Source organism: Lepidochelys kempii, chromosome 23 (genome assembly GCF_965140285.1).
Source record: "Lepidochelys kempii isolate rLepKem1 chromosome 23, rLepKem1.hap1, whole genome shotgun sequence".
Lineage (NCBI taxonomy): Eukaryota > Metazoa > Chordata > Testudines > Cheloniidae > Lepidochelys > Lepidochelys kempii.
In genome coordinates, this window is record NC_136402.1 from 733,785 (window position 1) to 948,674 (window position 214,890).

General features: G+C 60.1%; 12 protein-coding genes across 20 annotated transcripts; 4 read left to right on the top strand and 8 right to left on the bottom strand.

Moving 5' to 3' along the window:
* Positions 1 to 38,773: 38,773 nt before the first annotated feature.
* On the bottom strand, positions 38,774 to 66,955 carry DHX34 (DExH-box helicase 34). 4 transcript variants are annotated; one of them, XM_073321891.2, is made up of 17 exons: positions 66,894 to 66,955; positions 52,070 to 53,028; positions 51,222 to 51,533; positions 50,513 to 50,776; positions 50,085 to 50,187; positions 49,671 to 49,888; positions 48,424 to 48,598; positions 48,058 to 48,251; positions 47,445 to 47,546; positions 47,118 to 47,342; positions 46,352 to 46,519; positions 45,962 to 46,076; positions 45,501 to 45,607; positions 45,016 to 45,273; positions 43,767 to 43,943; positions 43,339 to 43,468; positions 38,774 to 43,072 (listed from the first exon to the last, which is right to left on the bottom strand). In XM_073321891.2, exons 2-17 carry the CDS (start codon positions 52,802 to 52,804, stop codon positions 42,939 to 42,941), a joined length of 3,417 nt encoding a protein of 1,138 aa, XP_073177992.1. In that variant the 5' UTR covers positions 52,805 to 53,028; positions 66,894 to 66,955; the 3' UTR covers positions 38,774 to 42,938. The 4 variants fall into 4 exon arrangements, with proteins under 4 accessions (XP_073177992.1, XP_078706463.1, XP_078706462.1 ...); XM_078850337.1 differs by lacking the exon at positions 66,894 to 66,955 and adding an exon at positions 59,689 to 59,873; XM_078850336.1 differs by lacking the exon at positions 66,894 to 66,955 and adding an exon at positions 57,277 to 58,005.
* LOC140902361 (C5a anaphylatoxin chemotactic receptor 1-like) lies at positions 59,877 to 60,929 on the bottom strand. The gene has a single exon (XM_078850347.1). It carries the CDS (start codon positions 60,927 to 60,929, stop codon positions 59,877 to 59,879), a length of 1,053 nt encoding a protein of 350 aa, XP_078706473.1.
* C5AR1 (complement C5a receptor 1) lies at positions 64,514 to 72,707 on the bottom strand. The gene is given in 3 exon segments (XM_073321893.2): positions 64,514 to 69,862; positions 71,968 to 72,043; positions 72,045 to 72,707. Coding segments are annotated over 3 exon segments (1,197 nt in total). The 5' UTR covers positions 72,069 to 72,707; the 3' UTR covers positions 64,514 to 68,765.
* Positions 72,708 to 78,682: 5,975 nt separating this feature from the next.
* INAFM1 (InaF motif containing 1) lies at positions 78,683 to 79,775 on the bottom strand. The gene has a single exon (XM_073321367.1). It carries the CDS (start codon positions 79,633 to 79,635, stop codon positions 79,231 to 79,233), a length of 405 nt encoding a protein of 134 aa, XP_073177468.1. The 5' UTR covers positions 79,636 to 79,775; the 3' UTR covers positions 78,683 to 79,230.
* A 4,228-nt stretch (positions 79,776 to 84,003) lies between these two features.
* On the bottom strand, positions 84,004 to 93,094 carry CCDC9 (coiled-coil domain containing 9). Its single transcript, XM_073321585.2, is given in 16 exon segments — positions 84,004 to 84,796; positions 85,373 to 85,446; positions 85,776 to 85,964; positions 86,204 to 86,609; positions 86,865 to 86,943; positions 87,395 to 87,506; positions 87,964 to 88,016; positions 88,193 to 88,380; positions 88,622 to 88,798; positions 89,018 to 89,101; positions 90,115 to 90,333; positions 90,335 to 90,382; positions 90,765 to 90,911; positions 91,529 to 91,633; positions 92,048 to 92,078; positions 92,920 to 93,094. Coding segments are annotated over 15 exon segments (1,902 nt in total). The 5' UTR covers positions 92,051 to 92,078; positions 92,920 to 93,094; the 3' UTR covers positions 84,004 to 84,778.
* Positions 93,095 to 98,413: 5,319 nt separating this feature from the next.
* Positions 98,414 to 103,411, top strand: LOC144929786 (uncharacterized). Its single transcript, XM_078850348.1, has 3 exons — positions 98,414 to 98,459; positions 101,676 to 102,754; positions 103,212 to 103,411. The coding sequence occupies exons 1-3, from the start codon at positions 98,414 to 98,416 to the stop codon at positions 103,374 to 103,376; spliced, it is 1,290 nt and encodes a 429-aa protein (XP_078706474.1). The 3' UTR covers positions 103,377 to 103,411.
* Positions 103,412 to 113,082: 9,671 nt separating this feature from the next.
* BBC3 (BCL2 binding component 3) lies at positions 113,083 to 118,638 on the top strand. 2 transcript variants are annotated; one of them, XM_073321895.2, is made up of 4 exons: positions 113,083 to 113,798; positions 114,397 to 114,700; positions 116,553 to 116,731; positions 117,590 to 118,638. In XM_073321895.2, exons 2-4 carry the CDS (start codon positions 114,412 to 114,414, stop codon positions 117,707 to 117,709), a joined length of 588 nt encoding a protein of 195 aa, XP_073177996.1. In that variant the 5' UTR covers positions 113,083 to 113,798; positions 114,397 to 114,411; the 3' UTR covers positions 117,710 to 118,638. The 2 variants fall into 2 exon arrangements, with proteins under 2 accessions (XP_073177996.1, XP_073177995.1); XM_073321894.2 differs by lacking the exon at positions 113,083 to 113,798 and adding an exon at positions 114,047 to 114,233.
* Positions 118,639 to 119,560: 922 nt separating this feature from the next.
* SAE1 (SUMO1 activating enzyme subunit 1) lies at positions 119,561 to 143,952 on the bottom strand. Its single transcript, XM_078850279.1, has 9 exons — positions 143,809 to 143,952; positions 136,875 to 136,986; positions 132,476 to 132,649; positions 130,975 to 131,117; positions 130,226 to 130,325; positions 126,681 to 126,786; positions 123,430 to 123,574; positions 121,229 to 121,298; positions 119,561 to 119,912 (listed from the first exon to the last, which is right to left on the bottom strand). Exons 1-9 carry the CDS (start codon positions 143,913 to 143,915, stop codon positions 119,820 to 119,822), a joined length of 1,050 nt encoding a protein of 349 aa, XP_078706405.1. The 5' UTR covers positions 143,916 to 143,952; the 3' UTR covers positions 119,561 to 119,819.
* A 2,690-nt stretch (positions 143,953 to 146,642) lies between these two features.
* Positions 146,643 to 177,060, top strand: ZC3H4 (zinc finger CCCH-type containing 4). The gene is made up of 14 exons (XM_073321818.2): positions 146,643 to 146,948; positions 160,634 to 160,859; positions 162,021 to 162,131; positions 162,965 to 163,187; positions 164,816 to 164,958; positions 165,113 to 165,209; positions 165,365 to 165,510; positions 166,651 to 166,764; positions 167,201 to 167,312; positions 168,308 to 168,417; positions 168,831 to 169,192; positions 170,112 to 170,515; positions 170,820 to 171,071; positions 172,080 to 177,060. The coding sequence occupies exons 1-14, from the start codon at positions 146,791 to 146,793 to the stop codon at positions 173,582 to 173,584; spliced, it is 3,963 nt and encodes a 1,320-aa protein (XP_073177919.1). The 5' UTR covers positions 146,643 to 146,790; the 3' UTR covers positions 173,585 to 177,060.
* A 7,048-nt stretch (positions 177,061 to 184,108) lies between these two features.
* On the top strand, positions 184,109 to 196,563 carry LOC140902066 (cdc42 effector protein 2). Of its 3 annotated transcripts, XM_073321722.2 has the most exons (3): positions 184,923 to 185,054; positions 185,726 to 185,850; positions 193,914 to 196,563. In XM_073321722.2, exon 3 carries the CDS (start codon positions 194,190 to 194,192, stop codon positions 194,904 to 194,906), a length of 717 nt encoding a protein of 238 aa, XP_073177823.2. In that variant the 5' UTR covers positions 184,923 to 185,054; positions 185,726 to 185,850; positions 193,914 to 194,189; the 3' UTR covers positions 194,907 to 196,563. The 3 variants fall into 3 exon arrangements, with proteins under 3 accessions (XP_073177820.2, XP_073177823.2, XP_073177824.2); XM_073321719.2 differs by lacking the exons at positions 184,923 to 185,054; positions 185,726 to 185,850 and adding an exon at positions 184,109 to 184,289; XM_073321723.2 differs by lacking the exon at positions 185,726 to 185,850.
* LOC140902065 (uncharacterized) lies at positions 185,887 to 192,737 on the bottom strand. Of its 2 annotated transcripts, none has more exons than XR_012156001.2 (2): positions 187,656 to 188,888; positions 185,887 to 187,262 (listed from the first exon to the last, which is right to left on the bottom strand). XR_012156001.2 is itself a non-coding variant. In XM_073321718.2 (2 exons), exons 1-2 carry the CDS (start codon positions 191,970 to 191,972, stop codon positions 186,825 to 186,827), a joined length of 831 nt encoding a protein of 276 aa, XP_073177819.2. In that variant the 5' UTR covers positions 191,973 to 192,737; the 3' UTR covers positions 185,887 to 186,824. The 2 variants fall into 2 exon arrangements, 1 of the variants encoding a protein (XP_073177819.2); XM_073321718.2 differs by lacking the exon at positions 187,656 to 188,888 and adding an exon at positions 191,580 to 192,737.
* Positions 196,564 to 202,211: 5,648 nt separating the features above from the next.
* Positions 202,212 to 210,054, bottom strand: PPP1R14A (protein phosphatase 1 regulatory inhibitor subunit 14A). Of its 2 annotated transcripts, XM_073321819.1 has the most exons (4): positions 209,786 to 210,053; positions 204,647 to 204,727; positions 203,932 to 203,964; positions 202,212 to 202,612 (listed from the first exon to the last, which is right to left on the bottom strand). In XM_073321819.1, the coding sequence occupies exons 1-4, from the start codon at positions 209,990 to 209,992 to the stop codon at positions 202,520 to 202,522; spliced, it is 414 nt and encodes a 137-aa protein (XP_073177920.1). In that variant the 5' UTR covers positions 209,993 to 210,053; the 3' UTR covers positions 202,212 to 202,519. The 2 variants fall into 2 exon arrangements, with proteins under 2 accessions (XP_073177920.1, XP_073177921.1); XM_073321820.1 differs by lacking the exon at positions 203,932 to 203,964 and having other exon boundaries at positions 209,786 to 210,054.
* Between the last annotated feature and the right edge of the window lie 4,836 nt (positions 210,055 to 214,890).

The window sequence follows — 214,890 nt, forward strand, 5'->3', positions numbered from 1 at the left end:
CCCACTTGGCTGCCAAATTGCACCACGTCGGGTGACGAGCCCGGGCCCATCGGCAGCTTTGCAGGCCAGTGCCAAGCTAGTTCATCACCGCAGTTCCCAACCCAAGGGGGCAGACGATGTGGGGGAGCCTCTGCCAAGCCCACGGCTGATGGAGTCTGTAGAGCACCCCTGGGCCGCCCCTCCGTCCCTTCCAGCGCTGGGGTTCCTCTGAGTTCACTCGGGGACGGGGACGGCACAACCTCGGCCAGGTGCTGGGGATGAAAGTGTGTCTGCAGCAGGGGCTGGTGTGTAGCGCAGCACCGTACGTGCCGTGCCCTGTGTACGTCACTGGCCGGGTTAGGCATTGGCTAGAATTGTGTCCTGCATTTTGTGATGCTGCATGCAGCATTGTGTCACACGGCTGCCTTCATCTCCCTGTAAGCCCCCAACCCCGAGGTAAGCCCCCAACCCCGAGCACCAACCCTCAGCCCTGAGCCCCTCCAAACCCGGAGCCCCCTCCTGCCCCCCAAACCCCTCATCCCCAGAGCCCGCACCCCCAGCCCAGAGCCTGTACCCCCTCCTGCACCCCAACCCCATCCTGAGCCCCCCAAACCCAGAGTTCCCTCCTGCACCCCAGAGCCTGAACCCCCAGCCCAGAGCCCCCTCCCACACTCTGAACCCCTCATCCCCAGCCCCACCCCAGAGCCCTCACCCCTTCTGCACCCCAACCCCCGACTCAACCCACAGCCCCTTCCCACAACCCAAACCCCTCATCTCCAGCCCCACCCCAGAGCCAGCACCCCCAACCAGAGCCCTCACCCCCTCCCACACCCCAGCTCCCTGCCCCAGCCTGGAGCCCCCTCCCACACCCTGAACCCCTCATTTCTGGCCCCACCCCAGAGCCCACACCCCCATATAGAGCCCTCACTCCCTCCCACATCCCAACTCCCTGCCCCAGTGAAAGTGAGTGAGGATGGGAAAGACGAGCCACAGAGGGAGGGGGAATGTAGTGAGTGGGGAGCGGGACCTTGGGGAAGGGGAGGGGAAGGGGTCGTGGCTTCAGGGATGGGGCAGGGCTAGGGTGTTCAGTTTTGTGCAGTTGGAAAGTTGGCAGCCCTACGCTAGTACCCAAGCTAGCTAGATGCAGGCAGCTGTAGTCCCGGGATTGCAGTACAGACCTACCCTTAGTATGCTGCTCCCCATCTGGGGACAGAGCGAAGACAGACAGAAGGCCTGGCTCCCCCTTGCACTGCCCTGTGTATGGCCACTTACACCAGTGGAAAGGGCTCAGTGACTTGCCAAAGACCTGTGGCAGAGCAGGGAATTGAACCCGTGTCCTACACACCGGATCATCCTTCCCCTCCTGTGAATAAAACATGCTACGTAACTGACGTGGTTCTGCAATACGGACAGGGCCCGTTTTGTTCTTGTGTAGCCAGATCTTCCCGCCCACTGCTAAGGAACCACTTCTCCCTGAGCAAACAGCCGCCGAGTGGGGATGGAGGCCTGGCAGCAGCAGGAATTAGCTGAATGTTTGAATTTAAAATCCATCACCAGCTGCTGAAGGATTTGCAATTTGCTTCATGCAAACCCCGACTGCTTCTCGCCATCGTCTCATCTCCTGCCAGCTCAGCTAATTTGGGGCTGTTGAAATATAGAGGCAGACGCCTGCCTAAATAATTCTCAGCAGCCCCAACTCCGAGCACTGCTCTCTTCTTTATGTTCCACTCCCATCTGAGACCGCGGTACCCAGCCTGACAGGGGCGGTGGCACCTGGCTGCGGTACCTGGTGGCACTCAGAGCAAACAAACCGAATTCTGCCCAGTTAGCGAATGGAAATTGTGGACGGTTTAACGAGAGCAATGATAGCAATACGAAGGCCCCAGTGAGTCACAAGGGAGCAGGGTCGGGGGCCACGAGGCGGCACTCTCCCTTTATATAATTCTGACTATTCCTGCTATCCACAGAAACATCCAGTCCCTCTGAATCTTGCTAAGTTTTTGGCCTCAGCAAGATCCTGTGGCAATGAGTTCCACAGTCCTTTCCTTCCCACGTTGCACAGAGGAAAAAGGAAAGAGACCAAGAGGCAGGGAAGCGACTTGCAGAAATACAAACGTTTCTCCTTCCGGTGTGACCTTAGCAGGTTGATTGAGATGTCAGGCAAAGTCTTGAGGGCATACGGGATTTTTGCACCAATTTGGCTACACCAATGCAATTGCCGTGCTGCTGGACCCTAGTGCGTGGACATGCTCCACCAGTGTGAAAAGTGAACTTGGACCTGCACAGCTCACCCTTTCCAACCAGGGAACGCTGCAGTGGAGCGAGACCCCTTTGGCACCCGTGAACCACAGTTACACTAGAGCTTTTGCACCAATATTGGGGGGGAACCCCCCATACCTTCCTAAAGCTTCAGTTACTGGAGAGAGACATCTCATGGGGAGCTGCCTTGCTGCAATCCAAACATTTCTGCCTCGTGGGGTGACCTGAGCACACTGATTGAGGAGGCTGGCCTCCTGCTGTGGGTGAGCGAGGGGGGCCAAGGGGCTGTCACAGCCTCTCATTCAAATGGCAGGCACCAGGCGGGTGCTGCGGCAGCCCCCTCATTAGGGAGCTGAGTTTTGCCCAGGCAGGATGAGATTCAGGCCACGTCGGAGCAGGCTGTGATGAATTCTCCTCTGTGATACATGAATATTTCTCCAAGTTTAATTACTTATAGATTCATAGATTCATAGATATTTAGGTCAGAAGGGACGATTATGATCATCTAGTCTGACCTCCTGCACAACACAGGCCACAGAATTTCACCCACCACGCCTGCAAAAAACCTCACTCCTATATCTGTGCTATGGAAGTACTCAAATCGTAGTTTAAAGACTTCAAGGAGCAGAGAATCCTCCAGCAAGTGACCCATGCCCCATGCTACAGAGGAAGGCGAAAAACCTCCAGGGCCTTCCAATCTGCCCTGGAGGAAAATTCCTTCCCAACCCCAAATATGGCGATCAGCTAAACCCTGGGCATATGGGAAAGATTCATCAGCCAGATACTACAGAAAATTCTTTCCTGGGTAACTCGGATCCCACCCCATCTAATATCCCATCACAGGCCATTGGGCCTATTTACCATGAATATTTAATTACCAAAACCATGTTATCCCATCATACCATCTACTTTACCAAAGAAGTTCACGAACCATCTCGCAGATGCCTGATGAAACCCGGTGGCCGGCTTCGCCGGCTGGCACCGAGCAAGAGCAGCGGGAGGCCGGCAACACTGCTTGCAGCAGCGGGCAACGCGTGGAGCCCGGCGGCGCAAGGAGGAGACGGGCACATGCCCGTCCCTCCCATTAACGAGCCACAGGCTGGCGCCTCGCTGCCCGGAGAGGCCGTGACAGGCTGGGGCCTCATGGCTGGGGGTGGAGGTGTGGGGGCAGGCATGCATCCTGACCCACCTGAGCGTGTGAAATGGGGCTGGTGGGGCCGAGCATGTCTAGAGCGGCCTGAGAGGGGGCGGCAGGCGCAATGTTTCAGACTTGGTGCAATGACGCTGAAAGAGCCCCGTGGCCCCCGTGGTCCGCAGGAGCCTTCCTGGCGGTTCTCTGGCCATTTCTCCTGTGGTTTCCCATGGGTGGCAGGAGCTGCTGACAGGTCAGATTAATTGGCCAGACACAGCTGTGCCCCGCAGGAGGTCTGTGAATCCCTCCAACTCCCCTTGCTCAAGGAGAGCCCACCCCAGGCATGCACAGCTGATGAGGAAGGACCAAGCGGTGCCGCTGATTTATCTTCTCCCGCCCGTTCTGTATCAGCGTGTCGCTCTGATTCATCTTCTCTCTCCGCGAGAGCACCGGGGCTGTGACACGGTCTGCCTGGCCTCCCCGGCTAGCAGCAGAGCGCCCCGGTTCTGCGGCCAGCCCATTGGGGGGCAGGGTGTCGCGGTGTCAGCACGATGGGGTGGCTGGCAGGGCCTCTGATCTGCAGCCAGGCCCCCCTCCCCGCCGCCCCATGGGGACAGCCCCTCCTGCGATGGATCCAGGGGGCTCAATCATGGGCTGCGCGGCTTTAGAGCTCATTTCAGGCTCGGTTTTAGACATTACATCCCGGCCTGGAAGCTTGCGCCAGCCTCGGGCTCCACCCAGCTCCTGTCGTCACGTCTCTGCCTCTCCGCAAGGTCTGTAGAGTGGCAAGGGCATCGGGTTGGGCGTGATTTCTGAGCCCCTTCCAGCGGCTGCCGCCGGGGAGGGTGAGTTCCTCGTGCCCACGCTTTGCAGGGAAGGAGCTGAGGCCATCCTGTGCTGAGGCTAAGGAGCCATTGGCCGGTTGCAAATTACATTAACCTACTGGTCTGTGTCTCTCCCCGTCAAGAGCTATAAATCCCGGTCCTGCGGGGCCTCCTGCGACCTTGCGGCAGGCCTCCAGCTTGCGTGTGTGTGCGTGTGCCCATGCACGGCCGGGGAGGGGGTGGGGACACAGCTGTGGGATACAGTAAATAAAGAAAGAGCTGGAGCAGGTGTGCAAGCTTCCAGAGCGCCACTGACCTGACAGCAGCCACAGGCACCATGCAGAACCGGAGTCAAAGCAAATGCGGTGGAATGAAGGAACAGGAGAGAGACTGGGCACCTGGCTGAGGTCTGGACAGCCCTCCCCCCCACCAGCCTCTTGAGAGATTCATTGGCCCCGAGCCCCAGGGCTTTGCCCCCCGTGCTGTCATTTACACGAGTGCAAGGTGAAGAGCAGAATGGCAGTGTGTCACACTCACTTTTGCACTTGTGTAAACGACAGCAAAGGCGCAGAGAATTGGGCCCACAGGCCTTTCCTGCAAAAACCATGCCTTGAGGGAAAGCCGGGCTTGGCTACACTTCACAGGAGAGGCAGATCCAGGGGCGAGCCCCCCCGAGCTGTGCGGGGAAGAGACCCGCCTAAATATTTGCTGGGCTCACGCCCGTTCCCAGGCAACAGCGAAACTGACTCGAATCGGGATTTGGAGTGTGGCTGGGGAAGGGCATGTCCAGATGCCGGGGATCTGCACAACGCACGTTCCCCCCAGTCTCAGACCCGTGCAGTGGACCAGCACCAGGGATCTGTACCTGTAACTACATGAGTGCACAGAGACGCCCGTACAGACCATGCTATGCCAGGCAATGGGGTGGGGGGTAGCCAGGGTCCCCACTCCTGGCCCCAGCTCCAGCCAGGGAATGATTCTCATGCACAACCTAGCCCCTCGTGCCTGTGTGGCATTTCCCCGAGGACATGGAGCTCAGTGCCAGCTGCCCTGTGAGCCGCGCCAAAGCCTCCCTGTGCAGCCCCCTGAGAGGAGGAGAAGGGAAGAGGATGGAGAAGCAAAAGAAAACGTCAAGCCCAGACTGCGGTGGCACTGGGGGTTGCTCGTCTGTGGCTGTCATGGTGACAGAGCTGAGACGTGCTGAGTGCAATAGAGGGGGAGCACGGGTGAGGGATTAGCTGCTTTGCATCTGTGCAGGGCTCCCATGGAGCCGAGCAGCAGCTCAGCATGGAAGAGGCAGGGCTCCACCCACAGTCCCGTCTGCATCAGATACACACTCAGGACCGAGACCCCTTTGGTGGCTTTTGCTCACTGACACTGGCTGAGGGCCTGATCCTGGGCTACGCTCAGGCCCCGCTCTGTGCTGCTCCGGCAGCGTAAAGGGGGGTACACCTCCTCGAGAATCACCTGCACTCCTCTCTTGCACAAGGGCCTCCCTGCCCACTGGGGAGCCCTGCAGGTAGGCGGTGTGGTGCATTGCACTGTGGCTATTCTCCACTCCCAAGGGGCCACAGTGTGAGTTAGAGCAGCCCTGAGGCTGCTGTAACTGACCCCGGGGCTAGTTAAAGCCCTGCACAGAATGCAAAGGGCTGGGTTCTGTGCTGTCCTGGACCCGCTGCAGCCATTCACCCCAATGAAAAGTGCGTGCAAAGCACAACTAGGCTGACCTGGCAGCAGTTTGCACCCACTCTGCCCTCCCTGGTGTAAACAGTGAGCCAGGACTCCCAGGTTCTAGCCACAGCTCTCGGACCTGAGTGGGGTCAAGTCTCCTGGGTTCGAGTCCCTGCTCTGGGAGGTGAGTGGGGCCTAGGGCAGGGGTGAATTAGGAGTGAGAACGCTTGGGTTCCTGTTCCCAGCTCTACCACGTCCCACTGTGGCCTTGACCAAGTCACTTCCCCTCTCTGTGCCTCAGTTTCCCCATCTGCAAAGCAGGAGCAGTGATATTTCCATCCCAGGGCTGCTGTGAGGCTAAAGTGTGACGTCTCAGACAAGGGCGGCAGGGGCTTGTACATAACCTGCCATGGGGACGTTCTCCAGCTCTGCTCTGCAGAACCCCACCCCACCCCCCAGTATGACTCTGCCCCACCGTGCACCAACACACCGGCTTTGCTGCTCCTGCCAGCTCCTGTCTGTGTGGCTAGTCGACGTCCCACCCCGTGTCTGCGAGAGGGGGTAACATGACAATGATAATTAGAGACTTTTATAAACTCCCATTGCGGCACAGAAGCCATCAAGCCTGGCTGCGCTTTTTATGGAGCCTCGAACCTTGTATCTTTTATCCTCAGCTTCCTGGCAGCTAGCAGAGGCGGGGGAGACACCCCCACATTTTAACGGGACACATCTGGGATGGTTACAGAAAACTTTGAGCACTCTAATCAGCTGCCCCTGCACCTCCTAATCCCCGGGGTCAGGAGAAGTCAGCACCAAGGTGATCTCTCCTGTCATCATCCATGGTACTTGGATGGGACCCTGTAATCATAGAATATCAGGGCTGGAAGGGACCTCAGGAGATCATCTAGTCCAACCCCCTGCTCAAAGCAGGGCCTAATCCCCCATTAAACCATCCCAGCAAATGACCTAGTGAAGAATCGGGCTGACTGCTCAGTATGTGCAGATCAAAGCGGGACCTTGGGCTGTGTCCCGGGTGCACAAGTAACTTGGCCTGGGAGTCCCCCTGCCAGAAGCCATGTTTTGTCCGGTGTGACAGTGTTTCAGGAGGGAACTGTGCCCCTCTCCCACCCCTAAGAAGCCAGCTCCCCCAGGACCCTTTAATAGGAACGCTGGAATGGCCAGACTGGCAGAGGGGTTTAATCCAGCCCACTGGACCGACACCAATGCTTCGGAGGAAGCCGCATGAAACTTTGAGGAGATGGGATACGCCACCCCCAGGAAAAGTCCCCTCCTGCCTCCAAAATAGCTAGGGATGGACTCATGCTCTGAAGTGGGGGGGGGGGCCCACGGGGGAAGACTCTTTCTCGTGATAACCCTGGATGCTCCGCCTCAGCGTATCAATGCTCAGGCCTTTTCTGAACCCCTGCTAAGCCCAGGGCCTCTGTGAGAGCCTGCCATGGATTTCCACCAGCCAGCTGTGCTCTGGGTGGGAAAAAAACTTATTCCCCTGCATCAGTTTTGAATGTGCTGCCTTCCACTTCCACTGCTCTGGTCCCTGGGCTTGTGAGACAAGGCGGAGGGAAGTGCCCCGACCTCCCTCCGCTCGCCTGTCCCGCCCATCCCCCTTCTGCTTTAAAACCCCATTAACGCTCAGCACAGACAGTGGGCGCGGGGTCTGAAACGAAACTGTTCTCTACATCAGCAGCTACAGGAGCCAGGGCGGGCGCCAAAAACCAGGACGCAGCTGCAATCGCCCACCATGTGAGCACTCCATTATTGATGAATTAAAGGCCACTACTGCAGCTAACAGAGCCCACTCCTTCTGATGCCAACACGCCTCCGCGAGCAGCCTGCTCCTTGGGTGCGATGGATTTCATACAGAGCGTTCCCCTGGGAGCGGCACGTAGAGCCGCCAGGCCCATGGAGGGCGTGGCGGAGGGGCCCTGCTCACTGCGCGGCATCAGAGACGTTTTGCTCCGACCCTCTTCCTAAGGAGACATCTGCTGGAATAGCTGAGTCAGGTGTCTCTCTAGTGAATGTATCCGTCATCCTACTCATCCCTCTAGCCATCTACCCGACCCATAATCCATCCATAGCCATATCCTTCTACCCGTCATACGCATCCCTCTATCTATCCATAAATCCCTCCCCATACCCACCTGTCTATCTATCCATCCATCCCCATACACACCCCCTCTATCCATCCATCCCTGTATCCACCCCTCTAGCCATCCATCCCCATACACATACACCCCCTATCCATCCATCCATCCCCATACCCACCTATCTATTCATCCATCCCTATATCCACCCATCTATCATAGAATCATAGAATCATAGAATCATAGAATATCAGGGTTGGAAGGGACCCCAGAAGGTCATCTAGTCCAACCCCCTGCTCGAAGCAGGACCAATTCCCAGTTAAATCATCCCAGCCAGGGCTTTGTCAAGCCTGACCTTAAAAACCTCTAAGGAAGGAGATTCTACCACCTCCCTAGGTAACGCATTCCAGTGTTTCACCACCCTCATAGTGAAAAAGTTTTTCCTAATATCCAATCTAAACCTCCCCCACTGCAACTTGAGACCATTACTCCTCGTTCTGTCATCTGCTACCACTAAGAATAGTCTAGAATCATCCACTTTGGAACCACCTCTCAGGTAGTTGAAAGCAGCTATCAAATCCCCCCTCATTCTTCTCTTCTGCAGACTAAACAATCCCAGCTCCCTCAGCCTCTCCTCATAAGTCATGTGTTCTAGACCCCTAATCATTTTTGTTGCCCTTCGCTGGACTCTCTCCAATTTATCCACATCCTTCTTGTAGTGTGGGGCCCAAAACTGGACACAGTACTCCAGATGAGGCCTCACCAATGTCTAATAGAGGGGAACGATCACGTCCCTCGATCTGCTCGCTATGCCCCTTCTTATACATCCCAAAATGCCATTGGCCTTCTTGGCAACAAGGGCACACTGCTGACTCATATCCAGCTTCTCGTCCACTGTCACCCCTAGGTCCTTTTCCGCAGAACTGATGCCGAGTCATTCAGTCCCGAGTCTGTAGCGGTGCATTGGATTCTTCCATCCTAAGTGCAGGACCCTGCACTTATCCTTATTGAACCTCATCAGATTTCTTTTGGCCCAATCCTCCAATTTGTCTAGGTCCTTCTGTATCCTATCCCTCCCCTCCAGCGTATCTACCACTCCTCCTAGTTTAGTATCATCCGCAAATTTGCTGAGAGTGCAATCCACACCATCCTCCAGATCATTTATGAAGATATTGAACAAAACCGGCCCCTGGGGCACTCCACTTGACACCGGCTGCCAACTAGACATGGAGCCGTTGATCACTACCCGTTGAGCCCGACAATCTAGCCAGCTTTCTACCCACCTTATAGTGCATTCATCCAGCCCATACTTCTTTAACTTGCTGACAAGAATACTGTGGGAGACCGTGTCAAAAGCTTTGCTAAAGTCAAGAAACAACACATCCACTGCTTTCCCTTCATCCACAGAACCAGTAATCTCGTCATAGAAGGCAATTAGATTAGTCAGGCATGACCTTCCCTTGGTGAATCCATGCTGGCTGTTCCTGATCACTTTCCTCTCCTCTAAGTGCTTCAGGACTGATTCTTTGAGGACCTGCTCCATGATTTTTCCTGGGACTGAGGTGAGGCTGACTGGCCTGTAGTTCCCAGGATCCTCCTTCTTCCCTTTTTTAAAGATGGGCCCTACATTACCCAGGTTCCAGATGGCCTCGTACAACCTGCACTGGCTCAGACGCTGGTCTGGCCTCACCACTCTGGTATCTGAGCGAGCTAGATTGAAGCAGTGCTTAATTTCTGCCAGGGCTGAGCCCCGGCACCTCCAGGCCTGGCAGGTCAGAGCCCCGGCTCCTCCGGGCCTGGCAGGTCAGAGCCCCGGCGCCTCCGGGCCTGGCAGGTCAGAGCCCCGGCGCCTCCGGGCCTGGCAGGTCAGAGCCCCGGCTCCCCTGGGCCTGGCAGGTCAGAGCCCCGGCGCCCCTGGGCCTGGCAGGTCAGAGCCCCAGCGCCTCCGGGCCTGGCAGTTCAGAGCTCCGGCGCCCCTGGGCCTGGCAGGTCAGAGCCCCGGCGCCCCCGGGCCTGGCAGGTCAGAGCCCCGGCGCCCCTGGGCCTGGCAGGTCAGAGCCCCGGCGCCTCCGGGCCTGGCAGGTCAGAGCCCCGGCGCCCCCGGGCCTGGCAGGTCAGAGCCCCGGCGCCCCTGGGCCTAGCAGGTCAGAGCCCCGGCGCCCCCGGGCCTGGCAGGTCAGAGCCCCGGCGCCTCTGGGCCTGGCAGGTCAGAGCCCTGGCGCCCCTGGGCCTGGCAGGTCAGAGCCCCGGCTCCTCTGGGCCTGGCAGGTCAGAGCCCCGGCGCCCCGGGCCTGGCAGGTCAGAGCCCCGGCGCCTCCGGGCCTGGCAGGTCAGAGCCCCGGCGCCTCCGGGCCTGGCAGGTCAGAGCCCCGGCGCCCCTGGGCCTGGCAGGTCAGAGCCCCGGCGCCCCTGGGCCTGGCAGGTCAGAGCCCCGGCGCCCCTGGGCCTGGCAGGTCAGAGCCCCGGCGCCTCCGGGCCTGGCAGGTCAGAGCCCCGGCGCCCCTGGGCCTGGCAGGTCAGAGCCCCGGCGCCCCTGGGCCTGGCAGGTCAGAACCCCGGCGCCTCTGGGCCTGGCAGGTCAGAGCCCCGGCGCCCCCGGGCCTGGCAGGTCAGAGCCCCGGCGCCTCTGGGCCTGGCAGGTCAGAGCCCCGGCGCCTCTGGGCCTGGCAGGTCAGAGCCCCGGCGCCCCGGGCCTGGCAGGTCAGAGCCCCAGCGCCTCCGGGCCTGGCAGGTCAGAGCCCCGGCGCCCCCGGGCCTGGCAGGTCAGAGCCCCGGCGCCTCTGGGCTTGGCAGGTCAGAGCCCCGGCGCCCCTGGGCCTGGCAGGTCAGAGCCCCGGCGCCTCTGGGCTTGCTGCATCCATTGTGAATGTAAAAACATTGCTTGAGCTGCGGCACCTCTTTGATTACAAATTAAGCACTGGATTGAAGCCAGCTCCGGTACAGCTCTACCAGCGGCTCTCACACCCCCGACTGCACGGGGGACGTGCCACAGGAAACTTAGCGTATTTCCCAGCCCTAAGGGAACACCAGACCCTGCCACCTGCCAGGCTAATACTGGTCCTCAGCTGGCTGGCTTTGGCCTAGGCTTTGCCGGGCACGGCCATTGCCTTGCTGACGTGTCCTTACGTAGATTCGCTTGGTGATGCTTCCAGCCGCTGTGCAGGGCAAAGGTGATGTTTGGCCCACAGAGGATGTTCCCGAGAGACGTGGAGGCTGTCGGTACAACAGTCATATGCCAAAAGGCGACTCAGGAAAACCAGGAAAGTCCCTACAGTGCCTAAGAGGTAGATCACGCTCAGTGGAAATGAACCAATCAGCAAAGCGACAGACCAAGATGGAAGGAGAGTCGACAGGAACAGTTGTGTAAACTGAGTCATGCACAGACCCACCGTGTGAGCGATATAGGACACATGATGCTTGTTGCCAACTGGAGGCACGTTATGATTATATCATTTGGATGGGTCGGTGCTAGGCATTGTGCTAGACTGTAAGGGGGCAGCTGGAGCATTGTAGGAGGAATTCATTGTGATCTGTTCATGTAACACTGACAGATCCTGGTTGTCCTCGAACCTGGGACCTCTGGAGCTTAGTGCATGAGCCTCCACTGCACGAGCTAAAAGCCACATGGCCCTTAGCTAAGGCTGTGGAGCAGAGACATTAATCTGTCTCTCTAAGTCAGGGGTTCTCAAACGGGGGGTCAGGACCCCCCAGGGGGTTGTGAGGTTATTACCTGGGGGGTCGTGAGCTGTCAGCCTCCACCCCAAGCCCCGCTTTGCCTCCAGCATTTATAATGATGTTAAATACATTAAAAAGTGTTTTTCATTCATAAGGGGGGGTGCACTCAGAGGCTTGCCATGTGAAAGGGGTCACCAGTACAAAAGTTAGAGAACCACTGCTCTAAGCGGTCTCGGTGCCACTCAGTGGGACAGAACACCACACCCAGGAGGTGTGAGGGTTACACTCATGCCCCAGGAGACGGTAACCGGCCATCGTTTTTTTCTGCCTACCTGTCATTTGTTGCTTGTACAGTAGTCGTAGCTGCAAGCTATGCTTTTGGCTCAAATAAAGGGTTGAATTAATAACTCTAAGTGTCTTGACCAGAGCCCGTCAGCTGCAGGAGAGCTGCAGTGCAGCCGGTCCTGGCTATAGGCAAACTAGGCAGCTGTCCAGGGTGGCAGATCCCTGGGCAGATACCTAGGGCAGCATATTTGGCCCTGATGCCCCTTCGTCATGACAGAGAGGCAGCCAGGCCAAGTTTGAGAGGCCCTGAAGCCCTGTGCACCAGGTCACTATGCCACTCAGACTTGGTCCAAGCCCGCAGCTGGGCTAAATCTGCTTCCCTAAACCTGGGGGGGGGCAGCGCACTGCAGCTTTCTTAGGGCAGCAGCTTGTCTTGAGCTCGCTTTCCTCTGAGCTCACACAGCTGGAGTGTGTGCAAATGCGGCATGGTACAAAACTGAAGCAAAGGGATCTGGGTGGATTTGTGTCTTGGGAGTTGCTTCAACTGAAGTGGCGAGGGGTGCACCTGAGGCTTGGCTTCTGCTTCTCTGTGGGAGGCGGGGACGTGGGGTGCATGTGGGCAACTAGTGAACATCTGTGTGTGTGTGTGTGTGTGTGTGTGTGTGAACATCTGTGTGTGTGTGTGTGTGTGTGAACATCTGTGCATGCTTGTGCGCAGATACCATTTTGTGTGTGTGCATCTCTGTGCTCATCCACTGGTGTGTGGGTGCGCGTGCACACACACTCGTGCATGCTCCTCGTGTGGGCAGCCATGTATGCACACCCATGTTCATTCAGTGTGCACGCATTCGCACCGGCAGGTGTAGCTGGAATTGTGCATGTTTCGGCAGAGCCCTCGTGGTGTTGCTACCTATCGGCATATCACAGCACCAGCCAGCAGGCTGTGTGGGGGAAGGGGTGTGTGTGTGTGTGTGGGTGTTTGTGGGTGTGCGCGTGCGTTCACACACGCTTGCACATGTCCCAGCACATATTTAATCATTCCATTGATTGCTCAGGCCTGGCCAGTCTCTGCTCTGCAATCAATGCAAGCCATTCTTTGGAAATAAAACACTCTCGAATGGAGCAATTCCATGCCACCTCTGGGGGTGGGGCAGAGGTTGCTAATCAGCGCCAACAAGGGGTGACCAGGCCTTTCATCTCCTCTGTACCTGGCCTCCCACCTACTGCCAATCCCAAATGAATCCACTTCATAATAAAAAGAACAGGAGGACTTGTGGCACCTTAGAGACTAACAAATTTATTTGACATAAGCTTTCATGAGCTACAGCTCACTTCATCGGATGCATTCAGTGGAAAATACAGTGGGGAGATTTATATACACAGAGAACATGAAACAATGGATGTTACCATACACACTGTAATGAGAGTGATCAGGTAAGGTGAGCTATTACCAGCAGGAGAGAAAAAAAAAAACTTTTGTAGTGATAATCAAGGTGGGCAATTTCCAGCAGTTGACAAGAACGTGTGAGGAACAGTAGCGGGGGAAAATAAACATGGGGAAATAGTTTTACTTTGTGTAATGACCCATCCACTCCCAGTCTTTATTCAAGCCTAATTTAATGGTGTCCAGTTTGTAAATGAATTTTTTCTGTTTTTGAAGATTTTTTGTTGAAGAATTGCAACTTTTAGGTCTGTAACTGAGTGACCAGAGATTGAAGTGTTCTCCGACTGGTTTATGAATGTTATAATTCCTGACGTTTGATTTGTGTCCATTTATTCTTTTACGTAGAGACTGTACAGTTTGGCCAATGTACATGGCAGAGGGGCATTGCTGGCACATGATGGCATATATCACATTGGTAGATGTGCAGGTGAACGAGCCTCTGATAGTGTGGCTGATGTGATTAGGCCCTGTGATGGTGTCCCCTGAATAGATATGTGGACACAGCTGGCAACGGGCTTTGTTGCAAGGATAGTTTCCTGGGTTAGTGTTTTTGTTGTGTGGTGTGTGGTTGCTGGTGAGTATTTGCTTCGGGTTGGGGGGCTGTCTGTAAGCAAGGACTGGCCTGTCTCCCAAGCTCTGTGAGAGTGATGGGTCGTCCTTCAGGATAGGTTGTAGATCCTTGACGATGCGTTGGAGGGGTTTTAGTTGGGGGCTGAAGGTGACGGCTAGTGGTGTTCTGTTATTATCTTTGTTGGGCCTGTCCTGGAGTAGGTGACTTCTGGGTACTCTTCTGGTTCTGTCAATCTGTTTCTTCACTTCAGCAGGTGGGTATTGTAGTTGTAAGAATGCTTGATAGAGATCTTGTAGGTGTTTGTCTCTGTCTGAGGGGTTGGAGCAAATGTGGTTGTATCGTAGAGCTTGGCTGTAGACAATGGATCGTGTGGGGTGTGGTCTGGATGAAAACTGGAGGACTCACACCTGCAATGGGGACATAAGAATGTCCATACTGGGCCAGAGCAAAGGTCCATCTAGGCCAGTATCCTGTCTTTCGACAGTGGCCAATTCCCAGCTTCTGGCAAAAATGAAATAAAAAAACAGACGGAGTTTGCATTGTGTGGCTAAGCACAGAATTCAGCCCCGTATGTCAGTGAATTCCACAAGCACATGCCAAATCCCCATCTGGTGTAAATCCAAATCAGCAGTAGCTCCATTGAAGTCAATGGGTCCAGATCCCCATCTGGTGTAAATTGACACCGCTCCATCAACATTAACAGGGCCCTGTCAATTTATACCAGCGAGAGATCTGGTTCTTTAAAGTAGTAGTCTAATCCAGGCTCACTTGCCAAAGAGCATTAGTTTAAATGAACAGGCCTAGATCGTTATTAATTCCTTATGTTGCCCTTAGTTTCTTAAAGCTGCCACGGACAGATGTTGATATTAGTTTAAAAGCAAGTTAAATCCCCAGCCCTGACTTTCAGCCGCTCTCATTAGAGGAACAGGCCTGCAGAAAAACACACCACAGGGATCAGAGAGGACTGCTTGAGAAAAGAAACTGCATTTTTTCACTGGCCCATTGCTAGTTCTATTCCTCAGAAGGATAAATCCAAAGTGCCGGAGCCAGACGAGCTGAAAACAGCACCAGATTGAAATTCATGGGATTCAAGCTCATAAAAATTTGATTACTTCAAATTCCCTGCTCGTGGCTGATTTTAATGTTCTCTTACTGATCCATATTTAAGAAACGGTTTATTTTACCTAACCCTCTTCAGACTCAGCCCTTCTCCAGCCCCTCTTCTCTCTCTCAGTCCCTCTTGTATAAAGCGAGAAGATAATTGCAAAGAAATAAATTATGTGGCCGAATCACTGTGCCAAGTATGAATGGCTGCCAGGCTCTGCGGATTCATCCCAGAGCAGCAACAAGGGCTTTTTGTGCATTTCCTTAGGCCTGGGTGCTCAACTGCAGTCTGGAACCGTATGTCCCTTCTCCATCTCCTGCATACAATAACTGGGGTTTCCAAAGCAGGTCCTAGGCAAAGCCTCCTCAAAGCTCACCTCCTGCTTTGGGTGATCCAGTCATTGCTGTAGGAGATGCAGAATGGAGAGCGCCTTTTGCACAGCGGCACCGCTGAGTCTAAGCCCCCTGTGTGTCTCTAGACCTCAGGGTAAAATTGTCAAAAGCTCCTAAGGCCACAAAGGCCACTTTTGAAAATGGGATCTTGGCTCCTAAGTCACGTAGGCGCTTTGGAAAAGGTTGGCCTTTGTGTCTCTCTTTGCCTCAGTTCCCCCTCTGGGCTCTGGAACTATTCGCATGGCCCTGACTTTGATGGGTGCCATGAGGCTCAATAAATTAACAGAGTGTAAGACTCTTAGGTAATGAGAGCTGGAAGCTAGCGAGGCCATTCTGTGCAATGAACAAGGCTATTTCTTATTCCTGAGCGCCTCTCTCTCCCGGGTGAGCGCACGGCAGAGCCCTCACCGCCAGTAGCAGAATTCTCCCGCTGCGTGGAACAATGCAGGCAGGATGTTTATGGCCAAATATGCAAATCAAGGCTACTCCCAAGTTATTTAAAAATAATAATAATGCAGCTAAACTGCTGTGTCTTGTTTTCAGCACCACAATAGACTGTATTTAATTGATATAATTAAATTCTACTCTGTTCCTCTCATTTACGACTTATTTGTAGCGTAGAATAATTATTTAAAGTGCTGGCCCGCGGGAACAAGCTGGGGCACTATCCGAGATATTGAAGAAGTCAGTCACCAGTTGGTCTGCTTTGCTACAAAAATAACCTCGGCATGTCCCCCGGCACCCTCCAGCCCATCCCCACCCCCAGACTTGCCACCCCTTCATTCATCAGCAGCCACTAGCATTAATGGCAATTGTAGTGGAGCAAAACCCAATTCCTCTGACGTGTGCTGAAGGCTGCCCTGGAATGCGAGAAACCCCATGGAGCAGGAGGCAGGACACCTGGGGGCTGTTCCCAGCTCTGACTCTGCACCCTCGGGACCCAATGCTGGGCGCTGCCCAGACCCTGACCTAGATCAGGGCCCCGTCGCGCCAGGCGCTGCCCAGACCCCAACCAAGACCAGAGCCCCATCGTGCCAGGCGCTGCCCAGACCCCGACCGAGATCAGGGCCCCATTGTGCCGAGTTAGTGTTGCCAGGCGTCTGGTTTTCAGCCAGAATGCCTGGTCAAAAAGGGACTCTGGCGGCTCCAATCAGCACCGCTGACTGAGCCATTAAAAGTCCGGTCAGCGGCATGACAGGGCTAAGGCAGGCTCTCATCCCTACCCGGCTCCGTATGGCTCCCAAAGTGGTGACATGTCCCTGTGGCTGGGGGGTGGCCACGGGTTTCCGCATGCTGCTCCCGCCCCAAGTGCCAGCTCTGCAGCTCCCATTGGCCGGGAACCATGGCCAATGGGAGCTGCGGGGGCGGCACCTGCGGACGGGGGCAGCATGCAGAGGACCCCGTGGCCGCGCTTCTGCCTAGGAGCCAGCCAGAGGGATATGCTGGCTGCTTCCGGGAGCCGCCTGAGGTAAGTGCTGCCTGGAGCCCACACCCCGAAACCCCTCCCGTGCGAGGCAAGGGTGTTCAGTTTTCGACAATCAGAAAGTTGCCAACCCTATGCCGGGTGCTGCACACATCCTGATCCAGATCAGGGCCCCCTCATGCCGTCTGCTGCATGGACACAGAGCAAGAGCCAGTCTCTGCCCAAAAGGATCATTCTTCCCAAGTTACAGGTGGGAACTGGGACCCAAAGAACTCCAGGGACTTGCCCAAGGTCACACAAGGAGTTTGTGGCCAAGCAGAGCAGTGAACCCACAGCTTTCGGGACACAATCCCAGGAGCTTATTCCTTAGGCCCTTTGGTGCCGGGGTTCTTATAGCTTCACTTTACAAAATCTTCCTTTCCACTTGTTTGTGAAGTATCTCATTTTGTGCCCTAGGACTGTGGGTTCTGGCAGAAGTTGCAGGGTTCAGTTTGGGGTCTTTGGTAGGAGAAGATAAACACACGTTAGTTTGCACCAAAACTCTGCCTGACACCCCCCCTGCACCCTCCCTCTGCTCCGTTTTGGAAGTGGGGTGTCCTGATTTACCCAAGAGCAGGTTTTCACACATTTTAAAAAAAAATATCCATTGGAGACCTTCACAATCCAGAATTTAAAGTGACTTGCCATAAGGCTCACAGCCAAAGGCATTTGGGGAATATTTTACTCTAAGGGAACATGCATGCATATTTAATTAGTACTCAGTAAATAATTCACCAGAATTGATTTTTTATTAATAAACTAATGTGAGATAGATTATCATGCCAGGATTCGGAGACAGGTACACGAGCATGTGAGCTTTATAAATGGGGCTGTGCAACTGGATTATTTTAAAAGCTCTCATTTCCCAGCTCTACCTTGTGTTGTAACAGGCTGCGCCGTTTCTTTTTAAAAAACAATTTCCACAAATCACTTAGCACCTGTTATTCATAGCATTTCTAAGCATTACGTGGAGTTCTGTCGTGTCACTGAGGTTTTCACAGAAACGGTCTAGGAATTCTCACAGACCAGAGAAACCCCATTAGCCACAGCAATCCTCAACCAACCCCACTGTCTGCATTTCCTCTGGGACACAGCAAGAAAATGGGATTTTAAGAGCTGAAAAAACTCTTGACTAAACAGCACTTAAAGTCCAGGTTTTCAGTCCCACCGCTGGATGCAGCCATGAACAATGAAGCCCAGTCACCTCAAAGTATTAAAGAATTTATTTCTTCAGGTACCACGGAAAAAAAAAGAAGTTAACAGCCCTGAAAAATATTCTGCTAAATTTCCACCCCAGCAGGAGCCACTTTGTCTGGGGGCCATTCAAAGGGTGGGAAAGTGACAGGCACAGGCAGGCACATAAGTAACAATTATTATGAGTGGCAAATCGTTACGACCAGCTATGATCTGCATTACCCAGAGTACGGCTCCTAAAGGGCTCTGCTTGGTTGCAATTGGGATAACGAATACACCACTGGGTTCCTGGTGGCATGGATGACTGGGCTCGGGATGGTTGGTGCTCAGCGCTGATGCTGAAGGTGGTGGGGGTGTGGATGAAAGGGGTGTAAATTTTGCATTTATTTAGCACCCTTCAGCCAAGGTCTCAAACCACTTTACAAAAGGGGCATTCGATGCTGCCAAATGCTATCCAGGAACCAAGAATGTCAGCCATACGAGATGAAGGATGAAGACTCTATCCAGGAAAGTCATGATCCTGTAAAGGATTTAGGGGCCATGGGTGGAAAGCAGCCGAACATGAGCTTCCCGTACACTGTAGCTAAGAGAGTGAACTCAGTGTATAAACAGGCCATATGGAGCAGGAGCAGAGAGATAGCTTTACCTCTAATGGAAAAGGTTCAGGAAGGCTACAAGGATAATTCGTGATCTGGAAAATCTACCTTGTGGTGAGAGACTGAAAAAGCTCAATCTATTTAGTTTATCAGGGAGGGTTAAGAAGCAACTTGAGCATGGTCTGTAAGTATCTACATGGTGAGAAGACAGGAGATGGCTCTTTAGTTTTCCAGACAAAGAGAGAACAAGATGCAATGGGTGGACGCTGAAGCCAGACCTGCTCAGACTGGCAATAAGGGGCAGCTTTTTAACGGTGAGGGGAAGTAACCATTGGAACACGTTACCAAGGGTCACAGCGGATTCTCCATCGCCAGAAGTTCTGAAATTGAAGCATCTTTGTAAAAGCTCCTCATTCGCTCAATCCATAATTACAGGATCAACGTGGGAATCGCGGAATGGAATTATCTGGCCCGTGTCAGGCAGGAGGTCAGACCAGATGGTCAGAATTGTCCCTTCTGACCTTAACATTGAAAGGTGGATCAGTTCCACTATCTTCATCTCACAGGCAAGGTTCAGACAGGAAAGGTGACTTAACCATGTTCACACACAGCAAATCAGCAGCAGTTCTGTGACTAGAACCCAGGAGTCCTGATTTTCAGCCCCAGGTTCTAACAACTAGACCTCACCCTAAGAGGTAACATTCTTCAGAGGAACTGTTAAACTGAGGTCAAGGCATCTCAATAAAAGCTATCCATCTTATTCCAGAATGCGGGGGGGGGAGGGTTGTTTTTTAATTTTACAGAGGGCTTCAGAATGAAACTTATAATGAAGATGCAACATCAGTGCCAGAGATTTTACTGTCAAGCTGTCAAAATAATATCCTTAATTCAGTTCCCACTGTCATCAAGAATGTCTGCGTATAACTGACAAGCGTTAACCTCTGCATCGTCAAGGCGGGATAATTCACAGCACAGGGAAACATGCAGTTTATGTCTAACACGTTCGTTCACGGTTTCTGAATTAAATCAGAGAAGTGCAATGCTAATGAGTTTATCAGGTCTGAATGCTCCTGGAAGAGTTGACGGGATGAAAAATACTATACATGATAAAACATCAGCATCTCTTCTAAGGTTTTCTTTTCTAAGGTAAAGAAATTACCTGAAATGCAAAACCTCCTGACGCTACGCAGACCTTATCTAATGACAGACTCCTAAATATTTAAAGGAAGAGCACAACTCCATTAAGTAACTCAACAATCAAAACCAATTACAACCAATTTCACCTCAACAAACATTTTCTTCTCCTTTACCGTTTTCACTACAAAATTAGCAAAGCACCCAGGGGGCCAATGAACCTTCCCTAACTCATTTTGTTCTAACACACCTCACTGCAACATGGAGTCCTGTTATTATTTCTGGTCTGCCTGACGGAGAGACGCCCCAGCAACAGACAGTCAATTTAACTTGCCTGAGACGTGCAGCCGGGAAGTGAGGTTAGCAGCGAGGGGTTTGGTTCGTTTGCATCCCCATCGTGATCTGTGACCTTAAAAGAATCGTCTGCTCATGAGAACTATCCATCTCTCTTGGCAGCAGGGTGCAAAGATTTCCCTAGAAGTCACAAGCCATGGCCTCACTCTGTGATCACAGCATTTCCCTAGCGGCACCCGTCGAGCCTGCAGTACGTTGTGCCAGGTGCTGTACAGACAATCCTTACCCTGAACGCTCACAATTTAGACACAGGAAGAATCAATTCCCCATTTCACAGATGGGAACTATGGTCTGGAGAGTGTCTCTGGGAGAGCTGGGAACTGATCCAGCTCTTCAAAGTCCCACGACAGCCCATTCCGCTTCCTCTGTCCATAACACCCACCAGGGCCCTGATCCTGACGGGGGGCAAGGAACCTTCTGTAAGGCCAATGGCATAACACATGGGCTTGCCTTTCAGTCACTAGCGAGCGGGGACTCGGTTTGAACCAGGCCCCCAGCACTCTGGCGCATAGTGACAGCCAGTTCTGACAACAGGCAGATTTCTGGAGAACTGGCTGCTCCCAGGGTTACTCACCTGCCAGCAGAGCGCATGGAAATCTTGCCATGTGCAATGGCGGGGAAGCAAAACACTCTGCCTGCAAAAAAACCAAAAACTCGTTATGCACATCAGCCTAAGACTCCCATGATACAGTGCGGCGGCTCTCCAAGAGGTGCATCGTGGTGCATCCTGGGAGATCTAGGCCAACCACTTCAGCTGCCATTTTTCACCGGTGCACCTTTCTCATGTAGAAAAGCTCTTTGGAACAGGTTTAAACTAAAAATGAAATAAACCACCCTTAATCTGAAATCAGACCATTCACACAGGGGCTTGCCTAGGCTTAACTAAGCCAGTTTGAGTGGAGTGCACTCTAAACTCCTGAAGTGGAGTGGCTGGTGTTACATTTGTTTCCCTTTGGTATGGGTTGAAAGTTGGTCACTGCCTCATTTTGCAATCCCCACCCCTCTCTATGCCTCCTTGCTGCATCTATGGGGCAGGACGTGTGGAATTCAAGCACCGTAAACGGGACTGACGTGACACGGGGGAGGCGTATCACATCATCACTATTGGCTGAGCTTAACAGGCTAATGATTTCGGTTTATGACACGCAGCTGCCATAGCTTTTCCAATTACAAAGAAAGAGCCATTCACAGGGAAAGGTGCCTCCATTTATTTCCCTGACAATCGCATTTTCCTCTAATTGCTTTTCTTCAGTTAGCTGATTAGGGAAATGGGAAGCGGCAGAGAGCGAGAGACGGGGGTTTTATCCTGGGACAGCTCCCGCTGGGGTCCTTGCTATAGCGCACAGGGTTGTAAATTCCTCGGTGGCGTTGCTCTGAGAGGCGAGGCGTCAGGTGAGAGGCACTGGAGTGGCATCATGGATAGGGCAGAGGTGGGCAAACTGCGGCCCGCAGGACCATCTGGCCCGGCCCCTGAGCTCCTGGCCGGGGAGGCGAGCCCCCAGCCCCTCCCCCTCTGTCCCCCTCCCCCACAGCCATGCCGCATGGCATGAGCGGCATGGTAAGGGGGTGGCAGCGGCATGGTTAGGGGGTGGCAGCAGCACGTGCGCAGTGGTGAGGGATTGGGTGGGGGGTCCCGGGGGGCAGTCAGGGGACAGGGAACAGTTGGATGGGGCAGAGGTTCTGGGGCAGTTGGGGACAGGGAACGGGGGAGTTGGATGGGAGTCCAGTGGGCCTGTCAGAGGGTGGGGGGGATAGGGGCCGGGGGACAGTCAGGGGGCAGGGAGCAGGGGGGGTTGGATAGGGGATGGGATCCCGGGGGGGGCGGTTAGGGGCGGGGGGTCCCGGGAGGGGGCGGTCAGGGAACAAGGAGCAGGGGGGGTTGGATGGGTCGGGGGCTCTGAGGGGGGCAGTCAGGGGGCCAGGATGTTTGGGGGGCACAGCCTTCCCTACCCTGCCCTCCATATTGTTTCGCACCCAGATGTGGCCCTCGGGCCAAAAAGTTTGCCCACCCCTGGGATGGAGCGTTGGCCTGGGAGTCAGGCGAGCTGAGGTCTATTTCTGGCTCTGCTGCAGACCTGCTGAGGGACCTGAGGCAAGTTCCAACTTCCGTCTCCTCCCACCCTGCGTCTGTTTCAGTCTGTGAGCTCTCTGGGGCAGGGCCCAGCCTAGGGACTGGAATAATCAGTTGCATAAATACAATCTGGGAAATGACGGCCAAGGAAGGAGCACTGCAGTAACGGGTCTGGGGGTCAGAGTGGATCACAAACTAAATGAGTTAACAAGGTAACACTGTTGCAAAAAAAAAAAAAAAGTGAACATCATTCTGGGGTGTATTAGCCTGAGTGTTGTAAGCAAGAGATGAGAAGTAATTCTTCTTTACTCAGCGCTGATAAGGCCTCAGCTGGAGTACTGTGTCCAGTTCTGGGCAACACCCTTTGGGAAGGATGTGGACAAACTGGAGAAAGTCCAGAGAAGAGCAACACAAATGACTGGCGGTCGAGAAAACTTGCCCTACGAGGGAAGATTGAAAAAATTGGGTTTGTTTAGCCTGGAGACGAGAAGACTGTGGGGGGATGAGGACATGATAACAGTCTTCGAGTACGTAAAAGGACGCCATGAAGAGGAGGATGATAAATGGTTCTCATTATCCACTGCGGACAAGCCATGAAGCAATGGACTTAATTTGCAGCAAGGGAAGTTTAGGTTGGGCATTAGGAAAAATGTCCTAACTCTCCGGGTAGCTAAACACTGGAACAAATTCCCCAGGGAGGCTGTAGACCGCTGGCACCACAGGGTTTTAAGAACAGGTTAGACACACACCTCTCAGGGGTGGGCTAGCTAATATGTCACCCTGCCTCGGGACAGGAAACTAGCAAGGTCCATTCCAGTCCTACATGTTGATGATTCTGTAATGGGGGGTCCCTGATTTCAGAGGGCCCCTTAACGTGCTACCATAATGCAAATAATAAATACTCCGCCCGTGCAAACAGCTCCTTTGCCTTGTCAGCACTGGGGTTTGCATTGGTGCACTACCCCGGGTGCTGGGCTGTAGCCAAGGTCCCCCTAGTCGGACAGACAATGGTGCGTGAACGCTCTTAAAACCCCCTCTTGGGGCTGACAGTTGCCAAAGGGGTTTTCTGAAGGCTGTGTCATCCTCCAAGGCTATTTAAGGAGTTTGCAGGCAAAGGGGGCTCTGTGTCTAGGGGAGGGGGGTAATTGGGGTCTGTGGCTTTAAGGGCTGAGCGTCTGTGACGCTCTTGTTACACACAGCCGACCCAGAGCAAACCGCACTGTACAAGCCCCTTGAACTCCGAAGCCCAGCCCCACAAGCCCAGCCCCACAAGCCCAGCCCCACGCAGTCGGCGACATGTGCTGCAGTCACACCTAGCTCCGACGGCAGCGTGGACGTACCCCTCGTCTGACGTCTCCGCGCTTTTCTACTTCCCAAAGCGTTGCCCTTGACGCACCCCCAGGAACGTAAATCCCACCCCAGGGCGCCACGGCACATGGACAGATTTTCCCCTTCTGGTGGGATGGCTGGCTGCAGCCTGGGGCCAGCCCTGGAGGCAGGAGGAATCCCTGGTTAACTCAGGAACATGAAGCCTTCAAACCAGGGCTTTAGAAGAGAACCCCACGCTGCTCTGAGAGCTCAGCTCCAGGCCTGGTCAGATCTAATACCGAGAGGGGAACCGCGGTGTTAGAGCTGCAGGTCTCCCGCTGCAGGAGCAAGGCAGCTGTAGCGTCCCTCAAATCTGGCTAGCCGTGCCCCATTGTTTTGGAGCCTGGTGGGGCCTTTAAGCAGAGACAAGAAGCTCGAGCTGAGTGCACGATTCACACTAGAGCCCATTTTTGCGGCCCAGAGCTGCCTGCAGACCCGCCACGAGCAGATCCCAACTTCCGACCTTATTCCAGTTGGAGAAAATCTTCTCCAACTTTTTACGCTCCAGCCTGAGCACTAAGGTGGGTGATTGGACTGTTAAGTCACATGGTATTAGTTCTGTTTCCTGATTGGATGAAGTTGCAAGCACTTCCAGCACAAATGCTTGCAGGTGTGAATTTAAATTCCTGCCTGGGGCTGTCAAATCCTCTTCTGCAGGTAAAACACGCTGCTGGCTGATGAGGGGCGTGATAATCGCTCTGCATGTTCATTTCGTTCAAATGAATATTTGCAGGGACTGGTTGCATTATTTGCCCAGGTCTTAAACAGCTGCACAGAGTATAAAGCCAGACAGGGCTGTTATGATCTCATCTGCCTTCCTGTATAACACGGGCCATAGGACTTCCCTGCATTAATTCCTGGGTGAAGTAGAGCACAGCTTTAGAAAAACATTCAAGCTTGATTTTAAAGTTGCCAACGATGGAGAGAAATGAACTGCACAAGGCGCCCACCTGCAGTTGTGAATGGTGCTAAGTTCACACGACACTGCGTGCACTGTGTTTGCATGCTCTCAATTCCACCGGACTAAATCCAGAGTAATTCTCAAATCCGTGGAGTAACCCTGGATTTACACCAGAGCAAATGAGCAGAATTTGTTCCCTTGTGTTTACAGCTCAGCTAGGGTCTAGGTTGTCTGCATTGTGTAAGCAGTGTGGAGGCTTGATTTTTACAGTGTGCAGTTTTGTGTATAAATTACAGACACCCCTATGCATAGAGTTTAAGGCCAGATGATCATCCGCTCTGCTCTCCTGCGTAACCCAGGCCAGAGAATTTCATCCAGTATAGGAGTAAAGGGCTTGATTCCCTGCTGCCCTGGGCAGACATTTCCACTAGTGCAAAGTGGGTGCTAGCCACAAGAGATCCTAGTGGAAGCCTTGTGCACTTAGGGGCCCTGGGTGCTTTGTGATCAGCGCAGTAGGACGGAGCAGCACACTGGAATTGGCACCTGTCACTCAAGGTGCGGTGTTGGAACAACCTGGGCCCCCTGCGTGACCTTTGGTTTATCTGCAGACTGACACTTATTTTATTTGTGATTTGATTTCAACGCAGCAGTTGCATATCTCCTGAGCAGGCCATTATGGCATGTTTCTACAGAGCAAACAGGTAATTAAACCCAGAGAGTTTGCTAACAGCTGCTGCGTAATCAGGAGCTCTTTGCTAATAAGCGGTCCCTTTTCTTTTTATCCAAACACCACGGACGTTTCCTCCAGGCGCTGGGCTGTGTGTAATGGACACGTCCCCACACTCTGGGCTGCAGCTTCAAAAATTAATTATTCCACTTGAACTAAACAACTATTTTGATCGTCAATTGCTCCCAGCTGCTACTGTGTCCTAGGAACAGCACTGCCCGGATCCATCGTGTGGCCAGATACAGAGATGTGACCATGGGGCTGCTCAAAGACCTTTCAAAACCCAGCGCTGCAGGTCAGGTGGTGCTCATGTGCAAGCTGATACCCAGAATACTCAACTAGTTCATGGAGCTGCTGGGTGGGTCTGAGGCACGGGAACATACTAAGAAACCTGGATCTTCTTTCAGGAGACACTGGGTACAATTTTGCATTGCCCTCCACCTTGTGAAGTCATTTATACCAGTGCACAATGCTCCCATTCTGCTTTGGTAAAATCAGGATCGGGGCCGCATCACACTGGGCGCTGCACAGACCTTGACCGAGATCAGGCCCCGTTGTGTCAGGCGCTGCACAGACCCTGTCCCAAACAGCATTTAGACAAGCCAAACAAAAGGTCAGGGACAGAGCCAGGGACAGAACCCAGGTATCCTGAGTCCAGAGCCTTCGCCACTGGCCCTTGCTGCCGCTCTGTAACAGCGTGGTGCAGGGGACCATGGGCCATGGGAGGGAGAGAGGTTTCTGAAATCAGGAGAGAGGGAGATGCCTTCTCTCTCCCTGCCGTGCTCCCTGACGTCTGTTCAGAGGGTGCAGCAGGAGCTCTCTGCCCAGCACCCCAAGGGGCCAGCAATGCTGCCAGCATGAGAGCGCTGGCCAAGACGGCATCTAGGGATAAAACCAGGGCCTGCCAGAGCTCAGAGGACGAGTCGCTCCAGCCTGAGCTCGAGAGCCAGGCTCCCTTGCTGGAGCTGTAACAGACTCACCTCCTCTGTGGATTGCACCGTGCACTGAGCTGCATGGTCCCTCCAGCTCGGACGGAGCCACAGGGTGCTGTCCTGGGAGGGGGCTTTAAGGCCTGCGGGGGAGAGCAGTCCCGCCCGGGAACCTTCAGCTCCTGTTTGCCTCTCGTACATGTGCTTTGCTGCTGTTGTCGTGCACGGGCGAGCCCTCTGGGAGGCCCTGTTTGCACAGAGGGGGGCACAGATCATGCATTGAGCGCGGCTCGGGGGTGGCTTTTTGCCCCCATTGTGGCCGAGCTGCAGCGCCTCGGGCTCCCTGCAGCCACTGAAGTGCCATTTCCAGGCCGGTGTCTCTGCACCAGGGAGCCAGCCCTTGTAACGTCCATCGAGAACCCACCACGCTTCGCACCAGCCTCTCTCCCGCAGGAATCAAGCCAGCACTGGGCCCATAACAAGCCGAGTGGCTCCGTCAGCCGAGCCTATTTCTCCCACCTCCGGGGCTAAGTGCTTCCTACTGCCCGGGCTCAGCCCCAGAGAGCTGATAAATAGCAACCACGGATGAGATGGAGCAAAAGGGAAATTTTCATGCACAGGAGGCTGGGGGGTGGGGAGAGAAGTGAAATGGGTGAGGGAGCCGGCTGGCTGTGATTCACTAGATGTCATGATGTTTACTGCAGGTTGTCAGCAAGGCTCCAAGTGATGAAATGTGGATAATATTCCAATTTGGTGCCACTTACCCTCGTGGTCCGTCTCTCCCTGGGCCCTGGCTCGCTCTGTCTGAATCCGCTGCGGCTTCACAGGCTGTGGCTGAACATAATTACGGGCGTTTTACTAGATTAAATGGGGTAATGTTCGCAAAGGGCTTTGAAGATGAAAAGTTCTGCACAAGTGCTAATTGGGGGAAGAATTTATTAATTAGCACTTCTCGCGGCATCTTTCCTACCAGAATCTCACCGCATGTTAACTAAGGTATCCTCAAGGATTTTCAGGACACCTGGGTTCTATTCCCAGCTCTGCCACTGACCTCCTGTGACCTTGGGCAAATCACTTCCCCACTCCGTGCCTCAGTTTCCCTTCCCAGCCTGTGGCTGTTTGGCCTATGAACTCTTTGGGGCAAGGAGTGTCTCTCGCTCTGTGTCTGCAGGACCCAGCATGGCAGGGCCCTGAGGTTTACCTATCACCTTACATAGCATCTGTCTCTTATTACTCATTATTTACAGTAATACCTGGAAGCCCTGGCAGACCCCATTGTGCCAGGTGCTGTACAGACTCAGAACAAAAAGTTTATCTCTTGCCCCTATACAGCCATTTGTGACTTGCTCCATATTTATTTCTCTTTCTCTCTCAGGCCCTTATCTACTGCATTTGGCCAGTTCATATCATTTCCTGAACCTCACAATATTTTGTATACATGCAACAGGATGGGGTCGAAACTAGCTGTGATCACTCTAGACAGAGATCTGGGAGTCACTGTGGATAGTTCTCTGAAAACATTCACTCAGCGTGCAGCCACAGTCAAAAAAGCTAAAAGACTGTTAGGAACCATTAGGAAAGGGATATAAAAAGACAGAAAATATCATAATGCCATAGTATAATTCCATGGTATGCCCACACCTTGAATACTGCATGTAATTTGGGTGCCCCATCTCAAAAAAGATACATTAGAATTGGAAAAGGTGCTGAGAAGGGCAGCAAAAACGATTAGGGGGATGGAACAGCTTCCATATGAGGAGAGATTAAAAAGACCGGGACTGATCATTTTAGTCATCTCTTTTCTAAGAGGGGAGAGGATGGAGTCTATAAAACCAGGAATGGTGTGGAGAAAAAGTGTTATTTACCCCTTCACATAACACAAGAACCAGAGATCACTCAACGAAATTAACAGGCAGCAGGTTTAAAACGAACATAAGGAAGTAATTCTTCACCCAACGCACAGACAACCTGTGGAACTCATTGCCAGGGGATGCTGTGAAGGCCAAAAGTATAACTGGCTTAAAAAAAGAATTAGGTGAGATCATGGAGGATAGGTCCATCAATGGCTCTTAGCCAAGGTGGTCAGGGATGAACCCCATGCACTGGGTGTCCTTAAATCTCTGGCTGCCAGAAGCTGGGACTGGACAACAGGGGATGGATCACGATTCCCCGTTGCCCTCAGCCTTCTGCAGTCATTCACAGCAGCGCCAAGTGGGCATGAAACGCAGCCATCAGCGCTCGCCAAAAAAAAGGGGGGAGTTAGACAAAAACAAAAGTTCTTGCTGAACACTTCCTGACAATGTTTTTCTTGTGGTTTTTCATCAAAAAGTTAGGAAAGGAAAACTTTCGGGTAAAACTTTCATCAATACTTGGGGGTTATTTGTAAACTGGCAACAGGTTTCGGAATCTGATCCTTTTCCAGCTGTCAAGCCGGGGCTCTGGAGAGTTGCCCCCACCTTGCACTGGGGCAGACAGCTGCAGAGGATGCTGCTAAAGCAACGTGCCCGTGGCACCTCAGGCCAACAGCCCCTGGAAAGGAAAGGGGGGGTTGTGGAACACCAGGAAGCCGAGACTCCTGCCCTCTCCAGCTCGAAATATACGAGCGGCCGTGAAACTGCTCCAGAGTCTCATATGAGTTGACAAACCTTGGCCATGGAAAATCATCCATCAACTATGTTTACATGTGAAACTTTAACAGAGGCACGGCAGCTCCCCGCACTCCGGGCTGCCTGGGGGTTATTTATTCCCGGCTCCCCGTCGGCTGAAGTCACAGCTGCCTTTGAAGGAGCAGAGGTAACTTCCCTGGCATCAGTGAGGTGCCCGGGGATCTGGTGAGGCAGGAAGTGACATCGATCTAACGCTCTCAGGGGCTGGGAGCAGCCAAGATGGTCGAATGCCTGGAGCCCCGGGCTGGCCAATGTATTTGGTGTCAAAGGTGACGGCCCTGGAATTAGCAAAGCTGGAACTGTCTGTGAAATAGCAGCACCAGGAGATGGGAAAGAATCTTGGCCTACTGGGTACAGCAGAGGGTCAAAGAAACAGAATGCCTCTCCCAGCTGTGAGAGAGGTGTGGGGTCCAGTGGTTAGAGCAAAGTGGGGCTTGCAGCCAGGACGCCTGGGTTCTCTGCCAGCTCTGGGAGGGGCGTGGGGAAAAAGGTGCAAACGGCTCCCTGGAGACTGCCAGCTTGGTTAAAATGTCCGTGCGGCCTCTGCAAGAGACTCCTACCTTAAACCCAGGAGGGCTGCGCTGGGGACTGCTTTGGGAGCTGAGACTAGCGGCAGAGCGAGACCGGGACCACATGTCTCTCCTTGCATTTAAATGAACAGCGAGGGGGTAATTCCTCCCCGTTTAATTAAGTGATTGCAGGCAGGAGAGGAGATTCCCATGCTGGCTGCCCGTAATGTCAAATAAATTAATTGTTAAAATGATCCTGGGAAATTTCAGGATTTACTTTCGCAAGTGTCATAATCTAGGAGATTTAAATGCAAACTCAGCACCTTCCGTGCTCCGGAGCAGAACAGGGTGGGGGAAAATGGCTCTGCGGCTGCTGGGAATAAAACCACCTCAGCGGGGATCTGGGACAAGGAGAGCCAGCTGCATGGTCAGAGAGGGCAGCAGCTGCTCCCGAGAGGCCGTATGGGCTAGTGGGTAAGGCCCTGGACTTCGGAGTCAGGACACCTGGGTGCTAGCCTCTGACATGCAAGAGTTAGCAAGTCACTGCCCCTCTCTGTGTGTCTAGCTCCTCTCCCACACCTCTATTTACAGTGTGAGTCCTTTGGGGAGGGGCTGTCTCTAACTGTGTGTCCCCCTGCAGCACCCAGCACGGTGGGGGGCCCCAATCTCAGCGGGGGCCTCCAGGTGCTATTGGAATAATAACAGTTATGTTCTGGGTCACGGCTGAAGCATCCATGCTACCGCTGTTGTTAGCGTTACCAACTGATTTCTTCATTTATTTTCCTCCTCAAAATTGTCTTGACCGAGCCACACAGGAAAACAGGGAAAGCAATTCACATTGAAACAATGCCAAGGGCCTTAAGCCAGCGGCCTCGGGGCCAGGAGAAAAACTGGACTGCAAACGGTTCTCCAGTCCAGGGAACATTTTCAGGATACTGAATTTTTCCTGCCCCAAATTGAGACAAAAAGTCAAAATCTTAAATTTTCACAAACCAAAAAAATCTGGAAAAAATGCCAGTTCGGGTTAATCAGAACATTTGGTTTTGTTTCAATTTTAAATGTTTTTTAATGTTTCTTTGCTGGGAATAGTAGGAATTTCCAAGTGAGAAGTCCCAGGGAACCGGAACACAGAATTTGTCATTTAGAAAAGTTGCAATGTCAGGGGGAATCAAAAATTTTCGGAGTTTAAAAATTCTTTTTCTGCAGTTTCAGTTTCAACCAATTGGCGTTTTCTGACACATACACACACACACACACACACGCCCCCGAAGATTCCTCTCCCGCTGGCGTTGGGGCCTACGCTGGGCCGGTTTGCTGCCCAAGACCCCGCTCCCAGGTTCTGTGCATGGCAACACCTTAGCGCTGCAGCACACGCCCCGCTCCCAGTGCATCCCTTACTGGGCTGAGACCCAGTCTGGAGGGTGGGGGCTCATTCTGTTCCCTGTATTCTTTGTGGAAAGCCATCGACGCCTGGTCTCTTGTGGAGCAGAGAAGACAGGGACGAGGGCTCGGGTTCCCTCCAGGGCGTGTACTTCAGAGGCAGGGGGTGGAAGTCAGAACACAATTGTGAATACACATTCTGCCAGCTCAGGAGCCCCAGACAGGTCAATCAGTCAGTCCACATGTCCACGTGCCCCTCGCTCCAGAGCGGACAGTGCTGGGCACCCTAGAATGTTTGGTATCTGCCTATTTCCAGGTTTCAGAGTAACAGCCGTGTTAGTCTGTATTCGCAAAGAGAAAAGGAGGACTTGTGGCACCTTAGAGACTAACCAATTTATTTGAGCATGAGCTTTCGTGAGCTACAGCCCCCTTCATCGGATGCATACCGTGGAAACTGCAGCAGACTTTATATACACACAGAGAATATGAACCAATACCTCCTCCCACCCCACTGTCCTGCTGGTAATAGCTTATCTAAAGTGATCATCAAGTTGGGCCATTTCCAGCACAAATTATTACCAGCAGGAGAGTGAGTTTGTGTGTGTATGGGGGTGGGGGGGGGGTGAGAAAACCTGGATTTGTGCTGGAAATGGCCCACCTTGATTATCATGCACATTGTAGGGAGGGTGGTCACTTTGGATAAGCTATTACCAGCAGGAGAGTGAGTTTGTGTGTGTGGTTTTTGGAGGGGGGTGAGGGAGTGAGAGAACCTGGATTTGTGCAGGAAATGGCCCACCTTGATTATCATACACACTGATGAAGTGAGCTGTAGCTCACGAAAGCTCATGCTCAAATAAATTGGTTAGTCTCTAAGGTGCCACAAGTACTCCTTTTCTTTTTACTGTGAAGAGAGTTATCACTTTGGATGGGCTATTACCAGCAGGAGAGTGAGTTGGGGGGGGGGGGCGGAGGGTGAGAAAACCTGGATTTGTGCTGGAAATGGCCCAACTTGATGATCACTTTAGACAAGCTATTACCAGCAGGAGAGTGGGGTGGGAGGGGGTATTGTTTCATGGTCTCTGTGTGTATATAATGTCTTCTGCAGTTTCCACGGTATGCATCCGATGAAGTGAGCTGTAGCTCACGAAAGCTTATGCTCAAATAAATTGGTTAGTCTCTAAGGTGCCACAAGTACTCCTTTTCTTTTTGCTTATTTCCAGTTTGCCTGCCTGTGCTGGGAACTGAACCCAGGAGTCCCGACTCCCAGCCACCAGGACCACCCCTGCTGTAACCACTAGACCTCACTCCCCTCCCAGAGCTGGGGGGATAGAACCCAGGAGTCCTGGCTCCCAGCCCCCTGCTCTAACCACTAGACCCACTCCCCTCCCAGAGCCAGAGATAGAACCCAGGAGTTCTGACTCCCAGCATCCCCTTGCTTTAATCCATTAGGCCCCCTCCCCTCCCCTCCCCTGCCAGTGGGAGAGTTTAGCTGCGTGCTCCGTTTCCAACTTCCTGATGAGCAGAGAGCCTGAAATAATGGCTCGGAGAGCAGTGAACTCCCCGCACATTCAGCTTACCGGGGGTTCACTCTGAAACATAACAATGGCGGTTTAAAACTGCATTCCCAAACTTTTGCCCAGCCTCTCAGGAAAATGAAACCACTCATGGCCCTCCTCCTCCCCCCCCCCATGGGTTATTAAAGGTGACAACTACATTTTCCATGCTCCCTCTCCCCACACCAGCCAGCCCTACATGCCCTGCCCTGGGGAGCTCACTCCCTAGTTTGGGCAAGGCTGCTTTAAATGCGAGCCTTGGCTGTTTCACTGCTGACCCTCCTAGCAAACAGCATGGGAAAGGGGGAGCCGCTCAGGGTGACCAGACAGCAAGTGTGAAAAATCAGAACAGGGGGTGGGGGGTAATAGGGGCTTACATAAGACAAAGCCCCAAATATTGGGACTGTCCCTATAAAATCGGGACATCTGGTCACCCTAGAGCTGCTGCGAGGCAGGAAAATACAGAGGAGGGAAAAAACGGGGAGACAGAGAGGAGCAAAACAGAGATAGGAAGGTGGGAGACAGAAACAAAGGCCAGCAACGGCGGGTGGGGGTCGGGGGGGGTTAAAGGCAGCAGATTCCACACACACACACCCCAAGTGACCCGCCTGCAGAAAAAAGGGCGCTGAACCAACAGCAGCTAGCTCCGTGTTCAGATACTTCCCTGCACCCCCATCCAGGCCTCCCCACATCCGTGGGTCTCCGTGACAGCCTGAGGGGAGATCGGCCTCCTACCTTCCTGCCCTGCTCCACGGCCTACGGTTACGACTGGAACTCAGCGCTCGGCCGCCGGCTCTGGTACAGCACCCGGCACGGCGGGAGCCATGGCGCGAGCCCCTCTGCCTCTGACGATGGCAGCCGCTCAGGCCGGTGACGATGGACCCGTCGGGCCTTGGAAACCCCGGATGTGCCCTGCACAGAACACGTCCGCTGGACGTGGCCGGAGCAGCTATCTGCTGAGGCAGCCCCGTAGCTTCCTCGTGTTGGGGCACAAAGCGTCTCCGGAACGCGGGAACGATCGTCCCCCCTGTTCAAAACCCGGTGGCTTGCCGACGTGACTTGCCCAGAGCGCGACTGGGATGCGGGGCGTCTCTGAGCGACAAGACAGGAACCTTCAGGGAGGGGTTCCCAACAGGCCAAGACCTGCCGCTGCTCCCATCAAGGCGGGGACTCCTAGCCCATTTGAGAATCCGGCCTTTAAAGCCTGAACAATGTGGGAGAGAGATTTCCCAGCTGGCTCAGAGCTCAGTAGTCCTGATGGCAGCGAGCCCGTGCCCGACCTTGCCTCACCCCACGGGCTCCCCAGAGCAGGCGCTTCTGGCCACACGCAGCCACAGAGAGACGGCGGCAGCAGGAAACGCCTCGCGCTCCCAGGCAGGGCTGGTCGGAATGTTTTTCATCTGAACTTTTTAATGAAACGTTTATGGTTTTTTTCTTTGTTGGTTTGATCAAAACAACGATTTTCATGAAAAATTTCCACTTGGGGTGAAATTTTCTTTTTTTTTCCCCCTTTTTGGATGCAAACATGGAACCTTCCCCCGTTTTGAGGTGTTTGAAAACAACAGTTTGAGGGGGCATCGATGAAAAAAAAACCCAAAACTTTCTGTGGGCAATTAAAAGAAAAAAAGGGAGGTGGGGGGAATTTCCAACCAAGTCCAATTGCCATTTTTCACCCTCCCTGGCTGCTGTGCATTAGCTTGGGAGCCCATCGGCTGGAGAGCCCAGGCTGCGTTCTCAGATTGGTGTGGTGCCAACAGCCGACTCTCTCTGCCGCTTCTTTCTATAAACTTGCTAAGGAGAAGTTTACTTGCTTCCCTGACTTCTCATCCACGGACTGAGCTGAAAAATAGCAGGCCGAACCCAGGTGTCCTTCTTCGGGTCGCTGATTGATTGATTTCTCTCTTGGCATTTCAATGTTCTCTCACCAAGCTTTATCCTGGCGCATATTTAAATCCATCAGCTACAATCTATAAGGAGGTTGAGTTATGTCAATGCCCTTAATATCTGCTGCCATCCGTTATCTTTTATCCTCACATATTTTAACTTTTATCCTCACATATTACTCAGGGCGGTCTCTATCCATTACCAGACCCTGGAGGGCTCCCTCCCTCTGCCCGCATCCTAGACCATTCGCCAGGATTCCTGTAGAGGAGTTTGGAAGACAGCAGCAGGGAGACCAGCAGGGGAGCTGCTCGGAGCTCCTGGTCATGGCATCGCCTTGGAGATTCGTGCCCAAACAGCCTGTTGGATCGGTAATCAAGAGAGGCCCCCGCAATGGGAGGCCAGACCAGGGCTCTGCCCTGCCTGTGTTTGCCCCGACCCCCTGGGAGAACAGCAGCAAAGCCCGTACACGAAGGAATATTCCCAGGCATGAACGTGCTCCCCGGTAGGCCGGGTCATCCTCTAACACACCCTCCAGGTCAGCATCCCGTGGCGCCGTCTCAGCTGGCGGGATCATGCAGCCCATGGGTCACCGTCTGGGTCAGTAGGAGGCGAGTCTGTTATCGCCCCAGGCAGGAGCTCTAGAAAAAGTCAGGGCCCTGCTGCGGCTGGTTCCGTGGGGAGGATTTCAGCCGCGGACACAGAGGCCAGCAGACTCAAGCTGCGAACTCCAGCCGAGTCCACCCAACTGCTCCCAAGTCGCTGCTCTCGGGCTGGAAGCTGGGTGCCCCTGCTGCTCTGCAGCACCCACTGCCAGGACCGTGGCTGAAACGGCAGCAAGGCTCTGTCCCCCCGACCCCGTCGGCTCCTCGCTCTCACCCGCAGCGAGCCCCTCAGTCACCCACGGGGCTCACGCAAGGAACGGGCAAAGTCCTGCTTCTCCAAACGCAGGAGGAACCAAGGCCAAAGGGGGCAGGTTTTTAGCCGGCACTAGCGTGTTCCAGGGTCCCCCTGTGCTCACTGGCTACCCCCTGGATTTCTTGCTTTTCTTCTCTGCCCTCTGTCTGTCTGTTCTCCCCCCTCACACCGACACAAACACCATACCCAGCAAAAGCCCCTCCATCCACCCAGTCTGAAACTCCTGAGCGGGCTCCCGTAACCCTTCTCCCTTTGGTCGGGGCTTGTGATGAATGCACCCGTACGGCTGTGTTAATGGAACGTGAGTTCACACCCATCACGAGGGTTGCCAACTTTCTACGGCCGAACACACTTGCCGCGCCCCCTGCCCTGCCCCTCCTCCGAGGCCCCACCCCTTGCTCACTCCACCCCCCCCCATCGCTCGCTCTCCCCACCCTCACTCACACACTCATTTTCATCAGGCTGGCTCAGGGCTTGGGGTGCCAGAGCGGGTGAGGGCTCCAACTGGAGGTGCAGACTCCGGGGTGGAGCCAGGGATGAGGGGTTTAGGGTGCAGGAGGCTGCTCTGGGCCGGGGGGTGGAGCCAAGGGGTTCAGAGTATGGAAGGGAGCTCCGGTCTGAGGCAGGGGGTTGGGGTATGGGAGAGGATATGAGCTCTGGGCTGGGGGGTGCGAGTTCCGGGGTGGGGCCAGAAATGAGGGGTTCAGGGTGCAGGAGAGGGCTCCAGACTGGGGCAGGGGGTTGGGGTGCCAGAAGGGGTGAGGGCTTCGGCTGGGGGTGCAGAGTCTGGGGTGGAGCTAGGGATGAGTGGTTTGGGGTGTAGGAGGGGGCTCTGGGCTGGGACCGAGAGGTTCAGAGGGTGGGAAGGAGATCAGGACTGGGGCAGGGGATTGGGGCACGGATGGGTGAGGGCTCCTGCTGGGGATGCGGACTCTGCGGTGGGTCTGGGGATGATGGATTTGGGGTGCAGGAGGCTGCTCTGGGCTGGGATCGAGGGGTTTGGAGAGGGGGATGAGGTCTGGGGCAGGGGCACTGGGAGGACGCGGGGCAGGCTCCGGGCAGCACTTACCTGAGGCAGCTCCCAAAAGCAGTGGCATGTGCCCCCTCTGGCTCCCACGCAGAGGCATGGCCAGGCGCCTCTGCGTGCTGCCCCATCCGCAGCTGCCGCCCCCACAGCTTCCATTGGCCACGGTTCCTGGCCCATGGAAGCTGTGGAGCTGGCACTGGGGGCAGGGTCAGTGCGTGGAGCCCCCTGGCTGCCCCTACGCCTAGCAGCCAGAGTGCGGGCATGCTGATGCTTCCGGGAGCCGTGCGGAGCCAAGGCAGGCAGGGAGCCTGCCTTTGCCCCACTGCGCCGCCGACCAGAGCCGCCAGGGTCCCTTTTCGACTGGGCGTTCTGGTCGAAAACCGGATACCAGGCAACCATACCCACCATACCCACCATGCTCAGCAAGGCTTTAATTCTGCCCGGGACAAGGTTCCGCCCGGCTCACAACAGCACAGGGAGGGGCTTTCTCCACCCCACGCACGTTAATAGGAGTAGCGTGCAGGCCGAGAGCCACAGGGGCTCTCCTGGTTTGCATGCCCACAGCCCGCCAACCCGAAGAACTCACGAATCCCGCGTCAGCCCCTCCCCCCAAACATCGTGCGCTTGGCCCAAAGTCTCATGAGAGTTTTTTATATATATATCGAGTATGTTGCGCTTTTTGGTCCATCTTTTGGCGGCTGACCTGCCCCTCCCGCGCATGCAGGTGACAATTAGGATGACCCACTCACCCACGTTCGTTGGGAAGGTGAGTCTGGCCCCTGCTCCAGGAGCTCTCACCCCTCATCTGCCCTGCCCAGCCCAGCAATTAATCCCCACCCCACCCCCATCAGTTCAGTCCCCTCCGGCTCACCTCTGCTTCTCCTGGGGTTCTTCACCCCCACCCAGAGGGGAAGTGGGGCTGCAGCAGGGTCCCCAGGCTGGGAGGGGAAGCTCCAGGGGCTGCTCCCCACCCAGGCCTGTCCCTTCCCAGACAGCTGCTGCCGGGAGGGTGGCAGGAGAACACAAGAGTTGCCCTGCTTTGGTTGCTGGGGGGTGCCAGGGAGAGAATTGCCTCCACCCTGCAGCGGTCCCTGGAGACAGGCAGCCAGTCCAAGGGCTCAAATTCACGAGAGGGCTGGAGCCTCCCACATCCTCGGCAGCCTGGCTGCACCCGCCAACGAAAATCACACGTCCCCGGTGAAAAGAACTGCAGGAGCTGGCAACAGGGTGCATCTGTTGTGCCCGGGCCTACAGCCTGGGCCAGATATTGCCCAGAGCCCAGCTCCTGTTTGGCACCGAAAGACGTGGCTGCATTTCCAGCACCTGGGGGAAACCTGGCCCTGATTTTGTGCATGCGTTCTACATGTATGCCCCCGACATTCACAGGACCATGTGCCCCCCACCCCCCTCTCCACCAGGCCTAAGCCCCACTCAGACCCCACATACACCAAGGTCTAGACCCCCTGAGACCCCCCCCACGCACCGGGCCTAAGCCCCGCTCAGACCCCCACCCCACCCCATGCACTGGGCCTAGGCCTCACTCACCCCCACCCCCCCCCCCACGCACCGGGCCTAGGCCCCACTCACACCCCCCCACACACACACGCCCTGGGCCTAGGCCCCACTGAAGTCTCCCATCCGGCCTCCGGGCTGCACCCTGCCTTTGATGAAGCCTGTGCGCGTGTGCAAGGATCGGGCCCAGCTCAGCAGCCTCGCGAAGCGTCGTCTCCGGGTCACACATGGGGAAAACAAGGCAGAGGGAGGGCAAGGGACTTGCTCACGGCGTGTGGTTGGCAAAGCCAGGAGGAGGAGAAGCCCGTCTCCCGCCTCGCCCCCGCCTCCCCAAGCTGTAGATAGAACCCAGGAGTCCTGACACCCAGACACGCCCCCCCCCCCCACACACACACCCCTCAGCTCAAACCACTAGACACTGCTGCCCTCCAAAGCCTGGCTTACCGGAGAGGGGCCGCCCGGGGCAGGGCATTCACACGGAGGGGCAGCCCGGTCAGATATCCCCCCCCAACACACACACACACACTCGCCACCATGCCGGGCTCTTTGCAGCTTAGCGCCCTGCTCTGGGAGAGAATTCAGCAGCCCTTCCCTCTCTCCATGCACCGGCGTGCAGGAGCGATTCATTCCCCTGCCCAGCCCTGCCAGCGGCTTTGCATTCCCCGCACGTCCCTCACCCGGTGTGACAAAGAGCGGCCATAACTCTCTGCCTACAATAACAGCATCTGTGCTCGGCCTCCGGCGCGTGGCGGGCTCCGAGGCGTAACGTAAATGTGTCCCCTGTGGTCCTTGGCGCGGCTGAGCTGCGGGCGAGGGGGCTCTGCTGCGGTGAGTGGAGGGACGGGGCCTTGAGCGGAGTGGCAGGGACGTGACGAATACAGGGCCTCTGCCCGGCTGCTTTAAACTCGGGAACAGGGGCCAAATTCACCCCATTCAGAGGGGCCAGCACGAGGCCTAGGTACAAGGCCTAGCATCTCCCTACCGCCCAGACTCAGAGGCGGACGGATTTCTCCCCCCGCCAGCCCAGTGATCCCCATTCTCGGCCCCGTGCCCGCACGCTGGACGAGTCACGCATCGGGCGGAGAACACCACTCGCAGACGCAGCTTCCCTAAGCTGTAATTCTGATCGATCTCCCTCCATCGCCCCGATGATGAACGACAATATCCTTTTATTATCTCAAGCCTCAGTTCATGAAGCTGGTGACATTTCTGCTTATGAGTTATAAATACAATTTATACCCTAATTACCAGCTGGGAACAGAGCTTCCATCATTTAAACACTTAGCGCAAGAGGGTTTGTAAATCTCATGCTACGGCACCCCCGTCCCCCCCATCCCGTCTTGGGGACTTTTACTGTCACATCATCATTAAAAATCCCTCGTTAAAGAGCAGTTCCAAATGCGCTCTCAGCTCTCCCCATCCCAGCCCAAGCTGCCTGGTTCCCAAACGCTCGCCCCTTGTAAATCGCAGCAGAGTTTGGCCGTGAGGCTGCGCGCAGCACATTAAGCAGCAGGGGCTGGCTGGTTTTACAACGGCGAAGGATTTATCGCAGCTCAGCCACAGCGTGGATGTCCCCTCTGGCTGTGAGACAACCAACCCACCCCTGCATGGCTGCCTGTCCTGCCCCCTCCCAGGCCGGCCGTCTGCACGGAACCCCTCGCTTCCCCCCGGGGACAGAACGATTGCAGCGGGGTAGGGCAGCTGTCGGGGGGGGGGTGCTCCTGTCCATATGGCCATGGCGTGCCCCCCGGCTTCAGCAGCCTCACGCCGGATTTACACCCGTCCGAGAGCAGCCTGGGAGGCCTGCGTCTGGCTCCAGCCTCAATTTGTAGATACCCAGTTATGTAGATACCCAGTTATGAGGAGCCCAGCCCCGCTTTACAGCCCTCCAATGCTACCTGCCCCGCCTGGCGCAGAGGAGCTGCTGGCTTTGCAAACCAGGAGCTGCCATCCCAGAGGGAGTGAGCCATGTCGGATCTGACATCCTGTCTCCGCAGACAGGCAGCTGGCTGCCCAAGCTGTCGCTGTATTTATAACGCACCCAGAGGCAGGATGGGGGGGTGGCTGGGCACACAACACTGGATGGCATCTCAGGAGACCCAGCTTCAAATCCCTGCTTGGCAACTACCCTGCTGTGTGACCCAGGGCAGCCACTTTGGGGCAGCTGGTCAGAAGAGCCCCTCTCCCCTTCAGGTACTGAACCATGGGCCCGTTTCCCCCAAAAGCAGCAGCATGCTGAGACCTCTGGACAACATGGGCACTTGAAAGGGCACTGCACTCATTGGAAAATGCTGCACCAGTCTCTCGGGCCTCGGCTGTGGAAGAGACACGGGTTCTGTCTTGTGGTTTTGGTGGGGCGCTCTCCGGGGCAGAGACTGTCTGTCTGTGCACCACACTTTGAAACGCCTGTAGATGCCACATATGCACTCGGGGGCACCGACGCCAGCCAGTATTTGCTCCTCCAATTCCTCCTCCATGTCATTGTGGCATTGACGCCACCCGGACTGGCCTGTGCTCAGTTTATCTTTAATCGTCTCGAAATCAATAAGCGTTTACCAGGCAGCTCTGGCAGCCCTGCGCTAAGGAATTAACTGACATTCCATTAACCTCGACAGTCCAATTAATTCCCCAGCACAGGCCAGGATGTGACACAATTACAGATCGATCACCGGATTCATTTGATCTCTGTTCTTATGCGGCAGCTTCACTCACAAGAAGAGAGACAAGCCCCCAGTAAGTTTGGGACCCAGCTCTGACCAGGGGAATCCTCTGCATTTAAAGAGGGCCATTTTTCTTGAAGTGGGGTGTGCTTGTTACATGGGTTGCCTTGTTTACGTGATTGTTTATGGTAGGGTCTCTTGCTGCCCATGAGGGGATAGGCTGTTTCAAACAGCTTCAGCAATTCAATAACACTTGAATGCCTAAAAGTTTGGCTGAATTTGGCACTGGGGAGAGGAAGCAAGATGGAGGGTGTGAGAGATCATCTCCCCATTGTGACCCTGAGGCATTGGGGCCGGCTGCCCCCTAACACACACCTCCCCTGGCAGGCATCTCCCCGGAGACCTGTGAGGCACAGGGACATCCAGCAGCCCCAACCACAGGAGCTGAAGGACTAGCCCCAGTCTCCCCAGCCAGCAGAGGGATATAAACCTCCAGTGTGAACCCGCCATGACACAGGGCTGCAGACCAACACCTGCTAGGGCGGGTTACAGAAAGGGGCACATTAATTCCGATTAGCTTTGGGAGCAAGGTCTAGCCCCTGTTCTAACCACTACACCCCATGCCCTGCCCAGAGCTGGGGACAGAACCCAGGAGTCCTGGCTCCCACCCCCCCTGCTCTAATCCAAAGACCCCACTCCCCTCCCAGGGCCAGGGATAGAATCCAGGAGTCCTGGCTCCCAGCCCCGCCCCGCAAACCACTAGGTACCACTCCCCTCCCAGAGTAGGGACAGAACCCAGGAATCCTGGCTCCCAGCCCCCCTGACCCAATAGACCCTGCTTGTGTTCTCTGCCCAAGGGTACCAGTGTGAAATGTGGCCCTAGATCTGAGGTGTCCTTTATGACACCCTTTTGCCCTGCCCACCCTGGGGCGCTCTGTGCTCTCTGCCCCAGTGCTATACAATGCAACACTCTCAACCCGCAATGGACAGGGCAAGCGAGACAGGGCTGAGGGGAGAGCAGGGAAAGGGGGGGGGGCTGCTTAGACTCAAGGCCATCCCACCAATTGGTGGGGTTGTTTTCATGGCTGGAGGTGCGGGAGGGGATCTGCCTCTCAGACCCCAATTCCTAGGAACCACAGCCTCCCTGGCGAGCCGGCCAGCCCGAGAAGCTCCTGAGCAGCCGGCTTGGGAGTGATGTAGAGGAGAGCAGGGTAGCCCCAAGCCCCGGAGCCCAGGCCTCCAGAGCCAACAGGACAGGATTCGCCGGGCGCCATGTGTCCTCCGGGCTGGTGCATTCTGCAGGGCTGTTGGGACTGTGGGCTCTTCAGGGGAGGGGCTGTCTCTTGCTCTACGTCTGCGCGGCCCTGATCGCGGTCAGGGTCTGGGAGGCACCCGGCACGATGGGGCCTCTATGTAATAAATAACAGGTGACCCATTGCTAATGAGGAGCCTGACAAACACAGGAGGTCCCCGTCTCTCCACCCTGCGTGGACAGCTCAGAGCAGGAGCTGGGAGCACGCCAGCAAATCCTGCAAACACAGAGCGAGGCTGCCACCCCATGGCCACGCAAAGTCCAGGCAGCATCTCTAGCAGAGCTGAGCCTAGAGAAGCCAGCCAGCCCTCCCAGCCGGTGACTCGCTGGGCTGCACCTCGTCTCCTGGCACGTCCACACTCCAATCTCAGATGGACAGTGTGCACGCACGCTGCCCATGTGGACACGCCTATCCCACGGAGATACCCGCAGGCACACGCCCTCACTCTCATTGCTCAGCCTGTCACCGGGGCACCATCTCGGCCTCTCCCAGCGCCCAACCCCCAAGCTCCGGCTAAGCCTTGCTGACTTCCTGCCACGCATCCCATCGCACCACCCGGCCCCAGCTCACGCCCAGGCCCTCGCCCGCTGCCACTCCCGCTCCCAGCCGGGCAGACGCAGGCTTGCCCTGCGTGGATCTATTCCAATGCTGCTGCAGAGACCAGGCGCAGAACGGGGGTGTCCCGGGGGGCTGCAGGGCGCTGAGCTGCACTGAGCCACCAGGGCTCAGGTATGGGCTGCCCCATCGCCCACGCGAGGGTGCCAGCCCCCGCCGCACAGGGCAAAGCAGCTGTTAGCACTGGTGAGTTTCCCCATCCGGGGCCATCAGACCCAGAGATGCTGGGAGCCATTGTGCCACCCCTCCAGCCCACTGTGTACCAGAGAGCCTCCCCTGGACAGCCTGGGCCCCCCATTCGCGGGCTGCGCTCCTCAACCAAGGGACATTTATTCACATGTACAAACACCCGACACGTGTCCCCGCCAGGGGGAGCAGTGCCTCTGGCCCCACCAGACCGGCCCAGTCCGACCGGCACCGGAGCAATGCCCTGACAGACCCACAGGCAGGGGGTCTCTGCCTGCCCCGTAACGAACCCGCCAACCCGACTCGTAACGAACTAACCTGGGAGTCAGCGAGGGAGCGACCGCTGCAGGACTCAGCTCCCACCCCGACCCCGCACCGCGAGTCCGGCCAGCGCGGCCAGGATGCGCTGCCATGCGCTTTGTAGGAGCAGGACCATGTGCCCTCCCAGAGCTGGGGAGAGAACCCAGGAGTCCTGACACCCAGCTCCCTGCTCTGACCACTAGGCCCCCGTCAGGGCTAGGCCCAGACACACAACCCTGGCCGTCACTGGTGTTGCTTTCTGTGCCGCAGGATCTCCGTGGACGTGAACAAGAAGTCCCGCTCGCAGGCATCGCAGTGATAAGGTCTCTGCAGAGCAGTTGCTTTGGCTGAACTCTCAGCGGCCTCTTCCAGGGGAGCTGCAAGAGCAGACAAAACGGCGTCACCTGATGGGTCGAGCAGCCGGCCTGGCAGCTAGGACCCCCCTGGGTGGCTTGGCTGGGACGCCCCATCCCCATGGAGGGACATGGCTGGTGGCCCCCAGCCAGCGCTGTGCCTGGGGCAGAGACCGGCTGGGCTGGGACCCACCCCAGAACCCCCAGGCCTGCGCGGTGACCGGACGGGGGACGCCAGCCCTGGAACCCAGGCCGTGCCCCCGCCCGGCACGACCCCAGCAGAGACTCACCCTCCTCGGGCCGGGGCCGACAGCTGCTCTCGTGGCTCATGCGCTCCATGGGGGTGAAGGGCATGTAGAGGGCGCAGTGCGGGCAGGTCCAGAAGCTGCGCAGGCAGTCGCTGTACAGGTCGGTCTCGCTCTGCAAGGGACAAAGTCGGAGGGGCACAGGGTGGGACCCGGAGCCTTCGCCTCAGGGGCTGCCGGCCCCGATCCAGGGAGCGGGCTGGGACCCAGAACCTCTGCCGGGGGAATGCCGGCCCCAGTTCGGGAACGGGGAGGGGAGCCGGGGGGCGAAGGGGAGGGAAGCTGAGGGGCCCACAGCCGCTGCCTTGGGGCCCCCTGATCTGGGCCAGAGGAGCTGTGGGGGTAAATGGAGCCCCTGCCTTGGAGGCCGCTAGTCCCCATCCAGGGGGGAGCCCCGGGCTCCCAGCACTCACCGCGAGGCAGTTGTAGGTCAGGAACTCAGCCACCCTGTAGCCGCCCTTCTCCTCGTCGGGCGTCATCTCTGCCCCCTTGAAGAGCCCCGGGAGCCCCGGTGCAGCCGCCACCGTCTGGGGCCCCACGTAGCAGTTCTGCTTCTCCAGCGCCGTCAGCCGGCGCAGGCTGTACTGCACCTGCAGGGGGCGCCGGGGGTGAGGCCGGGGGGCGAGGGCGTGTCACCCGGCTGCCTGCCCGGCTGCTCCCGCCCTGCCCAGAGAGAGCTGCATTCCCCGGCACAGGGTCTGCACAACACACCGGGCAACACCCGCCCCGCTACCTGCGCCCCCCACCGGCGCTGGGGGGAGCCGCCCGGGGGCGCCCCGCTACCTGCGCCCCCCACCCCCACCGGCGCCGGGGGGGGGCCGCCCGGGGGCGCCCCGCTACCTGCGCCCCCCTCCCCCACCGGCGCCGGGGGGAGCCGCCCGGGGGCGCCCCGCTACCTGCGCCCCCCACCCCCACCGGCGCGGGGGGAGCCGCCCGGGGGCGCCCCGCTACCTGCGCCCCCCACCCCCACCGGCGCCGGGGGGGGGGGCCGCCCGGGGGCGCCCCGCTACCTGTGCCCCCACCCCCACCGGCGCCGGGGGGAGCCGCCCGGGGGCGCCCCGCTACCTGCGCCCCCACCCCCACCGGCACCGGGGGGAGCCGCCCGGGGGCGCCCCGCTACCTGCGCCCCCCACCCCCACCGGCGCCGGGGGGAGCCGCCCGGGGGCGCCCCGCTACCTGCGCCCCCCACCCCCACCGGCGCCGGGGGGAGCCGCCCGGGGGCGCCCCGCTACCTGCGCCCCCCACCCCCACCGGCGCGGGGGGAGCAGCTCACGGAGGAGCTCGGATCCTGCAAACACACCATGTGCAGACTGGTAGTGGTGGGGATCGCGGCCAGTGTCCAGGCTGCCCCCCAGCCCTTCCAATTGACGTGTGGGTGACAGCTGTCCCAGACAGCACACACCCAGCGAGGGGAGGCAATGTACCGGCGCGTTGCACAGGCAGCTACCAGCCGTGCACCCACTGGTGGCATGAGCCTGCACAGGCCCTGCCCCATGCCTCAGTTTCCCCATCCGTAGGGTGGGGAGGATGTTCCCTCGCTGCCTGCGGAGCAGGCAGAGGGTGCAAAGCTCGGTGGAAAGGTTTCCCTGGGGGGCTGCAGGGCCTGAGCTGCCCGGGGCGGACCCTGGCTCGGCCCGGCTGCACTGGGGAAGCTGCAGATACCTTCTGCTGCAGGAACTCCAGCAGCCCCTGCCTCAGCGTCGCCACCTCCCGAGGGTCCGGCCTGTGCCCTGGCTCCCCGCGCCTCCCCTCCAGCTGCCGGTTCAGGAGCCCCTCCCAGGCGGCACGGAGCTGCAGGGCTGCGGAGAGCAGCCGCAGGGCCGCCGCGCTGTCCGGCACGCACAGCTCCAGCCAGGAGTCTGCCACCAGCCGCGTGCAGTCAGCGCTGGTGTCCAGGGCACGGGAGAACAGTAGGAGAGCCTGGGGGAGAGAGCAATGGTCAGGTCGGGGGCAGAGCCATGGTCAGCTATGGGGATACCTGGGGGGCAGAGCCATGGTCGGCTATGCGGGGGTCTGGGTCACAGAGGGTGAGAGTAGGGGCACAGAAAGGGAGGACCGACAGTGCAGGGGTGACATCGGGAAGCGCGGGGGCAGGGAGAGGGTAGGGGAGCCAGGGTGCAGGGTGTGGGGCAGGGCCAGGCACCCACCTGCAGGGCTGGCGCCCGCAGGCAATTCACCAAGTAGGGCTTGTTGGTCTCCAGCAGCGAGACGAAGGCCAGGAGCTGGTGCTGGCTGCTCAGCCCCTCCTGGGAACCTGCAAAGCCACAAGAGGGGGGCTCAGCTCAGCCCTGCCGTGGGGGCTGGGGCAACCATAGGGTGGGCAGGGCCCACAGCCCCCTCAGCCCCACTGCTCTGAGCGGGGCCAGAAGAACACGTGGAGGGGCACAGCAGGCTTGGGGGCTGGGCTTCAGGGGCCCTGGCTTCCAGCCCTGGCTCCCCAACAGACACCCTGTGTGACCCCAGGCTAGTCCCTGCATCCCTCTGGGACTCAGTCACCCTGTGCCACGGGGAGAAGGGTCCTTGCTGGGTCTGGTTGGACTGGGAGCTCTCTCCGCGTCGGGGCACCAAGGGGCTGGGGCCAGGCCACCCTCCGTCCCTCTCTCCCTACCTCTGCTCCTCCCGGGCTCTGCCTTCTCCTCTGTGGCCTGCAGCAGCTCTGGGCTGCTGGCAAAGACGCAGGTCGGGTGCAGGACAATCCCCTGCTTGTTCTTGGTGTGAAAAATCTGCAAGGAGACCGGATGAGGCATCAGGGCCGGGGCCAGTGGCCATGCTGGGTGACTGCAACCGGTGCTGGAGACCCCAGCCTGGGGCACAGCTCTCACGGGCTTCCTCCTTTGCAGACTCCCAAACCTCTAGCCCAGACCCCGTTCCCTTTCCAGAGCTGGGAAAGAACCCAGGAGTCCTGGCTCCCACCCCGCAGCGCTAACCACCAGACTCCCACCCACTCCCAGAGCTGAGACAGGCCCCAGGAGCTGGAGGGGGGTCGCGAGAGGCGCACCTGGTCGGAGTCCTTGCGGCAGCTGTTGTACTGATCGGGCACGGCCAGCTGGGGGTAGAGACCCCTGCACAGCACCAGCTTGAGCAGGGCAAGCTGGTGAGAGGACAGGGCCGCGCCGGACGCAGCCTGGAGCTCGTCCACGTTGTGCCGTAGCTTGAACTTGACGTCCTGCCGAGGGAAGGGGCGATGGGGGGCAGAGCTGAGAGGAGCTCAGGGCGCCCCCGGCAGACCCTAGGAGCACCCCACTGCAAGCGACAGCACTGCCTAGCCTGGGCTCCGGCAGGCAGAGCCCGGCACTGCCCCCGTCCCGGCAAACCCTGCGGGCAGATGCTCCCGGGCTCCCGGCAGGGAGGGGCCAGCCTGCCACAGCCACGGGGTCCTGGCCCCCTTCCACCAGCCGGGCTCGGTGCCCACAGCCCCTCGGCCTCGCAGGGGCATGGCCCCGGCTTACACCCAGGGGACGTATCCAATGTCACAGAGACGGGGCCAGGAACTGAACCCAGGAGTGGTGGGGGCCACGGCCAGTCCCAAGCCCCACCCACCGCTCTAACCCACTGGACCCCACTCCCCTCCCAGAGCAGGGTCAGAACCCAGGAGTCCTGGCTCCCTCCTGCTGGTGGGGGGAGGGCACGGCAGGAAGCCAGCAGGTGACGCAGAGAAAGCTCTTGGTGCCGGCTTGGCCCCAGTGAGGGGTAGGATGGGGGAGCCCAGCAGGGCGGTGCCCTCTGCCCCACTCTCCCCCCACTGGGACCTCCCTCCCATGCACCTGGATATCGACGCCTGACGGCCCGGTCCCGCTGGCTCCCTCGTCGCTGGAGGAGCCGGCCTCCCCTTCCTGCAGCCTCAGCACCTTGCGCGTCCGCCCCTCCGTCTCCTCATGCCGCTGCCGCAGCCGGTGCAGCTCCCGGCGCTCCCGGTGTCGGCTCTGCCGGGCGTAGCTGTCCCTGGGCCCCTGCACAGGCTCCAGCAGACCGTGGTCCCGGAGCAGCGCCTGGGGGTGGGGGGCAGGAGGTTAGGCGGGGAAGGGGCTAGGGTGGGGGCCGTGCTGGGTTCTGAGGGGGACACCCAGACCCTTCTCCCGCCGCACACCCACCTGGAACTGGTGCCGCAGGTTGGCCGCCTCGTAGAGCCGATGCTCCTCCAGCCCCCGGAGCCGGCACCATTTCCGGGAGCTGCCAGCCCGCTCCGACTTCACCTGCCGGCCACACCGAAGCCTCAGCTTATTCAGGGAGGGGCAGGGAGCCATCCTGCTGCACCCCACAGCCCCCACCACGGGGCATCTCCTCCCGCAGACCCCACCCACAGCCCCCGCCACGGGGCATTTCCTCCCCCAGAGCACCCCGCATGGCGCATCTCCTCCCCCAGACCCCCCCACAGCTCCTGCCACGGGGCATCTCCTCCCGCAGACCCCCCCCACAGCCCCTGCCACGGGGCATCTCCTCCCCCAGACCCCCCCACAGCTCCCGCCACAGGGCATCTGCTCCCCCAGAGCCCCCCCACAGCTCCCGCCACAGGGCATCTGCTCCCCCAGAGCCCCCCCACAGCCCCCGCCACGGGGCATCTCCTCCCCCAGACCCTCCCCACAGCTCCCGCCATGGGGCATCTCCTCCCCCAGACCCTTAACAGCTCCCCCACAGGATGTAACCCCCCCCAAGGGGTCTGCCCCCACAAGCCCTCCTGCAGAGCAGATGGCCAGCCAGTCCCACCTGCACCCACTCGTTGAAGGTATTGAGCAGTGTCAGCGGGTCGCCGTGGGGGCTCTCGAGGGGCCGGCGGGCCGTGGCACAGTCCGGGTTGGTGCGTGTGGGGCGCAGGAATGGGGACTGCACGCTCAGCGCTGCCGCCACGGTGAGCACCGGCTCAGCCAGCCCGAAGAGCGCACCCAGAACCAGCATCTTCCCTGCAGCAGGATGGAGGGAGGAGAGCGTTACGGGGGGGAGGGGGGGGCAGCGAACCGCCTCCTATCCCCATCCCAAGGCTTAAAGTCCCTCTCCATGCCCCTGGCACCCACCCCACCCCCGATTTACCCCCGCACTCAGCCAGGGCCTCCCCAGCCCCCCGCGGCACCTCACCGATCACCACGTCCACGGGCAGCTGGGCCAGCAGGCTCCCGATGGGCGTCAAGCTCTCGGCCCTGTCCAGCGCCCCCTGCTCCCTCAAGTAGCGCACGGCTGTCTCCAGGCTGGACTGGGGGGGTGGCTCCAGGAAGGGGAAGGTCCGGGGGTCACCCAGCCCCATGCTCTTCATCTGGGGGGTGGAGAAATGAAAGATTAGCCCTTTGCCTGGACATCATCACCGCTGCAGAACAGACATGCGGGTCACATGTGAGGAGCTGTGTATCTGCCCTGAAAAGTGTGTTCGGAAGGTGTGTGAGACAAGCAGGCCAGAAGGCGCCCCAGGTGCTCCTGCCAGGCAGGAGAGAAGAGACGCTTACCTCACCCGGGCTGAGTATCGGGGGGTCACAAGCACCCACTTACTCTGAGCAAAAGATGGATCGATAGACTGCAGGAACACCCACAAACAGCAGGGTGACCCTGCTTGGACTTTTGGGGTGTAACTGGGATACAGAGAGACACCCGGGATCCTTCACCGAGGGGCAAGCAGCCAGCTGGCACATTGTATGACTGGAGGATCACAGCTGTTCTGGCTGGTCCTTGCTGGGAGATACAGACCGGCTGTTCGTTCAGCTCAGGCTCGCATAGCACGCCAAGGTTTTATTTTATAAGTGACCCCAAACATCCATTAATTCGACCTGCTGCTTCTCGAACCTCCGCTCTCCGCTAAATCCCTGTCTTGTTCTCACGCTGAACGGATCCACCGGCTGTGTGCTAAGCAGAGCTGTGCGCCGGGGGTGACGGCGAGCTGGGGCGCGCTGCTCCTTGGGGAGCGGCGGAAGGGGGCTGGATGCCGTAGGGTGGCGCTTGGAGGGCTCTGGCGTTGGAGGGTGCTGCCCTGCAGGACCGCGGAGCCGGCGCAAGCCGAGAGGGGAGGGCTCGCGTGGCCTGTAGCCAGTGGAGTCAGAGCGGACCCCCGGCAGGGACAGCCTCACAGCCCCGGAAGCGTCACGCAGAGGCTGGGAGGCTGCAGGGGCTGGGCCCAGCGCTTCCTCCCGTGATGCTGGAGACCTGGGAGCGAGTTCCGGCTCCAAGGATGCTGCACGAGCCAGCACTCGGCACGGCCACACATTGGGCAGGCTAGGGGCTCAGCCTTCCAGAGCAGAGCAACTACCCAGGTTCCCCCCTTTCGAAGGACAGCTCCCCCCAGCAGTGACAGACCCGCCTGGGGATGGGGGAGATCCCCCCTCCCCGGCTCTGCCTACCTGCAGCACCAGGGCGTCGAGCGCCACGCGCTGGATCTCCGGCACCGGGTAGGGGGCGAAGGCGTCGTAGTCAGATTCAGCGTAGAGCCGGTAGCAGACCCCGGGGCCCGTCCGGCCCGCGCGCCCCTTCCGCTGCTCGGCGCTGGCCCGGCTGATCCAGAACTCCTGCAGCCGCTGCAGCTTGGCCTGGGGGTCGTAGCTGAGTTCCTTCACCTTCCCTGGGGGGCAGGACAGGCAGACACTCTGGGGACAATCTCCACACGCCTCACCCAGCACCCGGCCGCCCCCATCCTGCCGCGCTCAGAGCCACAGCCAAAGGGGAGTCCCAGGCCGGCCCGGAGAGTGGAGCCCCCACCCCACCAGCTGGTGCTGGCCCACGCCTCCCAGCCCCGAAGCGAGGGGAGGGCGTCTCACCAGAGTCCAGCACAAAGCGCACCCCATCGATGGTGACCGAGGTCTCGGCGATGTTGGTGGAGACGATGCATTTCCGGACTCCTGGGGGGGGCATGTCAAACACCTGGGGGGTGGGGGGAAGAGATGGGGAGTCACAGCTCCTGACACACCCCGCCACCCCTGCTGGTCCCCTCTGCACCCCCACACACGGCTACTCTCCACCCCCTCCCCCTCCCTTCGCCCAACACAGTCGTTCCCCCGCCCACCCCACAGCACCGCTCCCCCCAGCCACCCCACGCACCCCCCTTCCTAGCCCCCACAGCCACTCCCCAGCTACGTTCCCCTCCTAGCCCCATCGCTGATGCCAGCTCCCCACAGCACGCTCCCCCACCGGGGGGCACAGCCCAGTCCAGCGGAGGCCTTGGCCCCTGCCCCGCGCCCGGACCCACCTTGTCCTGCTCAGCAATGGAGAGGGTGCTGTGCAAGGGCAGCACCACCCAGCGCTGGGTGTGGGTGGCATAGGCCTGGACCACCTCCAGCACGGCGCTGATCTCCGCCACCCCGCTCAGGAAGACGAGCAGGTCGCCCCGCTCCTCGGGCGGGTACTTGTGGTCGATGGCCTGCAGCACCCGCAGGTAGGGCCGGGGGTCCAGCCGCTCCGGCTTCCCGCTCGCTGCCAGAGCCTCCTCCTGGGGGATGGGCTGGTAGACGACCTGGGCAAGCAGAGACGCCATGGCCACAGGGCAGGGAGAGAGAGCGCCCGACGCTGGGCAGCCCGAGGGCCGGCCCCGCAGGGACACCGCCCTCATCGGCCCAGCAGGCTGGAGGTGCAGGGAGAGGGAGGGCAGTGGCGTGGCTTAGCCGGCTCAGCACTGGGAGCCGGGACTCCTGGGTTCTGCCCGCACTACGGGCGGGGAGTAAGGCCCAGTGGGTTAGAACCGGGGGGCTGGGAAGCCAGGACTCCTGGGTTCTAATCCGCCTGCGTACAGACACAGCTGCATCTCAGCACCGGGTGAGGGATCCCTGTACACACAGCCCCCGTGCCCCACCCCAGAGGTGGCCACGTCTCAGCACCGGAGGGGGACCCCCAAGGATGCGGCAGGGGTACAGCAAGGGGCTCCCCAAGTTCCCAGCCACGCCCACCCCCCATGCTCTCACCGTGATGGGGAAGAGCCGGCCGGGCACCTGCACCACGGGGGCACCCCCGAAGTACCCCGCGAAGAGGCGGATGTTGATGGTGGCCGACATGAGCACCAGCTTGAGGTCGGGGCGGGCGGGCAGCAGGCAGCGCAGCACGCCCAGAAGGAAGTCGCTATGCAGATGCCGCTCGTGCACCTCGTCGGCAATCAGCACCTGGTACCCGGGCAGCGCCGGCTCGCGCTGCACCTGCCGCAGCAGCAGCCCCTCCGTCAGGAAGACGATCTTGGTGGCCGGGGAGCGGGTGCTCTCGAAGCGGATCTGGTATCCCACCTGGGGAGGAGCAGGGGCGGGCGGGCGGGCAGGCGGTCAGCAGGAGGGGAGCCCAGCACCTGCCAGCCAGGGCAGAGGGCCAGCACGGAGGGACCATGGTGCTCGCCCCAGACAGCTGGTGCTGAAATGCATGGAGCTGCCCTAAGAGAGGCCCCTGATCACCGGCACAGAGCCCTAGGGGCTCGGCCCAGACCCCCAGGCACTGCCTGCTCCCAGGGCACGGCCCAGACCCCCATGGGGGGTGGTTGGGAGGGCACAACCTAGATCTCAGGGCTCTCTGCATCCCCAAGGCATGGCCCAGCCCCCATTCTCTGCATACAATCTCACCCACTGCCCCCACGCAGCAGGGCTATGGGACAACAGCGAGAGGCCACATGGGGTCGGGGCATCTGGGACCCCCGCTGGGTTTAGCTGGGATTCCTGGCCAGGAGGAGCGGGGGGCACAGCAGGTCTCACGTCCTCCCTGTCCGAATTCCCTCAGCCTGGCACAGACCCTGCCTGAGCCCTGGGGCACCCCTGGTCTCAGCCCCACTCACCTCAGCCCCATACTGGTGCAGGCTCTCAAAGCCCACCCGCTTGGCCAGCGAGATGCAGGCGATGCGACGTGGCTGGGTGCAGGCCACGTGACTGTACCCAGCCGCTAGCAGGTACTGGGGGACCTGTGTGGACTTGCCACAGCCCGTGTCGCCGGCTACCACCACCACCTGGTTCTGGGCCACAGCCCGCAGCAGCCGGTCGCGGTACTGAGCAATGGGCAGGGCCGCCCGCTCCCGCTGCAGCTTGGCCAGCTTGGCAAAGCTCTGCTTCTGGGCGAAGTCCAGGTAATGCAGCAGGGCGGCGCGGAACTGGGAGTGCTGCTCGGCCGGCACCCCTGGGCCCTGCCGCGGACCCCCCCTCCTGCCCCGCGCCAGCCCCTCCACGTCCCCGCTCAGCACCGACAGATTGATCCGGTAGCACGGGTCGTACTCCCGTGGGAGGCCAGCCAGCCCAGGGGCGGCAGAGGGGTCAGCTCGGGCCGGGGGAGCCCACACCGCCGGCTCCCCCTTCGCCTTCAGGGTCTGGAAGCGCTGGAGCCGGCCGAAGAAGGCCCAGAACTGGCGGCTGTCTTCAGAGCCCGCCCGGATGTAATCCTGCTCCCGGAAATACAGCTCCTCCAGCCGGCGCCGCATCTCGGGGCAGCTCCAGTCCCAGCAGCCGCCCTGCTGCCCCCGGGACGGGGAGGGGTCTCTGCTTCGCCTCTTGGCCCTGCGCTCCTTCTCCGACGATGGCATCTCTGCCCCCTTGGGTCACCCCCGGCGAAGACCTCCCACTTCTCGGCAGAGGCAGGGGATGGGAATCTGGATCTGGGCAACCCACGGGGGTCAGGGGGTTGGAAATCCGGACAGGGCTGCAGGCAGGAAACAGCTGAATCTCTGCGGGGGCCTCACCCCAACTGGCCACTCCGTGGTGGGTGAATGGGTTCGGGGGTCCCACTCAAGGCTGATCTCTCCAGTGCCTGGGGGTTGGGGGACAGAAGGCAATGTGTAAGGACAAGAACTCGTTCTGGAAGAGCATGAGCCCCGGGCCTGCCGGGCGACGGGCCGGGAACCCTGTGCTAGGCAGGGGGGATTAAACCCAAACAGCTCTCTGGGCTTGATCCATCCCCGGGCACCAGAGGGCACCTGCCCTCTCCCACCCACCAAGGAGCTAACGCCCCAACAAAGCATCCCCCATGGCCCCTCTCTGTGCTCTCGTGTGCCCCCCTCCAGAACCCTCTGCTATCCCTCCCACAGACCCCCCTCCAAACCTCTATGGGCTACCCTGCACCCCTGCTATCCCTCCCACAGAACCCCCATTCCCCTATGGGCCCCCCGAACCCTCTGCTATCCCTCCCACAGACCCCCCTCCAAACCTCTATGGGCTCCCCCGCACCCCCTGCTATCCCTCCCACAGCCCCCCCTCCATTCCCCTATGGGCCCCCCTGAACCCTCTGCTATCCCTCCCACAGACCCCCCCTCCATTCCCCTATCGGCCCCCACGCACCCCCTGCTATCCCTCCCACAGACCCCCCCTCCATTCCCCTATCGGCCCCCACGCACCCCCTGCTATCCCTCCCACAGACCCCCCCATTCCCCTATGGCCCCCACGCACCCCCTGCTATCCCTCCCACAGACCCCCCCCATTCCCCTATGGCCCCCCGCACCCCCTGCTATCCCTCCCACAGACCCCCCCCATTCCCCTATGGCCCCCCGCACCCCCTGCTATCCCTCCCACAGACCCCCCCCATTCCCCTATGGCCCCCGCACCCCCTGCTATCCCTCCCACAGACCCCCCCTCCATTCCCCTATGGCCCCCCGCACCCCCTGCTATCCCTCCCACAGACCCCCCCATTCCCCTATCGGCCCCCACGCACCCCCTGCTATCCCTCCCACAGACCCCCCCATTCCCCTATGGGCCACCCCAAACCCTCTGCTATCCCTCCCACAGACCCCCCCATTCCCCTATCGGCCCCCCGCACCCCCTGCTATCCCTCCCACAGACCCCCCCATTCCTCTATGGCCCCCCGCACCCCCTGCTATCCCTCCCACAGACCCCCCTCCAAACCTCTATGGGATCCCCCGCACCCCCTGCTATCCCTCCCACAGACCCCCCCATTCCCCTATGGCCCCCCTGAACCCTCTGCTATCCCTCCCACAGCCCCCCCTCCATTCCCCTATGGGCCCCCCCGCACCCCCTGCTATCCCTCCCACAGACCCCCCCTCCATTCCCCTATCGGCCCCCCCGCACCCGCTGCTATCCCTCCCACAGACCCCCCCTCCATTCCCCTATCGGCCCCCCCGCACCCCCTGCTATCCCTCCCACAGACCCCCCCTCCATTCCCCTATCGGCCCCCACGCACCCCCTGCTATCCCTCCCACAGACCCCCCCCATTCCCCTATGGCCCCCCGCACCCCCTGCTATCCCTCCCACAGACCCCCCCATTCCCCTATCGGCCCCCACGCACCCCCTGCTATCCCTCCCACAGACCCCCCCATTCCCCTATGGGCCCCCCTGCACCCCCTGCTATCCCTCCCACAGACCCCCCCATTCCCCTATCGGCCCCCACGCACCCCCTGCTATCCCTCCCACAGACCCCCCCCCATTCCCCTATGGGCCCCCACGCACCCCCTGCTATCCCTCCCACAGACCCCCCCATTCCCCTATCGGCCCCCACGCACCCCCTGCTATCCCTCCCACAGACCCCCCCATTCCCCTATGGGCCCCCCTGCACCCCCTGCTATCCCTCCCACAGACCCCCCCATTCCCCTATCGGCCCCCACGCACCCCCTGCTATCCCTCCCACAGACCCCCCCCATTCCCCTATGGCCCCCCCGCACCCCCTGCTATCCCTCCCACAGACCCCCCCATTCCTCTATCGGCCCCCCCGCACCCTCTGCTATCCCTCCCACAGACCCCCCCATTCCCCTATCGGCCCCCCCGCACCCCCTGCTATCCCTCCCACAGACCCCCCCATTCCCCTATCGGCCCCCCGCACCCCCTGCTATCCCTCCCACAGACACCCCCATTCCTCTATGGCCCCCCCGCACCCCCTGCTATCCCTCCCACAGACCCCCCCCCCCATTCCCCTATGGGCCCCCCCGCACCCCCTGCTATCCCTCCCACAGACCCCCGCTCCATTCCCCTATCGGCCCCCCCGCAGCCCCTGCTATCCCTCCCACAGACCCCCCCCATTCCACTATGGCCCCCCGCACCCCCTGCTATCCCTCCCACAGACCCCCCCCCATTCCCCTATGGGCCCCCCGCACCCCCTGCTATCCCTCCCACAGACCCCCCCATTCCCCTATCGGCCCCCACGCACCCCCTGCTATCCCTCCCACAGACCCCCCCATTCCCCTATCGGCCCCCACGCACCCCCTGCTATCCCTCCCACAGACCCCCCCATTCCCCTATGGCCCCCCCGCACCCCCTGCTATCCCTCCCACAGACCCCCCCATTCCCCTATCGGCCCCCACGCACCCCCTGCTATCCCTCCCACAGACCCCCCCATTCCCCTATCGGCCCCCCGCACCCCCTGCTATCCCTCCCACAGACCCCCCCCATTCCCCTATGGCCCCCCGCACCCCCTGCTATCCCTCCCACAGACCCCCCCATTCCCCTATCGGCCCCCCGCACCCCCTGCTATCCCTCCCACAGACCCCCCCATTCCCCTATCGGCCCCCACGCACCCCCTGCTATCCCTCCCACAGACCCCCCCATTCCCCTATCGGCCCCCCGCACCCCCTGCTATCCCTCCCACAGACCCCCCCCATTCCCCTATCGGCCCCCCGCACCCCCTGCTATCCCTCCCACAGACCCCCCCATTCCCCTATGGGCCCCCCCGCACCCCCTGCTATCCCTCCCACAGACCCCCCCTCCATTCCCCTATCGGCCCCCCCGCACCCTCTGCTATCCCTCCCACAGACCCCCCCATTCCCCTATGGCCCCCACGCACCCCCTGCTATCCCTCCCACAGACCCCCCCATTCCTCTATGGCCCCCACGCACCCCCTGCTATCCCTCCCACAGACCCCCCCATTCCCCTATGGCCCCCACGCACCCCCTGCTATCCCTCCCACAGACCCCCCCATTCCCCTATGGGCCCCCCGCACCCCCTGCTATCCCTCCCACAGACCCCCCCATTCCTCTATGGCCCCCCGCACCCCCTGCTATCCCTCCCACAGACCCCCCCATTCCCCTATGGCCCCCCCGCACCCCCTGCTATCCCTCCCACAGACCCCCCCATTCCTCTATGGCCCCCCGCACCCCCTGCTATCCCTCCCACAGACCCCCCCCATTCCCCTATGGCCCCCCGCACCCCCTGCTATCCCTCCCACAGACCCCCCCATTCCCCTATCGGCCCCCCGCACCCCCTGCTATCCCTCCCACAGACACCCCCATTCCTCTATGGCCCCCCCGCACCCCCTGCTATCCCTCCCACAGACCCCCCCATTCCCCTATCAGCCCCCCGCACCCCTGCTATCCCTCCCACAGACCCCCCCATTCCCCTATCGGCCCCCCCGCACCCCCTGCTATCCCTCCCACAGACCCCCCCCATTCCCCTATGGCCCCCCGCACCCCCTGCTATCCCTCCCACAGACCCCCCCATTCCCCTATGGCCCCCACGCACCCCCTGCTATCCCTCCCACAGACCCCCCCCATTCCCCTATCGGCCCCCCGCACCCCCTGCTATCCCTCCCACAGACCCCCCCATTCCCCTATCGGCCCCCCCGCAGCCCCTGCTATCCCTCCCACAGACCCCCCCCATTCCCCTATGGCCCCCCCGCACCCCCTGCTATCCCTCCCACAGACCCCCCCATTCCCCTATCGGCCCCCCGCACCCCCTGCTATCCCTCCCACAGACCCCCCCCATTCCCCTATGGCCCCCCGCACCCCCTGCTATCCCTCCCACAGACCCCCCCCATTCCCCTATGGCCCCCCCGCACCCCCTGCTATCCCTCCCACAGACCCCCCCCCATTCCCCTATGGCCCCCCGCACCCCCTGCTATCCCTCCCACAGACCCCCCCATTCCCCTATCGGCCCCCCGCACCCCCTGCTATCCCTCCCACAGACCCCCCCATTCCCCTATGGCCCCCACGCACCCCCTGCTATCCCTCCCACAGACCCCCCCATTCCCCTATGGGCCCCCCGCACCCCCTGCTATCCCTCCCACAGACCCCCCCATTCCCCTATGGGCCCCGCACCCCGGCCCCGGCCCCGCTCTCACCGCTCGGGCCTCGCAGGCCGCAGCCGCCGGGAAGCGCCGCCTCCCGCAGCCGGGCCCGCCCCGCCCCGCGTCCCTCCGCGCCGCGCCTGGGGGATCTGCTCCCGGGGGGCTCGGGGTCCCCCCTGCTGGGGCCGGTGCCCCCCCCCCCGCTGCATTGGGGGGCTGGGATCTGCTCCCGGGGGCCTCGGGGTCCCCCCCTGCTGGGGCCGGTGCCCCCCCCCCGCTGCATTGGGGGGCTGGGATCTGCTCCCGGGGGCCTCGGGGTCCCCCCTGCTGGGGCCGGTGCCCCCCCCCCGCTGCATTGGGGGGCTGGGATCTGCTCCCGGGGGCCTCGGGGTCCCCCCTGCTGGGGCCGGTGCCCCCCCCCCGCTGCATTGGGGGGCTGGGATCTGCTCCGGGGGGCCTCGGGGTCCCCCCTGCTGGGGCCGGTGCCCCCCCCCGCTGCATTGGGGGGCTGGGATCTGCTCCCGGGGGCCTCGGGGTCCCCCCTGCTGGGGCCGGTGCCCCCCCCCCCGCTGCATTGGGGGGCTGGGATCTGCTCCGGGGGGGCTCGGGGTCCCCCCCTGCTGGGGCCGGTGCCCCCCCCCCGCTGCATTGGGGGGCTGGGATCTGCTCCCGGGGGCCTCGGGGTCCCCCCTGCTGGGGCCGGTGCCCCCCCCCCGCTGCATTGGGGGGCTGGGATCTGCTCCCGGGGGCCTCGGGGTCCCCCCCTGCTGGGGCCGGTGCCCCCCCCCCCGCTGCATTGGGGGGCTGGATCTGCTCCCGGGGGCCTCGGGGTCCCCCCTGCTGGGGCCGGTGCCCCCCCCCCCGCTGCATTGGGGGGCTGGGATCTGCTCCCGGGGGCCTCGGGGTCCCCCCTGCTGGGGCCGGTGCCCCCCCCCCGGCTGCATTGGGGGGCTGGGATCTGCTCCCGGGGGCCTCGGGGTCCCCCCTGCTGGGGCCGGTGCCCCCCCCCCGCTGCATTGGGGGGCTGGGATCTGCTCCGGGGGGCCTCGGGGTCCCCCCTGCTGGGGCCGGTGCCCCCCCCCCGCTGCATTGGGGGGCTGGGATCTGCTCCCGGGGGCCTCGGGGTCCCCCCTGCTGGGGCCGGTGCCCCCCCCCCGCTGCATTGGGGGGCTGGGATCTGCTCCCGGGGGCCTCGGGGTCCCCCCTGCTGGGGCCGGTGCCCCCCCCCCCGCTGCATTGGGGGGCTGGGATCTGCTCCCGGGGGCCTCGGGGTCCCCCCTGCTGGGGCCGGTGCCCCCCCCCGCTGCATTGGGGGGCTGGGATCTGCTCCCGGGGGCCTCGGGGTCCCCCCTGCTGGGGCCGGTGCCCCCCCCCGCTGCATTGGGGGGCTGGGATCTGCTCCGGGGGGCCTCGGGGTCCCCCCTGCTGGGGCCGGTGCCCCCCCCGCTGCATTGGGGGGCTGGGATCTGCTCCCGGGGGCCTCGGGGTCCCCCCCTGCTGGGGCCGGTGCCCCCCCCCGCTGCATTGGGGGGCTGGGATCTGCTCCCGGGGGCCTCGGGGTCCCCCCTGCTGGGGCCGGTGCCCCCCCCCCGCTGCATTGGGGGGCTGGGATCTGCTCCGGGGGGGCTCGGGGTCCCCCCTGCTGGGGCCGGTGCCCCCCCCCCGCTGCATTGGGGGGCTGGGATCTGCTCCCGCGGGGCTCGGGGTTCCCCATGCTGGGGCCGGTGCCCCCCCCCGCTGCATTGGGGGTCTGGGATCTGCTCCTGGGGGGCTCGGGTTCCCCCCTGCTGGGGCCGGTGCCCCCCCTGCTGCGTTGGGGGGCTGGGATCTGCTCCCGGGGGGCTCGGGGCCCCCCCCTGCTGGGGCCGGTGCCCCCCCCCGCTGCATTGGGGGGCTGGGATCTGCTCCCGGGGGTGCGGCTCGTACATGCTCCCCTGCACTGGGGGCCTGAGGGGCTCCGAGCAGGGGTTGGGACACGCTCCCCCTGTTACATTGGTGGGGAGGAATTCCCACCCCTCCCTGCAGGGGACCTGCGCGTCATCCCCCCGCCCATCAAGGCTGCAGGGCACAGAGCTGGGGGGAGGGGGCTGTAGGGTTCTGGGGGTCCCACTGCCCCCGGGCAGCTGGGTCTGGGACAGGGGCACCCTTCATCCGCCCTGCAGCTGAGCCCCCGGCTTTGCTTCCAGTCAGTCACACTCCCGCTGCGAGGCAAGGCTTGAGTTAGTGCTCTGCGGTGGCAGGGATCGGGCTGCAGGCTCCCACAAGCCAGCCAAAGAAGGGGGCAGGAGAGGGATCCCCACAAGGCTGTGATTTATGGGTGATCTCCATTGCAGTGGCACCCTACAGATGCAGAACAGAGAGACGGTCCCTGCCCCCAGAGCTTCCAGTCGGAGCAGTTCAGTGGTAATACGGAGCTAGCCCCTTTGCTGAGGGGCTGCAGGATGTTCGGGGGGCAGCAGATCTTACTGCTTCCTCCAGCCGATTCTTCAGAGACTCAGCTCCCCACAGCACCAGCCAGGCTAAGCGACCACGCAAGGCACAGATGAGGTACCCGCAAGGCACAGATGGACAGCAGCCAGGCTGCGAGCTTCTCTCCTCGTCAGTCCAGTCCCCTGCTCTCCTGGTCCCGCCCGAGCTGGGGGACCCCCATGGACCTAAACCATTGTCTCAGTGGCCTGCCCACTGCTCGTGGACGTGAACTGAGCCTGGACCTCACACTCTAGGTCTGCCCCCTCCTCCTGGAGGACGTCAGCCAGGAGGCTTTGCACCAGGCCCCGGAAGCCCTGGCCCATCCCCACATAGATGATGGGGTTGAGGCAGCTGTTGACGTAGGCCAGGCTGACGACGAGGGGCTGGGTGGCGTCTGCCAGCTTGTACAGACGGGCGTTGGGGGCGTGGGCGGCCAGGATCAGCCCCACCACGTGGTAGGGGAGCCAGCAGGCAAAGAAGCCGACAATCACAACCAGCACAACGACCGTGGGCCTGTGGCATTGGACCACACAGCTACCCTGGATGCGGGCCAGGACTAGGCCGTAGCAGGTGGCGATCACCACTAAGGGGACCAGGAAGCCGGCGGCGAAGCGGAAGGTAGCGACGGACACCTCGACGGCGGTCTGGTAACCAGACACGCGAGTGTACTCCAAGACACACATCTCTTTATCTGAGAACGCCTTGGGGTGCGTCGTCCGGAAGATGAAGGTTGGGAGGGTCATGAGCAGAGCCAGGAGCCAGGCTGCCCCGCTCAGGCCCCAGGCCAGTCGGGTCGTGCGGTGGTTCTGGCACCAGACAGGCCTGGTCACCAGGGCGCAGCGGTCCAGGCTGATGGCCGTCAGGAGCAGGACGCTGGCAAACATGTTCAGGATGGCAAGGGATGGGAGCAGCTTGCAGGCGAAGTCACCCAGCTCCCAGCGGTTGTCGCGGGCCACGGGCACGGCCAGGAAGGGCAGCGCCAGGCAGCAGAGGAGGTCGGCCACCGCCAGGTTGAGGAACCAGACGGTGTTCACCGTGCGTTTCATCCCGAAGCCCGTCACCCAGATGACAGCCGCGTTCCCCGGCACGCCCAGCAGGAAGACGAGGGAGTAGAGAACCAGAGAGGCCCACAGGACGGGGGTCAGCTGGAAAGGCAGCGGAGTCGGCAGGTCGAAGTCGGGCGCAGTGAAGTTACTGTACCAGTCAGAATAGTCACCATACAGCTCGGTGGCATTCATTCTGCACCAGGATCCGCGCCCTAAAAACCAAATTCGAGTTGAGTAAAATTCTCTCCCTTTTCTGCACTGAAATGGCACCGTCCCCCAGAGGCCTGGTGCTCGCTGCAGGAGCCAGCCAGACCTGGATGTATCGTCACATAGATCTGGAGGTCCCCTGTAGGCCCCGCAGCCCCTTCCCTTGCTGGTGTCCTGCTGCCAGCAGCTGAGCCAGAGGCTGGTCCCAAGCTTCGAGGAGCCATGAGAGCCCCACAAGGCCAAGTGCCTGATTTCACCAACAAGCCCCCAGCTCAGCAGTTCCAGGCCCCATGATTTCTCTGTGGGTTAGACAGACCCAGAGTTGCAGCCGGGACTCCTGCCCGCTGGATAACAGCCCCCCATGTACATGCCACAGCCACAAACCAGCCAGGGGGACCCTGCTGCAGAAGTCTCTGCCCACGGCCCAGTGGGTGAAGTAATGGGCCCCCCTTTCTGTGGCGCTCCAAGGGCTAATTCCTGCCACCATAGAATCATAGAATATCAGGGTTGGACGGGACCTCAGGAGGACATCTAGTCCAACCCCCTGCTCAAAGCAGGACCAATCCCCAACTAAACCATCCCAGCCAGGACTTTGTCAAGCCTGACCTTAAAAACCTCTAAAGAAGGAGATTCCACCCCCTCCCTAGGTAACCCATTCCAGTGCTTCACCACCCTCCTAGTGAAAAAGTTTTTCCTAATATCCAACCTAAACCTCCCCCACTGCAACTTGAGACCATTGCCCCTCGTTCTGTCATATGCTACCACTGAGAACAGTCTAGATCCATCTTCTTTGGAACCCCCTTTCAGGTAGTTGAAATCAGCTATCAAATCCCCCCTCATTCTTCTCTTCTGCAGACTAAACAATCCCAGTTCCCTCAACCTCCCCTCGTAAGTCATGTGTTCCAGTCCCCTAATCATTTTTGTTGCCCTCCGCTGGACTCTTTCCAATTTTTCCACATCCTTCTTGTAGTGTGGGGCCCAAAACTGGACACAGTACTCCAGATGAGGCCTCACCAATGTCGAATAGAGGGGAACGATCACGTCCCTCGATCTGCTCGCTATGCCCCTACTTATACATCCCAAAATGCCATTGGCCTTCTTGGCAACAAGGGCACACTGTTGACTCATATCCAGCTTCTCGTCCACTGTAACCCCTGGGTCCTTTTATGCAGAACTGCTGCCTAGCCATTCGGTCCCTAGTCTGTAGCGGTGCATGGGATTCTTCTGTCCTAAGTGCAGGACCCTGCACTTATCCTTGTTGAACCTCATCAGATTTCTTTTGGCCCAATCCTTTAATTTGTCTAGGGCCCTCTGTATCCTATCCCTGCCCTCCAGCATATCTACCTCTCCTCCCAGTTTAGTGTCATCTGCAAAGTTGCTGAGGGTGTGATCCACACCATCCTCCAGATCATTAATGAAGATATTGAACGTAACCGGCCCTGTTGAGCCCGACAATCTAGCCAGCTTTCTATCCACCTTATAGTCCATTCATCCAGCCCATACTTCTTTAACTTGCTGGCAAGAATACTGTGGGAGACCGCGTCAAAAGCTTTGCTAAAGTCAAGGAACAACACGTCCACTGCTTTCCCCACATCCACAGAGCCAGTTATCTCATCATAGAAGGCAATTAGATTAGTCAGGCATGACTTGCCCTTGGTGAATCCATGCTGACTCTTCCTGATCACTTTCCTCTCCTCTAAGTGCTTCAGAATTGATTCCTTGAGGACCTGCTCCATGATTTTTCCAGGGACTGAGGTGAGGCTGACTGGCCTGTAGTTCCCAGGATCCTCCTTCTTCCCTTTTTTAAAGATGGGCACCATGACCTCCTTGGGAGCTGCCTTGGCATGGGACAGGGTCCTGCTCTGACGTAACCCTGGCCTGCAGCTGTGGGGGAGTGACACCCCCCCATGACCGAGACAGTCACACTCCGTGCGCCCAGCTGAGACTGGGGCCCCATTGTGCCGAGGGCTGCACAGCGTGAGAGACAGGCTCTGCCCCAAAGAGCTGACAATGCAAACAGACGGAAGAGGGCTCGTTCTCCCCACATGGCAGCGGGGGGGCTGAGGACCGGAGAGATGGAGTTACTCACCCCAGGGCTCAGCGGGCGTCTGTGGCAGAGCTGTGAGTTGGAGGCAGATCTCCTGAGTCCCAGCCCAGTGCCTTCCCCAATGGCTCACCCTCCTCTGCTGAGGCTTCAGTGCCAAGCTGTCCCCACCCAGGTGTGGGCCGGCCGCTGCTGCGCTCCGTGGGTGGGAGTCGTCTCTGCTTCCCTGGCGCATAAAGGGAAAACTCAGCCCAGGCCACCGAAGGGTTAATAGGACACACACACACAAGCTGGCTCTGCGGTTGCGTTTGCATCTCACCAGAGTGTTGGGCAATGAGGCCTGGCTGCCGTGAGGAGGAAGCTCAGCAAAGCTGCAGAAGATGGGGAAGTTGGGAATTCTGCAGCGGCAGCAGAATCGGCTGGAGCCATGAGTGCGAGGGGCTGCGGGGGGCTCTGGCCAGAGCCAGGGGTGAGGGTGGCGTGATGGGAAATTCCAGCATCGGGGCTCTTCCCTGTATTTGCCAACGCAGTCTCGGCCCGGGGCTCCCTCTGTCAACGCCTCAGCCCCAGCAGGGAGGACGCGAGCACAGGCTGTCGGGGCTGGTGTAGAGAAGGTTACTCACTCAGCTGTCACACGTGTGAACAATGCATGTCGCACACACAGCCGCAGAAGGTGCCGTGGAGGATGCCAAGCTGCCAGCCGGACTCCGGCAGTGAATCCTTTATTAGCCCTTTCTATTCAGATTCTGTTTATGAAGCAGGGCCTACTGCGTGGACCCACACCGTCCCCAGCGGATGGCACAGAGGGAAGCAAACAAACTAGCGCCAGCCTTGGAGTCCCTCCCCCAGGGGAGCAGGGTGTGGGTCACTGCCGGCTGCTCCTCAGAGCAGGGCTGGCCAGGGGCCCTGTCAAAATGCACTGGTGAGAGACTCCCCACTCAGCGCCTGGCTGCTTTGCAGCGTCATAGCCGGGGCTGGAGTAGGAACTTCCCAGCATCCCACAGGGGAGCTGGGGCAGCTCCCACTCACACCGACCAAGAGCCCAGGTCCTCCAGAGAGAGGAGGGGGCATTAGCAGTGCTCACAAAGACCTGGCAAACTCACAACGCCCAGCATTGTGTGCATGGCCAGACTGGACCAGCCATGGGGTCCCTCTAGCCCAGTCTTCAATAGAGGCTATCGCCCACTGTTGCAGAGACGGTGATGGGATAACCTGCCCCTGGAGAATGTGCCCTCCAACCCGCCCCTGCCCAGTGAGGGGTCAGCTCCAGCCCCAAAGCAGGGGGACTGATAGCCCTCGACAGAGCGGAGATGGGGGCTGTCATAAATATAAAGGGAAGGGTAAGCACCTTTAAAATCCCTCCTGGCCAGAGGAAAAACCCTTTCACCTGTAAAGGGTTAAGAAGCTAGGATGACCTTGCTGGCACCTGACCACAATGACCAATGAGGAGACAAGATACTTTCAAAAGCTGGGGGGGGGGAACAAAGGGTCTGGGTCTGTCTGTGTGATGCTTTTGCCAGGGACAGAACAGGAATGGAGTCTTAGAACTTAGTAAGTAATCTAGCTAGAGATGTGAGAGATTCTGATTTCTTTAAATGGCTGAGGAAATAAGCTGTGCTGAATGGAATGGATATTCCATCTGTGTGTCTTTTTGTAACTTAAGGTTTTGCCTAGAGGGATTCTCTGTGTTTTGAATCTGATTACCCTGTAAGGTATTTACCATCCTGATTTTACAGAGGTGATTCTTTTTACTTCTATTAAAATTCTTCTTTTCAGAACCTGATTGCTTTTTCATTGTTCTTAAGATCCAAGGGTTTGGGTCTGTGTTCACCTATGCAGGTTGGTGAGGATTTTTACCAAACCTTCCCCAGGAAGTGGGGTGCAAGGGTTGGGAGGATTTGGGGGGAAAGGCGTTTCCAAACAACTCTTTCCCTGTAACCAGTTAAATGTTTGGTGGTGGCAGCGAAAGTCCAAGGGCAAAGGGTAAAATAGTTTGTACCCTGGGGAAGTTTTAACCTAAGCTGGTAAGAATAAGCTTAGGAGGTTTTCATGCAGGTCCCCACATCTGTACCCTAGAGTTCAGAGTGGGGAAGGAACCTTGACAGGGGCCACTTCCCGAGAGGCTGGTGTGCTAAGAACTCCACCCAGAACCTCTGCAACAGCCCGCAGCTGCTTGCATAAGCCCCGGCATTTCTACATTTTTACAGCTCCTCCCACCCTCCCCACAGCTGGGATGGCTGGCTCCCTGGGCAGGGGGGCAGGGGCCAATTGCTTCATCAGCTGCCAGTTTGCTTAGGGCAGCAAGAACATTCCCCAGCTGTCCTGTGACCAGCCTCCAAATAAACACCGGAAACGAGAACTGCAGTCAGCGCCTTGCTACTGCCCTGCGGGGTGGGAGAGAGGCCTGGACTCAACTGCCAAACTGCGTCCCCCCCATAGGATCCTGCTGGCCCCAGGGTCACGTGTGTAACCAAACCCGCCACCTTTCAGCTGGGCTCTGGATTTGTTAGCGGTGTGGGCAGGGGCTCTCCTTTGCAGCCCCTAAAACAAGGAGGGGCCCAGGCTGGGATTGGGGCCTTTAGGTGCAACCATAACACACAGACTCACGGGGGATGTTTCTGCTTGCACCCTGCCGGCCAGCGTGTGCTGTCCCTGAGAACAGCGAGGTCTTTGTGCTGGTGCGGCCCCTGCCGCTCCCCGCTACCTTCGCTTGTGGCACATCCAAAAGCAGGCCCCTAGCGCCCAGCGGCTGGGCTCCTTGGGTCGTGGCCCCCCTGCACCGGCCCAGATCTGACCGCAGGCTCGGAGTCCTGGGGCCAGGGAATGCCATGCTCTGTGCCCACTGGGAAGCGCCTGGCTCAGTGCGAGACGCTGTGAAAATAGCAGTCATCAAAGTTTCACCCCCAGCCGTTTGCGCTTTAGGGCCACAGATTGAGGCAGAGGGGGCCTTTAGGGCCACCCCCAGCTCATCGGACCATTGACCCCACCAGGCAACCAGCCTGCGGCTCCTTTCAGACACCTGCTTTCATGGCCATGCCCCCGCCCCATGGCACCGCACGCAGCTGTCCCTAGCTACGTCCCACCGCAGCTGCCCAGAGCTGCTGAGCTCAGCTATGAACAGGGTTCTGCTTCTCAGTTTTTAACCCATAAGCAGCTGTCCAACATCCCAATGCCAACTCAAACGCAGTGACAAAGAGGCACATTTATTCATCGCACAGGGGAGTGGTTCCTCGGGTCTCCTGGGAGCAGCACCGCGTGCTGGGAGGGCGGGATTCCTAAGGTGTATGCACGGGTCTGCGTAGGCCCTGCTGGCGGGGACCCTGGCAAAGAGAGAACCCCGGACAGTGTGCGTGGAACCAGCGCCCTGAAACGCCCAGCCTTGTGGACAGCTCCATGAACCGCTAACCCCCCCCCCCCCCGCCAACGCTCCCTTCAGGGTGTGGCAGCCCCATTCTCAGCCCCTCGGGTGCCTTGCCCCTGGGCCGAGGTCCCCCTGCCCCGGCAGATAAACAGGTGGCTTCATGCCCACCCCACCCCCAGGCCCCGCACACTCATCGTCAAGGAGAGACCCGGCAGCAGCCACGTCTGTGTTTATGGCAAACCTGGACATACGCCCAGGAACACATTGGTGCCGAGCCAGCAGGCAGTGCAGGGGCCTCGCCCGGGTAACTGGCAGCACAGCCCCGTACAGTCTCACGGAGGAAGGCGTAGAGCCAAGGATCAAGCCACAGAGCCACCTGTTGATCGGCCGGGGCAGGGGGACCTCAGCCCAGGGGCGAGGGGGAGCCACTGGGCCGGGGCTGCCAAGCCCTGACGGAGCAATGCACAATCACACGGGGCCGGAGGGAGCGTCACGGTGAGGCCTCCTGGGGGGTTCTGGGCCCACGGATCAGGGCAGGACTCACTCTGCCTCAGTCTCCCATCTCTGCCCAGCCAGTCCCAGCTGCTCCAGAGGCCGGTGTTCAGGAGGGACGAGAGTCGAGGGGTGGCGGAGCTGGAGCCATGCCCTGACAAGAAATGGCTGCTGTCCGTGGACGTTGCGGGATGAAGCTATTGGTTCAGCTCAGCCGGTGTCTGGCCACACAATAAAGCAGGAAGGAGGCAGGACAGCTCAAGATAAGCCACTGCTCAGCAAACGCCCGAGTGCTGGTAGGAGATAGCGCCAGGCCAGCCCAAGGCCTGGGCACACCGGCAAGCAAAGGGGCTCGAGCAGTTTGTAACTAGCATCTCCTTGGGGGGGGGCTGTTTGGGGGGCCAGGGTGACATGCAGGAGCCGCTGGGGCAACTGATGACGCCGGCCCTGTCTAGATCCCCATCACAGAGTGGATTTAGGTACGAAAAAAATGGTCGCAGACTGTGTTTTTAAAACCCTCCCCCCCCCATGCTTTGTTCCCATTGTTAAAACAAACAATACCTTGGCTTGCTGGGCACAGGCTCCCAAAGGGAAGCCCCAGAGGACTCTCTCAGACCCTCTGGGTCAGCACGGCTGCTACACAGGGTGCTGTGCCCCACGCCTGGCGTGGCAGAGGTGCACGCAGCCCTGTAACCTCAACAACTTGCCCCCTTGTCGGGGCTGGCTCGGGCCCTGTAGCAGGAGGGCAGTGAATTCCTGCCAGTCATCCTCCCCCACGACACAAAACCCAAACCACCACCATTTCCAGGACGGTGCCCCTGTGGGATGCTGGGCGGGGGGGGCAGCGGTTGGCTCCAAAAACCCAACCCCAAAATCCCAGCACTAAAACGGGGAAGTTACAGAAAATTCGGAGCCTCTGGCAACAGGGGTGGGAAGCTAGAAACTCTCCGGTAATCTTCCCCCAGTGGATGCTGCTTGCAGCAGCCTTGCACAGGGGCTGCTTGCATGGATGCACATGGGCACCTGGCTCTCAGGTGCTCAGTTGCACCCCTGCACCGTGCGTGCCCAGACGCTGCCCCATTCTGACCTGTGCGTCACACCCAGGGCTGGTGCCGACGCCTGCATGAGGGGCAGGGAGAGTCACGCCCTGCAGCTCTGGGTCTCTGTAAGCCCAGCGCTAGGGAGGGTGGGTCTCTGTCGCCCTCTCATGGTTGATTTGCATAAGAGGGTAACAGGCTACTACTGCTGCCCGGCAGAGGCGTTACCTCCGTAGCTTGGGAGAGGAGGGCCCAGGCTGAGGGCTCCTGCCTGGGACAGCCGCAGAGCTGAGGGTGAGGCTCCGTGCGCCACGTCTCTATAGTTAGCCTCCTGGAGGCAGGATCTCCCTCGGAGGACCCCAGCCATAGAGGAGACCCCACGGCATGGAGGTCTCCAACCACAGAGAGGACCCTAGCCAGAGAGGAGACCCACCCAGCATGTGGCCTGTAGCCATGGAGATCTGGTTGTAGAGCGCTCCAGCCACGTCTCTCTGGCAGAGGGATTGCTGGGGGTGGCGCCAGACTGGGGGGAAGGGATGGAGGAGAAATTTGGGGCAGGGGGACATGGGGCACTGCAGATTGGGGGGAATCAAGGCAGGAGCTGGAAGGAGTGTGAGGCTCCAAAGGGTTGGATGATGGGGAAATAGGAGAATGAGGGCATGAATATTCAGATATGCAAATATAGAGGAGGCACCATGCATTAAATCACCGTCTGCCCCGCCCCACAGCCTGCAGGGGCCTGGGGCACGCGAGGGGCGGTGGCCACACGGCTGTGTGCCCTACACGGACCCCCCAGGGTAACGACAGCGAGCAAAGGGGAGGCAGCTGTCGCCTGCCATGTCACAAGCCCGGCCTGCGGTGGGGCTGCTGAGGGCCCGTTCCCCAGCTCAAACCCCGATGCTCCGGTCCTCCATTGTGGACTTGGTCTCCAGCGTGGATCTGGTCTTCCTCCTGCTGTCAGCCACGGAGTGGAGTGAATCCTCGCTCAGCACGTTGCGGAGGATGGACTTCAGTGAGCGCTGGAACCGGTCTTTGAAGTCCTGGCCCATGATGACGTAGATGACGGGGTTGAGGCAGCTGTTGACGTAGGCCAGGCCCACAATCAGGGGGTCGGACTCAAAGGCGCCTTTGAACAGGCTCGTGCTGGGCTTGTGGGCGGCCAAGATCAGCCCCACCACGTGGTAGGGGAGCCAGCACACGAAGAAGCCGATGATCACCACAAGAACGACCTTAATGGTCTTGCGCGAGTGGGTGAAACGGCTCCTGTGGACACGGGCCAGGACCAGGCCGTAGCAGGTGGCGATCACCACGAAGGGGACCAGGAAGCCGGCGGCGAAGCGGAAGGTAGCGACGGTCACCTCGACGGCGGTCTGGTAACCGGACACGCGAGTGTACTCCAAGACACACATCACTTTGTCTGAGAACGCCTTGGCGTGCGTCGTCCGGAAGATGAAGGTTGGGAGGGTCATGAGCAGAGCCAGGAGCCAGGCTGCCCCGCTCAGGCCCCAGGCCAGTCGGGTCGTGCGGTGGTTCTGGCACCAGACAGGCCTGGTCACCAGGGCGCAGCGGTCCAGGCTGATGGCCGTCAGGAGCAGGACGCTGGCAAACATGTTCAGGATGGCGAGGGATGGGAGCAGCTTGCAGGCGAAGTCACCCAGCTCCCAGCGGTTGTCGCGGGCCACGGGCACGGCCAGGAAGGGCAGCGCCAGGCAGCAGAGGAGGTCGGCCACCGCCAGGTTGAGGAACCAGACGGTGTTCACCGTGCGTTTCATCCCGAAGCCCGTCACCCAGATGACAGCCGCGTTCCCCGGCACGCCCAGCAGGAAGACGAGGGAGTAGAGAACCAGAGAGGCCCACAGGACGGGGGTCAGCTGGAAAGGCAGCGGAGTCGGCAGGTCGAAGTCGGGCGCAGTGAAGTTACTGTTCCAGTCAGGATAGTCAACATACAGCTCGGTGGCATTCATTCTGCACCAGGCTCTGTATCCTGTAAACAAACAATAAAATACAAAGGCTAGTCACTTCCTGCTACTCTGCAGGAATGGCACTGTAACCACAGAGTTTTATGAAAACACAGATCCAGATTGGCCTGTGGAACTCACCGACATTTGATCTCTGTGAGGCCAGGAGCTTAGCAGGATTTTTAAAAAAGAATTGAACATTTGTACTCACGAGACCACCTGGCGTCCCGCTGGGAAGGACTCAGGAAGTGTGGCCAGGATCTATACTGACTGAGAGGTGTTGGGGGGGGACGACCTTTCCCTGCGGACAGGCTGCTCCAGAGCTACAAGGAGTTTTACACCTTTCTCTGAGTGAGATAGTGCTGGGCACTGTCACAGACGGGATACCATGCTAGGCAGGCCCTGGCCTCATCCACACTGGGAGGGAAAATCGATGTTTCCCACCAGTCTCATTGCAGGGGAGCATGCAGCCCAGCCCGCGGCTTAACGGCCATGAATTATTAGGGTTCATCCCCCATCCCTGTCCTTAACCCCTCCCCGAAAAAACCCTGCCCTTGAGAATGTTCCTGGTTTTAAACCAACCCCCACCCCCGCTAGCAGCCCCCTGGTCTTGGGAACGCCTCAAGCCCCCAAACTGCAGGGAAGCGGGTGGAAACGGGGCTCGGAGCAGCTGGAATCACTCACAGGTTTGTTTTTAATTTTAATCTGCAGGAATTAGCATGTGTGAATTTGGTGCTGGATAAAGTGAATCTGCTGCCTAGGTGCTACCAGGATGGCTTCCCCCAAGCACTGTCCCCGGGGCCCTGCCGGCTGCACCCCCTCCAGGATGAGATGGGATCCAAGCCCCACCACCCACCCAGGCATTGGTTGCGCTGGCAATGTGCCCCGATCCCAGTTCCTGCCCCGCTGCACACCCCTTGCCTAGACAGGCTACGCCATTGTTTGCACTGGTCCGGCTGAACGCTGCTTGGAAAGCAAATCACAGCATACAGCAGTGTTTGCACGGGGGTAGCTGGGACCCCCAGAGCAGACAAGACCTCAGTCCTTGGCCTCTCTGCTCTGCCTAGCCCCCAGGGGCCCAGGTGGCACCAATGGGTAGATGGGCGCCTGCCCTCTTGGGAGCTGGGCTGAGACCCCCAGTGCCTTTTGCACAGGCCAGCGAATGGCCATTGGAGGCTAATGACTCTTCAGTGAGGAGCCAGTTGCCCAATGTCACTTCCTTTCTGTGATGAAACAGCAAGGCCATGCCGTTGGGGCAGGTAGGAAAAAACAACCGTTATTTATAAAGCACTCTCTCTGGGTGCGGGCCCTGATCCGGGGGCTTGGGCAGCAATGCCTACAGGAGTGGGCCCTCAGTGAAAACCCCCGTCTGAGTGGTGCAGGTCACTGCGCTGCAGTCAGGAGACGGGCCCCACACGGGTAGCAGCAAGTGCCTGAGCTCGGCATCTCCCCTGCTTTAGGCTGGCGACAGGAATAATGTGATCGCGCAACAGCACAACCTCAGATTCACGGATTCGCTCCCCAGCTCTGGGAGGGGAGCGGGAGCTATTGGTTACCCAGGGGCTGATGGGAGCCAGGACTCCTGGGCTCTATTCCCAGCTCTGGAAGGGGCGTGGGGGCTAGTGGGTCAGAGCAGGGGGCTGGGAGCCAGGACTCCTGGGTTCTATCCCCCCCCAGCTCTGGGAGGGCAGTGGAGTCTAGTGGCCAGAGCAGGTGACTGCGTGTCAGCATGTACAGTTCTCACAGAGCTAAACGTGCAGAAATGGGGCTCTTTAGCCCAAGGCAGACAGCAGCTCCGATGCAGCAGAGTTTCAAGCCACAGAGCAATCCAGTTTCGCAAACACAGAAGCAGAACCAGAACCAAATCCCTGGTGCAGGGGAAAATCTCAAGCCTGGTCCACAAAGGGAAGTGTGACCAGTTCCACCAACTGTGTTAGGCTGGGGTAAGCCGCCAAGGGGGCACTGAGGTATCCAAGGGGCTTCTTCTGGTTAGCGCCAACTCCTCCCCAGGCAACCTCAACTACCCTGAAAAGTGGCTGCCCTGATGCGGAATACGTGTGTCTACACAGGAGTGACACCAGTATAACCGCACCACTTTACATTCATACCTCAGTCATACCAAAAACCTCACCTGTGCAGAGGCAGCTCAAGACTTGTTGTGCTGCAGCGACGAATAATGGTTGCCCATTAGAGAAGAGAAGACGTGGGTGCCAGGAATTGAGCTGCCAGCATCAAACCGAACAGGCTTGCCACACCATGGACAAACCCCGAGACCGTCCCAACAACTCACAGGCTGGCCCAGCCTATCGAAAGCTCCTACCCCAAATGCAGCCACCGGGACAGGCAAACCCTGACCTGGGACACGGCTGGTCCGGGAGCAAGCGCTGCTGCTGCGGGGCGATTTGCGGGCAGACTATCAGAGCAAGCCCAAGGGACCGGGGGGAAAAAGCAAATGATCTAGGAGTGCCAGCCCAGAGCCCGCACTTAAGGTGGGTGGCACTGCCTCACCTGGATTCTGATAGACACCCTCCTTTGATCAGGCCACTTTCAGCAACGCCCTGAGCGGCTTAACAAGCTTTGAGGCCCAAACCAGCCTAACCACAGCAACTTGTGCCTGTCTGAGATAATGACAATGCCAGAGCGGCTGGACAGAAGCCGCCCGCAAAGTGCAGGCTGGAAGACACCGACATTTGCCCCATGGGCTCGGCTGTTCCTGGCTGGAAAGCCCCCCATGCCCCTGAGAAGAGATGGCTCCGGGCCCGCGGCACAGAGCTAAGCAAGCACTCACCCCGTGTGCCCAGACCCCACGGGCTGCGTCCGGGCTGCAGGCGATTTTCCCAAGTGCCGACAGGCAGCGAACGCTGAGGTTTTATAATCGCAAACAGGAAGCTCCAGGGCTCTGCAGGCAAATTGCCTAGTTCAGCCCTTAGGAGCAGGGAGAGGGGTCAGAGATGGGGTGGCAGCCCAGAAAGGAACCTGGCTGTGGTGGAGGCTTCCACCCCCATTCCTGGAGCTCTGGGTTCGATTCCTGGTGCTGCCACCCACACCTAAACCATTCTGGGCCTCACTAGGGCCCTGTTCTCCATCCCCCACCATGTCATGCAGGTGTTTACACCCGTGAAACGCCCCCCGGGTCAGAACAGCTACACTCTGCCGTGGGGTAAATGACAGTGCAAGTTACACTCTCAGCTCCCCGCCTGACACACACCTGCTCAGGACGGGGGCGATGATGGCAGAGGGACCCTGCGCAGACAGACGAGTCGGACACAGGAGATCTCAAAGGGGCTGTCTGGAACCAAATTGCATCCTGGGGAGATTAACTCACCCAGCCAAGCGGGTAAGGTTTTGGCTCACATGAGCCTTCCGCCCCGGCGTCTCAGAGCCACTGAGGCATGGCGGGACACCTGTCTGCTGCCAGCAGCCATGTCGCTGCAGACAGTGTGGGCAGCTGGGGCCAGCCTGGGGCCGGAGAGAGTCTCCCCTTGCAAAAACCTCATCTCAACCTGCTTCCTGCTGCAGCGCTAGGGAGGGCATAGTGCCCCGCACTCTCGCCCAGCTGTGAGCTCCTTGCCATGGGGCCTCCCAGCTGTCTGCACCTTGGGCGCTATCCACAGAACCCAAGCCCCACTGATGCATTTCGGCCCTGCCCTGAGGGACCCTCTGGGGGGGACTCCAGCCCAGGCCCATTCAGATGTCTCCTCTGCTGAGGCTGCCGCAATGGGGGGTAGCTACAGGAGGGTGGGTAGGAACCAGCCCTACCTCCATCTCCTTCTACCCAGGAGAGAAGGAAGCAGAGGGACCCCTCAGACTGTAGCCCCCTCCCAGAGCTGGGGCAGGAACACAGGACTCCTCTGGGGTAGCTACCTGCAGCCCTCCCAGCTGAGAGGCCTTTGCTAGCTGCAGGGGGCGGGGCAGGGGCCCACTTCAGGCCTAATTCTGCCTCTGCGTTCCTACCTCAGAAACTCCACAATTGCACCTGTGTGAGTGAAAACGGGCACCTGGGCCGTCTCTTCATTAGCCACCGGGGGTCCCACCTCCCCTCCCCCACACTGGGACCCAGGACTCCAGGGTCCTAGCCCCAGAGCTAGGCAGAGGAGCTAATGGTTTAGAGCGGCAGGGGCTAGTGGTCAGAGCAACAGGGCTCCTGGGTTCTGTTCTCTGCGGCTCTGCACCCTGATGGAGCCCCATTTTCCGCCGGCTGGGTTGTCCTAGCTGGCCGTGCCCCCGGATGGCCATGCCACTCTCCAGCTCAGCACAGTGGCTGTGGGAAATGCTGCATGGGGGACACACCCCAGCTGTGGCACGAGGATGCAGGGGGGAGCAGACAGAATCTCACCCCTAAACCCTTTGAATATGTCCTGTGGAGGAGCTGCTGCCCACGAAGTGCAGGCTGGAAGACACCAGCATTTGCCCCATGGGCTCGGCTGTTCCCCGCTGGAAGGCCCCACCACGCCCCCGAGAAGAGATGGCTCCGGGCCCGCAGTGGAGAGCTAAAGAATGAAGTTGTTTTTTCCATATTGTAACTAAAACTCCATTTTGAAATGCTTAGTCCATTTTGCAAAACCTGCTGTAACCTTATTAGCTTAGTTCAGATGTGTGACTGAGGGATGCATGGATAATGGAATCAACCTCCAGCCACAGCCTGTCCTGATCAGGTGAAGTGCAAACACCAACGGCTGAAGATGCAGACAACAGCCCTTACAAAGTGAGAAGAGCATCAGAGGGGTAGCATGTTAGTCTGGATCTGTAAAAGCAGCAAAGAGTCTTTTTTCAGAGTAGCAGCCGTGTTAGTCTGTATCCGCAAAAAGAAAAGGAGGACTTGTGGCACCTTAGAGACTAACCCATTTATTTGAGCATGAGCTTTCGTGAGCTACAGCTCACTTCATCGCATACATTCATTGGAAAATACAGTGGGGAGATTTATATACACAGAGAACATGAAACAATGGGTGTTACCATACAGACTGTAAGGAGAGTGATCAGGTAAGGTGAGCTATTACCAGCAGGAGAGTGGGGGGTGGGGAACGGACCTTTTGTAGTGATAATCAAGGTGGGCCATTTCCAGCAGTTGATAAGAACGTCTGAGGAACAGCAGGGCGGGGGGAATAAACATGGGGAAATAGTTTTACTTTGTGTAATGACCCATCCACTCCCAGTCTTTATTCAAGCCTAAGTTAATTGTATCCAATTTGCAAATTAATTCCAATTCAGCAGTCTCTCCTTGGAGTCTGTTTCTGAAGTCTTTTTGTGGTAATATTGCGACTTTTAGGTCTGTAATCGAGTGACCAAAGAGATTGAAGTGTTCTCCGACTGGTTTTTGAATGTTATAATTCTTGACGTCTGATTTGTGTCCATTTATTCTTTTACGTAGAGACTGTCCAGTTTGACCAATGTACATGGCAGAGGAGCATTGCTGGCACATGATGGCATATATCACAGTGGTAGATGTGCAGGTGAACGAGCCTCTGATAGTGTGGCTGATGTTATTAGGCCCTGTGATGGTGTCCCCTGAATAGATATGTGGGCACAGTTGGCAATGGGCTTTGTTGCAAGGATAGGTGCAGAACGCCACTAACCATCACCTTCAGCCCCCAACTAAAACCCCTCCAATGCACAATCAAGGATCTACAACCCATCCTGAAGGACGACCCATCACTCTCACAGATCTTGGGAGACAGGCCAGTCCTTGCTTACAGACAGCCCCCTAACCTGAAGCAAATACTCACCAACAACCACACACCACACAACAGAACCACTAACCCAGGAACCTATCCTTGCAACAAAGCCCATCGCCAACTGTGTCCACATATCTATTCAGGGGACACCATCATAGGGCCTAATCACATCAGCCACACTATCAGAGGCTCGTTCACCTGCGCATCCACCACTGTGATCTATGCCATCATGTGCCAGCAATGCCCCTCTGCCATGTACACTGGTCAAACTGGACAGTAAAAGAATAAATGGACAACGAGAGACTGCTGAATTGGAATTAATTTGCAAACTGGATACAATTAACTTAGGCTTGAATAAAGACTGGGAGTGGATGGGTCATTACACAAAGTAAAACTATTTCCCCATGTTTATTTCCCCACCCCCCACCGTTCCTCAGATGTTCTTGTCAAATGCTGGAAATGGCCCACCTTGATTATCACTACAAAAGGTCCGTGCCCCCCCCACCCCACCCCACCCCACTCTCCTGCTGGTAATAGCTCACCTTAAGCAATCACTCTCATTACGGTGTGTATGGTAACACCCATTGTTTCATGTTCTTTGTGTACATAAATCTCCCCACTATATTTTCCACTGCAAGCATCCGATGAAGTGAGCTGTAGCTCACGAAAGCTCATGCTCAAATAAATTTGTTCGTCTCTAAGGAGCCACAAGTCCTCCTGTTCTTTTTAAAGGGTCTTGTGGCACCTTATAGACTAACAGACGTATTGGAGCATAAGCTTTCGTGGGTGAATACCCACTTTGTCGGATGCATGAGAAGAGTGAGAAGAGTCCACCCTCAAAGAACAGAACAAAGTTGCAATGGAAACAAGATCAAAGCCAGGTCCAAGGCTGAAAGTCACGTCTGCAATTGATGGGTGATCAACCACACAGGACCCAGAGGCAGCGTGACACAGCAAGGCCCACAGACGCTTGTTCAAACTGAAGCCTACAAAAAGGATGGGGGAGATGGAAGACTTTGGGTAACGTTCTGCTGCCAACATGGAAGGGCATCGGTGCGCGATCGACAGAGACCTGGCTCTTCCTCGTGCCCAGCTTTCCTGGACAGTTAGCCGCCACGAGCTACAATCCCAAGCTGCGAAATCAAGCTACGGACTCAAGCTACGTTCAGAACAGGTGACTGTACAGCATCTGCAGAACACTGGGTGGGGGTGCGACTGGGTATGGGTATACAGGTATTAGATATTAGCTATTGGTTATAAATCAAATTGTGTTATCATAATAATCATGGCATATTGCCTTGTCCCCTAAAAAGATCCGGTGTCAGCATAACAGCGGCACAGAGCTAAGCAAGCACTCGCCCCGTGTGCCCAGACCCCGCGGGCTGCGTCCGGGCTGCAGGCGATTTTCCCAAGCGCTGACGGGCAACGAACGCTGAGGTTTTATAATGCCGCGAACAGGAAGCTCCAGGGCTCTGCGGGCAAATTGCCTAGTTCAGCCCTTAGGAGCAGGGAGAGGGGCCAGAGGTGGGCTCGGGCCCGTCTGCTCCGATGTGGAACCAAGAGTGGGGAGTGGAGAGCAAGCAGAATTCTGATTCTGACTTGTTGGTAGGGATTGATTGATTATGTCCCTGTAAACAGAGTCCAGTCTCTAAGCTGGCGGGGGTGGTAGATCTGAAAGCAAGAATGCAGGAGAGCATCTGTGTAGATGCTTGGAGCCCAGAGGGGCTGCAGTTGGTGGACACACCTAGCCAGCCAAAGGGTTCTTGTAAGCAGGGAGGTTCAGCTCTCAACTCTCTAGGAGAAAGGTGAGGGGGAAAGGACCCGATCCTGCTGACGGGAAGGATGAGTCAACTCTAAGAAAGGGAAAGAAATTTTGCGGCATGCACAATGATGAGAATTTGAAAACTAGTGTCACTTGATGCAAATTACCTGGCTGACAAGGGAGGGGGGAAGATTTGCCTAGTCGTTGGCACAGAAGATACACCAGGTCGTAGCTTACAGGGATAAACTAGCTATTTTCTAGAACTCCTGGCGAGATCACGAAAGGCCCAAGCCACTATTGACCCAATCAAATATTACCACGAGTTTGTAAAGGGATTCAGTAACATTGTTATTTCCATGATAAACCTTACCAAAAAAAGTCTGTTTGAGTCAAAGCTGATTGTGATAAACCATTTCTGTTACATATGGATAAAGTTGATGTTAAACTGCCATCTGAGCTGGAACAAGGGCTGTACCAGGGGAAAGGGTTGGGCCCTGACTAGGAAGGCGTCCAGTCTGTGATAGAAGCATATTGCAACACCTCTGAGGGTGGCATTTTTATCTGTATTCAGTTTTCTTACTGTATTGCATGTTTTGTTTTATTTTGCTTGGTAATTCACTTTGTACTGTCTGTTATTACTTGGAACTACTTAAATCCCACTTCTTGTATTTAATAAAATCACTTTTTACTTTTTTAATTAACCCAGAGTATGTATTAATACCGGGGGAGGGGGGGTGCAAACAGCTGTGCATATCTCTCTCTCAGTGTTATAGAGGGCAAACAATTTAAGCTTTATACAGGGTAAAACGGATGTATTTGGGGTTTGGACCCCATTGGGAGCTGGGTACCTGAGTGCTGGAGACAGGAGTACTTCTTAAGCTGTTTTCAGTTAAGCTTGCAGGGGACGTAGTTCAGGCCTGGGTCTGGGTTGCAGCAGGCTAGCGTGTCTGGCTCAAACCAGGCAGGGCACTGAGGTCCCAAGCTGGCAGGGAAAACAGGCTCAGACATAGTCTAGGCACACCAGGTGGCAGCCCCAAAGGGGTTTCTGTGACCCAACCCGTCACAATACTGAATGAAAATTCCTGTGAAGCCTTCAGCAGTGCCCAGGGACACCCCTTTCTGCATCAATTTTGCATGGGGGGTGCGATGCTGTATGGAATATGGGAGACTGGAGGGTATCTGCTGACTGCCAGTCTGGATGCGACGACTCCCACAGATGGGAATGGGCTAAAGTGACACGGTCTCTCCCTCCCCCTGCAACTCCCACCCCTCCCCCTGTTTCCTGCAACCCCCCCTGCAATTCCCACCCCTCACCCTGCTCCCTGCAATTCCACCCCCACCCCGCCCCCTGCTCCCATGCCCCCTACCCATGGGTAAGTTTAATGGCACGGCGCAGGACACAGGCTGGGCAGGAGCAGCGAGTGGTTTATTAGACAGACAGACAGACAGAGAGGAGGATACAGGATTTGCTGAGCCCAAGGCCCGCAGTCCAGGCCCCACAGACCGGTGGCCCTGGGAGTCTGAGTCCATTATGGCCTTGACACCCAAAGCACCCCAGGCTGCCGGCGCCAGCACACGGTGCCTTGGGGGCGGGGGGGCTATGCTGCTAGGTTAGCCTCCTGCCCCCCCGGGAGCCTCCAGGCCCTTCTCCCGGCTCAGCCAGTCCACACGCGGCCCCGCCCCAGCTGCGCCTCTCCCGGGCCTGACCTTGGCCGCCCCCTGAGGCTGTTTGGACTTTTCTGGGCGCCTCTCCCGGAAGTGGGGGGACACCTGCCCCCCGCCGTCTCTGCGCTTTGGGGCTTCCACCGTCCGGCTCCTGCGGCCGCCGATGCGTGGGGAGCCCTTTGCGCCCAGGCCGCGGGCCCCGGCTCCGTCCTGGTCTCATCCCGCCGGGGGGGCTGCTGCCTCCTGCCCCGGCTCGGTCCCACGGCTAGGGGCGGCTCCATCCTCCGGCGCCTCAGTGGGTCCAGTCGCGGCCTCTCCAGCCCGTGCGCCCCGCGGGGCCCTGCTGCCCTCGCCTCTCCCCCTGCGCGGGCCGCGGGCCGCCCCCCGGGGCCGCCGCCGCCGCCTGCAGCCGCTGCCCGGGCCCGCTGAGGTTGCAGAGCCGCGGGGCCTGCGGGCCGGGCGCGGTGCCGTTCTCCGCGCCGGGGCCCCGCGGCGCCCACACCAGCCCGTAGTAAATCACCAGGAGCAGCGCGGCCAGCGAGACGCAGAGGAAATAGGCGCAGACGGTGGCGACGCGCAGCCAGCGCGGGGGGGCCCGGCCCCCCCCCAGCAGCAGCTTCCCGCCCCCCCGCGGCCGATCCCCGGCGTAGCTGGGGGGCACCGGCTGCCCGGGCCCGTCTCCCTCCCGCTGCTTCATGCCGGCTGCGCCCAGGGCGCACGGGGGAGGCTGGCGCGGCCCGGGGCGCCCGCGAAACTCCTGTCCTGCCGGCCCCGTCCGAGCCCTGCCCGCTTTGGGCAGCCTCGCCTCTCCCCCGCCCCCACTCCCGTGCCGGACCCGGACCCGCCCCGTGCCAGACCCGCCCCCCGCGCTGGGCCGGCCCCGGCCCCCCTGCGCCATGCCAGCCTCTCCCACCCAGACTGCCCCCACGGCGGCAGGGCCCAGACCAGCCCCCTCCCCTCGGCGCCCTGCCGGCTCACCACCCCATCCGGTCCCCAGGAGACAGAGCTCTGCCCCCCTTAATGCTGTGGGAGTGGGGGTATCTCTTTGACTGCAGAGCCTGCACCTAGTCTCAGAGAATTTCCCATTCTCAGCCTCCAAGGAATCTGCCCGCGCCTGGCTGCAGAGCAAAGAAGGGAGGGACACCTATGCAGCCCCCAGGAATAGGAAGCACCCCCTGAGCTCTGGGGGCTCCAAGGACCCTCTTCCCCACCCCCCTCCCGGCACAGGTGCCTCTCCACCCCACCCCAGGGCAGGGGGCTTGGGCTGGAGAAGAGAGCGCGGCTCTGGGGCACCTGGGGACCCTCGCCCGCACCCCCATCCCTGACCAGTCAGCACCTGCCACCTGCAGCAACATCCCTGTCACCCTTCTGGCCCCGAATCCCACGCTGGGCAGGCTCCACACGGGTGCGCCATCCCCTTGGCAGGGGAGCTCCACACGCCTGGCTCCAGGGACCCCAATGACGCGGCCAATCCTCCCTGGAGAATCCCAGCAGCAGCAGGGGGGCTGCATGGCAGGGGACAGGGAGTGACTCTGGGCCTAGTGTAGGCGCAGTGCCTGGCCCCACTGCACCTTCCAGGGGCTACCACGGCACAGCAGGGGCCTCCCCCCTTCCGGGCATCACCCGCTGGCAGTGGCTGGGAGCTCCAGGGCTCTGCCTGACCGGTGTCCCTCACCGCAGTTGATCCCTTTCACAGCTGGGGAGCTAAGGCACAGGGAGAAGGGATTTGCCTAAGGTCCTCCAGCAGCGCTGTGGCAGAGGTGGGAACAGAACCCAGCTCCGTGCCGTAACCCAGTCAGCGCAGGGAGCTCCATGCATTAGTGCTAAGGCTAAGATGTAGTCACGGGCATTTGGGGTAAAAGTCCTGGACAGGTCACAGATAGTGAATTTTTATTTATTGCTTGTGACCTGTCCAGGAGTTTTACCAAAGATACCCATCTAAACCTCTACTTCTGGGGCCCCACTGCTCCAGTGCTGGGGGTTGACTGCCCCACAGCTGCTGCTCCCGGGACTGCTCTCCGGGCACCCCTGGTGCCACTGCTCCAGCTGCCCCAGGACCCCTGCTGCTCGGACGGTCCCCAGGGCACCCCTAGGACCACTGTTCTGGCGCTCCCCGAGGCTGCCCCCAGGACTGCTGCTTGGGCAGTCCCCAGAGCCAGTTGCCCAGAGTGTCCCGAGCAGTGGCTGGTGCAGCTGGCCCCAGGGACCACTGGAGCAGCTGGCTCCAGGTCATTCCAGTAGTGGCTGGTGTTGCTGACTGTGGCCCGTGGGTCGCCTGAGTAGCTGGCCCTGAAGTCAGCTGCACCAGCCACTGCGGAAGTCACCAAAAGTCACGGAATCCGTGACTTCCACGACCTCCATGAAAGAATCACAGCCTTAATCGTTGCAATGAACGCTCCAGCCTGCACCCGTTTGAGAGACATGTCTGGGGCCTGAACGGCTGCTCGCAGAGAGGCATCTGTACCTGCCCTGTCCTTGTGGTCTTAAGGAAGCCAGCTTTCCTGGATTTCTAACACCTCCCTGTCCCCACTACAGCTAAGAAACACGCTGGCTCCAGAGGGGCAGGGCGGGGCCATGTGGTGCCCGCAGCCTGGGCAGGGATCGCATTAGCCTCCGAGAGCTGTGCTGTGTCCATGGCCAAGGGCTCATGGCAGGTGTGCTCTGTACATGGAAAGCCAGGGCCTGCAGCAGACCGGCTCCGACCAAAGGTCCGTCTAGCCCAGTGTCCTGTCTGCCAACAGCAGCCAGTGCCAGGTGCCCGAGAGGCAATGAAGAGAACAGGGAATCACCCAGTGATCCATCCCGTCGCCCATTCCCAGCTTCTGGCAAACAGAGGCTAGGGACACCATCCCTGCCCAGCCTGGCTAATAGCCATTGATGGACCTATCCTCCATGAACTTATCTAGTTCTTTTTTGAACCCTGTTGATAGTCTTGGCCTTCACAACATCCTCTGGCAAGGAGTTCCACAGGTTGACTGTGCGTTGTGTGAAGAAATGCTTCCTTTGGTTTGTTTTAAACCCGCTGCCCATTAATTTCATTTGGTGACCCCTAGTTCTTGTGTTACGAGGCGTAAACAACACTTCCTGATTGACTTTCTCCACACCGGTCATGATTTTACAGACCTCGACCCTATCCCCACCCCCGGTCGTCTCTTTTCCAAGCTGAGAAGTCCCCGTCTTATTCATCTCTCCTCATGCAGCAGCCATTCCAGCCCCCGATCGTTGTTGTTGCCCTTTTCTGAACCTTTTCCAATTCTAATCTACCTTTTTTGAGATGGGGCGTAGCAGATTCAGCACTCACCACCATGGCACCTCCTGCTAGTCAGTCTGGGAATTAGCTCTTCTCAGCCTTGGAGCACCCCCTGCTGACCAGCATCTCACCTGCCTCAGGCCTCTGTGTCCCTCCCAGACCCTGGCACCCCCTTTCCCTTGGGGTCCTGCTCACAGCAGCACCCTACACTCTGGGTCTCCCTTCTCCAGGGAACCCCCTCCCCCATGCCCACCTTGCCTCAGTGGCTACTGCCAGTCATCCTCTAGTCCTCTTTCTCTGGGGCAAACTGCCCTTCATGAGGGCCACTCGTCATTGGCAAGGGGGGTTTGGGCCTGCTGCCCCAGACCCTCCCTAGGCCTTCCTGTCAGGCTGCAGCCTGAGAGGCCGCCAGGCTGAGCTCCCCAGCTCAGCCTGCCCCTTCTCCAGCACTGTTCTGTCCCCGCCCCCGCTTCTGGCAGCCAGGTCCATCTCTCTCCAAAGCCAGAGAGAGACTGACTGCCTTCTGGCCCTGCCGCTCTTTTATAGGGCCCACTCTTTTATAGGGCCCAGACCCCGATTGGCTCCAAGGGCTGGCTTTTAACCTCTTCAGGGCCAGAACAGGGTGACCGCCCGCTACATGGGGTGACCACATCCACACGCAGTATTCAAGACACTGCCGTACTATGGATTGATACAGAGGCAACATGATATTTTCTGCCTTATCTCCCCCTTTCTTAATGATGCCTAATACTCTGTTCGCTTTTTTGGCCGCCGCCGCACATTGACCGGGTGTGTTCAGAGAACCGTGACTCTGAGTGACTCCGAGATCTCTCTGGAATGGTAACAGCTAATTCAGACCCCGTCCTGTAAGTAGAGGTGGGATGATGTTTTCCAAGGTGCATCACTTTTCATTTAGCAACATTAAATTTCATCTGCTATTTTGTTGCCTGGTCACCCAGTTTTGTGAGGTCCCTTTGTAGCTTCCAGGGAACCACAATCCTCCCCTTGGACGAAGAGCGACTGCTCCCGCCTCACCAGGAGCTGAGCGATCTGAGCACCCAGACCGGCTGCAGTGCCTCCCGAGCACCCGTGAGCCGAACTGTGCTGGGGAGAGAGGCTTGGCTGTGTTAGACGGGAGCGAGGGCCAGCTCTGCACCCAGCCGGCTGAGCTCCTCTGGTCCCCACTGTAGGGGCGGACGTCCAGGAGATTAAACCTATTAACGGATTTGAAACCAGGTTTAGCAGGGGGGTCTGGCAGGTGGCAGCCGCCCACACACGTTACTCCAGTGCTCCTGCTGGTTCCACCAATCCAGCTACATTTACCCAGCGCCCGTCGCCCCAGGGAGCCTCCGGGGCTTTACCCAGAGATCACCCACGGTACTGCAGCTTTCTCTGGGGTGGAAGCCGTAACGGCTGCACCCTTCCCTGAGATGGAGCCACAGCCCCTTTAAACGTTCTGCAGGAGGGTGGCTTAGGATAGGGGGTTAATTAGCAATGCTGGAATCTGGCCAGGGCCCCGCGTTTAACAGGTACAGAAAGCACCAGCTGCCCAGATTTCTGTCTCAAAAGGACAGCCCTGCTGGCTACGCCCAGACGGATTCCACAGGGAGCATGTGCCCAAGTGAAGGGCCACCTCCAAGGCTGCCCATGCCCACGGCCGTGCCCAGGAGCGCAGGCTGCCCCATTAAGAGATTTGTCAAGTCACACGCCCCCACCCCTTCAAGCTGCATTCTCAGAGCTGTGCTGGGCACACATCACCCGAGCTGCCACCCCAACCCCTTCCCCCAGGAAGGACCTGACGCAGCCAGGCCCAGCGGCTTGGTGAAGGTTTTATTGTAAGAAAGTCCAGTACATTGGCATTGCTTTTACATGATCGAAAGCGGCCGGACACCGCGGGAGACCTGGGCAGGACAACCAAGCATCCCAGGGCAGCACCGGGGAGTGAAGACACCTCTCGCCCGAGGCTCCTGCCCCCAGCGAGCAGGGTGGGGGAGTTCTACCCCCTGTGGAAAGGGTTCACGGTCTGCACAGCAGTGGGTGGAACCGGCTCCTCAGGAGCGCAGACCAGAAAGATGGGGACACATTCAGCCGGCCCAAGAACAGCCCCTTGCAATGGTTACAGCTGAGAAGGGGCAAAGCGCGGCTGGCTCCAGCCCTCCCAGCACAGGAGACATTGGCTAGTTGTGCTTGGACAGGGCTAGCCATGGCTGGGGACCACACACATGCCCCCGGTTAAAACACAACCCTCATTTGGACTTCGGAGGTAGGGGGGCAGGGTGAGCCAGGGGCAGCCGTCCCAGACACCAGCAGGGGAGGTTCATTGCGGACAGATGCACGTCGGATCCCAGACGTTTAGTGCCGGTTACTGGAACAACCTCCTCACCCACCATGCAATTCCCACCAGAATAAACCCTCCAGGCCACCCACACACCCACCCAGCCCTGTATCCCCAGGGAGGTTAACCCAGACAGCTGAGCCTCAAAGCACATCCTGCCAGCACGGCTCTGGAAAGAGGCTCTACCGCTCTGTGGAAGTCATAGAGGGAGCCGCCTGGCCTCATGTCGGGGGGGTGGAGGGTGGCTCTGGGGCATCAGGGCTCTCCATTATCCTGTCAAATGGGAGAGAGAGAGAGACAGAGACAGACAGTGCTGTGAGTTCAAATCCTGGCCATGGATTCGGTCAGTGCGGCTGACAGACATATCACCCCACACCCCAGCAGATGCTGCAGTACGGACCGCAGTGGAGAGCTCCCAGGTGGGAGGCCCAGCGGCTAAAGTTGCTCGCCCCTTGGTGGCCCCAGCGGCAGCTGCTGCTTTGCCATGTCCTCAGACCAGACCCCAGCCTGCTCCCCCGAAGTCAATCTCCCACCACCCCGCTGCCAGCAGACTCAGGGCCCGGGTTAGCTGCCCCGTCAGAGGCACGAAGGGGCCTGGCACAGCCACCAGCCCCAGGACAGGAACGCGCAGCAGCCCCGGGACAGGCTGCGGCCGGTTTCCCTGTTGGGGATCTGCCTATCCCCGTGACAGAGCGAGCCGTTCCCTGTCTGGGCCCAGCACGGCAGGCGGGTCAATCCGCAGCGGGAGCACCCCGGCCAGCGGGGGCCGCGAAGAAGCAGAGGGACAGAGAGAAGGGGCGAGTCCCGCTAGCGGCCAGTGGGCAAGGACGAGGTCTTACGGAAACACACCGGCTCCACGCCTGGGATTTGCACCACACCCAGTGCTGGCTCCGGCTCCGGCTGGCTCAGGGTCTCCGCGGCTCCTGGGGACGGGAGGGAGAGAGCGTCAGCAGCCGGGGCCGCGGGCAAACCCACCCCCACCCCATCACCCCAGCCCAGGAGCACATGGTTCCCTCCTGGCTGGGGGTGAGCCCAGCGCCCCGGGGGGTGAGCCCCGCGCCCCGGGGGGTCAGCCCAGCGCCCCGGGGGGTCAGCCCAGCGCCCCGGGGGGTCAGCCCAGCGCCCAGCCCAGCCCGCCCCACTCTGCCACCAGCCCAGCCATGGTTCCCCGGAGGCCAAAGGGGAGACTCCCCTCCCCCCTGCCAGCTCTTGCCCCGAGCCCCCCATCTCCAGACCCTGCCCCCCCCAGCACCTTGCATCGCAGGAACCCCCAGCTCCTCAGGGCTCCCAGCTGCGGGGGTGGCCAGCTCCCGCCTCTCCGTGCTGCCAGGGGCTGCTAGCATCATCGATCCCCCTGCCCGAGCCGGCTCCTCCTGCCGTCCAGTCTCCACGGGCTCAGCCGTGCCCCACGCACCCGGCTCCGCAGCTGGGGGGCTCGGCCCTGCGGGGAGATGGGAGCCATTATTTCCTGGGGTGATGCCCCCCCAGTACTCCCGCCCTGTGACCCCTTCCCACTGTTAACTCCTGCTCCCCCATCCCACTGGGACTGCACCCCAAGTCCCACACCACCACATTGCCCCTACAGGGCAAACGCCCCAAGCCAGACCAGGCCGATACGTGCCCCCCAATACACAGGCTCTCCTCCCCTCCCACCAGCAGGGCCCAGCCAGCGCCTCTTACCTGCAGCCTCTCCAGGGGGCCCTGCCCCCTGTGCCTGGGGGGCGGGGCCGGGGCCCTGCGGGGTGCTGTCCCCCACACTGCCCCGGGGCGAGTTCAGCTCCATCTCCTCGCCCCAGTCTGAGACAGGCTGGTAGCCCTCAGCTGGGGAGAAGGGGCTGAGGGCTTTGCCCTGTCCTCCATGGGCTCCAGGTGGTGGCATGTCCAACTTGGGGGCTGGGCCCCGCCCAACCTTCGGAGCCCGCGGGGCTTTCGGGGCTCCCACGGGGGGCACCTCCTCCTCCTCGCCCAACGAGCTGAGATGGCCTTCATCGTCATCCTCCTCACTGACATCCTCCCACTGATCCTCATCCTCATCGGGGGGCTGCTGGGGCTCAGGGGGCAGCTGGGGGGCCAGTCCCTCCGTCTGCTGGCACAAGGCAGGGCAGAGACGTTCAGACAGCGAGGGGCAGCGGGACCCAGAGGGCTGGGGGCAGGGGACGGGGCCTGATCCCGTGAGGGTGAGAGTCTCCATGACAGGACTGGGGGAAGTGGGGCCTGTAGGAGACAAGGGGCTGTAGGGAGACATGGGGAACAGCTGCAGACCAAGCCACCTATGAAGAGGACCAGGGGAAGGGTGGGGTCTCCCCGAATGGCCATGGCTGGACCCCCCGCCCCCACTTACCTGCGGCTCCTCGCGGCGGGGGTCGAGCTCCTTGGCCACCGGCCCCTCGTCCTTCTCCTCCCACCGGTTGTCATGCATGCTGGGCGGGGGAGGAACAGGCATCAGGAGGGCCCAACCCAGCCAGTCCCCATTCAGCACCTGCCCCACCTTGCACTGCAGAGCCTGGCCCCCAGGGGGCTGTTCCCTGGCTGGGGGAGGCACAGCCAGGGCTCCCACTGCCCCACAAGCTGGGGGGGGGGGTGAGAGGGGGGACACGGACGGACAGGACAGGACACACCAACGAACAGGGCCAACTAGCCCAGGAGGGGTTCACACCAGCCCCAGGGAAACTGGGGTGCAGTGAGAGCCCCCCTCCCCCTTGGTCACACAGGGAGTTAGTGGCTTAAATAGGGACAGAACCCAGGAGTCCCAGCCCCCCGGCACCTCCAGCGCTCTAACTTACCCGACCCCACTCCCTCCGCCCAGAGCCAGGAATGGAACCCAGGAGTCCGGCCCTTGTCCCTCACACAGCAGGGCAAAGGCGGACTCACCTGTAGGGCTTGGTGGGCGCGGGTCGGCCCCGGCCCTTCCTCCTGCGCTCGGCCCGGTGCTCGGACAGGAACTCCCCGAAGGTGGGCGGCCTGGGGGGGCGCTTGTTCTCGTCTGAGAGGAGAGGGCAGCAGGAGTTAACAGTCCGGGGGCAGGGGAGCTCACAGCAGGGATGCCCCTGGACCAGCCCCCGTGGCTGGGGTGGGGAAGCAGGCAAGGGCTGGACAATGCTTCCCAGGAGCAGAGGCCTCAGGATCACCCCAGGGTCTGTCCTTGCCGGGGCCACAATGCCAGTCCAACCCGTGGAGAACCAGTGGGTCCGCCCCAGGGCATAGGAACGGACCTCCCCCCCACAGGGGTCCTGCCCCCAGGGCACAGTGTCCCCCACCCACCCACTACCGCTATGCTGTCCAGCAGGGGACCCCCCCATCCCCGCTTCCTCGCACCTGGGCCCAGGGAGGTCCCACAGGGACCAAACACCCTCCAAGACAGACATCCTCCCCTATATACCCCCACCATGGGGAGGCCCCCCCAGTCTCCACCGGGCCCTGGTGCTGCTGGGGTCACTTACCACGCCTGGCGCCTGGGTCCGGTTCTGGTGCTATGCCACAACCCTCCTTAAACCTGAAAGACGCGTGCCAGGTTAGTGCAGCCACGGCCGACCCCTCTCCCCACCCCACGCCCCCCCGCTCCTCAGACCGGGCCCGATTTGCCCCCCGCGACACCCTCCCCAAGCGACCCAGCGCAGCCCCGGGGCCTTCCCCACCCGCCCCAGGAATCCCGCTGCGCCGCCCTCCTACATGGTGTCCGTCTTCTCGGCGTCCCACTCCCGGCACCACTGGCCCGTGGGCTTGCGATGCCGGGCCAGCCGCTCCTGGTCTATCTGCTCCCGCTCCTTCTTCCAGCGCACGTACTCAGCCCGCTCCCGGCCCGTCATGGACAGCGTCATGTCCAGCGGCCCCCCGCTCTTGGGGCCTGGCCGGCGGCCCTGCAGGCAGGGGGAGAGAGACACGCGGCTCACAGGGCCGTGGGGCAGGACCCCCGCCCCACACACTCCCACCCAGGCAAAGCCCCTGCCCTGCGGGGCTCCAGCTGGCCCTGGTCAGAGGGGCAGGTGGCTGGGATACACCCCCACCCCCCACATGCCATCTATCCCTCCCACAGACCTCCACCCCAAGGCCCTCCCCCATGCAGGGCCCCCCTCGGCTCCCCTCCCCCCAGGTACTTACCGGGGTGTGCCACTCCTTCTCCCGCTCCATGCCAGTCTTGACCTTGTCAAAGTCGGCCCCCCCCCAGTTGCGGACGTGCCGCCGGCTCCCCTCCTTGCGGTCGGCCTCCTGGAAGGAGCCGCTGCGCCGTGGGTCATCCAGGAAATTTCGCACCGGGTTCTTCTCCTGCAGCCCGTCCTGCAGAGGGGCAAGGTCAGCCCGGAGCCACGGCTCCCCCACCATCTCGCCCAGCCCCACGGCAAGGAGGGCGCTGTGGTGCAGACGGCCCAGCACAGGGGGCCTGGAGGCCCGGGGGGAATCCACCACCCCCCTGCACCTCCCAGCAATGCTAGCCAAACGGGGCGGGGGGGAAAGAGAGGTTTCTGACCTGGCCACCCCTCCCTGCCCTCCACTCACCCGCTGGTTCCGCTCATACTCCGCAATCTTCTCCATCTCCTCGTTCATCTTCTCGATATTCTGCCGCCTTCGCTCCTCCCACTCCTGGCGTGGGGAGGGGAGCGAGACCGCGGCAGGCCCAGGGGACACCGGCAGAGAGAGCGAGAGCGTGAGTTGTCTCAAGCGAATTTCTTTCTACGGCAGAGCGTTACTGACCGCGCGGGCGAGGGGGAAGCAGTAGACGAGACATGCTGGGATTTCAGGAAGGTTTCTGGCACTGTCCCACATGGCGGTTTCATAACAAACCAGGGAAACGCGGCCTAGATAGAGTTACTCTAAGGTGGGTGCCTGGCTGGTTGGAGACAGCACCCTACGAGGACTTATCCATGGTTTGCTCTCAAACCAGGAGGGCGGATCCAGTGGGGTCCCGCCGGGGCCAGTCAATATTTTCCTTAGTGACATGGATAACAGAGTGCACACTTATCAAGTCTGCGTATGAGGCCCAGGAGGCTGGAGGGGAGGGGCTGCCAGCACTTTGGAGGGTAGGGTTAGGGTTCAAAACGACCTTGACCAATTGGAGAACTGGTCTGAATCACCCAGGTGAAGTATTCGCACTTCTCTTGGGAATGGGGGGCTGGGCGGAAACAAACGCCCAGCTACAAAACAGGGAATAACTGTACATCCGGAAAAGCTTTCGAACTCTCGGGGGAGTTCAGCTCTGGAACAGGCTTCCCCGGGCGGCTGAGAGACTGGGTCAGACAAACCCTGCCAGGGCTGGTCTAGGTTTCCTTGGCCCTGGCTCAGCACCGGGGGCTGGACGCGATGACCTCTCGATGGCCCTCCCAGCCCGGCATTGCTACGATTCTGTGTCCCATTCCCCAACGGCTCAGAGCTGGTGCCCCCCAGAGAGACCCCATGTCCCACTCTGCAACCCACCCCCTGGGGGAGAGTCCTGCTACGAGCCCTTCACCCCCTCATCCCTCTCTGCTCCACAGCACCTGCCCCAGCAGAAAGCAACACACACCACCAGCACTAGTGCAGCAAGAGTGAATGCACGTGCAACGCACTATTGCTGAACTAGGCCCAGCCTGGCAAACTGTCCGCAAGACACGACGCACCTTGGATTTCCTGTCAGGGCCTCCTTCTCCTGCCGCCGTGACCGCGCCGGCCGCTCCTCGGCCCCGCGGCCTGCGCCCTCGCCCGCCCAGAGATGGCCCATCCCCTCCGCCGCCTCCTGCCCCTTCCCAGACGGACAGGTCAGGCTGCTCCGCCCGCGGTGACCGGCTGGAGGGGTACGGGCCGACCCGCCCCACACCCCGGGGACCGGGGCCACGGCTGGGCCTTGGGCGCGCCGGGGGACTTCCTGTCGCTGACCACACGCTTCTCCTGGGGCGAGGGAGAGACGCAGAGGGTGAGATGCCAGGGCTGGGCGTGCAACACCAGGGCTCGACCACAGCTGCTCCCCACCCTCCTCCCCTGCAGCACCCCGACTTAGTGTTCTCCTCACCCCCCACACTAATCACCATACCCCTCAGCTCCCCAGCAGCCATGCCCCCTGCCCCTCCCTGCTGGCTCCCCCACCCCTCTCCCCCACCACAGCAGCTGTGCCCCCCCCCGCTGGTTTACCCACCCCCCACTCTTGATCAGTGGCTACCTTCCCCCCCCCAGCAGCCCTGCCTCCCCACCTCACTGATCAGTGCTACTCTACCTTGCCCCCCCCCATGCATTGGCGGCTGTCCCGTCCCCCTCGGCCAGCCCCAGTGCTCACCCCAGGGGACAGCAAGACCTGGACAGTGATGGAGAGGTCCTTGTCCGCCCGCTTCCTCTCGGGCTCCCCCTCGGAGTGGCGCGGCCGGCGCAAGCCCGTCACCGCGATGCCTTCCTGCTCGGCCTTCTTCCGATCCTCTTCGATCTCCTGCGGGGAGCGGCAGGGACGTGACGGGGCTCCCGGGCCGAGTGCGGGGTGAGGGGCCCACCTGGGCTGGTACCTCCCCGCCCCCCCCCACCTCGATCCCCAGAGCAAAAAGCCAGGACTCCCCAGTGTATGCATCCCATCTTGCCCCTGGAGCCTGGTATCCCCACTCCAGTGCACCCATCTGGACTGGTACCGACCCCCTTCCCTGCTGCCCGAGATCTGGACATCAGGCCAGGACCCCCCCACACACACACCCCCCCCCCCACACAACCACCAGCACCAGATGCCTTCGCTTCACAAAAAATAACCCCCTCCCCCCATGTCCTTGTTTAGGGGGCCCCAGGGATTCTAGGACCAGCCCCCCCCCCCAGCCTGGTGTTACATAAACCGTCCCCGGGGCTAAGCTGCTGCTGGGCCTGTGTGTCCCATGAGCCAGATTACAGGGCTCCCCAGGGCCCATCGGACACCCCGGGGCTGGCCCCAGGATGGGGGGGGCTGGCACCGCAGGGGAGGGGGAGCTGGGAACTCACTGGGGCTTTCCTACCTCTAACGCCTCTGCCCAGCCCTCCCCGGGGCACCAGCCCGGCCCCCCGCAGGCCCCCCGGGCCAGCTCTCACCTGGTAGCGCTTGATGAGCGCCTCGTTCTTCTTGCGCAGCGCCTCGATGCGCTTGTCCAGCTCCGCGTCCTTCTCCTCCTTCGACTTCAGGTCCAGCGTGGCCGACTAGGGAGAGAGCGGGGAGAGCTGGGGGGGGCCCACAGGGGCAGGACCCCCCCAAACTCGGAAGGGGGGCAGGTGGACTGCACATCCCTCCCCACCCCCCAGAGGGGCGCGGCTTGAGCGCGATACCTGGCACCTTGGGGAGGTGAGGGGATGGGGCCACTGGGGGCTGTAAGGGGGCTGACACGGGCTGGGGAGGGTCCCCCCAACTCTGGGCTGGGTCAGAGCAACCGGGGCGACCCAACTGTGAGTAACCCCTGGAGCTGCCAACAGCACCGTGACCCCCAGGACAGGACTCCTGCTCCACCCCCACACTCTGCTGGGGTACCCCAGACCGAGGGGGTGCAGGGTGGAGCCAGAGGTGTGAATTCAACACCCCCCCGCCCTGCCGGTTCTCCCCCCCGCCCCCGGACTCACCATCTCCTGGGCCGGGCCGGGCGGCTCTGCTCTGAAAGACACCGGGGTCAGTCCTGGGCCTGGCCCCTCCCGTGTGGGGCAGGGCCAGGCCGTGACCCCCACTGCACAGAGCCGGGGGGCGCCCCGGGGCACGCCAAGAGAGACCGACGGGGAGAGACCCCCAGCCTCCCCCTCACCTCCCAAACCTTCCACCAGCCCCACTCCCCAAATCCTCCCCCACCCCCCTACCCCAGACCCCTCCACCAGCCCCACTTACCCTCCCGCCCCCCGAATCCCCCCCCAGCCCCCTACCCCGGACCCCCTCAACAGCCCCGCTTATCCCCTGCCCCCCAAATCCCCCCCAGCCCCCTACCCCGGACCCCCTCCACCAGCCCCGCTTATCCCCCGCCCCCCAAATCCCCCCCAGCCCCTTACCCCGGACCCCCTCACCAGACCCGCTTACCCCCCGCCCCCCAAATCCCCCCCCAGCCCCCTACCCCGGACCCCTCCACCAGCCCCACTTACCCTCCCGCCCCCCAAATCCCCCCCAGCCCCCTACCCCGGACCCCCTCACCAGACCCGCTTATCCCCTGCCCCCCAAATCCCCCCCAGCCCCCTACCCCGGACCCCCTCACCAGACCCGCACCCCAACCCTCCACCAAGCCCCCCAGCCCCCACTCACTTCCCAAACCCTCCACGAACCCTGCCCCCCAAATCCTCCCCCACCCCGGACCCCCTCCACCAGCCCCGCTTACCCCCCGCCCCCCAAATCCCCCCCGCCCCGGACCCCCCCACCAGCCCCGCTTACCCCCCCCCAAATCCCCCCCAGCCCCCTACCCCGGACCCCCTCACCAGCCCCGCCCCCCAACCCCGGAGCCCCCCGCCCGCCCCACCTGTCCCCGCCGCTCCCGCCACCGCGCTCCTCCCACTCCCCCACGTGGCTGGCCCCACATCCGCTTCCTTGGGCGTGGGGGGGGGCCTTAAAAGGGCCACGACAGCCCGTCAGGGTGTGGGCCCGCCGCAATTGGCGGGTCTGAGCCACGCCCCCAATCCCCGCCCGCGGCCCGGCTCGGTCAGGGGGGCTGGACCCGACAGCAGCCGGGGGTTACCCAGCCCCCCAGCCAGAGACAGGGGCCTCTCCGCCCCGTCTGTCCCTGAGTCCCTCCGTCCTTCCCTCCGCCTGCCCTTCCGTCCGCCCGTCTGTCCCTCCCTCGTCCGCCCCCATCCATCCGTCTGTCCACCTGTCCCTCCGTCTGTCTCTCCCTCCGTCTGTCCACCTGTCCCTCCGTCTGTCTGTCTCTCTGTCCCTCCACCCATCCATCCGTCCATCCTTCCATCCATCTGTCCACCTGTCCCCTCCGTCTGTCCACCTGTCCCTCCGTCTGTCCACCTGTCCCTCCGTCCGACCGTCTGTCCCTCCCTCGTCCGCCCCCATCCATCCGTCTGTCCACCTGTCCCTCCGTCTGTCTCTCCCTCCGTCTGTCCACCTGTCCCTCCGTCTGTCCACCTGTCCCTCCGTCTGTCTGTCTCTCTGTCCCTCCACCCATCCATCCGTCCATCCTTCCATCCATCTGTCCACCTGTCCCCTCCGTCTGTCCACCTGTCCCTCCGTCTGTCTGTCTCTCTGTCCCTCCACCCATCCATCCGTCCATCCATCTGTCCACCTGTCCCTCCGTCTGTCCACCTGTCCCTCCGTCTGTCTGTCTCTCTGTCCCTCCACCCATCCATCCGTCCACCTGTCCCTCCGTCTGTCCATCTGTCCCTCCGTCTGTCTCTCCCTCCGTCTGTCCATCTGTCCCTCTGTCTGTCTGTCTCTCTGTCCCTCCACCCATCCATCCGTCCATCCTTCCATCCATCTGTCCACCTGTCCCTCCGTCTGTCCACCTGTCCCTCAGTCTGTCCATCTGTCCCTCTGTCTGTCTGTCAGTCTCTCTGTCCCTCCATCCATCCATCCGTCCATCCTTCCATTCCTCCGTCCGTCCCTCTATCTGTCCATCTGTCCCTCCGTCCATCCGTCCCTTCATCCATCCAGCTGTCTGTCCAACCATCCATCCATCCCTCCATCCGTCCCTCCCTCCATCCAGCCGTCCATCCTTCCATTCCTCTGTCTGTCCATCTATCTGTCCATCTGTCTGTCTGTCCCTCCATCCATCCGTCTGTCCATCTGTCCCTCCTTCCATCCATTCATTCCTCAATCTGTCTGTCCAGCCATCCCTCCATCTGTCTGTCCCTCTGTCCTCCATCCCTCCATTTGTCCCTCCATGCTTCCATCCATCCCTCTGTCTGTCCCTCCATCTATCCACTTGTCCCTCCATCTGTCTGTCCAACCATCCATCAATCCCTCTGTCCGTCCCTTCATCTGTCCATCTGTCTCTCCGTCTGTCTGTCCCTCCATCCACCTTTCCCTCCATCTGTCCCTCTGTCTGTCCCTCCATCAATCCATCCATCCTTCCATCTGTCCCTCCACCTGTCTCTCCGTCCATCCCTCCATCCCTCCATCCATTCATCCATCTGCCTGTTTGTCTCTCCATCTATCCTTCCCTCCATCCATCTGTCCATCCATCATCCATCCATCCCTCCGTCCGTCCCTCTATCTGTCCATCTGTCCCTCCATCCATCTGTCCCTTCATTCATCCAGCTGTCTGTCCAACCATCCATCCATCCCTCCATCCGTCCCTCCCTCCATCCAGCCGTCCGTCCATCTGTCCATCCCTCCATCTGTCCGTCCATCCATCTGTCCATCCCTCCATAGAACCATAGGACTGGAAGAGCCCTTGAGAGGTCGTCTAGTCCAGTCCCCTGCACTCATGGCAGGACTAAGTATTATCTAGACCATCCCTGACAGGGGTTTCTCTCCCGAGGCAATTTATCCCAGGGCTTCGCCACCCAAACAGGTCGGAAGTTTTTCCTCATGTCCAACCTAAACTGCCCCGGCTACAATTTAAGCCCGTTGCTTCTTGGCCTGTCCTCAGAGCCTTACGGAGAACAATTTTTCTCCCTCCTCCTTGTAACAAACTTTTATGTCCTTGAAAACTGTTCTCATGTCCCCTCTCAGTCTTCTTCAGACTAAACAAACCCAGTTTTTTCAGTTTTCAGAGTAACAACCGTGTTAGTCTGTATTCGCAAAAAGAAAAGGAGGACTTGTGGCACCTTAGAGACTAACCAATTTATTTGAGCATGAGCTTTCGTGAGCTACAGCTCACTTCATCGGATGCATACCGTGGAAACTGCAGCAGACTTTATATATACACAGAGAATATGAAAAAATACCTCCTCCCACCCCACTGTCCTGCTGGTAATAGCTTATCTAAAGTGATCATCAGGTTGGGCCATTTCCAGCACAAATCCAGGTTTTCTTCCCTCCCAGGTCAGGTTTTCTAGACCTATCATCATGTTTGTTGCTCTTCTCTGGACTTTCTCCAGTTTGTCCACATCTTTCCTGCCATGCAGCGCCCACAACTGGACACCGTCCTCCAGCTGAGGCCGAATCGGCGCGGAGTAGAGTGGAAGAATTACTTCTCGTGTCTGGCTTGCAACACTCCTGCTAATACAGCCCAGAATGATGGCCGCGGCCCTGCGACCCTGCCGGCTCCTACAGAGCCCGCTAGATGGAGCCCGTGGGCCGGTGCTGAGAGCCAGCAAAGGCAGCCAGGGAGCTGCCCTAGCAGGGAGCCAGGCGGGGAGGGACGCAGGATGCTCCAGCTGGGAGCAGGTCTGAGCTGGGGCCCTGAGCAGTGTCCTGCAGAAGCGCCAGGGCCCTCAGGCCCAGCTCAGCGCTTGGGTGGGAGCCCGGGAGCCGCGCGCTCTGCCCTAAAGGGGCATCTGGGTTAAATAGTGAAAAGGGCCCCCCAAAAGGAACAAGTGCTGGGCTTTAGCCCAACCCCACCAGCTCTGCCGGTGCCCCTTAATCCTGACCTGCAGCCCCTGCTGCCCCAGCCCTGAGCTCCTGACTCCACACAGCTCTGCCGGCGCCCCTCACTCCCAACCTGCTGCCCCCGGCTATCAGGGCTGGATTAACTCTCCTGTGGGCCTTGGGGCTATTAGATTTTGTGGGGCCTCTGGGGGCTTGGGTGCAGGAATGGGCTCTGGGCTGGAGTAGGGGGTTGGGGTGCAGGAGGGGGTTGGGGTGCAGCTCCGGCTGGGAGGCGCTTACCTTGGGCAGCTCCCGGTCAGCAGCGCGGCAGGGCTAAGGCAGGATCCCTGCCGGCCCTGGCCCCACACCGCTCAGCTCCCCGAGGTAGCCGGCAAGTCCGGGTCCTAGGCAGAGGGGCCAGGTGGCTCTGCCCGTGCACACAGGCAGTAGCCGGCCAATGGGAGCTGCGGAGCTGGTGCTGGGGGCGGGCACAGCACACAGAGATACCCTGGATGCCCCTCGCCGGGGGCTGCAGGGGCACATCAGCGAGCTGGCGCTTGCAGCTCCAGGCCCGGGGGGGGGCACTGAGGCTCGGGGACCGGTGTCTGGCCCGCGGCGCGGAGACTTGCTGCGGGCTGCGTGAAAAGAAGCAGCGGGCCACATCCGGCCCATGGGGCCCCCTTAGCCCGAGGCCCTGGGCTGCAGCCCCTGAAGCCCCTGTGTTAATCGGGCCCTGCCTAATATCCCAGCCCTGAGCTCCGCACCCCACATAGCTCTGCCGGTGCCCCTCACCCCGACCTGCAGCCCCTGCTGTCCCAGCCCCCGGCTCCCCCCCCAGCTCTGCCGGTGCCCCTCACCCCGACCTGCAGCCCCTGCTGTCCCAGCCCCCGGCTCCCCCCCAGCTCTGCCGGTGCCCCTCACCCCGACCTGCAGCCCCTGCTGTCCCAGCCCCCGGCTCCCCCCAGCTCTGCCGGTGCCCCTCACCCCGACCTGCAGCCCCTGCTGTCCCAGCCCCCGGCTTCCCCCCCAACTCTGCCGGTGCCCCTCACCCCCGACCTGCAGCCCCTGCTGTCCCAGCCCCTGGCTCCCCCCCCAGCTCTGCCGGTGCCCCTCACCCCAACCTGCAGCCCCTGCTGTCCCAGCCCTGCACCCCCCCCAGCTCTGCCGGTGCCCCTCACCCCCGACCTGCAGCCCCTGCTGTCCCAGCCCCCGGCTCCCCCCCCAGCTCTGCCGGTGCCCCTCACCCCGACCTGCAGCCCCTGCTGTCCCAGCCCTGCACCCCCCCCAGCTCTGCCGGTGCCCCTCACCCCGACCTGCAGCCCCTGCTGTCCCAGCCCCCGGCTCCCCCCCCCAACTCTGCCGGTGCCCCTCACCCCGACCTGCAGCCCCTGCTGTCCCAGCCCCCGGCTCCCCCCCAGCTCTGCCGGTGCCCCTCACCCCCGACCTGCAGCCCGTGCTGTCCCAGCCCCCGGCTCCCCCCCAGCTCTGCCGGTGCCCCTCACCCCCGACCTGCAGCCCCTGCTGTCCCAGCCCTGCACCCCCCCCCAGCTCTGCCGGTGCCCCTCACCCCCGACCTGCAGCCCCTGCTGTCCCAGCCCCCGGCTCCCCCTCCAGCTCTGCCGGTGCCCCTCACCCCGACCTGCAGCCCCTGCTGTCCCAGCCCTGCACCCCCCCCAGCTCTGCCGGTGCCCCTCACCCCCGACCTGCAGCCCCTGCTGTCCCAGCCCCCGGCTCCCCCCCCAACTCTGCCGGTGCCCCTCACCCCGACCTGCAGCCCCTGCTGTCCCAGCCCCCGGCTCCCCCCCAGCTCTGCCGGTGCCCCTCACCCCCGACCTGCAGCCCGTGCTGTCCCAGCCCCCGGCTCCCCCCCAGCTCTGCCGGTGCCCCTCACCCCCGACCTGCAGCCCCTGCTGTCCGAGCCCCCAGCTCCCCCCCCAGCTCTGCCGGTGCCCCTCACCCCGACCTGCAGCCCCTGCTGTCCCAGCCCCCGGCTCCCCCCCCAACTCTGCTGGTGCCCCTCACCCCCGACCTGCAGCCCCTGCTGTCCCAGCCCCCGGCTCCCCCCCCAACTCTGCTGGTGCCCCTCACCCCCGACCTGCAGCCCCTGCTGTCCCAGCCCTGCACCCCCCCCCCAGCTCTGCCGGTGCCCCTCACCCCCGACCTGCAGCCCCTGCTGTCCGAGCCCCCAGCTCCCCCCCCAGCTCTGCCGGTGCCCCTCACCCCGACCTGCAGCCCCTGCTGTCCCAGCCCTGCACCCCCCCCAGCTCTGCCGGTGCCCCTCACCCCCGACCTGCAGCCCCTGCTGTCCCAGCCCTGCACCCCCCCCAGCTCTGCCGGTGCCCCTCACCCCCGACCTGCAGCCCCTGCTGTCCCAGCCCCCGGCTCCCCCCCCAGCTCTGCCGGTGCCCCTCACCCCCGACCTGCAGCCCCTGCATGGAGCCCCCCTGTGTATCGCTCCCTATGTGAGGGGTTCGGGTCTCCCCAAGAGGGAGTTTGTTTCTTGGGGACCTTTCTGTCCCTGCTGGTGGCCCGGGATGCCGGAGCGATGTGGAGCCGAGCAGCCCCAGGGGCCCCGCTGCAGTGAGCTGCACGCCCCTGCCAGCCCCGTGAGGGTGTTGCCAGCTTCACCCTGCGCAGCATCCAGCTCTTGTTTCCACGGCAGCTGCTCTTCCTGCTGGGCTCGTGGGCACCGATTGGCTGCCGCTGCCTGGGCAACACAGATGGAGAAGAGGGCTGGACCAGTTGTGTGGGGGGGGTGCCACGGGGGAGGGATAGTCACTGATTTATAGGGGGAAGAACTCACCCAGGGTGGAAGGTCAGGAGTGTGGCCCCAGAGCAGGGTGGGGTGGGGTGGGGTGGGGGGTGAAGCCAGGCCCCCCCCGCAGCAAGCCCCCAAAGGGAGGGCTGGGTGCACCCCACCCAAGCACGGGAACCCCCCAGGTGCCCTGGTGCCCGAGGCCAGCACCTCTGCCCCTGCGCCCTGCCCAGGGCACCCACCGGCCCCTCCTGCCACCGCAGCGCGTAGGAGCTGCCGGGGCAGGGGGCTCAGTGTCCAGCCTGAGACCCCCCTGCCCAGCCGCAGGAATGGGGTGGTAGACCTCGGCAGACCTCTGAGACCTTGGCAGCGGCTCACCTGGGCACCAGAACCTTTCCTTTCCCCCCGCCAGCCGTTTTCTCCATGCCCCGTGCACAGGCCCAGAGGGAGAGGGGGGCCCTGCCCCACAACCCAAACTGACGGGGGAGGCTCATCAGCCCCATTACGGGGGGGCTCTGAGGCCCAGAGACGAGCTCACCCGGCGAGAGCCGGGAACGGAACCCAGGTGTCCTGCGAATACGAGCCCAGGCTCCCATCTGCCACCGTTGCCAGGTGGCGCGTTCAGAGCCCGCCCTGCGAGAACCCAGATTCACTCCCTTTGGCAGCCACTGGTTGGGCCCGGGCTGGCTTCCAAACGGGGGCACTGAGTGGGGCTGCCCGGGGCAGGGTCAGAGGCAGCCACATCTCAGCACCGGGCGAGGGGTCCCTGTATAAACAGCCCCTGTGCCCCACCCCAGAGGTGGCTGCATCTCAGCACGAGCTGAGGGGTCCTTGTGCAGCTGTTAAGCAGCGGGGGCGCTTCACCCCAGAGGAGGCTGCATGTCGGCGGCGGGGGGGGCTATGCGTGTGGTGCTTGGTTGCATCAGTGCTGGGAGCCTTGGCCATGCCACGGTGGTGCCAGACTGACCCCGGTGGGGCCCCTACAGGCCTGGGGGGAAAGGCCCCGAGGAAGCAATAGAGCATCCCCCAGCACCGGGCTCGGCTGCTCTAACTCCCCCCACCCCATAGACCCCGAGATGGGACAGCAGGGAGCAGGGGCTTTCCCTGATAAACTCACCCCCCTCCCTCGCTCCCCACCCCAACCTGGGGGGACACACCCCAGGCCCCCCAGGGAGCTCTGGCTGCTGGCTCAGTGGGCTGAGGCTTCCTCTGCCCTGCTCTGCAGAGCCAGGGGATTAGCCACAGCCGCCCGTGACCTGGCCTTGTCCTGCCGCCAGGTGGGCTTGGCTCCCGAACACCAGGGCTGCCAGATGTGTGGGACAAACAGCTGCTGCCCCCCCGCTGGGCCAGGCGCTGGAGGGAGGCGGGATAATCTGGGATACCAGGCTCAGCCCTGCCTGCCCCCGCCCTAAGCCTGGGGGGCTCTGGTGGAGGGGGAGGGATGCAGCCCCCCCTCTAAGGCTGGGGGGCTCTGGGGGTGCAATGGGGGAGGGGGAGGGATGCAGTCCCCGCTCTAAGGCTGGGGGGCTCTGGGGGTGCAATGGGGGAGGGATGCACCCCCCGCTCTAAGGCTGGGAGGCTCTGGGGGTGCAGTGGGGGAGGGGGAGGGATGCAGCCCCCCCTCTAAGGCTGGGGGGCTCTGAGGGTGCAGTGGGGGAGGGGGAGGGATGCACCCTCCGCTCCAAGGCTGGGGGGCTCTGGGGGTGCAGTGGGGGAGGGGGAGGGATGCAGCCCCCGCTCCAAGGCTGGGGGGCTCTGGGGCTGCAGTGGGGGAGGGGGAGGGATGCAGCCCCCGCTCCAAGGCTGGGGGGCTCTGGGGCTGCAGTGGGGGAGGGGGAGGGATGCAGCCCCCGCTCCAAGGCTGGGGGGCTCTGGGGGTGCAGTGGGGGAGGGGGAGGGATGCAGCCCCCGCTCCAAGGCTGGGGGGCTCTGGGGGTGCAGTGGGGGAGGGGGAGGGATGCAGCCCCCGCTCCAAGGCTGGGGGGCTCTGGGGGTGCAGTGGGGGAGGGGGAGGGATGCAGCCCCCGCTCCAAGGCTGGGGGGCTCTGGGGGTGCAGTGGGGGAGGGGGAGGGATGCAGCCCCCGCTCCAAGGCTGGGGGGCTCTGGGGGTGCAGTGGGGGAGGGGGAGGGATGCAGCCCCCGCTCCAAGGCTGGGGGGCTCTGGGGGTGCAGTGGGGGAGGGGGAGGGATGCAGCCCCCGCTCCAAGGCTGGGGGGCTCTGGGGGTGCAGAGGGGGAGGGATGCAGCCCCCGCTCCAAGGCTGGGGGGCTCTGGGGGTGCAGTGGGGGAGGGGGAGGGATGCAGCCCCCGCTCCAAGGCTGGGCGCGGGGGAATTGGGAGCAGACGCCCCGCAGCCGCACGTGGCCCTTGTTCCTTTGGTGACAGGCTCCCTGCTGCTCGCTTATTGGCTGCGCCGGGAGCAGCTCGCACCAATGAGAGCCCGGCTGGGGGGGGGGAGTCTCAGCTGCTGGGGGGGAGCGCAGCCAAGTGGAACCGGCGGCGTTAATCAGAGAGCTGGGGGGGGTCAGAGGTCAGAGTGGGGGAGGGAGACAGGGTCAGGGCACAGAACAGGGACAAGGGGGGCAGAGCGGGGGTCGGGGCACAGAACAGGGACAAGGGGGGCAGAGCGGGGTTCGGGGCACAGAACAGGGACAAGGGGGGCAGAGCGGGGGTCGGGGCACAGAACAGGGGCACGGGGCGGGGCAGAGTGGGGTTCGGGGCACAGAGCAGGGGCACGGGGCGGGGCAGAGCGGGGTTCGGGGCACAGAACAGGGGCAGAGCGGGGGTCGGGGCACAGAACAGGGGCAGAGTGGGGTTCGGGGCACAGAACAGGGGCAGAGCGGGGGTCGGGGCACAGAACAGGGACAAGGGGGACAGAGCGGGGTTCGGGGCACAGAACAGGGGCAGAGCGGGGGTCGGGGCACAGAACAGGGGCCCGGGGTGGGGCAGAGTGGGGTTCGGGGCACAGAACAGGGGCAGAGCGGGGGTCGGGGCACAGAACAGGGGCCCGGGGTGGGGCAGAGTGGGGTTCGGGGCACAGAACAGGGGCAGAGCGGGGGTCGGGGCACAGAACAGGGGCCCGGGGTGGGGCAGAGTGGGGTTCGGGGCACAGAACAGGGACAAGGGGGGCAGAGCGGGGGTCGGGGCACAGAACAGGGGCACGGGGTGGGGCAGAGCGGGGTTCAGAGCACAGAACAGGGACAAGGGGCAGGGCAGAGCGGGGGTCGGGGCACAGAGCAGGGGCACAGGGCGGGGCAGAGTGGGGTTCAGGGCACAGAACAGAGGCTGAGCAGGGTTCGGGGCACAGAAGAAGGACAAGGGGGGCAGAGCAGGGTTCGGGGCACAGAACAGGGACAAGGGGGGCAGAGCGGGGTTCGGGGCACAGAACAGGGACAAGGGGGGCAGAGCGGGGTTCGGGGCACAGAACAGGGACAAGGGGGGCAGAGCGGGGTTCGGGGCACAGGACAGGGGCAGAGCGGGGGTCGGGGCACAGAACAGGGGCACGGGGTGGGGCAGAGTGGGGTTCAGAGCACAGAACAGGGACAAGGGGCAGGGCAGAGTGGGGTTCGGGGCACAGAGCAGGGGCACAGGGCGGGGCAGAGTGGGGTTCAGGGCACAGAACAGAGGCTGAGCAGGGTTCGGGGCACAGAAGAAGGACAAGGGGGGCAGAGCAGGGTTCAGGGCACAGGACAGGGGCAGGGCAGACCAGGGTGTGGAGACCCAGGGACATGGGGGTCTGTGCAGGGTCAGCGAGGGAGATGGAGATGGGGCACGCAGCAGGGTTGGGGGTCCACGTGGGGCTGGGCCGGCGGGTTCGGGGAGACAACACGACACGACAGCCAAAGTGACTCCTTGCGCCCCAGCCCGCAAGGGGTCTGCAGGAGGAATGGGCCGGGGGGCCGGGGGCGTAAAGGTCTGTCCACCCGACCCCCCCTTCCTGCCCTGGGTCAGAGCGACGGGTCCGTCCACGGGCGGCTGCCAGCCTCTGGTGCGAGGGACGTCTCCTCGGCAGCCCTGGCCCCCCGGCACCCCACCAGGACGTGCCGCACCCCCTGGCCTCTTCTGGGCGCCGGGTCCCAGCTGCCTTGCCCCTCGGGCAGCTGTTTGCACCAGTGTAAAGTGGGTGTGAAAGGAGGGGAGTGGGGGCCGGTGGGTTAGAGCTGGGGGGTCGTGGGGTGGGGCCGGGAGCCAGGACTCCTGGGTTCTATCCCAGGCTCTAGGATAGGAGTGGGGTTTAGTGGGTTAGAGCTGGGGGGGTCACAGGGTGGGATCAGGGGCCAGGACTCCTGGGTTCTATCCCAGGCTCTAGGATAGGAGTGGGGTTTAGTGGGTTAGAGCTGGGGGGGTCACAGGGTGGGATCAGGGGCCAGGACTCCTGGGTTCTATCCCTGGCTCTGGGAGGGGAGTGGAGGCTAGTGGGTAAATTAGGGGCCTGGTGTCAGTGAGGAAGCAGGGTGCAGAGCCCTTGGACTCTGGGCAGGGCTGGGGCTAAGGGGAGGGTCAGCACGGGAGGGGCCCCCTGTACCTCTTGGGCAGTCTCAGTTATAAACTGCGTCTCCTGTTCCCTCCCCGCAAGGACCCCACCCCATGGGGCTGGTGCCCCCAAACTCCCGGTCTGACACTGGTCACGTTCGCTCCAGGCTGCTGCCGCGTTCTGCTTTCAGCCACGCCTGCGAACGGGGCGTCCTGCCCTCGTGGGCCAGCAGCCCCCAGCCACAGCCGCCACCTGGATGGAAGTTGAATCAGCGGGTGGTTTCCGGCGTGTTGATCTCACGCTCCCGGTGAGCTCATTTTCAGGGGCTTTTTGGAGGGCTGCGGGTGGCTCGGGTGACAGCAGTTGGCGGGAGGCGGGTGTCATCGCCGTGGCAATGACATGAGGGCCCCGCTCTGCAGCAGAGGTGAATGCCGCCCGGCCGGCCCGAAGGACCTGGCCAAAGGGGCAGTTACAGGCTCCAGGATGGGAGCCGAGAGGGCACCGTAGTGGCTCGGGCAGAGAGTTGGGAGTCTTGCCTTTGACCAGCTGGGAGACCTTCCGCAAGCCACGTCGCTGCTCTGTGCCTCGGTTTCCCCACCGACCCTTTGTCCATTTAGACTGGGCCCTGTTCTTGGTCGGGGTCTGGGCAGTGCCCGGCGCAACAGGGCCCTGATCTTGGCTGGGGTCTGGGCAGCGCCCGGCACGACGGGGCCCTGATCTCGGTCGGGGTCTGGGCAGCGCCCGGCACGACGGGGCCCTGATCTTGGTCGGGGTCTGGGCAGCGCCCGGCACGACGGGGCCCTGATCTCGGTCGGGGTCTGGGCAGCGCCCAGCGCGACGGGGCCCTGATCTTGGCTGGGGTCTGGGCAGCGACCGGCGCGACGGGGCCCTGATCTCGGTCGGGGTCTGGGCAGCGCCCGGCACGACGGGGCCCTGTTCTCGGTCGGGGTCTGGGCAGCGCCCGGCGCGATGGGGTCCTGATCTTGGCTGGGGTCTGGGCAGCGCCCAGCGCGACGGGGCCCTGATCTCGGTTGGGGTCTGGGCAGCGCCCGGCGCGACGGGGCCTGATCTTGGCTGGGGTCTGGGCAGCGCCCAGCGTGACGGGGCCCTGATCTCGGTCGGGGTCTGGGTAGCGCCCGGCGCGATGGGGCCCTGTTCTTGGTCGGGGTCTGGGTAGTGCCCGGCACGACGGGGCCCTGATCTCGGTTGAAGACCCCCAGTTGGAGCAGGGAATTGTTCCTTCTCACAGGCACCTGACTCTGGCTGCTTTCTGCCTGGCACCTCGTGTGCAGGATTCTCTGCTGGCCCAGAGAATTTCATACCCATTGTGCCCAGGTCTGGGGCCAGCACGAACCGGGTGTAAAACGTTCCCACTCTGGGCAGGGCAGAATTGGGCCCAGGCTGCGGTGCTGGGGAGAAGCGGGCCCCACTGAGGGTAGGAGTCAGACTCGGCCAGGGGTCCCGGCTACCCTGACACAGGCCAGGGCCGTTTGCAGTCACTGGTGCGTTTTAAAACGAGCCCTTTGCGGGGGGGGGGGGGAAGGAGGGGCTGCCCAGGATGATTTGGGGAAGGGGGGAGCGGAGCCTGCGCCAGCTGGGAATGCAGCTCCCCTATCCCATCAGCCGAGCGGGACCTCGTCCATCCAAAGGAGCTGTCCGTCCGACCGTCCGTCCGTCCGGGAGCACAAGCCCCCGCCCCCCGGCTGAGCCGGGCCGGTCCCAGTTGAGCCAGCAGCTCCAGCCGCCGTCTGAGTGACCGTGGGCCCGTGGGGTGGGCGTGCTGGTAGCACACACACGCTCGCACACACGCTCGCACACGCACGTGCATCGCGTCACGTGAGCCGGGAAGCTGCTGAATGGCCGGCGCTGTCGCTGGGTAAACTCACCTTGGCAGCAGCCTGACGCACTGGGGGGCGCCGGGCGCACGTGTGGCCACCGGGGAACCGGCTCGTGGGGAGGAATAAACAGGCCATGATGTCAGCATCCTCCTTCGGGCGAGTGACTAACGCGGGCTCCCCGGGGGCCCGGCTGGCACGGGAGGCGGCGATTGGCCAGGCTGGACGCCCAGGGGGCCTGCTGCCTGCCCAGCCTGCCTGTTGGCTCGGGCGCCCGAGCCGGGGCCTCCCCTCCGCGGCACGGGATCCCGCAGCCCCCGGGGCCACGGGCCGGCTGGTCCAGGCGCGTGCTGCCACAACGCAGGCCCCGGCTCGGCTCCGTGTCCCGCCTCTCCGGTCGCATCAGGAGAGCAATGAATCATCCCACCCGCCGGGGCTCAGCGAGCGCGGTGACCTCGCCCGCCCGCCCGAGCTCACACCCCCAGATCTAGGTCACCGTCACAACGATTTGGCTGGGGCTCAGCAGATTCGTGGCACCAGATCGTTTCCCCGAGCTGGGATGATTAGCCACGGGAATCATGGGGGGTGGGCGGGGGCTGCAGGGCACCATCAGAGCTGGGTACGGGGCTCCCCGCCAGCTCCTGGGGCGGGTACATCCGAGGCTTCAAGCGAGGCAACCGGAGGAGACCTGGGATGGGGAGCTGCATTCCCAGCTGCCGGGATGAGCTGCTCCGGGGGCGCCCCCGTCCCCCATGTCCGGCCACTATTCCTCCTGGGCCCCTGGGTGCAACCAGAGAACTCTGCGAAGGAGCTGCACGCAGGGTCTCTCCCCACGGGCCCCATAGCTGATGCAACCAGCAGGCTGCCCCAGGGGCATAAGGGGGAGGATGTGCCTGCCCCCCACAGCTCTCCAGGGGGCAGCGGGCCACACCATCTGACCAGAAGGAGCATGCAATATGAGTGTGTGCAATGCAGTGAGTGAATGCAAGGAGCATGCAAAGCGGTGAACATGCTATGAGTTTGCTGGGTCTCCGTTCCCAGGGGACCCCAATTCCACAGCACTAACCATCCCTGTTATTGCAGCTGCAGACCTGGGGCCAGGGAGACCAAGCTCCCCATTCAGAGGGGTCCCCGCGGGGCGGGGGGGGCACATTGGGGAGCGCTCCCCAACTCTGAGCCTGTTCTAGGCACATGGCGGGGGGGAGGGGATTCAGCCTCCAGCAGCTGCGAGGCAGCCCCTCCCCTCCCCACCAAAGCAGGAATTTCCTTCCCTTAGCCCCATGGTGGGAAATCCCCGCAGCCCGGACAATCCCCAGGCTGCAGCCCCCGACAAAGTAGAGGCCCCACGTCCAGACTGAGGGGCACCAGCAGAGCTGTGGGGGGAGGGGAAGCCCAGGTCTGGGCTAGCAGGGGGCTGCGTGTCGGGAGTTAGGGGCACGGCAGAGCTTGGAGGAGCCCAGGACTGGCGGGGGGGGGGGGGGCGGCTGGGCAGATGAAGGTGGCTCCTGGAGGCAGCTCGGTGCCAGGAGGGAGGGGGGCGGCTCGGGGAGCCCAGCTGGGTGGGGGATTCAAGCCAGCACAATCCCCCTCTGTTCCAGGGTCTGAGAGTGTCTGTGCCGGACCCGGGTGCGTGTGTGTCCCGTGTGCACCGCGTGGGCAGCAGGTCAGGCGCTGCAAGGGGGGGGTGCTGGGAGCCCGGGGCCGGCTGGGCCCCGCCTGCCAGGCCGGGGGAGAGCTGGAGAGCCGGAGCCAGGCTCGGTGTGGGCGTGAGCAGTCGTGTTTGTTTTCCTGCGTGTGCCTATCTGTCCCAGTGCACTAGTGTGTGTTCCCCTTGGGTGTGCGAGCACTAACGTGCGTTCCTGCATGTGCCTGTGGGAACATCCGTGTTTGTGCGCTCGCACGCCTGTCTGGGCGTGTCTGCGCATGAGGGTCTGTGCACGTGGTCACCTGTATGCCTGTCCGTGCTTGTGCCGTAGTGCGTGTGCGCTCACCTGTGTGCGCTTACATTCGTGTGTTGTACGCCGGTCTGCCCGTTGGTGTGTGTGTTCACCTGTACGGCTGTGTCACTTACATTTGTGTGTTGTACGCCTGTCTGCCCGTTGGTGTGTGTGTTCACCTGTACGGCTGTGTCACTTACATTTGTGTGTTGTACGCCTGTCTGCCCGTTGGTGTGTGTGTTCACCTGTATGGCTGTGTGCGCTTACATTCGTGTGTTGTACGCCTGTCTGCCCGTTGGTGTGTGTGTTCACCTGTATGGCTGTGTGCGCTTACATTCGTGTGTTGTACGCCGGTCTGCCCGTTGGTGTGTGTGTTCACCTGTATGGCTGTGTCACTTACATTCGTGTGTTGTATGCCTGTCTGCCCGTTGGTGTGTGTGTTCACCTGTACGGCTGTGTCACTTACATTCGTGTGTTGTACGCCTGTCTGCCCGTTCGTGTGTGTGTTCACCTGTATGGCTGTGTGCGCTTACATTCGTGTGTTGTACGCCTGTCTGCCCGTTCGTGTGTGTGTTCACCTGTATGGCTGTGTGCGCTTACATTCGTGTGTTGTACGCCTGTCTGCCCGTTCGTGTGTGTGTTCACCTGTATGGCTGTGTGCGCTTACATTCGTGTGTTGTACGCCTGTCTGCCCGTTCGTGTGTGTGTTCACCTGTATGGCTGTGTGCGCTTACATTCGTGTGTTGTACGCCTGTCTGCCCGTTGGTGTGTGTGTTCACCTGTATGGCTGTGTGCGCTTACATTCGTGTGTTGTACGCCTGTCTGCCCGTTCGTGTGTGTGTTCACCTGTATGGCTGTGTGCGCTTACATTCGTGTGTTGTACGCCTGTCTGCCCGTTCGTGTGTGTGTTCACCTGTACACCTGTCTGCGTGTGAGTTCACGTGCAGACCTGTGTCTGTGCATTGGTGGGTGTGAGAGACACACACACTCAGAGGGGGATGCTCTCTCTGCTCCCTGCCCTCCAGGCAGGAGTCCGAGGGGCGCATGGACCCCCCTTCCCCACGGTGCCTGGCCACAGACATGAGACCCGGCCCCAGCCCGGCATCCCTTCCACTCTTCACAACACAATTGTGGCCTCATGGGAGGCCATGTGTCCTTCCCAGAGACACAGTCGGGGGGCGGGCGGGGGACACGGACATACAGATGGGGGGGCCGGCAGACAGACTGGGGGGGCGGGCGAAGGCTGCAGCGGGGGCGGAAGACAGAAAGACGGGGTGGGCGGGCGGAGGCTGCAGCGGGGGGGACGGACAGACAGATGGGGGCTGGCGGGGGGGTGGGCGGAGGCTGTAGTGGGGGGGACGGACAGACAGACGGGGGGCAGGCAGAGGCTGCACGGGGGGGACAGACAGACGGCGGGGGGGCGGACAGACAGACGGGGGGTGGGCGGAGGCTGCACCAGGGGTGGACATGGGGGCGGGACAGACAGACAGGGGCGGGTGGAGGCTGCACGGGGGACGGACGGACAGACGGGGAGTTGGGCGGAGGCTGCACGGGGGAGGGGACGGACAGACAGACAGACAGATGGGGGGCAGGCGGGCGGAGGCAGAACGGGGGGGAACGGACAGACAGACAGACATGGGGGGACACACAGACAGACGGGGGGCAGGCGGGTGGAGGCTGAACGGGGGGGCAGGCGGAGGCTGCACAGGGGACGGACAGACAGACAGACGGGCGGGCAGGCGGAGGCTGCACCGGGGAGGGGACGGACGGACAGACGGGGGGGGCAGCTGGGCGGAGGCTGAATGGGGGGGACGGACAGACAGACAGACACGGGGGGGACACACAGACAGACGGGGCAGGCGGGCGGAGGCTGAACGGGGGGTGGGCAGAGGCTGCACGGGGGGACAGACAGACGGGGGCAGGCAGGTGGACAGACAGACAGAGGGGGGTCAGGCGGAGGCTGCACGAGGGGGGACTGACAGACATGGGAGGGGCGGGAGGAGGCTGAACGGAGGGGGACGGAAAAACAGATGGGGGGTGGGCGGAGGCTGCATGGGGGTGACAGCCACGGGGGGTGGGCAGAGGCTGCACAGGGGGGACAGACAGACAGACATGGGGGGCGGGTGGAGGCTGCACGGGGGGCGGACAGACAGACGGGGGGTACGCGGAGGCTGCACGGGGGCACGGACAGACAGACGGGGGCGGGCGGAGGCTGCATGGGGGGGCGGACGGACAGACGCGGGGGGGCGGGCGGAGGCTGCACGGGGGGGACGGACAGACAGACGGGGGGCGGGCGGAGGCTGCACAGGGGGGACGGACAGACAGACGGGGGGGCGGGCGGAGGCTGCACGGGGAGGGCGGACAGACAGACGGGGGGAGGCAGAGGCTGCACGGGGGGGACAGAGAGACTGGGGAGCGGGCGGTGGCTGCATGGGGGGACAGACAGACAGACACAGGGGGGTGGACAGACAGACGGGGGGGCAGGCGGAGGCTGCACGGGGGGGATGGACAGACGCGGGGGGGCGGGCGGAGGCTACACAGGGGGATCGGACGGACAGACAGATGGGGGGTGGGGCGGAAGCTGCACGGGGAGGGCGGACAGACAGACGGGGAGTCGGGCGGAGGCTGCACGGGGTGGGCAGACAGACAGACGGGGGGCGGGCAGACAGACAGACATGGGGGGGGTGGGCGGAGGCTGCATGGGGCGGGGGGGAGGCTGCTGGGGGGCGGGGGGGGGGCTGAAGCGGGGGGGCGGGCGGAGGCTGCTGGGGGGGGCGGGCGGAGGCTGCACGGGGCGGGGGGGAGGCTGCTGGGGGGGGCGGGGGGAGGGTGCAGCGGGGGGGCGGACAGACAGACAGACACGGGGGGGGAGGGTGCAGCGGGGGGGCGGACAGACAGACGGGGGGGCCGGGCGGAGGCTGCACGGGGCGGGGGGGAGGCTGCTGGGGGGCGGGGGGGGGCCTGAAGCGGGGGGGCGGGCGGAGGCTGCTGGGGGGGCCGGGCGGAGGCTGCTGGGGGGGCTGAAGCGGGGGGGGCTGAAGCGGGGGGGCGGACAGACAGACGGGGGGGCGGGGGGCTGAAGCGGGGGGGCGGGCGGAGGCTGCTGGGGGGGGCTGAAGCGGGGGGGGCGGACAGACAGACGAGGGGGCGGGGGGCTGAAGCGGGGGGCCGGGCGGAGGCTGCACGGGGCGGGGGGAGGCTGCAGCGGGCGGTCCCAGCCATCGCCGCCCGCGGGCGGGCCGCACGGATTCGCCGCCCGGCGCCGCTCCCTGGTTGGCCCGGCCGCTGTTACCGGGGGACGCGGCTTCTGCCGCCGCAACTTCGCCTGGAAACCGGCCGCACTGCTGCGCCTGCTCCGAGCCGCCGCGCTGAGTGGCTGGGCCCCGGCCCCTCGCATCCCGGCGCTGGGGAGAACCCAGGCGTCCTGGCTCCCAGCCCCCCCCCCCCCCCCCACCGTGACCATCCGACCCCGCTCCCCTCCCAGAGCCAGGGAGAGAACCCAGGCGTCCTGACTCCAAGCCCCCCCCACCGTGACCACCACACCCCGCTCCCCTCCCAGAGCCAGGGAGAGAACCCAGGCGTCCTGGCTCCCAGCTCCCCCCAACGTGACCACCAGACCGCACTCCCCTCCCAGAGCTGGGGAGAGAACCCAGGCATCCTGGCTCCCAGCCTCCCGTTCTGGCCACTGGACCCCCTCCCACACACCTCAGAAATGGTGCCCCTGACCCTGGCAGTTGGTGTTAGGCCACCGCTGCTGCCCCCCAGGAGTCCTGCGGGCCCCGCACTGGTGTGAGCTTGTCTGTGTCGGCCCCGGGGATGTGGGTTTTAACAGCAGGGCAAATCCAGAGTCGCCCCATTGAACTCGGAGCCCAGGGGGAGTCGCTGCCCTGGGCGTGCTGGAGTCCTCCCGTGTGGCCCCTGGTGTGGCGCATGGCCCCTGGTGCGGCGCACGGCCCCTGGTGCAGCGCACGGCCCCTGGTGCGGCGCACGGCGGGCATAACACCAAAGCCCTGGCGCATTCTCCCCACGGCGGCGATGGGAGCTGAGGGCCTGGGAGAGGCAGCGACTTGCTCCTAGTCACTGGGGGAGCCCCTGGGAGAGCCAGGGTCTGAACCCAGCTCTCCTCAGCCGTGAGCTCCTTCCCCAGGAGCCCCTGCTGCCTCCGTCCCGGCCCCCCGGCCACTCCTGCGTACCGCAGGCCGGCTGGTACATCCTGGGCCATGTCGCTACAGGACGGCTCTTCCCCCCCGCAGCCTTCAGACGGAAACACAAAGCTGACACAAGTCACCGCGGAGTCACACGCCCCGAGCGGCTTTGGGAACCGGTGCTTCCTGCTGAACCCTGGGCTGGCCACCGCAGCCTGGAGCCTGCTGCTCCCCGGAGAGAGCGTGTGTGCGCACGCAGCTGGGTAGAGACGTCTCAGGGTCTGTATCCGTCCAGCTTCCCACCTGCTGGCACCTGTAATGCCCAGCGCAGGTGCCCAAGGTGCCCCAAATGCCTGAAATTGGTGCCTGAACTCATGCAAGATTCATGTGTATTTGTAAGGTCTTTGAGGCAGGGACTGTGCTGTTCTGGGTCCGACGGGGCCCTGATCTCGGTCGGGGTCTGGGCAGCGCCCGGCGTGACAGGGCCGCAATCTCAGTTGGGGTCTGGGCAGCACCCGGCGCAATGGGGCCCCGATCTCGGTTGGGGTTTGGGCAGCGCCCAGCGTGACGGGGCCCTGATCTCGGTCGGGGTCTGGGCAGCGCCCGGCACGACGGGGCCCTGATCTCGGTTGGGGTCTAGGTAGTGCCCAGCACCTACAGGGCCCTGATCTCAGTTGGGGTTTGGGCAGCGCCCAGCGTGACGGGGCCCTGATCTCGGTCGGGGTCTGGGCAGCGCCCGGCCCGACGGGGCCCTGATCTCGGTTGGGGTCTAGGTAGTGCCCAGCACCTACAGGGCCCTGATCTCGGTCGGGGTCTGGGCAGCGCCTGGCCCGCCGGGGCCCCGATCTCGGTTGGGGTCTGGGCAGCGCCCGGCGTGACGGGGCCCTGATCTCAGTCGGGGTCTGGGCAGCGCCCGGCATGACGGGGCCCTGATCTCGGTGGGGGTCCGGGCAGCGCCCGGCATGACGGGGCCCCGATCTCAGTCGGGGTCTGGGCAGCGCCCGGCATGACGGGGCCCTGATCTCAGTCGGGGTCTGGGCAGCGCCCGGCCCGACGGGGCCCTGATCTCGGTCGGGGTCTGGGCAGCGCCCGGCATGACGGGGCCCTGATCTCGGTCGGGGTCTGGGCAGCGCCTGGCCCGACGGGGCCCTGATCTCGGTCGGGGTCTGGGCAGCGCCCGGAGTGACGGGGCCCCGATCTTGGTCGGGGTCTGGGCAGCGCCTGGCCCGACGGGGCCCTGATCTCAGTCGGGGTCTGGGCAGCGCCCGGCATGACGGGGCCCTGATCTCAGTCGGGGTCTGGGCAGCGCCCGGCGTGACGGGGCCCCGATCTCGGTCGGGGTCTGGGCAGCGCCTGGCCCGACGGGGCCCCGATCTCGGTCGGCGTCTGGGCAGCGCCTGGCCCGACGGGGCCCCGATCTCGGTCGGCGTCTGGGCAGCGCCTGGCCCGACGGGGCCCCGATCTCGGTCGGGGTCTGGGCAGCGCCCGGCACAGCGGGGACTCTGTTCTTTAGGCACTGTTGCAGCAGAGATGACAAACAGCAGTCGTCCTAACGGTGCAAGCCACAGGACTGTGGTCTCAGAGGACAGGGACACAGTTCAGGTTTGTGAGGCAGTGGGACGTGTTATTTGCCTCTGGGGGAAGCCTGGGGTCAGAGCTAAGGTTATTCTCACCGAAGGGACAAGGAGAAGGGGCGTCTGGAACCAGCATGGTCCCCTCAGTGTCATGTTTCATCCGCCCCGGGAGGCGTGCGGCGACGCAGCCTGCGTGAGGCCTGGGCCCCGGAGCCACCGGCAGCTCAGCCATCGGGCCGGGCGGCTTTAGGGGATTCGCCCTGCTGGAGTGACGCTGCTCTGTGCCATCCACCCGCCTTGCCCATGGCGTGGGGGCAAGACCTGCCGTATCCAGTGCGGGGAGGGGGAGGGTCACGTGGCGGAAGGGGGGTGCACATGGTAGGGCTGCACTGGGGGGCGGCAGGTTCTAAATGTCCCCTCGGGGGGGCCAGGGACTGACTTGAGCGGAGTGTTTTCTTCTGCCCAGCAGGGCTCCGACTAACTTCATCGCGCGTCCCAACCAACCGCCCTCCGCCCCAGTTCTGCGGGGTCCCGGCTCCCGTGCACCCCGCTCCCCACATTCCCACGCAGCACTATGCCCCGGGCAGCCCAGGCCCCCTTTCCCTCTCACGGATCCAGCAGGCCCCCCACTCTCTCCCTGCCCTAAGCCCCCAGCCCTCACCCCATGTAGCCCCATGCCCCACTGTGCGCCCCCACGATCCATGCATGCACCAACCCCTCCCTCCCTCTCTCAAGACCCTAGCGCACCCGCGGCACCCCCGGCCCTATGCGTGCACCCCCACAGCCCCGGGCATGCAGCCTGCACCTCCACCCTGCTCCCCAGGTACGCACCCCCCATTCCCTGGCACCCCCGGGGCCTGGCGCCCCCATTTCCCTGCACCCCCATGCACCCCTCCACCTCTAGAGCCCGGACACCCCCGGACGCGCATCCGGCACCCCTCCCCCCGGGGGATCCCCGCTCGCCCCAGACGCCTGCACAAGCCCGAACTTGCCCGCGCGGGGGCGGGCCGGCGCTGACGTCACGGCCCGGGGGGCGGCGCCAGCCTCGAGCCCCGGGAGCGGCCGGGGTCCGCGCGCGACTTGCTGTGGCTTCGCTGGTCCCGGTGCAGCCGAGCTCCCCGCGCCCGCCGCGCACAGTCGGAGCCTCCGCGGGACCCAGCGACCCCCGAGCCGCCCCGGGAGGGTTCATGCAGCTGCAGTAAGCGAGGCCCGGGCGGTTGAGCAGGGTCCGGAGGCGGCGGGGCGCGGCGCGGGTGGCGGGGGCAGGCGCCCGCGGCACATGGAGATTGTTTTGGTGCCGGGCGGGGACGCAGCCGGGGCGGGGCCCGGGTGTCTTGGCTCGGTCCTGCGGAGGGGCAGCGCCCGGGGCGTGGGGCGGCGTTGGGGGGACGCAGGGCAGGGATTGCTAGGAGAGCTGGGGCTCGGGGGTGTCCGTGGCTTGGGGGGCGGTGTGTGGGGAGCTGGGGGGTCCGGTGCCTGTGGATGGGGGGGCAGATGCCCAGCCCCCCTCGCCACCCCCAGATCTCTCCTGAAAAGCCTCCGCCGGTTGCACCAAACCCCGTCCGGGCTGAGCCGGGCCGGGACCTGCTGGCACCCGGCGGGAGGGGGGTCGGGCACCGTCGGGGCTGCCTGGGTTTGTTTACAAACATTGGTGTCGCCCCCCCCCCCCGCCCGCTCTGCGGCGACCCCTGGCGGGGAGCGCGGGCCCCTGCGCCCCGGAGGCAGCCGGCCGCGGTCCCGGTCCCCCTGCCCGGGTCCTGCCCGGTCCCCTGACCGCCCCGTCCTTTGCCTTGCAGAGCTCACCGAGCGCCATGGCCAGACCACTGCAGGAGGGGAGCCGCTCTGAGCCGACAGCCGCCCTGCCAGGGGACCCAGCCTTCCTGCTGGGGGGGCCGGTGGCCGTGCCGCCCGCCGTCTGCCCGGGCAGCCTCGCCCTGCCACCCCGGCTGAACTGCGGCCTCTGCCCCGACGGCCCCACTCCCTGCTCGCTCTACCGCTGTGTCCGGGGGCCGGAGCCCCCCAGGAGCCGCAGCGCCGGCAGCGGTGCCCGGCGCTGGGACGCCCCCGAAGCTGGCAGGACCAGGAGCAGCAGGGCACATGGTGAGTCTCCCTGCGAGTGCCCCCCCTACCCGGCACGGCATCTCTCTCCCTGGGGACCGGCACGGCCAGAGGGGGTGGAGAAAGGGGCAGGAAACCCAGCATTGAGGGGATGCCCTGCCCTGGGCATGAGACCGCCTGGCCCTAGAGGTCAGCTCCTGCCCTGAGCGGCCCCTGCCTTTTATAGCCGGGGCATCTCTGGGTTCCCACTCCTCCCTGAGGGGCCGGGGCAGCTGCCCCCTGTGGCCACAGCTGCAGCCTAATTGTGCCCCCCGATTGCAGGTGCCAGTGGGTGCCGTAGGCAGCCTGTGGCCAGGGCAGGCTCGGTCCGGGCAGTGGTTCTGGGAGGGGTGGCATGTGCCGGGCACGGTGAGCTGGGCACATGGCTGCCCAGCCCCGTTGTGTCTGGCACCAGCTCTGGTTGTCTCCTCCCTAGACAGGGACCCTTCCTTTGGAGCCCTGTGGGGTCACAGGCAGGGCAAGTGCCAGGCCCTGATCCTCCGACCCCAGGACTAAGGCAGCCTGGGAGAATGAGCCAGGCCACGTTCTGACTCGCCCATGCAGCGCAGCTGAGCTCAGGGGAGTGGGGGCAACCCAGATACCCCCAGCTAGTCTCCACCCCCACCCTAGTGCGGTCGCACAAGCACCAAAGGGACAGGTCCAGTGTCACCTGTCGTGCAGGCTGATGCACCATCAGAGCCCGCGGGGCTCGGGGGTGGCCATGCTCCCTTGTGCTGCACTGGTCCCTGGGTTTTCCTGTGGGATGCCCCCCTCCCCCCCCGCGCCCCCAGCTGCCACACACCATTAGCCGTGGCCCTGCTAGCCCCTGCCGGAGACTTCCCGTGGTGGCTCGGAGTCGCCGTGCTGCCCCAGCCCGGCAGGATCTGTGTCACCATCCGGCTGGGGCTCCGGCAGCAAAGCCAGCGACGACAGGCTCCCTTGCCGCATGGAGCTGAGACACCTCGTGTCTGAGTAAACAGTGCACGGCCCCAGACCGCGCTGCTGACTCATGGCTCTCCTCCCCCAGGGCGCCGTCCGGCTCACTTGGCTAACGAGGGGCTGCTTGTTAGCCGGCGGGAGGCAAGGAGCCGGGCAGGCAGATGGCAGAGTGTGATTGTGGGGATGGGGAGGTCGACCCGGGCAGCTCAGTTGGGCTGACAAGCTCGGGCATGTCCCAGCCGGGCAGAGTTTACATCTCTGCAGGGCTCCCCCCGGGTGCCATGCCAGGGGGGCTGGGTGAGTCTCCACGGGCAGTGCAGCTCTAGGCTGGGCATGGGGCAGGTCTGTACCCCTTGCCCCCAAGCTTCGCACTGCCATGGTCACGAGGCTGCAGGTGCCAGGGCCCCGGGGCGGTGACCGAGGGCAGAAGACATGGCCAGAGCAGCCGCACGCGCCCGTTGCTGAGCTCAGGCCGGGGCGCTGCCAGAGGTCGGTTGAAACGGGCATCCCGCAGATCAGCTGGGAGATGGGGCTACTGATCCGCTGGCCTGGGGCCGCCCCCCCCCCACCCCGTACACGGGAATTGTTCTGGGCTTTCCTGTTGACGAGCGCTGGGGCCTGTGTCTATCGGGAGCCGTATCCTGGCCCGACCCCTCTGGGCCCGACGCCAGCCCTGGGAGCGAGGCCTCAGCAACCATTCACCGGCCGCTGCTCCCCATGGGGTGAGGGTCAGAGCCCCCTGCCACCCCCGACCTGCTGGGGAAGGTCCTGCCCGGATTTGGGGTGTCAACCACTGGGGGGAGGGCGGGCGCTGGGCTCACCTCTTTCCTGGGAGGGGCCGTTGGGGCACCAGCCCTGCAGCCTGCCCCCCCCGTGGGTCCTGCTGCCCTGACCGCTTGGATCTGCCACCCCACAGGAGAGCTCCAGCCCATGCAGGATGAGGGGCCCAACAGAGAGCAGCCCCCCACAGAGCCAGCCCCAGAGGGCGCCGTGTCCAACGGCCGCCTCCCCAGGGAGCCCCTGGACCCGGAGCATGCGCTGGGGGCCCAGCTGCGGCGCATGGGTGACGCCTTCCACCAGGCCCACGAGAGGCAGGTGAGTCCCATCGGAGAGACCGGGGTGGTGGGGGAAGATCAGAGGGGGCAGGGGGCGGTGCCCAGGGAAGGGAGCCTGGGCTGTGGGTGGCGATCCTTGAAGGGAACCTGTCCAGCCTAGGGGGGACTCTGGTCTTGCTGCTGGGGTAGCGAGCTCAGGGCAGAGGGGCCCAGCTTCTGCTGGAGTCATGCTCCACGGGCTGGGGGCTGGAAAGGGTTAGTGGCCCTCCCAGGGAAAGAGAGGTGGTAATAGAACCCAGGAGTCCTGGCTGCCAACCCTCCTGCTCTCACCACTGCGCCCCACTTCCCTCCCAGAGCCAGGGGTAGGACCCCCCCCCCCCCCCCGCACGCTTGTGCTGATCCAGCCCCCGGCTGGCCTGCAGGCACGGGAATCTCACACCACCCCTCCCCGTGCGGAAGGGGCGGTTGGGCAAGCGAGCCGCTGAGTCACCAGCTATAAATAGCACTGGGTATATAAGGCCAGGGAGCGAGCGGCAGGCAGCTTAGTGTGAGCATGGGAGAGGCAGCCCGGCTCCCCGACCAGGCCAGCGTAGCTGGTCAGCCCCATGCCACCCCCGCAGCAGGGCGCCCTGACCGCCCTCTGGGGCAGCCGCGGGACTGGGAGGCTGCCTGGGGCTACGGCCAGCCCTGGGCGCCCCAGGGATTTAGCAAACAGGCAGCCAGCCCCACTGGAGCCTGGTGGTTAGTGCAGGGAGTCCAGTGCCAGCCGTGCCCGGAGGCCTTTGCCAGAGGGCCAGCCCCATGGGGAGCGGGGGGTTCTGCCTGGCTGGGCCGGGGGGGGGGGGGGCGGCAGAGAGTCCTGCTGCAGGGCTAACTTGGCCTCTCTCTGTCCTCCCAGTGGCGGGAGCGGCAGCGACAAGGTGCCCTCTGGGCCCGTTTCTACCACTTCATCTCTCAGCTGCTGGGCGCCCTCTACAACATGCCCGTGGACGTGATGGCCGAGCTGCAGCCCAACTAGCCCGCCCAGGGGCCGGAGCCGTGGGGGGAGACCAGCCCCCAGCGCAGACTACGGAGCCTCTTGGCAAAATGTAGCAACTTCCAGAGCTCATAACTGGTTCTCGTAACCAAAAATCCCCCCCCCCACGCAAGCCATGGCTCCTGCGGGCTGGGCCCCAGGCTGCTGCCCCGACCGCGGGCACTGTATTTATTTATTTATTTCCAAGTACTGAGTGGGAGCCCCGCACGGCAGGGATGTGCCCGCAGGGCCCCATGATGGGGAGCGGCCGCAGCAGACGCAGCTCTCGGCTGGTGCTCCAGGGACTCAGCCCCCCCTCCCCCCCGCATTCCTCTCGGGGAGCGCCCTGTGTCTGTGGCGGGGGGTGGCACATGACAGCCCCAGGCATTGCCTCTGCCTGCACCCCCAACTCCCCTCGGGGCAGCAGGAAGTGCTGGGGCTCCAGCAGCAGGGAAGGCAAACTATGAAGGGGGGGGGGGGGGCTCAGCCAGCCGTCTCGCTGCTCCCTCCCTGCCTGCAGACCGCTGGGCGTCCTGAGAGATCTGGGGGAGAGGGACCTGTGACCCCCCCCTGCCCTTGCCACATTGGCTCTGGTGCCACCCCCTCCCCACGCACAGGTTGCTGGGGGGGGCAGGGGGGCGCTGCTGCCAGGGCTTCGGGCATGGGCAGCCCAGAGCTCTGCCTTGCCCTGGGGGTCAGGGCAGGTGAGGTGCTGGCCAAGGTTCACCGCAGGGGGAGCGGTGGGCGTGCTCAGGTGGGCGGGGGAGTGGCAGTCACACACTGTAAATACTGCACCGAGCGGCACACTGTACAGGGGGAGAGGTGCTGTACATATGGGGACACTGTACATAGGGGGACGCGCTTGCTGTACATGACCAGTGGCTTTTTTTTGTACGTTTCCTTTTCAATAAAACTGGATTTAAGCAAAGAGGCACCTGCATCTGTCATTCCCAGCGGTGGGGGATCCCCAGCGCCCTTGGCCCGGCCACTTTCAGGGGCTATTTCAGAGCTAGGTCAAGGCCAGTTTTAGAACAGGAAGCCACATGCCGACTTGGCCCAGCCAGGGCCCCTGCCCGCGGAGCCAGAGCTGGGTGTGGAAAGGGAATGGCTGCCAGGGGCCTCTAGCTTCACCCATCCCAGGGCACAGTCCCGCACCACCTGGGGTGCAGCATGGCCCAGACTTCTCACCCCAGGCCCCCTCTGCCTGACCCCACCTTCTTCCAGCGAGGGCCAGGGAGCAACCGACCCCCCACAGTGCCAGCTGGCTCTGTCTGGAAGCACAATGGGGGTGGGGGCATGTGGAAAACAGCAGTGCCATCCCTGGCCTGGGCCCCCTGGCTGCTGGGCAGCCCAGGAGTTACAGGAGCCCTGCAGCACGGCCAGCCCTGGCACAGGGGGTGAGCCCAGACCCTGGACTCAAGCCATGGCTTCCCGGCCCCCTCCCAGCTAAGTGCCACTTAGCTGAGCTATTTTAGTCCTAAGTGCTTCCTAAAGCTCAAGATAGGCGCTGCGGGCCGCTCCCCTGCACCAGCCACCCCGCAGCTCTGCACAAGGAGGCTGGCCAGGGGTGAGGGGCCTGCCCTACACCGGCCTGGTTGTGCCCTTTCCCCTGAGCCATGGCTGACAGGAGATGCACAGAGGCAGTTTCCCCTGCAGCAGGGCAAAGCAGGGCCCCGGCCAGCAGTAGCTGGTGGGTCGGGAGCAAGACCAAGGGGGCCTGGGCCCAGCAGCACCGGACAGCTTGGGGTGCGTTTACAGCAGCGTAGCGAGGGGGGTGGCGGGCCCCAGCATTGCCAGCCCCACCAGCCTGGGCTCCCACCCTGGAGGGGGCTGCGCTGGAAGGAAAGAAGCCAGTTGGGAAGAAGAGAGTTTATTTGAGAGCCCAGGAGAATGCACAGGGCGAGCAAGTGGGGGATTGCCCCCCCTCCCCCCGGCACAGGCCTCAGCAGGGCTACGCCCCTCCGGCACCCGTGGGGGCCACGTCTGTGCTGGCCGCAGGGCTGCAGCTGGAGAGGACGGTGGTGCAAGTGGCACTCCAGGGCTATGCTGGGGGGGCTCCAGGTGCTGAACCGCAGCTGCAGGCAGACGCACTGGGAGGCCAGCGACTCCAGGCTCAGCAGGGACCCAGGCACTCAACGACCCCGTTCCCTTTGATGCCATCGAAGAAGAAGAAGTTGTTGTGGGGTGGATCCCGCTGGGACAGGGCCTGGGGGGGGGGGGGGAAAGAGGGCGTTGTTACAGCCTGGCTGGAGCCGAAATCCCAGCTCCAGGAACCCACCCAGGGCAGGGAGGGGAAAGCCCCCCCCTTGCTAGAAGCTTCTATGGGCAACTCCTTCACCCCACATGGGCGGCTCCTGGGGGGTGGAGAAGCATCAGCCGGGGGGCACTTGCCACCCACTGTCCCCAACCTCAGGTGAAATGGGGGCACACGCCCGCTCACACTGCTTTACACCCGGCCCCAGGAGCAGAGGCTGCTCCAGCAGAGAGCACGGTAAGAGGGAAGCCGCAGCCGCCACCAAGGGGGATGTCGTGTCACCGCCCTGCAGAGAGCAATACCCATGCCAGGGCTGCCCAGCACCCGTGGGGGGCAGAGCACCCCGTGGGGGTAAGCACAGCCGGAAGCAGCTCCTGCACAGGGGGCAGGAGGTCGGGCAGGGGCCCAGCAGGGGAAGCAGCACTAATCCCACTGCAGAGCGGCTCTCGGCCAGGGGCGCCAGGGCCCAAACCCAGCACGGGGAGTTCGGAGACGGGGCCCAGCTTAGGGCCCCAGGAGAGGCGGGGAGCGGTCAGCCCTGGACACAGCAAGTCAGTGGCCGGCCTGGGACTCACCCAGCAGCCCCCACCCCCAGCCACACTGCACCCCTCCCGGGGCGCTCCACTGGTACCAGCCGACCGAGCGGGGGGCAGGGAGAGGACCCTCCCACCAGCTGCCAGCCAGGCCTCTGGGCCCAGCAGAGCAGCGCCGCCAAGGGGGCTGGGAGAAGGGAGGGCCGTGCCTGGCGCAGGGCACCGAGCTTCCCCACCAAGCCGGGCTGGGCGGGGATTCCAGACACACCCAGCCCCAGGAATGCTCAGGGCTCCCAGGCCGGAGGAGCAGCGACAGGCTGCTGCCCAGCAGCTGTGCCAGGCAGCTGGGAGGGGGCACAGCGCCTCCGCACGAACCCAGCACGGTCCACCTCCCTGCAAAAGCCTCGCCTGGTCCCCGCCCGTTCTGTCTGCACAGGCGGGGGAAATGAGGGAGCTGGGAGCCAGGACTCCTGGGTTCTATCCCCAGCTCTGGGAAGGGAGTGGGGTGTAGTGGTTAGAGAAGGGGGGGTGCTGGGAGACAGGACACCTGGGTTCTATTCCAGGCACTGGGAGGGGAGGGGGGGCCAGTGGTTAGAGATGGGGGGGCTGGGAACTCTGTCACCTGGGTTCTATCCTGGCTCTGCCACTGACTGTGTGATGGAGGGTAAATTTCTCCTCCCGGCCATGGTGTACTACCCTATCTCTGACAGCTGAGCCTAGCCCCACACCCGTTACCTTGACGACCTCCTGTCCCAGGACCCCTCCAAGCACTGCGCAGACGGGAGCCATTTCAGAGAAGCAATAGCTGAAAGGAACAAACACGCCAGGTCAGTGCCCGACTGGCTCAGCACCCCAAGTCCCAGTGCCAATGTGCTGCCGGCTGCCCCGTGCCCGGGGCATGACCAGACCAGCCACCCAGCCTTCCCACCCTAGTGAATGAGAGAGAAGCGACTAACAGCCCGGCCCAAGCCCAGTGGAAGGGATGAGACGGGTGACCCTTGCCAGGCAGGCCTGGCAGGAAAACTCCTGGGCAGGGGGAACGCTGGGGTCTGCAAAGAGCGTGACTGTTAGATCCATGGGCTGGGGCAGAGAACCAGAGCGAGGACTGAGCTAAGGGTGAAGTGTTTTGGGGGGCGTGGGGCACAGGGTTCCTCAGGGAAAGGGCTGCCTTGGCAGTCATTCCCAGCTGGGTACGTCAACTGGCCCGACCCCCGAGATGATCGGGAGGGGCCCCGAGAGACAGAAAAAGGTGGGCAGGGGTGCAGCGAGACAGGACAATTGGACAGGGGCAGGAGCCATGGCCAGAGGGGACGGGGTAGCGGGCCCAAGATAGACCCCAATGCGACGAGGCCCCGGGGGGTCCAAGGCCTTCAAGAGGTGAGCACTGAGCAGCCGTCACTGCTGGGAGCTCATTAGCCACACGGGTGTCTTGTCCCAGCCCCTCGCATGCTGCATGCGACCCTTCTAAAAATAGGGCCAGAAATATCTGCCGTGTGCCCGGGGCGCATTCCCGCCATTCCTGCTGGCGCACAGCGGCCTGCAGCTCCCTGGGCAGCGTGTGGCAACATGCAGGCGGGGTGGGATTTTCAGGCTGAAATGAATCCGGGGGCACAGGGAGGGTCCTTCCAGCCCACACACGAAGGCAGGGTCAGAGGGTGGGGAGTCATGCACCCCCCCACCCCCACGGAGCAGCTCCCATCCCGCAGCACCCCTCCCCCTTCACGGGGGAAAGGGGAACCTGCAGCATCTGCCCTGGCTCCCACATCCCCGCTGGTCCAGCCCATCACTGCCTCCACCTGGCCCAGGTACCCGGGTCTCTCCCATGTGCTCAGGGCTGATTGGAGCCATCTCTGCCCCAGGTCCACAGCTTCAGCTGGGCCTTCTCAGCCCAGGGCATCACTGCCCTAGGGCCCCTCTGCCCAATGGGGCAGTTCCCTGGGTCAGGGCAGCTGGGACTGCATCCAGCTCTCATCCGCCCGTTGAGCACTGGGACTTGCTGGATAGAGTGAGCCAGGGTCTCCCTGGAGCTGCAGGGACAGGATCGCCGCAGCCTGGGAGAGCAGGGAGGAGCCGGGCCTTCCCAGCAGCCCATCCATTCGCGTCAGGGTAGGATGCGCCGGCCCACACAGCCAAGCAGGGCAGAACAGCGCTCGAGACGACCCAGGCAAGGGAGCGGAGCCCAGCCAGGCGTGGCCGGGAGGCTCTGTGCTCACCCACGGGGCAGCGCAGCCAGACGGCTCAGGTCACTGGTGATGCAGAACCGCGGCTGCCCAGAAGGGATCAGAGCCAGATTAATGATCCTGCGATGCGCTCCTTGCTGTGGGGCTGGCTCAGCGCTGCAGGCAGCGGCATGGCCCCATGCTGGGCCCCAGGCAGTGGGGCCCGGACCCTGGGAGGGGCCAGTCTGGAGCAGGCATCCCCCTCACAGCGCAGGGAGGAGCTGCGCCTCACGAGGTGGGTGAGGAGGCTCTGAACCCCAGCAGAGCTGGTACAGGAAAGGCAATTCCACCCCCCAGAAATCCCTGCACCCACGGAAGAGAGACACCAAGACACCCTATGGAGCCAGGGGGCTATTCACAAGCCACGGACACATGCCCCAGGTGATTCACAAAGTCAAGTTTTCAGTCTAGTACCTGTGGGCACATGCAAGCTCCAGTACCCCATGATGGGCAGCCCCCAAGGGACGTAGCCGGGACACACGGGGGTGTGTGTGTGTGCGCGCGTGTCTGGCAGACAGGCCCATTGGACAGGCACTTCCTTTGGGACCCGCTTTGCTCCTGTTTACATGTGGGCAGTGAGGAGCACCCAGGGCGGACAATGGTACCTGGCCAAGGGAAGGTACTCTCCCGTGAGGATGTGACTGAACTGCATGCTTGGCACGAGGCCTAGAGTCCCGATCCCAGCCCCGACTCTGGACTGCAGCCAAACCAGCGCACCTGATGAAGTCGTCAGGCAGCAGGTCTGCACTGACGCCCAGAGAGTCCAGCACCTCATTTCGGATCTTCAGCAGCAGCTCCGAGTCTTCGGCACAGCTCTCCGGCAACGGGTCCCTCCCTTTATCCGTCCGGAATTTCAGCAGCACTGGAGGGGGGGAGGGGTGGGAAGAGGGGAAGGTCACAATCCCAATCCCTGAGCATGCTAGTTACCCTCTCCGATAACCAACGAGATTCCTCACTGGGCTTCTGCCTGGGGAGACCTTTACTGCGCCGTGGCCAAGAAAAGTGCTAATGGGAGAATCCAGAGAACACGGCTCCACTTGCAGGAAAATTCCCTGCTACAGACCCTGTGCGCGCCCGAGGGCATTGGCACAGCTGCCCCGTGCCTGGGTCAGAGATGCACATGCACACGGTTCATGCCAGGTGGAGGTAGCCTGGACCAGTGGACAGAGCACTGGCCTGGGGTTCAGGAGGGCTAGGATCTATTCCCATCAGACCTGCTTGGATGGCAAGAGAGGATGGTCTGCCTGTGTCATGCTGGGCACACGGTGCCCTGATCTCAGCTGGCACGGAGCACTGCCAATGTACCGACGGCAAAGAATAACTCGGGGTGACATGGCCAGAGGCCAGGCCTAGTGACCCAAGCACATCGCTGGACGCCCCGTCTGTAGAACAGGGACACGCTCGCTCTCAGGCCGGTGCCGGGGTCCCCCAAGCTACGCAGAGTGCTTTGGGGAGGCAGCGTTGCCAGCTGGACGGGTTCTGATTGAGCTGGGCAAAGCTGCGGCTCCAGCCCTGCCCTGGAACAAAACCCTTCAGCAGCCGAGCTCCCCGCCCAACCCCCTCCTAGCACAGCGGTGCCGGAACGCCCCGATCACTGCCACCGCCAGGTCTGAAGGCTGGTTCTCTCCCCACCCAGACCCTGGCCTGGCTTGTTGCCTTCCAGCCACCCCACAGGCCAAAGCCCTTAGGTCTGCTCTTTTCTTTTGAGCTGCTGGCTCATCGGGCGATAGAGCCGAAGGGTCAGTCTAGGCCCCGCCATCCATCTTCCCGGAGCCAGGGGAGCGACTCCCAGCCCAGCACAGATCACGTCGGAAGATCCAGGAAGGGCAGAGAACACAGGCAGCAGCTGGGCCTGGTGTTTATCTGGGCTGCCTGCCTGCCATCCGTGCCGTCTGCCCAGGCGCTAACGAGGGGGCAGGCTGGCACCGGGCGGCTACCTCCCCTGCCACATCTGACAGGGTCCTGGGGGCTGCTGGGAAAGCAGCCAAGAGGCCCAGCGTGTCTGCAATGACTTACGGTAAAGCAAACAGGAGCAGCTATTTTAACTCATCTTTTGGGAGCGTCAGCACTTTGCAGCCCGCTACAGGTCAGCAGAGAAGGAAACCCCGACAGCGAGCCAGCGCCCAACCACCACCAACCCCTCACGAGTAGCCAGTGTCCCGGCACAACCGGGAACAGGGACCTCGGCCACCAACCCCTCATGAGGAGCCAGCGCCCCGGCAGAGCCGGGAACAGGGACCTCGGCCACCACTAACCCTCACTGGGAGCCAGCGCTCTGGCAGAGGCGGGAACAGCTCCAGTGACTGCTGAATACCTAGGCCAATACAGAGGCACCAACGCGTACCAGACAGTGTGACGGGACTGCAGCTCAGGGATCCAGGGGTCTATTCTCAGTTCTGCCACTGACCTGCTAGCTAACCTTAGTCACGGCCCCTCTCAGTGCCTCAGTCCCTCCAGTGTCTCCTTTGTGGGTTCAGATCAAACTCTCTGGGGCAGGGACTTTCGCTCACACTGTCTGTGCAGGCCCTGGCCCCATGGAGCCCCGCTCTCCATCCGGGCCCGGGCGCTGCCAGAACAAAGGAATACGAATACGGCGTTCATTTCAAAGGGGGGCTTTGAATCCATTTCCGTCCTACCCCTGCCTGCGAGCCCCGGGGACAATTTGCCAATTGACAGCCACGTTCTCCTATTGTTTAAGGTGTTTTGCCTCCAATGGCTGGGGAAAGCCCCGCACGGCTGGGGACTGAACACAGGCGAGCAGTGTCAGTCAGACGCCGAGTGCTGCCCGACAGCCAGCGGGAAAACAGTCTCCAGCGACGGGCAGGGTCAAGTCCCCTCCCAGACGCAGGGGCAGCCAGAGCCGATCGCCCAGCATCAGACAGGCAGGCAGGCAGTGCTGGCTCTTCGGCCACAGCAGCAGCCAATGCAGCTCTGGAGGGAACAGGCCAGCGAGCGGGACGGCACAAGGCTTGGAGCCCTGCAACTCCAACACCTCCTCCCCCAGAGCCTGACTCAGCAGGAGGAATCCTAGCCAGGCAGCGGGGAGGGGATGGGAGGCCTGGATACCTCCGAGGCAGCCAGGAGCGGCAGGCGTGTCCGATGCCTGTAGTGAGCCCCAGCGAGCGTTAGCCCTGTCTTTACCCTCTGGACCCCCTGCTGTGCGGGGAGGTGGGCGCTGCCAGGCGTGGGCAGGAGCTCACAGCCCCGGCTCTGGGACAGAAGTGGTGTAGGCTATTAATCTGGGAGCCAGCGCTGGCTCACGTCACTGGAAAACCCCGCCTGGGGCTGTGGCTTCACCGAGATTGCAGCCCGTGTGGGCACCGGCGCCTGAGCGCGGCGCGCTGGAGGGAGAGGGCAGCGGGCAAACCACACGCTGGGGCCGGGCCGGTCCCTCCTAGCTGGCAGGGCGCTTCCGCTCCAGGGAGCGCGGCTGTTTCCACGCTCGCCCGGGTATTTTTAGCTCACTGCTGTTATGGTAAACTTGCATTAACCTCAAAGCCAACAAATCAAAGCCAGCTCCTGCCACAGGAAGTGCCGCGTGCTTGCTCGGCTGAGCGGGGCCTGGCGCTTCCTCGGCAGAGTCTGGCGCTGACAGCGCGCTGGCCAGGCCTGCGCTGGGCAGAGACGAGCAGACCCCACTCCCAGCTGAGTGCAGAGGCCTGAGCAAGCCAAGAGCAGGACAGGAGCAGCTCTCTGGGGGAACAGCCGTCTCCCCAGGAGGAGAGCACAGCATTCAGAGAGCCAGGCACAGTGCGTGGCTCTCGCCAGCCCAGCCAACACTGGGGTGCATGTGTGGGAGGATAAAGCCTCAGAGCCTACCCCCACTACGCACCTCGTGGGAACTGTGCCTGTGGCCTCCTCCCGGCAAGGATGGGGAAGCTGAGTCACAGAGTGGGGAAGCAGCCTGCTCCCCAACCCCACCCCTCCTTGGGAGGGTGCGAGCACAAGGCCTCCCAGGCATCCCTTACCCTGGAGCAGGAAGTAGTCCGGGGCGGTGCGCTTCAGGGCTGCCTTCGCCTTCTCACTGCTCCAGTCGACTGCCAGCGCCTCCTTCAGCTGGCAGAAAACCACCCGCTGCAATGGGAAAGCCAGCGTGAGAGGGGCTGGGGGCGGGTCCTGCCTACGGAGAGCGGATCGATCAGGGAACAAACACTGGGCTCAGTGACCAGACTGCAGGCCGGCCCAGCAACGCCAGCCCTGGGCTCAGTGACCGGGCCACAGGCCGGCCCGCAAGACTAGCCACGGGCCCAGTGACGCCAGCCCTCGACTCAGTGTGAGGTGGCCAGGGACCGACACAAGATCAGGCTGTGGAGGCAGAAGTGAGCTAGCCACCCAGCGGACGGAGCCGAGTGCCTGGTCCAAAGCCTGCTGTAGGGGCAAGAGATGGGGAAGAGTTATGAAGGGGTTAAGTGGGGAAAGTCTGCAGGGGCCTCTGCTGATCACCATCACTCCCTGATTCCCAAACTCTGCACGCTCGTCCGGGATTCACCTGGGGCAGGGTATTCTAAGAGCCCTGCTCAGGGGCACTCTCTTGCCCTGGTTCCAGAGAGCAGGAACACAGCCGGACGGGAATCTGGCTAGAGACCTCTTGGGGTCTCAGAAATTCAAACATTTAACTCCTGCCAGCTGCAGAGCGCAATCTGCCCCAGCCAGAACAGCTCGCTGGTCTCATGCGGGCGCACATGCGATGCAGACAGCAGCCCGGCAAGGGAAGTGGTCCAGAGGAGCGCCGGGGGCTACATGCAGTGCTGAGTGCCGCAGGAACCACCACGGCTACCCACAGCTGGATTGAATACATGGCCTAGCCTGGAGGAGGGATGCTGTCAAGGAATTAGCTCTGACCCTGGGAACGCCATGAGTCACTTGCAGGGGAGCCTCCCGAGCAGTCTCTCCCTGCGGCTCTCAATCCTCAGCACAATGCTGCAATGTACCACCCCGCCCAGTAGCCCACAGAGCCCATGGACTGGGAAGTATGCAGAGTTGGGACAAGGGGGAGGTTTCAATCTGAGACTTGGAAGTAGAGTGTTAACAACACTCTGTGCTCAGAGCACTTTGCAGAGGGCTCTCCCGCTAGAATCACTGGACAAACTCCCTGTCCTCAGGGTTTGGCCAGTGCTAAGAGCTCCGGAAAATCCCACCCACTGCGCTCAGCTCCCGGGATGCAGAGTCTAAATGGGGAGCAGAGAACCAGGGCTCAGGCCACTAGTGTCCCAGAAAGCATCTGCCTCAGGCGGTCGGATTAATTGTCAGGAGAACAGCTCCTGCGTCCCACCCAGAACATCTGGCTGAGTTAGAGAGGATCTTCCAGGCAGAAGCCCAGTCTTAGTGTACGGGCTGAAAGGGCCACCACACCCACAGGATACTGGTTCCAACACTTGATTCCCCCCATCCCTGCTTTTGCCTAACTGCTAGAGAACACACGTACAAGCTGCCTTGAGCCTCCCTGTGCAGCACGTCTGGTTACACAAAGGAAAGGTGATGCCAAGAAGCTCCTGTTTCTCTGGCACCCCAGCGGCAGAGAGCGGCACTGCAGATTGCCACCCTCCCAGGCCCTGGCTGCATTCAGACTTGCAGCAGGGGAGAGAAACGGGCGGTGGAGTGACTGCGAAGTGACCCCAATTCTGCTCCACCGGAGGGCACATGACCCTCAAAGCAACCCCAGCCAGGTCACAAGAAACGCTGAGGACAGACGAGCCGCCAAACAAGAGTGGAGGCCTTGCCTCGACAAGCAGCGCTAAACATCGCTCGCTGCGTTCTGTCACTTGGGGAAGCTGCCCCCGCAGTAACCCACCAGGCTGCTGCCAGTGCACCACGGCGCCGCGGGCTCGGGAATTTGCAGTGAAGCCACCAGAGAAGGCACAGGAAGCACTGTGTTTGCCCCCAGGCCTTTAGATCCATATTCCCCGGAGGGGACTTGTCCCAGGCATCGGCATGCTGGAAACTCTCTATAGGAATCTGCTGCATACTAAACCTGAGCTGACACGGATCGGAATCCCAGCCCCGATAGGGGGAGGAGGACAGCTGGCTAGCAGCGGCATCTGGGGAATACTCCCATATCTTCCGATCTGGCCCAGCTTGGGGCAAAGTGCACTAAACGCCCCCTGATTGACAAGCCGAGAGAAAGGACACAAAAGGCCATTAAGCTGCTCGCATTCTCCTCATAGCCAGATAAAGCCGGGGGATTTCCACTTCCAGCTGCGAGACCCTAACAATGGCCAGGCCCGGAGGCTTTTAAACGTGAAAGCCTCTGCCCTCTCCCATCTCCCTTCACCCCCAAGCCACCCTCCCGCTTACACAGGGGCTTAGCAATCAGCTGACAGCAGCAACGTGCTGCCCTGGCGTTTGGGGGGGGAGCGGAGGGCTTGGCTACACACCCAAGGTGAACCGATCTAGTTACAGCAGGGCACAGCGATACCAGGATAATGGTGCCTTCCACCTGCACAGCTGTTCCCAGACAGGAAGGGGAACGACCTATCACAGTACAGCGGTGTCCATGCTAGGGGCTGTTCCCGTGCAAGTATATTGGTAAAAACCCCTCCCCACCCGAAGCGGGGGCGAGTAGATGGAGCCTAACTCATCCAATAAGCTAGTCACAGAAGGCTGGGTCCAGAAGCTGAATTTTAGACAGAACCAGCTCAGGGACCCCTGCCATTCAATGTGCACAGCCGCTGACCCGAGCCAAGGCCAACGAGACTCATTTATTGCATACCGAGGCTGGCTTCTCAACAGCCCAGCCTGACAGAACGAACACCAACACACAGCTGGGAAATTCCACAGCAAGTTTCTGGCTCGGAGCCATTCAAGGAGATTCTCATAGGGATGAAAACTCTGCAGCCACCAGGGTAACGTGGCACCTTACACTTCCTTTACTCACTCAACACCTCCCAAGATCATCTGTACTGATATTACCCATGGCTTCCACCCTTGGCTCTGGCCAACTGGGGCTACCTTACGTTACCACGGGATAACTCTTAAGGCTCCATTCAGAACCCCCCAGAGGATCTAGGCTCTGGTTATAAAGAAAGGACCAGAGTTCTGAATGACCACAGAGACCTCAGGACAAAGAGATGTTCCTGCAAACAACAGGTTCATCATTCAAACCCCATTACAGACAACATGCTGTCAAGCTGGGATAGGTAACCAGCCATCACAGCCCCTCATTTCAAAGGGAGAGGAAAACACTTCTGTTCTCATGACATTGAGCTCACACAGCTAAATGAGGCAGGAGGTGCAGACCCAGGCCATATGGCTCACCAGCAACAGACAGAAGCAAAGCCAGGAACTCCATAACGTCTTCCCAATGCAGCAATCATCCCACCCATGGCTCACCATGCACACCCTGAAGCTGCTGTCTTAACAACTGCATCCTGTGTACCACAAGTCACCAGACAGACCCAGCGCCTCTGCTGGGGAGAGGGGGCGGGGGAGGGGGGGTAATCTACCTAGACGTAGACTTGACGTTTCCCCGTAACATGGGTGCTCTTTGGTGGCTGACAGGGGTGCTGTCACGCACCTTTTTCACCATGGTTGTCTCTGTTGAATCGAGCTTGACTTTTTTGGTGTCGGGCCCATCTTCCACTCCCTGGCTGGCTTTGGTGACCTTGGTCTTCTCTCTGCAGAGAGACAGGGAGAGATTTACTACCGCAGTCCCTAGCTGAGGGAGGCCAGAACTGGAACCCATCATATTTCACGTTCTCATGAGAAAGACGGCAGGCCCAGCACCTCCGAGCTCTGGACACAGTACACTAGGTCTCAGCTTTAACACAGGCCGAGCCTGTCGGCAGCGGGCTTCCACACACAGCTGTGTGCTGAGGGGAAGAAAGGCTGCTATGGGGCAAAACCCATCCGCCCTGAAGCAGATGATCTGTGCAAGAGAATCCCACTGGCTCACAGAAGAGCCTCCATGCCTGAACGGTCTCACAAAACATCATGGCCACAATTACACCCATTTACAGCGCATCTCCCCCCACCTCCCAGCACACAGACCGCCCCCTTTGGTAACTTAGCTTCCCCCGCCTGTTAGGCCTTCACGGTGACTTCCCAAAAATGGAACGATGGCCAACAAGGGTAAGAGCCCAACACGCAGAGCTGCCAGCTGTACGCCGCGGCCTGTGGTTTCGTGGGCTGCTCCGTTCCGCACATACCAGGTGCTGCCTGGGACTTTGCCAACATGCCTATGCTAGTACCACAGGTCTCAGTGCACCCCCCGAGCGTGGGGGTGTTCGGGGGATGGCCGCTCTCCTCCCGCAAAGCCAGACTTACTCCACGAACTCGTGCGCCCCCAGGTTGGCGAACATGTAGCCATAGTAGCCAAAGATGTCCCCGGTGAAGAACTTGATGCCACTTTTGTGGCAGATCTGATCGACCCTCACCAGGACGCAGCGGGAGCAGCAGGTCAGGCACACCTGGGAGGAGGCAGAAGCACCAGTCACTCCTCCCCACCCCGACAGGGACAGGAGCAGCAGAACCTACACATTTACAAATCTCCGCCCCCCCACCCCCCTTCTGAGACCAGGGTTAGATAAACAGGCCCTGTTCCCTAGGAGGGAGTGAATCCCCGCCCCTCCTGGGCAATGGCAGGGGTCTTGGGCAGGGCAGCCCTCCACTCACAGCGAGACAAAGAACGGTGCTTTACATGCAGCTACTATCAATTATCCCTCCTGGCAGCAGAGCACTACATTGTGACGGCCGCTAATTCCAACAGGCTCCTCTCCAGGGAGGATAAGGAGTTGAGAGGTGGCAGAGCCCAGCTTGCTCCGGGCAACAAAGCCAAACACAGACACTTTTCATTTAATTTAAATGCAGGGCGTGTCCACACAGGGCAATGGACCAGCATGGCTACTCCAGAGTCACTCCCTGCATGGAGACACATCCCAGAGTAGCTAGCGTCCGGCGTGTGCCATAATAGCCACTCCGGTCAAGTCTCCTGGATAAGTAAGGCCTTATTCCCTCCTGCCCATCTTCCAGCTTTGCAGACTAGAGACAGGCCAGAACAGAAGCAGATGCTGTTTACAAACAGATACTCAGCTTGCCAAACCAGACGCATAGTGACAACCCTTCAGCAAAGCACCCACAGACCAACCCAGTCATTCTGTAGAAGCCAGGTGACACAGATTTAAAGGGACACTCTCCATTAGCTTATGCCCAAAAGTTAGGTCGGCCAGGAATGGATTTTACTGTTTTGGGGTGGTTTTTTGGAAGGAAATAATATAAAATCAGGAAAATGGACTAAAGCAACCCCAGTCATGATCCTTAACTATGTGATGGTAACAGGTTTGCATTTTCAGGATTTTTTTTCCCTGAAAATTTTCCTGCAGTGCTGGAAACTCAATGGCCCCACAAGATGCCAGCCCAGGGGAACCAGAAAATGAAGTAAACCCATCCAAAACAGAGTATATGCAAACAGGAAACAAATGGTATAAAGATCCTCCCCCATCCATGCCAACTCACAGCCGTGGCTACACACAAAGGTGCATCAGGTTAATTAAAGATAATGGTTTAAACCAGTTTAGCTAAACGGGTGTGAATCCCTGCAGGGTTGTGCTTAAATCGGTTTAAACCTGGTCTGTTGGTTTAGCTTCCGTCTGGAAACATACAGGTGCAAGCTAAACTGACATAACCAGCTTTAGAGCGAGTTAAAAGCATCTACACAGGGATTCATACTAGTTTAACTACATCTGTTTTTATACCAACTTCAATTAACCACCCAAGGACACCTCTGCCCAATGCCCCCCACCCCACATGCACCCCACCTTCCACTTACAGCATCAAACTGAGTAAAGAAATCTTCGGCTTTGTTTTCGATATTCTCCGGGTCAGCTTTCACGTCTACCATGGGGTTGAGGTTCTGAGCCCGTTCCAAAGAGGCTTCGGCTCTGTTGCGGCCCAGCGAGCCCACGGGAATCAGGAACTGAGCTCTCGTGTCTTCCTGCGATACCTGGGGCAGGGGGAAACAAAACCAACCCATCTCTGAATGGTTGGCGAGTGGCAGGACCCCGAGAAGCAGTATCACCACGGGCCATTTATCACAAGTGGGAACACAGGAGACATGGGCCTGCAAGGGGCCAGCTTCCCCACTAGCAGGGCGCAGTTCTTGTCACACAGGAACTAAAACACTCATCCAAAGCCACTAGGGAGAAGAGTGACAGTTATGAGGCATGAAGGAAGGGGCTGGTTTGGGGGTTAAATGGTACAATTCCAGCCAGTCTGAGCGGGAGCTGTCGAACAGCAAGAGCTGGGGGTGTCACATCCTACCAGTCAGAGCCCCCAGTCACACCACGGAACCCCGGCTGTGCTCACAGCGGCTCAGACCCACTGCAGTGCCCTCCAAGACAGCCCCCTAGGGCACATGCAGCAGGTACAAGGGGAAGCTTCCCTGATGCAGCTGCTCTCCCTCCACTTACCTTCCTCCTGCGCTCTGTGCCTTAGCCAGCGAGCGGCTTGAAAGCCAAGAGCTCCACCTGGTGCCCGACGTGAAGACACAGCCACACTGCACAGCCCAGCACCGCAGCCTAGCGCCTGCACTAGGAATTGCAAGCAAAGCGAGGCACAGCAAGGGAGGATGCCGGCTGCTATTCAGACCAGGGGAATGATCCTGCTCCACATGCCGGGGCAGAGAGAACTCAGCCTTGGCCTCACCGAACTCACAGACCGTGGTCTCCGCCTGCCCTGCAGGCACGTCTCGGTGCAGACTCCACCGCTGCGGGCGAGTGCTCCCTTAGCCACCAGGCCATGCTGCCCGTTTGTGTTCTCGACACACCGTGCAGGGGCGCCCTGGTCTCTGTTTGCCAGCCTGTCGTAGAGGGCAGGTGGCAGCATGGCAGCCACCTCTGTGAACCTGGGGTGCTTAAAGACGGGCACATCTTCTAAAGTGGGCAGCTCTAGGTGAGAACAACGGGGTCTGTCCCCTCAGCGAGCTCCAGCCTGTGACGAAGTGGGACTGTTCTTAATGTTTCCTCTGAATATTCTGGGGGTGCCTCAGTTTCCCCTAGGCAGTTTTTAACTGTTCTTAAGGCCAAGGTTTGAATTTGAATCCAGGGAACCAATTGGTGGAGAGAGAAATGGTCAGTGAAAATGCAGATGACCTGGCTGGCAGGGGGGAGGAGCGGCTAGGCTCAGGCTACCTGCCTGTCTGTAACCAGACCCCTGGGGCTCCCCGCCCCCCCTGCACACCGGAGAGGGGGACTCAGGGGGCTCACCCTAGCTCTGATGCAGTGAGGAAAGCAGCGAGTTCGCTGCCTACCCCCACTGGGACAGCAAGGGCAGCGCTGAGCACAGTGGGAGCTGAGACCCCAGCTGAGTGGGGGGAGACACAGGCAGGGCAGGGGAGCTGTTGGGAGTGGCAAGATGCTGGGTAAGGAAAGTCTGGATGAGCCTAGACAGCCTTGTGAGCTGATGGCTGTGTCTAGTCAGCAGGGTGGGAAGGCGAGGAGAGTGGAAGATGAGTGTCCCTGGACCTTACCTGTTAGCTGGGTGGAGAAGTGTGACAGGGAAGGAAAGGGGTCAGGGGTATTAACTTGCCTGTGGAGGGAGCTACCCTGATCTCCAAGCAGTTGTCTGTGACCAGCCTTGTGTGCTGGGACCAGGGGAATGAGATCCCAAGCTGTGTGTCTGGGAAAGGAGAAAGTGTGTCGGGCTCTTCTTTGTCTATGGAGCAGAGAGAAGGGGCCTTTCAGCCTGTGATGGTTGAGGGGAGTGCAGTTGTCTCAGAGTTGGCTCTGGATTCAACTAAAGACCAGGAAGGGAAAAGGATCCTAAGTTTGTCTCTGCTCGGGAGAATGGCCCTGTAACAGGTCGCATCCAGTTAGTGTCTATGTAAAATCCCAGAGACCAGACAATTCGGGTGCTTGTATTTTGCCTGTTGCTAGTGTGTGGCTGGGAAAGGGTGGAGCAACTCTGTCTAATCAGGGTGAGATCCTAGCCAGGGCACAAGGAGAGCATGAAGGTGATGTGATTGTGTTACCTACTGAGGGTGTGGAAACCTGTAGCAAGAAGGAAAAGATTCCTGAACTTGTGTGTAGCAAAGGGAAGGAGAATGCTTCTGACCGTTTATCTAGGAAGTCTGTCAGTTTGCCTGAAAGGGGATTGTGTAGGAATCCGCCGGATGGGCCAGAGGTAATTCTGGATGTAAGGGAGACCCAGAAAGAGTCTGTTGTTGCTCAGGAAAGCGTTCCTCTAGAGCAAGCCCTAGGGAAGGAGGGTAAGAGCAGAATTTCTGTGAGGGGTGACTTGTTGCATAGAAGAGCCCCTAGGGAAAGGAATCCTCCTGGAGTCTTTGCAAGCAGTTTACTGCCACTGAAGGGTGTGAAAGTGATTTAATCAAGAAAAGAAAAGGAGTACTTGTGGCACCTTAGAGACTAACCAATTTATTTGAGCATGAGCTTTCGTGAGCTACAGCTCACTTCATCAGATGTTTACCGTGGAAACACGGCTGTTCCTCTGAAACTTAATCAAGAAAGTTTCAGTTCCTAACAGCCAGAAATTTTCTGTTGTGAATGGACCCACTGACTTTCCTGTTAAAAGATCCAGTGTGGAGAGCTTTGAGAAGGTCTCAGATGGAGTGAAAGCTGTTAAGAAAGTTAAACAGTCCTATAACCAAGTGGCTGTGTTTGGCCAGCTTGTTGGGGAGAAGACCCAATCCCAGTTTGACCCCCTGGGGTTTTGGGGTGGCCAAAGGGCATGGGCCGCATAAACCTTCCCACATGCGGCCTGCAAGTGCTATCGACCACCCCCTTGACCTAAGGGAGGGCTTGAAACTGGAAGGGCCTGGTGTAACTCCCACCAAGGAATGGGAGAGATGCTGGGGCACCCCCGGGAACGGTGGCGGCTTCGAACTTCCCCAGGTCATGGGCTAAAGTGACCCCGCTCAGTTCGATCTCGAAGGGGGGAGAGTTGTGACGAAGTGGGACTGTTCTTAATGTTTCCTCTGAATAGTGTGGGGTGCCTCAGTTTCCCCTAGGCAATTCTTAAGTATCTAGGTGGTGGGGTAAGGGTGTATGATCATTGCAGAGCCCTAGAGGGCAGGTGTGTGCAGGAGTCTGGACACAGACAATGGCCAACACCCTGTTTCCTGGCAACTGATGGCCTGGGCCCTTCCCCCCTACAAGATGAGAGCTAAAGGGTTGGAGAACAAAGGAATCAGGTGACCTCCTGGCCTGGGAAAGTCCAGAGGAGGAGGGGCTGGAGATAGTTTCAGTTTGGGGCTGGCTGGGACATGGAGTGAAGGGCAGACGGGGTTGGCGGACTCGCTGTGGGAAGTGCACGGAGGGGCAGAGGATGTGGAATTCTCCAAGGTCAGACCCAGGAAGGGGGAAGCTGTGTGAGCTGTGTGTCCTGAAGTCAGGCTGCTCACAGAAAGGAGACTCCCCCAGAGTCCTGCCTGGCTTCATGGGGAGCAGTTCCAGAGCATCGCCCGGGGACTCCGTGACACAGCCCCAGAATGAAAGTCAACTCCTCAGGGTGCTGCACACCGGGGGGGTGAGGGGCAAGGAATGGAAATACTCAACTGAGGCACTTACTTACCATGACCCACCTTCCATCCCAGCTAAAGCAGAAGTGGCAAGCCCCCAGGCTATCAGCACTTCCAGAACTGCCCTGTTCCATACCTTACACATCTCAGAGCACTGATAAGGACTACAGGGACCAGGTCAGAGAGAGCCACCTGGGCAAAGGCTATGCCCCCGAGTGGTAACAAACATGGGAGGATGCCAGCATGATGCAGTGACAAGGAAGCATGGCCCCAGCTGGGCGAGCAGAAGGGTTTCCAAGGGACAGTTTGAGAGAGAGGGCCAGGGAAATTGGGTGCTGGACAGGGGAGACCTTGGTTCAATTCCCAGGCCCACCATGCACTTCCTGTGTGACCTTGGGGAGTCACTTATCTCTGCCCCGTGGCTCCCCAAACAGAGACCCACGCGCATACAGGGGTGGGTGGGGATAGAATCCATGCGTGTTTGTGAGACGCTAAGAGACTCCGTGACAGGGGTCAGAGAAGCACCCAGACGGGAACTTCTTGCCCCAACTTGCAACGAGCCTGCCGTAAGGCCTCCGAGAACCAAGCCCTCCCCCTCCACTTGCTCCAGCATGGCCGTGGCTTGGGGGGCGGGCCAGTCTGCAGGGACCTGTGTGCTCAGAAATCCCAGAGGAGACAAGCCAAGAGCTCCTACCTGCTGATGGTCGAGCATGGTCAGGCCTTTGACGCCTGCCAAGATGAGGTTCTTCGCCACTTCTGCTCCCAGGCCCTTCATGCCAACCAGCAGCACCCGGGATGCTCGCAGCCTGCAACGAGATGCATGGGCAGTGTTAACGATGGACGGCACCAGCTGAGACTCGGCGGGCGAGGAGAACAGCTCTGCATTCACAGCCACAGGATGGCAAGGAAAGAAGCACACACGGATAACCAGCATCTTACAGGGCCAACGACGCAAGGAAAGGCAGCGAGCGCTGCCCCAATCGACCAGGGGCGTCCTCCAGGCAAGGGAGGCCCAACCGCAGATCTGCAAGCCACCCCCAACCCTGCTACGTGAAGTGCGCTCTGGGGTCAGAGGGCCAGGCCACGGAGTGGGGACACAGCGAAGGGGGCAGAGGAGTTGCTGCCCAGGCCGTGGCACAGCCAGGGTTAGGAAGGCCCTGAACGGCAGGAGAGCCTCCGAGAGGCAAACACCGTGGGAAGGCAGGTTGTTCCCAAGGCTGAAGAAAACATGACCGTTCGTTCCAACGTTGACAACGGACCATTGACGAACACAGCTTGGAAACGTTCCCACGCAGCACAAAAACCTGCCTTCCCTTTCTTCCTTCAGTGGTTTACGTTTAACACAGCGATGCCGCCCTCCCTCCTCGCCCCCGCTTCCTGCAGTGCCCCCCACCCCACTGCTCCCCATTCCCCCCGCCTGCTCCCCATCCCCCCAACTCCATCCTACTAACCCTTCCCCATCCCCCCCTCCTCGCCCCGGCTTCCTGCAGCGCCCCCCACCCCACCGCTCCCCATTCTCCCCGCCCGCTCCCCACCCCCCCAACTCCATCCTACTGACCCTTCCCCATCCCCCCTCCTCGCCCCCGCTTCCTGCAGCGCCCCCCACCCCACCGCTCCCCATCCCCCCGCCCGCTCCCCATCCCCCCAACTCCATCCTACTGACCCTTCCCCACCCCCCCTCCCTCCTCGCCCCCGCTTCCTGCAGCGCCCCCCACCCCACCGCTCCCCATCCCCCCCGCCCGCTCCCCACCCCCCCAACTCCATCCTACTGACCCTTCCCCATCCCCCCCTCCTCGCCCCGGCTTCCTGCAGCGCCCCCCACCCCACCGCTCCCCATTCTCCCCGCCCGCTCCCCATCCCCCCAACTCCATCCTACTGACCCTTCCCCACCCCCCTCCCTCCTCGCCCTCGCTTCCTGCAGCGCCCCCCACCCCACCGCTCCCCATCCCCCCGCCCGCTCCCCATCCCCCCAACTCCATCCTACTGACCCTTCCCCATCCCCCTCCTCACCCCCGCTTCCTGCAGCGCCCCCCACCCCACCGCTCCCCATTCTCCCCGCCCGCTCCCCACCCCCCCAACTCCATCCTACTGACCCTTCCCCACCCCCCCTCCCTCCTCGCCCCCGCTTCCTGCAGCGCCCCCCACCCCACCGCTCCCCATCCCCCTGCCCGCTCCCCACCCCCCCAACTCATTCCTACTGACCCTTCCCCATCCCCCCTCCTCACCCCCGCTTCCTGCAGCGCCCCCCACCCCACCGCTCCCCATCCCCCCAACTCCATCCTACTGACCCTTCCCCATCCCCCTCCCTCCTCGCCCCCGCTTCCTGCAGCGCCCCCCACCCCACCGCTCCCCATCCCCCCGCCCGCTCCCCATCCCCCCAACTCCATCCTACTGACCCTTCCCCATCCCCCTCCTCGCCCCCGCTTCCTGCAGCGCCCCCCACCCCACCGCTCCCACCCCACCGCTCCCCACCCCCCCCGCCCGCTCCCCATCCCCCCAACTCCATCCTACTGACCCTTCCCCATCCCCCTCCTCGCCCCCGCTTCCTGCAGTGCCCCCCACCCCACTGCTCCCCATTCCCCCCGCCCGCTCCCCATCCCCCCAACTCCATCCTACTGACCCTTCCCCATCCCCCCCTCCTCGCCCCGGCTTCCTGCAGCGCCCCCCACCCCACCGCTCCCCATCCCCCTGCCCGCTCCCCACCCCCCCAACTCCATCCTACTGACCCTTCCCCATCCCCCCTCCTCGCCCCCGCTTCCTGCAGCGCCCCCCACCCCACCGCTCCCCATCCCCCCGCCCGCTCCCCATCCCCCCAACTCCATCCTACTGACCCTTCCCCATCCCCCTCCTCACCCCCGCTTCCTGCAGCGCCCCCACCCCACCGCTCCCCATCCCCCCGCCCGCTCCCCACCCCCCCAACTCCATCCTACTGACCCTTCCCCATCCCCCTCCTCGCCCCCGCTTCCTGCAGCGCCCCCCACCCCACCGCTCCCCATTCTCCCCGCCCGCTCCCCATCCCCCCAACTCCATCCTACTGACCCTTCCCCATCCCCCCTCCTCGCCCCCGGCTTCCTGCAGCGCCCCCCACCTCACCGCTCCCCATCCCCCCGCCCGCTCCCCACCCCCCCAACTCCATCCTACTGACCCTTCCCCATCCCCCCTCCTCGCCCCCGCTTCCTGCAGCCCCCCCCACCCCACCGCTCCCCATCCCCCCTGCCCGCTCCCCACCCCCACAACTCCATCCTACTGACCCTTCCCCATCCCCCCTCCCTCCTCGCCCTCGCTTCCTGCAGCGCCCCCCACCCCACCGCTCCCCATTCTCCCCGCCCGCTCCCCATCCCCCCAACTCCATCCTACTGACCCTTCCTCATCCCCCTCCCTCCTCGCCCTCGCTTCCTGCAGCGCCCCCCACCCCACCGCTCCCCATTCTCCCCGCCCGCTCCCCATCCCCCCAACTCCATCCTACTGACCCTTCCCCATCCCCCCTCCTCGCCCCCGCTTCCTGCAGCGCCCCCCACCCCACCGCTCCCCATCCCCCCCGCCCGCTCCCCATCCCCCCAACTCCATCCTACTGACCCTTCCCCATCCCCCCCTCCTCGCCCCGGCTTCCTGCAGCGCCCCCCACCCCACCGCTCCCCATCCCCCCGCCCGCTCCCCACCCCCCCAACTCCATCCTACTGACCCTTCCCCATCCCCCCCTCCTCGCCCCGGCTTCCTGCAGCGCCCCCCACCTCACCGCTCCCCATTCTCCCCGCCCGCTCCCCACCCCCCCAACTCCATCCTACTGACCCTTCCCCACCCCCCTCCCTCCTCGCCCCCGCTTCCTGCAGCGCCCCCCACCCCACCGCTCCCCATGCCCCCCGCCCGCTCCCCACCCCCCCAACTCCATCCTACTGACCCTTCCCCATCCCCCCTCCTCGCCCCCCGCTTCCTGCAGCGCCCCCCACCCCACCGCTCCCCATCCCCCCCGCCCGCTCCCCACCCCCCCAACTCCATCCTACTGACCCTTCCCCACCCCCCTCCTCGCCCCCGCTTCCTGCAGCGCCCCCACCCCACCGCTCCCCATCCCCCCCGCCCGCTCCCCATCCCCCCAACTCCATCCTACTGACCCTTCCCCACCCCCCTCCCTCCTCGCCCCCGCTTCCTGCAGCGCCCCCCACCCCACCGCTCCCCATTCTCCCCGCCCGCTCCCCATCCCCCCAACTCCATCCTACTGACCCTTCCCCATCCCCCCCTCCTCGCCCCCGCTTCCTGCAGCGCCCCCCACCCCACCGCTCCCCATCCCCCCCGCCCGCTCCCCACCCCCCCAACTCCATCCTACTGACCCTTCCCCACCCCCCTCCTCGCCCCCGCTTCCTGCAGCGCCCCCACCCCACCGCTCCCCATCCCCCCCGCCCGCTCCCCATCCCCCCAACTCCATCCTACTGACCCTTCCCCACCCCCCTCCCTCCTCGCCCCCGCTTCCTGCAGCGCCCCCCACCCCACCGCTCCCCATGCCCCCCGCCCGCTCCCCACCCCCCCAACTCCATCCTACTGACCCTTCCCCATCCCCCCTCCTCGCCCCCGCTTCCTGCAGCGCCCCCCCACCCCACCGCTCCCCATCCCCCCAACTCCATCCTACTGACCCTTCCCCATCCCCCTCCTCACCCCCGCTTCCTGCAGCGCCCCCCACCCCACCGCTCCCCATTCTCCCCGCCCGCTCCCCACCCCCCCAACTCCATCCTACTGACCCTTCCCCACCCCCCTCCCTCCTCGCCCCCGCTTCCTGCAGCGCCCCCCACCCCACCGCTCCCCATCCCCCCAACTCCATCCTACTGACCCTTCCCCACCCCCCTCCCTCCTCGCCCCCGCTTCCTGCAGCGCCCCCCACCCCACCGCTCCCCATGCCCCCCGCCCGCTCCCCACCCCCCCAACTCCATCCTACTGACCCTTCCCCATCCCCCCTCCTCGCCCCCGCTTCCTGCAGCGCCCCCCACCCCACCGCTCCCCATCCCCCCCGCCCGCTCCCCACCCCCCCAACTCCATCCTACTGACCCTTCCCCACCCCCCTCCTCGCCCCCGCTTCCTGCAGCGCCCCCCACCCCACCGCTCCCCATCCCCCCGCCCGCTCCCCACCCCCCCAACTCCATCCTACTGACCCTTCCCCACCCCCCTCCCTCCTCGCCCTCGCTTCCTGCAGCGCCCCCACCCCACCGCTCCCCATCCCCCCGCCCGCTCCCCACCCCCCCAACTCCATCCTACTGACCCTTCCCCATCCCCCTCCTCGCCCCCGCTTCCTGCAGCGCCCCCCACCCCACCGCTCCCCATTCTCCCCGCCCGCTCCCCACCCCCACAACTCCATCCTACTGACCCTTCCCCACCCCCCTCCTCGCCCCCGCTTCCTGCAGCGCCCCCCACCCCACCGCTCCCCACCCCCCCAACTCCATCCTACTGACCCTTCCCCACCCCCCTCCGTCCTCACCCCCGCTTCCTGCAGCGCCCCCCACCCCACCGCTCCCCATCCCCCCGCCCGCTCCCCACCCCCCCAACTCCCATCCTACTGACCCTTCCCCATCCCCCCTCCTCGCCCCCGCTTCCTGCAGCCCCCCACCCCACCGCTCCCCATCCCCCCCGCCCGCTCCCCATCCCCCAACTCCATCCTACTGACCCTTCCCCACCCCCCTCCTCGCCCCCCGCTTCCTGCAGCCCCCCCCACCCCACCGCTCCCCATCCCCCCCGCCCGCTCCCCACCCCCCCAACTCCATCCTACTGACCCTTCCCCACCCCCCTCCGTCCTCACCCCCGCTTCCTGCAGCGCCCCCCACCCCACCGCTCCCCCATCCCCCCGCCCGCTCCCCACCCCCCCAACTCCATCCTACTGACCCTTCCCCATCCCCCCTCCTCGCCCCCGCTTCCTGCAGCCCCCCCACCCCACCGCTCCCCATCCCCCCCGCCCGCTCCCCATCCCCCCAACTCCATCCTACTGACCCTTCCCCACCCCCCTCCCTCCTCGCCCTCGCTTCCTGCAGCGCCCCCCACCCCACCGCTCCCCATTCTCCCCGCCTGCTCCCCATCCCCCCAACTCCATCCTACTGACCCTTCCCCATCCCCCCCTCCTCGCCCCGGCTTCCTGCAGCGCCCCCCACCCCACCGCTCCCCATCCCCCCGCCCGCTCCCCACCCCCCCAACTCCATCCTACTGACCCTTCCCCATCCCCCCTCCTCGCCCCCGCTTCCTGCAGCGCCCCCCACCCCACCGCTCCCCATCCCCCCAACTCCATCCTACTGACCCTTCCCCATCCCCCTCCTCACCCCCGCTTCCTGCAGCGCCCCCCACCCCACCGCTCCCCATGCCCCCCGCCCGCTCCCCACCCCCCCAACTCCATCCTACTGACCCTTCCCCATCCCCCCCTCCTCGCCCCCGCTTCCTGCAGCGCCCCCCACCCCACCGCTCCCCATCCCCCCAACTCCATCCTACTGACCCTTCCCCACCCCCCTCCTCGCCCCCGCTTCCTGCAGCGCCCCCCACCCCACCGCTCCCCATTCTCCCCGCCCGCTCCCCACCCCCCCAACTCCATCCTACTGACCCTTCCCCACCCCCCTCCCTCCTCGCCCTCGCTTCCTGCAGCGCCCCCACCCCACCGCTCCCCATCCCCCTGCCCGCTCCCCACCCCCCCAACTCCATCCTACTGACCCTTCCCCACCCCCCCTCCCTCCTCGCCCCCGCTTCCTGCAGCGCCCCCCACCCCACCGCTCCCCATGCCCCCCCGCCCGCTCCCCACCCCCCAACTCCATCCTACTGACCCTTCCTCATCCCCCCTCCTCGCCCCCGCTTCCTGCAGCGCCCCCACCCCACCGCTCCCCATCCCCCCGCCCGCTCCCCACCCCCCCAACTCCATCCTACTGACCCTTCCTCATCCCCCTCCCTCCTCGCCCTCGCTTCCTGCAGCGCCCCCCACCCCACCGCTCCCCATCCCCCGCCCGCTCCCCACCCCCCCAACTCCATCCTACTGACCCTTCCCCACCCCCCCTCCTCGCCCCCGGCTTCCTGCAGCGCCCCCCACCCCACCGCTCCCCATCCCCCCGCCCGCTCCCCACCCCCCCAACTCCATCCTACTGACCCTTCCCCACCCCCCCTCCCTCCTCGCCCCCGCTTCCTGCAGCGCCCCCCACCCCACCGCTCCCCATCCCCCCCGCCCGCTCCCCACCCCCCAACTCCATCCTACTGACCCTTCCCCACCCCCCTCCTCGCCCCCGCTTCCTGCAGCGCCCCCCACCCCACCGCTCCCCATCCCCCCGCCCGCTCCCCACCCCCCAACTCCATCCTACTGACCCTTCCCCACCCCCCTCCTCGCCCCCGCTTCCTGCAGCGCCCCCACCCCACCGCTCCCCATCCCCCCGCCCGCTCCCCATCCCCCCAACTCCATCCTACTGACCCTTCCCCATCCCCCTCCCTCCTCGCCCCCGCTTCCTGCAGCGCCCCACCCCACCGCTCCCCATCCCCCCGCCCGCTCCCCACCCCCCCAACTCCATCCTACTGACCCTTCCCCATCCCCCTCCCTCCTCACCCCCGCTTCCTGCAGCCCCCCCACCCCACCGCTCCCCCCATCACTGCGACCCCCCCCATCGCCGCCCCGCCCCCGGCCCTACCGGCGCTGCGCCTCCAGCCCCCACAGCCGGATCTGCCGGTCGTACTGCGCCGCCTCCTCCTCGCTGATGCCGCCCGAGCCGCCGCCGCCGCCCTCCTGCTCCACCATCCCGCCGCCACCGCGCGCCCGGCCACGTGACTCCGGCGCCCGCCCCCGCCACGTGACAGGGGCCGCGCGCCCCGCCGCGCCTGCGTCCTGTGACTGCGCCCCGCCCCCCCGGGACTGAGCGAACGGGGCGGCCCGGCCCCCGGCCCTGACCCCGCCCACAGGGCAGCCCCGCCCCCGGCCCTGACGCCGCCCCCCGGACTGAGCGCACGGGGCGGCCCGGCCCCCGGCCCTGACCCCGCCCCCCGGACCCCGCCCACAGGGCAGCCCCGCCCCCGGCCCTGACCCCGCCCCCCGCCCACAGGGCAGCCCCGCCCCCGGCCCTGACCCCGCCCCCCGGACTGAGCGCACGGGGCGGCCCGGCCCCCGGCCCTGACCCCGCCCCCCGGACCCCGCCCACAGGGCAGCCCCGCCCCCGGCCCTGACCCCGCCCCCCGGACTGAGCGCACGGGGCGGCCCGGCCCCCGGCCCTGACCCCGCCCCCCGACCCCGCCCACAGGGCAGCCCCGCCCCCGGCCCTGACCCCGCTCCCCGCCCACAGGGCAGCCCCGCCCCCGGCCCTGACCCCGCCCCCCGGCCCCTGCCCACGGGGCAGCCCCTCCCCCGGCCCTGACCCCGCCCCCCGGACTGAGCGCACGGGACAGCCCCGCCCCCTAGGCCCTGACCCCGCCCACGGTCCCCGCCCACGGGGCAGCCCCGCCCCCTAGGCCCTGACCCCGCCCCCGGACCCTGCCCACGGGGCAGCCCCTCCCCCGGCCCTGACCCCGCCCCCCGGACTGAGCGCACGGGACAGCCCCGCCCCCTAGGCCCTGACCCCGCCCACGGTCCCCGCCCACGGGGCAGCCCCGCCCCCTAGGCCCTGACCCCGCCCCCGGACCCTGCCCACGGGGCAGCCCCTCCCCCTAGGCCCTGACCCCGCCCCCCGGACCCCGCCCACGGGGCAGCCCCTCCCCCGGCCCTGACCCCGCCCCCCGGACTGAGCGCACGGGGCAGCCCCGCCCCCTAGGCCCTGACCCCGCCCCCCGGACTGAGTGCACGGGGCAGCCCCTCCCCCGGCCCTGACTCCGCCCCCCGGACCCCGCCCACAGGGCAGCCCCGCCCCCGGCCCTGACCCCGCTCCCCGGCCCCTGCCCACGGGGCAGCCCCTCCCCCGGCCCTGACCCCCAGGGACTATGCCCACCGCTACCCCCATAGAAGATGCCCCCGTGACTGAGCACATGCAGCAGCTCCTTAGTCACCCCTGCCCCATGCCAGCACCTCGCAGCGCCCGGTGCCCCCGCAGCCCTTCCCCGGGAGACCAGCCCCCCGCGCAGGAGGAGCGGAGCCCCTTCCTGCCGGACCCGGGGGCCAGGGGAGCCTGGTGTCCCTAGCACGCGTATTTCGGGGCACCGAGGGTCACCCCGGGCATGGGGCCAAGGGCCTCCAGGGACCCGCCGTCTGACACAGCGACCGTGGTTGCCCATCCTCTGCTGAGCAATACCCTGCCCCAGGCTTCTGCTCGGCCTCCAGGCCTGCCTGCTGGCAGCGCAGCCCGGCGGGACGGGGAACCCGGGGCGAGCTCGGGAGGCCTGAGGGGGGGGGCAGAGGAGGGAGCTCAGCAGGGGGCACCAGGTAATGGGGGGGCAGAGGAGGGAGCTCAGCAGGGGGCACCAGGTAATGGCGTGGGGGTCAGTGACCCAGAGATGGGGGGGTGCAGAGGAGGGAGCTCAGCAAGGGGGCACCAGGTGCATGGGGGGCAAAGCAGGGAGCTCAGCAGGGGGGCACCAGGTAATGGTGTGGGGGTCAGTGACCCAGAGATGGGGGGTGCAGAGGAGGGAGCTCAGCAGGGGGGCGCCAGGTGCATGGGAGGGCAGAGGAGGGATCTCAGCAGGGGGGCACCAGGTAATGGGGTGGGGGTCAGTGACCCAGAGATGGGGGGGCAGAGGAGGGAGCTCAGCAGGGGGGCGCCAGGTAATGGCGTGGGGGTCAGTGACCCAGAGATGGGGGGGTGCAGAGGAGGGAGCTCAGCAGTGGGGCGCCAGGTGCATGGGGGGCAAAGCAGGGAGCTCAGCAGGGGTGCGCCAGGTGCATGGGGGGTCAGTGACCCAGAGATGGGGGGGCAGAGGAGGGAGCTCAGCAGGGGGCACCAGGTAATGGGGTGGGGGTCAGTGACCCAGAGATGGGGGGGCAGAGGAGGGAGCTCAGCAGGGGGCACCAGGTAATGGGGTGGGGGTCAGTGACCCAGAGATGGGGGGGCAGAGGAGGGAGCTCAGCAGGGGGCACCAGGTAATGGGGTGGGGGTCAGTGACCCAAAGATGGGGGGGTGCAGAGGAGGGAGCTCAGCAAGGGGGCACCAGGTGCATGGGGGGCAAAGCAGGGAGCTCAGCAGGGGGGCGCCAGGTGCATGGTGGGGGGTCGGTGACCCAGAGATGAGGGGGTACAGGGGGGAGTACCAGGTATCGTGGGGGTGGGGCTGAACAAGTCGCACCGCACCCCCGTGGGAGCCAGTTCCCCCTCGCAGCCGCTCCCTTTACCCGACTCCCCGTTCGGCCCCGTTCGGGCATCTCCGGCGCCGCCCGCTCGGACTCGGCCCCTTCCGCCGGCCGCTCGGCTCCCCTTCGGCAATCTCCGGCTCCTTCCGCCGGCCGCTCGGCTCCCCTTCGGCAACCTCCGGCTCCTTCCGCCGGCCGCTCGGCTCCCCCTTCGGCAATCTCCGGCTCCTTCCGCCGGCCGCTCGGCTCCCCTTCGGCAACCTCCGGCCGCTTCCGCCGGCCGCACGGGGCGCTGGCTCGGCGCGGCTGCGTGCCCGGCGGGCGCCATTTTGTGGGCCTGGCCGCGGAGCGCGGGGCCGCGCCGAGTGAGCCCCCCCGTACAGTGACTGTGCCCCGTGTGCCCCCCTATGGCCGTGGAGAGCCCGAGTGCCCCCCCCGCCGCCGCCGCCTCCCCCCCCAGCCCGCACTCCGCCCCCCCATCTCCGTCCTGCCGCCACCACGACAGCGGCAGCTGCGGCCTCCCCCGGCCGCCGCCACAACTCCACCACCACGGCCCGGACGAAAGGTCCCGTAACCGCCTCTCCCGAGCGCCTCTGCCCGTCCGCGGGTCCGCCCGGCCCGCCGGACCAGGTTTGGGGGGGGCTGGGCCGCCGCGGGGGGCGCGGAGCCGGGGGCCCCCCGCGGGCCGCCGGCGGCGCCCGCCCGGGAGACGGGGGCAGGGCCTGAGCCGGGGGGCGCCCGGGGGGCGGCGGCCGGGGAGGGGAGAGAGCCCCGGGGCAGGGGGGCGGGGGGAGCGCCAGAAGCAGGGGGTGCCCGGGACCTGCGTGGGGGGGTGGGGCCCGTGGGGGGGAATCTGGGGGTCAGGGCCTGAGATCAGCCAGGGGCATTAACCTGGGGGGGCGGGTTATATATGGGGCAGCCCTGGGGGGAGCATCGGGGGTCATAGGAAAAGGGGGACCCTGGGGGTCAGGGCCTGAGATCAGCCAGGGGCATTAACCTGGGGGGGTGGGTTATATATGGGGCAGCCCTGGGGGGAGCATCGGGGGTCATAGGAAAAGGGGGAGCCTGGGGGTCAGGGCCTGAGATCAGCCAGGGGCATTAACCTGGGGGGGCGGGTTATATATGGGGCAGCCCTGGGGGGAGCATCGGGGGTCATAGGAAAAGGGGGAACCTGGGGGTCACGGCCTGAGATCAGCCAGGGGCATTAACCTGGGGGGGCGGGTTATATATGGGGCAGCCCTGGGGGGAGCATCGGGGGTCATAGGAAAAGGGGGACCCTGGGGGTCAGGGCCTGAGATCAGCCAGGGGCATTAACCTGGGGGGGTGGGTTGTATATGGGGCAGCCCTGGGGGGAGCATCGGGGGTCATAGGAAAAGGGGGAACCTGGGGGTCACGGCCTGAGATCAGCCAGGAACATTAACCTGGGGTGGGTTGTATATGGGGCAGCCTTGCGGGGAGCATCAGGGGTCATAGGAAAAGGGGGAACCTGGGGGACAGGGTCTGGTAGCAGGATCCTGTGGAGGGAGCATCAGGGATTGGGGGGGGGGTCACAGAGGAAGGGAGGAACTAACCAGAGGTGGGGGTCAGGCCAGAGATTAGCGGAGGGGTGCAGCATTAGGGGCCGGGGGAGGCAGCAGTAGGGAAGGGGTTATGTTCGGGGGGGGGTAGCTGTGGAGGCTTGGCAGGGAGCTGAGCTGCTGGCACTAGAGGGGAGTGAGAGGCGCTGGGGGGGGGCCTCTTCTGGTCTTCCAGCTTTTGGGGGGGTTAAGGGAAGGCTTTATGGACTCCTTAATGAGGTCATGGACCCCATAGCCCAGCTGGGCAGTATTGGCCTCATTAATGCCCCGTTTGTTCTCAGTGGTTTCATGGACCCCTGCAGGCCACATGGGGGCTTTAGGGAGTGCAGTGTGGGCAGAAAGGCATAATGGGGTGTAATGAGGAGTGTGTAGTGGTATGGGATGTGTTGAGCCCCTTGTTTCCCCTCCCCCTACCCACTGTATATAAAGAGACTCTCTTCCACAGCTGGAATCTCAAGTGATCCCAGTCTATCAAGGTACTGAAAGGTTTATAGTCCCCCAGGAAAACCCTCTCTCCTTTTATCCTCAGAGAAGTATGTGAAGCACCTTTCCCCTGCCAAAGAAACATAAGGCAACTGTTCCCTTTGTTAGTATTAGCACTTGCTGTCATTTGAAAAGGTAGAGCCAGAGATTATTGAATGCAGTGCACAAAAATAAACAGCTTAATCATGTACATTTGTGAGAGAGAGAGAGAGAGATGCTCCCCTTTGAAGGCAGTTGTGTAGTACAGAGGGCTGCTTGTTTGTGTTAGTGTGCCTTCCTCTCTAAGGAGTTCTGTATTTCATGTGATGCAGGGGTTGGGGTGGTAAGTATTCTCTTTTATTGAATAATTCAATTATACGTTTTCCTTTCTTTTCCCCACCACCAAAAAAAAAGTCCGGAGACCATCATTTTATACATTTCATGTAAGGAATGAGTTAATACAGTATGTATACAAACCAAGCGGGATTCTGCCCCATTGTGTTGACTTGACTTTTAGATTCATGCACCCCGCAGATGTGAACTAAAAAATGTCACAAAAGCACACAGTTTTCTCCAAAAATAGGTCTGCTGTGACGTTTAAACGGCACGGGTACCAGAGTGAAGGGTCATCTAGCTCAAACCCCTTGATTCCATCTAGAAACAGGATGTGGATCCATTACTTTGTTTGCAAACTCCATCCTCATTCCATTATGTTGAAAGCAGGCAGACTGTCCTGTTAAAAATATTTGGTGACCAACTCACAAGTGTGCAAAAAAAATTGTGGCAAAAGAAATCACTGTTTCCCGAATGTCATCACACATTCTCTCCCCCTGCCCCAACTGCCTTTTACAGTGTTATAGTTGATACCTGGAGAAGTTTAAGCAGGACAAATAGTGTTGTACAGTATAAGCACATCGTTTATAGGAATCTGTTTTACAATGTCCTAGTTTCTCTTCGGCCTGTGTTTCCATGATCCCTTTGTTTATCCAACGTATTATGATGAAAAGTTCATATAAGTTTGTTCCTCACAATACTTACATGAAATAAATTAGCTCATGTATCCCCCTCAGTGTACAGTATACTGCCCCCGCACCTCCCTCGCTAAAAAACCCTCAGTCATTCCTTCTGTCCTTCATATTGAACAAAAACACACATATTGTCCTGGAGTATTCGTATTCCATCCAGTTTACGTTTTTCTTATGTGGAAAAGACAAAATTAGTTTCTTAAAAGCACGCACAAGTATATTTATGTGGAATTGTGTTGTTTCATTTCCCTCTTGTTTACTCTTCTTCCACTGCAAAAAAAAATAATTAGTAACTTGTCTACATTTGTGAGAAAACGTCCATTATAAAACAGCACAAACACTCCTAGTCCATTGTCGAAGACTAGTGGAGGGTTTTGTTGCAAATGTTGGTGCATTGTGAATGGGACTTTCACAAGTGAGTAAAACTGGCGGGGGAGGAGGTGTCAAAAATGCAATTTACTTGTATTCTTCCTTTTACTATTATTTTAGATTTATTTTATAATGGGACCTTTCTCCCTAACATCCTACCTCTGGCAGCTGACTTTTGCTATGAAGTCATAGGGATTGAAATGTCTCTTTGATCAATGGGCCAGGGTCAGAGCTGGAAAATGTTTACGTACCTGGCTAAGGTGTTTCTAGCCCTGGCAGTTCATGAGGTGTGGGACCTGACAGTATGGGTTTCTCCTAATTTGTTAAAGCCATATTTTTTTAAATAACATCTTCATGGTAAACCTGTCAGTTGTTCCACAAAATTTAAATAAAAGTTAATTTTTATACCTCCATAGTAGATCATTTTCCAAGCAAAATCTGAAAGGCTTTTTGAGTCTTAATCTACTATTGACTGATGTCATCAGCAGTTTCTGTATCAACTGTCATTGGGAACTAGAATGGCCTAATGCAGCTGAGAAACTAGATATTTGGTGGAGGAGAATCTTATACTAATTTCCACTTTATTGAGCTAATGTAGTGCCACTTCTTCATGGAAATGGAAATAGGAATTGTTGTAAAATCAGAAGCAGTCGAATCTTAAACTGCCAAGTTTTGTGGAATTGTTGAGAGATTTCACAAAATGAACATTCAAGTTTTGGAGTTTTTTTAAATGTTAGTAAATGAAGTGACACTCAATCTTCTAATGTTTTCCTCTGATTACAATCCTGCATTTTCAGTTCTGTCATGACCATAATCCAGCACTCAAGACTCTGGCCCCAGTCATGAAAACTTATAGGCATGGGTTTAACTTTACTGCCATGAGTAGGCCCATGCAAATCAATGGAATTGCTTTTCATAGTAAATTCAACACATGCCTAAATGTTTGTTAATATTTTGTATTACTTGGTTACTTCCAGATAGTTTAAGGCAAAGATTTCTAGTTTTAGCAGTTCTTGAATTAGCCACTAATAATGTCAGGTGAGAATTGAAGTGCAGATAGATGAAGCAAGATGGTATTCGGAATGATTTAGTCTTTCACCTGGAATCCTGCTAGGACTAGAAGTGAAGCGTGTACCTCTTTGGAAAGTTGAAAGCTTGGGTATATGGTATTTTATTTCTCAACTGCTGCTTCAGAAGATACCAGCCCTTGCAAACAAAGTGTTGGTCCTTCGGTCTGGCAGTACTTTATGGCACTGGTTGAGAAGTGATTAAAGCAAATCCCAAACCCCAGAATAGCCTTTTCAATAGCCTTGTTATACTCCTGGGTTTGTGACATCAGTCTAGTGCTGCAGCAATGTCTAGAATATCAAAACAACATTATTACTTCACTGCGGGATCTAGTAACAGGGGTGGGAAGGAGCCAACTGTCTAAACTCAGATGACTTCAGTAGTTAGCAATTGGGGCAAAAACATGCCAAGTGAGAGCTGGATTATGGTTTTAAAGCCATATGTGAAAGTTTCCCCCGGTATAAAAGTCCCTTCAAAATAGAAAAGAAAAGCAGCAGTTTGTAACTTGGTTACAAACTGAGAGGCAGTGAGCGAGACCCCAGTGCAGGAATGACATCAGTGTTTTACCTTGGGTTGAGAGGAATGTCTCGTAGAACTCTCTGTGGAGAACCCACAGTTAATGTCCCAAGTTGAAGAAAGGCTGAGAAACTTGGGATGGAATTTCTGCTCCAACCTGAATGATTCTGTAGGCAACAAAGTACACTGCGTTCTTGAGGCCACACCAGTTTGCAAAGTGAATATTGTCCTGGTTTCTCAGTTGACCTTATTCACGCTGTTACCATCTTGAGGTGAAAATCCAAGATGGCAACACTCTGAAGGAGCAGAGAAGAGGCAAGTTCTGGCCAGTTCCGTTTTTACTTCAGGATTGTACCGAGTCTCTCGGGGTTTTAGTGAATTAAGCAATATTTGTATCGAGGGAGGTAGGACTCCAAATCCTATTGAGATAGACAGGTAATTCTCTTTGAAAGGTTCCTTTGAAAATCCCATCTTTAATGTGGAGATCTCCCGTCCATCCAGGCCTTTGACGGCCTTTACAGAACTCAGGTAGTAACCTAAGACAGTGTACCACTGCCTACATTAAAAAGAGCCACAACGCACCATAAAACAACACAAGATCTCCACCGTGCTGTACATACTGCAAAACCGGAAAAAAGCCGTTTAAATCTTGTTCAGAAAGATGCTATGGCATGGCATGACTGGAAACTTGTTCTCAACTAGAATAGTCTCTTCCCACTCCCACATGAAGTTTTCTCCATTCCCTACATTTTCAGCTTGTTTAGTGGCTTTCTTACTAGTTTTCAGCGTTCATTCTTCTTTTTGCTGATTTTGTTGTGTAGTTTGTTTCCTCCCCATATTGAATGTGCTGTAAAAATATCAGATTATTAATAGAAAACAAAATTCATCTTAAACCCTCCTGATCATACCTTTCTTGAGGTTGAAGAAAGACATTTATCCCAAGGATAGGGAAATGTGCTATACAGTCTAGCTAGAGTTTCATATATTTGGCTTAAATTCACGCAAGATTAGAAGTTAATATTTCATGATTGTGAGATTAGATCTTGCAGACTTTTCAGTCCAGTAAACTTCCTGTTAACCTATGTTTGTGGTTCATTTTCTAATAGAGCCCACCCCTTCTATTGCTTTGAAAAGATGCATTTTTGCCACATTTTTTGCATTCTTCCATGCTGACCTCAGTTACCTTGCAGCCATTTTTCTTTGTATGTTAACGTTCAGGTTTTGTAGTCTGTGGATCCACTCCGCTAAAACAGATCGCACTGTACGTGGGATTTCATGCTCAGCTGCACCTGTTGTGCACATAACTGTTGTAAAAAGGAAGGTTTTCTGCAGTAGTCTGGCAGCCCAGATATTAATCACCATCCTAACTCTCCTCCCCTGTGATCAACACTTTGGATAAAGCTGTTTTTTATAACTGTAAATAAGATACTCCCACGTTTTGTAACAGGTGGGTTTATAGAGGAAATTTTTCTTTCCCTTGGGTCAGACAAACTTCCTTCTCTTCCATTTCCAGCTTCCATAGATAGTAAAACCACTTGTTTCCATATGAAGTTGGCACATGAGGGAGAGCATGTTATTCTGGACCAACTTTTGTAGCTGTGATGAGGAAAATAATTATAAAATCTTTAGCATAACTAGTAAATTATCTCAGTTACAGCTGTCAGTAATGTGCAAAATGTTTTCATAATTTGTCAGTTTCATATGAGTTTTTCCTAGTTCAACCAAGTATTGTTTAGTTATGTGAAATGGAACTTTGTAAATATTTAGCCCTTAATTTTTCTAAGCCATTTTGAATTATTTTTAAAAAGTACATGAATTGTTTTAATAGACACATTTGCATAGTAGAAATGCTGTTATTACATAAAACATGTTGTTGTTTCCTGTATTCACATGAAACAGAAGTTATTGTTAAAAGAAAACAGAGCAAAAAAATAATACTTAGTAACTCACAAGTGCAAGATTATTCTGAGCAAAATTCTTTCTTAACTCTGTTTTGTGCATAATATTGCATTTTGCGCTTTAATCCCCATAATCCCAATGGATGATTTAACATTCTATATGTGCATATATACAAACACACCTTGTGTGGCTGAACTCCTGTTTACCTTCAGTTCATCACAAAAAATGTAACTCAAAGTTCTGAAATAGTTTGGATAACTGTGACATTCTAATTTCTGTAATTTCTAACAATACGTGGTAGTGAAAGACCTTGAGCATACACCAAATTTCCAAATTTTTACATAAAAACCATGTATTATTTTTGCTACTTATTTCTGTGATTTAAAAAAATCTTTCTAAACAACTGGTGTCCCATTTTAGAATTGATTACAATATATAATGGTTAAAAAAGAAGAAATCAGAAAACTAGAAATTGTTTTCCAAAAGGCGACACTTTTCCCAATTTTTTTTGGGATTTATGCTGGTGTGAATAATATTTTTGTTTTCTCTGCTGCTGTCATATGAGAGAGTTCACCTTTATGACACCATGTCTGCTTGAGGTGGCGGCTGGTTCATAGGGCTGTGTTTAGGTCATTACTAGGATTGTGATGTCATAGATGCAGTGCGATAGATAAAGCTCAGCATTCTGTTAAGGTAGCAGCGAGCTCTGTACTGGAGACGGCCCTTGATAGAAAAAATGTGAGGGGACTATAGGAAGGCCACAAGATGGGTACACACTTAGCTAAGGATTTTCCCACAGTCAGCATTTTTCTCTACAAATACGTTAACCACTTTACCAACTTGGCTTCTTTACTGTATAACCACAGTGAATGTAAATGGTGAGCTAGCTTATGAAATTGGCACAGCCTTGTCACTTTATAATCGTTTTTACTCACACTTTTTAATTCATAGTTTTACTCACCCTAACTTTCAGATGCCTTTATAACTTGCCAGATTTCAGATTCTGGTGTTACTTTCTATTTTGTTTGTGTGAAAACCCAAACCCAAAGTTAATGGTGAAATAATGTTAAGCCCTCTAGAGTCCTTCTGTCCAAAGACCTCAAAGCACTTTCCCAAACACTAATGAATTAACCCTCACATGCTCTCTCTGAGGTAGGTATTATAATCTCCATTTTACAGACTGGGAAATTGAGGTTAAAAGATTAAATAATGGGACCAACGCTACTAAAATGAGTCAGTGGCAGAACCTGAGTTAAGGAATTCAGGAATGTATGGCTCCTTGCCCCGTGGTGGGTGCTACGCTGTGCCATTTCGCCCAAGATTTTGCTTGATATCTAAACATCTGTATAAAAGTGCTTTATTAGACTTTCTCTTATTCTGTTGAAGATTTGTACAATGACGAAGTAACTTGTATCACCAGAATTAGTTCTGTTTGGAGTCCTAGCAACTGGTTCACAAATTGGCTCGCAGTAGGCACAGGCTTTTACGCTTACTTTCAGATTGTCCTCTTGTTCTTCATGACGTTTGTCGTTCATATATGCCATGATGGAGCAGGCTGATAAATTCTTTTCTCCAAAATGTACATAGGCCAGAGTAATTCAAAGCAGAGCTGAAGAACTGTGTACTTTACTCAGCAAAAATGCCAGTTGTTCTTACTGCTGGGAATTGCAATTAGGGTGATTGCAACATGATATTGATGAGAGCACTCGTTCCTGTTTAAAGCCAACAGGGAAGATAGGAAATTAAGAGCAACTTTGCAATGCCCAATTGGCAGGTGCTTCGGGGAAGGTAATGCTGATTTAAGCAGAGCGATGCTAATGGGAGTAGCCTTTCTTCCCCTTGGATGGTAGCATGCATGGTGAAACATACGTGGCTGAATGAATTTACCATACCACAGCAGGCCTTTAAAATACTGGCTCATCAGCAGTGGCCATAGGAGAATATGAATACTGTAAATAGCCTGCCCAGCTTGTTTTCTCTCACAGCATAGCGTGAGCTTTTCTTTTCTCCTCGGTACTGTTCCCAGCTACACGCTGGACACTGCTAGGTTGATGGAAGAATTCCGTCAGTCTAGCTACCGCCTGTTGACAAGATGGATTCACTGCGGCACTTTAGTAAGGGTCTACACGACAATGGTGCGCTGTGCCACGGTAGCATTTCCAGTGTAGCTGTACCCTGAGTCTCTTGAAGCCCAGTCCTTTGTGGCCAGACTGCACGATTGTTCCTGACAGTACTTTTGTTTCCACATCGTTCTTCCATCTGCTTGTAAATGTCTGAAATAATGCGGTTTCTGTTGGTTCTGGGAGGCTGGTATGAAAGTTTGAACACCGTTTCTTTCCTTTGTGAAGCTGCCATTTTAAACCGGCTCCAATCCCATTAAAACCGTTGGTTCATCTAGTCCAGGGTTGATTTTCCTATTTTCTAGAAGGAGTCAGATGCACCAGTGTCCTGGGTGCCCTGTGATTGCAGGGATCAGTCATGGAGGATTCTCCAGCCTGATCCTGACCTATAGTGCCTTCTCAGTGCTACGCGGGAAGATGAAAACCGACGAGCCACTCCCCAGGCACATATAATGTTAGAACTCAGGGATTCTTGCCTTCTCTCTGGCTGCTCTAAAGGGAGGAAAATCTTTCATGTTATGTGTACTCCTAGTTTCTCGTGTGTTTTCGATTTGTCATGTGTGCGTTAGACTTTGGAAGTGTTTCCTTGGAAATCATAACTTGCTGAGATTTGGTGATCTTAGAGGGGCTTTTGTTTTTAACTAGTAGCAAAGCGTAATTTGCTGGGGGAAGGAGAAAGGGTTGTCAGGCACCAGGTATTGTACTGAGCCATTGTTTTGAGATTCTGGAGTATCTGAGGTAATTGTTGTGGGGACAAAGGGAGATGGCTGCTGGAAGGGGAAATTGGAGTTGTTTTACCTATTTTTTTTCTCATTGGCTTTATACATTTATTATTTGATTCTCTGTCAGAAATGTGTATAGGGTCTGAATTCACCAGATATTGCTCCAAGCACTCTCATGTTGGTTTCTACCTTTGTGCCATTTGGATGTGTGGAACATGAACCCCGGATGGACACTGTACTTCAGTGACTAGTTGAAGCTTATTCAGCTGGTGCTTGCCTTTCAAAATTCCACATGCTTGCAGGAACAGGTAGTCCTGCAGCAAGCCTGATCTTGGATTGAACAAATCTGTTATTAATATGTTGCAAATACAAACCAAAACAGGTTTGGAATTTTGGATTAAAGTGGGAATGGATGGCTCAGGGAAATTGGCAATGGTGGGATCCAGAGTGTTTGATCTCTAAAAGGTGCCACAAGTACTCCTTTTCTTTTTGCGAATACAGACTAACACGGCTGCTACTCTGAAACCTTTGATCTCTAAGGGGCTAGAGCTGGTTTCCATCCAATCCAAGCAGATGATGACCAAATGTTGTCTTCTAATGTCTGTTCAGCTCTCTGTGTAATGAGTTGCAGGACCTTAGTCCATTCAAAATAACTTCAGAAGTGTTAACTGCATTGGTCACTGTCTGGGAGATATTGGGGTGTGACTGAGGGCTAGCTGTCTGAGGCTCAACCCAGATAAGACTGTGGTGATGTTGGTTGGATTGGTAAATTTACCAGAGGAGATGACAGGGATTATTTCTGTTCACTCAAGGTGTGCGCCTGTCTGTGGTTGACCTGGTTCCTGACCTGGGACGGCAGTGTCTAATGAGATTCCTACCTGCTGCTAGAAGAGCAGGTAGTAGCTACAGCCGCTTTGGCCTTTTTCCATCTACTGGCAGCTAGGAAGTTGTGCCCGTTCCTTTCATATGCAGACTCTGCCACTGTCATCTCTGCCATTGAAATTAGATTCCTCCATGCGTTCTACATGCGGATACTTCTTAAATCTATTTGGAAACTGCAGATGGTGCAGAATTTGTCGGCTTGCTTGTTAATCAGTGTTTATTTCATAGAATCCTAGAACATCAGGGTTGGAAGGGACCTCAGGAGGTCATCTAGTCCAACCCCCTGCTCAAAGCAGGCCCAATCCCCAACTAAATCATCCCAGCCAGGGCTTTGTCATGCCTGATCTTAAAAAACTCAAAGGAAGGAGATTGCACCACCTCCCTAGGTAACGCATTTCAGTGATTCACCACCCTCCTAGTGAAAAAGTTTTTCCTAATATCCAGCCTAAACCTCCCCCACTGCAACTTGAGACCATGAGACCATTACTTCTTGTTCTGTCATCAGCTACCACTGAGAACATTAGACCTTGAGAACATTAGACATTGTGCTGGAAATGGCCCAACTTGATGATCACTTTAGATAAGCTATTACCAGCAGGACAGTGGGGTGGGAGGAGGTATTGTTTCATGGTCTCTGTGTGTATATAAAGTCTACTGCAGTTTCCACGGTATGCATCCGATGAAGTGAGCTGTAGCTCACGAAAGCTTATGCTCAAATAAATTGGTTAGTCTCTAAGGTGCCACAAGTACTCCTTTTCTTTTAACATTAGACCTGTGATGCATGACCTGCCCTAGCTGCATGTTGAATTCTGGATTGATTTTAAGATGTTGGTTTTGACTTACACGGCTGTAGATAGTCTGGGATCTCCCTGTCTAAGAGATGCCTCTGTCCCATGACGCTATCATAGCTGCAGTCAACAGAGGCACCTGAGCGGGAGTCCCGTCAGAATAGGCTAGAGGGATTTGTTGGTGGAATGTTTTTTATTAAGGCCCTGGGCCTTTGAAACTCGCATCCTCTCCAGGTCACTATTAACCTACCGGTGTATTACAGTGCCTGTCTGTTAGGGTGACCATATGTCCCGTTTGGCCAGAACAGTCCCTTTTTTAAGCCTTGTCCCAGCCGTCCCGAGTTTTTTGGCAAAAGTGGGCATTTGTCCCGTTTGCTTTTGCCGACTTGATCAGTTGGCAAGAGCAAACTGGACAGATGCCCACTTCTGTCCAACAAGTGGCGTGCTGTGCGGAGGAACATGCGAGGGAAAGAGTGGAGATGTCAGCCCCTTACAGGGGGGCACGGCTTGTGCAGGGGGCAGGCAGGGTTCCAGCAACCCCAGCCTCGCGTGGGGGGGATGGAGAGAGGGTAGACAGGGGTACCAGCGACCCCAGCCTCATGGGGGGGCGGGGTAGGGAGGGGACTTGGGCTATCCCTGTGTGAGGGAGGGACACTCAGGGCAGCCGGTGCTGGGGTGGGGAGAGGGCTCAGGCCAGTCCAGTGCAGTGTCCCATTTTCCCTTTGGGAAGTATTGTCACCCTACTGTCTGTCCTCCCTGGCCTTGCGGGGAGATTGGGGTTGGGCAGGGCTTGTGCTGACATGGGACTCTGGCATGGGGGTCGATTAATTTCTATGTACATGATCAGTGTGTTGTTTGATGTAATTTGGTGGTATTGATTACTCTGTTCATTTATGTAATGCAGAGATTGCCAAGGTCATCCAGAATCCTGGAGGGGGTTGGGGGATGCCCTTTTACCATTGGTAAAATCCAGATAAATCATTCCCCAAAACCACAAACAGACCGGGCCCCTTGGTTGCAGTCTCAGCAGGGAGGTTGAATGACTGAAGTCCCTTCTTTCCCCAGAGCTCAGTGTCTCCCGTGGAAGGGGTGAGACACATTAGCAGGGGGCAATGTAGAGAGTGGAACTTTGCACCATCGGTGCTGTATCTGTCCTGCAGCTAAAGGCATGGTTTCAGTTTCTAGGGCTGTCCATTTTAGCATATTTCAGCAGCAGTGAAATTAATAGGAGATGTTTTTGTAGCGGGGCCAAAGATTAATGTCCTAAATGCTGTTTCTGTTTGAATTCTTGCCACTGAAAAGCAGTAACGCCACCATTATTGTTGTGCGTTGCTTTTAACAAAAAAGGAGGGGGGAGATCTTGTCATGAGTTTTAGACTGTACGCTCGCTGGGGTAGGGACAGTGCCTTCCAAGATGTCTGCACAGCTCCGAGCTAATCTTGGGCACTTCTGCCAAGTAAATAATGAAGACAACGTAGAAAGATCCCTGTGAAAGGAGACATGATGATAGCTGTTTGAGGTCTGAAGGTGTTTGCATCTTGAGGGAGAGCATTGCCTCTATGCCCTGTACCCTATATAGAATTGCCAACAAGGGGACACTCCCTCTGAAGTTTCCCTTCACTGTGGTACTGCTTGCTACTAAGGCTTTTGAGGAAAGGGTTACCCTTAAATTGCATATCCATCCTGTTCTCCAAACTCAGGGATAAAATTCCATCCATTCATCATACTCAAAATCATCATTTTAAATAAAGACTTGAACAGTGATAAGTATGTACTTCTTTGGTCAGAGCATAGAAGAGATGGAAAATTAGAACAAGATTAAGAACATGAGAATTTGTAGGATTCGGGAAGGAGTGAGCAGTATAAAAAGAGAATTCAAGTACTGCTTGCACCCTTACTTGATTTGTAAATTTGATTTATTTTGAGCTTGGAGAAAGCTTCCCTTCACCAAACCCCAGTAATTCTTAAACTGAATGTGACTGGAAAATTCTCTGAGGACATTTCCGATCTTGATTTGTTTTATCTCATCTCATGAGAACCGTAGTTATGTGTGAACCCTAATGTGGTCTAAAGATCAGGAAGCAGCAGTGCGTGTGTTTCCAGATTTGTCTCACCAATCCAAAATTAAGAGACAAATTAAATTTTCTTAAGGCAGCATTCTCACTTGGAAATGAGGGCTCAAACAGCTATTCTTTCCAAGCAAGAGTCCAGATAATTGTAGATTAAACCAATGTTTTATTTATTTATTTAAATTTACACACACAGATGCTTTTTAGATAAGAAGTTGCCTGTTTGAAACCCCTGGAAGAGGAGCTAGATGCTTCTTCAGTACATGATTTGCCGGATTTCATATAATAATTAGGATAGACAACAGGAATAATGGGGTTTCTGTGATGATTTGTTTTATTTTTATCTTCGTAGGACCACATGGTTTGTTGTATGTTGACTTTAATTCAAAGACTGGTGGAATTTGTGATAATGTTCTCTAAGATTTGAAGCTGTAATTTTGCAGTCTCTGCTGTCGTATGTTGTTCAGTAGAATTATTTTATAGGCTTTCATTTTTTAAAAATGTGCATAGATGGGAACTTCTGGTCTGAGGTGTGTGTGTGTGTGTGAGCATGAGAGAGAGTTGAATAGGCTCTGTTTGTATGTTCCAGTGACACAGGTGATAACAAAGTCAACTGTTACAGATGTCTCAAACCAAGGTATTTGGGACTAGTGTTACCTTTAGATTTAGGAAGCCCCAAGATGTCCAGCTGGCTTAAGTGCCTTGAGTGATTTTGTGAGGAGTGAAATGCCAGTGTGTGTGTTTGCTCTGCAGGGAGGATGGGGAGCTGGAAGAAGGCGAGCTGGAGGACGATGGGGGAGAGGAGCCCCAAAATGCTTCTGAGTCACATGAGAGGGGCCGGAAAGAGAAGGGAGAGAAGCACAAAAGTGACTCGGATGAGGAAAAGGCTCATCGGCGGATGAAGCGCAAGAGGAGGAAAGAGCGAGAGAGAGAGAAAGAGAAAAGAAGAGCAAAAAAGAAAAGGAAATCCAAGCACAAAGTGAGTAAACAAACACACCTTAGTCCTGCCAGGTATGGTAATAGGGATCTCAACTCCACTCCTCCAAGACCACAGCATGGTTCACTTACAGAGTCAGTGATTCCAATGGCTGCCTTTACATACCTACCTTGTAGAGCAGGGGTTCTCACCCTTTTTTTTTCTGAGGCCCCCTCCCCCCGAAAACTATAAAACCTCCACAGCCCATCTGCATATAAACGTCAGGGCCAGCGTTAGGGGGTTGCAAACAGGGCTGTTGCTTGGGGCCCCATGCCACAGGGAGCCCCATTAAGCTAAGCTGCTCAGGCTTCGGCTTCAGCCCGGGGGCTCAGGGCCTCGGGTTTCAGCCCCATGCAGTGGGGCTTCGGCTTTCTGCCCAGGGTTCCAGTGAGTCTGATGCTGGCCCTGCTTGACAGACCCCCTGAAACCTGCTCGTGGCCCCTCAGGGGGCCCCAGACCCCTGGTTGAGAACCACTGTTGTAGAGAACGTATTAGCTATAGTATCCTAGGCAGAATCTCCCTGCCTTAGGCCTTGCCATATGGATGTAGCCCGTCATTATGGCACCATGTGGTGCATTGTACCTCACCTACAAGGAAATATGAGCTTACTGTTTAAATTAGACGTAACCCAGCAGGAGGTAACAAGTAAAGAAACAGTGGGGAGGTAGAAGATACCCTAGTATGGAATCTCTTTTCTTTTTCTGTGTTTGCATATATCTATGGGTGGAATGGAAAGGAAAAACAGTTTCATTTGGTAAAGTAAATCTCTTTTTTGTGAACACCTGTGCTTGCAAGAAGACTAGTATATGGTAAATTAGAATGTCTGGCTTGTAAAGTCAAAGATGTTTATGAGACCCTCAAGCTAACAGACGGTGTAATATGAATTGCTTTCATTAGAAACCAATTAAACAAACTGGAAACGTTCCCAATTCGGACAGAATCTACAGTGACGTTTGAAATACACTAGAAGTCTTTTGCATCATAAATGGTCAATTCAAGGAACACTGTCAAGATTTTTGCAAGCCAGAATCTGAGTTATCTTAAGAAAGACTCGTTTATATTGTGTGTGGCAGTCCAGATGCCTGGCCACAGAGTTGCAATTCAAGCTTAGAGCGCAAGAGCCGCTGTACTAAAATCATACAATATGTTTGCCATTCCTTGCAGCGCCATGCATCTTCCAGTGAAGACTTCTCTGACTACAGCGAGGACTCTGATTTCAGCCCCAGTGAGAAGGGGCACAGAAAGTACCGGGAATACAGCCCTCCTTACCCTCTTGTAAGTACCCGCGATCAACCAGTTGTGGGGAAAGCTGCTCTCTCCAACACTGTGTTGGAAATGTTGCATGCTTTGCACACACAGACCTGTCTCGCTGCACGCAGGGGCTGAAGGCCAGTCTTATGGGCTCCTGGCTTTGCTCCAGGTGCTGAGCCCCTTCCATCTTTCATTTTTTTCCGTTTCTTTTAAAAATTGAATCATTACATCAGATGTCCCCTTTGGCCTTCCCTTGTCAACCTGAAACAGCCACTTCCCAACAAAGAGACAGGGAAGAGCAGAGGGAAATGAGCAAACAACAGTAGGTGCCGCATGCAGTTACCCTGGGAACTCGGCCTGAAGCAGGTGTGGTTTTCTTTCAGAGGCCATGGTCCTCTGACTCCAGAGGGGACCCTGAAGAATGCTGGTGATTCCCTCTTCAAGGAGCTACCTATTCCCAAGCTTTAATCCTGTAGAATAGTGGCTGGGAGAAGGAAGGTGACTTGAGTGCATCTTTCAGTGTCTCCTTCTAGTTCTGTCTGATGAGTCTGTTACACCCTTTCTAACCGCACTTTGTATATACAATCTTGATGAAGAGCTTGTCTGTCTCTACAGAGTTCTGGAGGCCCTGGGAGAAAGCTGCCAGGGAAGGGATGAATGATAGGTATTAAATGAAACCATGAGGGGACTGTGGCTTTGCAGGTTTGGGGATAATGACCGCTCTACTTCCACAGTTCCTTGGCAAGTCTGGAAAGAGGGCATGCCCCAGGGACCTGCTGTGCGTCAGCCATCACCCTGCTGTTTCAAATTGATCATTGCTTCATTGTTACCCCTTCCTGTCTGTCTACTTTTCTCAGTCTCACCAGCAGTATCAGTCCTCTCACAGTGCCCCCTTGCCAAAGAAGAGCTACTCCAAAATGGAGAGCAAGAATTACAGCATGTATGAGGATTACGAGAATGAGGCCTATGGCGAATACGAGGGGGATGAAGATGAAGACATGGGGAAAGAAGAGTATGACGACTTCACAAAAGAGCTGAACCAGTACCGGAGAGCTAAGGAGGGGACACATCGGGGGCGAGGTATGGCTGCCTTTGCCAACATGCTTCCGAGGCCAAAACGCTTTTCTAATCAACATGTTACAACGCTTGGCTTATTAAGGCTGATGATCAGTCACCACGTAAGGCTCTGATCTTGTAGTTGGCGGCATGCAGGTGGACTGCTGTGCCTGCTCTGAGCCCCTGGTACAACACAGGTCTGCTGCAGTTGCAGCGGCAGGGCCGAATAACTCATTAGTGCTGCACAGCGAGACCCAGAGACGTCCATTTCTTACATCTTTTATTATGCGAGGGCAAAGGTCAGATCCCAGTTTTGTAGCTTTATATTTAAAGGCACATTCTTTCTTTTATATCTAGATAGATTTAAAAATACAGGTGAGGTTAAAAAACAGCGTGTGTCCTTTGTGTGCAAAGAAAACAAAGCCAGGATAACATGCCAAGTCAGATTTCATCCTGCTAAAGTGTATTCAGAGTAAACTCTGAAGTGTACCATGTCGGTAATCCTGCATGAAAGATGAAACTTTATGTGCGGTAATTGCCCTGCATTCACAACGGCTACTTTAAAATGTTTACATCTTAGACACTTTAAAAGTAATTGCTTCAGAATTTTAAAAAGCATTAACCCACTTAAAACCAAATAGCACCAAGACTTATTCTATGAAAAGTCTAAAATACACAGAACCTGCTCTTACAAGGAGGAGGCCGGTGTTTTAATGTCTTTACTAAGCGGGTGTGTAATATATATGTGTATATATACATTCTGTTAAAAGGATCGCTGAGTGGTAGAGGTGATAACCTGGGTCTCGGAGGATCTGAGTTCAGTTCCCTACTCTTTTCCCTGCTCTTCCATAGACCTCTTGTGGGACCTTGGGCAGGTTACCGTGTCTCTCTATAGCTCTGTTTTCCTGTCTGTAAAGTGGGGAGAGTGGCCCTGCCCTCCCTCATAGTGGTGTGGTGAGGATAAATACATTAGAGATTGTGATGCACTCAGATATTGTGGTAATGGGGGGCAGGTAACTACCACAAATGGATGGATTCTGGTTACAGGTTGATAGAGCCTGAAACAGAACCATAGTACAGATATTGTACCCGGCATGTATTGTTTTTGCCATATTCTTCACTATTTAAATGTGACGGATAACCCTTACTGGAATGCCATTGACTTTCCTTTCAATTAGGTATGCACTTACGTTTGCACCTTAGAGACTAACCAATTTATTTGAGCATGAGCTTTCGTGAGCTACAGCTCACTTCATCTGTAGCTCATGAAAGCTCATGCTCAAAGAAATTGGTTAGTCTCTAAGGTGCCACAAGTCCTCCTTTTCTTTTTGCGAATACAGACTAACACGGCTGTTACTCTGAAACTTACGTTTGTGTTCCTTAGGAAAATGACCCTATGTTGTATTAGTAGGCTTAAAAAGCCCCAGCACACCCTCGCAAACTCATTGATCTCACTAGCAGTAACTAAGAGATCATTTGCTGTCATAATCTGATCTGATTGTCCTCTGTAAGTGAGAGACAACCATGTTACTCCTGTGAACTGACTTGATACCTGCTCCAAAGACAGCCAGGCGTCTCTCATGGTACCACATGGCTGTCGGAGTGTTCAAGTACTGCAGTAGCAGACTGACGCTTGTTTGCTCGCTCTACAGGCAGTCGAGGCCGAGGCCGAGGATACCGAGGGCGTGGAGGCAGAGGTGGAATGAGAGGGCGAGGCATGGGCCGAGGAAGCCGTGGGAGAGGGAGAGGTGAACATCCGGAAGAGGAGGAGGAAATGTATGAGGAAGAAATGGAAGTAAGGCCCATTTCTGAGCTGTATCTGAGTCCCCCAGAGATGGGGAGCGTTAAGTGGGAGAACATTCTTTTCTGGAATTAGAAGCGGTGGGGTGAGCATCAGTTTTGGGCCAAGAGTCCGGTGCACTGACCGCTCTGTTCTTTCTGAATTGCAGTATGGTGACAATGAAGAGCCAATGGGTGACGAGGAGTACGACGACTATTCAAAAGAGTTGAACCAGTACCGGAGGAGCAAAGAGGGCAGAGGGCGAGGTACACAACTGAGCCCAGAGCAGAGTGAATTAGACGGTGCTCGGGGGCTCTGCGCAGTCCGAAGAGTAGAGCCAGCCTGTGGTATCATAATGGTCAGGTTTTATTTGGGGGGCGGGGGGGAGTATAAATAATTATGTTGTTTTGCTCTATTGCAGGTTTAAATCGGGGGCGTGGCCGTGGCCCCAGAGGGAGAGGAAGCAAGGGGATGGGCAGGGGAAGAGGAAGAGGCGGGAGCAGAAGTGGAATGGGGAAAGGTGGCGGAATGAACGAGGATGACGATTACTATGATGAGGACATGGGGGTAAGCAGCTCTGCCTTGTCTCCGTTGGGGTCTTGCTGCACTTGGGTCACCTGTGGAAAGGTGCCCATGGGGTTTCTCTCCAACATACCAGACAGGCTTCCCCAGAAATAATTTCATTTGCATGTATTGAACTCTGAAATTTGGGACTGAAGTTGGACTTTCTGAGCCTGCCCAGGGCTCTCTGCCTGCCAGTGCTGCATATTGCCTTAGGCTCAGAGCCACAAGTTGACTTCCTTCTATCTCATTCATCATCGCTGAGAGTAAAGATCCAGACCTCTGGCTTCTGCAACCCCATTGGAGTACAGAACTTGGGAAATAATTAACAGTCCTGATGATGCAGAGCAGAGCATACCCCAGCTCCTTTTCCCACCGGGGTTTGGCTCGGCAGGGCCTCCAGGGGTAAAGCCAGTAACGGTTGGTCTTGCTCAGTAAAGTGACACTGGACCGGCACAGAGAACGGATCTGCCAAGAGGCTGGGCTCCTTTTATCTAGCCACTTTTCTCATCCTAGCTGCACTTCAGTGGCAGGAGACTGGCGATCGGTCACGTACTCCTGAGCTTGGCAGTCAAGCTTTCAAGCAGCCCAATTTTTGAACCTCTGGCATTGATTTTCTCCCTTCTTTCAAGGGGCTCCTCTGCCTGTTTTTGTCTGGGATGTAGTGCTCTCAGGCACTGTTCGACTGGCACCAAGTAATGCTAAAAAGAGGGAGGCATCTCAGGGGAGCCCTTATTGGAGTTCATGTCACCAAGTGTATGCATTGACCTTACAATCAGAAAATGACCCCCATTCCCCACCCACCAGAAAAGATCTCTGAAATACCTTGAAATGAGCCCAAAGTCTAGACTTCATCTTTGTGTATTTCCCAGCAGTGTAAAAGTGGGACTGACCCAGTCTTCATGACAATAATCCCTTTTCTAGGCAGGATGGATTTTTCGGATTCTGATGGGTTGACTGACAAACCAAGTTGAAATCTGTCCCTCCATCTAGCTACAGTTGGTCAGGCTGCAAGTCTTATGCTGCCTTCCTGCAAGACCTTCATGTGCACTTTGAAATGCATTTTGTAGGAAGATGGTTAATTTCTTTCCATGGCTAGGATTTGCCTCTTTGTGCTTGTTAACTACACCCTTACAATTCCTGCAGGACGGAGGAAGTGGTGGAAATTACAGACGGAATGACCATGATAAACCCCACCAGCAGTCGGATAAAAAAGGAAAAGTTATCTGCAAATACTTTGTGGAAGGCAGGTGTACCTGGGTAAGGAGATAATTAATAGTGGCCTTGACTTTACTGTTAAGCATTTCAGTAGTACCTAAAATGCATCCAGGTCTGTACAAGATATGAACTGAGACATACGTGGTCCTTGCATTAAAGAACATAGAGTCTAGAATACATGTTGAAAGTGATAACGTGCTGAGTGCTAGGAGAGTTACACCGAGTGTAAGGAAAATCAAGTGTGCAAACACCAATCTGAGACAAACACTTGTTTTACTTTCTACTTCCTGATTCTCCGATTTTAAAAACACAGGATAACCGTGGGCCACAGAGCCCAGTTTTCAAGGATTTCAGGGCCAGAACCCCAGCAGAGAATCAGTTCTATAACAAGTGCCTTATAGGTGTTTGCTTCCCCCTGTTATTGTGTATGCTTTTATTGTTTCATTAACAGTGGGGGTGTTGTACTTTTTCTATACAGGGGGAGCACTGCAATTTCAGCCATGACATCGAACTACCAAAGAAACGGGAACTGTGCAAGTTTTACATTACTGGTTACTGTGCGAGGGCAGAGAATTGCCCTTACATGCATGATATCCTTTCCTCTTGTTCACTGTGTTTCCAGTCACCACGGAGATCAGTGGCTTTAAGTCAGTCGTGTGCGGCCCTATGCAACAGGGAAAATGGGCCAGAAGAGTAGGTCCCTGCACCAAGTGGCTTACGATCTACAGGCAAGTGCCTGTATGATATCGGTTCCCAGAATGTGGGGTGCACCGGCTTATGGGAGGGGGCCGTGAGGGGCTAGCTGAAGGTAGAGACAGAACTCTCATTTGTTCTTCAGTCTCAGCTTTCAGTTTAAAAAAAGTCGGTCTCTAGCTGTTAGAATTGTAGACAAACTCTTCACATTGTGATCTGAGTTAACTGATGCAGAGACGTCTACCTAAGCTTGCAGAGAGCCTGAAACGGGAGGAACTGGGGGAGAGACTACCCTGAGTGTAACTTATGCCTGCCTGAGCCAGCAGAGAGCCTGGACGCTGAGGTGTGAACAGCCCCATTCATTTCAGTGAGTGCTGACTCAGAGGCCAGTGATGGCATCTTCATTATTTCACGGCTCACCAGAGCGTGTCAGAAAGGAAGGGAAGGGTCTCATGATGAAGATCGGCACTAATGTTTCCCCGGGGAGAGGGAGGCTAGGACTAGCCATGGGAGTGTGGAAGACATATACCTTAAGATGTGTAGGCTTTTAACAGTGTATGACAGCTGCAGGGACACAAGTGGCTTCATGTTGGTGAAGGTGGGCTCAGCTTGCGAACAATACAGTATGGAGTAAGCACAAGGGAATGGGGTCTTCAGGCCGCAGAGCTGCACAGAGCAGGTGAGTTTGCAGGAGTTTTAGAAAAGGAAAATGTGGGGTGTGGGGCAGTTGGGTTTTATTTTCAGTGTCGGGACTGCAGAGGTTTCACCTTCTTAGTAAGAATGTACCACATCAAATCCATTGGTGGAGCACTGTTAAAAATAACCTGTCTGCCCACTGCCAGATTTTTTATTAATTACTCAAAGGAGTTTCATTTTCCTTAACACTTTGTACGAGACTTTCCTTGTAAACTGTTCCACACCACTGGGAATTGTATCAATGGGGACGACTGTATGTTTTCCCATGAGCCGCTCACAGACGAAACGCGGGAGCTGCTGGACAAGGTAAAAGGGAATTGTAATGTGGGTTCCTTTCGGAGTGGCTTTCCTTGGCTGATTTTGCTGCCCATGCGAAACTTTCACAGCAAGGAGAGAGGAGTTTGTAAGGTCGGGTAACAAGGGTGTCATTTGGAGTCCTGAGATTGAATTCTGAAAAGGGAAGTGCAGGGAGCCTGGTCTGACTCTACAGAGCAGAAGCCCCATGCTTTGGGACACTTTCAGCTTGCTAGAACACTGTTTAATGTACCGTAGGAGACAAGCCCGTGCTGGCAGACTCTCATGTGCAGCCTCAGCGCTGGAGAAACACGGGCCCAGGCCATGGTCTGAGCAGCTGCGCTGAGACCTGGCAAACTCATACCAACATGGGCTGTTCAGGGCGTTGCTTTTAACTGCCTCTCATTTCTCTCTCTCCCCCTCAGATGCTGGCTGATGATGCAGAAGCAGGTGCAGAAGATGAGAAGGAAGTTGAAGAGCTAAAGAAACAGGGCATCAATCCGTTACCGAAACCTCCACCCGGAGTGGGCCTGCTGCCCACACCCCCTCGTCCTCCTGGACCCCCAGCTCCAACTTCTCCCAATGGCAGGCCAATTCCTGGAGGACCGCCACCTCCTCCACCGCCCCCCCTTCCACCGCCAGGGCCACCCCAGCTGCCACCTCCGCCGCACGAACCTCTCTCACCACAGCAGCTTCAGCAGCAGCAGGACATGTATAAGAAAATCCCATCTCTGTTTGAGATTGTGGTGCGGCCCACTGGGCAGCTGGCAGAGAAACTAGGCGTGCGGTAAGCATGACCCTCCCTTCCAACTAGTTATGGATGCGTTAAGAGGAATAACGCTCAGTGGGAGAGTCAGGAATAGGAAGGGGGGGTTATGTATGCCATGGATAGGTTATTATTCATACTCTTTTCTCTGAGGGTCTTAAAGTAGTTTTACAGGATGAAATTCATCCACAGCCTCTCTCAGTCACAAGCAGAATGTTCCCACTTGTAGCCTAGTTGTTATTTAATGTAGTTAATATATGGAATTTCTTTGTGTTATTGGCATAGTAGCAAAATTGTCCCTGTATGCATCTCAGAATTTCTGTGGACCCTTTAGACACAGTACAGGGTAAATAGGAACCTGTGTGTTGCTTCACTGCACGCAGAGTGCTACTGACCCCTTACTGCAGTCACGGAGACAGTGTAATCAGAACATTCTGTATTTCCTGTTCTCTCGCTATGGAGTAGGCTCGGAAACAGGCCAGCCAAGGTTCTGCTCCTGACATCTGGTTTGCTACAAGGTTAGCCTGTCTTCCTTGCCCAGAGAGACCTCTGTGCCATGGCATGGTGGTCTAGGCAGGAGGGGGGTGCACTGTGTGAATTCAACAACCTGCTGCCATTTCATAGCAGTGTACAGAAGGGCTGAGGACACAGTCCTGCTGCTACTGAAACTCGACAGTAAAGAGCTGGCTGCTGGAGTGGAGAGATGTGGAATAGGCACCTTTTGTGTGGAAATGAGGCTTTTCGGGCAGCTCTTGTGGTGGGTGCATTAAAACAACATGGTCTGTTCCTGCAGGGAGCCTCAACAGGCATTCCCTGCAGCACTGTGCCTGTCCTTCCAGTTCTGATAAGGACCCTGCTGCAAGCCCTGCTCTTTGTAGGGAAATGTGACTGATCTCAAGTTTGCATTTTAAAAGTTAAATTTCCCTCTGTTCTCTTCCAGGCACCCAGTTCCACCACCTCCCCGCTTCCCTGGGCCTGGTGGACCACCTGGGCCTATGCCAGGACCCATGCATCCTGACATGCACCCAGATATGCATCCTGACATGCACCCGGATATGCATCCTGACATGCATCTGGACATGCATCCCGACATGCACCCTGACATGCACCCGGACATGCATCCAGATATGCACCCCGACATGCACCCAGATATGCCTATGGGCCCAGGGATGAATCCTGGGCCTCCAATGGGTCCCAGGCCCCCAATGATGCCATATGGCCCGGACGATTCTCCACACTCCGGAATGATGCCCCCTGGCCCACCTGCACAAAGCTTCTATGATAATTTCTACCAACAGCAAGAGGGGGGCCTGGACATGGACCCTGGCTTGATGGGTGACCCAGGTATGTTCCTCTTACTGACTGTCCTTCGGTTGTCTCTGTTTACCATGACAGGAGTTGGTCTGATGCAGGGGGGGCTGGAGATGCCATGTTGGCCTGGTCTCTTTTAGCTGCCTGTGAGCACTTAACGTGCTGCTCTGGGTGGCTGGGCAGAACTTGCACCAGACAAGACTCAAACATTGGCTGGTTTCATGGGCATAAGTCTCTCTTTACTGCTTTCTTGAGAATCGGCTGCTATATTCAGCTGTATGAGAAATAACTTCAGTGTCCTGTGATTGTGAATGTTTGCCCTGTTCCTTCTATGCAGAGGACTATGGGAATTACGAGGATATGGACGAGCCTCTGGCAGAGCATCTTTTCCCTGACCAGTCCTTGGAACCCGATTCCTTGTGTGAAGGAGGGGCTCCAGGGTTACACAAACCATCAGCCAACATCCCTGACTTCCTGCCATCTGCCCAGAGAGCCCTGTACCTGAGGATCCAGCAGAAGCAGCAGGAAGAGGAGGAGAGGGCTCGAAGACTGGCCGAGAGCAGTAAGCAGGAGCGGGAGAATGAGGAAGGCAAGTGGCAGAGTACCAGGCTTTTTCAAAGATATGTCTGTGAAGGATGCCCCTGCACCCTACCCACCAGGGGTCCCACACCAGACTAACGTGCTGTCCTGGCTTAGGAGGCCTTGGCCTGTTTCCTCCCACCATTTCTGGTTGTCTGGAGTTGGTCGCTGCCTTCCCCCTCCGTGTGGGCTGTGAGCACTGGCATGTCTGCATTTCTGTGCTGTGTTTGGACACTCCTACGCTTGCAGGTCTGTCAGTGACAGGGATGAGAATGCTGTCCCAGATCTGTCTTTGCCCAGCCCCTCCCTATCAGGGCTAAGATGTCTTGGGGGGCAGACATCCTCCCTGTTTTCCAGATTAGCGGCCCTGTGGGAATGTCATTCTGCATCCCAACCCTTCCATCCCCAGCTCCTCTTCGAACATACTTGACAGCTCAGGCTGGCGGTGGGATTTGTGCTTTTATTTTACAAACGACAAATCTTAAAACAAAAAGAGGAGCTCTAGAGATTGTGATCTCGACAGACAGTGCCTGGTGCCAGCGTGGGCCTCCGCGTTGGAGCTGGGGAGATATTCTCTGCAGATGGCCATCTTGGTTTTGTAGTGAAGGGCACTGGAGGTTTCTGAAGAATGTGCACTCGGGTCTTTTGCCAAAAAATCTTGCAAGCACTGATTCAGAAACTCCCTTCATAAGGAGGGCCTGGGGTGAGCACCGAGGATGAAGGTGCTCATGAAGGATGAAATAGGTGAGAGGAAAAATGGCAAGAGTGTGATACAGAAATAAGAGCAGCTGGCTGAAAGATCCAGCAAAGCTAATGTAGTTTGGTGAGGTTGGGTGCCTGCTAAATGTTTGTGGATCCCCCTTTCTAGCACTGCAGCATCGTGAGCTGCCAAGGGGTTGAGGGAGCTGCTTGTTCGTGTGAGACCAGTTGCTGCAGACCCAACAGAACCAGTTACCCTGCGGTTAGCTGTAGCTGTGCACACCGTGGTATTTGCTTACTCTCTTCTCCTCGTTCCCAGGTGATCCTGGCAACTGGTATTCCAGTGACGAGGATGACGGTGGAAGTAGCGTCACTTCCATACTGAAAACCCTAAGGCAGCAAAGTTCAAGCAGGCCTCATGCCCAGGCATCCCATGGAGAAATCAGTGGCAGCATCGGCCCAGGTGTGAGTGACCCTCGCCTGCAGAAGGCCCAGCCAGCAGGGAGCAGTCGGCCTGCGGATCCACGTGTGCTGCGGGATCCCAGGCTGTCTCGAAATGCCGATACTTGTGGTCCATCTAGCACTGGGGACGCAGGGCCCACTGACCCAAGACTAGCAAGACACATTCCCACGCCTGCCCTGAAACCGGATGCTCCTCATTCCAACACTGCTGCCAGTCAGAAGGCTGCCTTGGCTGCTGAGGAGGAAGAAGGGGAAAGAGCACTAAGGGACAAACCGGTCAATATCCCCTTAGACGCACTGCCAGCCCACGCTCTGCGAGACCCCAGGTCTCAGCTGCAGCAGTTCAGCCACATAAAGAAAGACGTGATCCTAAACAAGCCAAACTTTGCCCGAATGGTCCTGTGGAGCCCAGAGGATCTGATTCCACTGCCTGTCCCAAAGCAAGAATTTGTTCCTGTCCCAGCTGCTCTCCAGTCATTACCTGCCCTTGACCCGCGACTCAACAGGCCCCAAAATACAGGCCTTTCTGATCCCAGACAGCGAGGAGCAGCAGCCCAAGCAGAGCCTGCCACCAGTTCTGGCACCAACATCCCTGACTTCGAGCTGTTGTCAAGAATATTAAAGACTGTAAATGCATCTGGCAGTCCAGGGCCTGGGCAGAGCGATAAACCGAGTGACCCTCGGATGCGCAAAGCACCAGCTGATCCCAGGTTACAGAAACCAGCAGAGCCAGCAGCTGCCAGAGCCACTAAACCTGCAGAGCCAGCTCAGCCAACGGCTGCTACCACGCCCAGCAGCGAGACAGCTCCCACCATTGCTCCCTACGACCCCAGGCTGCTGACAGCTGGAGGACTAAGCAAAGGGAGTAGCCAAAGCAGCGTGCTCAGTGGGATTAGCCTGTATGACCCCAGGACTCCGAGTTCAGGTGGCAAAGCCGCAGAGTCTCCCAGCGAAGGGAATGCATCGCTGAAAGGCCCAGAGGCCAGCAAGAGCGCTAACAAGGCCAAGGAGCCTCTGTTTGTGCGCAGGTCTGCGTTGGATCAGCCCGAGGCCGAGAAGGCAGGCGCTGATCTTGCAACAGACAGATACAATAGCTATAACAGGCCGCGTCCCAAGGCGGCCTCCTCCTCCACCGCCCCCGCCGCCTCCTCCACACCCACCCAGGAGACTGCACCTCAGCCAGGGGTTCATAACCTCCCTGTGCCCTCCGTCTATGGCATGGTTAAGCAGACCACAAAGCCTGGGTCAGGCAGCCCCTTTGCAGGCAACAGTCCTGCCCAGGACAGTGAGCAGCAGGATGCTGGATCTCTGAAAGATGTTTTTAAGGGCTTTGATCCCACAGCTTCACCGTTCTGCCAGTAGTATTAAAGGACTGACCTTGCGTCCATGTATTGAATTGCAGCGCACAGTGTTGGTAACGTTTTTTTATTCCATTAGTGCTCACTTTAGCCATATAACATGTATATAAATCATTTTGGTTCTGGTCAGTGCTGTAACATATAGTCTCAAAGGTGCATTTTAAATTAATAATCAAAGTATCCTTGTGCAGTAATAACCAGCATTTTCTTTGACTACCCCAATCGTTTGTTTTAGAGCTTTCTTTCAAAGTGCAGTTGAAATCATTCTTGGAAAATAATGAATTGTCTGAAATCTCCTTGGGAAGCTGTGGCCGATCTGTCACGCCACCCTTTTGTCCTCTCTCTTTGCAGTAGCTGAGCAAGTCCCCTATACTACATTCAGGACAAGGGTAGTGACAGACTGGATGGCAGAGAAACGTGGTTCATACGTGTTGCTTAGCAGATTAAAGCTGTGAGCCATGCAGATGAGTAGAATGTGTTCACTTCTGAACTGTAACTAACTAAAGTATTTGTATCATAGTCTTTTTTAAAATTCTAGTACAATGAACAGAATTACCATGGAAACATAACCATGTGGGATTATTTTTGTAATTGTGGGGGGTTTGTTTGCTTTTGTTTTAAGTAAATATTTTATGCCATTTTCTGGAGGTGGTTTGATTGTAAGACCCAGCTGGGTTGTAACAGGACTCGCGTTCTCGAGGCCGTCCGTGGATGGCCATGGAGTATTTGCATCCCAAAAAGTTGTGCAGTCTACCAAAAACAGGTTGTATTATTGAAATTAAATTATTAATCTCAATCAGATTTCACTTGTATGCATTTTGCGTATGGAGGGTTTTTCCATAAACACAAATCTGTGTTCTAAGATTTTCAGTAGATCCCCACCCCACCAGGGGTAAAACCCATCTCCAACCAGATGGGACGGGTGAACTCTGCATGCCGTGCGTTTCAGGAGGCCAAGTTTTGTCCTATAGTGCCACCCTAAGAAAGAGAGGCTGTTCTTCAGAAAAGATGAAGCAAAGTGATGTTAGGTGCTGAGTACGTTTTCCTGATTCATTGTGTGTTTAGAAACAAATGTGTAGATGGAAGTGTTGAGTACAATGAACTGTGCTTTCAGTGTGTGCAGGGAAAAGCAGCTACAAGGGAAGGGACATGAGTGGCAGATAATCAAGTTTTTCAAAAGATGAACGGGATACTGTAGAATCTGTGGTTATGAAAATGGTTGTTGAGGGAAGGAAGATCTGGGGTGACTCCTTTCTGTGGCTCAGTGTTCTTGCTACAGGCTTTTTCAGTGAGTAAAGGGGGTAACAGATTTATAAACCTTTCCAACAGACAAGTCTGTAGCTTACGTTTTCCTGATCATCCCTCAGCCCCGCACTTGTCTTAGACGTGCTAGATCTTTGTGAGGCTGCCTCTTTGTATAGGTCAAAACCGCTGATCTCATAGGCCCAGATTGTTCTCAATCTAGAATACACTGCGCACAGAAAGGCAAAATTCCTTTTGCCTCTGACGATGAAAATGTGTTAAACTTTTTTTTTTCTCCTTCCCACGTTCCCCTTGGTAGCCTCTGTGGTTACTCGATGTCACGGTGTCCCCTACCCCCTACTTCTTGTTTTTTTGATAGCTGTATCACTGTGGAGCTAACTGGATTCCACCATTTGTCACGGGAATATTGATAGTATCCCACACTCACAAGTATTTGGCTGGCAAAGCCTGTGGCAAACATGCTCACAAGTATTGGAAGGTAAAGACATTTTATGCAAAGTGTCTTTACAGCATAAACTGCAGCAAGGAAAAGCTAAAATGCTCGCACCTTTTTAGCCATATGTTAAGACATGGATCTGTACAATGTACATGACCAACATGCAGTATCAACTCCTGTGAAATAATGGAGACTAAGTTAAATTTTAAACACAGTTTTATGACCATGGCTGAGCCAGGTGTATTCTTCTTGACGCTTCCAGCCAGCTCAATGTCTGTGGTACGATTAGAAAAATGTCCATGGCGTGTGAACTGAGTACAGCGCTTTCTTCTGACGGAGGTACAAGCCAGAACTTTTATCAGAGAGACCAAATACTTGGTGCTGGTGAGTGTTTTAAAGGCACAGTGTGCGTGTCGTAACTCTCCCTCCCCAGAGCCTCGCACCAGGGAGTGCTACACCAGCTTAGATGGGGATCTGGTGCCAGGCTATCCCAGCTGACCCACCTTCACCAAGAGAGGTTCCCGTTTTATTGCAGAATATTTCCCAAGTGGCTGTACCTGTCTGGTTTGAGAATTCATCCATTGCATCATGTCACAGTGGCTTGTCATCGGGCTGGTGTTTGCATAAGGAGTAGTGTGAGAGGAAAAACATTTCTCAGTACACTGGCTACCGTCATTGAATCTGGTTTAGGATGAATTGTCCAACAGTGGAACAGCTGCTTAAAAACCAACTCAGTTTTGCTGTAAGCGTATAATTTGTTTTGAAACAGTTCTACAGATAATGGGTGTTCTTTGTTTTTGGTGCATGTGAGATTAACATTAATAATGCCAAAATTAACTCTCGTCAATTAACAAAACCCAGTCTGGACTCTGAAGTTTTGTTACGTTTATGTTTGGTGTTAATTTACTTGTCTTCTTCCCTTTGGATGCTATGTGTTTTACTTCTTCCTGCACCCCACTTTAATTTGAGGCAAAAGGTTATATCAAACTTACTCTAAACAACGTCTCTCAAACCAGCTGGATTCCAGAAAACTCAGATGCCAATGGACTGTGCCCATCTGTTTGATATGTGGATGTCCAGTGGAGATCTAATCTATTCAAATTTCTGCTTGCATCTCTCCCTGAAATTGTTTACTGGTTTTCAATGAATCAGTGTGGCATCTGTGTGTAGTAGTTAGCGCACTGTTGAAGTGGTTTACCTCATGCCTTCTCTTGGTACAGCCTCAGCTCTTAACCTGCAGTGAAGTGTGACATGGACTTATGGCTTTGGAGTTTGGCTGGTATCACTATAACAAAAAAGAGAGAAGTGAAATCAATCATTTGTGTCCTGTTCCTCCATGTGAGATTGCTTTTAGTGAGAGAGATGTGAATTCAGTGGTGTTTGTACCATAACCCTAAACATTTGTAACATACATAAAAAAACCCTATTAATCCCAATCCAGAATATGAAGAGGAGTGACGCTCTATTGTGGAATATAGTCACCCATCGTTAATTCATTCATATTTTTCCATCTGCCAGAGCTTTACGAGAAAAAAAAATAATGCTCTAACTGAGATTGTAATAAGCTGTAAATACTATTTCAGAATTGAAGCTGTTGATGCAAATATGTATATACTGTCTTGGGGTTTTTACAATGACTGTTTCGTTGCATGGCTTTGTGTTTTTTTTTCCCTTTTTTTATTGCACATTTGTCTTCCAAAAATGTCATCTATATTTCTCCTGTGAGCTCTTTAATCCTCTGTAATTGTATTACTGCCATTAAAGGATGCAGTTATTTTAAAGGTTTCTGGTTCATTTGGCTCACGTGTGGGTTAACTACATACGTGTTTCCTGATAGCTCTTTACAAATTATAGCAACAAAGTAGTTGTAACCCTTCATTTTCATAGGGGAGTTAAAAAATCCCGTCTCTTCTCGTTGCAGCACTCTTTTGGGCAGGACTGTTCTACGGTCTGAAGAATGGGGGAGAGAGTTTAAACCCGCTCACTGTTTCTGTGTTTAACAGATGGGGTGGGAGGACACGCACTTTGCAGGCATGTTTCCAGTTCATTTTTAATCCAATCCTATTCAGGCATGTAACATTGTTTGGAGAACAGCAATAATCCTGGCAGTGAATATCGGAGTGCTGACCGTAGAGAAATAATGGCAGGGTTAAAGGGGTTGATTGTATTCTCAGGAAAGAGTTGCTAAGAGAAGGTGACTTTGCTGTCTGTCCAAGCACTTGTGTGTCTCTCTGCCCCGAGCACCTCACAACTGGGCACTTTATCTTCACACTCCCCCTCTGAGGTAACATCTCCACATTATCGGGGAATTGCCACACCAGTTGGATTCAGTGACTTGACATCTGTGGCAGAGTCAAGAATTGAACCCAGGTGTCCTGAGCCCCAGTCCAGCACCCTAGCCTGTCCTTCCTCTTCCTTAAGCGTGGCTGTCTAGCACCAATAGATGCTGAGACCACATGAGGGCAAGCCCCGGTAGTACTGAAGGGATGGTGGCAGTTGGGAGAAATTGGGGGGCAGTCGGGAAGCCTGGATGTGGCCAGGAGGGGATGTGAAAGGCAGGTTGGCACTGCACAGTGAAAGAGTGGGTGGAGACTGAGGGTGCTACAGAGGGGCTATCGCTGTGCGGGGTAGGATAAAGACTCCATGGCTAATATTGGGAGCCCACTCCAGACAATGAAGCTGTGGGACAATTTTCTTAGGGACTGCATGGAAACTGCAATGCATGAGACATTTGAGAGAGAACTGGACAAGGGATGGGGAATGGACTGTAGGGAGCAGCCCTTCACTGGCCTCTCCAGCAGGGTTCATTAGCATCTTTGACTACTGCAAAATACTTCATGCAGAGTTGTGGCTCTCTCCTCTGCGAAGGGTGCCCATAAAAGCTGCCGGTGCCACCAGATTCCTTTCACTTGAGAATCCTGCTCACTATAGATGAGCAGAGAACAGAGCCCAGGAGCCTTGCGCAGGGAATTGGGATTTCTCCTGAGCTGGCAGGCGATCTAATCGCTGCCGATGTAGAGTTTGAAACGGCTCCCCATCCTCGTTAGGACTGGAAACAGCCTAGCTCAGAGGAATTTAGCTGTGACACCAAGTACATTCCCCAGATCTGAAGAAGAGCGCGGTGTAAGCCCCAAAACATGTCTCTCACCATCAGAAGTTGTCCCATCTTGTCTCAGCTAATAGGAAATCAGACCCCAAAAACTTTTTACAGCCACTGTCACGGGGTCCCTGGGCGATGCTCTGGACCTGCTCCCTACGAAGCCAGGCAGGACTCTGGGGAAGTCTCCTTTCTGTGAGCAGCCTGTCTGCAGGACACACAGCTCCCCCGGCTCCACCTTCCTGGGTCTGACCTCAGAGCATTCAGCCTCCTCTGCCCCTCCGTGCGCTTTCCACAGCGAGTCCACTCAGGTGGGGCTCCTGGGGAAGCCAGAAGGTCCTGCCCCCCCAACTCCGCAGTCAGACGGGACTCTCAGCCAGCCAGTAAAACGGAAGGTTTATTAGACGACAGGAACATGGTCTAACACAGAGCTTGCAGGTGCAGAGAACGGGACCCCTCAGCCGGGTCCATTTTGGGGGGCAGTGAGCCAGACAACCACGTCTGCCCTTCACTCCATGTCCCCAGCCAGCCCCAAACTGAAACTCCCTGCAGCCCCCCCTCCGATGGGCTTTGTCCCTTTTCCGGACCAGGAGGTCACCAGAATCCTTTGTTCTCCAACCCTTTATCTCTCACCTTGTAGGGGGGAAGGGCCCAGGCCACCAGTGGCCAGGAAACAGGGTGTCGGCCATTCTCTGTGTCCAGACCCCTGCACACACCTGCCCTCTAGGGCTCTGCAAGGATCATACACCCTTATCCCACCACCTAGAGACTTAAGAACTGCCTAGGGGAAACTGAGGCACCCCCACACTATTCAGAGGAAACATTAAGAACAGTCCCACTTTATCACAGCCACCTTTTGCTGCGAGGTGTGGGACACCCAGAGTCTTTTGCATGACGGATTTCTTTGCTGTCTGCGTATTGCTTCTAACCCCGACACCCTCTAGGTGGTGCCGTGACACCTCCCTACCACTGGCTGGCGTTTGGGGCCTTAACGTTCCCATAGCCGAGCGGGATCCGACCCACAGCAGCCAGCATGGGGGGCCCAGATTGTGCAGGCAGCAGTAAGGCCTGGTGCATGCGAAGGGGCGAGAGAACAGCTCAGTGGGAGTGCAGGCAGTGTCACGCTGACACAAGATGGGGGCGATCCAGCATTTCAAGTGTAGATGTGCCCTAAGTTACTGGTAGACTTGGGTGGGACAGGGGACAGGAGCTCCCTGGCATGCACACGGCCAGCTCGTAGCAACAGGGGCCTGGTGCCTGGGGAGAGGTGGAACTGCACAGGGCTTTGTGACCGTGACTTAGGACTCGTCTACACTTAAAACATCACAGCTGCGTTGCTTCAGTGGAGACGCTGCCTAGGCCACCCCCTGTCGGCATAGCTAATCCACCTCCCCAGGAGGGGTAGCCGGGTCGACAGGAGACTTCTCCCATTGCCTAGTGCTGTCGGCACCGGGTAACTGCGTCGCTTGGGGGGGTGGATTGTTCATACCCCGAGTTATGTAGTTAGACCGACCTCTTTCCTAGTAAAAAGGAAAGGAGGACTTGTGGCACCTTGGAGAATAACCAATTTATCTGAGCATGAGCTTTCATGAGCTACAGCTCACTTCATCGGATGCATACTGTGGAAAATGCAGTGAGGATGTTTTATACACACAAACCATGAAAAAATGGGTGTTTATCACTACAAAAGGTTTTCTCTCCCCCCACCCCACTCTCCTGCTGGTAATAGCTTATCTAAAGTGATCATTCTCCTTACAATGTGTATGATAATCAAGGTGGGCCATTTCCAGCACAAATCCAGGGTTTAACAAGAACGTCTGGAGGGGGGGTAGGAAAAAACAAGGGGAAATAGGTTACCTTGCATAATGATTTAGCCATTCCTAGTGTGGACCTGGCCCAACTCACTTGCCTTCATTTGATGGCATTTGTCCGAGTGCTTCAGAGCTTAATGCAGCCTGGGGTGAGGGGGTGAGATCAAGCAAAGGGCTGTTTTGCCCAAATCCTGGAAACCGTGCCCCATCAGGCCATGGGTCAGTGCCCCGCATAGGGGGTATTTGCAGGAGTAGGTGCAAAAGGGACTAACCGTGCATTAAGGTTCAGGGCACGGACAGGGTCTGACCCACAGCAAAGGCTCCCCCAAGGTCACGGAGCCCTTTACTGCACTGATGGTCCTGCCTGGTTACGTTGGCCCAGGGCCACGGTCATTGCTGCAGACGGACGATTATGTAACAGACCAGCACATGGGGGCCATGGAGCTCAGAGCATGGGGCTGCCAAGTTCTCTGACACTCCTGCCTTGAATGTCCCAGGTCGTTCAGCCCCAGTGGATCCACAAGCTGCTCTGGAGATGGCTATTGTCTGCCCTCCCACTGCAGCTGCCTCTCCTCCTGGGAGATTAATCTCATTCTGGCCTGGCACCCTGGAAAGCAGTGCCAGGCAGGTGGTATGCTGGGATCAGGGTCTTTGTGGGCAATCTCATTAGACTAATCGACCCTTGGGGGAGCTAATGCAGCCCCTGCCTGAGGGACCGCTATATATAGATGCTCATCCTCTTACAGGGAAAGTGGGTCAGGGACCTAATGAAGCTCCAAACCCGTGGTGGATTAGTGCCTTGGCAGCTAGAGTTGGGTAATCTCACAGGGCCCCACGGCCATGGGAATGGCAAGTGAGGGGCGGTGCTGAGCGGACGATGCCAGGATGAGCCCAGAACCATCCTTCTGACTGCAGGGGAGGCTGGGAACATGCCACTCCGCAGCCAGGATGCGCAAGCCCCCAGTGGCCAGGGAGCCCTGTGGGCCCAGGCTTCTGGGGGACGCAGCCCTGGCCCCAGAGCCCCAGTGCCCTCTGAGCCGCCCCAGCACACGTCTCAGTCCCTGTCCGCTCAGCCTTCGTGCTAGGGCAGCAGAGACCGCGCCCAGACCAGCATGGCCCAGGACTCCAGGGCAGATTGGGGTGGGAGCAGCGCTTGGGGCAGGTGTGCGTGGGGGGCGCCCTGGCTCAGGCTGGAGCCTGATGCTTCCTTCCCCTGGGCAGCAGATTAAGCCCTGCGCTGGGGAGGGGACCAGTGAGGACGCCGGATGCAGAGGGTGTCTGTCACTTCTGCGGGTGTTGCTCTGGGAATAGAAGAGTTGCAGGCCACCCCCCAGGCCACCCCCGCCCCTCCAGGCCACCCCCCGTGCCCCGCACTCTCCCTTGGCTGGGCTCTAGTAAAGCTAGACTAAGCTCTCCCTTGGCTGGGCTCTCCACGGTGCTGCCAACTCTCACCATCTCTGGTGTTTTGTGAAAGCCCCAGCTCCTGGAGCCCTGGGATGAGGCAAGAATCTCGGTTTAACTGGACAGGGCTCGTTTCCATCCCTGCTGGCTGGGGAGAGAAGCTAGGAACGGGGACGCCCAACGGTCACTAGGAGGCGAAGAGGCAGTGCTGGCTACGATTCAAGCCAGTCTTGTGATTTCAGGGACCTGGATCGTGCTGTTTGGCATGGGGGGTTGGACTCAAAGGCACAGGCCTGGCTGGGGGAAGCTGCTTGAGCCAGTGACCTGAGCCAACGGCATGGCTCCATTGTGAGTGGGGCCGCTGCATGCCGTGGGGAGGCATCCACCCCAGCCCGGCATCAAGAGCTGCACGGGGCGGCTGTGAGGCCCTGTGTTGCGTGGACCCCCATGACTCCACAGGGCTCATTGGCGGGGGGCAGTGAGAGATGCTGGGAATCATAAAAGCTCTTTGCAGCCAGCTGAGATTGGAACATGGGCTGGTTGCAAAGACAGAAATCACAGCTATAGGGTGTGGGGGGGTGGCAGGGGCTGCGGGTTGGGAGTGAGGGGCACCAGCAGAGCTGGGGGGCAGGGCTGGGCTAGCAGGGGCTGCGGGTCGGGAGTGAGGGGCACCGGCAGAGCTGGGTGTGGGGAGCCCTGGGCTGGGATTGCAGAGGTGTGGGTCAGGACTGAGGGGCACTGGCAAACCTATGGGGATGGGTCTGGCCAGTGCTGGGAGCTGGGATCAGGGTTTTTTGTTTAGTTGCAATTTAATTTTCCTGTGAAATTTCCTGTTTTATTTTGTCAGGAAACTGCCCCCTCCTTCTCCTCCCCCTCCTGTCCCCATGGGGTGATTGTGTGTGTGTGGGACGGACGGACGGATGGACAACGACTTCCGGTTCCTGGGATTCCTCTGCAGGAAACAAAGAAGGGAAATTCCTGCAGGCCCCAGAACAATCTCTCCCCGTCCCACACAGATTAACCCCCCCACCTCCCTGCCCCATAGCTCCACACAACATCAAACTCTTCCCATAGGACACCCCACCCACACCTTCCCACTCAGCATCCCCCAGGGGATTCCCAGTTAGAACACACTGGGGCCCAGGGTCACCCGGGGCCTGTCCTGCCCTGGGGGGTCCAGACAGCCCTGCCCCCCCCGGCCCCAGTGTCAGGGCCTCACACTCTGTCCAAACTCTGCTGGAGCTGGGGGGCTGAGTGCCTCTTCCACTGGATTTGAAGGTGCCACAGGGGCTGCGAGGCCAAGAGCGGCATTCGACTCCGCGCCCTGCCCCGACCCAGCAACACGCCCCACACATCCCAACCCCAGCCCATGTGGGGCGGGTGTGGCGCTCCATTTGAGAGATGGGGAAACTGAGGTGCAGAGGGGTGATTCATTATTGCCCACCGAGTGAGTGACAGCGGGGGAGAGAACCCAGGAGTCCTGGCTCCCAGCCCCCTCCCCCCATCACTAGATTCCACTTCCCTCCCAGAGCCGGGGAGAGAACCCAGGAGTCCTGGCTCCCAGCCCCCTCCCCCCATCACTAGATTCCACTTCCCTCCCAGAGCCGGGGAGAGAACCCAGGAGTCCTGGCTCCCAGCCCCCTCCCCCCATCACTAGATTCCACTTCCCTCCCAGAGCCGGGGAGAGAACCCAGGAGTCCTGGCTCCCAGCCCCACTCCCCAACAGACCCTACTTCCCCCCCAGAGCCAGTGAGAGAACCCAGGAGTCCTGGCTCACAGCCCCCTTCCCCCCCCCCCACTAGATCCCACTTCCCTCCCAGAGCCAGGGATATAACCCAGGAGTCCTGGCTCGCAGCTCCCCGCCCCGTCCCACCAGACCCCACTTCCCTCCCAGACCCAAGGAGAGAACCCAGGAGTCCTGGCTCACAGTCCCCCCCCCCAACTAGATCCCACTTCTCTCCCAGAGCCAGGGAGAGAACCCAGGAGTCCTGGCTCCCCCCACAATGCGCCCTGCTTCATTCGCCCATTATTAGCTGAGTGCTGACAGGGTGCGTCTGTCTGTCTGTCGGGGCGGGGGGGGGATCCGTGTGTTACACAGTCACAGTCCCTGACTCACCCGCGCTCTGTCGCCCCCCACTCCCAGGGGGGTCAAAGACTCAGGAGGGAGAGGAAGCCCTGACTCATGGAACAGTTCTGCAGATAAATGGGTCTGTGTGACCCCCCATAAACACAGCCCCGCACTCTGTGCCCCCCAGATCTCCCCCGAACCTGCCTGTGCCCCTCACAGCCCCCCACCTGCAGCCTGTCCCTCCCAAGCCCTGTCTAAACATGCCAGCTAACCCTGCATTCACACGTCTGCACACTCACAAGTTTGCACACATCGCACGCTCATTGATTTGCACGCCCGCTGCACAATCACGTGGGCACACTCCCCCATCCGCACGCGTGTGCACAGACGTTTGCACACGCGCGTACCCTGCCGCTTTTGCGCCGTCACGTGCTTGCACGCACACGTTTGCACTGACATTGTGCACTCGCGGTTGCACACAGAGCTGCACGCGCACTGTGTCACTCTCGGGCGGCCCCTCCCCGCCCGAGCCCCCAGCCCCGGGATCTGGGGGGGCAGCGGCGCCCGAGTCCCGGCTCCAGGCTGCGGAGCCAGCCCCGCGCAGGACGCGCCAGCCGCCGGGAGCGGCCCCAGGCAAGTGCGGCGCCCATGGGGGCGGCGGGGTCCCGGGGGGCAGAACGGCGCCAGCCCGGGCCCCGGGGCGGGGGGAGCTTGGGGCCGGCCAGGGCGCGCGTGTCAGCGGGTGGGTGTGTCCGGGTGTGCGTGTCCGTGCCCTGCGTGCACGGGGCGTTAACACGGGGCAGTCTGCGGCTATAGATTTTGCTGTGGTGTGTTCTGCGTGGGAGCCAGATGTGTATTTGTGTGTTGGCGGGGGGTGGTTTATTTCGGGGGGGGGTGAGCCGGGGTTGCCCCACGGAGTTTGCGCCCGTGAACCCCTTTCCCTCCCCGTGGCACAGGGCAGGGGGGCTGGCCTGGGCCAGGGGCTGTGGCCGGCGCGGGGACAGGTCTGTAGCTCCGGGTGCTGCCAGGGGCAGATTTCCAGACCCACGTCTCTGTTTGCTCCCTTCACGCCCCAGAGCCCAGAATGGGGGGTTTGCCCTGGGGGCAGGATTAGTCCCTAATCTGGACGCCCTCCCCCCGGCCCTGGCATTAAAGGGGCTCTGCTCCCGGGCGTGCGGTTTATTTATAACCCAGCATGTCACATCCTCCCCGGGGGCAGGGGGGCCTTGCAGTGTTACACAACGCCGGGGTGTGTGCGGAGGGGGGAGCGCCAAGTGCCGGCTCTTCTCGGCCAGAAGGGTGGACGGGTGCAGAGGCACCAGCCGGAGGCATCCTGGGGCTCGGCTGCCCTGTGGCGCGACCCAGGGCTTGGCGGGGTCCCTGCAGCCTGGCCAGGGGGTAGGTCTCGCCCAGAGGCTCGTGGGAGGCGCTGGGCCTGGCTTGGTACACCGCGGGTGGAGAACGGTGCCGGGATGGGCCTGGGCGCATGGGGACCGACACGACCGGGGAACGGGCCCGGGGCAAGGAGAGCTCAGCAGGGCGAGGCAAAGGCCGCGTCGGACGGTGGGTGCCCAGCTCGAGATGCAGCGGGGCCTGGCTCCCAGGCAGCATCCCCCTCTGGTGCCACTGGAAGGGCAGGGTGGCGCTCCGCGCTCTGCTCGGCTGGTTCAGCGCCCCCCTGCCATTCCTGGCTTCGCATCTGACGGCCAGGCCCCCCTCCCCACTCCTGTACCGGCCCTGAGCCGGGGTCAAGCCCCCCACCCCACTCAGCCAGGAACATATGCCCCCGAGGAGGCAGGACCAAGGGGGGAGCCAGGTGGGTCTCGGCAGGCGGGGGCCCCTCCCCATACATTAGTTAGGAGTGAAACTGGGCTGGGAGTTTCCAGCCAGTCCCTGTTCCCAGGTCCTTGAACCTCAGGGCTGGGGGTCCTGAGCCCCGGGCTTGTCCTGGCAGCTGCAGGCTGGGCCAGGCAGGGAGGAGCGGGCCAGGGATGCGGGGGCCCTCGCACAGGGTGGTGACATGGTGACGGGGTCGGTCAGGGATGCAGGCGACTTGGATTCTGTCCCAGCTCTGCTGCAGACCCCTCCCAGGCAAGTTGCTGCCGATGGCACTAAACCGAGGGGAGAGAGAAACAAAGCCGAGCCCGGGTCACTGGCACAGAGCGATGCGGATCTCTTGGCAAGCTGGGCACAGGTGAACACTGCGTGTTTTAATGCGGCTGAATGCAAATGTAGATGGCTAGGAGCAGAGAACGGGAGCCATACGCCCGTGCTGACAGGGGAGGGATGCTGCCGGGGGAGCAGGGACCCTGACAAAGGTTTGCGGGTTGTGGTGAGTACTCAGCTGGACATGACCCTGTCTGGCGACCCTGGGCCCCGGAACAGGGGAATCTCCAGCAGGAGCAGAGAGGTGGTTTCCCCTGTGTTTGGCCCTGGTGGGACGCTGCTGGGAGCCTGGGGCCGGTTCTGCGGCCCGCTGATCAATCGGGGGGTCTGAGAAGAGCCAGGAGAATGACTGACAGGTTCGGAAGCTCCTGGGGGCGACAGACGGCAGGAGCCCCGGCTGCTTAGCTGAGCACAGAGACAGTTCAGGGGTGACTTTATCCCCGTCTGTAGCTGCCTGCGGGGAACAAATGTTTCCTGGCCGGCTCGCCAGGCTTGCCGGCTGGGATTTGAAGCTAGATAAATTCAGCCGGGAAACAAGGTGTAAGTTTTGCTAGTGAGGGTAATTAACCACTGGAGCAACTTCCCAGGGACCTGGGGGATTCTCCAGCACTGACCATTTGTAAACCAGGGTAGGAGGTTTTCCTAAGAGCTCTGCTCTAGTGATTCCCCTGGGGCAGTTCTCTGTGTTATACCGGGGTCAAGGGGTGTCAGACCAGCCGGTCACCATGGTACCTTCTGGCCTTGGAATCTGGGAATCTCTCTGGGCCTTTGTTCCCCATCCATAAAACCAGGGTGATGAGTCTGCCTTGTCTGATAGGGTTGTTGTGAGCTCTTCAGCATGGAGACAGTCTGGGTGTGGGCAGCCCCCGGCGCGACGGGTCCCCAATCTTGGCTGGGGTCTGGGCAGCGCCTGGCGCGACGGGGCCCTGAGGCTTTGCTGGGATGATGCTCCAGGTGGTATGGACGGGAGTGTAACAGGCCATCGCTCGGGGAACATGGCTCTCACCAGGCAGCGCTGTGCTGTCCCACGGCTGCCCAAGGCCGGGTTCCTGGCACTTTCCTTTGGAGCTGCTGGGCCTGGCTGCAGTGGGAGGCAGGATGCTGGCTGGGTCTTGTGTGCAAGGGGCTGCTCTGGGCCCCTGCTGCAGGCTGACGCTGGGCTGTGTGGACACATCTCCGGCGCCGGGCAGGTTCCATAGGTCTCAGAGTCGGCGGCCTCAGGGAAGGGCCCCCTGGTGAATCTGGTCCAATCTGCCCACCATCTGCGCCACCCCCAGGGTCGAGGTTTGGCCTCGATTTGCCCTGGGCGTGGGACGCGCGAGGGCAGCCCTGGGCAGGACATGGCGCTGAATGAATCCACTGCTCTGCTGGTGCCTGTCGCAGCTGGAGGACTCCGTGTGCCGTCTGCTCTGGGGTGTCTCCTGCACTCAGTCGCCTCCCCTGTTAGATGGCACAGTCAGTGAATCTAACCACCAGCCCCCACCGCCCTCCCAGAGCCGGGGAGAGAACCCAGGAGTCCTGGCTCCCAGCACTAACCACTAGACCCCACTGTGTGTCTCCAGCCCTACAGCACAAAGGCTGGGAGAGGGCGGGCTGGGCCCTGCTGTCCCCAGTGCAGAGATGGGCGGGGGGGGGGGGTTCCTCCCCCTTAATCTGCCCCGCTGGGTCCATTCCCGGCAGGAAGTGGAGGCAGCCTGGCCATTTATGGTAACAAAACTAGGGACTGGCTGGAGAGCGGGAGCAGGACGGAAGGAGCCGGGTGGCCAGGCCCCCGGGGAGACATGTGTGCACACTTGCACATGGACACACACTCACACATGCACACTCACTCACATGAACATGCTGTCACCGAGTCCCCGGGCGATGCTCTGGAACTGCTCCCTACGAAGCCAGGCAGGGCTCTGGGGGAGTCTCCTCTCTGGGAGCAGCCTGTCTGCAGGACACACAGCTCACCCGGCTTCCACCTTCCTGGGTCTGACCCTGGAGCATTCAGCCTCCTCTGCCCCTCCCTGTGCTTCCCACAGCCAGTCCGCCCAGGTGGGGTCCTGGGGAAGCCAGAGGGTCCTGCCCCCAACTCCGCAGTCAGACGGGACTCTCAGCCAGACAGTAAAACAGAAGGTTTATTAGATGACAGAACATGGTCTAAAACAGCTTGTAGGTGCAGAGAACAGGACCCCTCAGCTAGGTCCATTTTGGGGGGCAGGGAGCCAGACAACCAGGTCTGCACTTCACTCCATGTCCCAGCCAGCCCCAAACTGAAACTCCCTCCAGCCCCTCCTCCTCTGGGCTTTGTCCCTTTCCCAGGCCAGGAGGTCACCTGATTCCTTTGTTCTCCAACCCTTTAGCTCTCACCTTGCAGGGGGGAAGGGCCCAGGCCATCAGTGGCCAGGAAACAGGGTAAACATTCTCTGTGTCCAGACCCCTGCACACACCTGCCCTCAAGGGCTCTGCAATGATCAAACACCCTTACCCCACCCCCTGATACTCAAGATCTGCCTAGGGGAAACTGAGGCACCCCACACTATTCAGAGTAAACATTAAGAACAGTCCCACTTCGTCACATCTCTCCCCCCTTCGAGATCGAACTGAGCGGGGTCACTTTAGCCGGTGAACTGGGGAAGTTCGAAGCCACCAACGTTCCCGTGGATGCCCCAGCATCTCTCCCATTCCTTGGTAGGAGTTACACCAGGCCCTTCCAGTTTCACGCCCTCCCTTAGGTCGGGGGTGTGGTCGATAGCACTCGCAGGCCGCATGTGGGAAGGTTTATGCAGCCCGTGCCCTTTGGACACCCCAAAACTCCAGGGGGTCAAACTGGGATTGGGTCTTCTCCCCCAACAAGCTGGCCAAACACAGCCACTTGGTTAGAGGACTGTTTAACTTCCTTAACAGCTTTCACTCCATCTGAGACCTTCTCAAAGCTCTCCACACTGGGTCTTTCAACAGGAAAGTCAGTGGATCCATTCACAACAGAAAATTTCTGGCTGTTAGGAACTGAAACTTTCTTGTTTAATGACAGGTTTCAGAGTAACAGCCATGTTAGTCTGTATTCGCAAAAAGAAAAGGAGGACTTGTGGCACCTTAGAGACTAACCAATTTATTTGAGCATGAGCTTTCGTGAGCTACAGCTCACTTCATCGGATGCATACCGTGGAAACTGCAGCAGACTTTATATATACACAGAGAATATGAACCAATACCTCCTCCCACCCCACTGTCCTGCTGGTAATAGCTTATCTAAAGTGATCATCAAGTTGGGCCATTTCCAGCACAAATCTAGGTTTTCTCACCCTCCATCCCCCACACAAATTCACTCTCCTGCTGGTGATAGCCCATCCAAAGTGACAACTCTCCACACAATGTGCATGATAATCAAGGTGGGCCATTTCCAGCACAAATCCAGGTTTTCTCACACACACCCCCCACCCCCATACACACACAAACTCACTCTCCTGCTGGTAATAGCTCATCCAAACTGACCACTCTCCAGGTTTAAATCCAAGTTAAACCAGAACATCTGGGGGGGGGAGGTAGGAAAAAACAAGAGGAAACAGGCTACCTTGCATAATGACTTAGCCACTCCCAGTCTCTATTTAAGCCTAAATTAATAGTATCCAATTTGCAAATGAATTCCAATTCAGCAGTTTCTCGCTGGAGTCTGGATTTGAAGTTTTTTTGTTTTAAGATAGCGACCTTCATGTCTGTGATTGCGTGACCAGAGAGATTGAAGTGTTCTCCGACTGGTTTATGAATGTTATAATTCTTGACATCTGATTTGTGTCCATTTATTCTTTTACGTAGAGACTGTCCAGTTTGACCAATGTAAATGGCAGAGGTCACTTTCACACCCTTCAGTGGCAGTAAACTGCTTGCAAAGACTCCAGGAGGATTCCTTTCCCTAGGGCTTTTCTATGCAACAAGTCACCCCTCACAGAAATTCTGCTCTTACCCTCTTTCCCTAGGGCTTGCTCTAGAGGAACGCTTTCCTGAGCAACAACAGACTCTTTCTGGGTCTCCCTTACATCCAGAATTACCTCTGGTCCATCCGGCGGATTCCTACACAATCCCCTTTCAGGCAAACTTACAGACTTCCTAGATAAACGGTCAGAAGCATTCTCCTTCCCTTTGCCACACACAAGTTCAGGAATCTTTTCCTTCTTGCTACAGGTTTCCACACCCTCAGTAGGTAACACAATCACACACCTTCATGCTCTCCTTGTGCCCTGGCTAGGATCTCACCCTGATTAGACAGAGTTGCTACACCCTTTCCCAGCCACACACTAGCATCAGGCAAAATACAAGCACCCAAATTGTCTGGTCTCTGGGATTTTACATAGACACTAACTGGATGCGACCTGTTACAGGGCCATTCTCCCGAGCAGACACAAACTTAGGACCCTTCCCTTCCCTTAGGACCCGTCCCTTCCTGGACTTTAGCTGAATCCAGAACCAACTCTGAGACAACTGCACTCCCCTCAACCATCACAGGCTGAAAGGCCCCTTCTCTCTGCTCCATAGACAAAGAAGAGCCCGACACACTTTCTCCTTTCCCAGACACACAGCTTGGGATCTCATTCCCCTGGTCCCAGCACACAAGGCTGGTCACAGACAACTGCTTGGAGATCAGGGTAGCTCCCTCCACAGGCAAGTCAATACCCCTGACAGACACAGACACGTTTCCTTCCCTGTCACAATTCTCCACCCAGGTAAGGTCCAGGGACACCCATCTTCCACTCTCCTCTCCTTCCCGCCCTGCTGACTAGACACAGCCATCAGCTCACAAGGCTGCCTAGGCTCATCCAGACTTTCCTTACCCAGCATCTTGCCACTCCCAACAGCTCCCCTGCCCTGCCTGTGTCTCCCCCCACTCAGCTGGGGTCTCAGCTCCCACTGTGCTCAGCGCTGCCCTTGCTGTCCCAGTGGGGGTAGGCAGCGAACTCGCTGCTTTCCTCACTGCATCAGAGCCAGGGTGAGCCCCCTGAGGCTCCCCGCCCCCCTTGCACACCGGAGAGGGGGAATCTCTCTGTCCCACCCAGCCCAGACGGTTACAGGCAGGCAGGTAGCCTGAGCCTAGCCGCTCCTCCCCCCTGCCAGCCAGGTCATCTGCATTTTCACTGACCATTTCCCTCTGCACCGATTGGTTCCCTGGATTCAAATTCAAACCCTTGGCCATTACAGGAGCAGGGCCTGGATCCTATCCCAAAGAGACACAATCACCTCACAACAGGGTCTTGCAGCTGGGGTCCTGGAGAACCCCAACGGCCAGCCAGCCAGCCCCACCCCTCCTGGGTCTGCACAGGGATCTGGGCCATAGGCAGGGCGAGGGGCTTCGTCCCTGGGACCCTCACCCAGCTCACACAGCCCCTCAGCATCTGAGGCTGCACCACCCAGGGCCTGACACCAGTTCTCTCTGTCCCAGGATCTCGCCACCCCAGGAATGTCTCCCCATTGACCATCCCCTTCCACTCCCACTGGGGGTCCGAGGGGCCTGACCCCAGGGAACTCCACACAGACATACAGGTTGGGGTCAGGAGTGGGAGCCTGTCCACCTCCCCACCCATCTGGCTGACGGAGTCTGTGGCCTTGGGACCCAGCAAGGGAGCTAGACACCGGGGCTTTTCCGCAGGGTCCCCCTGGTTCAAATCGCCAGCCTGCTAAAGGCAGTGAGGTGGCATCCACACCCCCCCCCTTAACCAGGGGCAGCAATTTAGTCTCGAGGTTCCCTGCGGAACTGGCCCCCCGGGATCTATCCCCACTCACCTCTGGGGGGTCCCCTAGGCCTCTCCGCTCCCCCACCGCCAGTTCATGCTGCTGCTGCTTCTGCAGCTCTTTCTCGGGCTCTCGCTGTCTCTCACAGTCCTCTTGCTCTCTCGGACTCAGCTCCAATCCCGTCCGTCTCGATCCCCCGATGGGGAACCCGATCGTGAAGACCCTCGTCTGGTCGGGGACAGGAGTCTTGGGGGTGCCTGGCTCCCGCTCCAGCTGCTTCCAGATCCTGCTATAGCCCCATTTGGGGTCAGGAATCTGTTCCTTAGAGCGGTCATCCTCCTCCAGCCGCACGATTAACTGTGCTTTGGTGAACTTTCCAATGCTCAACCCTCTCTTTCTGCACAGGGTTACAATGTCCTTCTGAAGGAGACGGGGACAGGCCATCACTCCGCTCCTCCCAAGGTGTTGTGGACTCACAGGCCCGTGTGTTCTCAGCTCCCCACGGTTTCCAGGGAGAACCCCTCGTGTGCCAGCCCTTCTCGAGGTCACCCCCTCTTTGCCAGGGTCAAGCCGCAGACTCCTCCGCCCCTTGGACCGCTCGCTGCAATCCCCTGGGGGCCCCTGTTACTGCAAAAGTCCTTCTCTCTGGTCACACACTCCCAGGGGTTAACCGCCCCCTGAAACTGTCTCTCTCTGAATCTTCAGCACACCTGGTCCGCGTCAATCCCCCTTCGTTTTACTGCTCCCCAGTCACTTACTGCAGGAAGCGCCATCCACGGGGTGCAGTACATCCCACCGCTGCCACCGGTTGTCACGGAGTCCCTGGGCGATGCTCTGGACCTGCTCCCCGCGAAGCCAGGCAGGACTCTGGGGGAGTCTCCTCTCTGGGAGCAGCCTGTCTGCAGGACACACAGCTCACCCGGCTTCCACCTTCCTGGGTCTGACCTCGGAGCATTCAGCCTCCTCTGCCCCTCCGTGCGCTTCCCACAGCGAGTCCGCTCATGCGGGGCTCCTGGGGAAGCCAGAGGGTCCTGCCCCCCAACTTCGCAGTCAGACATGACTCTCAGCCAGCCGGGGAAACAGAGGTTTATTAGACGACAGGAACATGGTCTAACACAGAGCTTGCAGGTGAAGAGAACCGGACCCCTCAGCTGGGTCCATTTTGGGGGGCAGTGAGCCAGACAACTATGTCTGCCCTTCACTCCATGTCCCAGCCAGCCCCAAACTGAAACTCCCTCCAGCCCCTCCTCCTCTGGGCTTTGTTCCTTTCCCGGGCCAGGTGGTCACCTGATTCCTTTGTTCTCCAACCCTTTAGCTCTCACCTGGCAGGGGGGAAGGGCCCAGGCCATCAGGTGCCAGGAAACAGGGTGTCGGCCATTGTCTGTGTCCAGACCCCTGCACACCCCTGCCCTCTAGGGTTCTGCAACGATCATACACCCTTATCCTACCCCCTAGAGACTTAAGAACTGCCTAGGGGAAACTGAGGCACCCCCACACTATTCAGAGGAAATATTAAGAACAGTCCCACTTCGTCACACATACGTGCACTCACACTCACACACACATGCACACTCACACATTTGCACATGCACACACGTGTGTGCACTCACACGCACTCAGATGCACACACTTACGCATGTGCACTCCCATGCGTGCACACACTCAGCGCCCCCCCCCCAGTTGAAGGCTCTTGGAAAGCTGCCCCAGGGAGCCCTGGTGGCCCGGGTTGTAGCGGTGCCCGTGGGAAGGATCCCGCTGGCTGCCCAGCGCCCCGCATTGGGGTCCCTCAAGCACAGCCCAGCCCAGGGTTCCCTGGTCTGCTCCTGGCCCCTTGGTGGCTGCAGTCGGAGCCTCGCGCTGCACAGCGGAAGTGGAGCAGGGCCTGACCCCCCGCGGCTAGTGATGCACGTGCCCCGGGCAGGGCAGGGGGCTGCTGGTGGGATGGGGGGGTCCGCACGGTGCTGGGAGCTTTGTGTGTGTATGCATGTGGCTGTCAAGTGTGTGCGGTGTACGTCATTGTGTGTGGGGGGGTGTTTGCACACGTGAAGCCGCTGCTAACCCATCCCACTGGGGACAGCAGGTGTCTGAGCCCGGAGCGCGTTAGGCCGGCTGGGTGGAAGTGGCCCCAGGAACCAGCCCCCAGGGAGGGGGTCGTTCTCGCTGGGGCTGGGGCTGCTCTGTAGCCGCGTCCCTGAGACCCAGCAATGCCAGGTCTCGGCTCTGCAAGTCCCAGCCCCCCCTGCTGCCTTGGCCCGTCTCTGGGGGAACCCAGCCTCAGCCCCGGCCCCACACTCCCTGCCGCGTGGTTCGCGAACACCCCCCAGGCTGGGTGCCCCAGGCAGCGCCGTGGCCCCCCGGTAACGCTCCCTGCTCTGGCTGTTACAGGTGGAGATGCTGCCCCCCGCGGCCGGCTGAGGGGGCGAGAGCGAGGGTGGTCGCCCCGACGCCGGGATCCTGAGTTGGCGTGCCGACCGGGGGTGCCTGCGAAACCCCAGAGGAAGGGGACGTCCTGGGCCGGTCCTGCTGGTGGCTGAGCTCCCAAGGTACCATCCCAGCCGGGCTCCCGAGAGCACCCGCCAGGCCGGGGAGGGACTGGGCCTCGGGGAAGTGCCTGGCCCCCGGGGGCGCCTGCCAGGCCTCAGAGCCGCCGGCCGCCCCACCATGCCCGCCAAGACCCCCATCTACCTGAAGCCCTCGACGCCGAAGCGGGGCCGGAAGCTGCGGCTGCGGGACGTGCTGTCGAGCGACATGATCAGCCCGCCGCTGGGGGACTTCCGGCACAGCGCCCACATCGGGCCGGCGGGCGAGGGCGACATGTTCGGGGAACTCTCCTTCCTGCAGGGCAAGTACGACCTGCTGCCCCCCCTGGGCCGCCGCCTGGCCTCGCAGAGCGCCCAGGCCGTGGGCCAGAAGCTGGCCCGGGGCCCCGCCGCCAGCGGCTACCGCAGCCTGCTCAAGAGCGCCGTCTCCCTGCCTGTCTTCAGCGGGGCACCGAGCCCGGAGCAGGCGCCCCCCAAGCCGCCCCGGCTGCACCTGGAGGAGCTGCCCAGCAGCCAGCGCTCCATGTCCGTCAGCTGCGGTGAGGGCTGTTTCCACAGCGGGCAGGGCCTGCCCTTCTCCCTCCCGCACTACGACCAGCTGCCCTCCTCCGTCTCCTTCTCCGCCGACTCCTCCGAGGGCTCCTTCCCGGGCCCCTGGGGCCTGGGCTACGGCACCCGGGCCGGCACGGACACCCAGGAGCCCCCATGCTCCCCCGGGGCCTCTGTCCCGCGCTCCGAGTCCCTGCTGGGGCTGGACCTGGACCTGGGCCCCTCCATCCTGGACGACGTGCTGCGGATCATGGAGGAGTACAAGCTGCCGGGCGCCAAGGCCCTGTAGATCCGTCCTCCACGCCATGGAGGCTCCTTGGCCCGGCAGCCCCCCGCCCAGCTGCAGGGTGCTGCCCACTCAGAAAACGCCCTGACCTCTGAGCCGCCCACGGCCTGGGCCCAGGAGGGGCACCGTGGCTCGAGCAGCCTGGGGTCTGTGGGGAGCTCCCCAGCCTGCTGGGACTGGCCCCCAGAGGGGACCGAGGGGCACGGCTTAGCCCCTGACCCATCGCGGCTCAGGAACCGGCCTCGGGGGTCGCCTGGCTGGAGGGGAACCCGGCGCACGGACACTCGCTCCGGCTCTGCCTGTCACCAACACCAGCTGGATTTCAGGAAGTTTCAGGCCCTCAGCGCTCCCTGCCCGGCTCTGCCCCGGGGCGGGCTTGGCTCTGGGCCGGCGAGGGTACGGGCTGAGCCGTGTGCTGAGCCCCGGGCTCCTCGCTCTGCGGTCCCGCCGCTGGGTTTTCCCGCAGCTGGAGACTCGCGGGCCCTGTGGAACGGGCTGGGACCCAGCTCGGGGATGCGGGATCCTGCCCCACTGGGCACAGAGCCCAGATTTAAATGCTAACCCCCCCACCCAGCCTAACCGCAGACCCCTCCCGCAAGCGTCCCTGCTTCCTGCCATGGGCCTTGGCTGGCTGCTGACCCCGGTGGGGGGGCTCCCGAATGTTCTGGGGCCAGGGTGACCCATGTGACGCTCCACAGCAGGAAGGTCTGGGCATGTCCCCGCCCAGGCACGCAGCAGCATCCTCACCTCTGACCCCCCTCCCACAGGGAGGGGCTGCCCCTGTCCAGAGCCCTCCCCCACGTCCCCCCACGTCCCTGCGCACGGAGCCCCAAGGCCTGGGGGCCGCCAGGACGTGAGGTGGGAAAGGACGGGGAGGGTTGGTGGCCGGGAAGGGGAGTGGGGAGAGACACACACACACACACACCCCTGCCCCCCCACATACACCCCTACACTCACGCCCCATGCTCACACACTCCATACACACAAACCCACACACACCCTTACACACACCCCTAGAGACAAACCCACACCCCCACCCCTACACAGACAAACCCACACCCACCCCATGCTCACACACACCCCCACACACCCCTCACACCCATGCACACAACCCCCCCCACACCCCTACACACACTCCATACACACAAACCCCCACACACACCCCTACACACACACCCCCCCCAGACACACTCACTCATACTGTTCTTGGGTTGTTTGCTGCCAGCACCCAGCGGCTCCTGCATCTCAGCCAGCGGATGCTGCTGCCCTTCTGCGGGGGCCAGGCTGAGGGATGGAGCAGGCCGGGGGAGCACCCCTGGGGTTCAGGCACCAAACCTTCCTGCCCCCTTGGGAGGGGGGCCGCCCCACAGCCACAGCCAGGCCCCCCAGGTTCTGCCCTGGGCCCCTGCAGAATCCTTGGCAAATCCCAGCTGGTGACGCCTGCCCCTCTAACCACAGAGGCTGGTGCGTGGCTTCGCGTGGGATCGTCTGGCTGGCGTCTAGTTCTGGCCCTTCAGCAGCTCCTGCCCCCTGCAGAACGGCTCCTGCCCTTCCCTCGTGAGCCCCCTGCAGCGCATCCCCCCTCTGCCCATCACTGTGGCCTCTGAACCCCTCTCTCTCCTGCCACCTGGAGTCGTGTGTCAGCAATAAAAGTGTTTCGTCCCCAGCGCCCGCTTCCTGTGATGGCGCCCGGCCCCCACGGGCGCCACAGGGCCAGCGAGTGACCCAGGCTCCCGACCGGCTGGGCCCCCGGGCGTGCCCCAGCCCCACGGCTCTGCATCCTCAGCAGCCAAACAGACCAGAACCCCAGGGGTGCCTGGGAAGGGGAGAGCCCCTCCGCCTGGGCAAGGCTCGAAACAGCCCCCCCTCGCCGGGAGGGTCGGTTTCCCAGGGCTCTGTCCTGTGCTCCGGTTCGTCTCTGGCCCCCATCACCGTAGAGCTGCGGCGTTGCCCTCACTGTGCCGGGTGAGGCAGGGCCACGCAGTTCCCTGGAGCCCGGACTTGGCCCAGGTCTCCCGAGTCCCACGGCAGAGCCCTGACCACTGGGCCACCCTCCCTCTCCACCCCGCTGAGAGCGCCCAGAGGGTTTAGTGCCTTGGTCCCTGTCGCAGCGCCTGGGCGGTCACCGCTGAGCCTGAGGGGCAGGGCTTGGCACCCGGGGAGATGCCAGCACAGGGATCTGGGGGAGACAGAATCAGGCTTCATGAGCCACATTTGGCACCAAACTCCCAGGCCTGGTCTAGCCCTGAAGTTACACCAGGCTCACCGACTCTGATTCTTCTACAGCTGAGGACAGAACCCAGGAGTCCTGGCTCCTGGCCCCACCCCCGGGAATTTGAACCGCTACATTCCAGAGCGGGCGGTGAGTGTCACTGTGGGTGGCTGTTTCCAATGGGTGACCCAGGGCCCTGGCATGCAGCGGATGTGAAAGGCCGCGCACCACATCACCAGCCTGGCATTCCTCGCTGCCCAGCACGCAATCTGGCCCTGTCTGTGCCCTTCACTCGCTGGGGGGGCCCACCTCCTTGTGACCGTGAGAATCAGCCTGGCCGCCCCAGTGTCCTGGGCTCTGACACACTCAGACGTGCCCCGGTGCACGGTGACAGCGTGCGAACTGTGCACAAGTCACCACAGCTACGGGCCCTGCGCTGCGGGGCTGAGACATCCCAAATAGCCTGCGCTGTTATCGTAGGGTCTCCCGTGAGCCCCCCGGGCTGCACACATGGGGCTGTTATAGTGGGGCCTCTTACAGGCTGGTGACCCTTTGCAAGGAGTGGGGCTCAGCCTGGCCTGTGAGGGGGCAGTTGGCCCCCAGCTGATCCCGGTCTGAGCAGTAGTTAGCACTAACGAGCCCAGCTGTGGCGGGTTCCTGGGGAGGGCGGCAAATGAGGGGAAGGGGCTGAGTGAAGGAGCCGCAGGGAGTAGCCAGGCCGCAGGGGAGGTCCAGGGACAACCTGTGAGAAGCAGGGAGGCCGGGAGGCCGCCGACTGGCAGGCAGGGCCCCAGGGAGCTGTACCCCGCCGGGGGGCGAAGCAGGAGCCCTGCAGCACCCAGGGGTGGGGTGACGAGCAGGGAATGGCCACGTCGCCTGCGGGGGCTGTGCTGGATCCGCTCCTGGGGCTGACCCCGACCCGGCTGGGCCCGGACCTGTGACCAGAGACCAGCTGGCGGTGCAGGGGGTGCTGGAGGTGGGGACGCTGGTGCGCCAGGGGGTGCTCCAGGGGTGAGTTTGGTCTCCCATTCGTCTGGGCTGTTTCTGTAGGGTCTCCCTGGTCGCTGCAGGCCCGGGGCTGAGCAGAGCAGTGTGGGGCTGGGGCTTTCCCTCGGGAGCGTTTGTCTCTGCCCCAGCCCTCCCCGCCCCCCCCCCCCGTGCTTTGACCCTGGCTCTGACGGCTGGCTGCTTCCCAGCGACTGAGTGGGCAGGGGGCTCCGCGGGGCTCCCCAGGAGGTACACAGACAGCACCAGCCTGGCCTTCCTGCCCCTTGCAGAGCGCAACGGCAGCCCTGGCCCTGGCACTAGCTGCAGCCCCCCCCACCCGCTAGGCCCCACTGCCCTCCCAGAACTGGGAGAGAACCCAGGAGTCCTGGCCCCCAGCCCCTGCTCTAACCAGTGGGTGCTTTGGGCTGAAGTGGGACTTTCTGGAATGTCTCCCTCGTGTTGGCCCTGTGGCTGAGGGGCCGAGGTTCACCCAGGCCAGTTTAACCCTGGGACGATTTAACAAACCCGCTGGGACCTATAGCTTTAGAATGGCCCATTCCTGCCTGCTCCATCTGCACCCACAGACCCGGCCCCCCGTACAAATTCCTGGGGCTTGGCAGAGACCTGGCCTGGCCGCCAGGGGGCAGGTGCCCCCTCGCCTGCCCGCTGGGCTCCCGGACAGCTGCTTGCCCCACTCTGCCTGGGCGCCTGGGGATTCCGGGCGCGGGAACCAGAACGGAACAATGAAGGTGGTCTGAGGCCCAGGAGAACGAGCCCCCCGTGCCCCCTTCACTGGGCCTTGCCAGCCTGGCTCCTTCCCCAGGCATATTGCAGGGCGGCCTCGGTCCAGAGTGTAACTCACCAGTGGTGTGTGGGCGTGGGCGGGCGTGTGCACATGCATCTCCCCGAGCAGCCCTAGGTCCTAGCCCAGGCTGTGCAGTTCTCCGGCTATCGCTGCAGGGACCCATCGCTCACCCCCTTGGTGGGGAAGTGGCCAAGTCTGAGCCGTGGCTCCGAGCACAGAGCAGCTTGTGCCCCCACCCCTCAGAGGGGGGGCGGGACCCAGGACACCTGGGTTCTCTCCCCAGCGCTGTGAGGGGAGTGGGGGCTAGTGGTCCCCCTGCCCATACCAGACTCTAATTCCCCGTAACACTTTCTTATTTTAAGTCATTTATTTCAGCCCCCTTCCTCTATTAGCAATGTCCAGGGGCGAAGGGGAAGCAGTACCCCTGTTCTGATCTACGTTCCCCCTCCCCACCCCCTCACAGCAGGCATGACAGCTGGGTGCCTCCCCTGGCCCCGTGCTGACCCCAGACCTGGCTGCAGGCTGGTGCCCTGGGGCTTACAGACCTGGGTTTAGATGCTCTGGGGATTTGGGATTCCTGCTGCAGCCAGCCCTCGTCTCCATCCTGCGGCTAGGCGGGATCACTCGGCAGAAGAGGGCTCCTTCCCCCTGCGGGAGGGGGGTTCGGTAGCTGAGTTCTCAGCCCAACTGCTGCCAGGACACAGACCGAGCCCCCTTCCATCCACGCAGACCCTAGTGCTCAGCATGGCCGGGGGGCGGGTGTCAGACCATGCCAGGGCAGCAGGGAGCTAATTACCCTGTGCGTGACAGTAGCACCTACCGGTCCCGGCCGAGACCAGGGCCCCGTCACGCCAGGCAGGACGCAGCCCAGACCCCGGCCGAGACCAGGGCCCCATCGTGCCAGAGCCCCCTCACCCCTCCCAGCCCGCCTGCAAGGACCCCAGTCACCAGGAATTTGTTTCCTTGTAGACAGCCCCCGCTGGTGCCTTCCGCCGAGAGCAGGGGAAGGACGAGTCCTGGCCAGAAGCTCCCAACACCAGGAGTCCCGGTAAACAGCTGATTTGTGCCAGCTGAGGGCCTGGGCCCACGGGTCTAAGGGCCCCCCCGTGACAAGCCCCTGGGTGTGTTTCCAGCAGTAGGTGACCTGGCTCGAGCACGGGGCTTCCCCCCACCCCCCTCGGCTGCGTGACAGTGATAGGACCCCAGAAAGCAGGACACACCATGTAAGGCAAAGTCTGACACGCCCCCCGTGACTGTGCCCAGCAGCGCCTGGCGCACGGCCCCCTGGGGATCGAGAAGGTCCTGGGACATGCTCTGCCGCCAGGAAAGCGCTGAGAAGGGTCAGATAGTCCAGAGCCAGCGGCCCCAGCAGAGCGGTTTACTCCCAGTGTTTACAGGGAGGTATAAACACCGGATGGAGGGTGATTGCCTGATCCCCAGCCCTGCACGCCACCAGCCACAGCTGCTCAGGCCTAAGCAGGGATCCCGAGCAGCGCACGGCAGGCTGCTTTCACCCCTAGGGCAGAGGGCACATAAGAGCAACGACAGCGTCCATTCCACTCACACACCCCCAGCTGCGCCCCGCAGCCCGATTTACTCACAGGATTCGCCTTCACTGGCGGCCCTGCTTTCTGTCGCTGTGCAGCTGCTCGACCAGCTGCCTCGTTACACCCCAGAGGTGGCACCATTTCAGTGACTAAGCCAGCCTCCATCTGGCAGTGGGAGGCCCTGCTGTGACCTTTGGCTAAGGTAGGACTCCAGCCCGGTGGCTCTGGGGGCCAGGCCCTCTCCCCCCTCAAGTGGAATTGTACCCAGGTGGCTCCCAGGGGAAGGCCCAACTTTTCCAGCTGGCCCTGGATTCCAGGCAGGGCCACATTCCAAGTCCCACACGGGAGGCAGAAGGGGGAGTGTCCAGTTGTGCCAAGGGCCCCGCAGCCAGGCAAAGAGAGGTGAACAGCTCAGGTGAGGTCCCTGCCAGGTGCCCCAGCTGCCCCCAGCCCCGGCAGGGGCCCAGCACTGGCCCGCTCCCACAGCCGTTCCCTGCAACTCCTGGCTGGAGCTCGGCTCCAGGCCCGCCCAGGAATGGCTGCCAGGCATGCCAGCTGTCTGCAGGATGGATAGGACCACCGGGAATGCCCAGCACATGGCTAAATATGGAGCTGACCGGGGCTGGCCCGGCCCTTGCTCACCAGCCCAGCTGAGCCGCACAGGGCACCTGGGCGGGCTCCTCGGCAGTGCAGGCTGGGCGGAAAGCAAAGAGGGAGCAGCAGCTGGCTAGGGGAGGTGCAGAAGCAGGTTCCTGCACAGTGATGAGCCTGGTACTGGTGCACCACCCAGCCGCCTCGCCAGCGAGGCACCGGCCTGAGACCCGGCCCAGGGAGAGCCGCTCTCCCCAGCGCCACCGGGCGCTGCCCCAGGGCAGGGAGCTACAGCAGCTGCTCGGCCCCACGGAAGGGGGATTTCCCCCGGCCCCTGCCCAGCACCCTGCCAGGCCACGTGCCATTGGCACTGTCCTGTGGGGAGCAGCCCCGCCCGGGGCAGGGCAAGGGAAAACAGGGACAAGGTACCCTATCGCCGCAAGAGGGGTTCCCTACCCTGCCCCGGAGTCAGAGGGGTGGGGCTTCACCCCCCAAGCTGCCCCCACTGCAGCCTAGCCCAGCATGGCCCCACCGAGGCTGCTGGCTTGGGAATCCCTCCTGCAGCCCGAGAGAGGAACAGAGGGTGCAGGCAGGGCAGCTCCCCCAGGCTCAGCTGAGCGTGCCCCAGGCCCAAGGCCAAGTCCCCGCCAGGTCAGCCCAGCCCCGGGGCTGGCTGGCCGTCTAGACAGTGGCTCAGTGCCGGCAGAGCCACAGGTCCCGAAGGGCCCGGCGCCCGCGGCAGGGACCAGGCCCCCGCGCCCAGGACCGGCTCGAGGCACCAGCAAAGCAAGCAGGTGCTTGGGGTGGCCCCTTTCCAGCCCGCCTTTTCCTTCGGGGCAGCGGCTCTCTCGGCGCTGCGCCACATAGACGGGGCGAGGGCGCCGGGCCCCCGGCCGCAGCGGGAAGGGGAAGCCCCAGCCCCGGGCTGCTGAGCGGCCAGGGCCCAGCCGCTACCTGGGGAGGAGAGGGCGAGTCCTGCCGGGGAGCCAGGGCTGTGCCACCTTGTGCCACCCCTTAGATGGGGGCTTCTCTGTGCGGCCGGGGGGGAGGAGGGAAGCCCCTGCAGGCGCTGGGGGAAGGTGACGTCACTCCCTCCCGTTCCAGGGCTGCCCGCGAGCCCCAGCCCCACCTGAGCGGGGGCAGCAAAAACCCCAGAGCCGGCCCCGAGCGCGCCAGAGCAAGGCTTTATTACAGACCAAAGGCACCTGCTGAGCCCCAAGCACCCAGCTCGTCCGAGATTTACACAGGGGCCAGTCGTAGGCCGGGGGCAGGGGGATACTGTCCAGGGGGCTGTGGCGGGGGGGCTCTGTGCACAGCCAGGCCTGTGCCACCCCCGGCTGCAGGGGCACAAGCTGTGGCGTCAGGAGGCTCCGCCGAGCGGCCCCAGGCTGGATTTGTGGGGCCTCGCTGGTCCCATTCCTCTGGAGGAAGCTGCCGCTGCCAAGGGCCGCGGGGGGCCCCCCCCGGGCAGGGGTCACGCTCGCTCCTGCGGCTCCGGGCTGGGCCGCCGCAGGGCCTGCTGCTTCTGGAGCCCCCGCAGCTTGAGGAGTAGCTCCTGCACGAAGGCCTGCGGGAGAGAGAGGCTGCAGAGCATCCTTCCCTGGTCACCCCCCTGGGGGAAGGGAGCCCCGAATAAGCCTGCCCCACATCTCCCCGGGAACACTGCTGCGGGGGGCTGCGGCACGGGAGCAGAGACTCGCTGGAGGCCGATCAGCGCTCCTGCCAGAGGCTTCCCAGCTGGGCCCAACAGCCGGAGAAGCTGACGCGGCCCTGCCCCGAGCCAGCGGCTCTCACGCCACCCAGCCCCTCACTGCCTGGGAAACCCTGGGATGCCAGCTCCCGGGAGCCCCAGCGTGCCCGTCACCAGGACATCTGGGTACCAGGCGTGGAGGTCAGTGCCAGCAGGTGCTGGGGCTCAGGGCGTCCCTAAGAGGGGTAAGATTTTGCAGTCTAGGTGCCCTTGCAGTACCAGGAGGGAAGGAGCCAGGTCTGGGCTGGGAGGAGACCATTGCTGGGAGAGCAGGGCCCCAGCACCGCACGCTGCAGCCCCACAGCGGGAGGGGCCTGGTCGCAGCAGACACAGGAAGGCTCCAACCCCGACCCCCGGTGCTGCAGAGGCCCCGAGAGTGTCTGGCAGAGCCCGGAATAGGGCCCAGCTCCCCCAGGCTCTTAGCCACAAGGCCAGATGTGCAGCAAGGGGGCGGCAGGCCACAGCTGGGTCTGAAGGGGGAGCCCTCAACAGGGTTCGGTGCAGGGACTGTTGGGGGCAGGGCAGGATGCCAGCCCTGGGCCTTGCACCCCCCGGTCCCTGGAGCTGCCTGCCCCCCACCCGGAGCACTAGAGGGGCCAGAGCTGCCTCCTGCAAGCAGCTTGTCGCCAACCTGGGGGATGGGGCAGCTGGCCGAGCCGGAGATAAGCGGGGGTGGGGGAGGGGAGTTCCAAGGCTGCCCCCCGCCTCCCCCACCCGTTCGCCCCACGCCACCAAGGAGGAAGCAGAGGGACGAATGTTTTTCCCTTTTAAAGCCCTGATCGGCGGCTGTGGTGGGGCCGCGATGCTCCGGAGCAGCCAGGTCCCGTGGGAACCGCTGGCCGGGGTCAGTGCTGGGAAGGCTGTAACTGGAGCCAGCACTGGGCACGGTCTGGGAAGGGAGCTCCAGCCTGCTCCCTTGGGCTGGCTGGCGACCAAGCCCTTGGCTTGAGCTGGGCTGGGGTAGATTCAGGGGCCAGCCCAGGGCTGGCAGCAGCCCTGGGTCCCTTTGCTGGGGAGCTGCGGGCTCTCCCCCAAGGCGGCAGGGCCCCCGTGGGCTGCAAATGAAGATACGGGTGCTGGGGCCCCACCAGGATGGGAGCAGTGACGCGGTTGGGGTCTCGGCAACCGCCACTCACCTGCGTGTTGTTGTGACAAGACTTCAGGATGCCCTGGAAACAGAGACAGGTGGACCTGAGCGTGGTGCCCGGGGTCCCTGCTGCAGATCCATGCCCCGACCCATGCGGGAGGATGGGACCTGCCAGCTCCGGGCCCCGGCAGCCACGGGACAACCCACCCCAGCTCAGGACCTGCCCCCCAACTGGCACGTGCCCTACAGCGGGGGGGCTCAATCCTTCCCCAGACTCCGGCATGCCAAGCCAGGAGGCCTCGAGGGGCAGAGCCGTCCCCCTCACTTGAGAGTGGAGCAGCTTTCCCCATCCCTGTGCTCTGGAGTGATTCCAGTGTAGGGGGCCTGCCTCACCGCAGGTGGCCACTGGCGGCCCAGAGGTAGAAATGCGGCCTGCCAGGCACCCAGGAGAAGGTCTCTCCCTGGCCCTGTCAGCGCCGGCTGTTTCTCTGTCTGAATTACGCAGCCCCCGGGGGGCCCCGCTGGTCAAAGCCCCACACAGCTCAGAAGAGAAGCCGTGGAACAAGTCCTCTGACAGCAGTTGCAACCCATGGCCAGTGCCACCTGACCCCCCCGGGCACCACCTCCGTGCCAGGACAGAGCCCGGGCCATGCCCCACAGTCCTGCAGGCAGCACAGGGCCAGACGCCCCCTTGACAGACAGGACCCAGGCCAGAGCCCCGAGCCGACAAGAGGGGAGGGGGCTGGCCGGACCCCAGCACCCACCTGCAGCTGCGCGGCCCGTGCCTCGTCTGCGTCCAGCTCCAGGAGTTCGTCAATGTTCACTTCATCCGGCATCTCTGCCTCCTGCAATGAGAGGGGGCTCAGGAGGGTGGTGGGGGGTGTTGCAGCCGTGGGGACATGGCCCGGGGCACTGAGCAGCCCAGACAGCCCCCCCACTTCCCTAGAGCTGCCAGGTCTCTGCTGTAATCTCCTCCAAGCTGCTCTGTGCTGGGGAGTGGATCCCATGCCAGCCCACAGGAGAGCCATGTGCAAGGGGCCCTGTCTGCCCCAACCTCACCCTGGGGCTTCCCTCCCGCCCTGCAGGGTCTCCCAGCACCCTCCCCCCCACTGAAAGCCGCCCTTGCCAGCTCCGGGAAGCTGGGGCCAGAGGATTCCTAGCTCCCGAGGCCAGAAGAGACCCTTGTGCTCATCTCAGCTGACCCCACAGGGCCCAGCCCCCCCAGTAACTCCTAGGGCAGAGCTGCTCTCGCTTTGAGCTGGGGGGTGATGGAGATCCCCCCACCCCCTGGTGAACTGTTCCTGGGGGATTTCGCTCGCCGGAAATAAGGTGCAAACGTTTAAGAGTCTGCATCTGTCTTGCTTCAGCCTCCAGCCTGTGGCACGTCAGATCTTCCTGCACTAGACGGACGAGCCGAGGATCCAGTATTGGTCCCCCGGGGCCCGTAGGTACGGATCAGCTGGGCTCCAGTCACCACAGCCTTCTCTTTGCGAGGCTAAACGGAGCTCGTTCCAACCCAGGGCAAGTTTTCTGACCCTTTGCTGGTTCTCGTGGCTCTTCTCGGACCCCTCCAATTGACCCAGCTCCTCCATGAGTTGTGGGCACCCGAGCGGGATGCAGGACCCCAGCAGCGGTTGTGGGTTGGAGCAGGTGGCAGGAATTTGGGCTCCAGACCCAGCTCTGCCCAGATCTGCAGAAGCACTGGGCACCCCCAGAGCCTGTTAAACCCTGCGCCCCCCAGCCCCGGAGCGCCAGGCTCCAGCCCCTCTGGCAGGCAAAGCCGTGCCCCGTGCACATTCGCGGGGGCCTTCGGCTCTCACGGTGCCCAGCCTGCATGTGACCCCAGGCCAGGCCCTGCTGTCACTTGGGATCTCCTCCCTCCTGGCCCGTTTGCTCATTCAGCACCAGGAAATGCCAGCAATCAGCCTGGGGCATGCAGGCTGCTTCCTGCCAGAGCCCGATACAAGAGCAGCTGGCCCCGGTCTGGCGAAGGGAGCCGGGCCAGGCCCCAAGGCCCACATCAGCTGGTCCATCCTCACACCCAGTGCCAGAGCCTGACCCAACAGCACCCACAGGCACCCAGCCCAGCGGGTGAGGGCAGAGAGCTCGGCCCCGTGGTGGGGTGGTTTTAAGACCCCTTTGTTCCCCCAGTTCTGGGGGAGCCCTTCCCCCCACGCCCACCTCTCCTAGCCTGGCTGGGGCAGAGCCCCCTCCACCATGCTCTCCTGGCCTGGCATCCCGGACAACCTGCCGGAGCCTTGCAGCCCAGGGGCCAGCCCTGCACCCCCTTGAATTGAGGGGCCTGCTAGAGCCTGCTCCTCTGCACACCCCACACCCCCCTGGGCACTCCCACCCCAGCTCCAGCTGGCAGCTGCCCCCTCCCTCGGGTCCAGGGCCAGGCTGCTCCGGACTTGCCCGGTACAGAGCCCCATTGTCCTGCTGGTGCCCTGCGCTGCCAGGTTACAAACCCTGTGCCCGGCACCCCCCAGCCCTACCAGTCACCAGACAGGCTGCAGGCCCCTCCCCCCACACTCCGCTCCTTCTGGGCCATACGCAGCTCGGACTGACCAGCCCACAGCTCGGCTCGGGGGCTGCTCTGCAGGGACCTGCCGGTCCCCCCTCCCCAAGCCAGTGTCCAGGCCCGGAAAGAGGCTCCCATCCCCCACCAGCAATCAGCCCCCAGGAGGAGGGGAACAACTCAGGACAATGGAACAGCTGTTCCCAGTCCCACCCCATCTGGCCTGGAGAAAGGGAGGCTGGGGGCGGGGGAAGCCTGAGCCGGGCATGTGAAGGGTTAAACCAGAATTTCCCACACACTTACAGCCAATGGGATCGAGGTACCACGACCCCTCACCCACCAATGCAGGTCCTTATGCCCCCCAGTGCCCCCCCACTCTCCAAGCTGGGTGCAGGCCATGGGCAGTCGTGGCGCAGAGCCTGGCGCTGCTCTCGAGAAGGGGCTGGGCGTTGCACCCAGGTTAACAGCGGGATACGTGGAGCAGGCTCCAGCCCTGGGTTTTATGGCATCTGCCTGAGAGCTGGGCCAGGCTCTGGGCCATCAAAGCCCCCCCTTTCACCCCCCCCAGCAGAGGATGTGAACGTGGAGGTGGCTGAGGAAGTCTGAGCCATGCCTCCAGCCACAGGCCACCCATGGATCCACTTCCTGATGTGGAGAGCCCAGCCCAGAGCACCTGCGCCTTGCCCAGCCAGGCATCTGCGTGGGAGCCAGCTGCCAAGCCGCCTCTTCCTGCCGGCCCCCGCAGGCTCCTGCCCCACGCGCCAGCTAGAGAGGTGCGTTCATATTGTCTGGGTTGGCGAGCCAGCCCTGCAGAGAGGGATGAGCTCCCTGGACCTGACGGGGGGTGTCTATGGATTCCCCATGGCTTTCCCCTGCGACAGGTTTGCAGCCATTCCCCCTCCCTGCCCGAGCCAGCACCCGGCCTGAGCGCCAGGGGCCAGTCCCTTGCAGGCTGGGCAGCACCAGGCCTCACGTGCATCTGCAGGGAGCTTTGCCTCACCTCACCCAGCACCCAGCCAGGGCGAGCCAGGAGGGCCCCGCTGTCACAACACCCCGCTGCAGCTGCTCCCCAGCATCTGGAGCTGAGCCTCGCTGGACTCTCTTCCAAACAGCTCCCTCAGCGCCACGTAGGAGCTGCCTCAGGGATCCCGTGCTGGGGGCTGGCTTCCTCAGAGCCCTGGCTCGAAGCAGGGGTGAGTTAGAGGGAACAGCTTGGTCTCGCCTACTGGCCCCTTCACACCCCAGGCAGCCGCGTTAACAGCTGCCTTCTCCAAGGCCTGTTCTACGCTGCAGTGGGGCAAACCCTTCCTGCAGACGCTGCTCCGGGGTGGCGTGACAAGGCTGCACCCGTGCACGGCTCATCTGCACCAGGTACCTGCAGCTCCCTCGGTGGGAGAAGAGCCCTGGGCGAGAGCAGAGATCTCCCTTCGCCTGGGAGGGAAACGCAGCTGGAGCTCTCCAGGCTGCCCGCACCAGCTGCTCTCTCCTTTCATGGAAGAGCTGAAGCAAAAGGGAAAGTCTGCTATTTTTGTAGCTGGAGATTCCCGACTCACAGCACTTGAGGCTGCAGGTTCCCCAGGCCGGCCAGCCGGGCGAGGGCGAAAGTGTTTTAGGGTTTGAACACTGAAGGAGAAATTAAAGAGCAGCCTCAAGGTGCATTTCAGGGCTTGGGGGAGGCAGCTAGCCCCTGATTCTGCACTTCCTTGGGCAGCCACGTCCACCTGCGCAGAGCGGAGGGGGAGCGTTTGGCCTGGATTCTAGCGTCTGCGCTGGGTGCAGGACAGCAGAGAATCGGGCCCAATATTCTGAAGCGTGAGACGCGGCTGCTTGTCCCCAGAGATCGGCTCAGCTTGGCAGAAGCCCCGGCGCATGCAGCCCGACATGCTGAACGGACCCCAGCAGAGACAGAGCCAACTTCAGCCTCTCGCCACAAGGGCCAGGCCTGGCTAATCCTAGCCCCAGAGGAAGGCAGAGGTGGGAGCCCAGGTCAGCTGGGCTGGGGAGGTACGTGCTGACTGCAGACCAGCCCCCCAGCTAGAGACATTGCAGTGTTAAACCAGCCCCTGGGGCAGCCCAGAGCGGGCAGCCTGGGCCGGGCGTTCTGCACGAGTACCGGTGCCAGGTGTGCAGCCGCACTAGGAATTCAGACAGTCACGTCCCTGACCAGAGAGACTCGCGTTTCACACAGCCACACACGGGCACCTGGCCCAGGCCCGACTGGGCGGCACTTCGGTCTTGCCCGGAGACACTTAACAGAATCAAACGGCCGATCTCGGGGGGGGGGGGGATCAGGAAGAAATGGAGAGCGCAGCCAGTTAACAGCTCAGCTGAGCCAGGAAAGCCTGGTGCAGGGGTCTAGCCCTCAGGCCAAGCCCTAGATTGGAGATGGCTCCAGGGGCTGTCAGAGCCCCAATTTGAGACCCCTTGCAGGGCCCTGATGACTTTCCAGACAGCACTGAGGCTGGGGCAGCTCCTGGTGGGTCCCCCACACTCCCTGGTTGCTTTGGAAAGTTGCCCCTAGCCCCTCCGAAGTTCTGTAGCCCTTTGAGAAGCAGCAGGGCAGTGAAGAGACCCACAGGGCAGCCAGGGATGCAGCAGCCCTGTGGAGCCCCAAGAGAGGGAGGGAGCCCCGAGTCTCAGGTCTCCATTCCTTGTTCTCCATCCCTACACCCCAGACCCGGGACAGCCGGGGAGTCCTGGCTAATCACGGCACCAGCCCAGCCCAAGGCAAAGGGTCTTGTCCAACCTGTGGCTAGTGGCCCCAGCAGCCAGCCTGGCCAGGGGCTGCCAAGCCGGCCCTCCAGAGCGGGGCTGACTGCAGTACATACCCAGCGTGCCCCATCATGGCCCCCGAAAGCAAAGGGCTGGGGAGCCATTAGCCTCGAGCTCAGACACAGCCCCTCCAACCTCACAGCCAGAGGCACCTAGTCAGCACACCCCCGCCAGCCGCTGTGCACCCCTAGGAGCTGCGGGCTGCTGTCTGCGTGGGGCGCAGCAGAGACCCCTCCCCCACATCGTTAACAGACCCCCTGGCAGAGGGTGCCTCATACCCAGGGTCACCCCAGCACGGAGCCTGGCTCTCAGGGAAGGAGGGCCCTGGCAGCAGCGGGAGCTCCCCTTTCGGCCACGGGCTCTGGGAGGAGAGTGGGATCTAGTGGTTAGAGCAGGGGGGCTGGAGCCAGGACTCCTGGGTTCTCTCCTGGCTCTGGAAGGGCAGTGGGGGCTAGTGGCTGTCCCATGGCCCTACCCATGGATCTCCATCCAGCGCTAGGCAGGTGCCAAGTTCTGTCCCGAGCTCTGAGAGAAGAAATTCTGCGTGCCCCAGCGCCCCCATCTCGGCCCCGGCGCTCTCCCGTCCCGTCCCGTGCGCCCCGGCGCAGCTCACCCGGCCCCGGTACAGCTCCTCCAGGCGCCCGTCGATCCATTTCTCGGTGTCCAGCCGCCGCTGCAGCTCCCGCCGGTCGTACTTCACCGTCACCCGGGCTTGGCGCTTCTGGATCCCGGGGCTGCGGGCCGGCTCCGCTCGGGTACTCCCCGGAGAGCGCGCCGGGGACCCCCGTCCCAGCCGCCTGCCCACCCGGTTCGCAGCCATCCCTGCCCTGCGCCGCCACGGGAGCCGCAACCCCGCTCAGCCGGCGGCTTATGGCGTGGGGCGGGGCCGGGCGGGGCTTCGGGCCGGGCTAGGCACTGCCCCTCGGGAAGCGCACGGCCCGGGGGCACGGTGCGTGGGGAGGGCGCGCAGCGCGATGGGGAAAGGTTAGCCGGGCACCGCGCGTGGGGGGCACTGGGGGGCAGCGAGGCACGGGAGGGAGGCAGGGCAGCGGGGCAGGGCCAAGGCGGCACTGGGCTTGGGGGAGGCAGGGCTGGAGCCTGGGGGGCACTGGTGCTTGGGGGCACACGGCGGGGGGCTCGGTGCGAGGCCAGCGCACTGCCTGGCCTGGGGTGCCCACGGTCGGGACCCAGGCGCTGGGGGAGGGGTTTTCCCAGGCTAGGCCCAGGCACTGGGTGGCAGCCCCCCCCAGTGCATCAGCCATCAGCCTCTGGGCAGGTCTGATGTGGGAGGCTGGCCAGGGTTCTCGGTCAGGCTGGGCCCTTGCTCTGCCGTGGCTCCCGGTCTCACCAGATCCCGTGCCCTGGCAGGTGGGGAAGGGAGGCGCGGGAAGACAACCCTCAGCCGGTGTCAATCCACGCTCACTGTGTGAGGACACTTTGCACCAGGGAGGGTCTGGGCCCTGGTGACTTGCCCCAGGTCACACAGCCAGTTTGGGGAGGCGGGGAATTGAAACCCGGCTACCTGCACCCCAGGCCAGCATCCTAACCACTAGACTGTGCTTCCTCTCCGCAGAGGTTGGTGTCAGGTGCATGCCCAGCGTCGTGGCAGAGCTCGGGGAGCCCCCAGTCCTCCCAGGGAGCACTCAGTGGCCCTACACCTGGGCACACCCCTAGAGAGGCAGGGCCGTGCCCACGGGCAGGCAGGGCAGGGAATCTGATCTCGGTTCCCCGTGGCCCAGGTGCGTGCCCTGACCACGGCCCCACCAGTGCTTCCCCTGGGCTGGGTGAGCTGCTCAGGAATGGAGAAGTGGCCTGGCCCCAAACGTACATTTGCATCGAGACGGCTCCGCTGCTTCCGTCTTTGCGCCATTTTCTCCTCTCTTCCCCCGACCTCGGGAGCTGTGAGCGTCTCCGGGGACTTCTGCAGTCTTCGTTTTTCCACCCGCATCACTAGCGCTCCTCTCCTGATTTCCCGCTCCCTGGCACAGCATCGGCTCCGGGTCGCTCACAAAGGTCCGAATTCCGTATGCCGCCTGCAGTGCAATGAATGGGCCAGAGAGTCCCTGGCGTGACGGGACCCTGGCACCACGCAGAGTTACGCCCGGGGCAGGGGTTTGCGCAGGGAGACACAGCCCGCTCGGTCCCCTGGCAAAGGCACCGGTCCTTGTTTATAGCCTTTTACTACGGAAAAAAGAAGGGCGAATAGTTAGAGCATCTGTCGGGCTTTTGTTTTCCCAGCACCCCCGATCCCTGCGGCTGCAGCAGCGTGCACAGATTCAGAGACCGTTGAAGAGGGTCTCAACCGTCCCTCCGCTGTCGTTAAAGACCATCCCTGCTTCTCCTACAACTAAACAAGCGAAGCCCAGGCAAAGGCAGAGAAGAACAGCCACATGAGAGAGGGGCCCCGGCGTCTGTCCCCACTGCTGACTCTCATATGCAGCCTCAGCGCTGGAGAAACAGGGGCCCGGGCCGTGGTCTGAGCAGCCGTGCCAAGACCTGGCAAACTCGTACCAACATGGGCTGTTTAGGGCGTTGCTTTTAACTGCCTCTCTGGGCACGGGCTCCCAGCAGCCCTGGCAACCAGACAGGCCCGGCCGGCTCAGATAGGAACCAGCGAGGAAAAAATACACTGAGGAAGACAAACGAAACCAAGGGTGGGCATGGCAGCTGCAGGAGCCCCCGTCTCGTGGCCCAGAAGGCATTGAGAGAGTTAGCCAGAGTTGCTGGAGAGGACGATCTCATCGAGGCCCTTTCTCTGGCCTGGCCAGGACGTCCCATGACTTGGACGGTGAAGGTGCCATGGCGGATGGGATCCTGGGGCCCAGCAGATAGATGACAAAGCTGCTTCTTTCCACCCTCCCACCCCATCCTCACATGGTGGTGTGACGAAGTGGGACTGTTCTTAATGTTTCCTCTGAATAGTGTGGGGGTGCCTCAGTTTCCCCTAGGCAGTTCTTAAGCATCTAGGTGGTGGGGTAAGGGTGTATGATCCTTGCAGAACCCTAGAGGGCAGGTGTGTGCAGGGGTCTGGACACAGACAATGGCCAACACCCTGTTTCCTGGCCACTGATGGCCTGGGCCCTTCCCCCCTGCAAGGTGAGAGCTAAAGGGCTGGAGAACAAAGGAATCAGGTGACCTCCTGGCCCGGGAAAGGGACAAAGCCCAAAAGAGGAGGGGCTGGAGGGAGTTTCAGTTAGCTGGCTGGGGACATGGAGTGAAGGGCAGACGTGGTTGTCTGGCTCCCTGCCCCCCAAAATGGACCCAGCTGAGGGGTCCTGTTCTCTGCACCTGCAAGCTCTGTGTTAGACCATGTTCCTGTCGTCTAATAAACCTTCTGTTTTACTGGCTGGCTGAGAGTCCGTCTGGCTGCGGAGTTGGGGGGCAGGACCCTCTGGCCCCCCCAGGACCCCGCCTGAGCGGATTCGCTGTGGGAAGCGCAGGGAGGGGCAGAGGAGGCTGAATGCTCTGAGGTCAGACCCAGGAAGGTGGAAGCCGGGTGAGCTGCGTGTCCTGCAGACAGGCTGCTCCCAGAGAGGAGACTCCCCAGAGTCCTGCCCGGCTTCGTGGGGAGCAGTTCCAGAGCATGGCCCTGGGACCCCATGACAGGTGGCAGAAGTGGGATGCTCTGGAACTACTCCATATGAAGCCAGGCAGGACTCTGGGGGAACCTCCTCTCTCTGAACAGCCTGTCTGCAGGACACGCGGCTCACCCGGCTTCCCCCTTCCTGGGTCTGACCTCGGAGCATTCAGCCTCCTCTGCCCCTCCGTGCGCTTCCCACAGCCAGTCCGCTCAGGCGGGGTCCTGGGGAAGCCAGAGGGTCCTGCCCCCCAACTCCGCAGTCAGACGGGACTCTCAGCCAGCGTAAAACAGACAGGTTATTAGTCGACAGGACCACAGCACAGAACAGAGATTGTTATTTCAGACATCAGTGACTTTCAGCCAAGTCCATCTTGGAAATCCTGGGCCAGAGGCCCTGGATTCCCCCCTTCCAGTTCCCCCACGGAGACTGCCAGCCACCAGCCACCCGATGTCCGACCCCCCCCCCCGTTGCCCCTCCTCCTTCTCTTTGTCTCGCTTCCCGGGCCAAAGGTGTCACCTGGTCGCAACCCCCCCCCCCGCCTAGGTCTCAGGTGACAAAGCTGCAAATAGCTGGGCAGCCTCACCTGCCGCGAGGGCCTCCGCAAACTCACAGCCCCAATTCCCACCCCCGAGGCATTGGCGCAGCACACAGGGACACTAAGGCACGCCCTGTATTCGTATAGGACAGTAGGACTCCCATGTAACAGAGCAAGACGAATAAACCCCCCACTTCGTCACCCCCCCCATCATTTCAACCCTCCCCCCCATCTCTTGCCGAGGACTCCAGAGGGGGAGTGGGCGGCTTAGTCCAGCCTCCTCGTTATGTCGTCCGCCAATTAAGCCTAGGTTTCAGAGTAGCAGCCATGTTAGTCTGTATTCGCAAAAAGAAAAGGAGGACTTGTGGCACCTTAGAGACTAACCAATTTATTTGAGCATGAGCTTTCGTGAGCTACAGCTCACTTCATCGGATGCATACCGTGGAAACTGCAGCAGACTTTATATACACACAGAGACCATGAAACAATACCTCCTCCCACCCCACTGTCCTGCTGGTAATAGCTTATCTAAAGTGATCATCAGGTGGGCCATTTCCAGCACAAATCCAGGTTTTCTCACATCCCCTCCACCCCCCCCACACAAATTCACTCTCCTGCTGGTAATAGCTCATCCAAACTGACCACTCTTCAAGTTTAAATCCAAGTTAAACCAGAACATCTGGGGGGGGGGGTAGGAAAAAACAAGAGGAAACAGGCTACCTTGCATAATGACTTAGCCACTCCCAGTCTCTATTTAAGCCTAAATTAATAGTATCCAATTTGCAAATGAATTCCAATTCAGCAGTTTCTCGCTGGAGTCTGGATTTGAAGTTTTTTTGTTTTAAGATAGCGACCTTCATGTCTGTGATTGCGTGACCAGTGTCCTAGTGTCCAGTGTCCTAGTGTCCAGTGGACCAGTTTTGGTCCATTCATTTTCCGCCCCGTTCTCCTTTGTTTACCGAACCCCGTCTCCACACCGCCCTTGGCTGGGACCCGGGTGGCCCAACCCAGTGTGCGGGTCTCCCTTGTGCACCTCGCCCCGTCAGCCTTTATTGTTACCGGTGACTGAGCCTTTCGGCGGCTCTCCCCATCCGGGGGGCCCGGGAGACCCGGTGAGTGGCACAGGCCGTGACCCGCACCGGAATCCAGGGCCCCTTTGCTGGGTCGGGCCCTGCGTTGGGGGCCGTTCCACGTGCCCAAGGAGAACCCCCCTGCTGCCCCCGGGTGGGGGAGGGAGGTCACAGCGTCGAGACGGGCCGGAGCTGAGGCGACACCCCCCCGCCCAATTGTGGGACTCTGTGGCAATGGCAGGTGTCTGTCTCCACTAGGGGGCGCCACCTCTGGCCCAGCGCTGGGTCCGGGAGACTGGTTGGCCCAGGGGTGGGAGGTGGGAACTGGGCCATGCTCTGGCTGGCTCGGGGGGGTGGGACACGGGGCCTTTCCCCCAAGGGGGCCCCGATTCTCCTTCTGCAGTGGGAAGACAAATGTACTTAACCACCATCCCGCAGGCTGGCGTGGGACACAGTCTGGCAGCTTTAGCGCCTCTCCTGCCTAGATGGTCCCTCATTTACCTCCAGCTCGTTAGGACCGGGCATAACCCCC

Bases quoted from the DNA above. Each gene is read 5' to 3' on its own strand.
- DHX34 (XM_073321891.2), bottom strand. From the start codon at position 52,804: ATGCCATCGTCGGAGAAGGAGCGCAGGGCCAAGAGGCGAAGCAGAGAC. The intron at 50,777-51,221 runs GTGAGAGCATGG...CTGCTTGCCCAG, and splicing joins GCCGGCTCTTCCCCATCACG to GTCGTCTACCAGCCCATCCC. The intron at 43,469-43,766 runs GTGAGTGCTGGG...TGTCCCTTGCAG, and splicing joins TGACCTACAACTGCCTCGCG to AGCGAGACCGACCTGTACAG.
- LOC140902361 (XM_078850347.1), bottom strand. From the start codon at position 60,929: ATGAATGCCACCGAGCTGTATGGTGACTATTCTGACTGGTACAGTAAC.
- INAFM1 (XM_073321367.1), bottom strand. From the start codon at position 79,635: ATGAAGCAGCGGGAGGGAGACGGGCCCGGGCAGCCGGTGCCCCCCAGC.
- LOC144929786 (XM_078850348.1), top strand. From the start codon at position 98,414: ATGCCGGAGCGATGTGGAGCCGAGCAGCCCCAGGGGCCCCGCTGCA. The intron at 98,460-101,675 runs GTGAGCTGCACG...TTCGGGGCACAG, and splicing joins GCCCCAGGGGCCCCGCTGCA to AACAGGGGCAGAGCGGGGGT. The intron at 102,755-103,211 runs GTGGGTGTGAAA...CCTCCCCGCAAG, and splicing joins GCTGTTTGCACCAGTGTAAA to GACCCCACCCCATGGGGCTG.
- BBC3 (XM_073321895.2), top strand. From the start codon at position 114,412: ATGGCCAGACCACTGCAGGAGGGGAGCCGCTCTGAGCCGACAGCCGCC. The intron at 114,701-116,552 runs GTGAGTCTCCCT...GCCACCCCACAG, and splicing joins CAGGAGCAGCAGGGCACATG to GAGAGCTCCAGCCCATGCAG. The intron at 116,732-117,589 runs GTGAGTCCCATC...CTGTCCTCCCAG, and splicing joins ACCAGGCCCACGAGAGGCAG to TGGCGGGAGCGGCAGCGACA.
- SAE1 (XM_078850279.1), bottom strand. From the start codon at position 143,915: ATGGTGGAGCAGGAGGGCGGCGGCGGCGGCTCGGGCGGCATCAGCGAG. The intron at 130,326-130,974 runs GTAAGTCTGGCT...GTCTCTCTGCAG, and splicing joins GGGGCGCACGAGTTCGTGGA to AGAGAAGACCAAGGTCACCA. The intron at 123,575-126,680 runs GTAAGGGATGCC...CCCCCCCTCCAG, and splicing joins GGACTACTTCCTGCTCCAGG to TGCTGCTGAAATTCCGGACG.
- ZC3H4 (XM_073321818.2), top strand. From the start codon at position 146,791: ATGGCCGTGGAGAGCCCGAGTGCCCCCCCCGCCGCCGCCGCCTCCCCC. The intron at 146,949-160,633 runs GTCCCGTAACCG...TTTGCTCTGCAG, and splicing joins CACCACGGCCCGGACGAAAG to GGAGGATGGGGAGCTGGAAG. The intron at 168,418-168,830 runs GTAAAAGGGAAT...TCTCCCCCTCAG, and splicing joins CGCGGGAGCTGCTGGACAAG to ATGCTGGCTGATGATGCAGA.
- LOC140902065 (XM_073321718.2), bottom strand. From the start codon at position 191,972: ATGGCCTGTCCCCGTCTCCTTCAGAAGGACATTGTAACCCTGTGCAGA. The intron at 187,263-191,579 runs GTGAGTGGGGAT...GCCATCTAACAG, and splicing joins GCCTAGGGGACCCCCCAGAG to GGGAGGCGACTGAGTGCAGG.
- LOC140902066 (XM_073321719.2), top strand. From the start codon at position 194,190: ATGCCCGCCAAGACCCCCATCTACCTGAAGCCCTCGACGCCGAAGCGG.
- PPP1R14A (XM_073321819.1), bottom strand. From the start codon at position 209,992: ATGGCTGCGAACCGGGTGGGCAGGCGGCTGGGACGGGGGTCCCCGGCG. The intron at 204,728-209,785 runs GTGAGCTGCGCC...CTCTCATTGCAG, and splicing joins AGGAGCTGTACCGGGGCCGG to GAGGCAGAGATGCCGGATGA. The intron at 203,965-204,646 runs GTGGGTGCTGGG...CTCTGTTTCCAG, and splicing joins CACGGGCCGCGCAGCTGCAG to GGCATCCTGAAGTCTTGTCA.